Here is a 288,358-nt window from a genome sequence, read left to right as displayed (position 1 = left end):
GACAGTTAGCTGTGGGTTTGTCATATATGGTTTTTATGTTGAAGTATGTTTCCTGTATTTCCACTGTGCTGTGATTTTTATCATAAATGAGTGCTGAGTTTTGTCAAAAGTTTTTTGCATCTCTCAATGTGATTATGATTTTTATTCTTCATTTTGTTGATGTGGTTTATCACATTAATTTATTTTGGGATATAGTATCAACCCTGCCCTCCAGGAACCAATTTTATTTGATCATGTGTTTAATCCTTTTAATATATTACTGAATTTGGTTTTCTTAAATTTTGTTGAGGATTTTTGCATCTTTGTTCATTGGGGATGTTGGCCTATAATTTTCTTTCTTTGCAGTATCTTTATCTGGTTTTGAAATTAGGATGATGCTGGCCTCATAAAATGAGCTTTGGAGTCCTTTCCCCCTTTGACTTTTTTGAAATAATTTGAGAAGGATAAGTGTTATTTATTTTTTGAATGTTTGATAAAATTCACCTGGGAAGCCATCCTTTCCAGGACATATTTTGGTGTGAGCTTTTTAATTACTATTTTGGTTTTGTTCATTGTAATTAGTCTGTTTAGATTTTCTATTTCTTCTGGGTTTTTTTCTTTTTCTTGTTTTCTCTTTTAAATTGAATTTATTGGGGTGACATTGGTTAATAGAATTGCATAGGTTTCAAGTGTACTGTTCCATGATACACCATCTCTATACTGCACTGCATCATTTTAGAAGATTGTAAGTTCCTAGGAATTTATTTCTTTCAGATGGCCAATTTTTTGGCAATAGTTGTTTGTAATATTTTCTTATCACCTTTTTGTATTTCTGTGGTGTTAGTTGTTACTTCTCTTTCATTTCTGATTTTTTATTTATTTGGGTCCTCTCTCTTTTTCCTTCTTGATGAGTCTTGTTAAAGATTTATCAATCTTTATCTTTTTAAAGAAGCAGATCTTGGTTTCATTGATCTATTGTATTTTTTTAGTCTATTCTGTTTATTTTCATTCTTATCTTTATTACTTCTTTTTCTTCTACTCTCCTTGGGCTTTGTTTGTTGTTCTCTTTCTAGTTCTTATGGGTATAAAGTTAGATTGTTTATTGGAGATGTTTCTTGTTTCTTGAGATAGGTCTGCAAGGCTATGAATATCCCTTGTAGGGCTGTATTCACTGTGTCCCATAAATTTTGTGTTGTGTTTTCATTTTCATTTGTCTCAGGGTGTGTTTTGATTTCCTTCTGATATCATTGTTATCCCAGACATTGTTTAGTAACATGTTATTTAGTCTTCATTTGTTTATGTTTTTCAGGGTTTTGTGTATATGTGTGTGTGTGTGTGTGTGTGTGTGATTGATTTTTAGTTTCATACCTTTGTAGTCAGAGGAGATGCTTAATATTGATTTCAATCTTCTTAAATTTATTGTAAGTTGTTTTGTGTCCTAACATGTGGTCTAGACTGGAAAATGTTCCACGTGCACTTGAAAATAACAGATATTCTGCTTCTTTGGGGTGAAATGCTCCAAAAATATCAACTCAATTCATCTGGTCTTGTGTGTCATTTAAGGCCTCTGTTGATTTTCATTCTGAAAGATATGTCCACTGATGTCAGTGGGGTGTTAAAATCCCCTCCTATCACTGTATTTCTGTTTATCTGTCCCTCTTTGTTTATTAAGATTGCTTGCCTCCATATTATTTAGTTCTTTTCCTGGTGACTTTCCCTGTTCTTTTTATTTGAGGCATGTTTCTTTTCACTCCATTTTGGCTGTATCTCTGTATTTGTTTCTGTGTTTTAGGTAGATCTGTTCTGTCTCCCTGTGTTGGTATAGTGCCCTAATGTGGTAGGTGTCTTGTAGAGCTCACTGGACTGTCTTCCTGATCACCAGAGCTTCCTGATCAACAGTGTTCCAAGATGTCTTTTGTGTGGGTTATGTGAGCCTTCTTGTTGTAGTTGATTCTTGATGGCTGTTGGGTCCTATATAGGAGTGGTTGACCCTCAGACTAGCTGACTGTGAATGTAGTCAGGGAATGTAAAGCCAGAAGCCACGGCCAGGGCCACTATCAGAGGAGCCCAGCCCATGCAGGTTCGCATTGGATTCGGACAGTCGGCAAAGAAACCATGGAGCCAAAAACTGGTGGGCCATAGTCTTTAATCTAGCTTGCACCCGGCGGGCAAGTAAAAATACACACTGGGCTCCAAAACCCAGTCACATTCAGTGCTCACAAAGCTACTGATTTATCCGAGTTTCCTAGAATCAAAGGTTTCTAGCTCACCAGCCTTATTCTCCTCAGTTCCCCATCTCCTTCCTTATCCCAGATACAAACTCTGTACAAACTGGCATCTCACTCAGCACTCCGCCATCTTGGCTGCCTTTCCTGGCCTTCTCCACGTGGCCTCCTCCCGCTGCTGGCTCTATTCTCACTGCTCTCTCATGCTAACCTCAGGAACCAAGAGCCAAGTCCCGTTCTGCCCCCATTTTATAGTGTAGCTTTACAACCTTTAATCCAATATACAAAATAGGGAAGTCCCTAATACAAAGTCACTTCTGAGGCATGATTGGATTGTACCACCCTACAGCAAAAAGGGTAGGAAAGGCTCAATCCCAAAACCAAGCCCCAGGCTACAAGGATTCTGCCTGCCTTTAGCCCACCCCAACACACATTAATATCACCTGGGTGACGGCCTCCTCGTGTTATCTTTAACAAAGTGAGCATAATACATTTTATCTGCTCAACAATCACCTTCCCAGGCTATCCACAGCCAGCTGACCCTTACATAGGGTGCAAGCTTGGCAGGGTGAAGCTACCAAGAGTCAGGAGATGGGAGGAATAGCCCCTGCCTCAGAGCCACACACTCAGTCTCTAACACCCCCTACGTCTGCTTGGACCTCCTCAAGAGCCCTTTAAGAAAATCTATACCATGGGCTCAGGCAGCTGACTTTTCCACAGGGTGTGAGCTCAGCAGGGTGAGGTGATAGAGAGTTAGGAGTGTGGGGCTAGTGCCCAACCCAGGAAAGATGGACTGTGTGAGAGAAGGACTCAGCACAGGGACCCTGGCAGCTGTTCTTTTAGCTTTCTCCTCAGAGCCACACAACCAGGTCTCTCCTCACATAATTCCAGTCCACTCTGAGTCACCTTCTTTTCTCCAGAGCCCAGGGTGAGTAGCTACAAATACAATTTTGTGCACTGACCCTTTAGGAAGGCATTTGATTTTCTAGTAGACTCTCATTTCTCCCATGTGGACAGAATTCCTGTTTATTTTTCGCAGCCGGATATCATGTGGCCTCTTCTTCTCGGCTCTAGTGCTTCAGAACTCAGCATAGGGTTGAGACTTTTTGCATCTCAGGGGAGGGGAGTCTTTGCAGGGGAAAAAGGAGGAGAGGGGGAGAGGGTGGAGAAAAGAAGCAGATGGTTGCTTCTCCTATGTGCCCTGACTGGAAATTAAACCCAGGACATCCATACACCAAGCTGACGCTCTATCCACTGAGTCAACTGGCCAGGACTTAAATTTTTTTAAATTAAAATATTTTTTCACCCTGGTCGCTTGGCTCAGTGGTAGAGTATCGGCCCAGCATGTAGCAGTCTCACATTCTATTCCCATTCGGGGCACACAGAAGAAGCAACGATCTGCTTCTCCACACCTCCCTTTTCTCTCTCTCTTTTTTTCTCTCTCTCTTCCCCTCCTGCAGCTATGGCTCGAATGGTTCAAACAAGTTTGCTTCCGAGTGCTGAGGATGGCTCCATGATTTTGCCTAAGGCACTAAAATAGCTCAGTTGCCAAGCAATGAAACACTAGAATGGGCAGAGCATCTCCTGCTGATAGGGTCTTGCTAGGTGGATCCTAGTCGGGGCACATCCTACTCTGTCTCTCTGCCTACCCATCTCTCACTTAAAGAAATTTTTTTAAAAATTTTTCTTGTATTCCTTAAATTTTATTTGTTTGTTTGTTTGTTTGCTGCTGTTAACACTCTGAGCCCTGGAGACTTGCAGACTTTGGTTCAAATTCTCACCTTATAGCTTACCAGCCTTGGGGAATAGAAGAAAGTTTACTTAACATTTCTTGCCTTCAATTTCCTTATTTTTACAGTATATATTAGTATCCATTTCTACTTGAGGTTATTTTAAAGACTAGATGATATATTCTTGTAAAGCACTTAACCCAAGTCCTACTAAATACTCAATAAATTCTTATTATTGTTGATTTCTTCCCATTATCATCAACTTTACTGACAAGTAGACAAATGATCATTCATCCTGATTACTATCTGATGGATAATCCCTTAGATTATGAATCATTGTAGGTAATAAAATAGCATAAGAAAAAGATTTAAGAATAACAAAATATGATATAAGCTTTATTTTAATGAGAAAATCTGTATTTCCATGAAAGAGACTAAGCAATCTCAAAAACAAAGACAGTAAATATACAATGTACACTATAATTATATAGCATAATTACACTATAATTATATAGTATAATTATATAGTATACTATAATTATATAGAATATTTATTTCACATGCAAAATACTCAATGTCTATTACTCTGTAGTGTCAATTATTAATTTGTATTATGTAATCTATAGAAGAAAAATTTCCATACTTTAAGTGTATTTTCCCATATTTATTTTTTTCCAGCTCTATTTAGGTATAATTGAAAATAAAATTATAAGAAAATATTTAAAAGGTATTTAACAGAGGACTGGGCTTCTAAGGTTTATGAAATCCATAGTTCAGGGATAGAGTAGACCCTGGCTGCTCCAAGTGTGAGCCACAGACAGGCAACCTTTTGATCACTTGGAGTTTATTAGAAACGCAGAATCTTGGGTCTCACCGCAGATCTACTGACTCAGAATGTACCACTTAACGAGACCTACGGGTGATCCCCTCATTTAATAAGATATGCATATAAAGGTTCAAGATGACCTGGGATAGAGGTGATCTGCAATCTCCTTACCCCAAGTCCCTGCATTTGAGGGACACACAGTGAGGGCAGAGTGTGAGGGGGTGGGGGCTAATGCCGATGATGACCTGGAAGAGAACAGATGATGACAATCATTCTGGGAGCATGCAGTTTCCATGGCTTAAGGCCTATTGGCTGTCCCTGACCTCCTGATTAAGAGTCCCATTTTATGGGAAAAGGATATGAACAGATACTTCTCTCAAGAAGAAATACAAATGGCCAACAGATATATGAAAAGATGCTCATCTTCTTTAGCTATTAGAGAAATGCAAATCAAAACTGCAATGAGATACCACCTCACACCTGTTCGATTAGCTATTATTAACAAGACAGGTAATAGCAAATGTTGGAGAGGCTGTGGAGAAAAAGGAACCCTCATACACTGTTGGTGGGAATGTAAAGTAGTACAACCATTATGGAAGAAAGTATGGTGGTTCCTCAAAAAACTGAAAATAGAACTACCTTATGACCCAGCAATCCCTCTACTGGGTATATACCCCCAAAACTCAGAAACATTGATACATAAAGACACATGCAACCCCATGTTCATTGCAGCATTGTTCACAGTGGCCAGGACATGGAAACAACCAAAAAGCCCGTCAATAGATGACTGGATAAAGAAGATGTGGCACATATACACTATGGAATACTACTCAGCCCTAAAAAATGATGACATCGGATCATTTACAGCAAAATGGTGGAATCTTGATAACATGATACGAAGCGAAATAAGTAAATCAGAAAAAACCAGGAACTGCATTATTCCATACGTAGGTGGGACATAAAAGTGAAACTAAGAGACATTGATAAGAATGTGGTGGTTACAGGGGGGTAGGGGGGAGAGGGAGAGGGAAATGGGGAGGGGGAGGAGCACAAAGAAAACTAGATTGAAGGTGACGGAGGACAATCTGACTTTGGGTGATGGGTATGCAACATAATTGAACGACAAGATAACCTGGACTTGTTATCTTTGAATATATGTATCCTGATTTATTGTTGTTGCCCCATTAAAAATAAAATTATTTAAAAAAAGAGTCCCATTTTAGAGCTACCCCTCTCCTTTGTCTCCCATCTAGGTGTTTGGTCCATATCCTGTTAAGACCTGTCTTCTATTGTTTCTTAGAAAAGATCTCTTCTGGGCATTTTGGGATTGAGGGATGATCAAGGATGGACACGGGCCCAAGAAGTTAGACATGGACTGAGTGTTGGAGCTTTTACAGCCAAATTGGTGACACCAGACACTCGGCTCAAAATAGAGACAATGCAGCTCAAAATAGTTACTATGGGGGGTGCAGGTTGTTATGGTGATAGGAGATTGGCAACAGATTGGGCAAGATGTTGAAAGAATGAGGAAGAAAACCAGCACAGTATATATTCTTTGCATTGTGTATAAATAAATCATCACTCACCCTCATGGGGCTGAAAGAGAGCATAAGTCAGCAACTGCAATGATTTCAAATTTGTGATTGCTGCCTCTATCTCAAGTTATCTAAATTTGGATAACTAATATAAAAGCAAACTAAATAGTAACTTTTTAGAGCTTTACAACTTACATAACCCTTTTTAGGCATTTTTTTTACTTATCCAATATTTGTTGAACATGTTCTATGCATCAGAAACTGGGTCAGGTACTGGGATTTTAATGAGGAACCAAACAGACATAGGCACTTCCTTCTACGAAACTGATGCTGAAGTAGGTTCACATTATAGTGAGTTTGGCTAAGGGTTTTTTTTTTTGGGGGGGGGGTTGTGTTTTTTTTTGTATTTTTCCAAAGTTGGGAACGGGGAGGCAGTCAGACAGACTCCCACATGTGCCCGACCGGGATCCACCCAGCATGCCCACCAGGGGGCGATGCTCTGCCCATCTTGGGGCGTTGCTCTGCCGCAACCAGAGCCATTCTAGCGCCTGAGGCAGAGGCCACAGAGCCATCTCCAGTGCCCAGGCAAACTTTGCTCCAATGGAGCCTTGGCTGCGGGAGGGGAAGAGAGAGACAGAGAGGAAGGAGAGGGAGAGGGATGGAGAAGCAGATGGGCGCTTCTCCTGTGTGCCCTGGCCGGGAATCGAACCCAGGACTCCTACACACCAGGCCGATGCTCTACCACTGAGCCAACCGGCCAGGGGAGTTTGGCTAAGTTTTATTGAACATTTACTATGTGCCACTCACTGTGCTGAAGCATGGTAGCCCCCCCTAAAAAAATCCTCATAATAATTCACTGAGGTTGGCACCTTAATTTTCTCCTTTACCCAAAGAGGATTAATAGGATTGCCAAGGCTCCAAAATTCTGACAACTTGCCCAAAGAGATCTACATAGTTGTTGGTGGGCCAAGCAAGAACCCAAGTTCACCACTCTGAGCGGCTCGTCCATCCTAAACTTGATCTGCACATATTCTGACAATGACAGTGGTGATAAATGGTGAAGGCTAAGCAGGATTTGGGAGACAGAGAAGGACATTCCAGGAAGCAGAGCTTGAGTAATTGAAGAAGGTAATGAAAAGACAAAGCCCCATGGGGAAGGGAGCATTTCTGGAATGAAATGCTGAGGGCCTGCAAGTGAAGACTGCCTTTGAGAAGTGACAGGCATTGCCTGGGTGGCCAGAGCCTGTGGCAGGCACTGTGGGGTGGAAAGGCCGGATTGGAACAGACTGGGAAAAAACTTGAAGAACACGCCAAGAAGTTAGTCTTCTATCCTTCAGGCAACAGGGAACCATCAACACAGGGGAGAGTGATAAAACCAAGTTCTGTTTAAGGCCTGCAGGAAAATGAACATGAACTCGAATGGTGAGCAGTAACAAAAAAGATGAAAATATTAGTTAGAAGGCTGTTGCTGTTCCCAATCCCAGCCTTCCCACCCTATTGAATGGTAAACTAACCAACACTTCTCAAACTGTAATGTTTATTTGAATCCCCAGAAAACCTGTTAAAATACAGATTCTGAATGAATAGATCTGGGGCTGGGGGTTGAGGGCAAGAACCTGCATTTCTAACAAGATTTCAGGTGATATGGATGCTGCTTCTTTAGGGATTTACCAAGATATAGAGAATGATAACAAAATGCCCAGGAACGTAGAGCCTCTACTACAATTTAGCAACTTTGCTGAGCCCTTTGCATTACACATTCATTCTGTGCTTTTTTATTATTATTATTTTTTATTTTTTTATTTTTATTTTTTTTAGCGAGAGAGACAGAGAAAGGGACAGACAGACAAGAAGGAGATGAGAAGCATCAATTCTTCATAGAGGCATCTTAGTTGTTCATTGATTGCTTCTTCCTTTGTGCCTTTACGGGGGGGGGGCTACAGAAGAGCAAGTGACCCCTTGCTCAAGCCAGTGACCTTAGGCTCAAGCCAGCAACCTCTGGGCTCAAGCCAGCGACCATGGGGTCATGCCGATGATCCCACACTCAAGCCAGCGACCCTACACTCAACCTGGTGAGCCAATCCTCAAGCCAGATGATCCCACACTCAAGCCAGAGACCCTACACTCAACCTGGTGAGCCAGTCCTCAAGCCAGATGAGGCCGCACTCAAGCTGAAGACCTTGGGATTTCAAACCTGGGTCTTCTGTATCCCGGTCTGATGCTCTATGCACTGCGCCACCGCCTCGTCAGGCTATTCTGTGCTTTTAACAAAAACCAAGAAGCAACTAGGATCATTATCCCTGCTTTACTGACAAAGTAGCTGTTCAAGTCACACAGATATTTTAGCCCAGTCTCTGAATCTTTTCTGCCATACAGAACAAACAAAAGGCAGTCAGGGTGTTTATTCATGAACTTCTCATTAAATTTAAATTCTTTCTACAGAAACCCTGCCACCACATACTAACCACGAGAAAGTTTCAACCATTACTCATATCCAGAAAGGAAGGAAGAAGCAGTTTTTCTTTATTCATCTCGTGACCCAAACGGGTGACTTGAAGGGATAAGCCTGCACAATACTAGGTAAAGATAGGGAAGTCCACAGGATCTGTGAAGCAAGCGTATTGCAATGCTAATGTCTAATGCAGCATCTTGATGCAGTGGGATGGGGGCAGGGAGGCAGCAGGCAGGACGGGATGTGGTGGATGAGAAGCCATTTGTTACTCTGTGTAAACTCTCTCTGTGTAAACTCTCGTGGTTGGAGATAAGGCCTGGAAGGCAGCCCAGGAATGTGTCAGTTTCTACTGCAAGAGATTCCAGGATGCAGGAAGCGCTCCAGTTGTATTAACTAAACCACTATTGCAACATCTATGCCTGGGGTTTCCCACTTTCTCTGGCCAGCACCATAAACAGAATCAAAGGTCACAGGAGATGGCAATGTTTAATGTCCAGGCTGAAAAATCCCATGGGAGCAGCAAGAGGCAGAAGCTGAGGAGGATTCCAACTGTCTTCCTCTCACCTCCTGGGGAGACTCCCCATCATTATCTGTGCTGTTCTGGCCAGGAAGGAAGCCAAAGTAGACTTGATTTGCAGGATAATGATTGAGGCTTGACCTTCGGAGCCCAGTGGCTGGGATGGCAGAGCAGGCGATTGTATGTGAATCACCAGCCTCAGAATCACCTAGTGCTCCTTAAAAGCTGTCCTGGACCTAATGAATTAGAATTTGGGAAATGAGTGTAGATCTTCATTTTTAACAAATTTTAAGGTCATTCCTATGCTCTTTGAAGTTTGGGGACCATTTTAGACTCCATTAGGAAAATGGAGAACATGGACAATACAGGAAAAAGAATATAGGCTCCAGAATCAGATAAACCCAGATTTATGCCCCACCCCTATAGCTATTCGCTGTGTAAATCACTTAACCTCATTGACTCTCATCTGTGAATCGGTTTATGATGCTCTCTGCAGAGGGTTGTTGTGGGCATTTTAGAAAACATTGGGTTTGCAAATTCCTTTGTTACATGTCAGATGTCCAATAAACGTTCACGGACTCAATCTCTTAGGCATCCCCGTCTTGTTTTTTGTTGAAATAGCCTCAGGTGCTCCTTTACTAAGCACATTTACAATTGGTGGGTGGAAGGGCATGGAAGATAGGAGGAACATGGATGATGTAGTAGAACTTATTCTCATAATATCTGCTAATTTATAGGTTTTGAGATGAATGTAAAAGTCAGGACCTCAGCTAGCTGGGACATGTGCTGAGTCTACAGATGCATTTTAACAGGAATGGAAAAGATACTGACCTTGTACTCCAAAAATTTAAGTCTAAACCTGAGGCCCTGGACAGTCTGACAATGTGGCATAGCTAACAGAGAAAATAAAGATGACCTCAGACTGCATTACTAAAAATATAAGCTTAGAATGAGGAAGTGAGAGGTGAACTTTTCTCTCTATGGTGGTCAAATCGGCCTTCGGACCTTTCCACACTGTAGATAGGATGAGAGAGAGTAGGTCTTACCTTTAGAAGAGAGGAAATAAGGCGGTTAAAGAAGTCAAAACTGTATGTTGAGGAGTTGTTTGAGAAGTAGAATGGCTTAGCCTAAGTAAAAATAAACAATGCAATTGCCGTGTGTAATGATCAGGAAGTACAAGTTTAGGAGGAGGGCTGAAGGAACAAAATTAGAAAAAATATATGAAAAATGTTCAGTTACTTATACAGAAGATTTTCAATAATATCTGCCATTAGTGAGTTCCTCTGCCAAGTACATGTAATGCTTTACGTCACCAGTCCTCCAATGACCTTACCAAGTAAGTGTTCTTTCTTCCATTTTCTCAGATGAGGAAAAAGGTTCAGAGAGAGGAAGTGACTTGGCAAAGCCACCCAGATCAGGATCTCGCTCCAATGTGCTGGATCATCTGACAAGTACAGAAGCTTGCAAATAGAATGTGCCGCCTTGGTAGTGAGTTCCCTGTCATTGAAGGTCACCATTTGTCAAGAATTCCATGGGAGGGACTTAATAAAAGCCGTTTCGTTGATCGTAGGTATGAAGATCTTAGACTCTGGAATCATATGCCACCTTAGTAACTCACTTGCTGAGATTTTCTTTTGCTGTTTCATAAACTTGCTATACTATTAACTGCTTGTCATGAAGCCAGTCACCTGTTAGTAGAGCTCAGCAAATGAAGCTTTTATAGCTGCAGTCAGTTGTAATGATCTTGAAGGTCCCCCAGTCCCAAGAATGCACAGGTAGTTATCCCCTGCTTATTACACTTGGGGTGGTAGGGGGCAAGCCTTTCTTCTTCCATCTTTAAGGTTCCTTGGAATCAGATTTACTTTAAGTATTTACTCTCAGGTGCTTGCCAAGACCCAAGAGCTCACTCTTTATTCTCAAATTGGTGCAAAGGGCTTCCATGCAGGTTTTAAAGCCAGAATTACCAGTGAGCATAGTAGAGTAACAGAATGTTGCAGGTGTCTTGCTACTTAGAGTGGAAAGAGCATGACTTTGGATTTGAATCCAGTGTCCCCCTGTGCTTGATGAAGTTCTTATGAAAATCACTTACTATTTTTGAGCCTCATTTTGCAACTCAAATTTGAGGGGGATTAAAAACATTCCCCCCCAAAATGATAAAGAATCTTGAAGGCCAGTCATGTGCATAGAACTGTGTATATATGCTCAGGAAAGACCTGAAATGGCTCTAAGTTCTCACCTCTGGCTAAGCTTGAGGCACTGAGCAAGCAGGAAGTAAAAACTAAAGCAGATTTGTAAACACCTACCTGATATTGGAGCCATACTCCAACACACACACACACACACACACACACACACACACACACACACACATACACACAGCCCTTTGGCAAAGATTGAGAGACTTGGTGTTTCCAGGCATTTAAGGGAATCTCTATCCAATCATTGTTTACCAACCAGGCTAACTGAGGAGATTTCAGCAGCCAGACATGGAAAAATGCAGATTTTTATAAAATTAGTTCAGAAAAGTCACTAAACAAACAAATAAAAAACAATAACAAAGCTTGGGGAAGGAGGAGAATCTGGTTTTCAGAGTTGCCACATTATATTATTTAAAATGTACAGTTTCCAAGCCAAAAAAAATTATGAGACATGAAAAGAACAAAGAATGTAGAACATATCCCCGAAGGGGGAAAAGAAAGAAGTCAATATAAACTATACTAGAGGAAGCCCAGATGTTGAGCTTTTAGAGAAAGACTTTAAATTAGGTTTTTAAAATATGTTTTAAAACTCAAAGTAATTGCTAAAGAACTATAGGAAAGTATGGGGATGGTGTCTCACTAAAAGGAGAACATCAATAAAGATATAAAAACTATTAAAAACAACCAAATAGACATTCTAAGTTGAAAATAACTAATTAAATTAAATATAAATTAAAATGTCCTAGAGAAGTTCAACAGCAGATTTGAGCAGGCAGAGGAAAATATCAGGAAACACAAAGACAAGTATATTGAAATTAGCCAGGGTATGGAACAGTAGGAAAAAATATAAAGAGAACTTTGATACTTGTAGAACACCAAAAGTTGCATCAATGTAGATGTAATGGGGGAAAGAGAGGGACAAAAAGAGAGAGAAAAATGGAGAAGGAATATTTGAATAAATAATGGCTTAAAAATCCCCAAATTTGATGAAAAACTTTACACATTCAAAAAGTTCAACAAACTCCAAGTAAGATAAACTTTTTTTTTAAATAAATTTTTATTAATGTTAATGGGATGACATTATTAAATCAGGGTACATATATTCAAAGAAAACATGTCTAGGTTATCTTGTCATTAAATTATGTTGCATACCCCTCGCCCAGAGTCAGATTGTCCTCCGTCACCCTCTATCTAGTTTCTCTGTGCCCCTCCCCCTCCCCCTAACTCTCTCCCTCCTTCCCTCCCGCGTCCTCCCTCCCCTCACCCCTGGTAACCACCACACTCTTGTCCATGTCTCTTAGTCTCGTTTTTATGTTCCACCAATGTATGGAATCATGTAGTTCTTGTTTTTTTCTGATTTCAAGTAAGATAAACTTAAAAGAGATCCTCATCAAGACACATCATACTCAAACTGTCAAAAACCAAAGATAATGAGATCCTTTTAAAGCAGCAAAAGAAAAGCAATTCCTCCTATATAACAGATACTCAATAACATTAAAAGCTGATTTATTATCAGAAATTACATAGGCAGAAGACACTGGCATGATTTATTTAAAATGCTGAAAGCAAAAACTGTCTATCAAGTGTTCTATATTAGACAAAACTCTTTCAAAAGTGAAGGAGAAGGCAAGACATTCTTAGGTTAAAAAAACTGAGACTTTGCTGCTAGCTAACCTGTCCTAGAAAAAAAAAATGCTAAAGTCCCTCAAGACTGAAACAAAAGACACTAGGCAGAAATAAAAATTCACATGAAGAAATAAAGAGCATCAGTAAAAGTAAGTAGATAGCTCAACATAAAAGACAATATGAATGGGCCCTGGCCGGTTGGCTCAGCGGTAGAGCGTCAGCCTGGCGTGCAGGGGACCGGGGTTTGATTCCCGGCCAGGGCACATAGGAGAAGCGCCCATTTGCTTCTCCACCTCCCCCCCACCCTTCCTCTCTGTCTCTCTCTTCCCCTCCCGCAGCCAAGGCTCCATTGGAGCAAAGATGGCCCGGGCGCTGGGGATGGCTCCTTGGCCTGGGGCGCTCTGGTCGCCGCAGAGCAACGCCCCGGAGGGGCAGAGCATCGCCCCCTGGTGGGCAGAGCGTCGCCCCCTGGTGGGCATGCCGGGTGGATCCCAATTGGGCGCATGCGGGAGTCTGACTGTCTCTTCCCGTTTCCAGCTTCAGAAAAATACAAAAAAAAAAAAAAGACAATATGAATGTATTTTTCCTTTTTGTATTTTGTTCGTATTTTTTATTTCTAATTTTTCTTCTGTTTGCTTTAAGAGACAACTCTATAAAGCAATAACAATAAATATTTGTTGATAGACATACAATTATAAAGATGTATTTTGTCTGACAATAATAACAGAACAAAAGAGGGTTAAGAAGTGACGTTATAGAGAAATAAGATTTTTGTATACTATTGAAATTAAGTTAATATTAATTCAAACTATATTGTTATAAATCAAGATGGTAATTGTAATTCCCAAAGCGTGCACTAAGAAGATAAATTTTAAAAAGCATAGTAAAGAAAAGACAAGGGAATTTGAGTGGGGCACTCAAAAATATCAACACAGAAAATGGTGTAGAGAAATAGAAAATAAAATGAGAGAGAAGACAGAAAAAAATAACAAAACGGCAGATTTAAATCCTATCATATCATTAATTACATTAAATATAAATGGATTAAACAATGATTGAACGGTTTATTTTGGCAGGATGGATTAGAAAAATATCTTCAAAAAAGATGTAAAAAGAAAATATAAAAATGTTCAATAAAGACATGAAAAGATGCTCAACAAGTCTAGTTATTAAGGATAAGCAAATCAGAACACAGTGATATACCACTTCAGTCATACAAGGGTGGTTATAATAAAACAGATAGACAATTGCAAATGTTGGTGAGAATATGAAGAAACTTGAACCCTCATGCAATCACTGTAGAAAAGTTTGGCAATGTCTCAAAAAACCAGACACAAAGTTACCATGTTACCCTGTATTTCTACCTGGAGAGCTACCCAAGAGAATTGAAAACATATATTCATACAAAAACTTGTGTATTGAATGTTCATAGCCTCATTACACTGGGGAACGTTTTTTTTTTTTTTTTCATTTTCTGTTGCATGAGGTTTTAGAACTTTGTCTATATATTTCTGCATTGCTGATTCCAAATCTGAAATCCGTTTTTTGGTGCATGCTCTAGTGTTTATGCAATTTTAATTTCTTTTTGTTACTCTTAATGGCATGCATTGGTTTTTAAATTCGAGTTAAAGAGCAACGACTCTTGGATTGAACATAACCACAAGGCAATTAATGTTTTACAAACATCACTTTTACATAATTGTAGTTGTTTTTAAATGTAAAAAAATATTATACGATAAAAACACCCTCTTATTTTGTTTTAAGATTGAATGGTGGCTTCTTCGAGTAGGCGTAAATGTAAGAATAGTCCTGACACCTTCCATTATATATGTGACTGTTACACACTTCAACATCAAAGGCGCAATATTTCATCATTTGTGACACATGCATAGATTGCTTATTTTCAAGTTCCCCTTGGTGATCAAGACAATATTTGGGCTCCTCATATTGTGTGTCATAATTGTGAGGAAATGCTTCGTGACTGGACAAAAGGAAAATGCAAAGGAATGCCTTTTGGTATTCCCATGGTTTGACATGAACCTAAGGACCGCAGCAGTGACTGTTATTTCTGTCTGATCCATTCAAAGGGCATCCGCAAGAAAAAACGGCATATGATCGCATATCCTAATATTCCTTCAGCAATATGACCTATCCCACATTCTGAGACACTCCCAGTTCCAGTTTTCAATGGCTTTATTTCTTGTAAGGATGAAGAAAGTGAACATGGTGATCAAGTGTATTTTGATAAGATGCATGAGGAAATGGTTGTAGAATCTGAAGGATCTTCTTCTGATGCCAAGAGTCATTAACCGCTCAGCAGTTTAGCTAACCAAAATTGAATGACTTAGTAAGAGATTTGGGCCTATCAAAGAAAGCAGCTGAAATAATAGTCTCCAGGCTTCAAGAAAAGAATGTACTTTACCGGTCAGCTGAAGTATCCCATTTCAGGAAGCGTGAACAAATTTTTGTGGACTTTTTTTCCAAAGACAAACACTTTGTTTACTGTCATGATATCAGTAGTCTTCTCAGCCAGCTAGGTGTTACCACTTACAGTCCAACAGAATGGCGACTATTTCTTGACAGCTGTAAACGGAGTCTGAAACGTGTTCTCCTACACAACGATAATGTTTATGCAGCAATTCCAATTGGTTATTCAACTCATCTGCAAGAAGATTATAATGACATAAAAATTGTCCTCGACTTACTGAAGTATGAGGAGCATAACTGGATCATTTGTGTGGATCTTAAAATGGTAAATTTCCTGCTAGGACAACAGAGAGGTTTCACGAAGTATCCTTGCTTTCTGTGTTTGTGGGACAGCCGAGCTCGGGAGAAACACTGGACACAGAAGGAGTGGCTGAAACCTGAAGCTCTGTAAGTAGGGATGCAAAATATTGTGAATGAACCTGTAGTTAATCAAGACAGGATCATTCCCCCCCCCCCCCACTTCACACCAAACTTGATTTGATGAAGCAATTTGTTCAGGCTTTGAATAGAGAAAGTGAATGCTTTCAACATATTATTTCTGCTTTTCCTGCCTTGTCTTTTGAGAACATAAAAGCAGGTGTATTCAATGGACCTCAAATTCGAACCCTCAGACGTGACGCAGAATTTGCCAGGTATATGAATAAGGAGGAGAAAGCAGCATGGCAGTCTTTTGTGGCAGTTACAAAGAACTTCCTTAGCAACAAAAAAGCAGAAAACTATGAACTTCTGGTTCAAAGGATGCTGTTGGCTTTCCATGACATTGGATGTAATGTGAGCATTAAGATTCACTTCCTGAACAGTCACCTTAATAAGTTTCCTGAAAATCTTGGAGCTGTTAGTGATGAGCAGACAACTGCTGGAGCATCAAACGAGATTGTCCTTAACAAGCACACAAACACAAGAGCTACCAATGCAAATTTTTGCCTGAATAGAATTTAAATAAGTTTTGTGCAAATTTTATGATTAAAATAAGTGTTTTAATATGTTCTATTTTGAAATTATAGATAAATTCTGATACAGTCATATCTCTTAGTATATTAGTGTATTTACTGCATTATGTAAATTATTATATTTTCACAAAGATGATGCCCAAGAAGACATTCTACTTTCATTATGTTAAACTAAATGTTGAAAATTTTACAATAAGATGAAAACCCAAAATCTTGAATTGCAAAAGAACTGTAGCTTACAGAGAAAAACTAATGTCAGGTTTGAGATCAGCAAACTTGAGTTAGATAAGAACAAGTGTTTTTGTGGATGCAACAAAAATTTAGTTCCTCAGTGTTATTCACAATAGTCAAAAAGTAGAAACAACCCAAGTGTCCATCAACTGATGAATGAATAAACAAAATGTAGTATAGCCACACAATGGAATAAGAAGAAATAAAGCATTAATATATGTTAGAACATGGATACATCTTGAAACCATTATGCTAACTAAAAGATACCCATAACAAAATGCCATATATGGCATATAATGAAGAAACAAATTGGTAGAGATAGAAATCAGATTAGTGTGCCAGGTTCTGGGATCAGAGAAAATGAAGACTAACAGATATGGGTTTAGTTTTTAGACTGATAAAAGTATTCTGGCATTAAATAGTGAGGATGGTTGCACAACTTTGTAAATATACCAAAACAATGAAATGTTACTAATTAAAAAGATGGATGAATATTATGGTATTAATTATATCTCAGTTTTTGAAAAAGTTACTAGATAAAGTATGTAGGGATCTACATTCCTGAATATTACTTGGCACTTAAGTGGATATTTTCTTTTTTTTCCTTCTTGTCATCCACACACAGGATCCACGCCTTAACACGTCGATCTGGACTGCTTGCAGCCGGAGTCTCTGCCAGGTGGCGTCATCTTACTGGACTGGGAAGTCAAGTTTGTCATCTTAGTTTCCTGAAAACCGGATGTCCCACTGGAATCAGACTCACTCTCATGGTTGACAGGCAGACGTCAGATCATCAGAACCGGAAATCACTCAGTGATTCTGCGGATATTTTCCGCTCCTCCACGAACAAGCCTGGGAGTAGGCATAAGCATGCCTAGGCCAAGGCCCGGAACCAGCCTCCCGACACTTCCTTTTTTGTCTTTCCCTCTCTCTGCCTTCCTGCCTCCTTGCAGGGTCCCTGAGGAGGGCTTTGTCCAGAGGCGGTCCAGGTGGTGTGACCAAAGCCAAGGGGCGCTGAGAGATTCGGGGAGCTCTGTGTCTTTGAAAGTGTGTGTGTAGTGGCCCCAAAAGGGGGAAAAGGTGCTCCTGGAAAGCAAGCACACCACCCTCCTGCCCACTGGGTAGGGGAGGAAGCCTGCCTCTCCGCTGGGGAAGACACTTGCCAGCCCCTGCCATTCAGCGGTTTCAGATCTCCGGGCCTCGTTGCAGTGGGAAGGGTTGGAAATAAAGAACTCATTTTTTTATTCTCTGTTTGGTATCCTGTTTTTTATTTTCTTTGAATATAAACCCAGAAGTGAGATTGCTGGATCATGTGGGAGTTCTATTTCTAATTTTCTGAGGAGCCTCCATACTGTTTCCCATAGTGACTGCACCAGTCTGCATTCCCACCAACAGTGCACAGATGCCTCTCACCAACACTTGTTATCTCTTATCGTTTTGATGAGAGGCATTCCAACAGGTGTAAGGTGATAAGTCATAATAGTTTAATTTGCATTTTCCTGATGATTAGTGATCATGAGTACCTCTCTCTTTTTTCTTTTTGTTTTTCAGAGAGAGAGAGAGAGACAGAAACGGAAAGAGATAAGAAGAATCAACTCATAGTTGCGTCACCTTAGTTGTTCATTGATCGTTTTCTCATATGTGCCTTGACCCAGGGGACTCCAGCCAAGCCAGTGACCCCTTGCTCAAGCCAGAGACCTTGGGCTCAAGCCAGTGACCTCGGGGTTTAGACCCTGGGACCTCCGCGTCCTAGGTTGACAACAGCAAAAATTACTAAGTGGGAAAACATCAAACTGAAAAACTTCTGCACAGCAAAAGAAACCATTGACAGAATGAAAAAGCAACCTATGCAACGGGAGAAAATATTTGCAAATTATATGTATGATAAGGGGTTAATATACAAAATGTATAAAGAACACATGCAATTTGATAACAACAATAAAAAAAATCCTATTTTAAAATGAATAAAGGAAGTGAAAAAGCATTTTTCCAGAGAAGAGCTTATTTCCTCATGTAAGAAAGTGGAAAGGGAACTCCCTTACTCAGAGATGACTTTTACTAGAGAGGAAATTTTAGTTTCCAGGAATGGGTATAAGGACCCAAGGGAAGGAGGAAAGCGGAAATGGAAGAAAGGACTCAGTTCTGAGGATGAGCCCCATAATGTTGGGGGTCAGGGTGTGGTCTTAGGTGATTGCTGACCGAAGAATGGGGCCTGAAATGCAATGTCCGGCGGTTTGTCCTCCTGCCTGGTGATTCCTAAAGCCTTCGCAAAGCAGGTGGAATAACCCAGGCCGGGAGGGAGGGAGGGAGGGAGGGAGGGAAGGAGGGAGGGAGGTGCAGGCGGAGCTCACATCTGGGCTGCAGGGGAAGAGAGGAGGAGTGAGTGGTCAGAGATGGGTGGAGGGAAAGCTCAGAGCAGCACCTCAGACGGCCAAGTGAGAAGAGCCACGTGGAGAATGTGACACCTTGAGGACGTTGATCCTGGGAGGTGGTCAGACTTCCTTCTTCTGTGCGAGTTACCGCAGGGAGTGAAGGGCAGGTAACCCCAGGAGGCTGGCGAACGCAGCCCTGTGGCTGCCGGATTCTTAAGACACGTTGGAGGCTCCCTGGGAGAATCCAGCTGAACACGCAGGGGAAGGAGGGACACAGCAGGGACTCAGGAGTCTGAGATGAGTGGGTTTAATGAGCTCATCGAAGGGGACGTCACTGACACCTAGAAGAACTCCAGTCAGTTCTGGATGAATCTGAACAGAGGAGCTGACTATAGAATGGTCAGATGGTGTGATAAGGAAGGAGGGTCCAGAGCAAAGGACTGGCTAAGTATGAGGGGGGCAGAATGAGACAGGAGATGGGGGTGGGGTGGGAGCTCAGCATCAGGTGAGGGTGCAGGTGGCTCAGTGTCAGGGGCCGGACCTGTGCGCTATGAAGGCACAGTGCTCAATGCCAGGCAGTGACGGGAGGCTCAGTACCAAGGAAAGACTTGTGCTCAGAATTAGGAAGACAAAGGCCAGTGATGGGGCTTAGTTCCCAGAGAGAGGACGTAAGTGCCTGAGTGGGGAGCTAACTCCCAAGAATGACTAAGTCCCTAGATGGAAGGTTCGGGGGTCAAATTTCTGGAGGAGCTCAGTGGCCAGGCTTGTGGAGGCTAGGGCCAGGTGGCCAGAGAATAACCTTCTTTGGGGACTCGGGACTCTTGTGACCTGGCCACAGGCTCCCACTCGCCACACCACGCCTACTCCCTGCTTCATCCTCCACACGCACGACAGAACGCCCCCCACTTGACATATGGCCGGGCTCAGCCACACAGAGGGACAAGCTGGAGTACAAATGAGGCCCCACAGGGGCGCGGGGAGCTGAGGCAGCCTGTGGACTGTGGTTCTGGACTGCCGGCCCCACCTCTGCCTGCCCCAGGACTGCAGCGGGGAGCTTCTGGGGCCAGCCACGCTGGAGCAGAGAACAGAGGCCAGGGGTCCTGCCGGGCCACACGGCGCTCTGATACAGTTTCCTCTTCCCACCTCCAGTTGTCCAAAGACACCCACGCCTGCGACGGAGCTTGTAGAAGAAGGCTTGGAGCGTGGGAACAGGGCCGTGTTCACCCAATGCCGGCTTTCCGGTGTTGGAGCCCTCCTGCCTGGTGGCGCGGCAAGGCACCGCGCCTCTCTCAGCTGCCATCACCATCAGCTCCAGCTGGGTTCCTGCAACAGAGCCAAAGCAGACATGGAAAGAACTTTGAGCCATCTCACCCTGCTTTCCACAGGTGGAGAAAAACAGGGTGCCGAAGGTCTCTTAGGATGTCGGTGGCAGGGCCAGTACCAGAACCCAGGTGTCTCACCTCCAGGTCACTGTCTTTTCCCCACTCATCTTCTGCCTCCCCAACAGTGCCTAGCTTTCACATCCTGCCAGGGAATCAATAACTGTGCCATTCATTAACGAGGTGACTTTGGAAAGATAGCTAACATCCCAAAACCTGCTTCCCCATTTGTAATATGGACATAATGCAATCAGAGTGTCACCAGTCTTATTAGTCTCAATAGGAGGTCACATTCTCCAGGTGTTATCCTCTACACACATTATAAAGGAGCTTAGCCTTCTGTCATAGTTCCCCAGTCACAATTAGGGACTGTCGTGCAGTGTCACCCGCATGCAAACAGACATGTTCACGAGCAGTGGACTCTGCCTCTGCCCTGAGAAGCCAGGTAGCGTTCTGCTGGGGACCACTGGTGGCTTGCCCCGGGTGTACCTAACTCCACGGTGTGCAGTTGCCGCTGGGGAGGTGGTGTGCGCCTCCCTTCTCTGGGAAAAGGCTGGCCAAAGGAGCAGTGTCCCGGCAGGGTAGCTGCTCCTCAATGCCTCCTGGAATTTTTAGTAACTTAAGTAACACTTAAGTTTTTATTTAGTGTTCTTCCACAGACTTAGTCATTACAACCATGAGGAGCTGGGTCAAGAAACCTCTCTGAATGGAAGACGCCAGGCTCCACTAAGTGTGGCAGAGATGGTAGAGCATCCAAGACATTCCAATTGTTCCTTAACATTTCCCAGCTTCCTTGCATTAGGTGGGGCCACGTGACTAGTTCTGATCAATGAATGGAAGTGATGTCACATCCCGCTTGAAGCTTAAGAGACCTCTTCTTTCTTGCCCTACCTCAGGAACTGATGACATTCCAGATGTTGGGTCCATGAATGAATAGGTGGAACAGAATCCTCCTTCTGCTGTGCATGAGTGGAAATAAACTTTCAGGTGTAAAGCCACTCTGATTTCTGGCTTGCTCGTTATGCAGCACAACCTAGCCTCTCCTGACTAATACAGCCAAACTTTACCTCTCCTAACAGAACTTGACCTGGTCAACCTCATTGGGGCAGGTTTCATTTTTCCCTTCAAGTATGATCCCCTCAGACTATGACTCATTTCCACAGCCGGAAGCTGTGGAAAGCTTGTCAGCATTCTCCATGAGCTTGTCACAAGTGCCCGAACCTGTCAGAGCCTCACTTAGAGAGGGCTACCTTTGCCGTCACCGCATTACCACTCTCCCTCACTGCTGCCCCTACTTCAAACGCCTCTTCTCTCAACACCAGATCCCATCCTGGGGCCCAACATTCTAGACTCTGAAATCTAAAGACTACAGAACACTGCATGTGTGGCCTTTTCCCCCAAATTCTCAGAGCTACAAATGCTGCTTTGCCATTGGCCTTACTTCCGGTCTCCTCCGATGGGGACCTGCTACCTCCCAGTCCTCACCCCCATACACATTCCGTCTCTCCCTGCAGTGGTTCCAACATGCATCCCGGCATTGGCCAACGTCGTGGGGTGCTCACTGTCTGCCAGCTCTTATGCCATAGCTTTTGCGTCTTCAGACAGGATTCTGCTTGCTTCTGGGGAGATCCCTTTGAGGCTTGGCCTGACGAGCTCAATCTGCAGTTCACATCTCCAGTCACACCCAAAGAGCTGGAGGGAGAAGTGTCCATGTTCCTTAAGGAGTGCTTCCTCCCCACCCTACCCTGGCACCCTGGTAACTGGGCCTCGGGTATGACAAACAGGAGCTCACCTGCCCCCTTTCAGAGAGCAGGTGATGGAGATACTTAGCGTTGCCCATGCTGGTGCATTTCTCTGATGGCTTCTGTTTTCTGGGAGCCACTCTGGCTTCCATCAGCTTTGGAGAAATATAGACACCACCATCAAGTACCTGTTACTATAGCCTTTGCGTTCACAAGCCAAAAATGGTCCTTCTAAAATTCTGAGTATGTACCTCTAACTATGTTAGAGACATTGGATGACTTGAGCACAGGGGCATCTTTCTGGGAAAGCTTAAATACTTTCATCAACCCTATACCCCAAGTCTTGCTAAGAATCCCAGATAAGGCAAAATATCTCTTGAGACTTAGCTGGCCTGGATTGTCCTTTGTCAGTGATATAAAGATGGGATGGCACAGCGGTTAAGAAAGTGACCTCCGGCATTAACTGTATGGGTTCAAACCCCAGCTCTGTTGGATTTAGGCCAGGTAACCTTGGGAAGCCTCCTTTATCTCCTGTGTCTAACTTTAGTCATCTATAAAACAGAGGTGAGAGTTACACAGATGTTTTAGGACTCTTGGGAAAACAAGATCTCATAGTAAATGCTAAGTACTTCATGTCTGCCACATGGAAATACTTGACATAACCCATCTCCCTTCTTCCTCCCCTGCAGGCTCTTCAGTGCCGTTCCTTTCTGAACAGGCCTGCCCACCTTATCTCCCAGGAACTGCGTTTATCTCGCCACTCCCTCCACATCTAGTGTGGCTTTGAGCCATCACATGATATCAGTTTATAAAATACATTTTTAAAGGCACTTGTCTGGGCCCTGGTGACACTCCACAATCTGTCCCCAACTCTGCTGGCCTTAGTTCCCTCGGGGCTTACTTCCACCCATGTTCCGCAGAACCTCCCGTCCAGTCTAGCTGAGCTCTCTATTCTCATGAAGTTCCGCTCTCCTGTCAAGTCTGTATTCTGACCTTTTCATCTCTTCATGCCTTACTCAGCCATGAAGGCTCAAGCGGAAGGACTTCCTCCTCCAGAAAGTCTTCCCTGACTAGACAAAAATCGTGTGCCACACATGTGCTGATTAGTCACTCACAGAGTTATCCTCTGGTTTTGATTTTTACCCATATTTGCCTATGGTTTTCCTCCCAATATGAGTGTTCTTTCTGGGCAGCCATTGTGTTTCCAGAGTTTATGTTTGACATTCAGTATGTATTCAGGGATGGCTCAAGAGATGGATAGTTTTGGGTCTGAGAGGTCTCCTAAGGGACACCAGAGATAACAGTGAACCCCCTGAGCACTTCAATGAGCACTCAATAAATATAAGCTATTCCTGTGGTGTCACCTTGATCATTTTGGCCTTCAGGTTTGGACAGCGTTACATGATGAAAAAGGTCAGACTCCAACCCCTTCTCTGCCACTTCTAGCTCCGTGCTTAGGGGCCTGTTCTCCCTCTCTGAGCCTCTGTTTGTCTATTTTTCAAATAAAGAAAATCCTGCCCAGGATACGGGTTGAGATGTATAGGAGATTTGCTCATTAAGCGTGGAGGACAGGGTCTGGCATAGATGGGGCCCATGGCTGTGTCCCCACCCTTTTTCATGTATGCCTCCTCTTTCTGCCTGGCAGACTGGCTGGGCAGAGATAGTGGCCTCTGGATGCAGAGGAGATATGCTGGGCACAAAGGATCCTCAATTCAATTTAGTGTTGTTAGAGATTGGTGTGGGTCTGCTGCCACCTGCTGAACTGAGCAGAAACGGCCTCTCTTAGTGCTCTCTGACTCCACCTAACGGTGGAAGCGATTTGTGACAGAGCAGCTCCACTCCCTCTGGCTCCCTCTGTATGGAGTTCTTTGTACCAGGTATTGTATCCACTGCAGTGAAACAGTATAGGAGACAGAGGCCATCTGGCATAGATAAGTGGTGCTTACTCTTCAGTGAACCTAAGAAATACCTGGGGAACTTCATTATTTGAAACTCAAATTTATTAGCGTACAATCTGTTTACATACAATAAAATTAATGCATCTTAAATAGACATCTTGGTAAATTTTGACAAATGTATGTATTCATGGCACTGACTAGCTTTGGTACCGAGGTTATGCTGGCCTCCTACAATGAGCTTGGAAGTGTTCCTCTTCTTTTCTGGAGTAATTTGAAGAATAATGTCCTAGAAGCACCATCCCTGCACTGAGAAGATTCTCAGCCATATGCCTTTGGACAGTTCATTGAACCTCTCTTGGTTTTCATTTTCTCATCTGTAAAGTGGAGTGGATACTGCCCACCTAGCCTGGTTGTGGGAAAGAACAGATGAAGTGATGTCTGAAAAGCTGCCCAGCAGGTTCACTACTGGGCCCCTGACACGTGGGAGGTGTTTCATTCATTAGTATAATCATTATTGCGTATTATTACATCACTAAGGTGACTGGAAACTTAGCACAGGATGATTGTCCAGGTCCTTTCTGCTGTAAATTTTCAACATTCTTCTCTCTCAAAGAGCTTAATCTTGAACAACTGTGGTACCTTTGCAGAATTTAAAAAGTAAAATGGATTTAGCTGTTATCTCACGTGATGCCACAGTAGACTGCAAAGGTGGCCATTATTAATCCCATCTCTCTCTTTAACAGTTGAGGAAACTGAGGTTTGCACAACTTGCCTGAGGCAACGTGGAGGATTGGTTACCATCACTCTCTCTGAAGCCAGAGTTACAGGCCAGGGAGCAAGAGGATCGGGAGGTGTGGGTTCTCTGCCAGCTTTCTGGCCACTAGACGACCATTCTCACACTATCTGGGGGTCCCTCAGGGCAAGGCACCTTCAGAGGTTTCCACCACAGAGAGTCAGGCCATGCAGTCGGCTGCACTCTCCACCCAGCTGTGTGACCTTAAGCACGCTGCTAACCTCACTGAGCGCCAGGCTCCCTATCTGGGAAAAGATGAAGTCCACTGCAACAGCCATTATTTATTGGGTGCCTCATATATGCCAGGCTCTGTGCTACATAGCTACACACGTGATGTATTTAGTCCTCTCCAAAGTTCTGCAAGACAAGCATATGAGCCATCCATGAGAAAACGAGGGTTCAAAGAGATTAAATAATTGACCTAAGATAAAAAAATATCCATTCAGAACTAAAGCTCAGCAATAACCAACCCTTCTTTCCATGTTAGAACCGATCAAATTATGCACTTAAATATGTGCAGTTTCTTTTAAGTCAGTTATACCTCGATCAAGCTGCTTTTTAAGGGGCATTTAAAATTAGATATAAAATTGAGGAGAGGAACAACAACAAAAAAGGATTACATAGTCATTAGGATGTAAAATACAACAGAGGGAATATAGTCAGTTTTATGGTAATAACTATGTATGATGCCAGGTGGGTGCTGGAGATATTGGGGTGATGACTGTGTAAGTTATGTAAATGTCTAATATCTGGGGTGTGCACCTGAAACTAATATAATATTGTACAGCAACTGTAATAGGAAAATTAAAAAAGTATTTAAAAATAAGCAAAACAAAAAAGTAATTACAGTCACAGGAATATGAATGTGCCAAAATTCACCTAGCTGTACACTTGGGATTTGAGAATTTTATCATATATAAAATATGCCTGAATAAGGTACTGCTGCACTTTTTTAAAAAAAGTAATTAGACCTAAAGTCATCAGTCTCAAATATCACCCAGGTCTCTTGCTGACAGAAAAATAACACTAGACTTTATCTAAAATAAATCATTCTCTCAACTACTGTTTCGCCATTTTAAAAATTGCATTTTTTTCTTATTATAAAAGCCATACATGTTTATCATAAGGAAAATTTAAAAATACAGATGAACAAAAATATATAAAGGAAAAATAGCCTTGTTTCTACACTCCAATATAACATGATTTAACACTCTGGTGAATTCCTTTTCACTACTTGTCAGTACCTATATGTTTATTTAGATGCATATATAATTAAATCACATATTTGGAGTTTTGAAAATTGGGATCTTGCTTGGGAACGTTGGCTCAGTGGTAGAGCATCCGCCTGCTGTGTGGATGTCCTGGGTTGGATTCCAGATCAAGGCACACAGGAGAAGCACTCATCTGCTTCTCCAACCCTCTCTCTCTCTCTCTCTCTCTCTCTTCCTCCCTCCTGCAGCCATGACTCGATTAGAGCGAGTTGGCCCTGGACACAGCCATGACTCAATTAGAGCAAGTTGGCCCCAGGTGCTAAGGATGGCTGCATGGCCTCTGTTAAAATAAGTACATTTGGCCCTGGCTACTTTCCCAAGAAACCAGACAGAGGGACCCCACAGAGACCTCAGGGCTGTCCTCCAGACCTGAATAAATGATTCATTGCCTGACCTCTCACCAATGAGCTCCCAGCACGACTCCAAACTCTAACCTGTGGCATCTCGTGACGTTGCCCTAAGTAGTCTGTGGCCAATGCACCATCAGGGAGTCGGGTCTGTAGAGCAATAGTTGCCCATCTCTGGATTGACAAAATCAGTATTAAACTATTTTTCTTTCTATATTGCAAAATGGCCAAGTAAACATAAATAACGCTTCTTAAATTAAGTTTCATGGTGTCTAAGTGTTCTTTGAAAAGTGTCTCAGAGCGCCCATCTGCTTCTCTCCTTCTCTCCTTCCTCTTTCCTTCCTCTCTGTCTCTCTCTTCCCCTCCCGCAGCCAAGGCTCCATTGGAGCAAAGATGGCCCGGGCGCTGGGGATGGCTCTATGGCCTCTGCCCCAGGCGCTAGAGTGGCTCTGGATGCAACAGAGCGACGCCCCTGGATGGGCAGAACATCGCCCCCTGGTGGGCATGCCGGGTGGATCCGGTCAGGCGCATGCGGGAGTCTGTCTGCCTCCCCGTTTTCAGCTTCGGAAAAGTGGAAAAAAAAAAAAGAAAAAGAAAAGTGTCTCAGGTGCTGGGGGCTGGGTAGGGAGGAGATGAGGGTCAGGTGAAGGGGTGCAGGAAGGAGACCATCAGGTGCGGTCTGCATCTGCCACTCTTACTCCACAGGGACTGTTTTCTTATTTTTCAAATATTCGTCTGCCATGCAAGGTTTTATTTGAAAAGAAATCCCATCGTCATAAATGATTTTTAAAAAGGAAATCATGCTCTGTGGCATCAGTCTTATTTCTGCTGAATATCTTTTCAAAATGTAAATAATTTTACTGGGCTACAATTATTAAAGTAACACCTACACATTTTTCAAGATTCAAACAATTCAAAAATATCAAAACAAACAATTGGAAGTCACCCATTAATCTTATTACTCTTTATAGACACTTTGGGGTGTATGTATGTATTAAAATATACTGTGTATACATTTTGTCCTGTCTTTTTTTTTTCTTAACACAGTCTATTTGCCCATGTCATTTGTTAGCCTTTAAAAACATGGTTTTTGACCATTTAGTATTTGTGTAATGCTATTAGGTTTATTGATTAAAAAAAAAAAAGAACAAAACCCACAAGTTAAACTTAAAGGCTTAAGGAGATGGGGTTTTTGCTTTTTAAATGTGTAATTGTTACACATTGAATATCCATATAAATATTGCAAAAAGAACACTGTAAACATAAACAACTGCACCCAGCTTAAAAGTCCCACCTTGGCAGGATCATAACTAGAAGAGTTTCCCAATTTTCCCGCAGAAATGCCTTTAATGACAGAAGAGAGTGTGAACAAGAATCACCAGATGTCTGGGGGGTGGGGTGGGGAGAGGACTAGTTCTAGTAACTTCTTCTTCTAGACACAGAAGGGCTTTGATTTTTTTTCTTTAAATTTGATTGGCTGCATATTTTTTCCAACCCATGATGCTTGAACTGGTCTCCTATTGTACATTTAGTTTGCTTCTACTGTACTCCCTTTTTAAAATCATAAGCAGTACTACAATCAGTCTTCTTTTACATAATTTCTCCAAGTCATCTCTGATTATTTCTTTAAAAATTAACCCTCTAAGTGAAATTATCTAGTCAACCAGTACAGGTCTTTTATAACTTTTTATGTGCATTGCCAAATTATCTTTCAGGAAGGGAAGACTAATTTAGAATCATGTCATTTCATCTTTCCCTCATCAATATTGGGTGACATTTCATTATTGTCTTAATTAGTATCTCTTTATTACTGAGGTAAAAGAATTTTATGAATTTATTAGACATTTTTGTCTTACTTTGTAGGATGTATACTGTTATACTTTGTATATATTTCTATTGGAGTATGTTTATCTTATTATTGTTTAGAAAGAGCTCATTATATTCAAAGGGCATTAATCCCTTGCCAGTATAGGCTGTCTTTCCACTCTTTAATTTACATTTTATAATTTTATAACTATAATTTTATAATTACATTATACTTGTAATTATTTGTTTATAGTTTTTTATCTTTTTTTAACTGAGTTTATTGGGGTGACATTAGTCCACAAAACCATACAGGTTTCAAGTGTACAACTCAATAAAACATCATCTGCACACGGCATTTGTGAGACTCATTGCCCCGAGCAAAGTCTCTTTGCATCCCCCTTTCCCTCCCTTGGCCCACCTCCACCTACCCCCAAATCTCTTTCCCTACCTATTATCTATCTATCTATCTATCTATCTATCTATCTATCTATCTATCTGATTTTTTTTTTGCTTTATTCACCTTCTTCTATCATTTCTATATTGAGAAAGGTCTCTCTTATTCCTCACTGGCTAGATCGCCAAATATCCTCATCTGCATTGTCTTCTTACTGCTTTATGGTTCCATGTTTATGTAAATATTTTATATAAGCAAATAAGAACTTAAAGACATGCTATATATATGCTGAATTCATCTGGACTTTATTTTAGTAGTTGTTGAAGGATGGTATTTAGGTTTTATCCCTTCTAACTAGTTAATAAATTGTCCCCAAACTATCATTGAATAATTCATTTCCCCCCACTGATCTGAAATAACATCTTAATCATATAATTAATTCTTCTACATACCAAGGTATATTTTTTGGCTTATGTGCCATTGATCTATGTTGCTAGTCTTGTGTCAATACCACACTTTTTGCATTATTGTAGCATTATAATATGTTTTAATTCTGTTTCCTTCTTTTTTTTATAGGTGAGAGGAGGGAAAATAGTGACACAGACTCCTACATGTGCCCAAGAGGGGTCCACCCGGCAACCCCCATCTGGGGCCAATGCTCACAACCGAGCTATTTTTAGCACCTGAGGCTGATGCGTTTGGACCAACCGAGCCATCCTCAGTGCCCAGGGCCATGCTTGAACAAGTTGAGCCACTGGCTTCAGTTAGGGAAGAGGGAGAGAAGAGGGAGAGGGAGAGGGAGAGAAGCAGGTGGTCACTTCTCCTGTGTGTCCTGACCAGGAATTGAGTCCCAGATGTCCATACACTGAGTTGACCCTCTATCCACTGAGCCACTGGCCAAGCCTTCTTCTATTTTTTTAAATTCTTTTTTTCTATGAAAATTTTAAAGATGTTTTAAATTTTTTATTGAAGTGCAATATACATATGAAGAGTAAACATAAGTGAATGACTCAGGGAATTTTCACAAACTGATGTCATATGCTTAATTAACGGCCAGATCAAGTGAAGAAACAGAACATTACCGGCAGCCCGGAAGCACCACCCAACATCAAGCTCTCTTCCAGTCACTTCACGCGAAGAGTGACCACTATCTTGACTTTGAGCAGGATAAATTTTGTCTGTTTTTGAACTTCATATAATAATAATACTACTGCTTACCTCTTTTGTGTCTGTGTCTGTTTTCTTCCATGCAACTTTTATATTTGTGAGACTCATCCAATGCTGTTGAACACAGTTTTGAATTGTTGTATAATAGTTCTTTGTATGGATATACCATAATTTATTCATTCTGCTGTTGATAGGTATTTGGGTAGTTTCCAAGTTTGAAGTTACTACAAATAATACTGTTATAAATATTTTAGTACCATGTGTGAACATCTACATACAATTCACTAGTGTGTATACATATGTATGCAATTCTGTTTGGTTTATTCCTGGAAATGGAATTATTGTGTTATAAACTAAGTGCATGCTTGGCTTTTGTAGATATTGCCAAATAGTTTTCCAGAATGGTTGTGGTAATTTACAATTCTACTAGCAGTGAGTAAGAGTTCCAGTTATTTATACTCTTGCAACACTTAGTATTTTCTATATTTTACTTATTTAGGCATTCTGGTATGATTGGTATTGAGATATGAATTTCCATTTCCATGATGATTTATAAGGCTGAACATATTTTTGCAGTTTTATCAGCCATTTGTTTATCCCTTCTGGTTACCCATCTCTTCCTATCTCATAGCTTGTTTTTATTGAGTTGCTAAAAAACCCTGATGTGTAGGAGTTCTTTATATACCTAGGATTTGTGTTTATTTTCATGTGTGTATGCTGCAGATATCATCTTTTACTCTTCAGATTGCCTTTTCACTCTTTTAACTGGGTCTTTTGATGATATCACTAAAATCTTAATATAAATTAATACTTTACTTTTTTTCTTTTATAGTTAGCACTTTTTGTAACATGTTTAAAAACTGTGTCTCTTCCAATATCACAAACATTTATTCTTATGAAATATTAATTGTTTTAACCTTCATATTTATATAGGCAATTTATCTGAAATTGTGTGTGTATGTGTGTGTAATGTGAGGTAGAGGGGACAAAATACATTTTTCAATTGGACAACATCTAATTAACCCAGAACCATTTATTAAAATGACTATTCTTCCTCTCCATTGTATTGGAGATGCACACAGCATGAAGGAATACTGCACAGCAATGAGCATGAACAGTTTCATTCTATGTGCTACAATATGGATGACTCCCACAGAACTGAATGTAGAAAGACAGACACAAAAGGGGGCAATAGGATTGTTTTTTCTGTCATAATATATAGGACTATTTGTGATCTATTTTGTTTCATTCATCGGTTTATCTATTCTTGTACAGATACCCAATATCTTCATGATTAAATCTAGTAATAAAAGCCCTCTGGCTCTGTTCTTCTCTTCTTGTCTTAGAGAAGGCACTGGGTCCTTCCCATTTTCATAAAAATTTTTGTTTCAGATTATCAATTACCACACAAAAAACCATTGGAATTTTGTTTGATATTGATCTTGTCTGTTTTTGATCTTACAAATAAACTTCATTTTGTCAAGACTAAACAAAATCCCTTTAGAGTCTGATTTGGATTTTATTAATCCCGTAATTTAATTTGTGGTATATTAAATTCTTTTTTTATTTCATGGTTGTGAATATTGATTTCCCCACCAGCCCACCAACAATCTTTGGAGAAGGTGTCTGTCATGTAATTCTTTTGTTTTATAGATTGTTTTATGAGAACCTATATCCAAAGAGCATTTAGTGAGTGTTTCTTAAATGGACCTTATAAACTTTTGCAAAATGTCTTTATCAAATGCTCTTTGGTTTCTGATTAAATCCACTCAAAAAATTATTAGAGTATTCATTAATTCCCTTAGCAAAGTCACTATACCTAGTAAAGACTAGCCTTTTCTTTCTTTCTTTCTTTCTTTCTTTCTTTCTTTCTTTCTTTCTTTCTTTCTTTCTTTCTGTGACAGATAGAGACAGAGAGAGGGACAGATAGAGACAGACAGACAGGAAGGCAGAGATGAGAAGCATAAATTCTTTGTTTGACACCTTAGTTGTTCATTGACTGCTTTCTCACATGCTCCTAGACCAGGGTGCTACAGCAGACCGAGTAACCACTTGCTCAAGCCAGGGACCTTGGGCTCAAGCTAATGAGCCTTGCTCAATCCAGATGAGCCCACGCTCAAGCTGGTGATCTCAGGGTTTCAAACCTTGGTCTTCCATCTCCCAGTCCAACACTCTATCCACTGTGCCACTGTCTGGTCAGGCTAGCCTTTTTTTTCTTTTAAAAACTTCCCTTTACTAAGGAGCTTGCAGTTCAGTAAAGATTGTGAACACAAAACCAAGTATTTAAAATGTCATTTCTTAAGTGCTAGAGATTTAGAGCTGCAAGAGTAACTAACTCTAGCTGGGAAACCACAGTGAAGTTCATAAATCCTAGTGAAGTTGATGGTCGGGCTGAGTTTTGAAGCATGAGTATGAGTTTTTCAGGCAGTAGAGTCCAGGAGTGGGAAAGAAGATAGAGAGCATTCTGGGTGAAAGAGAAAAACAGAAATGAAAGCATGGAAATTCACCCCGTGTCTGAGAAGCAGGAGTGGTCCGGTATGGTTGAGGCACAGGGACTGGAGTACAAGACAGGTAGACTGAACTGTAGGGTGGGGTCAGATTACAAATGGATTTTAAGTATAAGTCAGCAATTTGTTTTTTTACTCTATTATTGAAGATGGTTAGTATGAGACAGTGTCACGATCAGATTTGTGTTTGAAAAATATTGCTCTACAACACGGAGGAGGGTGTAGGTAGCATGTCGAGGTAGTTAGGAGGCTACAATGGTCCGGGGAGCAGATAATAAGAGGCGGTGCAAAGACACCGAAAATGGGATGGGTATTGCAGGCTATTCCAGAGGAGAAATCAGTGAGCCGTGGTGATTGATTGGGTGCATGCAGGTGGAGGCAGGGACATCAGGGTGCAGGCTACGGGATTTTCGCTGTGTGAAGCTCCAAGTTGTCTCTTGGGTCATTGGGTTGAATTGAGCAGCTATTCTGAAAGTATGCCTGGATGTACCTCTGACTGGCAGCTGTGTGAAAGAAAAGGCACAGCGTAATGCCTGTGGGGCTGTTTTATTCTTTTCCTCAGAACAACCATATTTTGTCATGTGATTTTATTTTTCCCAGGATTTGTAGGTCCTTCTGTTCCCTGCCCATCTCTATATTTATTGCTGTTCTCCTGGAAAGAGAGAAGATAGGTTATTTTAGAAATACAAACCCAAACCAAAAACAATTCCCTCCCCACTGCTGCTCTGCAATCAGATTAGTTTGTCAGATCAGTTTGGCAAGGAATCTTCATGCGTTCGGCACAAACAGCTCATTTTGTAGATGAGGAGGTTAAGTCCAAGAGAGCACAGATGATGCCTTAACCAGTAAGTGGGTTCATGAGCGAGGTCTACCTGAATGTGGTGGGAGGCAGTTCGGCATGGTTAGGGTAAGGACTCAGACAGCTCTGGGCTCTGCCACCTACCCGCTGTATGGTCTGCGGAGCACGCTTTAGCTTTTTCTAACCGCCCGTTTACTTGACATAAAGTGGAGTTGTGAGAATTACATGAAAAATTTGCATGCTGACACTGAGGACTTGTCTGAGGACTCAATGCATGTTACGGATGATGAGGATGATGGTGATGCTGATGACAAAGAGAAAGATGACAGTGCTGAAGATGAAGATGATGGCGATAGATGAGGAGGAGGAGGATCTTGAACAAGTGTGGGTGGGCTTTGGCATCGGAATGCCCAAGTTAAAATATCCATGATAGCTGGGTGACCTTGTTAAAACTATTTAATCTCTAGAACTATAAATTTGTTGTATATGACATAGAGATAATAATCTCTATCTTGCACCACTTGGACAATGAAATAAAAGAATACGTACATTTAAATTACCTACCACAGTGCTCGGCACAAAGAAAGTGCTCAAGTAATATTTCTTCTCTATGCCTGAACCCAAACTCCCTTCTTCCCCTTTCCTTTCCCTCTTCTCTTCCTGTTCATCCTTCTCCAAAGGTAATCGTATTTCCTTGTTTTAATACCACACTGTCATTTATTCATTGGCTGCAAATTTGGAAGTACGTGTTATCATTGTTCCCAGGGACCCCCCCCCCCCCACCCATCACTTCCACAGATGAGAACAGTGTCTGTCCGTCGCTCCCGCAGCTTGCAGTGACCCCAGACACTGCCACTCTACTCAGAGCTTCCCTGCAACTTAACTTCAGGACAAGGACACTCGGGGCACTCATCTCCCTCCCAGAGATTGGAGGCAGGTGTGTCATCGCCCCGCGGGTTCCCCCGTCTTCGTCTGGGCGGTACTGTACTCGGTGGATGTAATGAATAACTTGTTGTGTGAAGCCTTTTGGGCAGTTTCCTTACTTCAATAATTACAGAAATATTTTATCTTTAGGATTGTGTTGTGGGCTTCCAGGAATGAGCGCAGAACAGCCCTCTTCGGAGCCTCTTCCACTGCACCAGGCTCGCTGCTTTCGTGCCATGTGGAAAAAAACAATGAGCTACATATTCAGGCATCTTTTGTAAAAGCAGCAGGTCTCCCGGCTCTAATGTGGACAGACCAGCTTGACAGCTCACTGTGGCTGAACATATCTGGAAATCAGGTCAGGGATTGTCACAGGAGGAGGATGAAAAGGTCAGTAACCAATAACGGGAATGTCCCTGCGGCTGATAGATGTGCATCATGAAACTGGCAAGTACCAGCCAGGGGCTGCCATCTTTTCTGGAGCTGCAACATCCCATCTGTTTGCTTTTATGCCTAAATATCCTCAAAGTCGTTCCCTCCGAATGCTAGGGAACACATATGTATTGAAAATGAATAGGTTTGAGGATTTCAAAAGAGGAAATGAAAGCTCTCCAAGGGGGTTGCAAAATCAGAGGTGGGAAAGCTTATGCCAGAAAGCTTAGGGCCACAAAACTCACTCCAGGTTCCCTGATTTATGCATGAAAATGGCAATTGGCATCTGGCTAGGGAGAGAGGAGAATGGGTCCAGGAAGGGTACAAACTTACTTATAAATCTTTTTCATATAGGGGGGGGGGGGAAGGAAGGAAGAAAAAAATAGAGGAGGGAAGAAAAACCCCTCAAAGCTTACATCTTTATTTGGTTCCCCAATGGATTCCATTAGATTATAACAGGTCATTCTGAGTGCACCTGAGTTTAGCTGTGGGTTTAGATAACCCTCTCCTCCCCTTCTGACCTTTATTATGACTGCAAAAATTCTGAATGTGAAGGATAAATAATGCATGTTCTCAGCCAAGAAAGGAAGGAAGACCCAAGGAAAAATTGCAGAATACACTAAGCAACAGTTCTTTCTCTAGTATGTTTTTACCCCTGACTCACTTCCTCTTACCTCCATCCTCACACCTTCTTCTCTGTTACCCACCAACCAGAACCCCAAAACCCAGAAACAGAAGTAAAGGAGAGCGCAGATTCTGGGGTCAAACTTGCACTTAAAATACTTATAGCTGTGGTGTATCTATTGTGCGATCCTGGACAAGTCTCCCTTGCTCTCTTGTGCCTTGGTGTTTTCTGTAAAGGAGGATACCCACCATATCAAAGGCTTTGGAAAGATAGTGAATGAAGATGTATGCAAATGAAGCTTGTACCCTGGGGAAGAGACAGAAGAAAGGTCTGTGAGTCTCCGATATAAGGGGAAGAGCTGCAGGGGGAGGGGCCGCCTTCTTGGTGAGCCTGCAATTACCTGGAGGGGGTAGCTGAGAGCCCAACCAGCCGGTCCTGGCTTTGGATCCTCCAGGCTGGCTTCTGTGGCACCAAAGCAAACAAAAGATCCCAGCGATGACCTCAGAGCGGAGAACTTGGATTTTCTTCCCTTATTCAGAAGCCAGAACCCTCTTGTCTCTTGGATTGGGCAGTTACAACAGACACACATGAAGGGACAGAATGGAACTTCAGGCTCAAGCCAAATTCGAAGCTGAATTTTAAGCGAGGATAATTTGTTCTGTCTGCATGTGCCTTTGTCCCTTACTCATGCCTTTATTTTACGAAGGTGTCAAGAACAATGACTCTTTTCCAGCTAGTGGTTTAAATATGACCCTGAGTGCTTCACCCTCAAGCTAATTTAGGATTAGAAAATGAAGTGGGAAAAGAAATGATTGTAGAGCAAAATAATAACAATAATAATAATAATAGTTTGGGAACTTATCATCTGTGGGAGGAAATTGTAAGTCAAAATGAAAATGAAGTTTGGGGACTCTGTTCATTTATACATCATCTCTGAATCCCCAATTACAGACCTAATGAAGAGTCCGGACAGTTTAAATGTATGAGAAGGAAGCTGGGACTAGTGCGGGAAGAGGCTCGTTTAGTCTTCAGAAAAACCTGGAAGGAAGTGTCCCTGGTGCGTACATCTTTCTAAGCTTAAGCCCTTGCTTCTCTATAGGCATTTCAGATGCCCTCTGGAGACTTCTTCAGCTCCCTGGGCCTTGTCACTCCATCCCTGAAAGCACTAAATGTCACAGATGGATGAGATCTCCACGGAGGAAAGAAGGGAGGTCAGAGACAGGGCTGAGCTGCTCAAGGACACAGCGACGGGAGACGCAGGACTGCCCCAGGCTCCTGGGGTCCAGCCCTGCGACTCCCATTTCCCTCCATCGCTGCCCCCAGTTCCATCTGTCCTTCTCAGTGTTTCTGCCCTCTTTGTGATTCCCCGTCCTCCTCCTAGACTTCCCTGCGCCCCCTGGTGAAACTAGTCCTCAGAGCCTCGATTCCCTCTAATGTTGGTAGGTTTGGTAGAGAGGGGACGAGTCTGCCTGCTGCAGAAGACTGTCCTTCCGTGAGTGGGATTATTCTGATTGACCTGGGTGCTGGTGTCCGCCCCCGCCGGTGTTTCAGTCTGTGGGAGGATGAGTAGGTCAAGCATCCCTGGGGGCTCTCTCCACATCTGTCCACTGATGCCCCAATGTGAGTTTGCTGCAGACAGAAAATGGTTTTGTGTAATCATCGGGGCACCCCCTTTCTTGTTCTTGTTCCAGTGTCACTAGCTCCTGCAGCATGACTATCTCACAAATGGTATCAGGCTCAACCGGGGGAACGGGCTTGCTCTGCAAAGTGGACTTGGGACAGAGTAGGGGAGAAAATGTGGTAACCAGCGTCTAAGGACATTGAAAACCTCAGGGCTGTTTCTATGGCCGAGAGAAATCCTTGACTCCAGATGCGAAGAGTAATTGAAAAACTTGCTCCGCGGTCATCTGAGGAGGCTGTAGAGCAGGGGTCGGGAACCTATGGCTCACGAGCCAGATGTGGCTCTTTTGATGGCTGCATCTGGCTCACAGGCAAATCTTTAATAAAAAAAAATAATAACGTTAAAAATATAAAACATTCTCATGTATTACAATCCATTCATTTACTACCGCTCATGTTCATGGTTGCAGGTGGCTGGAGCTAATCACAGCTGTCCTCCGGGACAACACCAAGTTTTTATTGGATAATGCGTAACATACATGGGTCGTTGTATGGCTCTCACGGAATTACATTTTAAAATATGTGGCGTTCATGGCTCTCTCAGCCATAAAGTTTCCCGACCCCTGCTGTAGAGTCAGCTTCTTCCCTTCTTATTTCCCATTAGATGTCCCCTTGCCATTTCCATGGCAACTGAGAGCTTTCTTGGGTTTCACTGAACCACTGCTTGGGGAGGTGTGGGAAAACAAGTGGTGGGGTGGTAGATACAGAGGCTGAGATACGTGAATCCCCTCATTTCGTTCTTTCCTCTCACAGGTTCTAAGAGGGATATCCCCCAAGGTAGGCACAAGATTAGAAGGACAGTCTTTCATTTTGTGACCTCGAGGCCCCAGATGCCAACCCTGAGCATCACAAACACGCTTCAAGTGCCCAGAGAGCTGCACCCCAACGTCCTGTGACTTAGCTTCCTATTGAGGCTCCATCTATCCCTAGGGGTCCCCTCCCCTCGGCCCATCTTTCTTCTTTCTCTTCTTCTTCTTTGAGCTTTGTCCCCAGGCCTCTGGCAGAGGCCAAGGTCAGTACCAGAGTCAGGGAAAGGCACACTTCTCTCTTGCTGGGCATCAGAGGGAATGACACATGTCCCCTAGAGTAAGAGCAATGTCTGCTTTCCAGCCGTGTGACCTTGACATTCAGTTTCTTCATCAGTAAAGTGGAGGTGATAATAGCATCTCCTTCTAAGGGCTGTTGTGAGGACTAAGTGAGTTAATGAATGTGTGACACTAGAGAGGTGCCTGTCATGTACAGGGTCCTATATAAGTAAGGTGACCTTAGATCCAAATGTGTCTAGGACAGTCTCATTTTATGCCTACTGTCCCAGCATCATCATTAACAGTGCCTCCTTCCCATTTCAAAAGTATTTGGTGCTAAATATATATATATATATATATATATATATATATATATATATATATATATATAATACCATACATATATATACAGTTATACACCATACATATATAGTTAGATATTTTACTATTGGGTGGTGGTCCAGTGTTTTAAGGATGTCCAGGGTTGGATGCTAGGGAGAGGGGTGGAGAAGCAGATGGGTATTCTCGTGTGTGCCTTGACTGGGAATCAAACCTGGGACTTGTACATGCTGGGCAGATGCTCTATCACTGAGCCAACCGGCCAGTGATAGGAAATGAGACAGACAAGAGTTTTTGGCTCCAGAGCATCTATAAGGGACCAATTCAGGTTCCACTACCCTTATCTTGAGAGACAAAAATATTCTGTAACACCAAAGTTTTGTTCTTCCCCACCCCAACCTCTTTCCTGGTGAAAGGTGCCAAGAATCAACAGGGGCATGGCCCCACGGGGGTCCCCACAGCAACGCACATTCAGAAAGCAAGTGTTGGGAGCCCAGTGCTGGGAGTGGCTTCCTGCGCTGCCTCAGGCCAGATCGCTGGGGCCAGGGTGCCGGGATCATCAAGGCCAGCGGTGCCACGTGTTCCCAGATAAAAGAAAAACTATCCAGAGATGCTCAGCCTTCTGCCCTCCGTTTCCACAGGGACCTCGCAGTGTTAATGCTGCCAGAGTGGGAGGCTGAGGGTTCTACTGGAGTCAGGGCCCTTGCTCCTCTTCGTCAGCAAGTCCTTGAGGTCCTTGTGCACCTTAGATCATTGTCTGTCTGTCTATCCTCTATCTCCCTATTTTTACCACCATTATAAGAAATACTGTTTGGGCCCTGGCCGGTTGGCTCAGTGATAGAGCATCTGCCCAGCATGTACAAGTCCCAGGTTTGATTCCCAGTCAAGGCACACACGAGAATACCCATCTGCTTCTCCACCCCTCTCCCTCTTGCTTCTCTCTGTCTGTCTGTCTGTCTGTCTCTTTTCTCCTCCCCTCCTGCAGTCATGGTTTGATTAGGGCAAGTAGGCCCCAGGTGCTAAAAATGGCTCCTGTTGCAAAAAAGCAAGGGTCCCAGATGGGCAGAGCATCGCCTCCTAGTGGGCTTGCCAAGTGGGTCCCAGTCAGGGCACCTGCAGGAGTCTGTCTCTGCCTCCCCTCCTCTCACTAAAATTAAAAAAAAGAAAAAGAAAAGAGAAGAAATACTGGTTGTCGTTCTAATTGCTTGACCCCGGAGGCAGATTCCAGGCCTCCCCCTCTCCAGCTATGTAACTTCGGATTTCCTCATCTGTAAAAGGGGGGTGACATTGTATCTACCCCATGAGGTGGTGGTGAGGGTTAAGAGCTAGAGGCATCACCCTCAGCACATGCTAGGCACAGTGAGTGCTCTGATAGTTATTACTGTGGGTAGCACATTGTTTTCTTGTTATTTCCCTTGTTAGAGAGGGTTCTGATCGCTCTCTTCTGACCCTTTGGGTATCTTCATATGATTTTAAATGAAAAGAAACCTATTCACATGTGCTTTGGAAGAACCCCTGACCTGCTTAGGCCCAGCCAGCGTCTGCAGTCCCCATGGTGTTCCACAGCTGGGGCAGACCAGGAGAACTGCACTCCGTACAGCAGGGAGTGGGACAGCCTCTATTCCTGTCTGGATCCTGGAGAATGAAAGAGGTCAGAATTGCGCAGATGTTGGAGTTAGACAGACCGTGGTTTGAATTCTGCATCTTCTATTTTAACCATGCATCCTTGGGTGAAATATCTGACCTCTGTAAACTTCTCTTTAGTGCTATATATATTATAATAGAGAAAATGGCATGGTTGGGGTGAGGGTTAACGGGTACAAAAGGCCCCAGCAGAATTTCTGGCATGCGGCAGGTACCACACAAATGCTGATTCCTTGTTCCCTTCTGTTCTGAGACTGGAAGCTCCTTGGGGGGGGGGGGATGGAGGCTGCGTCTGTCCCCTGTCATGTGTCCCAGCACTCAGCACGGTTGGCGCCTGTGCCTGAGCAAACAGCGGAACGTAGCCAGCCAGGTGAGTGAATGCAGGATGAATCGATTTTCTATGTGTTACATGCCTCCTTGTACATAAATATATATATATTAACTTCCCGCTTACTGCGGCACGGCTAATCACTGCTAGAGATGAAGGCTTTGGGGACTTAATAATTTTTGCAAACTATATTCAAGGTTAAATTACAAGTCAAGCCAAGACTCTAAACCGCTGGAAGCAATTTCTCATGTTTCCACAGTTGCTCAGCCCCATCAGCTGCAGTATGGAAGCCTGCGACCCCACCCCCACCCCCACCCCCACTCAGCATTCTCCCTGGGCACACCAGCGCAGCACCTTGCTGAGTTTCCGGGGGAAGGAAACAAAGGCAGAGAGCACAGGTGAAGGCTGAAGAGTCTCAGGCCTTGTGACTCCAAAGAGAATTAACTAGAAGGCGAGGGGCAGTGTTTGTCCTTGGCACATGTCCCTTCACTTCCTAAATGCTACAATTTACTCCCAGTGCGTGAGGGTGGGAAGGGGAGACTGATTGAGAAATTTTCTCTTCTTCCAGACCTATCCCCAGCCTAGCTAGCCCCTGAACATTGTCCCTGCTGAAACTCTGCGATGTGCTGTCTCCTGGTGGCGTGACAGTGGAGGTCACTAAAATGGTCTCGGGCTGCTCCAGGTGACTGTCCCCTGCATGTGTCTTCATGACCATCTCCTTTGTTGTCTTGGGCACCTAGAATCTCTTTGTCTTTCTGAAGAGGAGAGTTTTGGTGAAGTGAATAGAATAGTGGTCTGGGGGTGATTCGACATTTTCCTGGGCCAGTGCTTTGTGTGATTGTTTTTGCTTTGTGTTATATTTTTTAAAATTAAAACTGGGCACCTGGATATATATATATACAACTGAAATTGTGTAGAGAAAAAAAAAAGTGCAGCCCTTCTCTGTGATGAAGAACCTAGGGGCAGGCAGGGAACAGACCTTCTCTTTTTGATTTTTTTGTATTTTTCTGAAGTGAGAAGCAGAGAGGCAGAGAGACAGACTCCCACATGAGCCCAACCGGGATCCACCCGGCATGCCCACCAGGGGGCGATGCTCAGCCCATCTGGGCCATTGCTCTGTTGCAACCAGAGCCATTCTAGCGCCTGAGGTAGAGGCCATGGAGCCATCCTCAGTGCCCAGGCCAACAGTGCTCCAATGGAGCCTTGGCTGCAGGAGGGGAAGAGAGAGATAGAGAGGAAGGAGAGGGGGAGGGATGGAGAAGCAGATGGGCGCTTCTCCTGTGTGCCCTGGCCGGGAATCGAACCCAGGACTTCCACACACAAGGCTGATGCTTTACCGCTGAGCCAATTGGCTAGGTGAGGAACAGATCTTCTCTTATGAGAGGAATCTACTTCCTGCAGGAGCCATGCAGACTTGGCTGAGTAGGTCAGATTGATGCTTGGCTTATAAATGAGTCTGGAAGTTTCTTAGCTCCTGTCTCCCCTATGTGTGCTTGTGAACTAATAGAGCTAAAATCTTAACCTAAGCTGCAATTCCCCATTGCAACCTGAACTATGATGTAGGCCAGCACCTGCAGGCATCACTTTAACTATATGGTAGGAGACCATATAGGAGACCATTCTTCAGCAGTGACCTCTTGTGGTGATGAGGAGAAATTGCACTTGTATTCTGAGGAGTTTGCATTGATATTTAACAGACAAGTAATGCCCCCGATTTCTTGGATAAGTGGTGGGAATTAGGCCAAGGGAAAACAGTAAAACCTCAAGAGGGAAGAAGATTCTAGACTTCAGGTCAATTAGGAGAAATTGAGTGATTCATTTCACAACAATAAAATCATGTGACTGTAAATGTACCCCCCAACTGGAGAAATAGGTCATCCCAGTTACAAAACTTACATAGTGCATGACGCTTAGCATTCATTTGGACTTTTTTTTTTTTTTTTTTTTTTTTTGTATTTTTCTGAAGCTGGAAACGGGGAGTCAGTCAGACAGACTCCCGCATGTGCCCGACCCAGATCCACCCGGCACGCCCACCAGGGGCAATGCTCTGTCACGACCAGAGCCATTCTAGCACCTGGGGCAGAAGCCAAGGAGCCATCCCCAGAGCCCGGGCCATCTTTTGCTCCGATGGAGCCTCGGTTGCAGGAGGGGAAGAGAGAGACAGAGGACAGAGAGGAAGGAGAGGGGGAGGGGTGGAGAAGCAGATGGGCGCCTCTCCTGTGTGCCCTGGCCGGGAATCGAACCCAGGATCAGTTGGATTTTAATACATGTTTGTTGAATAAAGAGAATAGATAGATGGATGGAATTAACACTTATTGAAACACCCTGCGAAAATCTTTGGCCACCTCCAGTTTATGCCTCATAATCCGGTAAATACTGTGATCTTCATTTCACAGAGAAGCCATTCAAGGACCCAGTTACAACAGCAGATGGTGGAAACAGTGTCAGAACCCAGAGATGACTCCCAAAGCCATGCTGGGCCTTGGCCAGAAGGTCGGGGCAGGGATGTCTGCTACAGCCTTGGGCGCTGAGTGGTCAAGAAGATTGTTTGGATGTGATTGTAGTTCATGGAGGCCCGGGAATAGAAAAAGTTATTTAATTGAAACAAAATCAAGTCAAGAAAGGCCTTTACCAAGTGAAAAATTCTGGTTTTCTCCTGAAAGTTATGAGCTGGTATAAGAATTGTGGTGCTGGAAACCCCAGCAAAGCTACCACGGGCAGTACCCATTGGGGGGGACAGGAGGAAGGAGGGATTAAAGAATGGAGAATAAGTCAGAAGATCAATGGAATGGCACAGTGGTGGAAAAAGAAGAGAAGAAAGAACCTTTTGAAAAAACACTCTTACATTATTCAGCGGAAAGAAACGTGAAGAGCATATGGGTGATTTTGCCAGGAGTCCTGCCAAAATCACGTGAGGTTAATTATTTTGACCCCCATTTCCTGCTCTGACACTTGACTGAGGGCATCCTGGACTGGCAAGGACAGCACTGCCCTCAATAACGTGTTTACAGACACTAATGACCTCTCTGGAGTATAACTCGAGTTCCAAGAATACAACTATAACTCTGGAAGCAAATGGGCATTGCAGTAATGGCTTCAAAATAATTGCTAGTGGTTGCTGGTCTAGTTTGGCAAGAATTGCAAGCAATTAAGCCTTCTTTCCTTTTCTTTTTTTCTCTTTCTCTCTCCCTCTCCCTTCCTTCCTTCCTTTCTCCCTTTTTTTTTCTTTGTGGGCTTGTGGTTCATCTTGAAATATTGGAGTATACATGACTATTGGAAGCTCATATCCGTGGAAGCACTCCGAGGAGGCTGGCAGCCATGTTTGCTTTCTGGATATTGTACCCAAGAGCCAGGCACATGGCAGTAAAATAGTGAATATATGAAATAAAAAAGGTGCATATGTGCTGATGCTTTGTTTCTTTGAGACCACACTTTTTTTCTCTAAATAGTGTTGAGCCTTTCTGATGTTTGAAGCTCTCTGCTAGCCTTTGAGACCATAGTGCTCAACAGGGCGTGTTCTGTATCCTCGGAAGGCTTATAGTTAGTGGCACAATTCTCCTATTTGAAAGACAGCAAGGAAAGGACATGAGTCCTTCAGACACTATTAGGCCTGACTTGTCGCTTCTTAAAGAAATTCTTCCTCCTCTGGTTGGATATCTGTTTACCCAGAAGACTACAAGACTTGGAGCACTTATGGAAAATCAGAAGCACAATTGTTTGTTTTAAGGTTTCATTCATTAATTCAACAAATATTGACTGAGTCTCTGCCATGTGTTAGAAGCTGGTTTTGGTGCTAGGGAACTGGCATGAATAGGCAGCCCCAAATTTTTACTTTCTAGGAGCTTGTATTCTAGCAGGGGAGGGAGACAATACAAGGGAGAAATAAGTACGATATATAGGGAGATTCCACCATCACAGGTGCAGGATATTGAAAGAATTTTAGATTTGACGCTGAGATGGGGAAGTCAAGAATTCGCCTCCATGTTTCTCTCAATTTCTGTTCAGACAAATAGATCCCTCAAGCCTTCTCCATTTTTCTAAACACATTTAACATGCCTTAGGAGAAATTCTGACAAATGCATGCCCACCCACCATTTCCTAATGCTCAAAATTTCAACGAATAAAATGAACAAATAAAATCACTTCCACGCTCCTCATGGGCCTCACCTGTCAGACAAGCATCACAATACCTGTAGGGCTGTTGTATGTCAAGATAAAATGAATGTGAAAACAACTGAAGTCCAGGGAATGCTTGATCACTGTTTCTTCTGAAAGCAAAATAAGAGTGTTGTATGAGAATCTTTTGGGGATTAAGGAAACCTAGGTGTAAATGCAGATCTGTGTGCTATGGTGTTTCTCCAAGGAGGGAGGGGGCTCAGAATAAGCATGGTCAGGGGAGGGAAGAACTTCAAACAATTCATCACAGGGCATAAATGACCCTGTCAGAGTTCCCCACCCGTCTCAAGGGAAAGACCCCGGAACCAGCTGTGAGAGCTCACTCCTTGCCCATGGGCCCTGGGCGGACCCTGGTTGATGACTCCTGCTGGCGCCCTGCTTCTCTGCTCTCATTGTTTAAACCCAGATTGGTGACCGCACACTTTCCATTTTGCATGGAGACAGGGTGGGTAGCGCGGAGACCAAAGAAAGGTCGCAAGGTCCTCCGGTCTGGTTCCGTGTCAGCTGAGTCTACTTCGACGGCAGTCATAACAATGATGATGTGAATAATGCTGCTACAGTTACTGAGCTTTCCTCAGACACTTGGCAGTTCTTCACATGATCCACGGCTCATCAGATCCTCCCATCAGCCCTAAGAGGTGGGGCACTGAGACCATCCCCATTTTACAGAGGAGGAAACCAAGGTTTGGACAAGTTACCCAGCAAGCTTCAAGTCACAGAGCTCATGCGGTAGATTGAGGACTTACACTCACAGCCATCTGACACCAGCACCAGAACCCTGGACCACGGCCCTTCACAGTCCCACAAGGCACACGGGCAACCGCGTGATTCAGTTACCCTGGACTCTTCCTGGAAGCTCATTCCCACACCTGCTATGGGACTGTGGGCAATTTACTTAACATCTTTAATTACACCTTAGTCTCCTTCTCTAGAACATGGGCAGAAAAACCTCACAGGAAGAAGTGAGATCTTGGCCCCCAGTACATGTTGATTCCCTTCCCTTTGTGGAAATTCAATCTGTACAGAAGCTTAGAAGGACGTTTCAATGTCAGGGGGTATGTAGCCCACAGACTCATTTGATGCACAGAATGTATGTGGTTACTTGAGAATTGGGATGGCCCATCAAAGGGCTTGGGTGTTGACATTATTTTAATCAACAGCCGCCAGCTCTATTGGAGTTTAACTCCCCCTCATGAGACCCTAGGTATGGCTACTTTAAGCGAAGACTGAATGTATCGGTTTCAGGTGGCCACCTCAGAGTGTTTTTCCAGCAAAGTTAATTAAATGTACACAATGTTCTCCATGTAACTTCTCTGTCTTTCACATAGTCAGGCTTGTAATCATGTGCTCTCCCTTGATCTATTTATATATCATCACATAATAATTTATCCCTTAAATATATCCATCACCCTGAATTGCATTTATTTTTTATTAGGTCTCTTGCCTGCCTCCCGTAGTTTAATGGGTGTTTATTGCACTTGCTGAGTAGCAGAGAGCATAGAATTACAAGATACGGGTTCACATCTGGACCTGGTGGCTTGGCTGCTCTGTGACTTGGGGCAGACCTCTCCTGCCAATGCAGGTCTCAGTGTGCTCGTTTCTAAACTGGGAGCCAGACTGGGTTCAGCTCATGAGTAAAGCAGCGGTTACGTTCCCCTGAGGACTTCTCCAACAACAACGAAAAGATGTCTCTTATTTATGGGTGTCCTCCCACATCGCATTATTCAAAGTGACCAGGCAATAAATCCTTGCTACAGTATCAGACACAGAAAAAGGAAACATATATACATATGCATATATTTCTATTTTTATAGAGAGAGATAGAGGGTAAAGACATTTATCTCATTCTCACTTCTTCACAATAGCTCTCTCTTAGAAACCCAGCCTCTGGTGGGTTTTCTGTGGCCCTTTGGATGACACACGTAGAGACTCATAGGGTTTGGGAGGACCTCCCCATGATAGCCCTCGAATCGAGTCCTGTAGCTTCCTCCAGGCTCCATTCCCCCACCCCCGCCTGCACCCCACTTCCTTTTTGCTCTCTTCACTCTCTCCAGCCCTCCAGGATTTCCTTCTCCCTTGAGCCAACTCTCCTTGCCATAGCCAGCAGGTGTGGCACCCACTGGCCGCCTCACTGAGTCACAGCTCTGGGAAGCGCCTGTGGGGACTCTTGATTAGAACAATGACAGAGCGGAAGGAACATGAAATCTGAGGTCAGGATACTGCAATCAGAGCCCCAGATCCTCCCACTAGCTTCCCAGGGTCCTACAACTCTCTGAGCCTTGGTTTCTTCCCTGTCCACGGAAATAGCGACCCTTCTTCTGCTTACAGCAATCAAATGGGGTCATGCCTGCTAACGGGCTTCCCATCCAGTGTGACACAGATATGACATTAATACCTGGCCCGGAAGATGAACAGTTCCATGAACAAAGGGCCATGCTTTTTACATCTTGTTTATTCCCTTGTAGTGCCCACCCCAGGGCTGGACACATTAAAACATGGGTAACGAATTTGGAATAGAATTCACATAGATACAGAGAAAAAAGATGAACATGGTTACAAATGCAAATGTATTTGCTCCTTTTTCCTTAATCCTGTTTTTCATTTCTTTCTTTTTTAGAGAGAGGAGAGGGAGAGAGAGAGAGAGAGAGAGAGAGAGAGAGAGAGAGAGAAATGGGGGGGGAGAAGTGGGAAGCATCAATTTATACTTATTTCTTGCATATACATATGTGCCTTGACCCAGGCAAGGCCGGTGTCGAACCGGTGACCTCAGCATTCCAGGTCGACGCTTTATCCACTGCGCCACCACAGGTCAGGCCCGTTTTTCATTTCTTATTACTATTTCATTGCTTTTATTTCATGTTATTTTGTGAAAAAGAGATTAAACACGCATTGAAACGCATACAGGAGATACAGAAGTCATCGAATGCAAATAGGTGCGCAAATGAAGCGCACGCCTATCCGTACACCTGGAAGCACTTTTTAAAAGAGCAGATGGGTGAACAGACAGACAGAAAGGTGGGGAGGGGCTGGCTGAGAGGGGGCTGATGAGTCAAAGACATTGTGTATAAGCCAAGGGATCAAAGAAAGCACGATAAAATACCATCACTGTTAACGACTCCTTCCCCAAGATCAGTAGTTGTAACCACAAGGGGGAGAGGAAGTTCCACTCAGAAGCAAGGCTGACCAGCTTCAGCGGCACTGTTCTTCCTTCGCTGGGGTTCTGTAGCACGCCAGCTCACCGATGACCAAGGCGCTGCTAATAAAGTTTTTATTGAAAGACTGTCTGTGTGGCTTGTGGACTTCTGGGCCTCTCTGTTCCTTTGTCCTTACGCGTGAAGAAGTTGGCTCCAGGGATTGAGAGTGACGGAGAGAAAGCAAACGGTGATGGTTTATTTCTTCTACTTTCTTCCCAGGGGGAAAGAGGGACAGAGGCAGGCTCAAAGATATTTCTTCTACTTTCTTCCCAGGGGGAAAGAGGGACAGAGGCAGGCTCAAAGATATTTCTTCTACTTTCTTCCCAGGGGGAAAGAGGGACAGAGGCAGGCTCAAAGAAAAGGATGCACAAAGACAAGAACACAAAATAAAGAATGGTTAGAGAAAACAAACAAACAAACATAAAGCAGGGAGGCTGGACAGGAGAAAGGTGGGATGGGGTGGCCTTTTGTGGCCTTGAGGAGACGGGATAGGACAGGAAGTCAAAGAAGAACTCAAGGTCCCCACGCCCTGGGTACCTTGTTTCACCCATGGTGGAGATTTGAACCAGGCCTGTTTCATTCACACGACGGAGGCTGGATTGAGGGCCTACAGGATCAAAGCGGGTGTGGTCAGGTGCACACGTCTCTCCTTGGACTACCTGGGAGGTCAGTCCTTATGGGACTAAGGGACTGTAGGCAGATGTGTCTTATTGAAAATAAAAGAAAGTTAGAAGCCACTGATTCTTTCCTAAGGGGTGAGTGCTCATAGTACAAATTAATTATGGTTATCAAAAAAAAAAAAAAAAAAAAGGATGGATGGTAAGGAAGAGTTTGGAAGTCTTCTTGTGAACTGACTTCCTATTTCATATGAGCAAGCATTTAGTCAACATCTACTGTTTATTTCCTTATTATGACATCATTCACCATTCACCTAGGAAGTGTCAAGGTCAGTTTGCCATTCAAAGTAGGGGGGGGGTTGATAAAGATGAGTGACCCTTTCATCGAGTAGGTAAGCACACCCTGTTCATGCTCTCACCAGCACCCATGATCTTGTAGATAATGAAGGAGAACTCAGTCCTGAGCTCGGAAGTCAGACTTGTCCAGTTGGGTAAGCCCTGCTGAGGTTCTTTGGGCGACAGCCCCCTGCTGGGTGCACTGACTGTGGCCCCACTAAGGTCTTCCCCAGGGTTGGGGAAACAGTAGACAGGGTTGGGAGACAGGAGGTGCCCCTCACCTTCCTTGGGAATTGGGCTTGGCGGGGGGGGGGGGCAGGCCCCAGGTTCCCCAGGGACAGAAGAATGTCCTCATTCTTGCATTCAGAGAAGTATGTCAGCATCAGAAACTAGGGACCTCATCCAGCGTTCATTCATTCATGAAGTCTTGTATTAGTGAGCACCTGTCATGTGCCTCGGGCTGGGGTACCATCTCCAATAAGCCAGGCAGGGTTTCTGCCCCCAGGGAATGAGGGTGAAGTGGGGATGGGGGTAGGGATTGGGGGCCTATATTTCAACAGGAGCAACAGATAATTCACAGGACGATGAGAAGAATGTCAGAAAACAACTCATAATGAGAAGAAAAGGAAACTTGATGGGATAATGGGTGGGGCGGAGGGTGGAGACAGGAAGGCCGGCCAAAGCCTCTCTGAGCAGATGACAAACCAGAAGAAGCCAGCCAGGGGGATACATTTCCAGGCAGAGGGAAATGCAAGTGTGAAACCCCAGAAACCAGCTTGGTGTGAAAGGGAGTGAGAGCTCCCGATGCCTGGCTGGGTCAGGATGGAGGGCTGCCTCTGCCCTCCATAACCGCTTGGAAGAAGAGGGCCTCCCAGGCCCCACCCCTGAGATTCCGATGCAGTGGAGTGGAAGGGATTGGGGGAGGGGGGGGAGGGAGCGGGAATCCACAGGTTTAACAAGTGTCAGGTAATTAAAATTCACCAGGCCCTGTCATCACACTGCTCCAGCAGATGGTGACATGGGGTTAATGAGCAGAATCCCAAATTCTAACTAATTTTTGTCCCATTAACTATGCATTTATGATTTGGTCAAGGCTCAGGTCAAATTGCGGGGGCATAGAAAGCTAGTGCAGGTGGAATCCTCAGCAATGGTGTAGCATAAATGAGGAAACAACACAGAGATGTTCACTGGTGTTTTAAAGGCCACACAGCAAGTCCAATACATTCCAGGGCTCAGAGCAGTTGGCAGCTGAGCCCTAAAAAGTCGATTCTGTGTGGTCTGGCTTTCCTCTCCTGGAGGAAAATAAAATAAAACAAAACAATTATAAATACAATCTCAATAAGGTATACATTAAAGGCCCAGCTTTGCTTCATGCTCCTCCCTCGTATAAACTGCATGACAAATTATATGCTAAACGTACACTCAGGTAACTAAATGGGAATAGTTGCTGTATAAGGTGTTGATACACCAACCAAAAGTAGGGAATACTTAGGTTTATAATAATTAATCTTTAACTTTTTTAAAAAATTGATTTGAAAGAGAAGAACATTGATTTGTTGTTCCATTTATTTATTTATGTCTTCATTGGTTAAGTCTTGTATGTGCCCGGACTGAGGGTCGAACCCTCAACCTTGACATATCAGGTTGATACTCTAACCATCTGAGCTACCTGTCCAGGGCCTTTAACTTTTCTTTATGGCAATGATGAGCCAAGAGGAAAAGTTGTATATTAGGGCTCCTCTGAGTTAGAAATAATAATATCGTCAGTATATTAAAAAAGAATGTGTCTTTTTTTCTCTTTTAATTAGGGAGTAATGGTGGCAGCTGCATGTGTCTGGTACATGTTAAGTAGCAAATTAGCATTAGCGCTGATTGTAGATCTCAGCTTCCTAACCTTCCCGCCTGTCACTGTTTGCAGAAGGTCGGAGGCTGCACTGGGTGCCTCTTTAGTTGTGCGGGGCTCCGGACTCCAGGTAGGTCCCAGGTTCCCCAGAGTTGGGAGGGAATCCAGTTCCCCTTCATGCATCTCAGAGAAGCAAGCAGCGTCTGTGTCAGAGGAAATGAATGTGTCCAAGTGTTCATTTATTCATTCAGAAGTGAATAAATTTACCACAGCAGAAATCTGTGCACATTGTCTAACAGGGGGTTAAATTGCCTGATTTGTAAATGAATTTATCTGGAATGTCCTTTGATGTTTAGTTATACACTTAGCATTTTGCCTTCCTCAAAAAGACCACAGTGGCACACAATTAGGGCAGAACCTGAAAGCCTGGGCCAAGTAGACCCAATCTAAACCTGGTCCTCATGACCCCTACGCACACCCACAGTGCCAGAAAATCGGTCCTGTAAGTCGGATTGCAGAAGGGAATGCTTAGTCCACTGAATCCTGCAGAAGCATTTCTGAGGATCCTGGAATATCTGATGTTTATAGATAAACTGTACCGCTAATTGTTTTTCTACTTCTGGAGGGTATTGCCAGAATTAATTTGTAAAATCGTTCTATTAAATTGGCTTAAAGAAAAATAAGCTTTAATATTGTACTTATGTAAAACTATAACTTAATTTTCTTGGACTATATGTCTATTCTTGATAAGATTGTAAAAGATTTTTCTTTTTTTTATACTGACAAGAAGCATCAACTCATGGTTATGTCCCTTTAGCTGTTCATTGATTGCTTCTCATGCGTGCCTTGACTGGGCGGCTTAAGCCAAGTCAGTGACCCCTTGCTCAAGCCAGCGACCTTGGGCTTCAAGCCAGTGACCTTTGGGCTCAACCTAGCAACTTTGGGATCATGGTGATAATCCTGCTCTCAAACTCACGATCTCAGGGTTTTGAACCTTAGACCTCAGTGTCCCAGGTCGATGCCCTACCCACTGCACACCACTGGTCGGGCATGAAAGGTTTTCCTTTACCTTTTAGGTAATCTGCTTAGAAAACAAAGATTCTGTGTTTTATCAAAATAATTTCCTATGTTTTATGCTGTCTTCACCAGGTATTTGATTACTTAAGAAAACTGAGTTTTCTCTATTAAAAAAAAACCCAAAAAGCTAAGTTTGTTTGTTTTACAAGTACTTGCCTTTAAAGTCTCTTTGTGGGTAAATGGATAATGTATTATTTTCACAGTGATTCATGGTCCTATTTAATAAAGTGTCTTAAAACCTTTTGATATTTTTGACAGACTTCCCCAAAATCAAATTCTAATTCTAATTCTTGTTGACCTTGAACTAATTTTTGGATATTCCAGAGGGACCCTGAAATATCTCAAAAGATATGTTCTCTCTCCTTATAAAAGAAGGATATAATTAGAGATACAAAGAGAGATATAAAAGAGAGAAACTAATTAGGCTTATTTGATATGTTAAATCACATGGCAAGCATTGTCAAATAAGAGGTGATGCTAAATTTTCTTTAGGGCATATTTATATAAAAAGTTTAAAAGTCTGACATGTTTTGATATAATGTAAAAATATATATCACAGTAATAAGCAAATTTCCTTGTCAATTGTGTTACAATGAACTCTCATCGGGTCTTTAACGATGACCATATTTCAGGTGTTTTGTCATTTACAGTTACCGTTTTACTCTGGTGCTGTTGCAAAAATTCCTGCAAAAGTGTGTCTTTAAGGAGATTCCTGGAAAGACTGACAAGAACAGCTTTCTGATAACTGAGATAGATTTGCCTTCATGTGGCAGGGGCAATAATGGACCTTTCAAGCGCTACCTGCACGGTCTTACAATATGTGATAAAATGGTAGCTTGAGACCTGTCCCTGTCATCTTTCTTTACATCAGTAACACGAGCCCATTACATTGATGATGTAGTGTTAACAGGTGAGGACTTGCTTCTGCTGCAGGACACTCCGCAGGCTTTGCTCAGAAGTCTGCGAAGGAAAGGCTGGATGGCGATGCTGTTGGCGGGAGTGTGAACGGCACCAGGTGTGAGTGGTAGAGTCAGACGAACCCTCGGTTCAGCAACCTCAGTGCTTTAGTTCCGACTAAGGAGCTGAACTCAGAGCCGTTTGCCTGGTGATCACTCATGGACCCTGGCTATTAAGCCTGTGCACTGACAATGGGGCTGTTCTAAAGAGATTATTAACCTATAGCTTGGACAATGGGGAGCCGAGGGGGTGGGATGACCATGAATAAGCCTTTGGAAAGAATTCAGAGTCAAGACTCAAACTATAAGAGAAAATTTATTTAGAAAGTCACAGAGGTAGAAGAAATGGCTTTAGGAAACAAGTTACCCAGGCAAAAGAAGGGACCCTTGGAGCTTAGGAGAGAGACAAGAAAAATGCACTTGGGGGTGGGGGAGGATAGGAGAGAGGGGGGAGGCTCAGGTGTGCTCCTGGGAGGGAGAGGGTTCAGGGGGCCTTTGGGGGTGGAGAGTTCAGGAGAGGTCCCAGGCGAGGATCTCAATCTCTTATTCATCAGCTGTCCAGGTTTGTCCTTGTAGGGCGTGGTCTCCACTAATTGGCCAGCACCAGTAGGGGGTCATTAGTCAATGCAGCTGGTCCTGAGGTCAGCTGTGGCATCAAATGTCTGGTTTTGCTGCTTTTCTGGGCCTGGAGCTGAAACACAACTGAGGCCCAGTTGTATTTGATGTGGGTCAGAACCTCCTTTTCCTAGGAGCTTCATGTTTAGGGCTATTCTCCGTCTCCCTGATTCCGTCCCCCTCTAAGAGGGTCTAACTTGCATCCCCCAGCTACAGAAGGTCAGGGGGAGAATGTGACCTCTATAACCAGAGACGATCTAGGGGTGGAAAGGTCACCCCGGCGGTGAGGTCCTTCTTTTCCCAGTTTTGCCCGTGGCGAGGCACCCAAGGCTTTCCACCCTGGTGACCTTTACCTGGTCTACCGGCCTAGCTCTGCTCCTGTCTAACTGCCTATCACAAATCCACAGGAAAATTCAGGACCAAGGCTCTGCTGTAGTTTTGGGGAGTCATTTGGACGAGGAAGATGCACACTGTCCCAGAGGCTGTGATTGATAAGATGCAAGCCTATTCAACCCCTAAGACTGTGAAAGAGGCACTGGGATTTGGGGGTTTGGAGAACTTTTACTCCCCACCTGTCTCCATCCCTATGCTGCCTGGTAAAGAAAGGGCACCGGTGGGGCTGCTCGGAGCAGCAAGCAGCCTTTGAGAAGGCAAAAGCACTAGTGAGACAGATTAAAGCTCTGGGCACTGCCACGTAGGGCTACCATCTGAATTAGACCGGTCTGTGACTCCAGAAGGTATAGGCTGTGCTTTGTGGCAGAGACAACAGGAGGGAGTATCCCTAGGATTTTGGTCCTAGCTCTGGAAGGGGGCAGAAAGCTATGGACTCCCCGAGAGCAACAACTCCCACCGGGTACACAGCACTCCTCCGGGTGGAGCCTCTCCACAGAAGGAACAGCATATCGTGCTGAGAACGTCCCTTCCTATCAAGGGGTGGATGGAGTGTTTCATTGACCCACCTCTGCCATGGCTCAAACTCCCATTTGACTAATAGCACACCTGTTTGCAGCAGAGGGACACCCTGTCACCAGCTCACCATCTGGAGAGATGCTGGTGCTGCTAGGCCCTGTAAAGTATGTAGATACTCCAAATGTCCCCGCCCCTACTTCTGTGGTGGCCCCTGTGGTCTACAGGGAGGGAGTGGGGGAAATTTCCACTGATGCCTCGTAAACAGATACATACTTGCAAGCAGGAATAAACCACAGCAGCCAGTGGGCTGAACTCAGAGCCGTTTGCCTGGTGATCACTCATGGGCCCTGTCTATTAAGTCTGTGCACTGACAATGGGGAGCCATTCTAAAGAGATTAACCTATAGCTTGGACAATGGGGAGCTGAGGGTTGGGATGACCATGAATAAGCCCTTGGAAAGTCAGGATAGGTGAGAAAAACATTTGGGTTTGCCTGCAAGAGCCTGAGGCAGTTCTCGTCTTTCTTGTCCTGGCTCATAATGCCCTGATGCCCTTTGGCAATCATGAAGCCCACGCCCTAGCCAAGGTATTAGCCGTAGCAACTCACCCTTTGGTAGACACAGCAGATTAGGTATGTAGGAAGAGTGGCCACCTGGGTGGGATGGCATATCGCCAAGGATGCCAGATTGCCCTTGAAATACAGTGACCTGGTTAACTCAGCAACAGCAGATCCTGTGTGTTCTACATAATGCCCGAGGTAATTGCCAAAGGGGTCTGGGGCCATTCACTGGAGCTCCCAACTGTGAAAGATTAGCAATTTGATTATATAGACCTGCTCCCTCCAAGTAAGAATCCTAAATATGCCTTGGTTTGTGTGGACACTGAGTATGGCCTCACCTAAATTTTCCCCTCTTGCTGTGCAAACCAGCCTGCCACTATTATGGAGTTAGAGAAGAGGGTACCCTCTATGAATACCTAAATTGAATAGATAGTGATTAGGGTCACATTTCACAAGACTGGGGAAAAAGAACATGACATTGAATAGAGGTTCCTTCTTCCCTAAAACCTGCAAGCAGCATTCTTAGTGGAAAGGAAAAGAATGTTAAAGCACCTGATTAAATTACTCACAGGTAAAACCACCTTGGCCATGTGGACCCTGAGAAAGACTCCTGGTGGCTAATTAGGCTAAAATTTAAAAACAGAGCCTAGAATACTTAGTAGCTAGTACTACTAGTTGAAGCCTCCCACTCTTTCTCTCTCTCTCTCTCTTCTCTCTAAAATCAATAAATAAAATAAAAAGAAAACAAACAAAAAACCCCGAGCCTAGCAGTCATCTCTAAATATGGATCTCTTGGGCAAGCCACACTTCAGGGAGAAGCCTGCACCTGAACCAATGCTTATAAAGGAGTTTCTGGAATTGTACTTCAACCAATAGTACTAAAACTTTCTCATCCAATCAGAGCCATGTAGCTATAGCCTTATTTATATTTTCACTGACCAATCAGAGTGGCTCCACTCCAACCAATCAGGACTGTGCTTTTTGGACCAATTAAACTGTGAGGATTTGGAGTGCTCATTTGCCTGAAGATGTGCCAATCTGGTATCTGGCCTGAGACTTCTCACTACATAAGTCTGCTCCCCAGAAGGTTAGAGAGTGTGCTTTTCCTTTAGGCCAGAGACTGTATCTTGGTGGAGTGAACTGGAGTCACAGAAAAGAGCCAAGGAGAACCTTCTAGTGGTCTAGCGTGAGAGGAGCCTCACCTGATGGCTGCCTCACCGTAGGGTTTCCACAGCTATGTTATTTCATAATTGAGCTAAAAACTATTGAGCTCGTCCATAGCTGTGATGTACCACAGTTGACCTGTTTGCACTGAATAAAGTTTTCTCCTTCACCACAGCCCAAGTTGTGGATTCCTGTTGGACTTGAATTGGCTCCAATGACTACGGGGTGGACTAAAGTACTGTCCCAGGCTTTAATACATTTGAATGATCAACCAGTAGAGTCTGCTGTCCCACATGCTAGACTGGTGACCCTTGCTGAGACACCCAGTGCCGTAAAGGTATAGAAGTTGTGGGAAACAGCCATTGCTGCAACTCACCCTGCATCTCTGTGCTATGCTGCTGAAAAGACCATGCCCTGTCACGCCTGGGAGAGCCATTATCTAATAGAATTTGCAATTGGCCATCTACTGGGATGGGTGAGTTACTTGGTAACCCCTGTGCAACGGGGAACTACTATATTTCCATTGGGATCCCACTGTCCTGCTGCAAAATGGACCTGTTGAAATGCACTATACTTCCTCCCTGGCGACATGTATGGTATGCACAACCAGGTCAAGCTCCTAAAGCTGCCAGCCTTCCTTTTTTGAAGGCCAGGTGGGCACTTGTTTTTTTCCCCCTAGTACAATCATTTGGCCACTGTCTTTGTCCCTTCCATTGGCCCTGGGGATGTTATAGCACACAGAGAAGCTCTGACTGAATTCACCCAGCAAGATTTAAATGATAGTCAGCAAAGCTTGTCTTCACTGAATACTAAAATGTCTGTGAGAAGAGCTGTCCTCCAAAATTGGATTGCCTTGGACATTATTACTGCCTTGCATGGAGGCATGTGTGTCTTCATCCAGACAGGGTGTTGTGCATTCATACCTGATGAGTCTGTTAACGTATCATCTTTAGTAAGTCACATGAGGACACAAGTCAAAGCCCTGAGTAATCTGACCCCAACCTAGGGGACTTAATACATTAGTGTTCCAGATCATGGGGCTTTCTGTAGAGCAGTTGTTACTTATTTGGAGAGTCATTATCTTAATCAGCATTTTCTCTTAATGTGTCTATACTGTTGCTGTGGTATCTGCCCCCAGTGCAGTCAGATAGTCCCCCCCCCCAAGTGAGCTACCTCCATGCTACTGAAACACCTCTCAGGGCACACGGTAGAAGAAGGGGTCAGGTGAGATTCTAATAGCTGGTATGGGGGTGGAGTGTTGGAGTAGATCATCCAAGAGCTGGCCTGGGACATCAGAGGTTCCACTTCCCTCGCATGTCCTTAAAATGTACATTCCACTTGTCTTTCCCACTCTAGGAGCTGCCTTAAGGACACAGCCTTGAGATAGTAAGGTGTTGTTAAGGACATTTGGATGACTGAACAGTTAAAGCCTCTAAATAACCTCTTAAGATCCTGGGAGGCAGGTGTGTGTAAGACGGGGAAAGCGGCGTAGACATGCTTGCCCCCTTCCTAAATCTAGGAAGGAATGTTTTGGATCTGCTTTTCGAAGCTGTGTTTTAGAGGCAGACACACCTGAGTTCAAGGTTGGCCCTGGCACTTACTAGCTTGTAACCTGGTCGGAGCACTTTCCTTTTGTGAACCTCAGTTTCCTCATCTGTAGATTAGGGGTAACAACACACAACTGTCAAGATGGATAAAAGGGGTAGGTGAAATGATAAGGCACCCTCACACATATGTTAATATGATAAAGTCTTCATTAGTTTAGGCACCCATTCTGAAAACTCAGGGCCCCATCTAGGCACCCATCCAGGCTGGGGTCTAGTACCTCTGGAATAACACATGCATGAGGCTGACTAGTCTCTGTCATTTATGCTTACTGTTTCTGCTTTTTGAGCTCCAGGGTCAATAAACCTCTGATTTAATGCCGCGTGTTGCCTCCGAATGCACCTGGACACTGTTCTCAGCTTGGATCTGGTTTAGCAAGAGTGCAGATGAGATAGAGAAATATTTCAGAGTAGAATACATATGAAGAAGGACATTCCCTAAACCGCCTTCTTCACCACTATGTTCCAGGGAGCGTTATTTAAGCTTGGCATGCCCTAGGGACACCAGTTTGGCTCAGTAAAGCTCCTCCATGTGGTGTTGCCCCAGCTTGGGTTGCATTGGGTTGGCTATTGGAACTTTTCTGTTCCTTAACTCCCCATGAGGATTTAGCATCATTGAGTCTATGGGTTCCAGTCATTTGATCCCTGGCACGGACAAGCCACACCCACCTGCTAGTAAGGGCTGACTTCCAGTGGATTTTCAGGAAAAAAAAGTAGGCGGCTGGAAACCCAATCCTTTGCTCCCACCTATAACTCCAGCTGTGCTTCCATCTGGCATATCCAAGGCAGAACACACACACACACACACACACACACACACACACACACACCCCAAAGGGAATACTACTGCCAGTCCTACCTAGAACCTCAGCTGTCTTTCTCTTTCAGCTAGAATCTCTGGCTGGTTCTCCCTGGGTGGGGGCTACTTGTTGCTCTTTCTTTTGGGCTCCCAGGGGCGCCTGGCTTTTTGGTTTCAGGAGGGGCTCTTGCTCTCTGGAATGTCCCCCACCCGCCGGCAGCAGAGGTACTGTGGTTTTTACATTGCTCCTTTTCTGCCCTGTTTCCAGCATCTCTCCTCTGGAACCTCAGGCTGAGCCTGACCGGGGAGCAGACATTGGTGCAAAGGAATGCTGCCTCCACCCGCATACCTGGCTCATGGGAGTTTGTCAAGTGTCTTTCTGCCATCTGTGGGGGCGGGGTGACACGTCCTCACTCCAGGGCTGGTTTTTCACCTTCGGGGAGAAGCCCCCACTAGCTCCCTCCAAAAAAAGGCTGCGAAGAAACTTTCGCCGGGTCCCCCCCCCCCGCCCCCCAAGCCTCGCCCCCACCGTCCCCTCCCCGCCGCGCCCTTCCCCCAGCAGCCGGGTGGAGGAGGGGTGAGCGAGGCCAGCCCACTGTGCGCGCTCAGGGTCTTGCTTTTCTTCCAGAAGGCGGGTAGAGACGAGCCCTCGTCCAAGCCCCCGAAATCCAACCTCCCGGTCGGTCCTCGCCTCTCCGCGGCGCGCGCTGCCTCCTCTCCGAGGCGCTAGCCGCGGCCGCCGGCATTTGGAATTTTGCCCAGAAAAGGGGGCCCGGAGGAGGAGAAGAGGAGGGACGGAGGCCGGCAGCGAGAAACGGAATCCGGAGTCCAAAACAGCGCGAGGGAGAGGACCGGAGCGGCGGCGGCGGCTCTGAAGGCTCTGCCGGCTCCGCCGCTGCGCCTCCCGCCTGCAGTGCATCAGCGTGGCCGCCCTGACATCCCCGGGATGGTTAACACGGGGCATTATGCGCTGGTTAACAGGCTCCGAGCTGCTCAGCGACTTGTTTTAAGCATTTTCTCCCTCGCTCTCGCTTTTAATCTTGTCTCTAGTGGCGTGTGTAGGGGGGAGGACTTTATTTCCATTGGCTAAGCTCTCCCTTCCCACCCACATCTCTTCCACATCACCTTGGTGTCTCCCTAAATAAAACCAGCCCTCCTTATCGCCTGGAAAAAATCAGGAGCTAGAGTTTGAATGGGTTTTATATAAACACTCACCCCTGTCAGCTTGCGGCTGGGCTCTGAGGATAAACTCACGGCGCCCGGCCTGACGCTCGCCTTGGGTGTTCTCCCTTGGACGTCAGGGTTTAAGCTGAGCTTCGGGGACTGGGAACTCTTCTATGAAATTTGATCAGCCTGAAGCCAGTTGCGGAACTGCACAGGGTCCCCATGGACCTCAAGGAGAGCCCCAGCGAGGGCAGCCTGCAGCCCTCCAGCCTCCAGATCTTTGCCAACACCTCCACCCTCCACGGCATCCGCCACATCTTCGTGTACGGGCCGCTGACCATCCGGCGTGTGCTGTGGGCCGTGGCCTTCGTGGGCTCCCTGGGCCTGCTGCTGGTGGAGAGTTCCGAGAGGGTGTCCTACTATTTCTCCTATCAGCATGTCACCAAGGTGGACGAGGTGGTGGCCCAAAGCCTGGTCTTCCCAGCCGTGACCCTTTGCAACCTCAATGGCTTCCGGTTTTCCAGGCTCACCACCAATGACCTGTACCATGCTGGGGAGCTGTTGGCCCTGCTGGACGTCAACCTGCAGATCCCCGACCCACACCTGGCTGACCCCACGGTGCTGGAGGCCCTGCGGCAGAAGGCCAACTTCAAACACTACAAACCCAAGCAGTTCAGCATGCTGGAGTTCCTGCATCGCGTGGGCCATGACCTGAAGGATATGATGCTCTACTGCAAGTTCAAAGGGCAGGAGTGTGGCCATCAAGACTTCACCACAGTGAGTACTTGGTTTCCATTTTACTTTTGCGCTCGGTCTTCTCGAGAAGTGCCATGCTGGTGGTCTTTTGGTTGGTTTGGGGTCTCCCTCTGCTTTGGAGCAGGAGAGAATTATGCCTCAGTTGAAGGCCAAGAGGGTAGTTGGCCATAGTTGTTGGAACTGATTGGAGAAGTCTGCCTGCTAGGAGGGAGCACTGTTGTCTGGTCAGATGTGGGGGCCGGTGAGAAGGGAGCTTGCCGTGGGGGGTTCATGTCTCCAGATGTGCTGAGTTGGCCTCCTCCCAACCAGAGAGGGAGGCTGACTTGTCTGTGGTCCAGGGCATTTGCTGTCTGAGCTGTATGATTGGAACAGCTTGTCATTGACGAGGTGGCATTTTTTTTCCTCTCTCTCTCTCTCTCTCTCTTTCTCTGCTCGGAAGTTCCATCAGGCGCTGCATCCTGTGGGCTGGGCTGAAGCTAAAACCGCCAGAGAAGGGGGTGTGGGGCCTCAGGCAGCCTGGCTGGTTCCAGTGGCTTTAGGAGCCTGCTGGAGCAGGTGACGCTGCAAAGGTGTGGAAGTCTTTTTGCTTCCTTTTCTGGTGTGGATTCTGAGTTCCGTGTGGGGAGAGGAGAGGCTGGGGACCCTGGGTCTCCATTGATGTGGTGGCAGGTCAGAAGCTCAGAGATGTGCGGGGTGCTTGGCCCACGTGTAAGATGGCCAGTGACATGCCTGTGAGGCTGAAGCAATCCAGGCTGGCTTGTCTGGGAGCTTCAGCTTGAAACCAAAAGGCTCGGTTTGCTGTATGTACGATCGCTTAAAAACGTGGATGCGAGAGGAGTGGTGTGGGCGGGGGCGAGCAGCTGTGGGTTGAAAAGGCTGGAGGAAGGGTGTGGGGCTGAGTAAAGAGGACAGGCTGAGGGAATGTGGCTCACATTCGGATGGGGCTTCTTGGAGGGGCAAATTGAGAAAGGAGGGCTTCTCGGTTTGCCCAATTAGTGGGCTGCTGAGCATAACTTGGCATAACAGGGCAGACTGCAGCTGCAGACAACTCCTTGCTTCCAGGCTAACCCGGGGCATCTGGTTCAGTGGGACCCTCCAGAAGCCCAGTGTGGCTGCTTCTCCCCTTGCTGTCTCAGGGAGAATCGGGAGCTTTGGAGTCTCAGAGCCTTGAGCCAAATTGTAATTGTAAGTTTGGGATGGCAGGTGTAGCAGTTGCAAAGGGACCGGACTCCGTCATCAGCGCTTGTCTGGGGCCCTCTGCCTAATTAAGACATCCCCTGCTTTCCTGCGGTGCATTCATTCTCCTGCTCTCAGACATACTACCTACCAGCCTCTTGCTCTCTTGAGTTTCTTTCAGCAGTCTCTGCCCACAGCCACTGTGCTTGCTGTTGGCCGTCTCTGATTCTGGAAAAAGCTCAGAGTGCCCGGGGGGCATCGCCTCTTGCATCTTTTAGAGCTGTTTTCCTGGGGGAGCCGCTCTGTATTATCCATTTGGAACACTGGGGGGAAAAGCACAGCAAAATCAGTCGTGGTGAATGCTAAAGAGAAAGTAAGTCTAAGCTGGGGAAAGGGACCAACAGTACCGAAAGCCCTTCTAAATAGAGCAGAAGAATCCTAAAACACGTTACACACAAACAGGATGTCAGGTGGCTTGGGGAGAGATGGGGAAAGCGCCTCCTTCTCGGAGGTTGTGACCGTCCCTGTATTCCACCCCTTGCTCTCCAGTGCTGTGGCTACAGTCAGCTCGACCACTGCACCGTGCAGCTCGAAACGCACTCGGCCGGTCCTCTGTCTGCCCGAACCCCCGTGGAACACAGACAGCGGAGAGAGGGTGGCAGGGAGAAACTGCAGTTGGTAGCAGACACTGGACAGCATTCTCCAGCATTCTCATACCCCACGTTCAACCAGTGGCTTCCTCTCAATTCATGACCAAGTTCCAATTCGAAGTAAAGGTTTTTGATCTCAGGCTGCTGTTTTACATTAGCCCATTATATTTGAGTTGCCAGGTTCCCAAATGGCTAACGGTCGACTTTGAAAGCTTTAGCGGAGCCTTTGACTTCTCTAGGATGTGTCTCAACTGGTGAAGTTGCCTGGTGGATAAGGTTTATTACTCATGAGTGGAATGTCATTATTTGCCACCGTTACCAAGTTCGAGACTGATCTGGCTGAGTGTCCCTCCTTGGACTGACCCTCAATATTTGAGCTCCCCCAGGATCAAAAGGGGGACGATCTACAGGGCTGGATCTTCAGTTGTTTAGGGAGGGCAAAAAGGGCACATGCTCCAAGAAACCTGGAGAAGACCCCACATGGGGAGCTAGTCTCTGTTAACCTGTTGATTGCAGTGAGCAGCCATGTTGAACCTCTACAAGAGGGAACGTGATGCCAAGTTTGTTCCAAGACCTTGGAGTAAGGGATAATCCTTCCCATTCCCCCTTGTGTCCCTGTCCTTTTCGGCCTGGGAAATAGGCTCCCACACCAAAAGAGGGTAGAGAGCCTTGCAGGTGATTGCTGAAGTGGGTTTGCTGGCTTCTCTTTTATTCTCTTTGCTGCATATCTTGTTCCATTTGACTTTTTTTACTAGGCGCTGTCTGGGGTTGTCCTATGCTGGGTGACTTCTGTTTCTAAGTACTGCAACTGGCATATTAGAGAAGTTAAGTATGAGGGATGAGATGTCACAGGTGGATTACTTTTTCTGTTTTTCTTTTTCTGTAAAGCAAACCTAGTGCATCTCCAAGGCTAATGCTTTCACATAAACTTTCCTTATTTCACGTTCTTAGCTGATGTGCAATGAAATGCAAAATACTCTTTAATTAGTGAACGAACCATGATTCTAGCAGAGTGAAAGGCTGTTTGTGGGGGTTAAAAGTCCCCCAGAAGCCAGGTGTGTGGAATTCCAACTGCCATGTAAACAGGTGTGCTCCATCTCATGCAAGTACTCTTAGCTCGCACCTGGGATGATATGACTTCAGAGAGACAGGCACATGCTTTTCCTTCCTGGGAAAGCAGACGAGGGCTTTGATTCCTTAATGTCTGTGCAGTGGCTTCCCCACTGACCCAGAATGGAAGGCAGGGGATAGAGATGAGAGCGTTGGCCTGGGGGGCGGGGGGTGGAGTGATCTCCGGCCATAATGTTGGATGATCTGAGGTCAGGATCAGGAGTAGGAAGACATAGGTTTGAATCTTACCTCCATCATTTTCTAGTTTATTTCCTGGGTTGTAATTTGTACCATCTCTAGGCCCTGTAACATATGATAGTAATATGTCATTTTCTACCTCACGAGGTTGCTGCAAGATGAACCATATGAAACAGTCTATGTGAAGGTTCTTTTGTACATTGTGACAGCTATGCAGGTGTAAGGCAGGTTACTGTCACTATCAGTAAGAGGTTACTGTCCAACCGACCTGTCCTGTTTGCAGCCCACCATTGGAGTCAATCGATGAGTAATTCTGTAAGGATAAACCAGGAAGGGGGAGGAGGCGGCTTTTCTTCTGGAGCCCCATGGGAAAGCCTCGTCTCACTGAGCTGGGGTTTCTTAGAGTGGAGGTCACAGTTAGGTTCAGTAGTAACCATTGCTGACAGGTGACCTCTCCTCTGTTTGTGACCAGCACATGACTGTTTCATGTTGCTTCTCTGCTGTCGCATTGGGGTTCATCTGCCTTCACATTCAGGAGTGCAAATGACCCTTTCTTTGGCATGTTTAACCTGATTTCCATGGTTGTGTGTATTTGTACTTTAAACTTGAGATTTCTTAGGAAAAACATTTCTTTTTGGGTATTGTTGCACAAGGCTGGTGAATTCAGAGCTTACCTGAAATTACTTCCTATTATACAAGGAGCTAGTGTATGAAAAAATGTGGGCTTTGGGGAGAGATCTGAGTTGGAATGATAACTGTTCCCTCTATATGCTGTGTAATCTTGGGCAAGTTTCTTTCTTTCTTTTAAAAAAAAATAAGGATAGCCTGTTTTTTAAAAATTGATTTTTTAGAGAGAGTAGAGAAAGAAAGAGAGGGAGAGAGAGAGAGAGTGAAAGAAAAGGGAGAAGCAGGAATCATTGACTCATAGTAGTTGCTTCCTGTATGTGCCTTGACTGGGCAAGTCCAGGGTTTCGAACCCATGACCTCAGCATTCCAGGTTAATGCTTTATCCATTGCGCCACCACAGTTCAGGCTTGGGCAAGTTTCTTAACCTCACTCTGCCCACCTCTAAAACAGAAGCAGTACTGTCTACCACTTAGAGTTGTACTGATCCAGTGAGACAGGTGTGTCAAGGTCTAGCGCATGGCAGATGCTAACTGCAGGGCAGTCCCCTTGCTTTGCTTCATCTCCCACAGGACTCCTGACTGAGCCTGTGCTTGACTTGGGTTTCCTTCGCTCCAACCCAGTGCTCTTCCCACTCTTCTGTAGTGTGACTCACAACAGATTTACAGCATTGGCAACTTCTGTGTTTGTGGGATTTGTAATTCTCATAATATGTGAAACTTTCACTTCTCCCAGTACTTTTGTTTATATCAGTTCTGCTTCCTAAACATCCTCTCCTTAGCCGCCATCTTGGCTTCCACACTCCAGCTCATGCTCGTGCTCAACCCAGGAAACGTGTTCCCAACCCCGAGAGGAATTGAATGACCTGTGTACCAGGCACATGGCTCTTATCACAGTGCGTCACGTCAGTGCAGGGGTCGGGAACCTTTTTGGCTGAGAGAGCCACGAAAGCCACATATTTTAAAATGTAATTCTGTGAGAGCCATACAACGACCCATGTACGTTATGCATTATCCAATAAAAATTTGCTGTTGTCCGGAGGACAGCTGTGATTGGCTCCAGCCACCTGCAACCATGCACATGAGCGGTAGGAAATGAATGGATTGTAATACATGAGAATGTTTTATATTTTTTACATTATTATTATTTTTATTAAAGATTTGTCTGCGAGCCAGATGCAGCCATCAAAAGAGCCACATCTGGCTCGTGAGCCATAGGTTCCTGACCCCTGCGTTAGTGCATACCCATCCACTCCTTTGTCGATCAGCGAGGGAGCGTACTCTGTAGCAGTGACAAAGACAGGCTAGATCCTTGCCATCAGAGAGCTCACCACCCATTTCCCACCCCCTCCAGCTGGGGCGCTAGTTGAGAGCAGGAGTCTTGCCTCATCAAACACATTCTCTGCAAAACGTCACGCCAAATAGAGACAGACATCAATTCCCGGTAGAGGGCTGTCGTTCAATAGTTACTTATTATTTCCTGTACTGACCCAGAATTCTTTGCTCCTGGGCCTTTCTTACTTAACTCTTCTACTTTTTGTGCCTCACTCTCTCCATACCTACTTATTTAAATCTTACTCATCTTTTAGAATCCCGCTCTAATGTCACTGTAGCCTTCTCCAGGAAACCATTGCCATTCCCTCTCCTCATGACCGCAATCTAAATGAGCCTCTTCCTCCTCTGTCTGCTGAACAGCAAGTTGGCTTATTCCTCTGTTAGGAGCAGTTGTTATGCTTTTTGCCTTGCATTCGAGTCAGCAAGTGTTTAGGCTAAAAGGGACTTTAGAGATAATCTAATTAATACTTGAATTCTTTAACCACCGATAATTTTTACACCTTGCCTGTTTCTGTTTCTTCTCCCTGTAAACCATGATGGCTTGATTAACTTTTTATTCTTGGGACTTAGAACTGCTTAGCACCTGGTGTAAACTAAGCTCTCGGAATGTGTCTTCAGAGTGTGTGAAGTGGGCTTGGCGTTTTTGAATATATTTGACTCAATAGCTGGTATAAAGCAGTGGTAGTCAACCTGGTCCCTACCGCCCACTAGTGGGAGTTCCAGCTTTCATGGTGGGCGGTAGCTGAGCAACCAAAGTATAAATAAAAAGATAGATTTAACTATAGTAAGTTGTTTTATAAAGATTTATTCTGCCAAACTTAGCAAAAATCCGAAACAAAGTACTTGGTAAGTAATTATTATTATATGCTTTAACTTGCTGTAACTCTGCTTTATAAATTTTATAAAGTAAAGTTACTTCCCTACTTTATAAATCACCATTACCGTGGAACCCGTGTGCAGTTAGAAATTTTTACTACTAACAGAGATACCAAAGTGGGCGGTAGGTATAAAGGGTGACCACCCCTGGGATAAAGCAAAGCAGCCATTTTCAGCTTCCCTTTCAATATAAGTATGTGGATTCCTGCACTGAGGGGACTTGTTTCATAATTGTTATTATTTTAATAATAAATTTTATGTCTTATTTATATGTTATAGAAACAATCCATGCTTATTGGCAAAAACTTGGGAAGTATGGGACAGAATAAAGAAGGAAGAAAAAAAATCGCCCATAATAGCATGCTGGATATAATTACATGTATTATTTTGGCAATTTAGGATAGCTCCATTTGGTCACAGAATGTGTGTATGTGTGTGAATCCCCATGTCTGGGATCACATCTGTACATCTGGTGCTGTGTCTGACACACAGTACACACCCAGGCTGAGCCATCTTGCTCTCATCTTCTTGGTCCCCTGGGTAGTGTCTATGGTGTCAGAGATAGGACCTTTTACTCTAAAGGTCCATTTAGAGTGAAAATAAAATCCAAAGAGATGTCTCAATGGGTCTGATCACTCTCCTTTTTGTGGGACATGTTTTATCTCGTCTGCCGGAGGCATCCAGGGATAGTTAGAGAGATTCCCCCTCTTAGCTCAGTCCCCTAGGACTTTAGGTTCATAAGTGAACACCAGTGACTTTCCTTTAATGATACTTCATTGACAGCTGAGGTGTGCCTTCACCTGCAGCCCACTGCTGGTTGGATGTTTGCTCAGATAAACCAGAGATACATTCATTGATACCACATTAGATCCCCTGACTTGAGTCCTGAATTCATTTCTGGTTGAGGACCAATTCTGGTCCTCCTGGCACTACCGTCTACACTGCCCACCTCAGCACATGGGTGTGGACTGACTCTCCCCCACCTAGGAAATCTCTAGTTTTATGTCAGAAGGGTCTAAATCAGTGTCCCCAACCCCCGGGCCATGGACCGGTGCCGGTCTGTGGGCCATTTGGTACCGGTCTGCAGAGAAAGAATAAATAACTTACATTATTTTCGTTTTATTTATATTTAAGTCTGAACGATGTTTTATTTTTTAAAAATGACCAGATTCCCTCTGTTACATCCGTCTAAGACTCACTCTTGATGCTTGTCTCGGTCACATGATACATTTATCCGTCCCACCCTAAAGGCCGGTCCATGAAAATATTTTCTGACATTAAACCAGTCCATGGCCCAAAAAAGGTTGGGAACCACTGGTCTAAATGACACCTAATGCAAATTAGATGATTGCTCATATTCCTTAAGATGCCTCGAAGTTTTGTGAGCATTTGCCATATCCTTAGAGAGGGGAACCCCTGCCAAGCTGGGTGAGTAGTTTGCCATGGTGCCAGCCCTGGTTGGGAGTCTTCTAGTGTGCAGGATTTGAGGAGGTAGCTCTGCAGTCCCTTTAGAAGGAAAGCTTTCTGGGATGGACTGAATTCTCTCTGATCTGATGAAGGGACAGGACTATGACCGGGGGCCGACTTTTACAGCGACCCATACCATCTATTTGCAGACTAAAGCTGAAGCTGCTGGAAAGGCTACTGAATTAATGCCTCGTGGCTTATGGCGTGAGTCTATATATCTGTGTCTCTCTCCCTGGGGCTTCTTCGACCTCAGAACTGCTGATGAGAGAAGGCCACCTGGGGGTTTATTGAACTGGAACTAGTCTCTTTCCCCCTCTCTGCGGTGAGGTCCCTTTCCCTCTCTACAGAGTGTCTTTCCTTTAATGAAGAGAAATTCTTCTGTAAAGTGAGTCCTAGTTTGCTACTGATTTTCAGAGTAAGAGATCCCATTAAAAGAAATCCCCCCCCCAAAACTGAAGTGGTAGCGGTTTGCACAAAGTTTGCCGTCAGAAATGTTGCTCCACAGAGCAGTTCATATTTCAAAGTCCCAAGTATTCCGCTCTCTCCATCAGAACGAAAACACGCCACCTGGGTCTAGAGCTATCTGGGAGTGTGCTGCAGGCTTTTTCTTTTTTGTCTGAGTATTTATGTTTGATGGAACTGGGCTGAAATATCAAACTTTGCCATCAGGGCTGTTTGAGCCGTGATCTAATACAACCTGAAGCCAACGGCCTACGCCACCCCTGCAGGTTTGAAATTTCACACGTCACACTTCTCCCGTGCGCTGATCTTAAAACCAGTTCAGACAGACAGACGGGGCTTACTGGTTCCTAGGTCGCGGATGCCTCCAGTACTCAGAAATACATGTTCCTTATTTGATACGTGGGACATCCGTGCTAGCAGCCTGTATTCGGTTGGGAACGCCATCCTGAAAAGCATCGTCCTCGGGATGCTCCAGCCTCTTTCCATCTCCCCGCACTACCTCTCACGACGCAGGTCCATTCTCTGTTGATTACCTCAGTGAGCGTGGAAATTCATACTCAGACGAAATAAAGCAGAATATTCAGAAGAAACATATAGTTACCTGGATTTAATTACTTCTGTTGACTGAGTTGCACAACCTTGGGCAAGGTCATGACCCTTTCTGGGCCTCATTTTCCTCCTCTGCAAAATGAAGGTGTCGAAGGAGGTGATTCCCAAGGACTTGCCCGCCTGAAGACCTGTGATGCAATAGAACATAATACAATGTATTCTCTGGTCCCACTTTTGTTTGTTGCCGTAACAATTTTAACTTATATTTGGGGAGGGGAGGGAGTTGGTGTTATTCTGTAACTAGATGTATTTATCCGTGTCTTTGTCCCCTTGTGTTTTTAGGTAGAGCTGTACAGCCGAGGCAGAAACCCCCTGGCAGTGATTTATCCATGAGTGGCTGTAGTGGGATAAGGGATACACAGAGCTACTGTCAAAACCCTGTCCATGGGCCATTATGTTTCTGGCTGCACCTCTTTGGTCTGATGGAATGTTTCAATCACACTTGCTCCGTTCTGCCACTGTGAGTGGGGTTCAGCTATAAATGTGTGAGAGCATCTATGAGAGATGCTATTAGCGTGCCGCCCAGATCCCCTTTACAGCTGCTGGGGTGCAGCTCCTGACCTCCCGGGTCAGGACTGAGAACAGGAACACGCCCTTAGTTGACTGGGGCTGTCTCTTCTGAGTAAGTCAGGAAGTCACACACCTCCCTGCTGCCCGGAGGAAGCCAGTGGCGAGTGACTTACATGGCACTACAAAATGCCAGTCTTGACCAAACAAATTGTGGCGCAGTCTGCACCCCGGCGCTTCCTGAAAGGGGCCAGGCTGAGCCAGACTCCTCCTGCAGCCACAGTTGGCTACCTTTTCTCCTGCCGCGCCCCGTGGGCTTCATGCCCTTGCAGGCTTTCCCGGCGCACACCCTCGTAAATCACCTGGATGAGAGACCCCGTCTCGGGCTCTGCCAGGAACCCAACCTGTGCAGTGGTTGGTTTTAGTTTCTCCTCCATGTGGTAAGGGAGGATCACCTAGGCGTGTGGACCTGTGTCTGGCTTAGAAAGAAGGAAATACCACTTTCAAAACGTCTTTCAAACCTTGGACTTTGCAGATCCATGACCTCAACTGGACCCTGTCATTATTTCCAGGGGAGAATTTTCATAATTCAAATGAGTATTTCTCTGATGAGGATTCACTCTTCTGGGCATAGCTGGTTTGTGCCTCTTTGACACTTTTTGCCCCACAAAGCCCTTTCCGGAGTCGCCCATTTCCTAAAAGCTGAGCCAGCCTTCCTCTCCCCGCTGCTGCGCACTGCACACCCGGGGCCACTCACACTGCAGCTCACACCTTTACCACGCCCGCGCTCCCCTCGGTCCCCAGCTCGGTCCCCAGCTCGGCTCTCTCTGAAAACTTCCCTTTCCCACCCCCCACCAGCCTCCACTGCTGTTTCTTCCTGCCTGTGCGTCAGTCTGGCTTCGAGCCACAAGGAGAGCAGGCTGCCTTTGATGTTGGCAGTGGCTCAGACCCATCTATAAAAGCAGGAGGCAGTGAGCAATGTATGGTTGACCAGGGGTGATGCTCCTCATATGTCACAGAAACCATGAGTGATGAGGAGAGGAGGATAGAACCGAGACTGTTTAGCCTGAAAAGGAAAGGGGGTGACTCAAGGCAAAATGATTGCTGCCTTCAAACACTTTGAAGGCAGCCACAGGGAAGAGGAATGAGGCTTTCTTTGTATGAGGCCAGAGGCCAGAGCTAGCACCGGTGGGTGGGCAGAGTTCAGAGAGGTGGGTGCCAGCTGATTGGAAGGAGCCGTCCTGGGAGCTTCGAGTACCTGAGTCCCGTCGTCAGCTCTAGCTGAGGCCGTGCAATTGCTTGTTGGTTAGTGCTGTGGGGGTGGATCAATGTCAGGTAAAGAGTTGGATTTAATGACCTCTAAAGTTACTTCCAGCTGTGAGCATCTTTGATTTCTCCAGGGTCTGAGGTGAGGGTTATTGGCAGGTGGCATTAGAAAGAATTGACGATAGCTGTAAGCCAGCACCTGCACCTGCAGAAAGAGCCCATTTCCCAATAGTGTGTAACCTCGTGGCTAAGGGTTTCGAAGCTGGGAAAGGGAATACTGCTGGGGGAGAGTCCTTGGAGGAGAAGGAGCAGGTAGGGATTCATTCAGAGAGAGTGCGGGAGGTGTGGGAGGTGGTAGCCAGGGATTCCAGGGGCTGTTCAGTGACCTGGCCTCCCATAGTGAGAATGCACAGCTCTTCACAGCAGTTCCCAGAGGAGTTTGTCATGAGCTCTGGGTGCTAGACATCACCCTGGAGAGCAAACCTGAGAGGTGCCTGGGCCTGGCCTAGTTCCACGTGGGGGCTGGAGAGACTGAGGGGTACACAGGTGAGAGGTGATGCTGGGGGTGGGTGGGGCTAGAGATAGACCCAGCTCTAGGGCAGGGGAGGAGCCTCATCTCGCCAAAGAAAAGCCCTCCCAGGAGTACGGGGCGGTTGTGGCAAGTGTTAGCAGGACGAAGGGCCCCCGGTACCGGAAGTAATAGCATAATGAGATAAACATTTTAGCCTCATGCTACAATCATGGAATTTCATGGAAGACACACACAGGTTTCCGGCTGGCATGACTGATAATGTGATATAGTAAGAGGTCTATATTTGGCCTTCATCTTGGGTTCCTGGCACAGAGCTTTGAAAACCCTGGGCATTTTCAGAGGAATTAGGCTGAGAGGAGCATCTTTTGTTATTTTTAATAAGCTCCTTTCAACCCTCCTGGAGTCTATGCTAGGGCGATGACTCCCCGTGGGCCCCCAGGTAGCATGAGGACGGGGCGGGGTAGGGGGGGCTGATTGCCTAAAGAACCATGTGATTAGAGGGTGAGAGCTTTCAGCCCCACATCTTCAGGGAGGAGAGAAGGGCTGGAGGTTGAGTTAACCACCAGTGGCTGATGATTTAATCAATTATGCCTATGTAATGGAACCTCCATAGAAAAACCTCTAAATGAAAGCTGCAGAGAGCTTCTGGGTTGGTGAACACATGGAAGTGCTGGGCGGGTGGCATGCCTGGGGAAGGCATGGGGGCTCTGTGCCCTTGCCCCATCCCCTGCCCTGGGCATCTTTACCAATGGCTGTTCCTGAGTTATATCCTTCATACTAAACCAGCAATAAATAGTAAGTAGCTTTTTCTAAGCCAGTCTTGCAAAGTATTGAACTTGAAGAGGGGATCATGGGAATCCCTGATTTATAGCAAGTTGGTCAAGAAGAACAGGTGGTCTGGATTCGTGCTTGGCGTCTGAAGTGGGAGGCAGCCCTGTGCGACTGAGCCTTTAACCCATGGAGTCCCCACCAGTGCTGGGTTGTGAGTATCAGAATTGCCTGGTGTGAGGGGAAAACCCTCGCGCTTGGTGTCAGAAGTGAAGGGTTGTATGAATGAAAAACAGACCTTAGTGATGACCTTGTGCGATTTGTGTAACCTCCGCAGGCACCAGCTTCCTCGTCTATAAAATAGTCATACTGGCACTTACTTCATAGAATTGTCTGTGAGCAGCTGAATGGAATAGTCTAAGTGGAACTTGTAGCATTGAGCCAGATGTAAAGTGTCAGCTATTTTGTTGCTGTTATTTTTTATTGTTAGGAAGATGAGATGGTGATAAAACACAGTGACAGGGCATCCAAAAGCAAGAGGATTTTTTTGGAAATCCATATTGACATCAGCAAATCCTGAGTATAGGGAATGGGGCTGCAATCAAGCCAGGCACCCCGCTCCCGCGTTACTGCTGGTTGTCAGCTACTGTCAAGACACCCAGGCCGTGTCAGAAATAGAACGCCTTCCATCTGACCAGCACGGGGTAATTTACAAAACCTGCTAATTATTGTTAACATTCTCTGAGCACATACTATGTTCTAGGCGCTGTCCTAAATTAAGCACTTCACATGGGTAAACTCATTCAGTCTTTTTAACAGCGGCCCTATGAAATACGGAATATTTCTAGCTTTGCTCTTTGTATGGAGAAAAGCAAGGCTCTGAAAGGTTAAACGATGGGGACTAAAACCACCTGGCTGAGAACTGGTGGAAGGTACCCTGGTTCCAGATCCTTGATGCTGTCTTTATAAGGTGTTATTTGAACCCACCAATAATTCTGAAAGTGGAAAAGGTAACAATGTATCTGTTTTCACAGTTGAATGTAGGCTCAGTGGGGTTTAGTTACTGCCATGAGGTCTCGCAGCAAGAAAGTGGCACAGTAGGGGATTAGAATTCATGCCTTTTGAGCCTCTTGGGGGTTCTCTGTGAAGACATCAAGCTTTTTTTTGTGCAGGACTTAGCTGAGTGAAGTCAAGCCATTCATCAGCAATTCTTTAGCTCCAAAGAGTTGAAGTTGATGCCAGAGATCCCTTGATTTATCTGTATTCCTCCCTGGGGACCAGGAGCCTGGCAGCTACCAGAGCTCAACCAGCGCGGAAGAGGGGGGTCCCGGGGAAGCCTCAGCTTGAAGCTATGGTGCTCAGGTGTACGTGCAGCCCTCTGGCTCTGACCCGCATCTCTTGCCTTCGTGCAAGTAAACCGAGAGAGGAGGCAAGGGCAGCCTTGAATTCTGCGGCTCAAGGCTGGATGAGGAGTTTTGTGCTGCAAGAGAATATTCCAAACTTTAGAACAAGACCTTTTAGCTACAGTTCCCACCTTAGAGGAGAAGGAGTAGCACAGACGCAGCCAAAAGACTGGCTCTGAGAGGTAGCCCCCTCCAGACCGTTTCCTTTGATGAATGAACAGGCAGGTGTTTGGGGGCTGACGTCCTGCATCCTGGGTGCACTTGGTTTCCCTGGCAGCGCAGCCAGACACTGTGCATCAACTTTGTGAGTTCAACTTTTGCTTTTAAATGGGAGGTAGACTTTGGATCTTGCTGCCGTGCTGTCTGCCTATGGCAAGCACCACATCTCCAGGAGCTGGGCATATGCCTGCAGTCCTCCTGACCTCGCGCGCTGCAGATCTGCATGTGATCCAGCGCCGTCTCCTGCCCGGTCCCTTGGCTCAGCGAGGAACAGGTGGTAGGGCCACACAATTCCACAGCACCCTGTTTAGAAAAGTCCGGAAGTTGGGAGAAATCCCTTCTCACCAGGGTAACACTCGGTATCTCTTCAAGTTGCCATCTGGGAGGCTGGCAGAGGGGAGGGTCTGACGTTAGGAAATGACTTGTCAGTTATCAGATGTGCATGCGATTCTTCCCTGCTCGCTCTTCCTGTCTCCACTTCCCCATTTTAAATTCAACTCTGGGTGGCGGAAATGATAACTTTAGGAGAAACAGATAGATGTGCCTAAGGAATCAGATTGTGAGAGCTTGGCCTGGGGGAGCTTGAACTTCTGCCTTTGGCTCAGTGACTTGAATGCGAGCATTCAGTCCAGGTGTGCTCTGATTGACAAATTGACAGGTGGCAGTATCTCACTATGGTGAAGAGCTGAGCTCCGGAGCAAGACTATCTCTATTCAAATCCCACAGTCTTACGCTGGTTGGATGGCCTTGGGCAAGTTATTTAATTTGATTTTGGGAGAATTAAATAATTTGTAAACTACGTGGCACAGTAGACCTCAACCTGTGTGAGTTTCTTCTTACCCTTCTGCCTCTTGCCGTCTCTACCTACGCACAAATGTTTGGACTTCTAGTCCAAAAACTATAATTTCCTGTTTCCTTCTCTCTGTTCTCTGATCTGGACCCCACTCTTGGAGTCCGCGAGACAGCGTCCCCTTGCATTTGGTCCTCCCACACTGGACATCGCGATTGAGGGAGGTCTCTCTGGACTGGAACGACTGGGGAGGGGGCCTAGCATGCCCACCATGACGATGGAGAGAATTTCAGGTCCCACCTTCTCCACGGCGGCCCTGAGAGGTGTCCACCCCTCTCTTCGTGGAGAGCGTGAGAAGGCAGCCAATGAGAGAGAAATATAAATATCTCCGTGAACTGGAAGTAACAGTGTCTTCAAGTTTGGGCCAAGGCTGCTTCTGCCATCCTGGAATGATTTCTTAACAGAACACCTTCTCTCCCCTGGGCCTGTTAGCGATTTCAGGGACATTTTAAGTGGCTATTAACAAATGTTGAATTATAGCTGCAAACCTCGGGGAGCTCAAGTGACATTTCCATGAATCACAGGTGAGCAGTCAAGGCTGCCATAGTGGGCTGGGATTAAACAAACAGGGGCCGTTGTTCTCCCCAACGCAGTGAGGCCAGAATGCTGCTCCTCAGAGCCTGGGATCCCAGGCACCATGCCCCTGGAAGCAGAACGCTCTTCTAGGACACGTAGCTCCTAGCTACAGGGCAGACACATGCTCTCTGGTTTGCAGAGAGGCACATTTCAGCTTAATATCTGGAGGAATTTACCAAACAGCACGTCCAGGGGTGTGCCAGCCAAGCTCAGGGGCTAGGAGTTGCTCGGCACAGTGATTCAACACAACATCTATTGAGTGCTTCCTATGTTTTGGCCATTGTGCGAGGCTCTAGAGAAATGGTAATGAATATGGCCCAGTCCAAGAATTCAGGAGCTCACAGTCTAGGGGAGAGGCTGAGCCGTGCGCAGACTACACCGAACAACCAAAGTTTGCACAAGGTCCACAGGCAACACAGGGGAGGCCCCGAAGGTCTCCCAAAAGGAGATGTGTATATATTTTTCTCTTTTGAAACAATTTCAAACATATAAATGTTGCAAAGTGAATGCAAAGTGTGTCCTTTCCCCCGTGGTCCCGATGATGTCCTCTCTGGCCAAAGGACCACGTCCAGGATCCTTCAGTCGTCTCCTCAGATTCCTTTACTCTGGAACCGCTTCTCAGTTTCTCCCTGACTTTGATGACCTTGACGTTTTTTTATATTTCAAGACACTCATTTTTGCGGAATGATTTTCAGTTTGGGTTTGTCTGATGTTCCCTCTTGATCAGACCCAGGTAATGACTTTCTGGCTGAATTTCACAGAACTGACGCAGGATTCCTCTCTTTGCATCCTAGCTGGAGGCACACGACATCTGTTTGTCCCAGTCCTTGGAGTGTGTTACTTTTTATCACTTGATTAACACAGTGTCTTCTAAGGAGATACTTTGAGACTATGTAAAACCCCATCTCTCATCCCTCTTTCACCCTCTAGTTTTATTACCCATCGATTTTCCTTGCCTGAATTATTACAGCAGTGCTTGCCAAAACGGGACCTTCTCTAATTCCATCATTCCATCTACATTTATTAGTTGGCTCTCTAAAGATAGAAGAGCTTTCTCCGCTCCCTTTTTGTTCATTTATTTATTTATATCAGTGTAGATTCAGGTTTCTCTTTTATTCGGTGGGTTTTAATCTGTTAATAATCATCATTTATTTCAAAACTCAAAACTTTCCGCCTTTGGGAATCTCTTCTAGCTGACTCTGTGTCCTTTTTGACATTTCCCTGAAACTTTTGAGTCCTTTAAACATTTCTAGCCCAGCAGGATGTTCCAGGTGCATCTGTTTCTTTTCCTTCCTCGGTCCTATAATTTTTTTTTCTGGTCAACCCTGGTTCCTTGAATGGGAAATGCTATTTAGAAGATCCAGCTTTAGGGGTGCTCACTGCCACTAGGGTGTCCGGGCTCCTGGCCGCACTTCGTGGGGCTTGAGCGGAGCTGGGATATTTACATGTACATTTACATCTGCATTGTAAGCCCAGTGTTTACAGGGAGACTTGCAATTCCAATCTGACACCACAGGGTTCCTGCTAGGTTTGTCTTTATTCCATATTGGTTTCTGCCTTCTCCAGCAGTGGGAAGCCTGCCCAGTTATCTTATTTACTTATTTGCTTCGTGAACGGACACCATCTCCTATCACTCAGAGTACTGCTCTTCCTGGCTGCCCCACCCCCACCCCCACGGGGCCAGTCCTTACCGGGAGTCCTCCTGCCTCACTGCGGAGTCCTCTTTCTGTACCCTCCTGGGGCTGCTGGGCTGCCTTCCACTTTTATTCAAATTCTTCAATTGTCCTCTCCCACCCCCCTTTTTTAAAACAGCTTTTTAATTTTAACAATTCAGGACCCATTTGAGATAGAATCAAGATTCCTGTGTTGCATTTGGTTATTCTATCTCTTTAATCAAAAAGCTCTCCCCAACACAACACATGCAGTTTTTAAAAATAGCTTTGAGATATAGAATCACTTTGTTATATCATACAACTTACCCCTATAAGGTGTAAAATTCAGCGGACTTAGGACTTAATGTATTCCCGGTGTTGTGAATTTTAGAACATTTTCATCACCCCAAATTAAAATCTGTACCCATTAACAGTCGTCACCACCCACCATTTCCTCCGGACCCCCCACCATTCGAGCCCCAAATAGTCACTAATCTACTCTCTGTGTCTGTAGAGGTGCCCATTCTGAATCGTACTATTGCAGTCATACACTGTGTGGTTGTAAGTCCAGTAGTTGCGGCCATCACTGTCGCAGCCAAGCAGGTGCAGGTTCACATTAGCTTCAGCTAGACGGTAATGAAACTGCAGAGCCAAGAAATGGTGGGCCATAGCTTTTATTCTAGCCTCGCAACTGGCTGGCGAGTAAATAAACACAGCGGAAAAACACTTCCCTTTCCACTCAGGGCTCCAAAAGCCACTGATTTTCTCCCAGTTTTTCTAGAATCAAAGGCCCCCACTAGTTCCACAGAGCTCACAAAGCCCCTCACTTTCTGTTCCCCTTCAGCACCCCACCATCTTGGCTGCCTCTCTTCCAACCATGTGGCCTCTGCAAAAATGGCCTCTTAGCTCCTCCTTCTTCACAAACTTTTTAAAAACTACCTGGGCCCACACAGACCCCTCCTCCAGCACTCATTAGCATAACCAAGCCCCTTCCCAAGCAGGAAGGCAATCAACAGTATCACCTGACAGCGCCATGACGTGGGCAGCAGCCATTTTTAACCGTAAAAGTGAGCAAAATCAAATAACACAAATTTTACAAACTTATTTGCCCAACAGTGGTCTTTTGTGACAGATTTCTTTTGTTTAGTGTTTTTTTTTCTTTTTTACTGAATTTATTGGGGTGACATTGATTAATAAAATTATATATGTTTCAGGTGTACAATTTAGCATAGTGTTTTGGAGGTTCACCTGCACCGTAGCCTGTAGCGCTGCTTTATTTCTTTTATACCAAGTAATATTCCATTATATGGATATGCTACATTTTATCAGTTGATGGATATTTGAGTGGTTTCTTTTTTTTTTTCCTTTGGCAATTATGAATACCGCTGCTGTTCACTTCTTTTAGTATCAACTTTTGGAAGAAAACGGACCAGTTGTCCTATACAGTTATTTTCACACTATGAATCTGTCTGATTACTTACTTGTGGTTTCACTTAACCTGCTTGTCCCTCCCCTGAATTTTGTATAAACTGGGAGTTAGCTTTAAGAACTTGATGAGATTTAGGTTAATGGTTCTGGCAAGAGGACTCCGTAAATGAAGCCATGCATTTCATATCGCATCCTAGCAGGAAGACCATGTTCTGTGGCTGTCCCACACTTAGGGATGCTAGTGTTGATCGCTTGGTTATGGTAGCAACAGTGGGCTCTTTCCATTGCATCCTCTCCCATCATCAGATCATCTCCCATCTGTTGGTCAAATAAATTTGTAAAATGTGATGTTCATGTTTGCTCACTTACAGTTTGCATTAGGGGCTGGGCAGCGCCAGGTATATGTGATCTGTGAAATTGCAAATTACCTTCTTGCTTGGAAAGGGCCATTGTTTTTGCTAATGTTTGCTGGAGGAGAAGTTTTCACACCAGAAAGTTTTGAAGAGAGAGAAGGAGGAGGAGAAGAGAAAGAAGCCGTGTTTGCAGAGTGAGAGAGGAGAGAATGCAGAGTGCTGAGGAAGAAGCCAGTGTGTGCAGAGAGGAGAAGGTGTGCAGATGTGGAGCCAGAGGTAAGGGACTTTTGTGAGCTCCACTGAGACTGGTGGGTCTTTGTTTCTAGGAGAAACCAGAGAAAATTCTCCTGGTTGTGGAACCAGATAATGTGTCAGTGGCTTTGGGAGCCCTGAGGGAAAAGGAAGTGTTTTCCCTGTGTGTTGCTCGTCGGCTAGTGCGAGACTTTAATAAAGGAATGGCCTACCATTTTTTGGCTCTGCTGTTTCTTTACTGTCTGTCTGAATCTAATGGGAACTTGCATGTGCATGGCTGCGACAGCGGCGGCCGCTGGCCACACACCATCACATGTGACATGGTAGATAGTAAGGTACTCTGCAAATATTCTAGTTACCATAATTTTTGAACCTGCACTAACAGTTTCATTAGAGATCACAAAATAATGATTTCCCCATTCTATCATTCTTTCTACATTTATTAGCTGATGTTCTTTAGTAAAGAAGAGCTTTCCTTCATCAACTGGGGATCAACTACAGTTCCTCCCAGTTGATGAAGGAAGGATAAGTGTTTATCGTTGTCTTTTAATTACCATTTTTCAGAGGATACAGTTGGTGTAATAATTGCCGCGTTGGGTTTTGAGGGATGATGAGTTCCCAATGGAAAAGAAATAAAGGCAGAGCTTCTGCTAGAAAGAGGCAGAGGGCTTTGGGGCAACGGGGCAGTTTCACATCTCCTGCCTTCAGCCTGTATTTCCCTGGATGACTAGATAATTCAACAACATTCTGGCTTTGAGCCTGAAGGGAGGAACTTCTGGGTACAAAATGGTGGAGTGGGAAGGGAGATTCACCCAGTGGACACAAGCATGACTGTCTCCAGGAACCCTTGCCATCATGGCTCTGTCTCTTACCTGGCACCACTCACCAATATTCCACAAGCAGAGGCAGTATTTCTTCCATATAACCTGCTCTCAACCTTGTCTGCATAGGGGCGCTGATTATCTGGCATGCTAATAAGCCCAGAGGATTAACACGGAATATGGGTAATGATGATTTCACTAGACAGATTGAAATCTACCTTCCCGGGAAAATATACTTCAATTTATTTTCTGGGAAAACATCTCACAACCAAGTAGCATACAATGTCTAAGGTCTCAGTTGTGGAGAACCAAGGGTATATCCACAATGCATAGTTAATTCAACCTGCTATTCATGCATGCATGCATGTATTCATTCATTCATTCATTTTGCATTCCCAAGGGCATACTTTGGGCCAGGATGGATAAGGCATGTACCCTGTCCTTTGGGGAATCTCATATTTTCAGAGCGATACAGATAGGATGTGACCACCAGGATAAGCCCATTAACCGTCTATCACTGTGCAAAGATATTACAGCATGATTGGCTGTATTACCTGTGATGCACAGTGTGCATTTCTGCGGCTTATTTATTTTATAACTAGAAGTTTGTCCTGCTTATTCCCCTTCACCTTTTACACTCAGCCCCCACCACCGTAAACATACTTTTAATTATAACTGTCATGAGAGAATTATCCGTACTGTGCAGGGGGTGTTGCCGTGTGCAGAGGAGGAAGGATTCATGCTAATAGGGTGGATTTGGACTGGCATTTTAGCTAGAGCTTGAAGAGGAGTCGATTTTTTTTTTTTTTTTTTTTGGTATTTTTCAAAAGCTGGAAACAAGGAGGCAGTCAGACTCCTGCATGTGCCCGACCGGGATCCACCCGGCATGCCCACCAGGGGGCGATGCTCTGCCCATCTTGGGGCGTTGCTCTGCCGCAATCAGAGCCATTCTAGCGCCTGAGGCAGAGGCCATGGAGCCATCTTCAGCGCCCGGGCAGACTTTGTTCCAATGGAGCCTTGGCTGCGGGAGGGGAAGAGAGAGACAGAGAGGAAGGAGAGGGGGAGGGGTGGAGAAGCAGATGGGCACTTCTCCTGTGTGCCCTGGCCGGGAATCGAACCCGGGACTCCTGCACGCCAGGCCGACGCTCTACCACTGAGCCAACTGGCCAGGGCGAGGAGTCGAATTTTGACTAAGGAAAGTGGCAGGTAAGGATGTTGTAGGGCTAGGAAACTGTGCTAATGAAGTTACAGGACAGGTGGGGCTGGGGTGTGCAAGGTGTGTGCTTGGTTCGAGGTCATACTGGGAGAGAGTGACACAGGGGTAAGCCAGACAGAGTGCTGTAGATAGTGGGGAGCTATTGAGGGTTCTGAGTGATGGGATCACATTTTACTTTATTTAAGAATCATGCTTGCTTGGCAGCATCTTGGTTGAGGATGGTTTAGGTAAGAAAATGTTGCAAAAATAAGGGTTTCTGTTCCTTTTGTTATTATTATTAAAAAAAGAAGAGTCTCATGTTTATTGGATTTCTTCCCTTTAAATCATATCTTTGTAAAGCTCAGGTCCTTGGGGTGAACTACTGACTACAGAATGTAAACAATAGTCAGTGAAAACCTTATTGAGTGTTGAGAGAGCTAATCAAGGCATAAAGAAAAGATTTAAGCTTGTGATTTTCAACGTTGGATGCACACCGAATTACTTGGAGAACTTTAAAAAATACTGGTGTCAATCTGACTGATGGTGGTGCAGTGGATAGAGCATCAACCTGGGATGCTGATGTCCCAGGTTTGAAATCCCGAGGTCGCCAGCTTGAGTGAGGGGTTGCTGGCTGGGGCATGGGATTATAGACGTGACCCTATGGTCACTGACTTGAGCCCAAGATTAATGCCTTAAGCAAGGGGTCATGACTTAGCTTGAGCCCCCTGGCCAAGACACATCTGAGAAGCAATCAATGAGCAACTAAAGTGACACAACTATGTTGATGCTTCTCATCTCTCTCCCTTCTTTCTCTCTTCCTTAAAAAACAAAACAAGCCCTGGCCGGTTGGCTCAGTAGTAGAGCATTGGCCTGGCATGCAGGAGGAGTCCTGGGTTCAATTCCCGGCCAGGGCACACAGGAGAAACACCCATCTGCTTCTCCACCCCTCCCCCTCTCCTTCCTCTCTGTCTCTCTCTTCCCCTCCCGCAGCCAAGGCTCCATTGGAGCAAAGATGGCCCAGGCGCTGAGGATAGTTCTGTGGCCTCTGCCTCAGGTGCTAGAATGGCTCTGGTTGCAACAGAGCAACACCCCAGATGGGCAGAGCATCGCCCCCTGGTGGGCATGCCGTGTGGATCCTGGTTGGGCACATTCGGGAGTCTGTCTGATTGCCTCCCCGTTTCCAACTTCAGAAAAATACAAAACAAAGAAAAAACAAACAAAAAACAAAACAAAAAACAACAAAAATCCCACTGGTGTCTGGGTCCCACCCCAGAGATATTTGCAATGAAATCTGGGCATCAGGATTTTTCAAAGTTCACCAGGTTAATTCTGATCCTCAGCCAGGACTGAAAACTACCCAGTGCTGGGTTTGCTGACGGGTCTTCTTCCACAGAGGCGCTAGTGCTCGCCCTGGTACCTACCCACTTCCTGTCTGCAGCTCGTCCTCTGTGTCTGCCATGGCTCTGCTCTAAGGCTTCCAGCTGCCCGTGGGCAGGCCTGTTTGTGACCAGTTGGCCACAGAAGACAAATGTAGCTCCCGGCTTAGGGAGACCCAAGCCACAGCTCGCTGAGACTTTGCAGGCTGGAGCCTGGCGGAGTTGTGAGGTTCTGCTGTTGGAATTATTAAAAACGGCTTTTCTAATTTCCCTAGCAGGAAGAGGCTTTATTTTTGGCAAAGTTCTCCATTGGTCTTTGGAGCCCTGAGAAACCTGTCTGTGGAGTCCAAACTCGACTCTCTGGTCGCCAGTCACTCAGTGATGACTTGTGGTTGACAGAAGCCGTCCGGTAACTTGGGACTCCGAAGTTGAGGGTGTTGTTCTTTTTGCGAGTGAGGGGTGTAGACTGCGGATGCCCCAGGAGGTACTGCCTAGGTATGGGTCAGGGGTCCTAAGAATCGGAGTAAGGACTGCAGCTCGGTGCTCAGCTGCCCTCTCTTGGGAATGACAGGCTGCCTGTACATCCATCAGAGAGGTCAGAAGGAAGGCTTTCTGCCTGAGGTCAGACCTAATTAATTTTGGAATTGTCATGCGTAGACTTCGCTTCTGGGGTCCATGATGCCAACTGGCAGTGACAAAGTGGTTAGGTCACTCGCTGACCTAGAATCTCATTCTGTCTCATCCTAGGGCTCAGGGCAGAGTCCCACTTCTGCACTTGGATGGCATCGTGACCCAGCCACACTGGCTGCTCCTGCCTCGTCTCCGCCACGGCCGCACTCACGCCAGGCTGCTGGTCCCTCTTCCCTGCTTGTGTACTTAACCGTGTGTCAGGCTTTGTCCTGTATTAGCTATCTTTGAGGACAGCGCAAGGAACCTGGTCAAGGTAGCTGTCCAGTTCTAGCGAGCGGGCACTGTGGTGGCCCTTTCTGGACTGTAGGGAGGTCACCCACCCCTGGTTGGCAAACTGCGGCTCGCGAGCCACGGGCAGCTCTTTGGCCCCTTGAGTGTGACTCTTCCACAAAATACCACGTGCAGGCACTACCTCGATAAGGAATGTACCTACCTATATAGTTTAAGTTTAAAAAATTTGGCTCTCGAAAGAAATTTCAATCGTTGTACTGTTGACATTTGACTCTGTTGACTAAGGAGTTTGCCGACCACTGACCCAGACCATTAGCACCTAAGGACAGGCGTTGTGCCTGGGAGTGGGTGTGGCTGGTCACAGAGGGAACCACTTGTAAAATTCCAAGTGCAAATAAATCATTGTTTACGAGTCCCAAACCTCTGGCACCAGCAGCGCCACCAGCGTTGCCCCAGGAAGGGGCAGGACAGTTTCTGTCGGTATGCAGACTTCAGGGGCCCGTTTCTGTCTGGTCCAGGGTGCTCCCAGCTCTGTCTGCTGGCAGAAATGCAGGCTTGGTCACTTCAGTTTCCTTGGCCTTGGCTGGGACGAGCCTCCTGTCCCAGATATGAAGAAGGAGCCCTGGCTTCGGATCAGAGAACCAGCACCTGGGAGCTGAGTCCGCAGCTCAGCGGCTGCGTGAACTCGGTGAGTATCCGGGAGTCAGTTTCCCTATCTCGGGGTTTCTCAGCTTTGACGCTATTGACACTTTGGGGTGTCAACTTCTTTGTCATAGGGCTGTCTGCTCATTGTAGGATGTTTCACAGTATTCCTGGCCAGCAGTAGCTCTCTCCTCCTGCAACACCCTTCCCCCAGCAGTTCTGACAACCGAAAGTATCTCCAGGCGCTGGCTGCCCAGTGCCTCCTGCAGGGCAGAATCGTTTCCGGCTGAGAACCGCTGGCTTAACCGGTACATTGGGATGGAAGCCCTGTCTTAGGAGCTGTCCTCAGATGGAGCTGAGTGTGGTTTACTGGAGACAACACTGGGCACCACGCAGACGGAGGGAGGCCCAGGGAGGTGCGGGTGCCCACGGCTGCCTCATGAGAACAGCTTCCCCTGCTGGTGCCCGGCCCTGTGAGGCTCCCCCAGCCAGGTGGGCACCAGGCCTGTTGGCACCTCTGCTCCCCTGGTCTGTGGCCATGTATGTGGGTGCCGTCGGCCTTCTGAGCTTTTGTCTCACAGCCCGGAGCCAGGGCTGCTCCCTGGGGCATGTGGACTGATGTTCTGGACCCAGCCCAAGCGGCCCAGGCTGCCCAGGGCCCACCTCCTGGCGCTGGGCACTCCTGGCAGCGTGCTTCGGCCCAGCACTCTCTTTAGAAGGGAAGGAGAAAGAACCAGTGTTCGCTGAGCAGCACCATGGCATTCCCCCCACCCAGGGCGGCGCCCCCTCCCTCTGCACCAGGAAGAGAAGAGTAGGAAACCACCGAGGAAAAAAGCAAGATTCTTAGGGGGTAGAGAGACCTGAGTTTGTATCTTCTCACTGCCTCTAAAATAAGAAATCTATGTATAATTTCTCTCTCACATATATAATACATCAAATATGTCATATGATATATATATATATATTATACATACAGCATCTTTTATGTATGTAGAATATATATGATAGAGTTAGTATGAACGTTTAATTGAATTAGATAATGGGTGCTCAGTACAGAGTCCGGCATATAATAAACAGCAAATATTCGGTATTTCTCCTCTCCCTTCACCCAGATGATTTCAGTTCATCCTTCTTAACGAAGGAGGGAGGCAGATATTAAACTGAGGTGACTCCAGTCAGGCCCCTGATGGGTTAGGTGGGGACCTAGGCCTCTCTCTAGGGGAGGCTATGTTTCTAGGGGGCTTGGGTTTCCCAAGACTATAGGCCAGCTGGGCGCGGACTTCCGGGATGCGTAGTGGCGGCGTGATAGCTTTTCCTGAGTCCTTAGTTTATAGGGAACATTCATGTGTACACTTGCCATCTGACTCAAGAGCCCACTGTGGTCGGGCAGGCCTTGCAGATGAGGACCTTCAAGCTCAACAAAGTTCAGGGGCTTTTCAAAGTCATGTTCTAGCAAGTGGCAAAGTCAGGATCCTGAGTGTGGTCGGCCAGACTTGTCATCCCTCATGCTTATTATGATGCCTGTCTCCTGCACCAGGTGTTAGGAGCTTCTTCCTCAGGGAGCCCAACATTAGCTTCAGGGTATCTCCAATTCCAGGATAGCTCCCACAATGGTCACATAAGTTTCCAGAACACCTCCCCAGAGAGGAGGGCAGATGCTAGACCCAAGGTCGCTCACCCAAAGGCCAGCACTCAGACTTCCAGACACTCCGTTCCAGAAGCTCAGACCTTGCACGGGCCGCTTCTTTACCTGGTCCTGGGTGAGCAGTGGTCCTCAGCAGTGGCCCTTGGGTAGATTTAAAGGAGAGGCATGCGTAGCCACAGACCGAAATATCTCTCCCTTCCTTTTTTGGTAGAGCGTGACATTTCTCTCGGGGATCTGAGGATAGGATTCAGCTCAGGAAGATGCCACTGTCTACCCCTTCCTGCTGATCACTGTTTTCAGGGGACCCCAGGTTTGGCTTCCCCAAAAGGACAACGGGGTAACCAGGCAGGGCTGAGTAATGGCTGGCTGTGCTCAGGTCCTGGTAGATGACAGTTCAGCACTGGAGTGTCTGTGGCTGAGCTGGGGGCAGAGACCTTTATGTGGCTATTTATAGGTCACAAGGGAGGGAGCTGTACCAGTGTGAGGGTGGCTCTCTGGGGCCTGGGCAGTGGAGCTGGGGGCTGGCAGTGTCTTTGAGGGAACATGATGGCTGACTCAGAATGGATATTTCTAAGCAGTCTCTCGCCAGCCGCTGTCCCTCCCATCCCCATTATTCACCACTGTCACACAGCCCTGTCTCAAAGTCAGCTTTCAGTATGTCACCGCTTCGCTCTGCTCAATCAGTGGTCCCCTTTGCCTCTCCAAACTGCATTTGCAGGCTCAGCTTCCAGTTCTTCATGATCCGTACCCTGAACTCCGGTTGGACGAGCAGTTCACTCTTTCCTGCATGCTGGCTTCCCCCCCGGACTCCTCAGCTTTGCTCACACTTGAGACTCACTCCGCTCCTCTCCCCTAGTATTCTTTCGTCCACAGTCCGCCCATCTCCCAATGTCCAAGTCAGTGCCGCGTTTCTCCGGCTTTCCTGATGGCGCCCTGCTCCCCAGACTCACCCTGCTGGATCCGTGTTCTCCCTGCATGGAACACCTTGGTGCTTTTTCCTCTCCCAGGACTGCTCCAGAGTGGCCTTATACTGTACTGATGTATAAACTCTCCTTTCCGGGCACTCGTCTCGTCTCTTCAGTTCAAAGGCATTTGTTGAGCATCTTCTGTCTTCCCTTTGCAGTTGCTAAAGGAAGAACTTGTTATGCAAACATCAGTAGTGCAGGAGCTTGGCCCTTGGGCTGCTTGTAGGCCCTGTGGGAAAACAAGCATTTTAACAGATTCATTATGGTGTGACAGGCACTATGGTGTGACAAGTGCCAAGGAGGGGAATTCCAGAATTTAGAGGAGGAAATGTTCTACTCTGTTGAAGGAGGAATGTGGGCACTGAAACATCTCGGAGGCCAATGGCATCTTTTGGACAGGGACTGTGTCTTTCCTGTCTGTTCCCTCCGTGCCCGGAACAGTGTCAGAGACACAGAAGATTGTCAGTACGTGTGTGCTACATCGAGAAGAGGCAGAGCTAGCTCTCCTGTTTCTAGACTTCTTTGAGCCCTGGTCCTTACTCCGGGTACAAGTATCCAGTATGATTATTGTTTGCACATCTGTCTCCACGCAAGCTGTGAGCCCCTGGAAGGCAATGGCTGAATCTCATTTATCACTGCATTATCTCCAGAGCCTGCAGGGAGTAAGGGTTTAATGGAGCTTTGCAGAATGAAGTAATGGTGGCAGCGACTGTCCCTGAATAGATCCTACCTTGGAAAGAATGTGAAAGGTTCAGTTAGATCATTCTCTCTGTCTTAGCGTCTCTAATTTGGTCCTTTCACACGTGCAAATGAATTGATTCTCCAACTCCACAGACAGCCTGAAGGGTGAAGAACCACCCTTAAAATGACAAGGTGCAAGTGCCGTGATGGCTTTATTGTCACCCAGCTGGGCCCACCTGACTGTTGGATGAGAGCGCTTCCTGTACCACTGGGCCAGCTGCCTTGTTCATTGCAGCCCTCCCAGCTCCTCAGACCCCCTTGTGAGGCAGGAAATGGTGTGTCTGGGATGGTGGCAGCTAGCACGAGGCTTCCTTCTGTGCTTGCTTTCCTCATAGCTGTCTTCCAGATTTCAGGGAAGCGGGGATCTGAGGGTCAAGCAGGTGGGAGGTAGCTTTGGCAAGGATAAGTGTGCCCTGTTTTAAGCATTCTGTTTAGGTATTCGATGAAAGGGTTCTTTGGCCAGGGAAGCTGGAGAAAAATCTGGGTGAAACCAAACTGCCCAGATTTCTTCCCTGCAGGACTTATCAGCACCCTTACTGTGGCTGACATACACTGTGACTCTCCAGGAGGGTGTATACCAGGGGTCCCCAAACTTTTTACACAGGGGGCCAGTTCACTGTCCCTCAGACCGTTGGAGGGCCGGACTATAAAGAAAACTATGAACAAATCCCTATGCACACTGCACATATCTTATTTTAAAGTAAAAAAAAAAAAAAACAAAACAGAACGGGAACAAATACAATATTTTAAATAAAGAACAAGTAAATTTAAATCAACAAACTGACCAGTATTTCAATGGGAACTATGCTCCTCTCACTGACCACCAATGAAAGAGGTGCCCCTTCCCGGAAATGCGGTGGGGCCAGATAAATGGCCTCAGGGGGCCATATGCGGCCTGCGGGCCGTAGTTTGGGGACCCCTGGTGTATACAATGTTCTTTCTTCGTCAACACAAGCTTTTAACACCCTGAGCAAACTTCTGGGGAACTACCAATCCCAGGTGTTGCATGAGGTGTGGCCTTGCAGGAGTGAGGGACGGGCTTCCGGCCCATCACACATGTGTTATCCAGTGTAGTCCTGTCATGCCAGGAATTCCAAAGCTGATTCTGCCCAACGTCAATTGCCCAGAGTTCTTGAATTTTATGGGAAAAAAGAAAAATCAGGAGGATTCCCAGCTTCAAAGCCTGGAGAGGCCAAAATTATATACTAACCTCGCCGTAGAGCAGGTTTCTAAGCCAGTTACCCTGATTTCAAATACATTTTGAGATTAAGGAAATTGGAAAGAGAAGAGAAATAAAGGGGCAGTGGGTTTAAACAAGAAGGGGTCACAGGATTATACGTCTAAGAATGACAGTGCTGGCGCCCCAGAGACCGCATCTTATAGATGAGGAAACAGGCCAGGAAAGAGCAGTGATTTGCTCAGAATCAAACAGGAATGCAAGACAGGGTGGGGGTCCGGGTCTCTCTCTCTCCAGCACTGGTCCAAGGACTGAAGGAGCGGAGAGCTGGATCGGGTGCTGGTCCCACTGTAAACCATGAGGAATTACAAGCTCTGCCCGTTTCCACCTCTGGAAATGGGATGATGCCAGTCCCTACCTCATAGGGCTGGTGTGAGGGTTCATTGAGATACAGACAACCAGGAGCTTAGCATAGTGCTTGCCATATACTTCGCATGTAATAAATGTAAGCTATTAAAAACCACATTCATAAATATTTCATTCTCGTAGTTCAAAGTCTCTTGAACTCTGGGGGAGGGGCTATTCAGCACGGTGCAAGCTGATTTTTAGATTATTCTCCTCCTTTTGTTCATTCACATTCATTTCATTGGGGAGCCCAGGAGTTCTCAACGTGAGAACCTATAAACACCTGTAAACATTAAACAGGAAAAAGAAAAAAAAATAGCCCACCCCCCACCACGTATCCACCAAATCCGAATTGCTTGGCTGGGGCCAGGGCATCTGGTGCGGTTCTAAAGCTCCCCAGGAGTAAGACCTGGCCCACCCTCTCTACTGATAGGCCCTCACTCACTCATCTTATCCGCCACCCCAGTTTTCTGCAAAACAAGAAAGAAACCAACTCTTGACTATTTGGCATTTATTTGCAGAACACTAATGAATGCTTTGTCCAGAGAGTGCTGGAGGAGATACTAACTTGTTTACCTAGCACAGTGGTGGTCAACCTGGTCCCTACTTTTCCAGCTTTCCTGGTGGGTAGTAGTGGAGCAAGCAAGCAAAGTATAAATAAAAAGATAGATTTAACTATAGTAAGTTGTTTCATAAAGATTTATTCTGCCAAACTTAGCGAGAATCCGACATAAAGTACTTGGTAAGTAATTATTATTATATGCTTTGACTTGCTGTAACTCTGCTTTATAAATTTTATAAAGTAAAGTTACTTCCCTACTTTATAAATCACCATGACTGTGGAACCGGTGGGCGGTTAGAAAATTTTACTACTAACAGAGATTCAAAAGTGGGCGATAGGGATGAAAAGGTTGACCACCCCTGACCTAGCACATAGTTCTAGTGCGGGAACCGCCCCACCTATGGGGGAAGGCAGGGCAGGGGCTATTACCTTCCGCATTTTACAGATGAGGAAACTGAGGCTCTGAGAAGTTAAGTGAGGTGCCTGAGGTCATACAGTAACATCAACAGGCCCCTCCTCTCCTGTCACACTGAATAAGTGTGGTTTGCAGGGAAAAGCAGTTGACATGCAGCGGGTTGCCCTCTGCCAGCACAGTGAGGCCCAGGGAGGCTGTGGGTCCACTTGGCTCCCTCACAAGGACAGCTTCCCCTACTGGTGCCAGGGCCCAAGAGGTTCCCTATGCCAGGGTCACTGGGAGCTGGCGAGGCGGGCTTCTCAGTAGGGCTGGGGAGGCTGGCAGAGTGGAATCACGTGGGTGCTTTGATCAGACTATGAGACTCTACCCCCACCCCGTAGAAACTTGTGCGGATCAGATGTGTTAATTATTCACAGCGCTGGCCTGAGCTTCCTACCACCTATTTCCTTCCTTCCTTCCTCCCTTCCTTCCTTCCTTCCTTCCTTCCTTCCTTCCTTCCTTCCTTCCTTCCTTCCTCCCTCCCTCCCTCCCTCCCTCCCTCCCTTCCTGCCTCTCTTTTCTCTCCTCCTCCTTTCTCAAACATTTAGTAAAACTGTACAAGACATTAGACACCACGCTGGGCACAACGCAGTGCTGATCACCTTGATCTTGGCTGTCAGTGTGAACTTCATGCCCCATGCATTTTCCCATTTAATTCTTGCAACAACCCTGTGAGGCAGAAACTATTATAATCCCCCTTTTTATAGATTTTACAGACAAAAAAATGGAAGGTTCACAGAGGTTGAGTAACTTCTCCATGGTCACACAGAGAATATGACGGGAGCTGGAATACGGATCTGAGGGGGGGAGTCAGCCTCCTTTGCTCGAAGCCTGGGATGCTTAGCACAAGAAAAGCCAGGTTGTCTCTGGACCACACTTTGAGCCCAGAGGTTCCGAGTCTGCACTCTACACGCTGACCCCTTCGTCATTTTTCATACTTCTTTCCTTGAATGGAACAGGTGGAGGATTCAGGTAACATCCGTGATTCCTCTTTGGAACTGATAGCATCCTCCAAGTGGAGGAAGAGTGGGGACAGGGTAAACCGAGGCTCCTGGTTGACTCCCCAGAAGGAGATGGAATATGTTCCGGGTGAGAAGGGTCCCTGCACCCCAAGTCTTCTTTCTTGTTTGTGGCTACTTATTTGTGGAACAGAACTGATTGCCACGTGACTGGTTTGGGAATGGGGTGAAGTTAATGGTCTGGGGCAAGTAAGGGGTTCCATCCTCAACCCGATCGCAGCTGCTGGCTCTGGGGACCCACACTGGTGGGGGGCTGCTATTGCTGTTGGCTGCGAGCAAGTTTGAGACTGTTACAGCAGGAGGGGAGCTCCAGACATCATCTCATTGTTTGCCTCACAGAGCTGAGGATGAAGCGAAGGAGAGATAAGCAAATGAAGGCTAGAGACAGACTCGGTGGGGTAAATAGATGGTGGATAGGGAGACGGAGACAGACCAGATCCTGTGACAAGTCAGCCCACATTTCTGGCTGGAGAAGCCCTGATTCTGATACCTCTTTGATCTATTTCTACTCATTATGCTCTGACACTAAATGTGGGGCACTTTCCTCACACCAGCCGGCTCTGTGACTCTCAGGACACCAGCTGGGGGTCCTTCCATCCACTTCAATTCTGACACTACCAAGCATAGTGCAGACCTTCAGGTTAGGAGACGGCTGCCACTCCACACACCAATCGCAAGTCCTAGTCTCCCCGTAACTTCTAACGCTGGCTGCAACCCCAGGGTTCCCGTTATTCCTTGTTAGGGTTTGATCATTTGTTAGAATGGCTCACGGAATTCAGGAGAGCTCTCGACTATTACTGGTTCAATATGAAGCCTACAACACAGGAGCAGCTAAAGGAAGAGATGCATTAGGCGAGAGAGAAGGGACACAGAGCTTCCCTGCCCTCTCTGGGTGTGCCAGCCTTCCACACCTCGGTGTGTTCACCAGCCTGGAAGGCTGCCACCTGAGAGGTGCCTTGTTCACCGCCGGCCGGCGTGCCAGGCTGAGGGGTGCGTGGTCTCGGCTGCAGCCCAGTTGTGAGCCAGTGGATTGCCCTCCCGTGTTCACCTGTGAGGGTAGGCTGACCGCTCTCACATGCGATCCCTACATCATAGCCTCTAACCACGGTAAACTTTGTGTTTTGCTCCCATCGTGGTCCAGTGGGAGTGTTAGAGGGCAGCCCTCCTCATGGTGAACTGGAGCGGGTGCTCTTCCTGTGTGGTGGCTCCGCCTCCCCCAGGGCGGGACCGCCTCCCCCAGGGCGGGACCGCCTCCCCTAGAGCGGGACCCCTCCCCCAGGGCGGGACCGCCTCCCCCAGAGCGGGACCGCCTCCCCCAGAACAGGACCGCCTCCCCCAGGGCAGGACCGCCTCCCCTAGAGCGGGACCCCTCCCCCAGGGCGGGACCTCCTCCCCCAGAGCAGGACCGCCTCCCCCAGGGCGCGACCTCCCCTGGCACCTCTGTCTTGCCACGAGATCATGGAGAAGATACACCGGCTTTCAGATGCGCCAGCGCAGAGCTGACCCACTTCTCTTGACTTCTTACTCCGCTGAGCAGAAAACTCCATTCCAGGGCCGCACCCCACTACAATGGGGGCTGAGCCCTGTGCTCAGCTTCCTGCTCAGGAGGATAAAATGCACATGGGGAGGGGGAGACTCTGACTGGGTCTCACACTATCTCCTCATGCTCTCTGCAGCCAAGGGTTCGGGCATCTGAGCGCCCATGTGGCTCCTCAGCTCTAGAAGTGGCTGCAGCACAGTGGGGACATCTAGGCATCAGAACACCTCCCGTGCGTGGTGCTGTGAGCCAGCCCCACAGTCTTGTTCTCGTTTCCTCCTTGGTGAGATAGGAATCACTAGCCCTGCAGATCGCTGGGGCTCATTTATTCAATTATGCTGTGTAGGAGCCGGGGTGCCGTGGCCCAGAGGTGGCAGTGGCAGCGACTCAGCTGGAGCGGCCTGGCACTGCCATTTGTATGTCCTTTCAGGCTGTTCCCTTCCTGAGACTGATTCTCTGGTCTTCTGGATATTCCACGCACTACCTAACATCCTTTAATAAATCTTTCTTCTGATTAAACGAGCTAGAGTGGGTTCTGTTAAACTGACATTGTCCCCAAGACTGCATTAAAACCTTCAGGTTGTTTCCTGATCAAGGACAAGATTATGGTGTTTTGTCATTTCTACTGCACCATAATTCAAAATAAAAACAATATAAAACACACACACACACACACACACACACAGTGCCTGCTGCTCTCTGCCAGGACTTGAGCAGGGGAGCTGGGATATACTAATGACCAGTCCTGGCCATCCAGCAGGCCCTGACTGAACAGGGGAGGCAGACAGTAGGCGGCCACATGCAGTGTCAGGAGTGACATGGCGAGGGCACTGAGGCTCACTGGGGACCCTAAGAAACAAGAGTGCAAATCTGCCCTAGGGTACAGGACAAGCTTTGCAGAGGAGGCAACTCTAACGGGAAGGGAAGGTGTTTTCTAGAATAAGGAAGGAAAATCATCACGAGGTGGGGAGATGACACGCATAAAAGTCCCCATATGTGGATGGACAGGACATATTCCTGAAAGAATTGGGGGATAATTGGAATATAAACCGTGATATGGGGGGGGGCATTGGGAACTGAGACTGGGCAGGCAAACCAAGGTCAGATGAAGGGGATCTTTGTCCATCAAGTTAAGAGATTTGGACTTTATCCAAAAGGCATGGAGAATCCATTGGAAGAATATAACGGAAGTTTCAGAAAGCTCTCCTTTGCAGCACTCAAGAGTATGGATTGGAAGGGTCGGGAGACCACTTCGAAGGCTCTTGTAGTAATCTGGATTTTAGAAATGCTGTTGTACAGATCAATGATGCTTAGGAGCATGAAGCAGCTTTTAAACTACAGTACTTAGAAAAGTATGTTAAATGTTACAGAAATAGCAGGTGATAATACCCACTGAGCTTTCACAAGGTGCTAGGTGTTGTGCTAAGTACTTTGCATGTACTGTTTCTTTGAATGAACCTCTGTGCCTCAACTTCCTCATCTGTAAAATGGCCAGAATACAATACCAACTTCGCCAAGTTGTTGTGACGATAAAATGGCCTGATACCTTTAAAGAGCTTTGATGATCCCTGAACCTGGTCAAGACTTCAGTAAAGGTTGTCGATAGTCACAACAATCTCATGAGATGGGGGTGATGTTTCATTTCACAGATGGGGAAACTGAGGCTTGCAAGACCACTCAAGTGATGTGTGGCATCTTCAAGACCTAGACTATGACTGTCATTGGCTTTAGGCTTTTAGCCAATACACTACCTGTATGGTTGTCACCGTTATAATGATGCAAAGATCTGAGTGAGAGGCATGTATGTGACCAAGGAGACGCCCAGAGGACCCCTGCAAGGAGTTGGCTGCCATTCCTAGGGGTCAGCCTCCTCCTACTCCCTGAAATCTTCAAAGAGATGGGAGGAGGGGAGGAGGCAGCAGGGCAGGGCATTGCCTTCCTCATTCTAGGCATGGGTGGGTTCCTACTGGTTTTCTGGGTGATGGCACCAGGTGGACTTGATTGTAGTATTGGTCACTGGGTTGCAGGGCCTCTGAGCCTGCCTAGAACCCATCCAGGCAGGTGTCAGTCTTCTCCCCGATCCAGGGCCAACAGGTAGCATCTTAACAGGCTGGACCAACTGCTCAGAGCTTTCTGTCCGCCTTACGGAGGGCCATGTTCCAGGGGAGTCTAGATTCTTCTCCTAGACTGGGTGAAACTCCCCTCTTGCCAACTTGGAGCATTGGGAACCCTGGAAGCCCCCAGAACTGCTGTCTGAAGGCAGTGAAACCAGGTTCCATGAATTTTTGATGGACTCCCCTACTGGAGATATTAATGTGCCCTTGAAGGTAGATAATAGGAATTAAGATTTGGATATTCTGTTACTTTGTGATGTTCTTTATGAGGCTGCTTCGCGTTTTCCCGGTCACTCGGTTGCAGCTTTAGTGACACCATTATGGAGAAATATATTGATTGGTCGGGGTGGTGTCAGGGGCACTGCTCTGATGAAAATTGATTCATCTCTCTCTGAGCAGCCTGTGTTTTTAATTCGTCTTTGCTTCTAACAAGGCATGGGGTTGGGGGGGAGGGTTGCGAAGAAGGCACCTCCCTTGTCGGGACTCTGCTCACCACCACACACTGTAAATAAAGCTCAGGGTGCAGGCCTGGCTCCAGTTTTATATGTTCTGTGCCGAGGAGATAAAATAGCTCCTCATTTGCCTCTGCTAGTGTTTATAATGTGTGCGTTCATCCCCCCCCCCTCGACACAGACACACAGAGCTGGTGTGATGAATGAGGACTGGAACGCCTTCAACCGTGGGAGAATGGCTTGCTCGTTCTCTCTCTCTCTCCTCTCTCGATAAGAAAGAAGCAAGTCGATACTGAAGTAGCAAATGGAACTAGAGAGGTCTCCATTTGCATTCCGATGAACTGCAGGGAATAACTTCTAATTGTGAGAATTCTCCAGTGTTCAATGGCTCAGCCCTCCATTGTCCTGCCAGTGTGGTCGGGTCCGGAGGCCTGGCTCAGCAGCCCTCTCCTCTGGCCTTTTCTAGCTGTGTGTGCCAGGGGGGTGTTTCATCTCTCTGAGACTCCTTAGTAAGTCCCCAAAGATAATGATGCTCCACAGATAAGGCTGGTGGGAGGAGGAAAAGCAACCATGCCCGAAGGATCTTGGCTCATCACCTGGCCCCCTACAATAAACATACCGTAATACAATAGTTGAAAGTCGATAAGTAAAAAAATAAAATAAAGAATGTTTTGTCGGGCACCTTTTCTGTGACCGTGCTGGCTTTGGTGAAACAAATAGGAAAGATGGTTTCCACACTAAAGGAGGTGAGTCTAGCAATAGAAATGCTCTGGGTGGGTGGAGGTGACCCCAATGAAAGTGCAGAGAGGGGCATTCTGTCTAGCCTGGGAGGGGTAACGTTCAGGGAAGACTTCCTGAGGGAGGTGCTACTTGAGTTGATTGTGAAGAAAGAGGACAAGTTGGTTAGGCAGAGAAGAGGAGCGAGGTTGAAGGTGGGGCAGTAGTAGCTGAGGACACTTAGATAGACCAGCTCATCTGATGTTGGAATGCTCCCGCCGGCTGGGATCAGAGGGTGCGTGTGAGTGTAGGGACGGGGATGATTCCAGGGTGATGGTCACAGCCCTCACGGTCAAGGGTCCCGAGCCGCACAGAGATGGCTCACACTCCATTGCCAGCGTCCTGAAGCTTCAGAGGAACCGCCGCAGGGTTTTAATCGGGAAAGCATGGTCGGATCGATATTTTGAAAAGATCTCTCCAGGAGCGGTGCAGATGACAGATGGGAGGAACGCTGACTTTAATGCTTTTGTAATAGTCCAGCGAGGAGAGGAGAGCCTGAACTAAGGGTGTGCTGGTGGGAATAAGTCAGGGGAGGCAGAGAGGAAAGACGAGAGAGCTGGGGCAGAGCTGGGATGAGACTAGCTGCGGGGACTGAGAAGAGGGAGGAGGTCGAGTCCCTTTCAATCAGCGGAAGGATAGGGGGTGGATTAATTTCCTGGGGTTGCAGTAACCAGCTACCACATACTGGGTGGTTTCAAACAACACGCATTTGTTGTCTGAGTTCTGGAGCCTAGAAATGCAAAGGGGAAGTGTTGGCAGGACCAGGCTCCCTTGGAAATCTGTAGGGAGGACTCCTTCCTTGCCTCTTCCAAATTCCCAGGTTTGCCAGACATCTTTGACATTCCTTGCCTTCTGGGTCCAATCTGTGCCTCTGTTCTTCCTGCTTATTTCTCTCTCTCTCTCTCTCTCTCTCTCTCTCTCTCTTTCTCTTAAGGACATCTGTCATGTTGGATTAGGGACCCATCCTACAGTAGCATGACTTTGTCTTCACTAGTTATATCTACAACAACCCTATGTCACATTCTGAGGTCCTGGGGTTTAGAACGTTAACATATCTCTTTGGAGGACAGTTCAACCGTTAGAGGCCAATTCTACAGAGCCCCTAAATTCTTGTCCTTTCCATGTGAAAAATACATTCATCCTACCCCAACATTCCCAAAAGTCTTAACTAGTCCAGCTTCAACTCTAAGTTGAAAATCTAAATGAATGAGTGAGAGAGAGAGAGAGAGAACAGCACCAGGTTCGTTCCCACTGAGCTAGAAAGTAAGCAGAGGAGCAGGTGGCAGGGGGAGAGGTAGAAGAAGATTGAGCAGTTCACCTCTGAAAGGGCTGAGCTAACGGCCCCCATGGGATGCCAGGTAGAAGTTGGATACTGCATATTCCCGGAACTTTGTTATTCGTTCTCATGAAAGAAGACCTCAAGAAATCTTATGACAAAAACTGTAATGGCTCTGGGGGGTGGGAAGGCACAAGAATTCGTGTGAGGCAGAAGTGAGGTCGCCTACTCTTCTGGGATGGAGCTGGACAAGAGAGGACGCCAGTGGGTTGTGGCAGCCAAGATGCTGAGCAGTAACTTTCCTAGTCACTGGATGTTGTTTCTTAGCGTTCACCTTATGTCAGGCACCTTGGGGGACTTGAAGATGAACCAGCCTCAAATCTCATCCTTACAGAGCTTACAGTCAAGATAGGATTTGTCAGGATAGTCCACAGACCGTTGTGATGCAAGGTGGAGAATACTGACTACCAGGAGAAGTGAACTGATAAATTGCTGTGGGACCTCATGGAGAGCCAAAGTGATGTCTTCCAGGTGTATGTGTGTAGGAGAGTTCACAGAGGAATTGATTTTAGAGCTGTGCTTTGCAGAATGAGTCAGGGAGGCTAGTGGAGTCAGGGAGGCTAGTTTTGCAGGCACACAAAAGAAAAGATAAGGAGACAGATTATATAAATGTTATCCTGGGACTGGAGCACACTTAAGTAAGGATAAAAGTCAAACTGTATATTTTGGTATAAAAACCCAGGCTAACAAAGCGGCAGTTTTATTTATGTTATCTCACTGGATATTTGCAATAACGCTAGGTAGAGGAGGATCTTGTTGTTCCCCTTTTCAGCAGAGAAAATAGAGGCTCAGGAGAGTTTAGTACCATGTCAAGCTCACATAGTTAGTGGAAGACGGAGCCAGCACTCAAACCAATGTCTTTTGACTCCAAAGCCCATGGTCCTTCTCTTCTGTCTCCTTAATTCCTCTTCTCCTTTTCTTCTACATTCTTATTAACACTTGCTTTCTTAGTAAAACGAAAGTTCTATTGGGTTGACTAGGTGGCCAAGACCAGGGTAGTGGATTCTAGCTTATAGGCTACACTTTTTCTGATTCCATCCTAGACGTCTTTCCTGCCACAGCACCTTGGACTCCCAACATGGAGCTGGTGAAATGGACAAGAAAATTTCTACCTACTATATTCCCACGCACCATCACCTGGCTGTCAGCACAGTGGGCACAGCCGGGGCAGGACTGGTGTCTTTTCATGTTCAGGGTCACGGGAGGCTCTTCTATAATTTGGGGCTTGGATAGCACAGCCTTAGAGCACCCATTGCCTGGATGGAAGGCAGACAGTCTCTCCCTCTCACAGGAGAGCTACAGAGAAGACCATGCTTCCAGGTCAGACGGTCCTACTCTCTTTCCTGACGCTGACCAGCATTTTCTCTAGGACAAGGTACCTGGTCAGAGGCCCGTGAGCAACCATCACAAATCCATTCCACCTCCGGGAATGTGGCCAGAAGCACATCCTGCTGACTGTGGCCTGGAGCCTGGTCTCTCTGTCGAAAGGGCAGGCTTTATGACTGCACTGCGTCAACCTCAAAGGGAGTGTCTGGAAGAAGCGGAGGTGTATGAAATTGGCCCTCAGCTGCTGAGGAGTTCTCCACCCCCCCCCCCACACACACACACAAAAAAAAAAAAAAGGAAGAAGAAAAAGGAAAAAATATGTTTCTTAGTGAGTTTTTTTCTGTGTGCTTGACACTCTCCTGAGCTTCTTACATACATTAACTCATTTAATCCCTTGTTACCTAATGAGGTAGATACAGTTAGCATACCCATTTCATAGATAATAACTGAGGCTTAAGAGAGATTAAATAAACTGCAGGGAGAAGCAATCAATGAACAACAGAAGTGACAAAACTACAAGTTGATGCTTCTCGTCTCTCCCTTCTTGTCTCCTTTCCATTCTCTCTCTTTCTAAAGAAATAAAAAATAAACTGCAAGAATACATTGTCGGTTATTGATGATGTGGGGAGATTTGAACCCAGGGCTGTCTAGTTACAGAGTGTATGGTGTAGCTACTATTCTGTACTTCCTTACTGTGACAACCCAAATGTCTCAGAGGAGCCTCGGCAGGCAGTCAAAGGAGGGTGTCGGGAAGTCCCACAGAAACTCTCTGAGGTCCTGGCTGAGGATTGGCCTCAGAGGGCATCATTTAAGGGCACTGTGGAGCAGATATTTATTCTGAGGCCCAGGCAGAGTGAAGTCCTTGAAGCTGATGGGAGATGTGCCTCTTGCTGTTAATTATCTAAGCCCCCCTCCGCCCCCAAACCAGCTCCTTTTCCTGTTCTCAGTCTTGGTTGATGATGATGTTATCCAGCTGATCTCCAAAACCAGAAACCTCAGAGTTGTCCTCAGCTCCGCCTTCCTCTCTACGGCCCCTCCTCCTTACGCTCCATCACCAGTTCTGCAAATTTTATCTTGCAGACATATCTTGAATCCAGGCTTTCTTCTCTCCGCCCCCGTGTCTGAGTAGGAGACGTGAGCCTCTTTTGTCGGAATGACTGCAGTCACCGCTCTTTCACTAAAACTTCTTCACTAAGGTCCTTCCCACGCTGGCCTGGAATTCCTAGGTCACTGCTTCTGCCTCCACACTCCACGAGCCCCAAGCGTCAGGCGCCCTTGTTGCCGGAAATGGAGTTGCCCATCCACGACCCTTAGTGTTTCCCAAACTGTCCTCTCTGCTTCAGATGTCCTTCTTCCATTGCAATGACATATTATTTGTGTATATTATCTGTATACCCACATATAATATATAATAATTTACCGATAATTTTTGCCATGCTGTATTAAGTAAGGTATTATTGATTAAATGGATGAGAAACCCTGACAGATTGGTGGTTCACTGGGCATGCAATGGGGACATGCACACGCACACACAGCACACGCTTGGCAGAGTTGAAACGTCTTGAACTTGGCTTAGTTAGTACTGCCCGGAGGTTCATGCCTATAACCAAATCATGGTACATGGTGCCCTGTAGGTAAGGCATGCTGACTGACAGCTGTAAGCTTGTGGATGACATCTTTCATTCCCCCCCCCCCCCCCGCCCCCTGTAAGGAGGAAGCAGGTGGTGTAGGGAGAAAGGCTGCAGCTATTCCAGAGCCTCCTCATGAAGCTGAAGCTGCTTGGTAAGAGATAAAGTAAAATGCCACCAGCAGCATCATCGCCACCCCCCTGACTACAGCATACGATTTCTTTAACACCTCAGCAGACACACTCCCCCACGGCAGGAGCCACACTGCCTTACAGGCTCCCAGGGAGCGTACATCACTGATAGGAGGCCTTTGCTGAACACAGGCTTCCCTGTGGGGGATGCGGAGTCCTCATGCTGGGGCGCGCCAAACCAGCTCCGAACCCTCTCCATTTTCCAGCTCTGTGCTAGGTCCCGTCTGCAGCTTTGCCTCCACAGCCACCCGGGGGACAGAGACCGCACTGTCCCATTACCCAGAAAACAGAACAGGCTCCGAGAGAGAAAGGCATTTGCATGATACTACCAAGTCTGGGAGAATAAACCAAGGTCAGTGTGACTGTGAAATTGTTCCTTTTCCACTCCATCTGCCAAGTCAGGAGGGAGGAGGGGGCTCAGGGGCCCCAAGGTCCAACAGCTTTCTCTGCCTTTGCCAGGGGGCATGTGGACTCTTATCCCTCTCTCACACAGCCTGGTGTGGGCGCTGGTCTCCTGCTGCCTCACGTCTGCCTCATAGGACCTCCTGCCCTTCCCAGATTTGTGTCTTTGATTCCGAGCTCCAAAATGCATATGGAGTGAATCTCATTTGCCTTCCTCCCCATCGTCTCCTGCAGATTGTTCTGTGTGTATGGAGCGTATTTTCCTGTATCTGCCTTTCTGTACTGTTCGAGCAATGTTAATAAAAATATAGATCCCTGGCTGAGGGGAGGGTTGGTCTAAGTGACATTTGAAACACAAGTGTTTTCAACTTGTTAAATTCTAGATGCCACAATCTGGAAGCAACACTATTTAAATGAGAGAGACCAAATTAGGACAGGTGTAGGAACAAGGCCATCTGAAGAATGTTTGATGGAGTCAGAGATGCTCAGCCTGGTGAGACTTGCATCTACTTGAGCAGCTGCAAGCCAGGCAAGCATAGAAGTTAAGAGAAAGATTTATAACAAGTGGATTAATCAATAACTGTAGAACCAACTCAAGCCATGAATTGATGGCCTTCATATATTTGGTGTGTATTGGGAGTGCTGAGTTCTCTACATTCAGCCTAGAGCCTATATGGGATGGTTTCTTTGGGTGGCAGGAAGCTTTTTTTTCCATCACAGGAAGAGCCCAGGTGGTTGAACAGCTAGCTACCTGTCACGGGTAATGTTAAGGGGATGATTGGATGAGAGGAGTTCTAGTTTACTGCAATTCACATGTCTAAAGCTCCTCAAGAGAGGCAAAGAGGTACAGTCATCTCTTTTGTGCCATCCAAAATATAAAATGCAGGATGCTGCATGCTGTAGTCGTTGAATGATTGGCTAAGGCAGTGCGTGGCTGTGCTATCCACCAGCGATATAGTCAGGATGTGTAACAGGGTGACCAAGCTAGTTGTGTTCCGTGGCCCAAGAGAACTAAACGGGAAGAGGGATGAAATGGAGGCGGAATGGATTTGGCCTGAACGAACGTGCTGGCTCACGAGGGGACTGGACAATGAACTGAGCGTCCGAGGGAGAGCTGTCCCTCTGTCCCAAGCAATTCCTTGAAATGTCTTGGGTGCTCATTTCTACCAGACAGTAGTCACAGAGTGTACACACTGCTGTTCACCTATTAGACATAGCTCTAGGGTATAAAATCAGAGTTGAATAGAATTATTTAAATTGTACTCCTAACAGTTGCAGGCTGCTCTCGTAACTGGTTGCCCTGCCTCCTACCCTTCTGCCTCCCTCTGCAGGCCCACAGCTCACAGCCTTTCCCGGCACTTTCCTGAGGAGGTCTGGGGAGTGGCACTGTCTGTCTGGGCCTGCCTGCTGGACTGTAGGCCAAACCTGTCACCCGCTTCTCAGGGTGCCGGCCTTCACCTGACCTTCACTGTTCTCAGCACGGAAACATTGTTCCGGAGGGGAAAAGAAGGATGCCTCTGGGCCAGCTGCCGGGCTGCTTATAGTCTACACCTGCCTCACTGTGAGCCCCTCAAAATTCTTCTGCAATCGGGATCTCAGGATTTAGGACAATTCTCCAAAGCACACAGCAAGCGAGTCAGAGTCATATTCAATCTAGGGGTGTGTGTGTGTGTGTGTGTGTGTGTGTGTGTGTGTCTTTTCCTACCTCCAGATCCTATGCTCTTCATATTCTATGGGAAGAGGGGTTCAGCAGCCCCCTCCCTGGCCTTCCTTCCAGCCCAAGGCAGAATCTGGCCTCTTGCTGCTTGGTGAACGCCAGATGTACTTCCCTTTGCTGGGAGCCAAGAGCTGTTCTAAGGACCCGTTTCAAGTGCAGCCATCGAAAGCGCTCCTGCCAATCCTGGCACCAGGTTTGTTTCATTCAACTTGGTGCAGGCAAGAAGGAGCAGACAGCTCGGACAACTGCACTGCCAATTTCTGCTTGATCTGGAAGCTTCTGCCCAAGGGAACAATGTGTTCTGAGGAGCTTCGTGAACACCCATTACAGCCGAAGGAGAAATTCCACTTTCTGACTACCTACCCTGTCTCCTCAGAGGTTGCAGGTGATGGATGATTAGAACCAGTATGCAGCCTCAGTTTTCTCCTCTTTAAAAATGATGGAGTAACAATATTTTTCCCTAGCAGGTGATGAGTAGCAAATCAGCAAGCTCATTTTATTCTTACATTGTTGATACTTACTACATCTTCGGTAATATTCCCTCTCCACCCCAGCGCTCTCCATCTCTACCCGCCGCCTCCTCTTTGGGCCGTGGCTGGAAGCAGGGAGTGCGGCTCCTTGGGGGGCCGGATTACTCACACCAGCCGAATCGTCACTAGCCATTGCACAGTGATGACCTGTTGCTGACAGCCCGGGTGAAGATTCAACAGCCAGGATACTGTGGATCAGGGCACTGCTTTTTGCTACACACCCATCGGTGCTTGCATAGTTCCTGGGGAAATTTGTTTCATTTCTGATGCTCCCTCCCTCTTCTCTCCCATCCTCCAAACTTCTTGACCCTACGTGGGATTTGGTCAACGGGAACATAACCGAGAGCCACTGCAAGCTTGGAGAGAGCACAGCTGCTCAGCCATGAAACCATGTAGAAACATGAATACAGCAGTTCCCATCTTGTCCAGTGTCTCCCGTTCTCACACCAGTATCGAAGCCAAGGAAATCTTCCCACAACATCCCCACTGAAAAGAGCTGACAGGGTCTCACAGAGTGAGGACATTCATTTTTTTTTTTTTTTTTCATTTTTCTGAAGCTGGAAACAGGGAGAGACAGTCAGACAGACTCCCGCATGCACCCGACCATGATCCACCCGGCACGCCCACCAGGGGCGATGCTCTGCCCACCAGGGGGCGATGCTCTGCCCCTCCGGGGCGTCGCTCTGCCGCGACCAGAGCCACTCTAGCGCCTGGGGCAGAGGCCAAGGAGCCATCCCCAGCGCCCGGGCCATCTTTGCTCCAATGGAGCCTTGGCTGCGGGAGGGGAAGAGAGAGACAGAGAGGAAAGCGCGGCGGAGGGGTGGAGAAGCAAATGGGCGCTTCTCCAGGACATTCATTCTAAGAGGCTTCAGGAAGCATCGCTGCCCAGGCCTGTAACAAGGTCTTATCTTGTGAAAGCCCAAAGGACCAGGAAAGGGTTCGTTTCACATGCTGGCTTCACTGCAGAGCCCAGGGATTAATATATAATGCATTCAGTGCTGGCGAAGCATCAGATCTTCTGCTGGTTTGAGCTTAGAAGAGTGCTGGCGGGTAGTGAATTCTCCCATTTACCCTCCCCCCTCGGCTGCCCTGTGAACAGGCACACGTGTGTGGGCTGAATTGGCGCGTCCTGTTTGGCCTCGTCTCGCACCAGAAAGCCTACAGAAAAGCTCAGAGGTGATGGAAGCTTGAGAAAGGCCATCGTTTTCATTTGTTGTTATTTTTTTGTTGTTAATGAATTTATTATGGTGGGCTCAGTGTTAGTGTTTTAATTGATTTGTTTTGTACTATGGCCTGGTGCAGTTCAAAAATTATTATTGCCATTTTACAAATCAAAAAAGATTGAGCCTCAGAGATTATACGTAATCTTCTCAGTTTCACAAATTTAAAATGTGAGGGCGCTAATATTCAGATTTTGGACTTTTCTATTCTGAATCTGTTTTTTGTTTTATTTTGTTTTGTTTTTTTACCCAAACTCGTGTTTCTCTTTAAATCCAACTTCATAACAATAATGAACATTATGAGAATTAATCTTAGTTATTAATGTCTTTTTTAAAAGTCTTTTATTTTTCAGGTTCCCATGAGCATTTTTTTCCATATGGACGTGCATTTTAATATAGTTATAATCATTCCACGGGAATGCTTTTTATTCTGTTTTCTTGACAGTTGTATGCTTTCCTTGATAATGCTAAATAATCTTTGAAATGTTCTTTTACAAGATGGCAAAATAATCCATTGGGTTCGTTGCCCATAATTTGCTGAAACAGTCTTCTCTTATGCACCGCTTTGATTTTTCTCACTTTTTTTGCTGCTATGAATACTGCTGCAGTGGAGATGTTCATGCACAGAACTCCTTCTCCCAGAGCGCTATTTCATAGAGGAGGAAACGGGGGTTGGACTCAGGCAGACGGGGCTTCATGCAGGTTCACTCTCACAATAATATTGCAGCATCAGATCGGGCATCAGTCATGGTTATAACTGCCTTATCAATAAAACGGGACTGTGTGACGTGCAGAATTAGTAGCAGCATGACTATAAACGTGCCTAGCCCATGATGGATATGCAATCAATTTTAGTTCCACTCTCTACCTTGGAGAAGCCCATAAGTAGAGTGTCAGAGTGCACATGCTTTTGTGAGTTTTGGTACCTACTGCAAAAAATGTCTTTTCTTTTTTATTATTTAGAAATTAAATTTTATGGGGTGACATTGATCAGTAAGAATACATAGGTTTCAGGTCAACATCTCCATGGCATTTGGACTGATGATTGTGTTGTGTGCCCATCACCCAAAGTCAGATCATTTTCTGTCACCGTATATTTGCCCTCTTAAATTTTCTTTTTTTCCAGCAGGGTTGAAACAACTCATGCTGTCATCAGCAACGTATGAAAATGTTATTTCACCACAAGCTCACAAGCAGTTGGTATTATTATGATTGTTGTTCTCATAGTTTTGAAAGAGTAACAAGATAGAAATAAATATCATCTCTATGCCTTTTTAAAATTAATTTTAATGGGGTGACATTGATAAATCAGGGTACATATGTTCAGAGAAAACATCTCTGGGTTATTTTGACATTTGATTATGCTGCATTCCCATCACCCAAAGTCCAATTGTGAACTTCCGTCACCTTCTAACTGGTTTTCTTTATGCCCCTCTCCTCCCCCATCCCCCACACTCTTGTCCGTGTCTCTGAGTCTCATTTTTATGTCCCACCTATGTATGGAATCATATAGTTCTTAGTTTTTTCTGACTTACTTATTTCGCTCAGTATAATGTTATCAAGGTCTATGCCTTTTTTAATGAGATTTTTTTTTTGGTGACACTGATGAACAGAATTATACAGGTTTGGGGTGCACAATTCTACAACACAGCTCTATGCTGTAGACTTGTGAAGATGCTGGACTGTACAGTCACACAAATAAGTCACGAAGCTTTTGAAGGGCAGAGACTGCCTAGTGACCAGCAAGTCTTACGTGTCATCCGAGGTGACTAATCAAATCCCCTTGAACCAAGTGACTGATGGAATATAAAGAATGTATTCTTGACAGGAAACATTAGCTGACCTGAGCTTGGGTATCTGGTGGACATTGCAAAACCTTCTTAACTGATTTTTTTTTTAAAGGATGACTTGTCATCAGATAAGGGAGCTTAACAAGATCCTCTCTTAAATTGGATTTGACATGTGCCTGGCACGCGGGCAGCTGAGCCCTGCTTCCACCGACAGCTCTCTGCAGCTACCGCCCAGGACAGCGTGGCTCTGCGGGGCTTGCTGCTGACACAGCTCTAATCGCAGGCTAATGAGCAGTCCCGAGACAGAGGGAGCCGGGAGGCTTGGAGAAGCTGGTGGGAGAGGAGGGAGGAGGAGTGGGCAAGTAGCACGGCTGAAGCCACAGGCCCTGAGGAGCTGCTGTTTCCTTGGGCAACCAGAGAATGCAGCTTTTTTTGGAGTTGTCCCTAGGGATGAATTGGGCCAGTACTCTGGGTCCTATTCTAATTTGGGCAGAGTCCTAGAGAGGATGTCAGAGGTAGAGAGAAAGAATAGAGATGCTTGCTGAGGATGACTTGTTGCCCACATTCTATTGTTCAGTCTATAAACTCACATAGGAACGTAGCAAGATGGAGGGAGGGCCGTCTTCTGAGGGCGTCTCTTCAAGGTTGTTCTTGATTTTCACTCATTTTAGTTTGATTTTACTTAGGAAAAAGATTGGGTGCAGAGTATATTGGGAGTGATTTGCCATGGATGTTATATTTATGTAGGGGTGGCTTTGAAGACCTCATGTCAAAATGTGAGTTTTACAAAATACTGTCACACACACAATCACACACATATGCACAATCACACACAAAATAACAGATGTATTTATATTTAGTCATAAATTCATAGTGTATCGCAACAGATAGATAATAGAAATTTTTTCAGTGTTAGAATCCCTGGCTTCATGTCCAATTACTAACAGTGCTGTGATTTAGGGAATATCCCTTAATGCCTCTAAGTTTTTATTTCTCAACTTAAAAAATGAGAATAAGTATATGAATGGAGAAGTTCACACACACACAAAAGCCTAGTGGTCAATGCACACATGAAAATGCGCAGATTTACACAGCAGTGAGATCTATTTAAAAATCTGTGGACTATAAAGTGTGAATGTGTGTGTATGTGTGTGTGTATAAAACATTACCAAGTATTGGGAAGAGCATTGTTTAATACGAGCTCATTTATTAATGAAAGTATACACTGGCAAAATTACTTACTTTGTGGTCATGTAAGCAAATAGTTACGTATATGATAAAGACAGAAGATTTTCACTTCCTAATACCAGGAGTTATGTACTTGGCTCTGTCCTGGAACAGACATATACATGGGAGACAGTCACCGTAATTCATATTTTGGCATTATTTGTACATAGGAAAAATTATTTTAAAATCTTAATGGCAATCAACAGCAGAATGCAAAAATGGTTTTGGTATATATTTCTAAAACAGTGTAGGACACAGCAGAGAAACTGAATGTACTAGAACCAGCTTTAATGAGCTCCCATTGACCAAATTTGAGACAATCTGAACACCAAAATAAGGATACCAATGAGTGATAAACCATGCAGATATAGGAATTCACAATAGATAGAAAGATAAATGGATTCACTGCATAGATTAGACACGTATATACACACTTCCGTTAGAAGGGAGCCCTCTTGGTTACATGAGAATGCTGAGGGCTGCCTGGTCAATGTGAAAGGGTGCCACACTTGGGAAATCAGCATTTTGCAGCCATCAAGCAAAAGATGGGCAGGGAAGAGTCACCAGTGGATACGAAATCTTGGGGGAAATTTTAATGAGATCAAGATATTTATGTGATTTTTTTAAAAAGTGTCTTCCACATGCTGATTATTAGTTGTAAGAGAGACAAATCAATAAGTATATACAGAAAATATTAGTAACACCTTGATTGAATGATCAAAATGACCATTACCAATAAGGAACAGATGAAGATGACCATCTCCAGATGGGATGTGCTCAGAGTGTATGACCTTAATCTACTTGTGAAAAAATATCACATAACCCCAAGTGAATAACTTTCCTTTGGAAGATGGAAGGACTGCATTCTTTAAAAAATGGCATTGTCATAAAGGACAAGGAAAAGCTGTGGGAATATTACAGATGAACTAGACAGACTTCTGAACTGGAGGAGAGAAAGACGCTAAGTGTTAAGGACATTTTTAGGTAAACGGACACAATTGGAATGTGGATGGTGTATCAGTTAAACGTATAGCATAAATGCAAATGTGTGAATTTGATCATTGCAATGGCTATATAAGAAAATATTCCCACTTTTGGAAGTACGCATTTGAAGTATTTAGGGGTAAAAGTCCATGAAGTCTGTAGATCACTCCTCAAATGTCTCAGAAAATAATTATACACACGATAGCTCTTAGACCTAAATGTGGATGTTAAAATTATAAAAACTTTCCGAAGACTCACAGGGCAAACAAAGATTCCGAAGACAAAAATTCAGAACACAATTGATAATAAAAGGAAAATATTGAAAAATGAAGCTTCACAAAAGTTAAAACAAAAACTGCGGTCAACAAAAGGTATTATGGAAAATGAATAGGCAGACCTGGAGAAAATCCTTCCAAAACATACTTCTGACAAGGAACTTCTATTCAGAGGAAGTAAGAACTCTTTCAACTCAGAAACAAACTGACAACTCCATAAAAATAGGTAAAAGTCTTGAACAATGAGCCGCGCTTCACAGCAGGGGTTGGTGAGGATGTAGAGCAACCGGAATGCTCACACAGTGCTGGAGAGAAATGAAAACTGGAACAATGGCCATGGAAAACAGTTGGGTAATTTTTCATAAAGCTAAAATACACCTATTCTCTGACCCACCAGTTCCACTCCTTTATCCCAAAGAAATGCAAAGCATTATCCGCAAAAAAGTACTGTATAAAAATGTTCATAGCAACTTTATTCACAATAGCCAAGAAGTGGAAACGGTCCAAATGTTCACGAGAGGGAGAATGAATTAACAAGCTGCTATGTTCCTACAACGGAATATTGCTTAGTAGTAAAACGAAGCCGTCTGTTTTTACATAGAACAATAGGAATTACTCTCAGAGATAAAATGCCTCACCCGAAGGAGACACAAATGGTTTTATGCTGCGTGAGTCTATTTATATGAAGTTATGGAACAGGCAAATGAGCTCTAAGGGGAGAGATCAAGTCAGTGGTTTCCTAGGGTGCAGGGGTGGGTGGTGGAGGGGAAAAGACTGGGTAGAGAAGGAAATTTTCTGTAGAGATGAGACTGTTTCTTATCTTGACAGAGATATAGGATGTATCTCTTTTTCACAAGTGTACAGTTAAAATTTATGCATTCAAATGTATGTAAGTTTTACTTTAAAATAGAATTGTACTGGAATATGATATAATTACTGAGTGAGGGGAGGGAGGCAGGATGTAGTATCAGTATAGGTGAATCAAGACTGACTGAATATTGATAATTGGATCTGGGTGATAGGTACATAAGTGTTCACTGTACAGTCTGCTTACTTGTATACATTTTAATGTATGTAAGTTTTACTTTAAAATAGAATTGTACTGGAATATAGTTACTGAGTGAGGGGAGGGAGGCAGGATGTAGTATCAGTATAGGTGAGTCAAGACTGACTGAATATTGATAATTGGAGCTGGGTGATAGGTACATAAGTGTTCACTGTATAGTGTGCTCACTCGTATACATTTTGTCTTTTCCATAATAAATGCTTTCCTTAAAAAGCAAGCTGCAGTTGTATAATATGGTATCATTTATATTGAGTTTGAAAACATGTATACAGAAATATATGTTGTTTACGGGTATACATTTTTGTAAGAAATGTATTTTTTTTCAAATAGCCTGGAAATCATAACACCAGATTGGAGATTAATGCTTACCATCGGATATCACAAAAAGAAGGCTACACAGGCCTTTATGTTATTCTATTTACTCATTAAGTTACTGTTCTCTGCACATTTTTAGACTGAAATATTTTATTGTAGGTACAGGAACCATCAAGGACCTTAGATAGCAGCCTAACAGTGAGAGGGGACACGGGGTGTTTGTCACTGTAAAAGATGTAATAATAATCCGTGTCCTGCTCACCTTCCAGGTCAGCACCAATGAGATATTAAATGGGCAAAAGTGCTGTGTAAACTGTAAAGCATAATCAAATGCAGAGACTTCTGAAGAAAGCTAGAGGGGCTCCCAGACCTCTATGCTCTAAGCAGTACTTTAGCACATTGCATTACTGGCTTGTTAGCACCTTGGAGGAGGGGTCATGCCTTACATGTCTCCATGTCTCCGGCACATAAAATAATGTCTGATACATTTGGGATGTTCAACAACTATTTATGGAATGAATGAATGAATGAATGAATGAACGAACAAATGATGCATGCTTTCATCCCCCCACATATGAAAGACTGTGGAGAGATGTCTAGGAGAGGTTTTAATACATTATAACAAAGGCTGATGGATGTGAATTATGTTTCAGCATCTGAGAAGGGCTTTGTTGGAATTCACTCATTTTATCCTAAGAGCAATTTTATGAGGTTGGTTCAGTTATTATCAACCCCACTGCACAGCTGGTGAGACTGAGGGACAAAGAGGTTGGGTTACTTATCCAAAGTCACACCACTAATAACTACAAGACAGGAATTTGACCCCAAAGACTTTACATTTGACTATAAGACCTATGGTTTCTTATGATCAAGTGACTTTGGAAATAAAACCCTGACAGTGGGGACAGATCTGACTCCTAGGTGGTACATAGACACCTGTGAACATAGAAGAGCCCAGTGGAATTCTCTTTCAGGAGAAAAGGGGCTTTCAACTTGGAGAACTGGACTGAAGAGACACCTAGAGAACAGATGGCCGTGGTTTCTGGGAGCCCTCAGCCCTCTCATACACTTGCCTCCCTTTGAAGGAGATGCGTCCCTTCTGAGTCCCGCGTTCCCGTCTGTGCCGAGGTGTCTCTTTGAAGCTCGCAGCCACTCTGGAGGGCTGGCGTTGTTCTGGGCTGCGGCTGACAAAGTCTGGAGATGACGGCTCTGGATAAACAGAGCCTGCCCTGCTCCTGTTGCCAAGCAGAGTGAATACAATGTGTTTTAATAATGAATGAGTGATTAATAGCAACTGCTTTGGAGAATTATGATGTGACGAGCCTTACCGTACCATGGAGCCCAGGATAAATGATGCTGGAATGCATAATCGGGATGTTAGCATCTGTTACAAACTGCATTTAAACCAGGCTCCCTAATGCCGCTTATCCACACCTCCCTGACATGTTATTATAACACCTCTCTTGAGAATGGATTAGGGGGAAATGTAATACCTATTAATCACCAATGGATTAAAAAAAAGAAGAATGTTAAATTAAGGTAATGTTAATACATGCCTCTCCCTTTTCCTACCTTTGCTTTGAATTCCACCCTTCTTGCAAAGCAGGTAGTAAATGTCATCCCTACTGCAGTCCCGGCCCCTCAAAACATCCCTGGGTGCTTTGGCTCTCCTGTGCCCTGCCTGCTGCACCTACCTCGCATCTTCCCAGCCTGCACGCCAGGTCACTCTGCACTATTAGCAGTTTCCAGGAGGTGACAAGCTCCCTTTTGGACCTTGCTGCCGCTCTTTCTAGAGCATCTCCTTTCCTCCTGTGCCAGGCTAACTCCCTCCTCGTCCCCTAAATCGCGGCTGAGTGTCACTTCCTCTACCAGGGCAGGCCTGCTCTCTCTCTTACCCTGTCTTTCCATTAAAGGGCATATCACACTAGAAATACAGAAATTGCTTATTTGCCATTCTTCTCAGTATACCGGAAACACTTTGTGAGGGCTTTTCTTACCCACCTCTGTATTCCCAGAAAACAACTCAGGACGGCGTGGAGGGTAGATGTTTACAGTGGAGGAATGACTGCTCAAATGTTGGAGACCAAACTTCCAGGAGCCTTTAGAGACGTGCATATACACAATGTCTTTCTAATAGGACTGATTAAATCCACCTATACAGCGATCAACTGTGTGCTCTTCTAGGTGTTGAGAACCCAGCAGTGATCACAGCAACTTGCATCCCTGCTTTGGTGGAACTGGCATTTGGGTGGAGAAGCTTCAAGGGGCAGAAGCTTTGCTAGCCTGTGAGCGGTTTGTCCCCCAGCGCCCTCCCCTTGGCACCATTTGCCCTCTGTCTTCAGGTTCAGCTCAAGTGCCATCATCATCAGGAAGCCTTCTGTATCCACCCTGGGCAAAGTTTAGTATTTCCCTGATTCTGAGTTGCCCGTTTTCTCACATTTTACTGTTGTTTTTCTTTGGGAACTTACAGTACTGGTTGGTGTGTTCATTTAACGTGGTCATTACCTTTTTTTTTTTTTGCAAGCCGTTGTTAAGTCAGGAGCTGCCTCACCAGCCAGGTGTCTGTCGGTTATGGAATAGGAGGTACCGGGGGCTGTGTGTCCACGTGCTCACCTCATTGTGTCTGGTCACATATCTTTCTCCCTCACTAAACTGAATTCCTCAAGGGCAGCCACGTCTAATTCAGCCACAATTTTTCTTCAGCTTCAGACCTGTGCCTGCCACCCAGCAAGTACTCATTTATCTTGGGAACTAAAGTAATGCATAACCTCACGGAGGAAAGTTCTGCTGTTCACCTGAATGCATCTGGTAACTCTTATTTCTCATTTATCCTTCCAGGCTCACCTCCATAGCAGACAGCTGAGCACAGGCATACCACATACTAGGGGGGTGATCTGCACATGTTAATTCTGGGGTCTCAGATTCCTGACCTGTAAAATGGAACCAAAAGCCTGACTAGGTGGTGGCACAGTGGATAGAGCGTCGGACTGGGATGCGGAGGACCCAGGTTCGAGACCCCGAGGTTGCCAGCTTAAGCATGGGCTCATCTGGTTTGAGCAAAAAGCTCACCAGCTTGGACCCAAGGTCGCTGGCTCGAGCAAGGGTTCACTTGGTCTGCTGAAGGCCCGTGGTCAAGGCACATATGAGAAAGCAATCAATGAACAACTAAGGTGTTGCAACACTCAACGAAAAACTAATGATTGATGCTTCTCATCTCTCCGTTCCTGTCTGTCTGTCCCTGTCTATCCCTCACTCTGACTCTCTCTCTCTGTCTCTGTTAAAAAAAAAAAAAAAAGAAAGAAAGAAAAAAAATGGAACCAAAAGTGGCCACCTCATGCAGTTTGGAGGAAAGATGAAGTGAGATACACGCTGTATTGGGTTTCACAAACTAGGTGCCTTAAAACAAAGGAAATTGATTCTCTCACGTTATGGAGGCTAGAAGTCAAGGTATTGCCAGCAGGGCCATGCTCCCTCCTAAGCCTCCAGGGGAGAATCGTCTCATTGTCTCTTCCAGCTCCTAGTAACCCTGCATGTTTTTTGGCTTGTGACTATATAATTCCAATCTTTGCTTTACCTTCATGTGGCCATAATTCCTTTCATGGAAACATTAGTCATATTGGATTAGGGGTCCACCCTGCTCCAGTTTGATGTCATTTTAGCTTGACTAATTATATCTGCAATGACCCTACTTCCAAATATGGTCATTCTGAATTACTAGAGGTTAGAACTTAAATGTATTTGTTTAGGAGACATAATTCAATCCATAACACACATAGTATGTTCTAGTAAATAGTCATTTCCCCCCATCCTCCTTCACTCCCAGTTAGGCCAACTCTGCCAACTCTTCCTGCATCCCACTTCTTGTGTGAGCCTGGCTGATGTAGACTTCTAGGTATCTTTTTAGAAAAGTGTGCCCTCCTTTCTTAACCAAGCCAGGCACTTTTTGAAGGTAGAGAAATGAAAGATAATCCTTATAGCAGCTAAAAGACTGCTTGGCATATCCCAAGTCTCAATATGTGTTTATGGATTATTTAGGAACAAAGGAGAAAATATTGATCATGTTTCCTTTCACACTGCCCTTCTCTTAAAATTCTTCCTCTGGGTCCTTAGAAGGGTATTATTAGTCTCATTTCATCTAACCTCATCCTCCTGTATGAGCTGCCAAGAGAAAATGAATTTAAAGGGTTTGCAGGGTCATTTCTCTCCATCCTGACAGCCACACCCTCGCCGAGGCAGCTGCAGCCGCCCTCCTCCCATTTAGGTCCAGTCTCTGCACCGCGCACTCAGAGGGATATTTCCAAAACGCAAATGCGGTGGTGCCGTTTTCATGAAGCCTGAGTCAAGTATCTTTCCTGTGCGCTTTTTCGGGCTGGAGATGGCATCTGCCTAGTCCTCTGTTGAGCGCAGTAATTAACTGATAAATGTTTGTGGAAAGTTGTGTGGATGCAATTGAAAGAGGTTCGGGCATGGATTAAAAATCTAGGCTTCAAACTCTGGATCTTCCCTGTATTAGAATTTTGACCTTGGGGAAAAGCACCTAATTTTTTTTTGAGTTTCTGTTTGCTCATCTCTAAAATGAGGCTAGCAAATGCAGATTGGTTTCGGTGTCGACTGAAACAATGCAGGCACAGAACCTAGTACCATCCCCCACACCTAGGAAATGTTTAGGAAGATCATCAGCTCCTTCTCTTACCTCCCAGAACCTAGTACCATCCCCCACACCTAGGAAATGTTTAGGAAAGATCAGCTCCTTCTCTTACCTCCCAGAACCTAGTACCATCCCCCACACCTAGGAAATGTTTAGGAAAGATCAGCTCCTTCTCTTACCTCCCAGAACCTAGTACCATACCCCACACCTAGGAAATGTTTAGGAAGATCATCAGCTCCTTCTCTTACCTCCCAGAACCTAGTACCATACCCCACACCTAGGAAATGTTTAGGAAAGATCGGCTCCTTCTCTTACCTCCCAGCCTGTGCTGCTGGCTCTGTCCCTGACTCCTTTCCCCACGTTGTCGGTACTTTCACCACTGTGTCTCATTTGCCCTCTTCTCCCCAACTCTTCCTTTGACTGGTTCCCACCAGTCATCTTTTTTGTGACTAAAATAAAGTGTCACGGGCAACTAATTAATATTGCAAAGATGAAGGATGCAGTGTAGTCGGTACCGGCTTCCACTGAGTTCAAAGCACTTATGGTGAAACCCCCCCAGTTTGGCTATTTAGAAGGAAAAGGATTTATTTACCAACAAGAGGGAATACAACCCTTTTATAATGCAGCCACCAGCCTGCCGTTGATGGCACCACCAGCTTCAAACTCCAGGTCCCTACAGAAAGGCCAACAGGAGAGAGAAATCGTGCAGAGGAGACTTAGAGCACGGATCCCCTAGCCTAAGTTGGTCTCCTCCACTCTACCACCTGGGGCCCCAGAAATCTGTTCACTTGGTCATATCTGAACTCATGATACCCAGGACTTGGTCACTACCAATAGAAGTTAGGAAGCCGCAGGAGATCAGCCTGTGTATTTGGCCCATTTTATATATGGGGATACTGAGGACCCAGAGGTGGGACATGCCTTATGAGTTGCTCAATGCCATACAGTGTGGATCACACCCAGGACCCTGAATAATTAGGTGTGCTCTCCTCCAACATAGTCTTCATTTTTCTTGTTGCATACAGTCGCTCAATCCCTCGGAGTCATTGTGACATTGAACTGTGAACCTTCACGTGTTCCAGCACGAGCATCTCCAAAGCAGGGACTCGGTGGTTTGACTCTCTCTGCTTTTCTGGAGCCTAAAACAGTACTTGGTGCACAGCAGGGATTTACTATTTGTTAAAGTAATTTACTAAGTGTGACTTTGACGACACCAAGTTTTCTTTAATGCTCCATGCGATAATATCATGAGCTCAGTGGAGGCATTGCAGTAAGATAGGCCTGGACCCATAAACTTCAGAGGTAATTTGCAAGTGTCCGCTCAAGTACCTAAATTTCAGCAAGTGCTTTGTGATCCCCAATAACGTGTTGCTGAGGCCAAAATGGCGACCCTGGGTTTGAATTGCAGTATCCTCACTAACCGTGTAGCTGTGTGCCTCAGTGTCTCCGCTTAGCATCCTAATCAACCCAACAGGGATGTTGTGAGGATTACATGGGGTCATGTGCCCAGGGGGGAGGTAGTGTAGTGTGCGGTTAGAAGTGTCTGCAGGGATTGCCGTGTGCCTGATTGTGTAGTGAAGTCTGTGGGTTGATCCTCTGATCAATTAGCGAATGCCGTATGATGCATAGAGTCACCAGCTGTACATCATCTGCACACAGTAAATGTCACCGAACGTCTGTTCTCAGACGGGGCTAAATGATCTAACAAAGTTATAGGTTGGTACATGGCAGAGGCAGGATTGATGGCAAGTCCCCTTTCTCCATTCTCAGTGGTTTTTATTCCACTTCAACCTACTGTTTGACTAGAGTGTCCTCAATTTCCCCTGGCTGCCTCTCGGTTCTGCTCCCCCTCCCAGCAAATACCGACAGTTTTCTTTCCTTATTTCTTTTAAGAGTCCTTTGTGCTTCTTCTTCCTGTCAATATCTGCTGTGAGTTACAGCACTGCGATCAGGTGTTGCAACTGACTGTAGTGTGTGTCCTACATCAAGATGTGATCTTACAGAGGCTTTGGTCAAGATGGCGGTGTAGGGAAATGTGGTACTTGAATCCTCACACAACCACATCAAAATTGCAACTAAAACTGCAAAAGCAAGCATCGTGCAGAACCACCTGAAATCTGTTGCACAGAAAAACCAGCAGTAATTGTGGCTGAGTGAGAAGGAGGCTCCTATCGTCTCAGGCATTCCTCTTAAAGGGCCTGCAGGCAAACTTACTCGGACTTACTTGCTCTGAGCTCCAGCATTGTGGCAACAGCTTGAAAGGTGCCAGGGACCCATGGGGAACAGCTGGATTGTCTGGCTTTCTGGAAGAGGGCTGGAGGGGCAGCTTTCTCCCAGAAGACAGAAGTGCTGGCAGAGCCCATTGTTCCTTTGCTGAGCTGTCTTCTCACAGAGCTGGAAGGTGGGTGCCATGTCGGAGTTTCCATCAACCCGGCTAATAGTGTCCTTTTGACCTTGGTGATTCCTTGAAATCCTGTCCCACCCAACTTGTGGGCCCACCAAAGCCGTTTCCAGTGGCCTTTCTGTATAAACGACCTGTCTTGGCTTATGCTTCAGACTTTCCTAAAATCTCTCAAACGAGCAGCATCTGACCTTGGCATGCCCCATACCTCTTGCTAATAATGGCTGCAGGCCTGGGATTAGTGGCAGCCAGACTTAGTTCACAGTTTGGCCTCTTCTAGGCACTTCCAAGCCAACACAAGTAGTAGCCATCTGCACATTGCTTTGTAGCTCATGCTGGGTGGCCCTGGGCAGAACAGAGGTGGTGGCTGACCTTGGCCACCACCTTGGTGGTGGTGACCTCCTTGGAGGCCCCAGAGACAGCACACATTGTAGACGGCTTCAGGCCACGTCAAGTCACCACCCAACCATCTCCACAAGTGACATATTCAAGGGGAGGACTCCATGGGCACCTGAGCCCTGCCAGAGCAAGTCCTTCTCTGTGTGGGGGGGCCCCTGCACAGCTGATTATCCACAGTCGTCTCAGCCAGACCTCACAGCCTATTGGCCTACAGGTCAATCCCTCCACTGACATGACAACAGCAAAGAAAGCTCAACTACAATAGGAAGGTGTGTACAGCACACATGGGAGGCAGGGGGAGGGGGCACGGTTGAAGTGCCCAGCTCGGGTGATTGGGGAGGCTGTGCCACTGGACCCTACAGGATACCTACTACATAAGGCCACTTTACCCAGCCTGGGAGATGTAGCAGCTCTAACTAATACATAGAAACAAATAGATAGCAAACATGAGGCAAAGAAACATGTCCCAAATGAATGAACAGGACAAAAATTACAGAAAAAGAACTAAACAAAATGAAGACAAGAAATCTACCAAACACAGAATTAGAAATACTGGTTATAAGGATGCTTAATGAACTTAAGGGAAAAGTAGATGAACTTAAAACTTCACCAAAGAGATAAGAAACATAAAAACAGAAATAGAGCCTGACCTGTGGTGGCACAGTGGATAAAGCACTGACCTGGAATGCTGAGGTTGCCAGTTCGAAACCCCGGGCTTGCTTGGTCAAAGCACATATGGGAGTTGATGCTTTCTGCTCCTCCCGCCTTCTCTCTCTCTGCCTCTCTCTTTCTCTGTCTCTGTTTCTCTCTATCTCTCTCTCTCTCTCTCTGTCTCCTCTCTCTAAAATGAATAAATAAAAATCTAAAAAACAAAAATGAAGATAGAAAACTAGTCAGAAATGAATAATGCACTAACTGAAATGAAGAATAATTTACAAGGAATCAACAGTGGAGTACATGAGACAGAGGATTAAATCACCAATTTGGAAGATAAGGAAGCAGAAAACACCCAATCAGAACAGCAAAAAGGAAAAAGAATCCAAAGAAATGAGGATAGTGTAAGGGGCCTCTGGGATAATTTCAAGTGTACAAACATTTGCATAATGAGGGTGCCAGAAGGAGAAGAGAGAGCGAGCAAGGATTTGAAAACTCGTGTGAAAAAATAATGATGAAAAACTTCCCTAACCTGGTGAAGAAAATAGACATTCACGTCCAGGAAGTGCAGAGAGTCCCAAACAAGATGAACCTAAAGAGGCCCACACCAAGACACACCATAATTAAAACGCCAAAGGTTAGAGACAACGAATATTAAAAGCAGCAAGAGAAAAGTAGTTAACTACAAGGGAACTCCCATAAGACTGTCAGCTGATTTCTCAACAGAGCCTTTGCAGGCCGGAAGAGGTTGGCAAGAAATATTCGAAGTAATGAAAAAACAAGGACCTACAATCAAGGTTACTCAGCAAAGGTATTATTTGAATTGAAGGACTTAAGATAAAGAGCTTCCCAGACAAGAAGAAGCTAAAGGAATTCATTACCACCAAACCAGTATTACAAGAAATGTTAAAGGATCTTCTTTGAGAAGAAAAAATTAAAAATATGAATAATAAAATGGCAATAAATACATGTTCGTGAACAAATTGCTTTCAATGCAAATGGATTAGATGCTGCAGTCAAAAGACATATGGAGGCTGAATGGATAACAAAAGAAGACCCTTACATACACCGTCTACAAGAGACTCACTTCAAATTGAAAGACACACACAGACTGGAAGTGATGGGATGAGAAAAGATACTTAATGAAAATGGAAACAAACAAAAGCTGAGGTAGCAATACATATTACATCAGGCAAAATAGACTTTAAACAAAGGCTGTGTAACAGGAGACAGAGAAGGACCCCAATTTTCCACTTCTGGGTATTTATCTGAAGAAACTCAGAGCAATAAATTGAAAAGAAATATACATTCATATGTTCACTGCAGCATTATTTACAATAGCCCAAGATATGCACAAAACAAAATGACAGGCAACCAAATGGGAGATGATATTTATAAACAACAGCTCCAATAAGAGATTAATATCCAAAATGTATAAAGAACTCACAAAGCTCAGCAACAAACAAGCAAACAATCCGATCGAAAAATGGGGAGAGGACCTGAGCAGATGCTTCTCCCATGAAGACATTACAAACAAGAAATAGATATATAAAAAGATGCTAATCTCACTAGCTATTAAAGAATTGCAAATCAAAACTACAATGAGATGCCACCTCACACCTGTTAGGTTGGTCATTATCAACAAGACAGGTAATAACAAATGTTGGAGAGGCTGTGGAGAGAAAGGAACCCTCATTCACTGCTGGTGGGAATATAAACCGGTGCCTTTATGGAAGACAGTATGGCAGTTCCTCAAAAAACTAAGACTAAAGCTACCATCTGACCCGGCAATCCCTCTATTGGGTAACTACCTGAAAAACTTGAAAACGTTGGTACGCAGAGACACATGCACCCCCATGTTCATCGCAGCATTATTCACAGTGGCCAAGACGTGGCAACAGCCAAAGCGTTCCTAGATAGAGGATTGGATAAAGAAGATGTGGCACATATACACAATAGGATACTACTTACCCATAAAGAAATAATGACATAGTGCCATTTACGACCTTGGACCTTGAGAACGTTATAGTAAATGAAATAAATACGGTAAATCAGAAAAAGCTAAGAACTATTGTATATGCTTTCACACATAGGTGGGATATAAAACAGATTCATGGACATAGATAAAAGTTACTAGGGGCAGGAGAATGAGGGGTGGAAGGGAGTAAAGAGGGACAAATATACAGTGGTGGAAAATGATTTGACTTTGGGTGATGGGCACACAATGCAATCAATAGTTCAAATGCTGTAGAAATGGATTCCTGAAACCTATGTACTCTTATTAATCAATGTTGCTCCATTAAATTTGATTTCTAAATAAATGAAAGAAAAAAAAAAGACATGGAAGCAACCTAAGTGTCTATCAATAGATAAATGGGTAAAGAAGAAGTGTTGCATATATACAATGGAATATGATTCAGCCATGAAAAAAATGAAATGTCATCTGTAACAACATGGGTGGGCCTAGAGGGTATTGTGCTGAGTGAAATAAGTCAGAGGAAGACAAATGCCATATGATTTCATGTATTTGTGGACTCTAAAAAAACTAATAAGCAGAACAGAAATAGATTCAGAGATACAGAGAACATTTTGATGGGAGGGGGTTAAGGAGATGGTTTAAAAAGGTCTAAGAAGGACTAAGAAGTACAAATTGGTAATTACAGAATAGTCACAAGGATAGAAAATACAGCATAGGGAATAGAATCAATAATATTGTAGTAACTGTCATATATAGATGTCAGATGGGCATTAGGTTTATTGAAGTGACCACTTAGTAAATTATATATATAATGTCTAATCCCTGGGTTGTACTTTTGAGATTAATATAATATTGTATGTCAACTGTAATTGGAAAATAAAAACTTATTTAAAGAAAAAGAAAGTGACCTCATTAGGTAAAGGAAGGCCATCTTCGGTGGCTTCTATAGGCTGAGTGCTCCCAGGATCTACCATATCCTCAGACTGTTGGAAGGCCTGGGCTTCACCCTGTGTGAGATAGACTGGATGTGTCTGCATCTTTAATAAGACTTCACTAAGTGGTGAGAGGCAGCTTTGCATCTGCAGAAGGCACAGCGGTCACATGGAATTCACTGGGATTGCCATGGGCCCATAGGAGGGAGCTGTGTGTTTAGGTAGAGGCAAACATACAAGTGTATAAATAATCCTGGTTATCTGGTACTGCTTCTCCATTAAGCATTTGCTCGTACATTTATCCAGTCAACAAGTATTCAAAGGGCCTTGTATAGAGTTTCAGGTCCTGTGTCTAGGATAGGGCTCTATCATTGAATGAGTCAGACCCACTCCCTACCCCTTGGAGGTTATCATCTAGTCCAACAGGAGTCAGAGCGGCGCTAGTACAGTTAAGGCATAGTCCCATAGGACTTTATAGGGCTTGGGATGGGTTACTTATCCAGCACTTTCTGTCTGAAGGTAGATGGCGGAGATTAGAGCTCGTGAGGGCAAAGTTAAGGTGGTAAGTCCCAAACCAGTTCATGGAAACAAGGGACTCTTTAGATAAGAAGAGCCTAATCACAGAGCCCAAGCAGAGTGGCTTGGGTACAGGGCATGGGGGAAGGTGTATGGTTGAGAGGAAAGTGCAGGAGGGATGGACCAGTCAATGGCGACATCTGCCCATTTGCATGGAGTCAGCCTACTAGGGAAAACAGCAACAGTTTGTAAGAGAAAAACTAGGGGGGAAACCTTTATTATCTATTAACAGGAATAAGTAAATAAATAAATTGGGATGTTCTCCAACGTTTCAGCAGAGGAAAGGAATAAACCAGAGCTACACATGTCAATGTATATGAATCACATAAATATAACGTTGAATGAAAAACAGCAAGCCACAGTATATACGTATTCTATGATACCATTTATATAAAGTTTAAAAACATGAAAACTAATTCTGTATATTGTTCAGGTATAAATAAATATATAGGAAAAGCATAAAGTCATTTGTGGGAATAATAAAGGCTAAATTCCAGATTGTGGTGACTTCTGGGGTGGAGGAAGGCAAGGGTGTGGTCATGAAGAGGCACGTGGGGGTGGGTGCTTTAGCTGTACTGAGAATGCCTGATTTCCTCATCTTGGTGGTTGATGCATGACTCCTCATTGCATTGTTTTTTATGCCTTTTCTATGTGCTTCAAATATTGTTTACTAAAGTTTATTTATTGCCTGACTAGGCAGTGGCACAGTGAATAGAGCTTCGGAATGGGACACAGAGGACTCAGGTTAAAAATCCCGAGATTGCTGGCTTGAGTGTAGGCTCACCAGCTTGAGCATGAGGTCGCTGGTTTGAGCTTGGGATCATAGATGTGATCCCATGGTTGCTGGCTTGAGCCCAGAGGTTGCTGGCTTGAAGCCCAAGGTCGCTGGCTTGAGCCCTAGGTCTCTCTGGCTTGAGCAAGGAGTCACTTGCTCTCCTGTAGCCCCCTAGTCAAGACACATATGAGAAAGCAGTCAATGGATGACTAAGGTGCTGCAACTATGAATTGATGCTTCTCATCTCTCTCCCTTCCTGTCTGTCTGTCCCTATCTGTTCCTCTCTCTGACTCTCTCTCTCTCTGTCTCTGGCAAAACAAAACAAAACAAAACAAAAAACAGGAGTAAGGCAAATAATGCAGATTAGGAAAGGAGAGCCTACTTTCTACTCTCCCCACTGCCCGTGTTCAGTTAGGCATCAAACTAGGTGTCTTCAAAATTTTTGCTCAGATGTGCAAATCAAGACAGAACAACTGCTGGCCTAGTAAGCTCCCTCTCCACCCCCGCAGCCCTCCCCTGGTGCAATGCAGTGACTTTGGAAGAGAAGAATGGGTTGAGACTTAAATCAAGCACTCCTAGTCCCTGACTTTCTGCCTAAAGGGAAGAGCCGTTTTGTGGCCAAAGGCGCCAGAGCCCCATCTCTCCTCAGTGGTGCCGTATTCATCTCACTAGTGTACCTGGCCGATGTTACCCTGCCTCAGAGGCGGATTAAGGTCAGTTGAGGCCCTGGGCACAGAAGAAAATATTGGACACCCTCCCCACATTAGAAAACAGTGTCAAGTTGGGGTTTTGCAGGGCCCTTCAGCAGTCGGGGCCCAGGGTACACGCCCGGTGCGCCCGTTGTTAAACCCACCTCTGCCTGCCCTCCAGTTGTCCACTGATGTCTCTGCCCCCCTCCCCTTTTGAGACTTGCTCCACTGCGTTGCTTTTGATCTTGATACTGGCCATAGGGCCAAAAGCTTAAATATCTGTGCTCACTGCACAGGGCATGACCTCGTCCTTGGAAGCCTGGTGCCCGGGATCCCCTCCCATCCCTGGAATAGCCTGTGCACAGCTCCTCCCTGACTTGCCCCTTCCTGCCCCTCCCCACCCCCCATTGCCACAACTGCAGAGTACAATTTAGCTGCTCCCACCCTCCTGCCCCACTGAAACAGGGAAGAGGGACTCCGGTTGTGCTTGCTTGTCATTCAAACAAGACATACGCTGCTGGGTCTCTACAGATGAGAAAACTGAAGCCCAAATAAATACCTTGCTGAAGGTCACAGCTAATAAGGGGCAGAGCTGGGATTCCAGCCTAGGATCCTCTGCCCCCGAAGCCCACACGTAATCTTTCCTTCATATTCATGGCCTCTTGAACATTGATTGGAAAGGAAAGCTCCCAGGGAGGGTTTTGACTTTTTCCGCTTGGACCGAGTCAGGCCGTGGACTGCCTCCAGTAAACGGTTTGGAATCTGGTCTGTGATGCTCCTTCCCTCTCTGACTTCTCTCCAGGGTGCTTCTCGCCCGAGGAAGAGGCGGTAGAGGAGTCTGAGTGTATTGTCTCCCTCCTCTGCGATGGCACCTCTCAGAGCACCGTCCTCCTCCCGCTGTTGGGATCCTCCCAGTCTCCAGTTCCTGGCTGCGTATTGGGAGGATCCCAGACCACCCCTGACTACTGTCAGTCTAGACTGCAGGCCCTGGTCCCAGCCAAGGGACCTGCCTCCTACAGGTACCAGCTCAGTCCTCAGTTGTCGGACCAAGGGGGATTATTCGACATTATTTAGGTTGACCCCCTTAGACCCTCTTTCTTTACATAAACTACTCCTCGATGTGGTCTATCAAGTCTCCCTAAGGTCGCTAAGGGGTTGCAGACCAGTGAGTTATGTGCAGAGATAAACTCGGGCACGAAGAGGTTAAGACTCCATGTCAGGTCTGCTTGGGCAAGGGCTAGATGATTGGTTATCAGGGTTGGTATCCCACTCCGCTACGGAGCATTTTGGGGTAGAATATTGTAAGGTTGAGTCGTCCTTGGGAATGTCCTTAGTGGGGAGAACTGAGAACCCAGTTGAGAAGTACCAGGTGGGCCAGTGCAGTAACTCAAGCTCCTGGCTTTCAGCCCAGAGTTTCCATATCACCCGACCGCCTTTTCTTCTTGAACAAAACAAAGTCTGTGTTCTTCTCTTTGACCTAGAGGGATGGGGAGCCAGCCAACATCCTCCAGCTACATTTGAGGCTTTCTCCTGGAGCCTCCCCAAGCCCACAGCCAGAGGTGGGCATCTATCAGAAGCAAGCAGCAGGAGAGGCTGGGTTTGGGTGGCCAAGACCTCCGCCTGCTTGGAGAATGTGTGTTCTCCCAGGCTAGGACCCCGGTAGGGTAGCCCAAAGGCAGAGTATGTACAATGGGTGGAGCAGGACATCACTCAAGGTCTTTAGGAGGTTACCTGAGTTTGGGGCCAGTGTCCTAGTCCACCTTAAGTAAGCACCCCCCCCCCCCATGGCTTAAGTGATTCTATGAAGAAACAAAATGCAGACTCCTCCAAGGCATGACCTGGATTGAGCCGTGTGAGGGGGTCTTTTTGATGGAGGGAAGGCTGGGCACTTGGCTGCAGCTCTGCCCTCTTGAGTGTCTCCTTGCCCACATACCGCACTGACATGGTTGGCAGAAGGCCCGCTTGTGATTCCAGTATGCTTCCTGTTATACCCAGTAGCCTTTCACCCATCAGAACACCAGGTCTGATTTACTGAATGACCTTTGACAAGTCAGTTCACTTGGAAATAGAATGAGCACTGGGCTTTTCAATGGGCTCCCCTCTCCTAGGGGGTATTAGGAAGTGTGGGGGGACATGCTTTGTTATCACATGGGATTTATTTTGGGGAGAAAGGCAGAGATGCTAAGTCTTCTTGCTATGCAAGAGGACCACACACAGGAGAGAGTGTTTCCCCCTAACACGCCAGCGGTGCCCTCAGTGAGAAGACTTAGACTCTGCTGAGACCCATCCAGCTGTGGTCTTGTCTGTCAGGCATAGCCCTGTGAAGCTGGCCGTCAGACTGTGACATGATACCTATGCCAGAAGAGTGGTACAGCTCTGGTCAGAGGCCTGAGCTGGGAGGATGGAAAGTTAGAGTTAGTTAGTGCAGCTGGGAATGGACTGATCTAGGGGCTACTCTGTGCTAAAGGCTGTAGAGCCTGTTACAGAAGCCCTGACTTTTGGACTTTCTGAAATGGAACATCAAAGAGTGAACTAGGCAGATCACCCTGGAGCTTGGAGGTAAAGGCAGGGGGAAGCCACAGGGATGCTGAGAGAGGGGGAGAGCAGGTCTGAGAGCTGTAAGATCAGAGTGTGGTGAGGGCATGAAACCAGTCATTGAAGAGGCTGATTGGCTGTGATTGGCTCTGCAGCAAACGGGGGCTGGAGGCCTGGGGCTGAGCGGGGAGCAGGGGAGGCGGATCTTCAGGTGCAGAATCAATACTGCATCTGTCCCTTTTAGATTCAGTTTCTTCTTCTAATAAATCAAGTGGAGCTGGGGCGTAGGGGGTTGTCAGTCTGAAAAGAGCCTTTGGCTCACCAATTTCCATAGCAAAGGCTAGCAGTTTAAGGGAATCAGATCATTACTGAGCCCTGAGAGACCCAGGGCACTTTTTAACAGCTTACACCTGGCTGTCACCTTGGTCTTTACAAAGCACTTGGGATTGACTGCGGGAGCTACTAATAAGACATTGTATTGTTTCTCGCTATGTGGCATATTCATACATGTCACAGTGTGCCCTGGGTGAGAGCAGACATGGTGTCTGTTCTTGTTGTCACTGGATTCAGAACCTAGGACAGTGCCTTTATAATTATTGGTTGAATGCATGAATGTCTGCACACAATGAAAATGGATTATGATGGGAAAGAGAAACATATCCCCTTTTACTCCTGCCTTCAAAACATTCTTCCTGTTGCCAGAGACAAGGCATGAAGTAGAGAAAGGAGCCTGGGTTTGGGATCAAGCTGTTCTGTACTGTGAGCTCAGCTCAACCACTCTATTACCATTTGTGACCTGGCCTGATTACTTAACTTTCTAAACCTCATGTCACAAGTTATAGGAGTAATGATAGTGCAAAAGGACTTAGAGAGATAAAGCATGATGTACTCAGCACAGGGTCAAGCATACAACAAGCACTCCGTGAGTGGAAGCTGTTGAGGACGTGGTCAGTATGTTGCCAGGGTATATTCCTCCGTGGAACAGGTGACTGAGTGGCTCAAGGACAACCTAGCATTTGTTCAGGAGCCAGCTTGTGACCGTATTTTCATGAGTCTAAGGCAAAAGGCACAGAAGAGGGACAGTGCAGTGAGCTTTTCATGAAGCTGCATTTATTCCACTTAAAGGATAATCCTTTTGTATGAAATATCCTTCCTTACTATACTTTTGGTGTTTAAGAATTAGTTTTGTGATATGATGATAAGATTAGAAGGCAGGCTTCAAAAATATATCCTCATCTGAAAAAAAAATAAAAGGTTGTGGCCAGATGCTGGTTCATTAAAAAAACAACAACAACAACAAAACAATTTCTATGTGAATTCCTAATACGTACAGATCATCGACCTTGCCGACTCTCCAGGAGATGGAATGGAGGGGAGCTCTGGAGAGCAGCAGGGTAGACTGAAGCCTCTATTGGCCTGGCCCTCAAGAAAGCTCCCCAAGGCAGCAGGAAGGATGTGAACATGGCCTTTAAACATGGAAGTGTTTGCATTGACAGATAAAAGTGTGTGGTCATTCTAGGTAGAGGATACAACTTGAGCAAGACCCAGGGACAGACATGAGCCGGGTGTGATGAGGGGGTTGAACTGGAGATGTTGGGTCATGAGGAAGTAAACAAGGGCCAGAAGCCACTATAGTTTCTTAAGTAGGGGCATGCCATTAGAAAATAGGACTGAGAAGAGAAGAGAGCTAATTTATTGACCTCCTGAAACTCTCTCTCATATTTACCACTACTCTAGAACTATTCTCCCCAATTATACTGCTCACAAAAATTAGGGGATATTTCAAAACAAATACAAAGTGATAAAAGAAATATTTTATTTTTTTTTTTTTTGTATTTTTCTGAAGCTGGAAACGGGGGAGAAACAGTCAGACAGACTCCCGCATGCGTCCGACTGGGATCCACCTGGCACACCCACCAGGGGGCGATGCTCTGCCCCTCTGGGGCATCGCTCCATTGAGACCAGAGCCACTCCAGCGCCTGGGGCAGAGGCCAAGGAGCCATCCCCAGCGCCCGGGCCATCCCCGCTCCAATGGAGCCTCACTGCGGGAGGGGAAGAGAGAGACAGAGAGGAAGGAGAGGGGGAGGGGTGGAAAAGCAGATGGGCGCTTCTCCTGTGTGCCCTGGCCGGGAATCGAACCCAGGACCTCTGCATGCCAGGCCGACGCTCCACCACTGAGCCAACCAGCCAGGGCTTTGATTTTTTTTTATTAAACAAGGACATCAGAAAAGCAAACGACAAGTCAAAGAAAGTTGTTAGATTATGCAAATGAGATGCAAAACCAACTTTTATTTCATTGGTGAAAATGCACTCTGCAAACAGCTGAAAGTACTGGAGTATCTGCATGATTCTTGATCCTCTAATTTTTTTGAGCAGTGTATATACTGTTGTAAAGTACCCATACCTCAATTCCACGGGTTTATGTAGAGACACCGAGTCCAAATGAATTTTGAAGAGTTTTATTAAAGGAGGAGATTTATTAAATATGCCGGCTGCATATGGCTGACACAGGGTATTTGCAAACCCAAATCATGTGCACCAAATACATCTCAGGGGCTGGTTATATACCCTTGATCACACATGGGCGTAGGAGAGCATGACGTCATGGCACAAGCTGACATTTGTTTAGAGGATACACAGAAAGATTAAGACTTCCAAGGTAACACAATCAAAGATGTTTACAAATCTTCTAGGGTTCATCTTCCCTCCTTTGCCTAGGGGTATGTTACTCTCAAGATTCCAGGAAGGGGGAGGAACTTCAATCAATGTAAAATGGTATGTAAATTTTGTCTCCCACTGAAAGAGAAGAAGTTTCTCGGGGTTAACCTTTATTTTAGATTTAAAACTAAATGATTCGTTCTTGCAATCTAGAAACTTATAGATTCTTCTCCCTCCCCTCCCCAAAGGAAGGATGGGAGAGGAAAGCCTGACCTTTCCTCCTAAAATATCAATATTAATTTTGCAGCTTTTTGGTACCTTAATACAACGGGAGACTATGAAAGAGTCAGGGGTCATATAACTAGTAAGTGGCAGAACCAAGAATGTACCAGGAGTATTGAGATTCAAGAAGTTCTGAGAGCTAGGGGTTAAATTTAGGTAGAAGGAGGTACAGCAAATCCTGTGAAGTTTTGGGGCTTGAGGACTGAGTTGGAGAAGTTTGGCTCCAGAAGGTATGTTATCACCTCCTGGGTGCTATAGGAGAGCAGTGCAGGTATGTGCCACCAAAGGGTGCTAGACAAAGGCTTCCCTAGGTACAGGAAATTGAGACAACTTGGGCCCTTTAAAAAGGGGTGAAGACTGGGCTTTACTTTGGGGATGGGAATATGTTCATTGAGCAGTGACTGAAGAGAATGGGGTTCTTTCAAACGATTCTGAGTAAAAACCTGTAAAAGCCGTGAGCCAGGCTCACCCCAACAGTGCCATCATCCAAAGAGCAGATATGTGCTTCAGTGAGCCCTGGCTGAGCCACAGAGGGCCTGCTGTGATGCTAATGGATTCGGTCATACTGGGCAGGACTCTTCCCATTGCTGCAGTTCAGTTCCTATATCTGAAAAGAAAGGGGTTGGAGTAGGTGGACTCGGAAGTGCTCAAGCTCCCTGATGCATTTGTTAGTCCTCACTCTCCCTTCTACTTTCCCAGGAGACAAGATCTTCCCATTACTAATTGGGGAGAGGGGCTGCCTATCCTTCCCTCCACAGGTGCCTCTCAACCTCATGTCCTTGTGTGGACTTAGCCTGGGGCATCACTTTCCCAGAGGATGAGAGGAAAGTGATTTAACCATGGTAATCCAGTTGGAGAGTGAGAGAAGCTGACCTTTTGTGGTCTCTGGAGCCAGCTTGCCAACACTTGAGTTTGTTGCCCTTTGGGGGCTTTTAGTGAGGATGTTTTTAGAGTGTTTTGAGATTAGGGCTAAGAAAGTTGGACTGCTGTTGCATGTGGCTGAGGACTCATGGTGCACATAGAGCACAATCAACATTGCAGTCTTTGTGAGTGGCGCCTCTGGAGTTGTGTGTTAAACAGCCTGAGAGGTGATGTGTGATGTCCCAGGCTTTGTGTGTAGTCTTGGTGGTATTTCCCTTCTTTAAGTGGCTATTAATGGTCCCTTCTAGGGACTCTCTTTGCATATTATAGAAAACTAGGTAGTTAGCTTTTGAGTATAGCCCAGTCTAGAGTTAGAACTATCTTTCATGGGTAGACTACAGATAGTATTTATAGAGTTCATTTTAGCTAAATGCAAAAGCTGTTGGCTTGGAAGTCCCTGATAGTACCTTTAGGTAAGGATAAGCCTTCCTTATCTTGCCTCACATCCAAGAAGATGATTGACTTGGAGATTCTGGTGGAGGGGTAGATGCTTTTCAGTTCTGTATAGAGTCAGAGATCAGGACCTTTCAGAAAAATGAAGTTTCTCCCAACCTTCTCCCAAATGGATGGCACCCTTTTTGCCACCAAGACTTGGATGTGACCTGACAAACAGAAGAGCAGGGCTGGAAAAACCCATCGTGATAACTGATGTTCAGCTTGTCTGAGAGCATCTCAAACCTGCACCTGGGTGTCCCGTTCACCTTCCCCTAGTTCTGGCTCTGTATTTCCATCTCACTTGGTGTCAGCTCTATGTCAGGTAACGGGGTACAAAAGAATCAACAAACCATGTCCCTGTCTATAAAGACAGGCAATTGGAAAGACCAGCAATAAGACCAGTGACTCTGACTGGCCACAAGGTTGCTCCAGGGGGGACATAGGTCCAGTGGGGCCGCAGGGGAGGTTCCTAGGCCGTCTGGGGAGTCAGAAAGCCTTCCCCGAGAAGAGGTGGCCTTGGAGTTCTTTGTTTGTCTGTTTGTTTTTTAGATTTTTATTTATTCATTTTAGAGAGGAGAGAGGGAGGGAGAGAGAGAGAGAGAAGGGGGTGAGGAGCAGGAAGCATCAACTCTCATATGTGCCTTGACCAGGCAAGCCCAGAGTTTTGAACCAGCATTGAATGTAAAGGATGAAGAGGAGATTGAAGAGGAAGGGGATGGGGAGAACGAAGGGACATTTCAGCAGTGAGAACAGCATGGATAAAGACCCGGAGGCTAGTGAGAGCTGAGTGTTTGGAAAGTCACACGGCTCAGTATGACTGAGATGCAATGTCATGGGCTGGGTACCGGGAGAGGGAGTGGGAAGCGGTCAGAAAGCCAAAGCATGATGGAGCCTGTATTCCATGCAAAGCAGTAAGAATTTCTATCCTGAAAATCCTGGGGACCTGCTGAAGAATTTTGAGCAGGAAAGTGACATGATCAGAATTGCATTTTAGAAATAGCCTTCTGGTGGAAATGTAGAGAACCGACTGAGGGAGGTGAGAACAGGGCCAAATGAGCAGTTAGGGGGTGATTGCAACAGTCCAGGGAGAGATGCTGAGAGCCCCAAGATGGAAGGGCCCTTGGATCAGCTGTGTTGACTCCCTTACCTGGCCCCCCAGGCAGGAAGACTGCTTTCGCCCTTCCCATGTCTGGGCAGCAGCCGGGGAAGCTGCAGTTACTAGGGTGAGTCTCTCCGGGAGTCCAGAGAGAAAACTTGTGGGACTCCTCCTGCTCCCTGGCCCGGAACCTCCTGCAGAACCAGGGTCCTCCTGGGTGGGAACAGAGAGCCCCTTTCAAGCCCGGGCTGATGTGAAAGCGTGCCGCTTTGCCCACAGAAGAGCCCAGAGGCTCCCCAGGGAAACCTTTCTCCCAGCACTGAGCCCCTTCATTCCCAGGTGAGAGGCACCCCATGTGCTGGGGGGCTGCTCCCCTTATCCCTCGCCCCCAAACCCTTTGCCCATGTTTCCGTGGCAATCACTTCACTTTACTTGCTCATTCCTGCCTCTCAGACAGTCTCTCCCTGCATCTCCAGGGGTGCTGGGGAAAGGAGCTAATTACCTTCCTATAAGTAACCCCAGGATGAGCCTCTCGGGCACCAGTGCTGGCTCCTGTACCCCGGGCTTCTTTGGTGGGTTGGGCAGAAATGGGTAGGTAGGGGCTGGCCTGTGCCCACCTTACACCAAAGGACTGGCAGAGCGGGAAGATGTGAGTTAGCAGCAGCATCACGAACGTCTGAGTGCCAGGCACAATGCTAGGCACTGGGAAATGGGGGCTGATTCAGAGCCTGACTCTCTTTCCAGGAACTCACCGTCTAGAAGAGGAAGATGAGGGGACGGTGTCCCCTAGGGAACAGGGTGGGGAGCCATAGGTCTGCCTGTATCAGAAAGGGAGGGCTCTACAAGGAGGTGAGCCACGCAGCGGAACCCTGGAAGAGTGAGCAGATGAAGAAGGCTGGGAGGCCCTCTAAACTGAAGGCACGAGGCAGCAGAAACTAAGCTGAGAGTGTGTCATTAGGGAGTAGCTGGCCCTCTGTGACTTTGCCCAGAATGTCCTGAAGGAAAGAGGGAGGTTGCAAAGCACAGTTGGGACCTGGTTCTGAGAGTCCTAGAGTACATTGTCCTGGAGACCCGGGAGTTGCAGAAGGCTTTTCAGCAGCGGTGCAGCCTGATCAGATGCGTGCTTGGGGAAGATCACTCCAGAGAGAGGCTGGAAGCCCTCCCTCTGGTCACTTAGTTTCATTATCTCCAAAAGGCTTTGCTTCAGGAACTGGAGCTCCAAAGGAGGTGATGGCAGTGGGCAAGGAATTACAATGAGGATGCAATTAACATCTCACCAACAGAACAAAAATGCAAACACCAGAATTCTGTGCGGAGGGGGGAAGCGGGGGGGGGCATCTTTCCCCTAATAGCTCTTCAACTTTCATTAATTCTGACAGGGAAGGCTGCATGGCTGTGTGTGTTCCATGGCAACCGTTTCCAGGAAGAGCAGCGCCAGGAGGGGCAGGTTCTGAAGACTTTGAATCAGTCCGAAAGCTTAGCCAGACAAAACATCTCCTGGCTGACTCTGCAGCCTGCTCGGGCGCCCGGGGGGGATGGGGATGACGTGGGCACACATTCCCTGTGGTGATGGTGGTGACCTGAGCGGGGAGCGGGAGCAAAGGCTGCTTCCCCGGGTGGGGCTGGGTCACAGGACAGGTGCCCAGGGCCAGAGGCTTCCAGACTGCAGAGCTGGGGCCTGGTGACTTCAGGAGACGAAATAAGGTAGGGAAAGCAAACCTGCCAGTAATGGATTCCTTGGTTTCTTCTCTGTCCCACTAAGAAATACCGAGCTATTTCTGGAGCGTGCGTGCCACGGACAGCACCCACGGAGGGCCAGGGCGAGGCTCTGGATGGAGCCAAATGGCCCGGCTCTGAACCCGGGGCACGGCCTTACTGAGCTGCGTCAGCTCAGGCAGTGTCGGTCTCTGGGCTTGTGCCCTGGCGTCCCAGTGCAGTCAGCAGGGTGAATGAGACAGCCTATAGAAAACGCCGACCTCTTAGAACCGGCTCTTAGCAGGTGCTGACCTCGCCCCCTTGTCCTGTTCCTGTTTGAGGGCACAGGAAGGTGCTGTGGGAGCTGCAGCTCCCCTCTCCCCCCCCCCCCGGGCCACCTGCAGGAGAACCCTTCTCTCCCCCTCTTCCTTTGCCTGCATTGCTGGTTGTGCCCTCCGCACTCTTCCTCTTTCACTTTCGGACTAGATGGTCCAAGGAGGAAGGTGTGTGGGGGAAAGCAGTGGCTTTGCTCCTGGCCTCAGGGAGTCAGAGGATGAACTGGGCTGGGCGCCCTTCCGGCTCTGGCCCTGCTGCAGAGTATGTGAGAGGGGGAGGGGGCCTTGGAAGCGCCCACAGGGGAGACTGCTCGTGAACAAGGTGTGCCCTCTCAACGCTCCTGTCCTCACTGCAGCAAAGACCTCTCGAGGGCCCGCAGGTTCTGAAGCACTGTTCTAGGCACTTGGCAATATTTCACCAAACAGAGTGGACACTGATCTCTGCTCTAGAGAAGCTTTCTGCTCCCGACAGAGATAATAAGCAATGTACACAATGAAAGGTAGATAGAAGTTAGAGAGTAATAAGGCCTCGGGGAAATAAACCCAGTGGGGCAGGGGGCGGGGCTGGAAGTGTTAGTATATAAGTCGGTTGCTGGATTTTAAACAGGGAGCACAGTAGGCCTCCCTGAGAAGGCAGCCCCTTGGGGTAGAGTCCCACTGGGGGTACAGGGATCCTGGGCAGTGGCTCTCAAACTTGAGTGTGCATCACAGTCATCTGGAGGTGGATAAAACACAGGCTGCTGGTCCCTCCTCCCTCCCCAAGGTTTCTGACTCTAGGTTAGGGGTGGGGCGTGAGTCTCTGCTGGTCTAACCAGTTCCGAGTTGCTGTGATGCTACTTATTCTGCGATCACCCTTGAGAGCCAGCGTCTTAGACCAACATGTGAGTTGTGGGAACAGAAGGAACTGAAGACCACGTGTGACCTTGATGTGCAGAGCACGCGTGGAGAGATGCGAACCCAGGAAGAGGCCTGTTCTCCAGGCCGGGGAGTCAGTCAGCTGACCTTGCACACCGGGAAGCCAGCTGCTCTCTGGAGCTCCGTTGCCTGCGCTGACTCATAGCCCAGTGAAGAAGCAGTCTACAAAAAGCTCCTTCCCCTTCTTCTGTTCCACCTCTGTTTCTTTTAGCTGGGTAACCTCTGGCCTCTGGGTCTCTAAATACCCCTAAATGGAGTGAATTATAAAATGCTAAAGAAGAGGAGCCAGAAATTAGAAAACCAAAATGAAGATAAAGCCAAAACCAGTGTGTTTCTAGGTTTGGAACACTTCCCATAAATTCTTAGAGATAGCTGTCACCCTGGGAGCAATTTGAGTCCCCAATACTTGAAAATGGTCCCATGAAAATGAATGGATTCTCTATCTGCTACAGAGTAAAAGCGACAGACTTCAACCTGACATTCAGCCAGCCCCTGCAGGACTTGGGCCCATCCTATGCTAGCCAACCATGAAATATCTGTCCCTTTTTCCTGTTCTTCGTCCTATGTCTTTGCTTTCACATGCCTTCCAGCTGAAATATCTTCTTTCCGATAAGGCCCTAACAAAGTCTGTCTTTATTTTTCTGTTCTAAAACGAAGGGGTTGACAGACTATCGCCTGTGGGCCAAATGCAGCCCACTGCCTGCTTTTGTCAGTAAAGGTTTTTGGAACACAGACAGGCCCATTCATTTGTTTGTGTACGGCTGCTTTTGCGCTGCGGTGGCAGCTGAGCAGCTGCAGCAGTCTCATCTATCTGCTGTCTGGCGCTTCGTGAGAAAAGTTTGCTGACCCCTGTTTGAAATGCAGTGTCAGCCCTGGCCGTTTTGCTCAGTGGTAGAGCGTCGGCCTGGCGTGCAGAAGTCCCAGGTTCGATTCCCGGCCAGGGCACACAGGAGAAGTGCCCATTTGCTTTTCCACCCCTCCCCCTCTCCTTCCTCTCTGTCTCTCTCTTCCCCTCCCGCAGCCAAGGTTCCACTGGAGCAAAGATGGCGCGGGCGCTGAGGATGGCTCCTTGGCCTCTGCCCCAGGCGCTAGAGTGGCTCTGGTCGCAACAGAGCGATGCCCTGGAGGAGCAGAGCATCGCCCCCTGGTGGGCAGAGCGTCGCCCCCTGGTGGGCATGCTGGGTGGATCCCAGTCGGGCGCATGCGGGAGTCTGTCTGACTGTCTCTCCCCGTTTCCAGCTTCAGAAAAATACAAACAAACAAACAAACAAAAAAAAAATGCAGTGTCATTTTTTCAATGTATCCCATCAAGTTAATGTTCACCTCACTTTCTCCTGACATCTCCCCGTTCTTCACTCCATGATTTTATTACTTGTCATAATGGTTTCTGTGTATGTATATATATTCTTGGTGGTGGAATCTGCATATTTTACACTGCTCTCTCTTTGAGATCACAAATTTTAGTGCTGGGGCCCACAAAGGTTATATTAAAAGACATTCTTTAAAGTCATTCATAAAGCGCCCCTCCCCCAAAAGTAGGGAGCAACTGAAATGTCTAAGAGTTGAAAAAGGGTCCAATGCACTATGGTGTAGCCATATGAAGGATCGCTATTAGCAAATAAAGTCACTTTTTTTAAGGATATATAATGGCGAGAGAGAGAGAGAGTGTCCATCACATAAAGTTTTTAGAGAGGATTCTAACAGTACATACAATCCAATCCTTTTAAAGTAAGTAAATAAATAAATATGCCGATGAATTAATTTAAAAGGCTAGAAGGAAATATATAACACTTTTATTCCTCTCTGGGTAGAGGGTTATGGGTGACTTTCATTTTGTTATTTTATTAGTTTATATATTTTTCATAATAAGACTATATTACTTTTAGAACCGGGGGTAAGTACAAGTTATTAAAACACGAGCAGCTGGCTCTGTTCTGGCTTTTCCACATTCTAGCACTCCACCTTAAAAAGTCATCTCGCCTCAGTTTCTTTATCTGGAACATGGGGGGAAACACGGCCTTCTTTGTGGAGTTGCTTGGTTGGATTTTGGAAACAACCCAGCGAGCTCCGAAACGCCCCTCTTCCCAGTCGGCTGCTGTGGCAGCTGGGCCGTGGTGGTGAGATGGAGGGGGGGGGTGTCCAGGAGCTCTGTGAGGGAGCTCAGGGGGAGCAGAGCGGTGCTGAGGCTGCCTTGACATTCAGTAGCAGCACACGCCTTCACAGCCCAGCCCCGGGGTGGCTGCTGGGACCGGGGCTCACACTGGAAGCCCTGGCTTCACTTGGTCCAGTGCACAGCGGCTTCCTGTGTTTCATTTTCACCCTGAACTAGCTGCTCCAGCCTGGGGGACCTGGTGCCGGACCTTCCACATCTCCCACCGTGTCCTGTCTTCTCACTGCCCCTCATTTGTCTGGGCCTGCTATTTTCTTTTTTTTTCATAAAAGTCACACCTTCATACTCTCACTGAGGTTTGGTTTGTATTTATTCTTCAGCCAGAATCTTCCTGCTGCTCTTTCCTCTCTCCCTGACTTGCTGAAACATGTCTTGACTTGACTGCTCCTTTCCCTCCCCTTCTCTTCTTCCTCTTCTGTTAGAAGCATCCTTATTGTTCATTTCCCCCCTGTGAGTATCAAGTTAAGTTAGGGGAGGCAAGCGGAGATCAGGGAGGTCAGTAAAAAAGAAGGTAAATTGGTCTCAGAGGGTGGCAATGCAGATGGAAAAAAAGCAGATGGCTTGGGATAGAAAGAGATCGAATCCACATCTGGGGGAGTTACATCTGGGGAAGATGAGGCCCAGAAAGGGGTTTTGACACGCCCCACGGTTGTGCATACATTTACCAAGAGACAGATCGGGGCATCTAGGTCTACATTTTTGCCTTTCCTTGGTGTATCTTAATACCTGGATATGTCACTTGCCTATTATATTCCTTCCCACCCCACCTCCCTATTCTATGTGCTGTCCAGGGATATGTAGATGTTGGCCTAATCCCAGGCCACTGCCCAGGATGGTGCATTAAACAATTTGTGCATTCCTGAGGTGCCAAGAGGGTACCTACTAACTTCTGGACTTCTGAGGAACGTGCCACCCCTGCCTTTGTTTCCAGAACTTGGGAGTTTGGGGGAATCTGTTGTAGACTGGGCTATAGAATCGGAGGGTATGTTTTAGACTGGGAGCAGTGGGGATAAAAGGCACTAATTAAGTCGATCTGTTATCAGCCTCATAAAAGTGGAGCTGTGGACTCTCTCACGCTTCCTGGGGAGTCCGAGTCTGCCCCTGCCCCGGAGAATGCCTGTGCAGCAGGAAGGCATCATGGGCTATATACCGTGAACTAGCACAAAAGGAGATTGGCATTTACTAAACACGACTGCCTTGGTTTGTGAACAGCTGTGCATCCATGATGACTAAGGGTGTTTGTCTCCTTGCTGGCTTTGTTTTCTATGTGGTAGAGTAGTGATGGGAGAGGTGGTCAGCAACCCCTCCTGAAATCAGTTGCCCCAGTCCTGATATCTCTATGCCAGTCGGGACTCTGGATACCTATGGAGTTTCCTTCCAGCTCTGGCTTTCTTTCTTTCTTTCTTTTTTTTTTTTTTTGTGGGAGAGACAGAGAAAGTCAGAGAGAGGGACAGATAGGAACAGAAAGACAGGAAGGGAGAGAGATGAGAAACATCAATTCTTTGTTGCGGTTCCTTAGTTGTTCACTGATTGATTTCTCATATGTGCCTTGACCAAGGGCTACAGCAATCCAAGTGACCCCTTGCTCGAGCCAGAGACCTTGGGCTCAAGCTGGTGAGCCTTGCTCAGACGAGATGAGCCCATGCTCAAGCTGGCGACCTCAGAGTCTCGAACCTGGGTCCTCCACATCCCAGTCCGACGCTCTATCCATTGCGCCACCGCTTGGTCAGGCCAGCTCTGGCTTTCTTGGTAGAGACTTGGAAGCTCCCCCCTGATGTGGCTACAGAGAGAGGTAAGTCCCAGTTTTGACTTCTGGCTTAACCTCTCTCCCCAGGCCATGTGCATTAATGCTCTCTCTGGGTTTCTAGAAGGTACCAGGAGGATATGCTGCCTTTGGCTCAAGAAGAGGGAGGATCATATACCTGAATGGACTTAGGTTTGAAAAGTCTCTCAAGCAGAACCTACCTTGAATCTTTCTCTCCCCTGATAGTCTCCTCTCCAGAAAAGACCCCGGTATCTTCTGCTCGCTTGGGGATCATTCAGTTGGATGAAAGCCTGCTAGTGGTGGGCTTGTAAGATCACATCCCAGGGGGTTGTCGCCTTTCCTGCGGTCAGTTTGAAGGCCGTATTCCTTTGCCCTCCCCTCCCCCCCGCTTAGCTTGCATGGGGACTGCGAACAGCCGCTGAGAAATGTATGCCAACCAACCGTGGGAATTGCCTTGCAAACTTTCCCCGTCTCGGCCGCTTGTTCAAACACTGTGTCCAAGGTGCGCAGGTGGCACACAGCAGATATCTTTTTCTGTATTTCAGCCAGTATCTCCTGCTTCGCTAGTATACCCGCTGTGGGCCAAGCATGCACTTAGCTGGCACATGTCCTGTTAATTAACTTTCATCATTGCCATTGAAAAAATTTGGAGGTTGAGTCCCCGAGAGACTCAATAATTTAACCTGAGGTCAAACAGATGGTTTAGTCATAGTGGGCTTCAGGCCTAAACCATTCTTACTCCAAAGCCCCTGCTTTTTCTACTTTTGAAGCCTCCCTCTATCCTCAGATCATTCTGCAAAATGGTTGCCAGCTTCTACTTGAAGACTTACTATGTTGAGAAACTCACCGCCTCCCCAGGTGGTCTACGAATGCCTGACTGGGGTCAATGATAGGCATGCTTAGCCCTATAAACAAATGACTGGTCTTTTCTGTTTCTTCTTTCTTTTGTCTCTTCACATACTCTCACTTGACTTTCAACACTTGTGCCCAGTTCCGGATGGAGAAGCCCCTGGCTTCACTCTGGAAGGGCCAGCTCAGTGTCCCAGCTGGAGGGTGTTCTTGCATCCCCAAGAAGGAGCTCTGGGCTAGGAGCTCCCTTCTACCTCCTGAGCTAACGAAGCAGGGGTATGTCCTAGGGGGAGAGGTCCTATATGGTTAACTCATTAAGTTAGAGCATTGTCCTGAAACACTAAGGTGGTGGGCTTGGATCTCTGGTCAGGCACTTACTGGAAGCGACCAATGAATGCACAACTATGTGGAACAACAAAAATAAATGTTTCTCTTTCTCTTCTCTCTCTTTCCCTCCTTTCCTCCTCTGTCTTTCTAAAATCAATTAAAAAAAATTTTTTTAAAGCACCTAGATTTTTAGCACTTGCCCATTTCTGTGGTGTAAATATTCCCACCATGGCTGATTTCAAGCCACCAAGGTGACACTACTGGAAGCAGGGTTGGGAAAGAGGTGACCATACTCAGCTCCTCTGAGCTGGCAGGAGCCAGCCTCTGTATCACGGTTTCCTCTTCATTTGGTTTTGGTGGCTCCACTAGAGCTCAGCTAATGGATTTGCAATCATTGGTTTTTGTTTCCTCCCCCCTAGAACACTTCATCTGTGCTTGCTAAAAGCCTCTGACAGTAATAAAGTCTTTCCTGCCAAGCTGGGCTTCGCTTGGACTTCTCAGGTCTGAATTGTGGAAAAACAATGACCACCTGCTTCCCCAAGGGACCACCAGACTGAGGAGAGCCACCCATGCATTTCCAGCATTGTGCCAGGCCCAGGGTTGTGGCACATGTGAACAGAAAGGTATAGCCTTTCTCCCTGTAAAGCTAAGAAATGATGAACATTGTCCTGCAGAAACACCATGAGCATAATGTCACAACCCAGGTGGAAGTCTCAATACTGAGTGATAGAGCTTCAAGGGACTTTCAAACCATCTGGTCCCACTCCCTCATTATATGGGGAAAAGCTAAGGCCCAGAGAGGGTTAGTGGCTTGTGCAAGGTCACAAAGCTATTTAGTGGCAGAGCTGGGATGGGAATCCACCTTTCTTGACATGTATTAGCCAGTCCTCTTGATGCAGAATAGACTGTCAGAAGCTATTGTCAGTTCTCAAATGAAGGAGAGTTGAGGGTCTCTCTTCCTACCGCCAGAGTGACCAACTTGTCCTGGTTTCCCTGGGGTCTTCCTGACGTCAGTGTTGGAAGTCCTTTCTGCGTCCTGGGAAAACTTCAGTCTGGGCAAACTCTAGACAGTTAGTCAAAGTTGGCTCTTCATTCACAGATGACCCCTTCACGTTTACCTGCATCAGTGATACCCAGCCAAGGCTGCATAGTAGAGTCACCTGAGGAGCTTTGAAAAATATGGGTACTGAGGCCCCCTGAAGAGGTTTGACTCTATTGGTCGGGCATGAGGTATTCCCCAGGTAATTCTAGTGTGCAGCCAGGGCTGGGGACCCCTGGCCTGAAGACATCACTGAGGGACTTTCATAGAGATGAATGACTTAATTATCTACTGGTTGAGGGGACTATTTCCTGGGTTGGTCACAATATTGTCTGTATGGTTTGTCATCTCCTTAAATCCTTTAAGGGTAGGGATTGTGACTTCAGACTTGAAATTTTTTATCTCCTTCAGCCAGGCCTGCTCTGGTCACAGTCATTCTGTGCTTAGAGAGTGGATTGTGGATTCAGATTCCCCGGGCTCACATGCCAGTCCTGTCAGGTGGCACAGTTTCCTCACCTTAACCTCTGCGTGCCTCAGTCTCCTCACCTAAAGTTGCAGGAAATACTAGTACTCTCTCAAATACGTTTCTTGTAGGTAAAATACTCGGAAGAGCGGCTGGCGATAGCACTCTAAACATTGTTATTCTTACCGCTTGAGAGAAGAAACTCTCCGAGTCAAACCAAGCAGTTCTCTTTAGAATTCTCAGTCCTGATTGCTCTTCTCTTATCCTTCTCAGTTTTTCCACTCTTCTCTTCCCCTTTGATTGCTTCTCAGTTTCTTCCTTCCCTCTCAGTAATAATCAGGACAGGAGGCAGAACCCTCCCCCGTGCCAGCAGCCTCAACATGAGCGGCCTGTAAGAACAACCCTACTCAGGCCCCTCCCCCAGAGGTCTTTAGTGCTTTGGGATGCAGCATAGAACAGAGGGAGAGGGAGAGGCTTTGGAAACAGATGGAAAATGGTTTTGCCATTTACTGGTGATGTGAACTTGGGCCAAGCCCTTCACGTCACTGATCACTGCCTTCCTTTTCTATGCAGTGCAGACTGTGGGGCCTACCCAGCAGGTTATCAGAAGAGAACCCAAAGACGAGGCCTAGTGTGGCATTTGGCACTTGGTAAGTGCCCAGTGAGCATAAGGCCACTCCATGGCCACTCCGTGGGAAACCAGCTGGCTCTGCTCCCCTCCCCTCCGGTCTCATCTGCCTATATTCCCACAGAAGGCGGGTCATCCCTGGCCCCTAAATACACAGTCGGAACTAGTAACACGCTACCCAGGGACCCACAGAGTCAGGTTGTCTGGGAGGAGAAGGAAGGGAAGGAGGTTTCATGGACAGCAGCTCAAGGCCTGCTGCCTGTCTTTGAATTGAGCAGCTGGTGCTACAGGGGTGGAAGTCTGACCTGAGGATCTATTTTGCTAAACCCCTTCATCCGCCAGGCCCCAGGATTCAGTTCCTAGTGGGTGCTTCTGGGGATGAGGACCACAGAGGCGAGGGAACAAGTTAGAAGATCTGGATTCTAGCGCTGTCCCACCAGGCTTCCTCTATAAGGGGGTTATAACCCACTGCTGATAAACCTGACCAGGCAACTGAGATGCTCCAGTGAGGTGACACCTAGCAACACACTGTGAACCCCAAGAAGCTATGATGTTTATTTAGTATGATGAGACCCCTGAAGAAGAGGCGGGGATGAATCCCATGTCTCAGTCTCAAGAAGCACACAGTCCAGCTAGGAAATGACATCCGCAGAACGAACTCAAATCTATGAGAAAAGGTAAAAAGAGATGTAAAGTAAATACAGAGTTTAGAAAGATACAGTAATACCTCCGTCTTCATTGACTTCGGTTATCGTCGGTTTCAGTTTTCGTTGATTTTTTTTCACGAAAAATTTGTCTTGGATTTCGTCGGCATGTCCACGTGACCCCGCTGGTAATTCTGCGAAAACAAAGGGCGACCCACGTGTTCTCCTGCTCAGTGTGGCGCTGTTTCTCATTGTGTGAGCATCACCCCGCGCGTCTAGCCAGACAATTCCATTGCTTTCCAGTGTTTTTGTGCTTTTTTTAAATGATTGCGAGTACTAATACTACGGTTACATATAAGTGATTACTGCAGACAGTAATTGGATTTACATTGATTCATATGGAAATAATTACCTCAGTTTTTGTTGGTTTGGATTTCACCGACCGTTTTCAAACTCATTATCAACAAAAACCGAGGCATCGCTGTTTTATTTTCAGGTGAGGGGATCTGAGAAGTCTTCCTGGACAAGAAGACACTTGAATTTGGCTTTCAAGAAAACGTAGGATTTGGCCATGTGTAGATGAGTAGAGGTACTGCACACGTGGGCGACACACATACACACATATCCCTAACCACGCCTTATTTATATTAGTTCACCACAGTTATCTATGATTATTACTCACTTCCTGGAAAAGGCCCCCTAAATCAGTCTGTGGTCAGTAAGGGGTAAGGTCAAAGGGTCTTTGTAAGTCTGTTGTTTCTTAAAAATAAAATAATCCTCATGCTAGAGACACACAATTTTTCTAAAATATGTTCCTGATCTGGTCTCTCGCCCTCTAAAATCCCAACAATGACTTGCATTGCGTTGCCGAACAGGAAGTATCTGTCCACCTGGTGCCAGCAGAACCAAACACAACCCCGAGAATTGCAGTGGAGACATTAGAGGCACTTCATTTGCAAGTGTTAAGCAAGGAGGATGAGAAAGCTGTGGCTCGAAAGCCCAAACCCTCTGGCCAGGGTTCAGGATGAGTTTTTAAGGGGTTAGGGGAACAGGTGCATGGCAACGCTGGCAGGGCAAGTTTTAATGGGAGGACCTTAGAGCTTGGCCATTTATGCTAAGTGGCTTCAGCACCAATCTACCTGGACAAGGGACCTTTCGCATCTGAAAGGGTTCCAGTTATTCAAGTTCCAGTTGTGTCCCAGTCCTTTGGTTCTATGCGTGTTAGGGGGTGGTGGTGCAGGGGGAGGTGAGAATTTGGTTCTGGGTACAGCTGGAGGTCAGAGTTCTCTCCTTTGTACGTGCTTCAGCTGCTTGACTTGCGCCTTTGGTCTGCTGTTTCTGAAAAAGCAACTCAGTATATTATTAAACAGGAAAGAACAGTTTTGAGCTGGTTCTGCAGTTCCAGTTGCAGCCAGAATAGCATCAAGTCCAATCATCAGAACAGGCCCTGCCTCACTCTGCAGCACTGGTCCTGTCTTTGCAGTCACTTCCCTGGGCTGCTGCTGCTGCTGCCGCTGCCGCTGCCACTGCCACCGCCCGCTTTGCTTCATCCCCTCTGCAGCTCCGTTGGGTGTGGGCTGCTCTGCTTGAAATGCCCTTTCCCAAGGTTTCCTCCAGAGGAAGTGTTCATTTTCTTTCCAGACTCAGTATAGCCTTCTCATCCTTTGAAGGACTCTTCTTTGAATGGCTTTGGGATATTAACAAGGTAATCTGGCCAACTGTCCTTGGGTTTACTTACACGCCTAGGCGAGCCTTTGTGGGGGCAGCATCCATAGTTCACCTGTCTTTATACTTGGATCCAAGTACAAGGCCTGGCATGAATGAGGTGGTCAATAAAAGCTTGATGATTAAAGGAATGAATCAATAGATACACAGGTAGTTTTATTAATAACGAGAACACTCACCCATGCCTTCCGCTGGGAAGGAAAAAGGAGCCAGCTATTACACATTGATTATCTAATCTACTCTTTGACATTCCCCCCAGGGCACTTAAGTGCTTCATCATTGCATTTAAAAGTTTGAAATCCTTTGGAGTGGGTTTTCATAAGAATGGGTTGTTTCCCCAGCTATTTAAATAATTGATCATTGTATTCAAAAGTTCAAATCCTTTCAAGTGAGTTTTCACAAGAATGAGTTATTTAACCTCAAGAATGAAAGAATCCTAACTAAAGTTGAGAAATTCAGTGTATTCTATAGGATTTTTTTTTTTTTTTTGCAATTTTAAGATCAAGTAAAAAGGTCCAAGATGTTCACCTAGGATTTGCAGGATACTGACTCAGGAACTTCTCTTGAGGAATTAAAGTAATGAAGTAAAAAAGATAGCTCCGTATTTGATCAGTCTATATGTTTGTGCAGTCTGGATTTTTTTAATCTATATTATTAGTGGCTTTGTTATTCCAGATCAGAGTCTTTGCTTTTTAGGTTGCTATAGTCCTGGATATCTACTTGATCAGACATAGACAATATAAAAAACTGGGTTCCACCACACTGTGATACGAACCCACAGAAGGCATTGCTTACCAACCACGTCACTCCTGCCTACCAACCAACCCTTACTGTGGTCTCAGAATCATTTTTTGCAGTGTTCCAGGTAGCTACTACCAATGTACTAGAGTAAAAAATTACCATAAGTAAAATCCATTTTCTGTTTTTCTACCAGGTCTTGAGGTATTTATTGTTAGAGAGAATTCTGGATCCAGGCAAGATAGAAGCTACATGCAAGGGTAGCTGTGGGTTTCCCTTTTCCCTGAGCTCCACCCTCTGTGTTCCTGCTTATTTTTCTCTGGATGCCTCGTGCATTGCAAAATGAAACCCTTATATGTCCTCTTAAATTATTTTTCTTTCCCAACTTCCTAAATCTCAGTAAAAGATCCCAATATGCAATGAACTTAGTCAAGCTAGAGACCTATTAGTCATTTTGGTACTTCCATTTCTCTTACCCCACATTTACTACACCAGCAACAATGATAGTATTCATCCATACATATTTCATACCTGCCCCCTCCAGTCTTACTACAGTGCCTTCCCAAGGTTAACTATCATGATCCCTCTCAGAACTGTTGTAATTGCCTCTTAACTGGTTTTCTTGCCACTATCTCTGTCTTCACCACTTTATTCCCAGTACCTACAGAAGGTATAAGTTTATTCTGTTTCTAGGTATTTATCCAAGAGAAACAAAAACATATGTCTGCAGAAGAATTATACATTTACAGTAGATTTATTCACAATTGCCAAGAAGTGGAAACAACTTATCAACAAATTAATTGAAAAGCACATTATATATTTATACTGTAGAATACTAATCAGCTAAAAATAAAAGACAACTACTTTTTTAAAAAAAGTTTTATTTGTTGATTTCAGCAAGAGAAGAATGGGGGGGGGGGGAGATAGGAACATTGATCTGTTCCCATATGTGCCCTGATCAGGGACTGAACTGGTAACCTCTGCACATCTGGACAATGCTCTAACCCAGTGGTCCCCAACCCCTGGGCCGCGGACCGCTACCGGTCCGTGGGCCATTTGGTACCGGTCTGCAAAGAAAGAATAAATAACTTACATTATTTCTGTTTTATTTATATTTAAGACTGAACGATGTTTTATTTTTTAAAAATGACCAGATTCCCTCTGTTACATCCATCTAAGATTCACTCTTGATACTTGTCTTGTAAGTTCGACAATTATATTTAAAACCACAGGTTTTATGCCGGTCATATAATTTTATTTTGTGCATTTATCCATCCCACCCTAAAGGCTGGTCTGTGAAAATATTTTCTGACATTAAACCGGTCCATGGTCCAAAAAAGGTTGAGGACCACTGCTCTAACCAACCAAACTATCTGGCCAGGGCTAAGACAAACTACTTTTTTTGTGGTACACACATATTGATGAGCCTCAAAAGCATTGTGCTGAGTTAAGAAAGCCAGACATAAGAAAATAATACTGTATAAATCCATGAATATTAGCTTTTAGAATAAGCAAAACCCATCTAAGATTAAAAGGTAAGAACTGTCACTGCACCCTGTCCAGATAGCTTGGTTAGTAAGAGCATTGCCCAAATATGCAAAGGTTGCTGGTTTGATTCCCCATCAGGGTCCATATAGAAACAGATCTCTCTCTCTCTCTCTCTCTCTCAATACATAACTTTTTTATTTTTATTTTTTTGTATTTTTCTGAAGTGAGAAGTGGGGAAGCAGACAGACAGACTCCTGCATGCACCTGACTGACCAGGATCCACCCAGCATGCCCACCAGGGTGTGATGCTCTGCCCATGTGGGTTGTTGCTCCATTGCAACTGGAGCCATTCTAGCACCTGAGGCAGAGGCCATGCAGCCATCCTCAGCGCCTGGGCCAACTTTGCTCCAATGGAGCTTTGGCTGCAGGAGGGGAAGAGAGAAAGAGAAAGGAGAGGGGGAAGAGTGGAGAAGCAGATGGGCACCTCTCCTATGTGCCCTGACCAGGAATCGAACCCAAGACTTCCACACACCGGACTGATGCTCTACTGCTGAGCCAACTGGCCAGGGCCTCAAGTCAATACATAACTTTTTTTAAGAAAAAGAGCAGTCATTGCCTCTTGGAATGAGGAATTAGTGAAGTTTGACTGAGAGGGGACATGAAGGAAATTTCTAGAAAGTTGAAAGTATTCTAGGATAAGGATACAGTTTCATTTGTCAAAATAATACAGCTTAGAGTCATACATTTTATTTAAGTAAGTTTTTTTTTTTTTTTTAAATATTTGTTTTTTTATTTTTGTTTTTTTATTTATTCATTTTAGAGAGGAGAGAGAGAAGGAGAGAGACAGAGAGAGGAGAGAGAGACAGGGGGGGAGGAGCTGGAAGCATCAACTCCCACATGTGCCTTGACCAGGCAACCCAGGGCCTCGAACCGGCGACCTCAGCATTTCCAGGTCGACACCCCATCCACTGCGCCACCATAGGTCAGGCCAATTTAAGTAAGTTTTACACTTAAAAAAAGAAAATAGGATGGTAAAAATAATAAGTGGGAGGGTGGAGAGTAGGTGGAAATCTTGATGATATAAGAAGGGCAAAATGTTGATTGCTGTTGAATCTGTGTGATGAGTATGTGGGAGTTCATTATACTATTTTGATTACTTTGTATATGCTTGAAAATTTCCATATTAAAATATTAATGTTTAAATTAAATCATGTCTCTTTGTAGTGTAAGCGCTTTTAATGCCTTGCTGTTTTATATAGCGGAAACCCTAAGTGATCCACTGTGATTCAGTTTGGCCACTTCCTGCCCCGTTTGGCCACTTCCTCTCTTCTCTCTTACTCTGCGCACGCCCACTAGACTGTCTGGAAGATACCTAAGCATGCAAGCCTTTTCTAAATGCAGGGCTTTTCAGCGAGTTATTTTTTCCAATGGATTTCTCTCATTCTAGTTTTTACATGATTGTTTCTTCTCATCCTTTAAATCTTCAAGAAGCCCTCCCAACTGACACATTTTGGTTTGCCTGTTTGTGACTTCATTAGAAGACAGACTCCAAGAAAACAGGCATGATGCCTCTATTACTTACCATCTTATACTGAATTCCTAGAACAGTGCCTTGGTTTTTCTGTTTTGTGAGTTGTTGTGGAACAGTGGATAGGATCTTTCCACTACCTCACTTCCTGCAGTGCTGCAGTGAAGTGTGTCCTTTTCGGTTGCTCCAATTAGCACCATGGACAGCAGCCATGCATAAGCTCTGGGATGCTGAGTTGGAGCAGAAGTCAGCTAGCAAGTATGTTTACACTTGTTTGTATGGAAAACAATTCAATAATTAATAAACAATAATACAAGAATAAACTCTGTGGTTGGAGTAATCACCAACAATATTTTGACATGTTTTGGAGTCCATCTGGCAAATGAGTTTATGTGAACTGAAACTCGGGAAGACTTGTTACCTGGCTAGGGTGCTGCTGGTGTGGGCTCAGCAGCTCACCCTTGTGCCGAACATAGTCTGGGAAGGGAGGGTGTCTGCACTTTCCCACATCGCTTGGAGAGATTACTGTCCTGTGAGCCAGGAAGTACACATCTTGTCCAATCTCTGCACTAACAGACTCCATGGCTCTGGGCAGAGAACATCCTTTTCGAGCTTTGGCATTCCTCATACTTTAAAAGTGGTACTCCATTGACATTTATGTTTCCCAAGGAGAATCATACTGTAGCTCATCGATGCTTTCAGGGAGAAAAATAAGGGGTGAAGAGGGAAAGGGCTCCATGAAGTGCAAACACTGTTGATAAAGCAAGGGGCTAGGTAAGCAATGGAAATCAGGTGGCTAATCGATCCATTTTCTGCTGTTAGCAAACTGGACCACTGAACATCTATGATTATTCTTGGAGCCAGTATTCTGTGGAAGGAGCCCCTAACTTACTGTGTCCTTATCTCCTGCGCAGGTCCACAGTGCGTACAACTCCCACCATACAAAGAGATTTGCTCATGTGAGTCCTTTGCTCTTGTGCACTGTCTGCTAGGTTGGGGAAGAATAAAAATAAACTCTTGTTTATTTGTGGGATGGAGGTCCTGTAGGTATTTGAGGCCTTGTCAGAGACTAACAGAGGAGGAACATTGGGCAGAGCATTTTTAGAGAGAAGAGCACAGCGACGGCATCCATTTAATCCGTCACCCTTGTCTTTAACTCATTTGAGAGCCTAGACCTCAATACAAGAGGTCCACCTAGAGGTGAACCCCTTCCAATGCCGGCATCTGTGTATGCTTAGGGAGGCGGGCTCTGAAACCAGACTGTCTGGGTTTGAATGATTTCAGTTTTCCCACCTCTGTGTTTGACCTTGAATTCATTACTTAAGTTCTCTATGTCTCAGTTAGGTTCTTTTATTATTTAAATACTTTAAATGCTACCCGTTGTACAGGGCCATTGGGCAGATTATGTGGGATAACGCATGTTAAATGTTTAGTGCACAGTATGACATAACAGTAAATAAATGTCACCTATTATTAATGTCACTAATACTGTGGGATGTTGCCCAAATGGTGGTAATTAAGACTTTGGCTCTGCTTATAAATTGGAAGATAATTTAGTTAAAACTTCAAAATGCTTTATTTATCATCAAGAGTCACACAAACCACAGTAAACAACCACTGCCCAGTGCCCTTTCCGAGGCCATAATGGCATGTGGTTACCACCAGCTGAGGCCCGGGAAAGGATTTCCATAGTCTTCAGCACAGGGAGCTCGTAGAGGGCCTGATTTTTTATGAGTGTGTAAAATGCCTCGTGGACGCATTAAACTTAATATATGATCATAATAACAACGGAGCCGCTGGCCTGAGAGAGAAGCAGCAACCCAGGGAGAACAAAATTTGGAAGCATAAAGCATGGGAATGAAATGCTATTTTGCAGGGGCTGAGTGGTGTTTGAGACAGGAAGGGGTGGAAATAAAGAGCAGGGGGTAGGGTAAGTTGGGAACAGCAGGTACTGCAGAAGAGTTTTATCCATTTCAGCCTGGGTCTGGCGCATGAAAACGCAGTATTACAGTGGAGTAGACCAGGGAGAGGAGGATGGAGGAAATGAGAGGGGGAGACGACATGAGGGATAAAGAAGGAGACTACAGCGGGGTTATACCTAGGTGGGGAAGACAGAGCACTGATGTGGGGTACAGTCCCCCCCACCCCAGGAAGTGGCTGCAGGGATGATGAAGTCATAGACACCTGTCGACACGCTCCAGTTTGTCTGATCTACAACCCGATGTTTGGATTTAGAACCAAAGCAGTCATTGTTCTGCACATAGATTCAAACTTGCCAGGAACAGTCAGTCTTGTCAGAAATGAGATTGTTTTTTTGGGAGAATTCTGTTGGTAGTAGATCACAGTAGTAGGAGTTATATCTATGGTGTGGGGGCGTTTCAACGTTCTGATCTCTGAAATTGTCAAGCTAGAGATAAGCGATGGTGGTAAATGCCACGTGTAGAGACAGTACAGTAGGGTTTCAAATGTTTCATTGCCCAGTGGAAATAAGATCCGGAAGGATCAGTGGGAGTTTATCAGCCAGGAGGCTGGGTCAGACATTTTTCACCTTGTAATGAGACTTGGCTTTTGTGCAGAACCATTTGCTGCCAGTGAACGAATGAATGAGCGAATGAATGAAGCAAGAACAAGAATGGGGCCTTACCTGTGGTGGCGCAGTGGATAAAGCATTGACCTGGAAATGCTGAGGTCGCTGGTTCAAAACCCTGGGCTTACCTGGTCAAGGCACATATAGGAGTTGATGCTTCCTGCTCCTCCCCTCCCCTCTTCTCTCTCTCTCTCTCTCTCTCTCTCTCTCTCTCTCCTCCTCCTTCTTCTCTCCTCTCTAAAATGAATAAAGTCTTAAAATAAATAAATAAATAAAAATTAAAAAAAAAAAAAGAACAAGAATGGGGCATGATCTGTTAGCCCATCTCTGTTCTCTTCATGCTGAGTATAATACATTCTCATAACCAGGAGCCAACTTTTTCAGGACACAGTGTTTTTCAAATTTAATGCAGACTTCCAGCCACAGAAGAAATAACACGTACGCACACGTGCGCACACACAAACCACAATTACATGTGCACATGTTCTATTCAGAAAATGCTAAATATTTTAAAATTCATTCTAAGGATTCCAAACTTTCTATAGATTCATTTTTCTTTCTTTTTTTTCCTCTTAGCTTGGAGGGAGGATACATGACTTAACCAACAGGGAAATACCTTCCAATTTGTTCACTTATACTAATTTAACAAGTATTCCCTGGGGTGCTTTTTAAGTGCCTGGCATTATGTCAGGTTCAGGAAATCCAAAAAATGAGGGAGATATGGCCCTTCTTATCCCAAAGGCACCCAGCTTTTTAGGAAGAGCTGATCAGCACAATCTGAAAAGAACTGATAGCCAGCCTTTGTTCATATAAATCTTTACAGTTAAGGTGATTTCATTTACATTGTTTACTCTGATCCTCAGCTCACAAATCCCATTTTACAGGCGAGGAAATTGAGATAGCTAGAGGGAGGTGGTGACTCGCCCAAACAGGCACAGCTAATATGTGGCAGAGCCAGGATTAACCCAGATGTTCTGCTAACAGGGCCCTGTGCACTTCCCGGGGCTGCTGTGGGCTGCAGAGCCTCCGTACTGGTGTAGTGTTTCTTGGATTCACTGGAGGGAGGTGAGCTGGTGGGATTAGAGGGGAGTCATACATCGCTGGTTTGCTTGATGTCATGAGGCTCCTCTGACAAAGGGATTAGTTTCAATGTTGCTAGTATAATGCAAAATTCCTCTCCACTGTTGTTCTTAGGAATTTGTTATTTCTGGTTAAAGCAACCTACATCCAGGAGCTGCAGGGATGTGCTCTTACAATAATGAATCTTAATTTGGGGAGTGTGTCCTTTCCCAAATCAGCACCGGGCAGAGCAGGTTTGATCCGTGGGAATAAATATCCACCTGTAAGCCCCATTTGCAACCCACCTCATCTCAACTGGGCCCTCAGGCATTTATAGGCTTCCCTTGCCTGAAAGTAGAAGGAGCTGGGTGATTGATTGCCACACATTTTCTGATATGTTGTGTGATTGTGAACACAACACATTCATGCTCCCATGTTGTCTGTAAGCTCCTTGAGGCTGCAGAGATGAATTTGCACTTTTTTCTCCTCCTCCTCCTCCTCTTCCTCCTCCTCCTCCTCCTCCTCCTCCTCCTCCTCCTCCTCCTCCTTCTTCTTTCTCTCCTTCCTTCTCCTTCTCCTTCTTCTTTTCTTTAAGACAAGAGGGTGGGGGCAGATTCCCGCATATGCCCTGACTGGGATTCACCCTGCAACCCCGTCTAGGGTTGGTGCTTAAATCAACTGAGCTATATTTAGTGCCTGAGGCTGATTCAGGCACTAGGTTGGACCAACCAATCTATCCAGTCACTGGGCCACACTCAAAATTGGCTGCAGGAGAGGAAGAGGGAGAGAAGGGGGAGAGGAAGGGGAGAGAAGCACATGGTCGCTTCTCCTGTGTGTGTGCCTTGACTGAGAATTGAACCCAGACCATCCATCTGCCAGGCCAACACTCTATCCACTGAGCCACCAGCCAGGGCCTACTTCTTCTTGACCAAACACATAATAGGTGCTCAATAAAGGTTTTCTATGTTAAATGAAATAGGAACTAAAAATAGATTCATTATAGAAGCATTAAAATCTGTGAGAAGAAATCCTCCAACCCAGAACAAGTCCACAGGCCCCTGACCTCTGAGCTCAATGGTCCTGGCATTCAGCTTAAACACACAGAAGTTACCCCAGAATCCTTGCAGCCAAGCAGCCCTGGGAGTGACCACGCCAGCCCTCACACCTAGAGAAGCAGGCCCTTGCCACCTCGTCTTATCTACGTGTAACAGACCTGGTGTTTCCCCTGCAACAGCAAAAACCTCTGCATGCTTTTAGGGTTGGGAAAAATCGATCAGTTTTCTGCCCTTTCCTGACTTGGTGACCAAAATCTGGATTGCAATATGCACATTTCCTGGCAATCACCAGTTCTTGTCTCCTGAGAGAAGAGGAGCTAGGTTGCATCGTCTTCTTTGTGTCTTTGGGTCCGTTCTCTGCCTTCCAGGGCTCAGGCGCAGGAAAGGTATATCCAGTGCTCAGTTATAGGATGGGGATCCAGACTGTAGTAATTATGATGCAGATTTAATTTAATGTCTTTGTTTATTTGAGATACGTATGCCTTATTTCTAGCCTGTCTCAGACATTTTTCATGTGCTGAGAACACTGTTAGGTGCTAGAGACTCAGACAGTTGAGGCTCCTACTCTGCCCTCACAGTCCAGAAGGCAGATGAGCAGAGAATCCTAAGGCATGAAAACACAGCACTGTTTAAGGTCCAAAATGAACACAGAGGGGGAAGTAGTGGCCCCCAAGGAGCTAGTTTTCTGGAGGTTACTGGCAGGAAGGAGGCAAATTCTCTACCAAGTTTTAAAGGGTGAGTAGAATTGGCCAAATGAATAAAGGCAAAGAGGAGGGACTGCTGAGTAGAAGGAATTGCATTATTTGTGGCGTTTAGACATAAAATATTGCAGTGGGTTAAGTGAAGGAGGGACAGTTCAAAATTGCACGAGGTAGGATCTGGCTGGGAGGGGGTTGTGAACCTGGCGGGAGGCATGGGCTTGATCTTACAGGAATTGAGGGGGATGGGCAGAGAGAGGTGGGATGGAGAGAGGGGTCACGTGAGAGCAGCGTGGAAGGAGGACTGGAGAAGGATGAACCCTCAGCCGGGAGAGGCCTCCAGCAGTGCACCTGGAGTGTGGGGGCCAGAACCTGGGGCCCGCTGGAGCTGAGGTCCAGCCCTGGAGGACTCGACTACCATCCTGAAGCTTTCTCTTGCCAAATCTGTCACCTGTGAAAATGGTTGGTGTGGCATTTTCCTCAATAGCTTTCTTGTCTTAGACTGTCACTGAAGGTGATGCACACATTGGAAAGGGCAATTGTGTCCATACCATTTCTTCTCTAAAATTATTATTTTTACATTTTATTTAGAAAATTAAACTTAACATGGTGACACTGATCAATAAGAGTACATAGGTTTCAGGTAAACATTTCTATACCATTTAAATTGTTGATTATGTTGTACACCCATCACCCAAAGTCAAATCATTTTCGGTCACTGTATATTTGACCCTCTTTACTTCCTTTCCCCACCCCTCTCCCTACCCCCCTCCCACTGGTAACCACTCATTTTTATCTATGTCATTGAGTCTCAGTTTTATATCCTACCTATGTGTGAAATCATAGAGTCCTTAGCCTTTTCTGATTTGCTTATTTCACTCAACATAATGTTCTCAAGGCCAAGACATGGAAACTAGCAAAGTGTTCCTTGATAAAGGGTTGGATAAAGAAGATGTGGTACATATATACAATGGAATACTACTCAACCATAAGAAAGGATGACATCTTGCCATTTATGACATTATGGAAAATTATTTAAATAGTATTGAATTTTCATGTAGAAACAGGACTAGTAAGTGCATTGGAAATGAGCTCAGTACATGTAGAAGAAGAAGAAGAAAGAAAGAAAGAAAGAAAGAAAGAAAGAAAGAAAGAGAAAAGAAAGAGAAAGAAAGAAAGAAAGAAAGAAAGAAAGAAGGAAAAAGAAAGAAGGAAAAAGAAAGAAAGGAAGGAAGGAAGGAAGGAAGGAAGGAAGAAAGAAAAGAAAAGAAAGAGAAAGAAAGAAAGAAAGAAGGAAAAAGAAAGAAGGAAAAAGAAAGAAAGGAAGGAAGGAAGGAAGGAAGGAAGGAAGGAAGGAAGAAAAGAAAAGAAAGAGAAAGAAAGAAAGAAGGAAAAAGAAAGAAGGAAAAAGAAAGAAAGGAAGGAAGGAAGGAAGGAAGGAAGGAAGAAAGAAAGAAAGAAAGAAAAGAAAAGAAAGAGAAAGAAAGAAAGAAGGAAAAAGAAAGAAAGGAAGGAAGGAAGGAAGGAAGGAAGAAAGAAAGAAAGAAAGAAAAGAAAAGAAAGAGAAAGAAAGAAAGAAAGAAAGAAAGAAAGAAAGAATCATGTCTACTGCACTGCTGGTCTCGAGTTCCCACTTCAAGACAGCACCAACCTGCCACCTTTTCTTTTTTGAGAGAGAGAAAGAGACAAAGACAGAATGAGAGAGAGGTGAGAAGCATCAACTTGTAGTTGCAGCACCTTAGTTGTTCACTGATTACTTGTCATACGTACCTGGACTGGGGGCTTCAGCCAAGCCAGTGACCCCTTGCTCAAGCCAGCGACCTTGAACTTCAAGCTAGTGTCCGTGGGGTCATGACTATGTTTCCACGCTCCAGCCAGCGACCCTTCGTTTAAGCTGGTGAGCCTGTACTCAAGCCAGATGAACCCATGCTTAAGCCAGTGACCTTGGGGTTTCAACCCTGAGACCTCAGTGTCCCAGGTTTGTGCTCTATCCACTGCACCACCATCAGTCAGGCTACATGCCACCTCTTTACTGCGCAGCATCCTTATGGAAGAGTGATTTTATTTATGGCATTCCTCATTCTCACCCAGCCTTAATAACAATTCTTGGGAGCTGGGAGGAAAAGGAACAATGGTTCTCATGTATGGATTAAAAAAATTTGAGATAAAGCAGGCAAGTAATATGCCCGAAATTACTTCGCTGTTAAGTGCCAGACCTGGAACTCGGGCTCAGGTCTTCTGATTTCATATTCATGTACGGAATGATAAGACTTTACAGGTTAAAGGGGGGAGGGGACCTGTTGAGATGATAGGTGAATGGGCAGGCTCAGCAGCAGTGGTGGAATTAAATGAGAGGAAGAAGAGGAGACTATTTATTGAGCATCTAGGGTCATTCCATTGCACACTGCTACCTTTTCTTGGATGCTATTAAGTTTAATTTCTTCATTTTAAAACTGAGGAATTTTAATGCCAAAAAGGCAATGTACTGTGCCTGAGGTCACACAGCTTGGTAAGTTTTGAGTTAATTCCTGTGAACCGAACTTTAGAAAAATGTAGAAAAATAATGTAGCAAGTTCAGGAGAAAGAATGGCAAGAGACCTCAACATCCTGACACTTGTGAACAGCTAAGGGAAAAGGAAGGTTTACCTGGGAGCAGAGCGAGCTCAGGATAGATATGTAGGTATGCTATATGTGACCCTAAGGAGGATCCATAAATCAAAAATGTGGATACTCTTGATGGATAGACTTTGGATCACTCTAAGAAAAGGCTTTCTAGGAGTCAGAGCTATCTAAAACTGAAACTGTTACATTGGCACAAAGGGAACTCCTTCTCTCTGGGGAGGTTCCACACCTTAATTGGGAGACCGTGTAAGATTTCAGTGGGAGCTTCTGAAACCTTTGTGTGGCTCTCAGGGGAAGCTCGTGTGCTTGGGGAGAGTATGGAAGGTCCATGCACCTTCCCATACATCTTGTCCTCTGTGTTTCTTCTATCTGGGTGTTCCTGAAGTATATTCTCTTGAAATAAGTTGGTAACCTGGAAAAAAAGATTTAAGTGTTCTTTGAGATTGAGTAACGGTGCTTTCTAACCTGGAAGATCGCAGATTCTCATCCATCATTTATTTATCTATTTATTTACTTATTTTGTATTTTTCTGAAGTTGGAAACGGGGAGGCAGTCAGACAGACTCCTGCATGCGCCTGACCGGGATCCACCTGGCACGCCCACCAGGGGGCGATGCTCTGCCCATCTTGGGGTGTCGCTCTGCCACAATCAGAGTCATTCTAGCGCCTGAGGCAGAGGCCACAGAGCCATCCTCAGCGCCCGGGCAAACTTTGCTTTAATGGAGCCTTGGCTGCGGGAGGGGAAGAGAGAGACAGAGAGGAAGGAGAGGGGGAGGGGTGGAGAAGCAGATGGGCACTTCTCCTGTGTGCCCTGGCCAGGAATCGAACCCAGGATCCCTGCATGCCAGGCTGATGCTCCACCACTGAGCCAACCAACCAGGGCCTCATCCATATTGATTCACTAGAATATAAACTCACTCCAAGTGGGGACAATGCTTATTTGTTCCCTAAGTTTGTCTTTATTTCCTAGAACATTGCCTGACCCATAGAGTGACAGACTACAGTGGAGGCAGAGGTGCAAGAGGGCAGGCTGAAGCACCAAGGTTTCTGAAGACAGGGGCTCAGAATGGGCACATTGTCACTTCTGGTGCATTCTAGCGGCTGAAGCAAGTCAGCAGGAAATTGGGCTCCACCTCTTGGCAGAAAGAGCTACAAAGTCATACTGCAAAGGGCATGGATTTAGGCCAGGTGGGGGGGTGGATGGGAGGTTGTTGGGTTATAATGTAGAAAGGGACACAAGAACATTGTAAAGTGAGAGTTCATGGTGAAGGTCATGGTGAGTGTCTATGGTTTAGAGTCGGCAGCGTCCATGAGGGTGGAGACGGTCTATTTTGTTCATTATTGCATATCTGTACACACACAGAGTAGGTGTTCCTTAAGTATGTATTAAATAAATGAATGTATGTGTTAAATAACTGGACACATATATACATGTTGAAGTGGTCCCGGTAATGGTCAGGATTAAGAGCTGCTTTCAGTTGAGGGAAGTGTTAAGAGCTTACACGATAGGGCCCCGCACCCTGAGTTTAAACCCCGACTCTACCGCTTATTGAGCATAAAGCATTGTTTAATATCTCTGGCCTTCAGTTTTCTAATCTGTAAGAGAAAGAGTGGATAAGTAGGACCTGAAAGTTTCATTATAAGGACTTAGCGAAATAGCACACATAACCAATGTCTAGCATGAGTTCTTGAAAATTGGTGCCTATTGTGGTTAATATTGGGGGGGGTAGTGGGGTTCAGCCGGGAGTTAATCCCACAACGCAGAGCTCTGTGGGGCCACCAACCCCTCGGTACCTGAAGAACAGACTTGAGGCTCTGCTAACTCTTCTTCAACAAAGACAACAAAATCGCCTGTAAAAATGTTATTACTCACATAACAGCTTTTGCTCTTCTTAGCCCCAGATGCTATGTTTCCCATTCAGTACTACACAAAGCCGTTTGTTTCCATGGTTTTCCGTGTTTGGTCCTTTGAGAGAGAGAGTGGGGGCAGGGACTGGGGATGGGAGGAGGGAAACGCGGAAAAGAACTGGGCATTTATGGGTGAAATTTTACTCCCTCCATATTTAGAACCAAGCAGGCTTCCTGCCCGTGTTGGAGAGACATCTCCATGGGCTCGGCCGGCCAACACATCCTGTGACAACACATCCCCTGACACTGAAATGTCTTTGAGACCACAGAATTCAGTGGTCTGTTTTTCCAGGTCCTACTCAGTGTACAACCCAGAGCTCCTAACCCTGACCCAAGCCTCCAGCCATAGTCGCCAGTCTTCAGTAAGGTTGTACGCCTGCGACATTTATTTCTGGCACCTGCTTCACCTATCTGCTGCCGTATAACGAACTGTACTTCGATGTACTGGCTTAAAATAACCGCCTCTTAGTAATGAACTGGATTAACAGGCAGACCCCCAGCTAGGCAGTTCTGCCTGTCTTGCCTACGCATGTGGCTGCAGACGTCTGGAGGTTCTGTTGGGCCTGAGAATCCAAGGTGGTTTCCTTTACGTGTGTTTTACCTCAGCTGAGGCGGCTCGAGTGGTGAGTCTGGGTTGGAAGAGGGGCAGGGGGTGAGGGTGGCAGTGCATTCTCAGAGGCAAAGTAGGTGCCTTGTTGGAATCAGTGGTGCCCAGGGTAGGCTGGGAGACATTCGCAGGAACTGGAAGGAAGTGTAAATGGTGCCCCGCCCGCGTTTACCCCACCCCCACCCCCAGCCTCTTTCATTGTTTTCTATCAGGGCACCAAATGCACCCTGGGAATCTCTCCCTCAGCAGACTTCCTGCAGGGCTGTGAACTCCTGGAGGACAGGGGCAGTTGCGTTCAACTTTGGACACTGAGTGTGCATCGCAGAGCAGAGGCTAAGTAAATGAATGAGAACAGCTCCAAGTAATAGTTTCCCAGAGGCGTTTGAACTGTGGGAAGTCCAACAAATGAGCAGTGGCCCAAGAGGGAAGTCAGGTCTCTGTGGGCAGGATGTTGTTGCTGAGTAGGACTCGCCTGCTTGAAAGTCTCCATGATCGCTCCTGGATCCACTCCTCCCACCGGAGGCAATGGGATCTGCGAAGGCCGTGTCCTCCAGGGCCTCCCGGGGGAAGGGGGTCGTGGAAGCAGGCAGACAAGCCCGGTTTCTTTCCCTCTCTGGGTCTCCTCCAGGCTCCGCCCATCTGAGAGGCCCGTCCTCTCCGTGAAGATGCAGGTCAGCTGCAGGAACAGGGATTAGCGCTCGCTCCTCTCATCAATCCTATACACAACACGTGGCCCCTTTCTCAATGAGCTTCCTTCCTTCCTCCCCACCCCCATCCATCCCTACCCCCACCCCAAATCACAGACACATCCTGTTTGCAGCCTTGGAGATTAAGGACAGAAATTTGACTTTTTAATTTTATTATTCTTGTTCTTCCTTCCTGCTTCATTAGAACGATGTGACTGGCCTAAAATACTGTATGTAAACGATGCTCTGAGACGCATCTGGAAGCCTGGACTCTCTGGGGATATAATTATGCTAAGCGATATTCACTAGGGACAGCAGGATCGGCTATCCACCTGGTCATCTTCTGGCAGCGTGTCTTTCCGTTCCTTCAAGGGGACTGGCTGATGCCCTTCCAGCCCTCTCCTTCTTGGTGTGTGTTCGTGTGTGTGATTCAAAGATATGGCCTACTTTCATTGTATCTGAGCTGTTGTGATAACTTATTATATCTTTGTGTGTCCTCGGCAGGGAGGGGACGCAGGCCTTTGGAATTGTAAAAGGTCGCCAGTAGCTAAAGAGAAAATGCAACTGCAAGACAGTGTACCGTATGCCTCTCCATCTGAGGGGACTGAGGGCTTGACCCATGTTTGCTTTGGACTGGGGTGGGAGCCGTGGTTGGAGGTGTGGGGCATCGGGCTCTTTGTTCCAGCCGTGTCCAAAGGTACAGGGCCAAACCACCGCCCCTGCCGGGAATGTTATAGTCAATAGGACAAACTGGGGCATTGCTGTTTCGGGGTCAGGATAAAATTGGTCGTCATTGTTGCACAGATGTGTGGGTTTGTGGTCCAGCCTCTTCACCTGAAAAAAGCCAGTGGAGAAAACACTTTGGTTTTGATTTTTCAAGCTACATATCACATTTATAAGTGTAGCAGCTTTCAGTTGGGTCCATTCTGCAAGAAGTCTCTCAAGTCCCGGGAGCCTTGGTTTTTCCCTCTATGTGAGGAAACTAATAACCCCTGCCCTGCTCATGAGAACTCACTGAGTTAGTGGAGGTGAAAGTGTTCTGCATTCATTCGAACAAACACTTGATAGAGACCCACTGTGCACAGATTAACAGAATTATCCTTGCGGGGATCACAGCCTTGCAAACTATAAATTATGGAGCACTAAACAAATGCAGAGTTGTAAGATGTATTTGTTGAATTCATTTTGCATCTGGAGGATTGGGAAACTCCTGCCAAGCTCAAAGTGTTCGGGTCCATGTTCCTGGCCGCACAGCCTCACACCCCCCTTTACTGGCTCCTAGTCATTTTATTGCTCTGCCCGCCTCGGTCCCCCCTGTCCCCCTCTGCCCTCCATGTCCTACCCCATCCCCAGCTCCTTCTCTCTTCTGTACTCTCCTTCGCAGCATCCTCTTAGCTCCACTCAACACTGCCCTTCATCACATACCTGTATATTAACCTTTAAAATAAACTTATTTATGAAAGCAGAGCGCATGTACAGAAAATGGAGAAACTGTAGTCTGCAGCTCAGTGCGTGACCGCGAGAGGACGCGGCCCTAGAGGGACGGCCTGGGTCCAGGAATCCAGTCTCAGCAGCATCCTGGTTTCTCCCATCACACACCCCTGCCATCACTTCCCTCCCTTCTCCTGAAAAGTCACCACTCCCCTAATTTCTAACCCCACAGGTTTATTTTCAGATATATTGTAAGCTCTCTATATCTGGAATCACATGTTTTGTAGTTTTTTTTTGTCTCTAACTGATTTTGCGCAGTCTTGTTTGGGAGAATGGTCCGTGGTGTTGTGGGTATTTGCTGTGCGCCCATTGTAGTTACTGTGCAGTGCTCTGTTGCAGGAAAGTACTGATGTTTATTTATCAGCTGTTGATGGACGTTTAGACTGTTTTCAGTTTGAGGCTATTATGAATAAAGATGCTGTAAACATTCTTGTACATGTCTTAAAAACCAGATTTGCTGAATTATAATTGGTATCAATTACCATTAAACTGCACACATGTCAAGTGTAAAATTTGACAAGTTTTGACACAAATTATTTCTCTATATAAGTCAGTGTATATATGTATGGATATATATGAATGTATGTATCATATGTACATATGTACATGAAATCATCCCAACAATCAGGGAAGTGGACAGATTCTCAGCCTCCAGAGTTCCCTCATTCCCTTCTGTGACCCTTCCCTCCTGTCCACTCATATTCCACCTCCACAGCTAGGCAACTGCTGGTCTATTTTCTATTACTGTATGCCGATTTGCACTTGCTAGAATGTTATATAGATGTAATCCATACAGTTTGTACTGTTCTTTTTTTTTTTTTTTTTTTTTTGGTCTGGATGATTGTACTCAGCATAATTTATTGAGATTTATTTCTGTTGATGTGTGTGTGTCTATACTTTTTCATTGCTAAGTAGTATTCCATTGTCAGATATACCACAGTTTGCTTGTCCTTCATATGTTGATGGATATTTGAGTTGTTTCCCAGTTTGGGGCTCTTGTCAATAATGTGTCTATGAATATTCCTGTACAAGTCCTTTGGGAACCTCTACTTTCATTTTTTATTAGGTAAGTATAGAGGAATGAGATCACTGGACCATATAACAGGTATATATGCACATTTTAAGAAACTACTAAATTGGTTCCAAAGTGGTTGCACCATTTTATATTCCTGCCAGCGAAACACGAGAGTGCTCCATATTCTCACCAGTACTTGTTGTCGGTCTTCACGATTTAAGACATTCTAATAAAAGTGTGGTGGAATCTCACTGTGATTTCACTGGACACTTCTGTAATGACTAATACTGAGCAAATGGTCGTGTCTGCTAATGAACATTTGGACCTTCTGTTGAGTATATATATGCCTCGGGGAATAATTCTTTGGTCATAAGGGACATGATCAGATTTGTTCCAAAAGATGGACTAGAGGGAGGAATGTGGAAGGCAGGACAACACTCGGGAGACAGAAGCATTTATTAGTTTCTTCTGCTTCTCCTCTTCTGTGTCCTGCATCCCAATTAAATTATAAGCTCCCAAGCAATTAAAAAGCATTACATCTCTCTGCTTCCCCCCTGAGACCTCACACCAAGTGGTCACTTGTACTCTATGCATTTCTACATACGCATTTCCTTTGTTGGCACCTTATAAGGAAATGGAATATCCCATGTTACAGCGGAGGATCAGGCTCAGGGAAAGGAATAACTCCCCAGGGTCTCAGAGCTTAGAAGCAGGGGGAGGTGGAGCTCATCACAAGCCTCTGTGATGCCAGCGTTCTCCTTCCTATCACCCCTGTCTGCCTTTGCCCGTCCTGCCTCTTGGACCTCAAGGAAGACCCAGCAGAGGGATTGAATAGCAGTGCATCTGAGGACTCTGCTGAGAGTTCTTCTCATGCCTCAGGACTGTTGGCTCCGTGCTCAGAGGCTCTCCTGGGCAGCTCAGCCAGTCTCTTCTTTTGCCCTTGACCCAGGATGGTTGGGACAGAATTTCAGATAGTCGACCTGCCCAAAGTCATAATGCGACCAGGTGGCAGAGCCATCACTGTTGAGCTTCACAGCCCAGCCCGAGTTTTCTCACCGGTATAGCAGTTGGAACATTAAAGAGCGTCTTGTAAACTGCACTGTCCCTTGCCTAAGCTCTGTGTTGTGAGAATCCCTCTCTGACTCTTCAGTATGCTGTGAACTCCCTTATTCATTTTTGCAGCCCACCGCCCACCCACTGACAGAGCCCAGCCTCTAGCTCTGTGCTTCACATATGGCCGACCCATTTGGTATTTGTCCTTGTTGTAGGTCTCTGTTTTCCCACTTCCCCATTAGCTCCAGCTGCCTCTTGGAAAGACTGGCATTTGAATCTCAGCCATGTCATATAGCAGTTGTGTGCCCCTGTGCGAATTACTTCATCTCTTTGGGACTCTGTTCTGTCATCTGTGAAGTGATGAAAATAGTAGTAGCCCTCGCCCCAGATAATTGTGGCCATTGCATGACTTGTGACCAATATGTTTTTGTTACTGTTGCTACGTTAGGTGGTTATCCCTCAAGCCTACTTGCCTGCTTCAGTTTTGATAAGAAACAGCTAATTCTGATAGGGTGAGGAGTGTGACAGGGGGGAGACAGGAGGCGGGAAAACTACATGTTACCCCTGCAACAGTTTGAGGTTCACAGCTCTCACCTGTAGCACCACGTGATGGAGAAAACTCGGGCTGTGAAGCCCAACAATGATGACTCCGCCACCTGGCAGCATTTATGACCTTGGGCAAGTCACCTTACTTTCTCTGTCTTGGTTTCCACCTCCGTAATGGGTAGATGGACTGTTTGATGATTAAGTGAGAACATGAATTCAAGGTATCAACATAGTCTCCAGCCCATAGGGTGTCCTTGACAAATGTTTGTTCCACCACCTGTCTTAGCTGGTCCCCTTTGATAAAATCAAGATGCATGGGTGATGTTAATTCATATAGTAGGTACTCAAAAATATTGAATGGATGGATGGATGGATGGATGGATGAATGGATAAATGAAAATGGCTGTAAGTGGAGCTGGAAGGGTATTTGATTATGAGGAACAAAACAGACGTTCATGAAATTCTTGTCATCTAATTAAAATGTAACCTCTTCTTAGGCTTATATGCAATGTGCTCATTAGAAGTCCTCACAACTTTCATGCCAAGCGGAATATGTTTGAAAAATGCCTTTGTCTCCTTTTCTAGACTCTTTGCAGGGAGACAGTGGTGGTGGGCCACAGTCATGAAGGACGAGCCCAGTGTAATGGGCTTGGGCTGGGGCAGACCGTTCTCTGGGCCAGGCAGTCTGGTGCAGTGGAATAAGAGCAGGTTATTACTGCTCGTGTGAATGTGGGGAAAAGCCTTCTGTTTCTCTGGGCCTCAACTGTTGCATCTGAAAGATAGGATGATCAAACCTGCCCGGTGGGGTCTATTTAGTAGGATATCTCACTGTGCTCAGAATGTTATAACAAAATACCATCAACTGCGTGGCTTAAAAAAGCAGAAGTTTATTTCTCGGTGTTCTAGAGGCTGGAAGTACAAGGTGAGGGCCCGTTGGGTTTCTGCTGAGAGCTCTTTTCCTGGCTTACAGATGGCTGCCTTCTTGCTGAGCCCTCACAGGACTGGGAAAGTACAAGATCACCCTCTCTCTTCTTCTTAAAAGGCAGAGTCCTATCAGATGAGGGCCCCACCCTCATGAACTCATTTAACTTTAATTCCTTCCTAGAACCCCTACCTATCTCCAGATATAGTCACAGTTGAGATTAGGGCTTTGGCATAGAAATTTCGGGGGTACACAGTTCAGTTCATAGCACAGAGATTAGATAGGATTATTGATGCAGATATGCTTCATGAATTATGATGAGCATATAGTGAGAGGGGTCATGTTTTTAAAGTCTTACTCTCTTAAGGTATTTCTGAGGGTATCCATTCATTTATCTCACAAAGGTTCATTGAGTTTCTCCTTTGTGCCAGACACCATTCTAGACAATGGGGTGGCGGACAAAACCCCTTATCTTCCTAGAGCCGACCTTCTAAAATACAGAAAATAAAAAATGGACAAGTAGAATATGCAATTTATAAGACGGGGAAAAGTGGTATGGAGGAAAATAAAGCAAGAGAGGGGGGTTTTAGAATAGTGAGAACTAGTTTAAATTTTAAGTGCTCGGGGTAGATCCTATTTGAATAAAGACTTGAAGACTTGGAGAGGGAAGACAGTGAGCTGTGTGACTCTGGGAAATGGTGTTCCGGGCAGAGGGACAAGCCTGTGCAAAGTCTCTGAGGTGGGAGAATACTGGGCATGTTTGAGGAGCGGCAAGTTGAGCTGAGCAGCCGGAACTGAGTGGGTGGTGGAGATGGGTAGGGGACGGAGCCAGAAAGAGGACTTTGCTCTCTGTATTTGCTGAGGGATGAGAACAGGACAGCAATCATGAGACAAGCAGGAGAGCATTTCAGGAAGCAGGGGAAGATTTCGTTTATTCACTGAAGATGTAGGCTCGTCTTCAGGAGCACCTGTGGGAGCCAGTTCTCCTCTGTTCCAAAACTCCTTCCCATATTTTTGTGACTCTAGACATTTCCTCCTGTGAAGCTATGGTTAATAGCTGCTGGTGGGAAAAAAAAATGTGCCTAGTCAAGTATGTAAATGAGATCGCATCTGTGCATTATTAAAAGAGTAAATCCAGAGCTGGAAGGGGGATGTGTGTGGAGCGAGTTTAACTCAATAAAGCACCTTCTCACACCACCAGGACTAGAAGCTCCTTTAGTGCAGGGCTGGTGTGGGGCCCTTCTGTGCTAGCCAATGGTTCCTAGAACCATATAGGCTTTGAAAATATGTTTGCTGAAAAATATAATCTCCCTAAGAGGCATATATTAGGGATGCAAAGAAAAGAGAGGGGATTCTCTTGACTGGCAGCCCTCCACTATCCCATTAAATGGAAATGAGGCATGGCCGCCGTCCAGAGGGAGCTTGCGACATGCAAAATAAGTAGTATCTGAACTGAAATAATAGGCAGCTGGTCCTTAGGGCTCCAAGAGAGTGACAGAGAACATGCTAGGGTGGGTCCAGGGAGGGAAAGACAGTCTGACTCAAAGCAGTGGATTCTGAATGAACAGAGGGGAAGGAGCGTCTATTGTAAAAGCCTGACAAGTGATGGCATAAAACCCACGGCTCTGTAGCCAGACAAGACTGTATGGAGAGATGCCAGTGAATTGAAATAACAGGGAAAGTGGAGGTGACATGTGGGGGTGGTGAGCTATTAGAGGCTCAGGAGTAGTCGACTTGGCTGATACCTAGTTCTCCGCAGACCAGCTTTCTCACCAACGGGAGGGAAACAGGAAGCTGGCTGAAGCAGGAGGTAACACTACCACATTTTCCGGTGTTGGGCTACAGTACCACCTTTCTCCTTTTTTGCTTCATCCTTTTCAGCACTAGATATTGTTAATAATTTCAGGATTCTGATTAATATTTCATTGGAGTGCTTCTGTTTCCCCCCTCAAACGTGTATTGAGAGTGCATTGGCACATTCCTGGGTAATTTTCTTAAATCCAGAGGCCAATTTTCTTTTTACAGCAGTCTACTGCTTTGATTTTATGAGGAAAATCAATAGGAGGAAAGGGGTTGTTGAAATAGAAATTTGCTTTATAGCCAAGTAGCCAGGAACTCATCTATTCATTTTTAAATGAGAGAATAGCTCCATTTGTATCAATAATCACCGTGTGTGTGTGTGTGTGTGTGTGTGTATACACGCATGTCTGTGTCAATTAAAAGACAATGGCATCAGGCCACTTCTTCTCAGCTGCAGTTCTCTGAGAGCTTACTCTAGTGCACAGTCTGTGTGAAAACTGGCAGATGTTCAACCACATGCACACTGAGCCTTTTTCACTCGGGTTTGGATCCTAACTCAGCCACCAACTCAATCAATGTGTGCCTGGATCAGAGCTCCAGGCCTCAGTTCCTTGTCTGCAAAACGAGGTACATTGGCCCCAAATGCTCTTGAGAGCGCATCCACTGTGACATTTTAGGGAGTTGAGGGATACCGAGAACAACTTGGCTGTGGGCTGCCACAGCCACGGAGAGGGAGTTAGGTCAAAGTGAGTGCATTGCGGAAGAATGAAATTAATGAAAAGAACTACTTCTGCTAAATCAGCAGTGAGGAGAAAAAAAACGAAGGCACGATTGTTTTCGGAAACTTTTCCAACGTAAGAGGAAAACAAAACCCGGGTCACAGCGAACCTTCCTTAGGTTCTGGGTTAGTCGCTGTGGGAGTGAAACCCTCGGTTGGGAGGGCTGTCTCTGCAGCATTTCTAAGGCAGGGCGCGGATCATGTGTGCGGGCCAGGCCTGTCTCCTGCTCCCCAGACCGCCAGGCATTTACAGAAGTGAAATTAACTTCATGCATGGCTAGCAGCTGCCACAGGGCTCCTGGTTCTCATTAAGACTTCAGGGCAGGCATGCTGCTATTGGGAATACACACCTTGACTCGGAGTCCGGGAGTGAAGGTAGCCGAGAGAGGCGGGCTGCCTTCCCGGCTCTGCAGAAAATGCCTGCAAACTGTTGTTGCAAGACTCCAAACCCAGCAGTTGCACAACGGCTGCAATCAGTTACCATTTGCTAAGCCTCTTCTGCGCGCTGAGCCCTCATAAATTAACCTTTGCAGAGACGACCTCTGACCCCCAGAATTCTGTGAGATCAAACCCACCACGTGCCTTTCGCAGATGAGGACATGGAGGCGGAGAGGTGAGGCCTCTTAGATGAAGTTGCACATCCGGCACGATAGACCCGGTCCTGGTAGAGACAGTGTCAGCATTTTCTGTTCATACAGGCTTGGATACTCCCTGAAGCCCTCGGAGATATGCCATCTCATTGATCCTCACACCATTTTTGCTGACATACACAGGGCAACATTTTTATTCCCATTTTTTTTGATAAGGAAACTGAGGTCTATAGAGACGAAGTGCCCATAATACTGTGATTAAATGGTTAGCAAATCAGGTCTGAAACTCAAGTCTGGCTTCCTGTCTCCGACACGCTGTCTTTACACTGTCTTACTTACAGTTAACAGTGAGATATAAAGATATTGGATAAGAAAAGCATTTTCCTATAAGATAAATCTTTAGGACTGGAGAGAACCTTAAGGAGGATCTAAAGGAGTTGGCCATTCGAGGTGTGAGAAGGGACTCAGTGCATTCAGGGTCTCTTTGAATGCTTGCATGGCCGTAACTGTGTGTCAGTGCCTCTCTCAGTAATGGCAATGTACTCTGGGCAGTGCACCAGTGATGGGAAGATCTGTGACTTTCTAGCGCATGGGATAGCAGACATCCAGCTCAGTGCTGGCCCACGGTGGGTGCTCAGTAAATGCTAGTGGAATTACCTAGATTCTTAAAAGTACCCGTGATGCCACAAAACACTGTGCGTGCACGCAAGGGTGGCGTTGGGTCTCAGAAACCATCTCCTCAGCTTTTTACCTTCCGGATACAGACCCGGGTACACATGGGGCAGAACGGGCTCTAGGAGCTGGGTCCTAAGTCTCCGTGGGGGGTTTCCCTTGAGCAGGCTGCCTGTCTCACGTGGCTCCCAGCGCCTCCTGCAGTGAGAACAAAGTGCTGCCCGTTTGAGGCGCCAGACCAGCCAGCTTGGAATGGCTAACATTCAGCAAGTTATTTTCCTCCATGCAAAGAGGAGCTAATGTGCTTAAGAGATTCTCTTAAGTAGGTTAAACACTCCCCCACTCCCCAGCCTCATTTACAGTATTTGCTCAGCAGACTTGTGCTTCCTAGGTAATGCTCACATAAATTGCAGTCCTATCCAGGTGTGAATGATTCTAAACCGTAAAAAGGCTGGGATCCGAACTCTACTGCCTGTTGGGTGGCACTGCCTGGGTCCGGATGGGCCGCAGGTCCGCACTGATGCATCCCCTCCCTGGCCAGGGCTTGCGCTATCTCTGGGGTCACTGCCGGTCCAGCCTGCTAGGAAACAGGCAGTAGAAGCCCAGAGCAGAATTTCTGGGAAACGAAGATTTCTCTCCCCATTCCAGCCATTTCTCTTCTGTCAGAGCCCTAATGAGCTTTTAGTGCCAGGAGGGAAAGCGAATGGAAAGGAAACAGCCCAGAGTGGCTAATGCTATCGACAGTGGCCAGGCTGCAGGAACTCCTGCCCCTGGGACCGCCGTCCTGCACGCTGTGTCTAAGAGGCAGTGGAAGAAGGGGAAAGCAAGCAAGGTCCTTTTAGCTCTAAAGAAGGGAATTCTCTACAACCCATTCGTGCAAATACTGGGGATCCGAATTAACCCTTCCTGCCTCATTAGTTGCTAAGCAGTGTTGAGATGAACAGGGATCGCCGAGAACAGGAGGCTTGAGAGGCTGTTTCTGTTAAGCGGAGCTTTGGCAGTTTGCTCCTCCGTGACGTCAGAGAGAACAGCGGGCGGGGGCTGGGCAGCCCAGCCCATCGATGATAGGTTTCCAGCTCTTTCCACCCAAGCCAGGGTCTCTGGAGCCCTTTCCTAAAGCCCTTCAAGGGAGTGGCAGACTTCCAGATTAAGTAAGGCAGGCCTGGGTTCAACTTCTGCCTCCACTAAGGCGATTAGTCTCCTTCTGCCTCAGTTTCCCTTCCTGTCGAATGAGGATTGGAGAGCCTGCCTCATTGGCTTTACTGAGGTCCAGTGAGATACTATCTATATGTTAGAGGGATAAAATAAATTACACTAAACTAGGTGTTTCAGGCTCTCAGCCTCCCTGGCCCCTCTGCTCAAACTTACCTGCTAAAGAAATTGTGTTTGGAATCGACTGGATCCATGCGTGAGCTTTTGTAGCAGTTCAGAGTCAGAACCTGAGTGTGTGCTCTGTGTGCGTGTGTGTGCATGTGTGTGACTGAGAGAGAGAGAGAGAGAGAGAGAGAGAGAGAGAGAATGCACATGAGGTATGGGAATTGCAACTCCAAAGAGCCAAGAATTATAAAGGAAAGAGAAAACTAGGAGCAGAAGGAAAGGCAGAGGAGTGGAGGAGCAGGGCTCCGTAGACTGAGAAATTGACTTCAGGCGGGATAGAGGTTCCAGGGAAGCTGTGAGGTATGACTGACAAGGGTAAGAGCGATGTAAAAAGAGGTAGTGTTTAACAAGTTGTTGTGGGTTATCAATTAACCACTTCTTCACTTTCTGTCAAAAAAAAAAAATCAGTCAAGATTGAAACGTTCAATTCCGTTGTCTGCTGAGCTGGGTTTTCTCTCATGGGGCATTGCAGAGACCAGACGCTGCAGGGCTCCGGGTTGTATTTGGGATACAGAGTTAAAATGTCTAGCATAGGGCTTGGCACACAGTAAATGTCAAATACAGTGCATGGGAGTTACTCAAAGATAGAATTTCAAGGGTGGGTTATTCTATATCACAACCACCAACCACTTTACTTCCTGGTAGTATTTCCTTAAGGGGGTGCTCTTGGCTCTGAATAGGTTGTGGGGGTGGGGCAGGAGGAGACCCCTAAATATAGGGGATTTGTGTCTGAGACCCTGGCATGGGAGTGAGCAGTGATGGAGGGGCAGGTCTTTTATCATGAAGTCTTGGCTGCAGCTGAACAGAATGCTGGGAACTTCAAGTGAGGAAGGAATAATCAGCCCAAATCGAGTTAGGGCTAGGCCCAGCAGAAACTAATGAGAAGTAGGGAGGAGTCTTATTTACAAAGCCCCTAGGGAAGTGGTTCTCAACCCTGGATGCATATTAGAACCACTTGGGGTGCTTTAAAAATACTGATACCAGGCCCCACCCCAGACCAGTTGAGTCAAGAGCTTTTGAGACTGGGCCTAGGCATCAATATTTTTTATGTATCTCCCCAAATAACCTAATGCTGTGACTCTGCTCAGAGGTGTTGCAAACTCAACTGAGATCCCAGCTGCTAATATCCCAGGGTTCTGATCCAGGCTAGAGGAAGGGAGACACACATATAGGAACAGCAGGGCCTTCAAGGCAGCAGTGGACACTGGGTCCTCTGCTCAGGTGGACACTGCATCCATAGCTTCAGAAAGACCTGCCCTGTTCCTAGCAGGACTCACTTCAGGGGAAAGGACAAGAATTAGATGAGGAGGTGGGACCTCATTGGCTGTGTAGGCTAGATGGTATTAGATTCAAATCTAGGGCAGAAACCTTATAGTCTAGTGATAGAGTAGCTGCAAAAAAGGTAGAAATTTGGTGGAGAGGTTGGAGCCTGGTACTTAACAAGAGCACAAGGCCCAGGATGATGGTGATGGGTTGGAGGTGGTGGGTCAAGCTGATGGCAGTGGTGGGGTGATGGTGGTGGTGGGGTGATGATAAAGATGGTGGAATGTGGACAGAGATATTGGTGGGCGTGGGGACAGTAATGGGTGGGAGTGTTGGTGATGATGGAGTGTATTGGGTAGCAATTTGGTGGTAATGATATTGTTAGTAGAGTGATGACGGGAATGGTATTAGTTTTTTATTGCTATGTAACAAATGACCACAAACTTAGCAACTTAACACCCATTTTGTGTCTCTCAGACTGTGTGGGTCAGGAGTCCGGGTGGCCCCACTGTGTCTGGCCTCTGCTCAGTGTCGCACAGTGCTAAGACTGAGGTGCTGGCAGGGCTGAGTTTCTGACTGGGAGCTCCGGGGAAGAATCTGTGCCTAAGCTCCTGCAGGTTGTTGGCTGAATTCAGTTGTTCAAGGCTGTAGGGCTGTGCTCCCATTTCCTGCTGTCAGCCGGGGCTGCTCTTTGCTGCTAGAGGCATTTGGCACCTCTTCTCGCACTTTCCACGTCATTCCTTCCAGCACTGGCAGGCTGACTTCCTCTCATGCTTCAGGTCTCTCTGACTTTGCCTTCTGCCACGTCTCTCTGACTCCAGCTGGAGGAAGTTCTCTGCTTCTGACTGCACCTGGGATTAGAGTGGGCCCACCTGGACAGTCCAGGGTACTCTCACTCTGTTGAAGTCTGTAAGCCTCATTGCATCAGTCAGATCCCTTTTGCCACGTAACATACGCAAAGGTTCTAGGGATTTGGACATGGATGTCTTTGGGGGGAGTGTTCTGTAGCAATAATGATGGTGATGGTATTGATAGTGCAGTAAGCCCTTTTACTTCTGATTAAGATGTCCCTCACCCCACCTCCAGATCAGCCTCACATTGGCTCAGGGGCTGGGCAGGACTGAGCCTCTAGGTGGCACGGCTTGGGGGGGGCGTGAGTGGCTCGTGAGGACTGGGCTGCAGGTTGTGGAGAAGGGGAGCTGTGCAGGAGGAGGTCAGGAAGGTGGCCATACCTGTTATATTCGCCCATCCTCTGGTCCTACACTTTGATCCTTCAAGATTGTTTGTGACACATCTGTCTTCTGTAAGCTCTAAGAACAGAGGTGGCTCTTACTGTCCCCTCCCTCACAGCTCTGAACTCGGAGCTTGATCTTAGTGAGGGGAAGAGAATGGGGAAGTTATAGTTGGTGATGCTACTATGTGCCAGGCATCTTCATGTGTGTTATCTAACTGAAGTGTGCATCACGATGCCTACCTTACTCCCGAGGAAACCGAGGCACAGGTAGGTTATGTTACTTGCCAGGTATACCTGACTAGAAAGCTGCAAAGCTAAGCTGCAGACCCAGCCTGTGTTTCGTTTGCTCTGCGGCAGTGTGCTGGCTTCCACTGTAGATGTGCAGTGGAGTCCAGTTGCCAGCAGACTGATGGAGAATGGGAAGAGCATGCCCAGGGAGCCCCTCACCTCATTGCTCTCCGTGGTGCTGATCTGGGGCTCCGTGGTGGCGCGAAAGGTGGGTGGACGGTTGGTTGCAAGATAGCTCTGTTCCTCAGCAACCATGTCTGTCAGCACGTTTGTTTGTTGCAGTCTGTTTTAGGTAGCTTTTCTCTGGATTTAATACATGAAGCAAACACCGTGTTTGGCTGTGGGTCCAGGGAAAGAGACGAGAGGGAGGCTTAATCAGTCACTGTGATTCCCACAGAAGGCTCTGTGTATGAGACCCTGCCTCTGGCAGCTGCCACTGCTGTGCTGGCCACTCAGGGCACCCACCGTCCCCATCACTGCAGGACACTCAGAGAGGCTGATCACTCTCCCCGGGCCTGGCATCCTCCCTTATCTGCAGGTCCCAGCCTCACACCCGCGCCCAAACTAGTCCCCACTCCCTCCTTCCATCACCTTCAGAGAGTGCGTAGACCTCCAACATGCCACAGATGAACGGTGTGTTAAACACTATCTTTTCTTGTGAGACTTTTAAAATTGATTGAAAATTAACTGGTTGTTGTTATTATTATTATTATTTAAGACCAGAGACCTATTTTAAAAGCTATTCCATTCTGGTGATGGTGGAACAAAACCAAGTGAATTGTACAGTTTAAATGGGTGAGCTAAATGATATATAAATTGTATCGCACTGAAGTCGGTAAGAATAAAAAGACCCAAGATAAGAGATTGGAACTGGAGCTGTTTTGATTGGATCAGAGCGGACTCGCCCCCCCCCCCCAGACTCTGGGGTCTGATTGCTCTTCGTTTTATTACTAAGGAAACTGAGACCCAAAGGTGGAAGGTGTGGTTCCCAAGGTCACACTGCCAGACGAAGACTGAGCCTGGCCTAGGTTTGTCTCTTGATTCCAGGTCTTTTTCCCTCAAATCAGGTGATTCCCTGATAAGGGGAGGGGGGAGGGACAGGTGGCCGGTTGAATCTGGAGAAACTTGGAGAGAGGAGGAGGCAAAAGAGGCTCCATGTTAAGGCTTCACAGCCTCAGAGACTCCTCAAGAGATGCTCCATAGACTGAGCCCAAGGCCCCTGAGCACATACGGGATTCTGTGCAGCCTGGGTGCGGAGGGGACAGGTGATGGTGAGTTCTATGGAAGCTACTTGACCCATCGCAGAGCCCAGCCAAGCCACTCCTAAACTGGCACCCAGGGCAGTGGTCCTCTCGGGTTGGCTGAGCTGGAGTTGATGACATCTGAAGAGCTAGAATATCAGAGCAGTTAGAGCTAAAAGGCTGCCAGAGGGACTGAAGCCATTTATTTGTTCATTCAACATACATTTATTAAGCCGTGTCTACCTTAATCTGTGGCCCAGGGACCACTGGATACTGGAGTACAGGGCAAAACACACTAATTAAAAGAATGACTTTGGTCATGCAAGCTGCAATTATGCTGATAACATTAAAGCCGTAGATTAATTATGGCCACAAATGCTTTGCAAATTCTCTTATCAAGAGGTGATATCTCCTTCCCCATCCCTTAGGTCCGGGCTGGCTTTGTCACATGCTTTAACAAGAGTGTGGCAGAAGTGACACATTCTGGACTCGAGACCTCCAGGGCCCTTTGCAGCTTCTGTTTTACTCTCTTGGAACCTGGAGTCTGTACCGTGAGGCTGTCTGAGATGAAAGGCCGGGGAGTGAGGGAGGTTTAGCGGCTGCAGCAGTCCTGGCTGAGCCCAGGCCCCAGCCAGAGCTCCGCTGAAGGCAGCTGCTTGAGCGAGCCCCGGTGAGCACTGCCTGGCCAGCGCATAAAATTGCCCCTGATGATAAACCCTTGCTGTCGAAAGCCGCTGTGTTCTGCGCTGGGTTGTAACACAGCAAGAGATAACCGAAACAATGGAGTATAGACATGGTACTAATATTCAAGCTCTCAGGAAGATGGAAAACAAAGGTCCAAGTTGTCTTCCACACCAGGATCCCCAATCCATTTCCTCAAAGGTAAACACTGTTCCTTCCAGATCCTCCCAGCAAAGATGAATGCCACGTACGCTCACATCTCTGTAGCTATGTAGTATCTGTGACGATCTCCTTTTTTATTTGCAGCTACTGTACTACCTGCACTATTTTGCACTTGGATACATTTTTTTTTTTTTTTTAATTTTTGGGTTTTTTTTTTCTGCTAAAGATTTATATCTCCAGTACCTTTCCATTACCAGGGACGGGTTTTGTAGTGTCTCCCTGTGAGGAAGGATGGATGATGGTCAGTTACATTGTTTCAGTCTTGAATACATGTATAAACACATATTGGTGTGCTTTTGCTTACACAGCCACAGATATCACCTACACATTCTGGATCAAAGGTTATGTTTATTTTACAGTTTTGACAGGTACATTTATTTTGGAGCTCCAATGTGAGAAGGGTTTTGTGGCCATTTTCTAGCAATATCTGCTTCTTATGAGCCTCGCGGTAGCATGTGAGTGGGTCATCTTCCCATTTTATGGAAGGTGAAACTGAATCTTCAAGAGGTTTAACACATGCCCAAGGTCCCACAACTAGTAAAAAACAACAACAAAACCCCCCCCCAAAACAAACAAAGGCAAAACCGAAGGCGTACGGAGAAAATCTCATCACAGAGTACAGACTTACTATAACTGTCTCATCCACTTACTCCTCTGTGGGCATAGAAAGTAGCTGATTTCTCCGAAATTTGAGATTCTGAAATTCGGAAGATGTAGGCTCATTGACGTTGGTGGGAGCGATCGGCTCTGAGAGGCAGGGTGAGGATATTTCATGCAAGAGCCCTGCATCTGGACCCCGGGAAGTGGAGGTGAGCCACGCAGGTCTGGCCAGATGGCACCCACCCTGGCAGACGCCGCAATGTTCCCTGGCCTGGATTCTCAGCTGGGGCCGGGCAACAGGAAAGGCCCCTGCGGAGAGATGCCCCTTGGCAGGGCAGCCTGGGACTGCCCCGGGCACTGGAGCTGTGATAAAGGTTTAAACTGGAGTCTCTGCCCTGACACTGGAGGAGCCAGAGCCTTTCTGGCACCTCGATTCCAGCGTCCCAGATTTAACTGGCTGAAGAGCAAAGGTGGTGTTACTTCCAGGAGAATTCAGGTGGAGGGACATGGGGATTGTGAGAACCTACTTTGTGCCAAGCATTCTACATGTGCTGTCTCTTTGAAGCCTCACATCAAACACAGGGGGTTATTACTGTCTCATTTCAGAGAGGAGGAAGATGAGGCTCAAGAGTCCAGCTTTCAGGCCCTGGCTGGTTGGCTCAGTGGTAGAGCGTCGGCCTGGCGTGCAAAAGTCCCAGGTTCGATTCCCGGCCAGGGCACACAGGAGAAGCGCCCATTTGCTTCTCCACCCCTCCCCCTCTTCTTCCTCTCTGTCTCTCTCTTCCCCTCCTGCAGCCGAGGCTCCATTGGAGCAAAGATGGCCCGGGCGCTGGTGATGGCTCCTTGGCCTCTGCCCCAGGCACTAGAGTGGCTCTGGTCGCGGCAGAGCGATGCCCCAGATGGGCAGAGCATCGCCCCCTGGTGGGCAGAGCGTTGCCCCTGGTGGGCGTGCCGGGTGGATCCTGGTCGGGCGCATGCGGGAGTCTGTCTGACTGTCTCTCCCGGTTTCTAGCTTCAGAAAAATGCAAAAAAAAAAAAAGAGTCCAGCTTTCACAGCTGAGCCTCAAGGCCTGGACCAGACTGGCAGCTACGATGATGTTATATTGTCAGCTCAGGTGCTAGAGACCGGATGACTTAAACAGCACACATTTTTTTTCCTCATGGTTCTAGAAGCTGCAAAGACAAAGATCAAGGTGCTGGCAGATTCACTGTCTGGTGAGGGCCCGCCTCCTGGATTATCACTTTCTTGCTGTGTCATCATGTGGTTGAGAGAAATCACTCCCCCTCCCCATCTCTTCTTATAAAGGCACTGATCCCCTCGTGAGGGTTCCACCCTCACAACTCAGTTACCTTCCAAGGGCTTCACTGCCAAACTGTTAGGGCTTCAACATATGATGTTTAGGGAGACACAAGCATCCGGTCCAAAGCTGTTGTACTGGCCTCTGTGCCTGAAGCTGTTAATCCCCGTCTGTCCGGGGCTATGTTTGGTGCTGGGAGCAAAGCAGTACCTGGCGCCTTTGGGCTGAGACTGGAAGCCCAACACCTGAGAAAAGTAGCCCAATTTAGGGCATCCCTCCTCGCTCGCCTGCCCACTTCCTGATGTTCCGCTCAGGGAGGTTACATAGCATATCCAGTGTCTCTAGCTTCAGGTGGTGGAGGCCAAGCTGAACCCAGAGCCTGGATCCTTTCTGCCAGATGAGCCAGGCAGACTGGCGCGACGGTGGAGGTCAAGCTCTGGCCAGACCACCTGGGTTTGTATTTGCGGCTCTGCCATGTGGTTGCTGTGTGTGACCTTGGCCAAATGAACCTCCCTGATTTTTGGTTTCCTCTTTTGTAGAAAGGGGACAGGAGCAGTCCTTAACCTCCTTGGCTTATCCAGAGCATTAGATAAGTTAGTTTACGTGTAGGTTGAGAACAGTGCCTGGCCCGTGGGGAGCACCTGAGAGACGGGAATCACGTCACTGCTCCATCAAGCCGCTGTGGTGCAGGAGGGAGGAACCAAGCAAGACCTGCTCAGGGAGAAGGGAAAGGGAAGGGGAGAGGACATTCACGAAGTCGGTTCTCTTCCCTGGGGTGGTAGCTGTCCTGAGGTCTCGTAGGTGAGGACACTAGCATTCTCTCTGCATTGAACCTGCCCAGGGTTCCTCTGGCAACAGTGTATTTGGCGTCTCATATCCACAAGGGCCAGGCACCGAAAGGGGACAGGATAGAGAGAGCAAGAGCCTCTCTCAGCTGGAGGATTTCTGATACATGGGCATGAGCCGCAGGGTCAGGTGCTTCCCGCCTAGAGAGTGCGGGGGAGGAAGTGGGACACGGAGAATCGGTGCGAGAAGGTGTGGAGGCATTTCTCCTCCTGTGGCCCTGGCATGGCGTAGAGCAGCCAGAGGCTCTTCAAACCCTGACTTGACCCCTTTACCCCCGTGACCTTGGCAAGTGACTAGACCTTCTAGAGCCCTCACTTCCTCTTCCATGAAGACGCCCCCCCCCCCCCCCTCGCGCGCAGTGCATCCTGCACAGACTCGGTGCTCAGGGGCTTCCCGCCCCGGCCTCCTGGCCCCGGGACTGTCCTCTTCCCTTTGTCTCAGCACAGCTCTTGCTTCGTTCATAATCCCCCTCCTGCACATCGGTCTGTTGGGCGCTGTGTGAGGCACTGGACACGTCCTGATGATTAAAACGGACACAGCTTCTCCCCTTGGGGATCGGGCTGACATTGAACTAGAAGTGCAAGGGTGGCCGTTCACAAAGGGGATCCTTGGGAACTGTAGAGGCACACACAGGACCTGGAGCTGTCTCCGGAAGGGCAGCTGGGGCCTGGTGCAGGGTCCTTGAGGGAGTGGGGCTGGGAGGCTGAGTATTCCGGCCCTCTAGTCCTTCTAGATGGAGCCCTCAGGCCAGCGCGCTCCCCCCCTCCCCATACGCGCTCCCCCCCCCCCCCAGGGACAGCATTTCCTCCCAGCTCCCTGTTGACACTGAGACTCCTCTGATAAGCTTTCCCCCTGGTTGCTCTTAGGATTCCATCGCCAGTTGGCCTAGTCTGTCACTCCTCCTAGAGCTCCCAAGAACATTTGATTCCGTCAGTCCCATTTTCTCCCTCTTCATCAGGACCCCCTACCCCAGGGGGTTTGAGCCAGGCCACATGATCGGCTGTCTCAGGGAGCCTACCCACTCCCACGGCTTCCGGAAGCAGAAGGGCGGCCTCCTCTGATCTGCTGAGCCAGGTGTGGAAAGGCAAAGGAGGGAGTGAGGGGAGGGGGGAGAGATTGCCCTGGGAAAATGGTGCTTTCGGTTGTCATGGCAACTGTTGCTAGGTGTCACCATTAACCCACACAGGAGGTTGACCTTCCCAGGAAAAAGGCAGGGCTCTGAGCAGGATCTGAACTCTCTTTGGGCTGAGTCAGTCTCCCTCATTCATGTGCTCATTCATTCATTCATTAAATAAACATTTGTTTATTAAATTGTATGACACAGACTACGTGCATGCCAGGAAATTCATAAATAAATCAGTCTCTGTTCGCAAGGAGCTCAGTACAGTAGGCAGAAAATGCAAATACAGGGTAGTATTGGACTGCATAAGGGCTGTGTTGAAAATGTACACAGGGCGCGATGAGAGCAGGGCAGTAGCACTAACCCTGCCTGGAGACTGAGCGGGCTCCCTAATGGGGGACACTATACTGAATATTTAAAGAGAGCCAGTAACTAGGGCAAGGCTACGCCTCCTCTGGAAGCACTCAGACGCTGGTGCTGGAGAGAGGCACCCGCGTGGGAATCTGGAGGTAAAAATCGTCTGGGATGGTCACATCTCTGTGCTTTTCTCTGTATGTGTCTGTGTGTGTTGGAACGAGACAAGAAAGCATGTGTCAGAGTTCATAAGACCCTGAGCCATCAGGCCAACATCCCCCCATTTGTCCAAAGGAGGGGACCAGCCCCAGAGACATTGAGGAACTCACTCAAAGGCACGGAGAGCAAAGACAGAACCAGTTTACTCTGATCTCCAAGTGAATGTTGCACATGTTGGGCTCCCAGGATAGAGGCCCATGGCTGAGGTCTCTTCAGAAGGGGAGGCCACCACAGACATTGCAACTTCCTGGCACCGCACGGCCTGGCACTTTTCTCTCCTGGAGATGGCTTCGGCCGTATAAAAAATTGTCCCTCAGTTCTGAACCTGGAGGCCCAGCCTAGATGGACAAAAGCTACCTGGGGTCTCATTCTCATTTGGCATGGGCCCTGGAAAGTGCTCATCCTGAGAGGAATGGCCAGGTGATCAGGATCTCCAGAGCCCGGCCTTCTGCCCACTAACTACCCTGGCAGCTGAAGGCTACTCACTCCTGCTCAGGGATAGAATTGGGTACCTAGAGCCCCCCGTCACCCCACCTGGAAACATTAGTGCTCAGAGCTCATGTGAGTGTAAACCCTGTCCATACAGCGAATCCTGATGGGTTCCCGCTGCTGTTACAGCCGGGATTTCATTGCCTCCTGGATGTTTCATTTCACCATCTAATTTGGTGATAAATCAAGGTGATTTATAGGGAGCAAGTCTGCATTTAGTGTGACATTCTCATCTGAAATGCTAGCCCTCTGATATACTCCTCTCCTGACTGCCTTGACCCCACTCGGTGGGTGTCCGTGGATTCAGAAAGATGATAGCGAGGGCTGGGGGTGGGTGGGCGTCAGGTGTGTCGAAAGGCTCTAGCCCACCCCAACCCTCAGATTCAGGTCGTTCCCACTGACATGGGCACAAGCTGAGCTAAATCCCTCAAGGCCGTTTCTAACATTGTGCGGGAATAGCCCCCCGCTGCACTATAAGCCAGCACCTGCTTGGGAGAAATGGTCCTCGCTCCCCTTAGAACAGTGTTAGTCAGTAGGAATTTATCATGCAAGCCTCATGTGTAATTCTAAATTTCTCATAGCTGAATTTAAAAACAGTCAAACGGAGACAGAGACCTAGTTTCAATAATGTATTTTATTTAACCATTGTATCCAAAATATTCCAATGTATAATGAATATAAAAATGATCAATGAGATAGTTAACATTCCTTTTTGTGTACTTGGCCTTGGAAATCTGATGTGTATTTTATATCCACAGCTCTTCTCAGTTCAGACTAGCCACATTGCAGGTGTTGGAGAGTCACGTGTGGCTGGTGACTTCCGTGTGGAGAAGCCTCAGAAAATCTCTGTGGTGCTACCAGTCACACGGAACAAGGGTGTTCTTCCAGATGGTTCTGAGCTGGGGGCTCTGGACCTCAGCTTTCCTGTGTGTAAAGTGGGGTGATACTTCCAGGGGTGTTATCCAGGTCTCTCAAAGTTAAGTGCCCTGAGCACTTCATTTTTAGAGCTCTTATTCCTAGAAATGGTAAAACCTGGATTACAAAGTAGTAGACTGTGTTCAATATTTGCATTTAGCTAGTTAATGTTCCAAACGCCGTGAACTAGCAACCTGTGTTTGTACAGCCTCCAAGTGGAAACCAAAAGTCTACATTTGAGGCTAAATCAGAGTATGAGGGCCGGGTCACATGTTCCTCCTGCCCGGCTGTCCTTCCTGCCACCTCTCTCCATTGTCCATTGTGGTCAGCTCTTGACTTTTGAAAAACAAGTATGGTTTTGGTGTGTGTTTTTTTCCAAGATGTTGAATAGAGTGTACATGTTTGGGATGGCGGCTCTGGGGTCTTTCCATGGGGTGAGAGGAACCCAGGGTGCTGGGGGGTGGTTCTGGATCAGCCCTGAGGCTTCACCCTGAGCACTCCGGGGTCTCTGCAGCTCTGCAAGCATGGAGACACGGGAAGAGGCCTCCAACACAGGGACTCAGTGTGCACGGGCCTGGCGGGAAGGCCCTTTCCTTGTCCAAATGGAAATTTCTACAGCTGTGGCTCCTCGGGCTCCATTACTCCATGCTTCGGAGGGAATGGGAAGGCAGCCTGGGTCAGCCCTGCAGTGTGCCCCCTCTCCCTCCGCTTCCTTCTCCTCTTCCTCCTCCTCCTCTTCCTTCTCCTCCTCCTCCTCCTCCTCTTCCTTCTCCTCCTCCTCCTCCTCCTCCTCCTCCTCCTCCTTCTTCTTCTTCTTCTTCTTCTTCTTCTCTCTCTCTCTCTCTCTCTCTCTCTCTCTCACACACACACACACACACACACACACACACGAGTGGGCTCAGCTTGTTGATCTTTTCCTCCTTTCTGTCTAATCATGGTGGGTTCACTGAGAGCTGCTGCATGCCAGTTGCTTGCATGGGGAGATGACCCTCTTGCCCTGGAATCCCTCTGAAGAACCCAAAGGACAAAGAAGATAAATGATTCCCTCCCCTGGAGTTCCCATCTTGTTCCAGCTTTCACTTTTATTCTTAGCAAGATACAACTCACTCCGTGCCATCGAAAGAATATGAGATTTGGAGTCAAGAGACTCCAGTTCAAGGCTCGGCTTGTTATTGAGTTTCTACTTTATGAGCCTCAGTTTCTCCATGTTGATACAGCGTCAGTTGCATGAGAACAGGAGCTCTCCTCAGCACAGCGTTTGGTCCATAGTAGTGACATAAATACTTGAGAAATGATTAAATGTATGCACCTGTAAAATGGGGTGAATAATAACACCTGCCTGATTTGATTGTTCTGAGGGAATTGGCTATTTAGAAACTTTAATTCAAAGGGCCAGGGTGGCTCAGGAATGAACCCGGGTCATGGAGTGTGGTAAATGCAGATACGGGATAAGGGTTTGGTCTTACTTTACCAACTACTTTCGAGCATGTGTGTGTACATGTGTACGTGGTTGGGGGATCTTCCTATGTGAGACACACCAAATATCCTTTCATGGGATTATTTATCGAGGAATTACCATCAGGTAAAATTGTAAAGTGTGTTTGCTCCCAGAATCAGCAAACTCTTTATGAGTGCTTTTGGCAGTTCCCTGAAGAGAGGATAAGAAGAAAGAGGGGCACTGTGGTACCAGCCCTCAGATGTGCATGGTCTAGAGCAGTGGTGGTCAACCTGGTCCCTACCGCCCACTAGTGGGCGTTCCAGCTATCATGGTGGGCGGTAGCAGAGCAACCAAAGTATAAATAAAAAGATAGATTTAACTATAGTAAGTTGTTTTATAAAGATTTATTCTGCCAAACTTAGCGAAAATTCAACATAAAGTACTTGGTAAGTAATTATTATTTGTGCTTTAACTTGCTGTAACTCTGCTTTATAAATTTTATAAAGTAAAGTTACTTCCCTACTTTATAAATCACCATTACTGTGGAACCGGTGGGCGGTTAGACAATTTTACTACTAACAGAGATCCAAAAGTGGGCGGTAGGTATAAAAAGGTTGACCACCCTGGTCTAGAAGGTCAGGATGCGGGTCCACAGCTCCTCTGCTTTGAGGAGGGGACAGTACACTGGGACCGCACGGGGCCACGCTAGAAGACGGAGCTCCCATCCCAATTCTGCTGCGAATTCTGCCTGGTGTCGGGCAAGTCACTTCTGCTCTCTGGGCCTGAGTGCCCTTCTGTGTTAGGGCTGAAGTTGGAAACCAGATGATGTAATCAGGCCCTTTGAACACTACTTTGGGTTTCAGTGTCAATGGCTCCCCAAGCGCCCTCCAGCCCAGAACACAGCTACGGGCTCCTGCTGCAAGCGTGAGCAGAGCCCATGCTGGGCCAGCAGTCAAGGGGAGAGGCTTCTGTTCACTTCAAAAGCACATTCCCCTCCGCGGAAGCTTGAGTTTGGCCCCAGGTGAGTTCAGAAGCTCCCTGATAGGGCTCGGCCTTCAGTCTTACAGTCGCCCCCTTTGACAAGTCGCTGTCAACGAGGAAGGCACTGTGGACTTAGGTCAGGAGACTGGAGCTCCAAAACCAGTGTTGGTGCTGGCTACTCTGACTTCCCCTCTCCCGGCTTCAGTTTACCTTTCATGAGATGATATAGTTTGTTTTACTTCCAAGAGTCCTCAGCGTGGTGGTCTTCCGGGCTGTCAACTCCCATTTGTGAGGCAAGGTCAGTTCTGTGGGCAGCCTGTTTACTTCTGCAAAAAAAATCAGCACTGAATGGTCAGGTGTTTTAAGCTGCCAGAAATAAGTAGAAATCACTCCTGCTTGACTGGTGGTGGCCCACTCGATAGAGTGTTGACCTGGGATGCTGAAGGTTGACGAGGTTTCACTGGTTTGAAACCTCAAGGTCAGCGGGTTGAGTGTGGGTTCGTTAACAGGATTCCAAACTTCACCAGCTGGAGCGCGAAGATTACTGGCTTGAGCAAGTGCTCACTGGTTTGGCTTTGAGCCCAAGGTCTGATTCCCCAGGTCAGGGCACTTATGAGAAGCAATCGATGCACAACTAAAGTTGAAGCAACTATGAGTTGATGCTTCTTTCTCTCTTCGCCCCCCCCCCCTCGCGTGCACGCACACGCTCAAAAAAAAGTCAACATTTTATTTTTTAAAAAGTAGAGATCACCTCTATCAAGAGACCTTGAGCAACTGTCAAGATATTTATACGTGTGACTGAAAAACAAACGTACAAAAACACAGAAAGAAAATACCTCAATTAACCTCGCTCATCGAGTTCTTACTATGCGCCGAGATCGGTAAGCGCGGCCTCCGTCTTCACAGGACTGTCTTCTGTTCTTCAGGACTTAGCTGAGAGGTCACCACTCTAAGGAGGGTTCCCATCTTTGAAAAATGTGAAAGGAGGTGGTTTTAGCCCCATTTTCAGGTGAGGAGCCTGGAGGTCAGAGTAATCACTGAAAACTCAAATTCAATTATGTCACTCCCTTGCTTCACACCTGTCAGGGCGTCCTCTTTGCTCGTCGGAGGAATCCACACTCTGCGCCGGGCTCCTTCCGCTCTCCGCCCTGCTCGCTGCGCTGTGGCCGCCCCGAGGCTGGCTGGAGCCCCACGCGCGCCGCGCCCTTTCCCTCCTGTGAGTCCTGCAGATGCAAGGCTTCCTGCTGCAAAGCCCTCCCCAGCTCTCCAGCTGGATGGGTCCTTCAGATCCTGATGATTTCAGTTTAAATGCCATCTCGGTAGAGAGGACTCTTGGGAGAATCCTAAGTTATCCCCTTCTACCAATTAGTCACAACACCATTTCCATCCTCTATGACACATTTCACAGTTTCCATTTCTCACTTAGTTACTTTTTTGTTAATTTTTTTTTTGTCTGTCCTTCCCACTTGACTATAAGCTCCAGGAGGGCAGAACCATGACTATTTTTTCAACCCAGATGTGTCTGGTGGTTAGGACAGTGTGTGGCACATGCACACGTGGGAGGCAGGCATGTTGGAAGGGCCCTGATGATGTAAAGATGACTAAGAGCAAGGTCCTTGCTTTCAAAGAGCTCATGATGCAATCAGGAAGGGACACAGAAAGAGATGGTGACAGTCAAGGTCGGTCTTTTCTCCGGTAGTGATGCTACAGCATCAGGAGACGTGATTGTTAACTCTGCAGGAATGGTTACCGTGCTGTAGTCAAGGAAGACTTCCCAGAGGAGGTGATGTTTCAGTAGCATCTTGAAGGCTAAGTAGCCATGTACCAGATCCAGGCTTTCTAGGCAGGGAGATTAATATGAACAGGGGCCTAAAAATGTGGTGAGCAAATCCGGATGAGGCATTTGGAAAAAAGTGGGTCTGTCTGTGCTGTGAACACAGGAGTGAGTGCTTGGAGGAACCCTCAGGAGGTGAGGAAGATGGAGTCTGCTGTCCTGAAGATAAAGGTCATGAGGAAGAGAGCAAAGATGTTAAATAGAGAAATAGTCAGATTTGAATTTACCTAAAAAAATTTTTTTAAATTATGAAAATAATAACATTTACGTTGTAGAAAAATTTGAAGATAATAGCAACATCAAGAAGCAGATGAGCTGCATCCAGTAGGCAGGGGGGATAACACAGGCAGTGCTGTCTGGCAGCCAGCCGGGGAAGGGGCGGGGCAGGCGGGTACTGGAGGCGGAGGGGTCCTTCATGCGTACGGGCCCCGAACCTGATCCGAGCGGATGGAGGTTGAAAGAAGGTAACTAGCGGGAGATTCTGAGGGAAGATACCGGGCCCAGCTGCTTGTGGTCTGAAGGGAAGGAAGGTGATCTCAATGATTACCCTGCTTCTGGCTTAGTTATGTAGATGAATGGTAGAGCCTTTCATGAGGATGACTCTCTCAGGCTTGGGTGGGCAGTGCGCTGTGGACGAGGTGACCGTGGCCACACCCCCCAATTCCCCCGAGAAGGAGCCCAACAGCCCATTTATCAGCAATCCTGCACAGAAACGGATACTTGATGCCTCCCTTAGATACCTCCTGAGGACCCATAGCATGTCACAGGAACATAATTCATGAATGGAGGGCGAAATGCAGTCACTCTGGGAGCTCTGCCTCCCTGTCCCCTTTCACCCCTCATGCCACCGTGCTTAGGGTGAGCTGTAGAGCAAGGGGTCTTTTGTGTGTGCAGAAATGCGCTGAGTGCCACACAACCAAGAGGCCATCCATGTGATCAGAAGATGCATTGCCCTTATCTAGGAAGGAGCAGGAAGCTCACACCTGCTCTAGGCCCGGCAGTCATTGAATCTTCATCACAACTTTGCATAACAGGCATTCTACTTATTCCCATGTTAGAGAGGAGAAAACAGCCTAGGAGAAATTAAGTACCTCGTCTAAGAAATACAACCATGGCCTGGGTTCCAGGACAGGTCTCTCTGACTCACGTCCAGTCTACCCCAGCTCTAGTCCTCCTTCAGAGGAGGGTCCTAAAGCCCAGAGGGATAGAGACTGGCTCTGGCTCATCGGAACTAGTTCAGGGGCAGAACAAACCAGGTCTCTTAGCTCCCGCTGCCTGCCGCTGCTTCCTGGGCTGTGTCTAATCTGGGGTGGTTATATGTCTGGTTCTTCACTGAGAGAGGTGGTAGGAGGGAGTGCTGGCTCAGAGCTATAAACACCTGTTTCCCGGTCCCCAGAGAGCTTATGCTTTTTCTAGGGAGGTGGCCTCAGAGGTGGTGACAAAGTGACTAGCATAACTGGCAGCCTTCATTTCTTTCTCTTCTCCTGTCTCCCACACTGGAATTCTTCGCCTCTTACCAACCGGTCATCAGAGCTGAGAACAAGAGAAAACGTGTGCAGTCAGGTCTTGTGCAGAGTTCTGCCCTGGCTGTTAACCTGAGCAGGAAGGAGTGGGAGAAGGGAGTGGTTGAGGGCGGTGCACATTCCGGCACTCAGGCCACAGGTGCTAGCATCTTTGTCCACCACAGGGTCAGGCACGAGGCGGGCAACGGCAACAGCACCACAGGGTCAGGCACGAGGCGGGCAACGGCAACAGCACCACAGGGTCAGGCACGAGGCGGGCAACGGCAACAGCACCACAGGGTCAGGCACGAGGCGGGCAACGGCAACAGCACCACAGGGTCAGGCACGAGGCGGGCAACGGCAACAGCACCACAGGGTCAGGCACGAGGCGGGCAACGGCAACAGCACCACAGGGTCAGGCACAAGGCGGGCAACGGCAACAACACCACAGGGTCAGGCACGAGGCGGGCAATGGCAACAAGATGCTGTTGCCATGGACATATGCGGGAAAGTGAGGCCAGGGAGGGCTGCAAGTCAGGCCAAGTGCCAGTGATAGAGAAAACACAAAGGGCCAGCAGTTGCAGTGGGTGGATGTGGGAGGGGTCTGACACTGGCTTCCAGTGTCTGAGAAGAGCCCTGGTCTTGGACCCAGATAGACATGGGTTCAATTTATAGTGCTGTTAATGACTAGTTATGGGACCTTTGCAGTAATTTAACTTCTGAAAGTTTCCTTACCTGTAAATACTGACAAAAATAGTGATCTGAAGAGTATATAAAGGAAACGTGCATAGCACCAAGCCTTGCATGAGTTTTCCCTTGATGATGATGATGGTGATGATGATAAGGGTGATAATGATGATGATGATCATGAAAACTGATCACATTTTGCCCTTCACCCAGGTATCTTTAGAAATGAAATTTCCTTGATCTTCTCTAATATGTAGCCAGTAATAATTGAGAGATGGAAAGGGAAGGAAAAGAGGAATAACATAAATATTTAGTTTTTATTCTGTGCCATCTACTACAGTTGGTTCGTTTGCATACATTTTAAAATTCTCAGGAGACGGCTCCTTTGAAATATGTCTTACATTCCACATCTTATGAATGAGAAAACTGAGGGTCAAAGAGGTGAAGTCACTTGCTCAATATCTTACAGTGATTAAATTGCAGAGCTAGGATTTGATCCCCGAACTCTAGGGCTATTCTTTTATCAATGAGGTTTCTCATGAACAAATCGGGGCATGATTCCAAACAGATGATTTCAACATCTATTGCACTGGATCGTTCCCGGATGAAAGCTGTTCTACTCCCATCCCAGCCAAGGGGACGGGGCAGAAGGGCTGGCAGTCGAGCCTTGAACTTTGTTGACTCCCATAGGCACCATTGATTCCTTAATTTATTCTATTATTCACGAACTCACTAGTGTTTGTTGAGCCAGACACTGCATTTTGGCCTAAGGAGGGAAAGAAGAAAGACTGGTGAGATCAATGATAGATCACAGCAGTATATTTGTTTGATAAGCACCTTGATAGTTCTAAGTCATGGGTTGTATGTAAGCTGTATCAGTCAGGGTCCACTAAGAAGAAGGAAAATATACTGTTGTTTTTTTTATTTTTAACAAAGAGAATTAATTCAAAAAAATATATTACCTAGGAATAACAAATTTTATTTATTTATTTATTTATTTATTTTTGTATTTTTTCTGAAGCTAGAAACAGGGAGAGACAGTCAGACAGACTCCCGCATGCGCCCGACTGGGATCCACACGGCTCGCCCACCAGGGGGCGACGCTCTGCCCACCAGGGGGCGATGCTCTGCCCCTCCAGGGCGTCGCTCTGTTGTGACCAGAGCCACTCTAGTGCCTGGGGCAGAGGCCAAGGAGCCATCCCCAGCGCCCGGGTCATCTTTGCTCCAATGGAGCCTCGGCTGCAGGAGGGGAAGAGAGAGACAGAGAGGAAGGAGAGGGGAGGGGTGGAGAAGCAGATGGGCGCTTCTCCTGTGTGCCTGGCCAGGAATCGAACCCGGGATGCCAGGCCGACGCTCTACCACTGAGCCAACCGGCCAGGGCCTGGAATAACAAATTTTTAACCAGAAAACTTAGAGGACAAAGAGAAAACAATATGTTACCACAAATACAACAACTACTGGAAGCAGCCACCACCCCTAGGACTGGGGGGACAAAAGGAAGAGCTTGGCATAATTAAACTTAGACACTTGCAGTGGGGACCCTGCAGAGCTGAAACTCAGCCCTCTAGAGAGGGGGCCCTGCTGAAGGCTCTGAGCATGAAGGTGGAGACACAGAGTATTGGGACTTTGGACAGGGAGTGCCAACCAGCCGGTGCTTGTGTTTCCGAGGGAGTGTAATGAAGTGAGTTCTGAAGTTGTTGGGACAGACTGAAACCCAGTTCCAGCTGTTTCTGGGCCAGACTATTGCTCCTGGGGTGGAGGAGCAAGGCGATGCTGACCAGAAGAGGAAGCAGACAGGGCACGAACAGGAAGCGAACTGGAAGACAGAGTTTCTTCTTCATCCTCCCACCAGGCAGCCTCCTTCTACTTCCCTCTCACACAGGGGTCGGGAACCTGTGGCTCGCGAGCCAGATGTGGCTCTTTTGATGGCTGCATCTGGCTCGCAGACAAATCTTTAATAAAAAAATAATAACGTTAAAAATATAAAACATTCTCAGCCCTGGCCGGTTGGCTCAGCGGTAGAGCGTCGGCCTGGCGTGCGGGGGACCTGGGTTCGATTCCCGGCCAGAGCACATAGGAGAAGCGCCCATTTTGCTTCTCTACCCCCACCCCCTCCTTCCTCTCTGTCTCTCTCTTCCCCTCCCGCAGCCAAGGCTCCATTGGAGCAAAGATGGCCTGGGCACTGGGGATGGCTCCTTGGCCTCTGCCCCAGGCGCTAGAGTGGCTCTGGTCGCAGCAGAGCAACGCCCCGGAGGGGCAGAGCATCGCCCCTGGTGGGCCTGCCGAGTGAGTGGATCCTGGTCGGGCGCATGCGGGAGTCTGTCTGACTGTCTCTCCCCGTTTCCAGCTTCAGAAAAAGAAAAAGGAAAAAAATATATATATAAAACATTCTCATGTATTACAATCCATTCATTTCCTACCGCTCATGTTCATGGTTGTGGGTGGCTGGAGCCAATCACAGCTGTCCTCCGGGACAACACCAAATTTTTATTGGATAACGTATGACATACACGGGTTGTTGTATGGCTCTCACGGAATTACATTTTAAAATATGTGGCGTTCACAACTCTCTCAGCCAAAAAGGTTCCCGACCCCTGCTCTACAGGCATACCTCAGAGAGATTGCAGGTTAGGTCCTAAAGCACCACAATAAAGAGAGTCATCATCTTCTTGCTGGAGGAGAGTCTTGCCTTCAATTTGTAAAAACAAAAAAACCAAAAAATACCCCACAATGGGAAGCACAGTAAAGCTAAGCACAATGAAACAAGGTATGTTTGTATTGACAAAGCCCAACAGGTCTTCAACTGGCACAGGAGAAATATGCTTTGCAGGGTCCTGTCATGAATCAGTGGATAGGAGGGTAAGTTTGAAGGTGAGAGACAGTCAAGAACAAGAATAGCAACTCAGAATCTTGAATACGTTAGAGAAGGCTTCCTGGAAGGTGTGACGTCATTTTCAGAAGAGAGTCTGAACCTTGAAGAATGTGAATGGAACTAAGGCAGAGAGAGGAATGGCAGGAGCCAGAATACATACTGGGGGTGGGGGTGGGGGGCAGAGGGAGTGAGGAGGAGAGGAGGTGGGAGAGGTCAGCGAGGGATGGGCAGGGAAGAGTCTCACTCTGTCACTCTCTGAGTCTTGAGCCTTGAGGGTAAGGACATCAGAATTAGATTTCAGGATGAGGGCCAAGAAAAAAAAGTTCTAATTCATACACTTGCTCAATATTTTCCTCTCAGTTGTCCTGTGATTAAGACATTATTATTGTCTCTATTTTACAAATGGAGAAATTAAGGCTCAGAGAGATTTCCCTGCCCTGCTGCACACTCCCAGCGGAAGTCATTAGTATTGTCTCTGTGAAGCAGGGTGCAGTCTGGCATTGTGAGGGGTTTAGCCTTATGGCCGCAGGTGGCAGTCCTACACTGAAGACCACGTCACTAGTGGGCAGGAGTGTGGGGTCCTCTAAGACATCCAGGATATCTTTTATCTCTTAGGTGCTAGAAGGATTTTATATGTGACAAGTTGAAGCCAAATGCCTCCAGTGAACAATATTTGAAATCTCATCTCAAGGAGCCCTGCCTCTTTTTCATCGCCCCAATCCTCTGGGATGCTGGAATCAAATGGGCCAACAATAGCGGCATTGATAATACTTCCCAGTAGTTGTGGAATCACCAGATTCCCAACTCCAAACCCATGGGCGTCTGGAGCTAGGGGGTTACCTTGCCCCTCCTAGCGGGTTGCAGTCAAGAAGAACACGAGATGCCATTGGATCTTGAGGGCCAGCTACCGAGTGCTCAGCTTGTTTGGGAGTTTGCTAAATTCAGTCCTTGGTGCTTGTTATAGCTAATTTCACACTTTGCTGTCACTTGTTATTAGGCAAGGAAAAATATAGGTCTGCTAGCAAACCCTCACTTAAGGAGAAATAAAAACCACATTGGCTCTGGCATCACTGAGGGAAAGAAGCAATTACTGAGCAGAGATTGCCGATCTAACTCATGACTTAGGGGTCCAAGGAGGAATGGGGCTGAGTGTGGGGAAATTTCTTTGGCCCCAAAACATGCTCTGACTTTCAGTGGTTTACTTTGACCATATCCAGGTGACATTACACAGTGTTCTTTTTGCATTATTATAGGAGGGGGTGACATGTGAGAGACCATCATCCAAATCCCATGGCTATCCCACTGAGAATTTATTACATAGTTCTTCTTATAATGCGGAGAGCTCATCCACAGGTCCTTTTTGGCAGTTGATATATATTCAGCAATTTATAAGTAGCTACAGCAATTTTGGGTCTACTGGGGCACAGAGCCCTGAGGCTAGAGCATTGACAGCTGAAGCTGGCCTTGTCATTTGATGAGGCATTTACAAAGCAGGAGAGAAGTAAGGTGATGGAAGCCTAATGTGATAAATGTCCTAAGTCTAGGGCACGGTTCTGGGCTCTAGAGATACAGAGACATGTAAGGTCCATTCACTGCTGTTTGGGGTCCCTTAATCGGGTTGAAGAGACAGGTTGAATGAACATAGAGGAAGGTCAGTCCCCAAGGAAAGCAGATAAATGCTTAGTGAGAAGCAGAGACGTTAAGTCCCTCTAGAATTGGAAAGGCTATCCAGAGCATCTCATCAGATTCCACTATTTTCAGAGGAGGGAAATTGAGGACCAGAGAAGCGTGTGACTCGACCAACGTGAATGGTCAGCAAGGGGCAGAACAGACTAGATTTAATGAGCATGAATCAGGTCTCTGCCCTTTCCAGTGCATGATGTCAAACACATCCAGACAGGTGATATCAGTTTATCTAAGTGCTGTCCACCTCATTTTATACAGACAGAATGCGTGGCTGAGAGCAGCTAAGTCATGTGCCAAATTCTCACAGCTATTAAACAGAGCTGGAGGTTGAACTCAGAGTCAGTTTGACTCCAAAGTCCAAGCTTTGGCCACCATGTCTTGCTAATGGCCCTGGAGATCAAGGGAGAGCCTCAAAAGAAAAGGTGGTACATGTGCTGTCCTTTTAAAGAGAGAATAATGAGCCTGGGCCATGGAGAGAAGCGAATGGCAGGGGCCTTCAAGCGTGGGGACATGGAGGCAGAGGGCATGTATTTAGTGACTTGCAGGGAAACTCTTTAGACTGTAGATGCTGGACTCATGGACAAAGTTGGGATGCTTTTCCTTCAGTGACAACCTAACTAAATCATCATGCTGGACATGAGCCAAACAGTCAAACCATACCAAGTGGGGAGGAGAGCTTCTTGCAACCCAGCCCTTATTACAGGCTATTTCAACCCAGCCTTATTTCATTGGCTAACCTGCCAATGAAATCCTGTCCCTCCTCCTGTCTCTCAGTCTCCCTGCATTAGAATGGTGGGCGCTGGTGGACATTTGTGGTGCTTGAACATGGGTGGCATGATGGGCTTTGATTAGTCTGGGAATTTTCTCTAGGTTCTCAAACTTGGCTATATTTTCGAATCAGAGGGAATATTTAGAAAATATTGGGATTCAGGACTGGGGCATGGCCTCGGGCATAAGGTGCTTTTAATGCCCAGGCTCACAACCACCGCTTTATTTGTGCCCCTCTTGCGGGTTGGCTGGAGCTTTCTATCTCACTTAGATATGGAGCTCGGCCCTCCTGAAATCTGCCAGTCCCCAGGTTGCTGATTCTGGTCATTCATTTATTCATCGAAATCCAACTCTGTGGTTATTACACCCTAAAAGCTAAGCAATGGGGATATATAGTCAGTGATGTGCTAGTAAATATTTAACAACCAGCTCTCTGGGAGGAAACAAAGCCATGATTTGTAGTTTTCCGGTTTCCCTGTTATAAATAACTCCCACCATAAGCGATTTCATGAAGTCACTGAATTGAGCGTCAGGAGGAAATGCATGTCATCGGCTCTTGTTGAGCCAGTGCGAGCCGGCTCCGGCACACCATGTTTAGAGTGATAACTGGCATTCACCCCACATCCTTAAGGGAGGCAGAGCCTGGTTGGGAGAAGACATATGTGCATGCAGTTAACAGAAATCCCAGTGAGGAGTGCTGGAGGCACCACAGTAAATTCAGCCTGGCAGGGTCAAGGAAGCTGAGTTTCAGCAAATAAATAGTTGACCAGACACAGACCTTAGAAATCAATTTCCTCAGCTGCTCCTACTTTTGTTTTTCTCGCATGGCCTCCAAATCCCCATGATGTCATTGACAATCAAAGCATCTGACCAGGCTGAGCTAAGTGGTGTTTCACGCTGAGAAGACATAATTCTGCCCAAGAGAAAAGAGTCACAATTCCTCAGCCTGGGTGGTGTTAGATCAGTAGTATACATCACTCTATTAGCTTTTCTAAAGTGTTGTGGATAGCTGTGGGCCTCTAGTTCCGATCCACTGACCTGGCCCCACCCCATCACGGTAGATAATGAGAAACTGGGGCCAGAGACCCAGAGTGGCGTGTGCTGGGGACATAGAGCAGGAACGAGAGGCCAGCACCAGCCTCCCCGAGTCGTGTTCTCACTGCTCTGCCATGGGGCCCATTTTAACAACCAAGCACTTTCTGGACATTTTATTAATATCCTCATACGAGGAGCACCAGTTCATTTGCTTCGAACAAAGGGTGCTGCGCAGAAAAGAAATTCAATCTCGTGTCAAAATTGCTCCTAATAAGCCCACAATTGGCAGCCCCAGTGATGAGCCTCTCAGGCTGTAATTGTGTGAAAAATGGATGTGTTCCCATCACCAAGAGGAAAGACCAAATCTGCCCCCACTGGGCAGTGGCTAATAATCTCATTAAGTTATTAATGAAATTAAGCGGCATTTCCTGCCTTGGCTGGCGGCTGCTTCGTGGAACACTGGGGAAGCCAGTGGTCCATCACGTTAGGGAATTCTTCTCGCTGGATTATCGTCTTCTGGAGGCCCAGACCCCACGGGCTGGCTCTGAGGACGCCATTCATGAGATGTCAGCAAGGACAGAGCAGGCTCCATGCAGAAGAGGGTGTCCCACGCAGGGTCGCTTAAGAGGGTGTGTGTGTGTGTGTGTGTGTGTGTGTGTGTGTGTGTGTACACGCGTGCAGCCGGTAGCAGCATAGACTGGAGGACCTGGAGTTGATTTATTTAAGAGGCAGGGTGGTGTCTTGGAAAAAGTACTTGGATGGGAGTCAGGAACTCTAGGACTCTGTCCTGGCTCTCCCCAGCTGGGAGACATTGACTTTTCTGCAGTGGTGGCATTCAAATAATTTAACAACAGATTCAGTACCCTAATGGCCATTTTAAGTATAAAAAAAATATACCAAATGGCAGTTTATCATTTCACGTGTCTAATACTTAAATAAGAACAATGAAAGAGGTAACAGAACTAGATTATGTAAGAAAAAGAGTTTTAAAATATTCATGAAAAAATATTAAATAATACCTGACAAAAAAAACAAGAAAACTGTTAAGATATTTCCATATTGCTTCTTGATCGGCATCCTCACTTGCAATTTTTTTTCACCTATGGACGGAATGAACATTACTACGGGCGCTTAGAATATGCTGTTGCGCAGATGAACGTTAAAAAAGAATAAGGAATGTAAATTTGTGATTTCCCCATTGGGTGGCTACCCAGGCGCTCACCTTAGAGAGAACCCTGGTAACAAGTGCCATTTTAACAACTGGTTTGCCGAACTCAACAAAATACTAGGTGTCGATTCTGCTGAACTGGTGTGAACTGGCTGAATCCCACCACTGGCTTTCTGGTGTAAGAGGGATTAGAATGTGCTGAACCTGTGAGGTTCCTTCAAGCTGCATCATCCTGGTCTTTGCAGTGGCAACTTGAGATTCATTTACTAGAGAAAGAAATATTTTCCTCCTGTGTTGACACCAAGCTTCATACCCATCAATGCATGAAAACACAGGTAGATGTTTCTGTTATCGAGGCCAACCCTAGTTAAGTATATCACCGATCACCCATGGGGCTTAGAAGCTGTTTAAGTTGTAATCTAGATAATCCTAGGCTTTCAGAACTGCATTCTTTATTTTTATTATTATTATTTTTTTAATATTTTTCTGAAGCTGGAAACGGGGAGGCAGTCAGACAGACTCCCGCATGCACCCGACCGGGATCCACCCGGCACGCCTACCAGGGGGTGATGCTCTGCCCCTCTGGGGCGTCACTATGTCACAACCAGAGCCACTCTAGCACCTGGGGCAGAGGCCAAGGAGCCATCCCCAGCACTCGGGCCATCTTTTTGCTCCAATGGAGCCTTGGCTGCGGGAGGGGAAGAGAGAGACAGAGAGGAAGGAGAGGGGGAGGGGTGGAGAAGCAGATGGGCGCCTCTCCTGTGTGCCCTGGCTGGGAATCGAACCTGGGACTTCTGCATGCCAGGCCGACGCTCTACCACTGAGCCAACCGGCCAGGGCCCAGAACTGCATTCTTTATCCCCTACTTTTTTATTTATTTATTTATTTATTTATTTATTTATTTATTTTTACTATGATGACCTAGGAGTTTGGGGTTAGGATTGTTGTTAGAATTTCTTGTCTTGGAACCACCATCTTTGAACTAACAAGTAAGTGAATGCTATTACTCATAGTTAATTGATTTGAAAATGGTTACGTGTGTTTAAGGCTTTGGGAGAGATCTTAGAGTTCCAGTTATTTCCTCTTAAAATCCTCAGGGGAAAATTAATCACCCTCTGTTTGGTATAACCATAGCACTTGGTTCAGACCCATAGAGAACTCTTCTGACTTTGCATTTTGCTTGGTTTTCTCTATGCCCATTTCCTCCAAGATATTGTGAGTCCTCCCAGGGCAGGAAACGAACCTTATTTATCACAGGCTCCTCATTTCCTCTGTGTCGGGCTCATAAATGTTAGAACAACTAAAGTGAGTTGTGCTCCTTATGGGAAAACAGAAGTAGCCAACTAACTTAAAATTTGTCTTCAGTGCCTGTTGGTCTTTGCCAGGACATTTTTCTCCAAAACGTAATTGATCTCAACCATGCTTATGCTTCAGCCATCTGCTCTGGTCCACTGCTTTCCAAATTTACACTATAAGCTCTGAGGCCAACCCCAAGACTCAATCTCCATTGCCTAATAAACGTTTTCTTTTTTAAAGAAAGCTAGTTATTTGTTGAGCATCTGTTCGTGTATCATTTGCCAGACAACCTCATGTGCCTCGATCCTTAGAAGCAACCCTGTGTTATCTTTTTGTAGATCAGGTAATGAAGGCTCAGCAAGGTCCTGAACCTTAGCTAGTCACACAGTTAATATGTGGCAGGTATGGGATTTGAACTCAGGTCTGTCTGCCTCTTTGGTTGTATGCTACTGCTTCTCTACATGTCCAGATATAACTCTCAACTCAACATACATTACATCACCCTCCCACCTTCACCCTCCGCTTCTCAAACCCCTGTTCATTCAGATGCTAGGTCGACCTCAGAGACAGTCTGGGTTCCTGGCTGACATCCACTCCTCCATTTCCTCGTTAGTTGTCCTTGCCTATACACCCTTCACTATAATAGAACTTTCTCTAATATGTTATTTTGAATATTTTACTTCCTTGATTAAAGCCTTTTCAGTGAGTCCTCTTACACAATGGAGCCCAAACTTTTAGAATAATTAAAAAAAAAAAAAAACCCAGCATCATTTAGATCTGTAGTGAGCCTTACCAGGTGGTGGCGCAATGGAGAGAGTGTCGGACCGGAACACAGAGGACCCAGGTTTGAAACCCTGAGGTTGCCAGCTTTAGCACGGGCTCATCCAGCTTGAGCCCAAGGTTGCTGGCTTGAGCAAGGGGTCACACACTCTGCCAAGGTACATATGAGACATATGAGAAAGCAATCAACGAACACCTAAGGTGCTACAGCGAAGACTTGTTGCTTTTCATCTCTCTCCCTTCCTGTCTTTCTGTCCCTCTCTCTGTCTCTGTCACACACACACACACACACACACACACATCTGTAGTGATAAGCTAGGAGTTTTCAGAGTTTTCATTGAGCTGTTCTTAGTTAATCCACAAAACGAGCTTTTCCTGTCACTGCTGAATACACTGTCCTGTTTTAGGTCACATAGCTATAGAACTGGTGGGTATGGCATGAGAACCTAGTGTGTCTACCACAATAGGGCGTACTCTCCTCCCCCCCTCCCCCCCAGATTGTACTTCTCTGCAGCCTGATACTGAAGAAACCCTCCCAGTCTGACCTGGGCCTTCTGTCCTGCATTATCTGCTATGACTACATCTGGGCGGCACAGTTCCCTCTGTTCTGCAAGCACCGCTCTCACCTTGTGACGTCCTTCTTGTGCAGCATCAGACCTCCCCATGCTAGATGCCTACTTCTCCACTGTGGTCCTAACCTCCACATCCTTTGATGCTTAACTGATATTTCTCTAACTCTCAGAGGCTTTCCTGTCTCCCCCTAAGCTCAAAGAAACCCCTTCTTGCTCTTGAGCCTTTTTCTCATGAGTACTCATCTTACCCTTAACTGGTGTTGTTCTGTTTCATCAACTCAAATTCTCCACCTTCATCCTCTTGCTGGTGAGACACTTTCCTGTCTCACCAGCAAGAGATAAGGCTTCAAATTCAGACAGGCATGGATTCTGTTTCAGGTTGGGTTCCTGAAGTGGTCTCTGAGGTGACAGTTCTTGTCTGAATGACTTACTCAAAAGGGGTCCCAGAAGAAACCAATAGGGAAATGAGGGAGACAGGACAGAGAAAGAGGAGATGTGAGGCAGGGGATCGATTTGTTGCCAGTCCTGCTCGGCTTGGTCCTGCAGGGGCGTCTAGAGTGTACATTCCACCTTCGAGTCTGTCCCTGCCCAAGACAAGCTTGCTGGGCAGTCGTGCTTCCAGCCGTCTTGTCCAAGGGTCATTCCCAGGACCTTACAGCTCCGTGGGGGCAACAGTTCTAGTAGCCCCAGCTGAAAAGAATAGTAGAATCAAGTAATTGAACACAAAATAAACAAATAAAATAAGCACGAACCCACAAGAGTTAGAGAAAGATGCACAGAAATGATTCCGAGGAATGAAACATCACCAGTGTCTGCTGTGGTTGCCATAGTGTCTTAATACTTCAGTCTCAGTTTTTCCAGCTGTGAAATGGGATTCATACCTGCTTCATGGCAGGATAAAGCTGACTGGCACATAGCACTCACTCAAAGGTTAATGCTTTCCTTGGAAAAAGCCTTCTACTTTATGTGTTATGTGTATATCCTGTACTAGATGACACTGCACGAGTATATTATAATCTCAGATGTGCCAGGTTCTTTCAGCCTCAGGGCTTCCCGCTCCTGTGCTCTCCTGCTCAATGTCCTTCTCACCTAATGTGCTCTTACCGCCCTTTATATCTCACGGTCAGCGCCACTTCCTCCAGGAAGTTTTCTTTGATTCCTGGGCTAGGTCATATTCCTTCCTGCTCCCCTCACAAATTATATGCTGTCCTAGAACCTTGACTGTCTTTTATTTTATTTTATTATTATTATTATTATTATTATTTGTATTTTTCTGAAGCTGGAAACGGGGAGAGATAGTCAGACAGACTCCCGCATGCGCCCGACCGGGATCCACCCGGCACGCCCACCAGGGACGACGCTCTGCCCACCAGGGGGCGATGCTCTGCCCCTCTGGGGCGTCGCTCTGCCGCGACCAGAGCCACTCTAGCACCTGGGGCAGAGGCCAAGGAGCCATCCCCAGCACCCGGGCCATCTTTGCTCCAATGGAGCCTTGGCTGCGGGAGGGGAAGAGAGAGACAGAGAGGAAGGAGGGGGGGGTGGAGAAGCAAATGGGTGCTTCTCCTGTGTGCCCTGGCCGGGAATCGAACCCGGGTCCCCCGCACGCCAGGCCAACGCTCTACCGCTGAGCCAACCGGCCAGGGCGACTGTCTTTTATTTTTAATGCACTCGTTACCCTTTATTGTTATGAATGTATTTGTGGTATTGTTTATGAAAATAACAGAGGGTGATAAACATTAAACTCATGGTGGCAATCATTTCGCAGCATATACGCATATCAACTTGTGTCATGCACCCTAAACGAATACATGTTATATGCCAGTTGTATCTCAGTGAAACTGGAGAAGATAAATTAATTCACTAATAATAAACCTCATCTCCATTAGAAGTGGTTGTGTTTTTGATCATTTCTGTTTGGAGCCTAAAGCTGTATTGAATGAAGAGACGAATGAATGAAAATTTGAGTGAAAACAAATGAGAAGCCCGCTGAAGGGTCAGCCGGATCTTCTGGGTCGCTCCTTGGCACTTTTACATAGCAGGTGCTCAGTGGATGCTTTCTGGTTGGTGGGTTAATGGATGAAAGGACACCAGGAGGGGACTCCCCGGCCCGTGTCCTAGTCCAGGGTTATCACGGACTGTGTGCACGCTTAGGTGAGGCAGCAGCTACGCTGGGTGTCAGGTTCCTAGAGTGTCCAGTGATGGTCTCTAAGAGCCTTCTTGGTGCCCGGCCCTCGCTCCTGGGATGGGTCATCAGGGAAGGCCGTACGAGAGAGGGTCACTGGCGGTTGCAGAGATAGAAGGGTGTGGGTTGCTCTCCTATCCATAGGTGAGTCCTTCTGCCAGAAGGAAAGAGGTTCAACAGAGAGCTGGGAGGCAGACACAGAGGCAAGGGCATCAACAGGGTGGAGTGCTGGGAGGGCTGGGAGAAGAGGGAAGGATGAGCTGTGGTTGGCACTGTCACAGTGGGGTGAGGTGCTCGTGGCAACAGCGGCTTGGCTCAGGACTGCATCCTTCCTGACTCTTCTTTTCCCTCCATATCCATGTGACGTTGGGCAAGTTAATACATTCTGCAACTTCTCAATTGTCCTGGTTTCCTCATCTAGAAAGTGAGGGCCATGGGGTTGTAGGAATGAAAAGAGTATAGGTTAAGTGTTTAGAATAATAATTGGGGGATAGTCTAATCTCAAGGAGCATTACTATTGCTGCTGCTGCTGCTGCTGCTTTGCTAATGAGGTAGGCACTCTGCACAAAGTACTCCCAGGTCTCTCATTAGACAGTGCGGTGTTGGCCACTCTGTTGTGATGGTGTTGTGCACGGTGTAGGAGCTTTAAAAGGCAGACCTCTGTCTGAATTGCAGTTCTACAAGCTACTTAGTCTCTAAGACTCAGGGACTCGTTTGTATAAGGGGGGATTAAGATTCCCCTTGGAGGATTACTATGAAGGTTAAGTATGTATGATATTTGGGCAGCACTTGTTGCCGAAAGGCATGTTGGGAAACTTGGTGCCTCCTCACCAGCCGCACAGGCCTGTGGGCACTTCGGCACTTGCGGGAGAGGGAGCAGCGAGTGTCCCTCCCGTGACATTGTTCTTGCAGATTTACAGATAAATTTATACTGTGGGTAATAAATTTATGGCACTCATCGCCCTGGGACCTGGTAGGGGATGATTACGAGTAGGCCTGGAAGGATTTAGGACAATGGATGAAGGCAATCCTCTGTGAGTTATCACAGCTGCATTTCCTAGAAAAATGAGCATTTAGGAATAGTGGTCATGCTGAGAGGCTCTGTAGGGAAAGAAATAAGAAAGAAATAGCTTCTGTGGTTAGAAAGCTTTAGGGAAGGATGCTCTCACTGTATTCCACCCCCTGCAAAGAATTTCATATTCACAGCCGTTGAATTGCTGATTCAGCAAGTATTTAGAGTACCTCATGTATGTATGATAGGCTGGGTTCTAGGTGCTTATAATAAATACAGCAATCAAAAAATAAAGATTCTTGCCCTCGTGGAGTTTATCATCCAGTGGGTAAGACAAACAATAAGCCATAAACAGAATGCATTATGAATTTATATGGTGTGCCCCAAGGTAAAAGTGCACTTACAAGAAAGATGAGACAGGTTAAGAAGGGGAATTGCATATGCTGAGGCCCGGAAGGGTGGGCTGTGATAGTCCCTAGGGCGGGCAGGGAAGCCTCACCTGGAAGGTGCCATCTGAACAAAGAAGAAAGCAAGGGAGTTAGTTGTCAGAGGAAAGACCCGAGGTAAAGGCCCTGTGGCTGGAGTGTGGCTCTCTGGTGTCCCCAGAGAAGGCCCACGTGCTTGGAGATAAGGAGGGTGAGGAAAAGGCAGGAGTGAAGTCCCGGGGGCCTTGTTGACTGCTAAGGGCTTTCGTATCCTCAACTTCCAACAGAAGAGTGACATGATCTGACTGACACAATGTAAAGGCCCTGATAAGTCCTGCAGTAAAGGGATTCCTTTCATTTATCCCAGGTTTTCCCAAAATATTTGACCATGGAACCACTTTTGTTTTCTAGAAAGCCTTTCTACATGTTTATATATGTTATATCCCAACCCCTGCCCTTGGAGTTTCAGAGATTTGTTAAACTTAATGTAGTGTTTTCCAAAAACATTTCACCCCTGGATCTTTTCGTTTCCCTTAAAGACCTGTTGACACTTTGCTTCACCAGTATTGTAAAGACTTTCTATTTGAAGTGTGGCTTGTGGACCAAGTGGCATAGACGTGCAGAATGGGAGTCCTCTCTCCGGGCCACATGTTGACACTAGCTCAGTTACCTCCAATACACGTTACAGTTCCGAAGTGCGGCTCTGGCAGACACATGCTGAGAAATGCTGGATGAGACAGAAGTAGTGCGGGTGGGGCGGTAACTTGGAGAACAGTTTACAATCCTTTATATAGATTGTTCCCCGGGTGCCCATCTGCAGTCTGGACTACTCAGGTGTTCCCGGAGCTGACTGAGCTGAAATGCCCTCCTCACATCCCTACACGCTTTTAACAACTCATCATGGCTTGAGGCCTTTAGTCAAGTCCTCCTGACACCTGTTCAGAAGAAGCCTCGGCCTCCTCTAAGAGCAATGAGCCTCATGTTTATCACCCACATTTATATTGGGGACCTCTTGCAGATCCCCAAATGACTTTTTCCTTCTGCCCGTTAGAATGTGTCTTCTTTCGACATCTGGAGGTCCTGGTGCCCTGAGAAAGACAAGCAGATGTCAGGGACAGGGCCGGTGCTTATGGAGGAGGGCAGGTTTGGAGAGGCGATCCATGCTTTTCCCTGTTTCCTCCATTCTTGTAAAGATCAAGAGCGTCCCTTCCTATTCTGTGTCTCCTTCCTCTGTCCCTTTCCAGCGGCCGGCTGGAGTGGCAGGAATGTGTGCCTTGTGTCAGTTAGACTGGTGTGTTTGCATATATCAATTTCATTATTTCTTAGTTCAGTGACCTTAAAAGAGTCATTCAGTTCCTTAAAGCTACTCTTTTCCCCAGATGTGAAAGGGATGTACATATAACTGCCTTGTATACTGGTTGTGAAGACTACGGGAGAAAATCCTAGAAAAAAATCTCTGTTGGGTCTTTTATCTACCAGGGACCTTTGGATCCTAGACAAGAAACTCAAATCATAGAAACTAAGAGGCCTCCCAATTGCTTGGATGATGTATTTGTGTCTGATGGCCTGGAATGGAGACACATTTGCTGAGCACGGCAGGGACACCTGAGAAGAAACAATGTAAGTCCCCGTCATCTCGTAGACCGGAGAGGCGGCAGTGGCTTCCTGCCCAGGTCAGTCTGATGGAGAGCAGCAAGTTCCCAAGCCGTGCTACTCTTGTTGTGCCTACTGGGACCAGTGAGAGAAGCATGGTCTTTTCCCCAAAAGGAGAAAAAGAGCTGGCATGCGCTGGTGCCTACAGGAATTCAGACTTCCACGCCCTTCCCTGCTGAGAGCTGACTCGTTCTCAACAAACATGACTGCAGCCAAGGGAGGCGCAGGCGTCGCATGAAGGAAGTGTGTGCCTTTGTTCTGAGCATGTGTGCGCCGAGGTGTTCCTTACCGTTAGAAACCCAAGCAGAGAAGACAAGCACACCAAGGTTTGAAAAGCGATGTGCCGCTAGTAGTGCCGATCCCAAGTTTAACAACCCAAAGTATGAAGAGCTGGCTCATTGTGCCCCAGGGCAAGATTGCCCCAGCTGAAGACCACTAGCATAGAGGGTGCTCAGAAACTACTTCCCACCCTCTCAGTCCAGAAATTTTAAGCTACATGCCACACAGTGGTTTAATAATTTTCATGCCCAACCTCCTCCTCCTGTGGCCTCATGGGAAACTGACAGCAGGTGCTGGCCACAGGCACTCCAGGTGACCCTCAACAGACTCACAGGTGGCCTCGGAGGCATGGGCCCAGACACTGCCCTGCTCTCCTGCTGCTCTTCTGGGCCCATATTTGGTCTTTCAAGTCCAAACCCAGGCAGAACTGGTGCCAGCCTGGCTCGGTGGGGTTCTTACTGATTGAAGTTTTCCTGGGCATTTTTGGCTGTTGAGGACATTCCATTTCACATTGATTTTTTTTTTATTATATTTCTAAAGACGCTGAGATTTAAGACTCGTCCAGGAGGCTCTGCTTGCCAAGACATAATTAGGAGAAAATGACAGAGGTAGTAAATATATAATTAACTCTCTTCTTAGTGCCTTTTGCCGGCATTCCTCATCTCTCCGCACAGCCCAACAAACTAGTTCTCGGGAATCGCTAGGCAACTGGAGACCAATTACCATTGTGTTTGCATATTATGTTTCTGCATAACGTATACATGTTTACGTGTAGGGAGTTAAGTGGGGAGCCACAAAGATAAACGTGGGTGCACGCATCCTCAGCTCCTAATTGACTGTGGATTGATTGGTTGATTTACTCATTGATTCATTGACTTAAAGATTTAGTGTGCACCCACGGTGTCAGGCCCCATGCTGTTCCCATCATGCTACAATCTGTTCCTAACTATGAGTGCGCATATATATATATATATATATATATATATATAGAGAGAGAGAGAGAGAGAGAGAGAGAGAGGGAGAGAGAGAGACACACACACACACAAAATACATATCCACATGATGTGAAGGCATCCTATACATTTGTGTACACATACACATATAACGGGGTTCAGAGAGGTGAAGTAACTCACCAGAAGTCACTTTGCCATTAAGTAATGAGACTGGTGTTTGACCCCAGGCCTGCCTGATTTTTACTACCCTCTACAATCTTCTTTCAATGAATACTTCCCAAGGGAAGTGATATTTGAGCTGGATCTTGGAAGGCAAATAGGAATTTATTAGGTAAAGACAGCGGAAATTAAGTTCATGCAAAGATTGGTGGAGTGATTAATGCTCAGGAACTGCAAAAACTAAGTACAGAGAGCTCACTAGGTGCTTTGAGAGGAGCTGGAGGAGACCAGCCGGGCAGGGCTCACACAAGGAGGTTCTACTATGTCAGGCCACGCACAGAACTCACAGTAAAGTTCGGTTCAGGTCTGACCCGGACGTGAACCTCTTCCCGCAGGAGCCAAGAGAGCTCCTGGTCAGAGTGAGAGCCTCTAGCCAGGCCCAATAGCACAAGTTACAAGGTGACCCTCAGGTCCATTAAGAAACCAGGCGGCACTTGATTTCACCCAGTAACTGTCTCCAGCTTGCTCTTGCCCAGGAAGCAAAGACCAGTTAATTGCAGGGTGATCGCCATGTTCTTGTGGAGCATTTAATGTAGCATGTAATTGCAGGGTAAATAAATACAGAGCTATTTCCAGCGCTCAGCCCAGTGCTGCAAGCATGGTGGTAATTGCGGCTGGGGATTTGCTTGGTGCAATTTCTAAGCAATGGCTCCAGGCCTGAAGTGGGTCAGCCCTCAAGCGGGCACTATCAGCTCCCAGGAGAACCAGGATGCTGACCCATCTAAGTTTCCCATTCACCCAGGTGCCTACGGCTTTCATTGGCTGCTCTGGGCTCCCCAGTACTCTAGGCCACACTTGTGTCTTAGCGTCTCTCAGCCTTCTGGATGGTCCTCTTCATGAAAGGTAGTGGGTTAAGATGCTCGGGCGTGGAATCAGAACTGAGTTTGTATCAAGTTTCTGCCACTTACTGGCGGGGTGACTTTGAATAATGTGTTGCACCCCTCTGAGACAAATTCTTCATCTGTGTTGATAGAACTAACCTATATGTCATGAAGTTGCCTCACCTGCCCAAATTCTCCAGAACGCTGCTCCCAGTCCTGAGATCGCCTTCTTCTCCCCCACCATCCCCGCCATATCTGTATTTGTCAGGGCCATTCTTCTACTCCGTCTAGTCTCCCCTTCTCTTCTGACCCACTGAGTCAGCTCTGCATGTCCTGATCTCACCTGGGAAGCTTCTCTCTTTTCTGAAAGCTCACCATGGCCAAGTGGCAGGGCTGGAGGTGAAGACCAGCCCTCGGCCGGCTTCCTTCCTCTCTACTCGGATCCTTGCTGAGCTCTGACTGTCCTTGGATTCTTGCGTCCCCAAAAGTGGGTGGCTGTCGGTGGAGGTGTGTCCTTCCGTGCCCCTCCTAGCTGCCTCTGTGTTTGTCAATCTGACTTCCAGTTCTTGTCCCGGTGTTCTTGTATGCTGTGTCTTTATTGATTATTATTATTTTCATATTATCTGACTTGGCTTCAAGCCCACACCCCTTGCTGCTGCTGTCTGGGCCTGCAGGGCTCATCCTGGCTGGGGCTCAGCTCAGATTCCCAGGAATACTGAGCAGCCTGGGCCCTGCTGTCACTGCACCTAGCAGACATAAGCAGGTGGCCCGGCAGGCTCAGGGACCGCTGGCTGCTTTGGGCTACCAGCAGCTCTGCTATGGGGAGGCCCACTTGAATGCAGTGGAGACCCCGAGTTTTTCATCACGAAGGGTAAAGAAAAGATGGAGGACTCTAAGTGTGAAGGCAGAACCTGTGCATGGGACCTTGTAAGTCAAGGGTTGGCCATTTATAAGTATTTCACCTTGAGGAATGGCCTTGACATCCCTGAACTTCCACTTTGACATTGTGGAAGTCACAATGACAATGTGGGCTTGTCCCAGTGCTACAAGAGTGCTATTAGGTGGAAAATGTTGAGGTGTTCTTGTAGGAGGGTGGGTTTTTACATCTTTTCCTGGCACATGGCACCTTTCTATCCTCTCTCCACCCCAGGGGACCAACTAGGACCCACCCTGGTACCTAGGAGGTCGTGGCAGGGAGGGCTGGTGCCGACTGCTCCCTTTCAGCTGAAGTCTTTGGGGTGTGATACTCTCCTTGGTTCCCCAAGGGACTCCGTGCAGGGAGGGGCACCAGGGTCGGAGAGCACCCCTCCTGGGCTGGGTGGAGCTTGGCTGGGCTGGGCAGAGCTTGGCTGGACTGGGCGGAGCTTGGCTGGGCTGGGCGGAGCTTGGCTGGGCTGGGCGGAGCTTGGCTGGGCTGGGCGGAGCTTGGCTAGGTAGTAGTGAGAAAGTAGGGTCTTCAATGGCCACTTGGTGAGCTGCCCAGGAAAGCCGTGAGCTCCTGTGAGCGGTGCCTCCAGGACCCAGGACAGGGCTGGCAGCGTGAATGGTCGCTCTCATTTCTGAGAAAGCGCCAGGCCAGGGTCCACTCTGACAGAGTGAGGTATGGCCTGGGCCCCAAGCTGTAGAGGAGGTTTTATGTCCATGCCTCTTGCTGCCCATCTTGCTCATTCCTGGTCATGGCTCACAGATGGGGGAGGCAGATATTGGGGGAGATCCTATGTGTGTAATCTGTTAACTGGCTGTGCTCAAAACCGTCACCAAGGCAACGGTCCCCACTAAGAATCAGGCTTGTCCTCTGCCACTTTTCTCCTCATCCCCACCCCTTTTCTGAGGTTTCTCCTATACAAACTCCCCAGGTGTTCCTTCTGGGGTTTTGTTTGTGGGGTTTTGGGGGGGGGTTTGTTTGTTTGTTTGTTTGTTTTTTGGCAGAGGCAGAGAGTCAGAGAGAGGGACAGATAGGGACAGACAGACAGGAAGAGAGAGAGATGAGAAACATCAATCCTTCGTTGCTGGTCCTTAGTTGTTCATTGATTGATTTCTCATATGTGCCTTGACCTGGGGCTACAGCAGACCCCTTGCTCGAGCCAGCGACCTTGGGTTCAAGCTGGTAAGCTTTGCTCAAACCAGATGAGCCCTCAAGCTGGCGACCTCAGGGTCTCGAACCTGGGTCCTCCAAATCCCAGTCCGATGCTCTATCCACTGCGCCACCGCCTGGTCAGGCTGTTCCCTCTGTTTTGATTTTACCCCAGACTCATGTTCAAAAGTCCTGCAAGTAAAGAAGGGCATGGGAACCCCACCCGTGTGTTACTCCCCTGCACACACACCCGAATTCACTCATGGCGTCAAGAACCTTGCTCTGCTTTCCCATCCAAAACCCTGTCCCTCCTGTCATGCCGACACCTCCCTTCTCCCCAAGGCAGGGTTTGTGGTTGTGGCATCTGCAAGGTGCCAGCTCAGCACTAGTGCCAGAGCCACCCTCAGGCTGGCCTTGCTCCTGGCACACTGTGCCCATGGGTATTTGGCCCCCATGCTGTCAGAGAATATAAACCATGACTGGGACTCACCACTGTCCCCTTCCTCCCGGGAACATGGGTTCTCTGGCAGGTACAGTTCCAAGCACTTACTAGAAAGGGATCCATCTAATAATTGTCACAGTGAGTCTGAGTCAGAGGCTATCACTGTCCTTATCTGAGAGCTGAGGAAAAACATAGTCTAGAGACGGGCAGTCCGCCCGTCACACAGCCAGGAGGAGGCGGCTGGCCCATCACAGGCATCCTGGCCGGGTCACAGACAGCCTGGCCCCCTCGCCAGGTCACAGGTAGCCTGGCCCCCTCGTGGGCAGCCTGGCCCCGTAGTCACCCTGGACTGACTGGGCTGGGCTGTGAGAAGCTCTGGGCATCTGCTCTGGGCGGTCCTGGTGTGGCCCTGGGCTCTTACCTTTCTGTCTTTACCCTCTACTCCTCTCTGTTTGGCTGGCAGTGTGGGCACTGCTTTGTCCCTCTGTCTCCCAGGGTCTCCTTCCTGTCCGTCCCCCTGGCCATTGTCTGCCCGCCCTGCCGTCTCCTCCCCAGTCCCAGTCCATCTCGATCTCTGGCCCTTCGTGTCACTCTCATCTCTTTGGAAACCTCATTATTGCTCCCAGGCACTTCCTGCTTTTTCGGGAATTTTCCTGATTAAAATAAAAGAGGAGGTAGGGAGAGAAGTTTCCAAGTCATTCTAGATCCTATGAAGTTCTTGAATTCCTCCCCCCCCACACACATCTAATAAGTCAGTTGAATGCCTGACTTCAATAGCGGATACCTTCCAGAGAAGTTTAGAAACGCCGGAATGGGGCCCAAGCAGTTGAGGCTTTGAGCAGCTCTGGCTGAAGCCTCGCGGGCGGACACAACCAGCAGAGATGCCACGCAGCCCCGGCCGGCACTGGCTTGTTCAGCGCCCCGCCTGGCGAAGAGCTGGTTGCAGCCTGTCTCAGCCCTACACTCCCCCCCGCCCCCATGCCTCCTGCCTGCGCTGTGGTTCAGTGTCTCAGGGGCCGGTGCCAGCACCCAAGGTGCCAACACTCTGCGTCCCACAGCGTCATGGATATGCCAGGATCATGGCCTAGGATGTCCATGTCACTCTGATGCCAGAGCCGAGCTGGCAGGACCATTGAGCCCACTGGCCAGGCAGGCAGCTGCTGACACTGTGCTTCCAGGAACAAGAAGGTCCTCTGGTCCCGCATGCTCTCTGTCCCGCTCGCAGAGTGCAGGGGCCACTAACAGGACAGGGCCACTCTTTCCCTGGGAAGGATCAGTGTCACGAGGCTCCTGCTGGGTTAAAGCAGATGGAAATCTGGGCATATTCAGATATAATTGACAGACAGCAGAGTCCCCCTGAGCACAAGTCTGAGGGGAACAGAAGGACAAAGGGGAGTAGAATGGGTATAGGATGTAGGGAATCGGGCAAAGATGTCTCTTCACAGAGGACTCCAGAGGAGAAGACCCGACAAGCAAACGGCATGGGTATTAGAGATTGGGAAACCGTATCTTCCGGCTGATACCATGTCTGGCTCCTAGTAGGTGTTCAATAAATACTTGTTGGATGAACAAACAAACAAAAAAAGTGCAAAATCGAGACATGGGGTTTGTTCCCAGCCTTTCTGCGTTTCTCTACTCGGGTGAACTTGACATCATTTCCCTCTCCGAGGTTTAACTTGCACTTTTGTGGAAGAGGGACACCCGCAGCTCCACGGCCTGCATCACTGGGCCACTGCTGTGATGCAGGCAGAGGGCCTCTGCCATCTATCCGCACACTCTGCAGACACGGGGACATTTCACTGTTCGCCGCTCTCCTTCCATCCACCCACCCTCGGGGTCAGCCGCTGGTATCCATCATCGGTATCGAATGCTTTCAGCAATTACTCCGGGTTAATTGGCTCAGGCAGAACAGTCCGTAGGAAATGCCCCGCACGGACCCGACGCGCCCCCGTCTCGGTGTGCGGAGTATCTCTGTGGACACCGCGTGCCCGGTGCCGCTGTCTGCTAGATGGGGGGTGCAGACAGCAGGGCCCGGATGCAGCTGCACATCGTTTGTATCAGAAGTACCAGGGGCCAGCTGCCAGGCCATCATGACATTCCAGCGAGCCTTGTTGACATTCCAGAGGCATCACCGCAGCGAGGTTAAATGATAAGTTGATGATCACAGCAGACAAACAGGAAAATGTCAAAATTAGCATGACGGAGCAGGAGCACCCTCCTCCCTCCACTTTTTCGCTTCTTTTCTTTTCTTTTTCTTTTTTTTTTTTTTTTTGGTGCAGGCACCTTTCCCTCCCCTGCCCAGGGCTACTCCCAGGACCACCTAATCCCACGATGTGGTCTTAAAGGGTCTCTGTGCAAGAGCAGGTTTGTTCCGGGAGCTTCTGCTGTCTGTCTCGCTTGCCTTTCTCCTTGGGCAGGCTGGTGGAAGGAGAACAAAAGAGCCTCCTGGTGAGTCAGTGACCGTGGACACGTCCCTGACCCTTTTAGAGCTTCCGTGTGCTCATTCTGCACGTTGAGGATAATGACGTCTTCCCCTGGGAAAGGCCGAGGACTGGACAGGCTCACGCGCGGACATCGTCGTGCGCAGAGTTCAGCGAGGCCGCTGTCCTCCCCGTCCTCCCCGTCCCCTGCCCTCGGTCCTGGGGCCCCTCAGCAGGGAGCGCTGTGAGGGTGCGCCCGGATGTGGGGAAGAAGCAGACCGGGCTCACTCCGGGAGCCCGTGCAAGCTGAAAACCGAGGACTGGGACTTGGGTCCAGGCCTGGGAAGGCAGCTGTGGGGAATGGGGATTCCTAGGTGGGGTTCCAGATGTGCGGCTGGACCCACTGTAGGAGGTTGTGGAAATAGGGAGCCCATGCAAGCTGAAAACCGAGGATTGGGACTTGGGTCCAGGCCTGGGAAGGCAGCTGTGGGGAATGGGGATTCCTAGGTGGGGTTCCAGATGTGCGGCTAGACCCACTGTAGGAGGTTGTGGAAATAGGGAGCCCATGCAAGCTGAAAACCGAGGATTGGGACTTGGGTCCAGGCCTGGGAAGGCAGCTGGGGGGAATGGGGATTCATAGGTGGGATTCCAGATGTGTGGCTGGACCCACTGTAGGAGGTTGTGGAAATTAAAAGACAGGCATTTCACAGTCTGAGATTAGACCAAGTAACATTAATACCCTTTACAAAGCAGCTTTATTTTCATTATGTTGTTACACTCACTCAGAAGTTAATTTGAGAAAGGTATTCGCAGCCCATTGTACAGGCCCCATAGGGCGCGTCCGGTTTGGGGTGCAGAGAAGGGGAGAAAGGGGAGGGGTACAGATTGGCAGAGGGCAAGGCGATGTCAAGGGGAGCCGCTCCTCAGATAATAGACAGGGTGTAGAGAAGAATTTGGGGAAGACTTTAACTTGGTTAGCGTCAAGGGAGAGGATGGAGGCCCTAAGGATGAAATGTAGCCTACGCAGTCCAGAAGGCTAAGAACGGGGCCTTGAGGGATGTCTTCCATTTCGCGAGCGGGGAAGACTAAGAGCTGGAGTGGAGGCTCTGAGAGTGGGGGACACAGACAGGCCTGGAGGCGCAGCGATGTGGGCAGCCGGTGAGAGGCGCACGTGGGAGGGGCTGACGGATGTGTCAGCAGAGAGAGGAGGTCCAGGTTCCCAGCTGAGTCAAACATGCTTCGGTGGGCTTGCCTGGAACTCCGTTTACTCTTTATGACCTTGATTCCACAGGAGCAAGAATCATTAAATCTAAAAAAATATTGGTGTATCAAATTGATTTTTAGGTTCTAGCCCACTGAGACCTGTCTGAATTTTCCCCTTTACGTTTTTATTTCTCTCTCTCTCTCTCTTTCTTAGACGCAGATCATGATTTTGAGGTTTAAGTGAAAGTGGCCCCGGGCACAGGGTTGAAAGAGGAGATGAGGAAGTAGAGGGAGAAGAGGAGGGCCACACTGCCCTGGGGGAGGCCTTGGCTGGCAGCCCCCTGCCCCCATATATGGGCTGTGATCCCTGCTTTAGTTCAGGCTTCCTGCTTCCCTATCAGCGAAGGGCTCCCCAGCCGGGGAGGAGACAAAGACCCAGAGGGCAACAGAGGAGACAGCGTTAGTTAGTTAGTACCCAAACCAAGTGTGGGTACTTTCAAGCATCAATCCATACATTTATTCATTCACCCAATACATAATGGGCACCTGCCACATGCCAGGCACTCTTCTGAGCACTGAAAATCCAGCAACGAGCAAAACAGACACAAAGGACTGCCCTTGAGGAGTTTATGTTCTGATGGGGAGGGTCGGCCAATGCACAGCATAGGTGGGTACTTTAGCAGTTTTTTTAAAAGGCAAGAAAGTGCTATGGAAGTAAAAATGAAGCAGGCCGGAGGGGCTGCACTTTGCAATGGGGAGGTTAGGAAAGGTTTTGCTGAGAGGGTGACTTGTAGGACTTGGGCACACTGATGGATGGAGGGGTGTGAGGCAGTCCACACCATCAAGACTGAGGCTGAGAGCTGGCCTCCGCAGAATCAGAAACCTCTGGAGATCTGGGAGGGAGGAACTCCTGGGTAGTCAGTCTCCTCATGGCCGGACTCTACGGATGGATGGGTTCCAGCCTTCCGATCCTCAGGCCACTCAATTCAGTCAGCTTCTAGGAAGAGAGAAAGAAGCTGCCTGGGCTTTTCACGGTCTCCTGCCCACTTGTCAGGAAGCACATTTGATGGACGCTTGATGGACACTCCCACCAAGATGGCATGCCACAGGAAGTGGCTCCTCCGGGGAAAATCCAGATGTGCACGCAGGTGCGCGTGCGCGCGCGCGCGCGCGCACACACACACACACACACACACACACACACACACCCAGGCAGAGAATAGCCTGTGATCATGGGAGCTCAGAGATCATTAAATCTGCCCCCTCACATTGCAGCTGGACACAGGGACACACGGAGACTCGGGAACCGGGAAGGGGTTACTCGCCGAGGAAAGGGAAAGTGTGGGATGGATTCCAGCACTCCTGCCGGGCCTTTACCCCCAGCTCGGAGTGGCCTCTACTTCCCTGCACTTCCCAGGGAGCCCAGAGGGCTGAGGGGGGTGTGCCTTTGAAAGCGCCTCATGGAGGCCGCACATTTTTCAGTTGAGGAAACTGCAGTCAGGAAGATCAAGACAGTGGGAACTTGGTCTCATGAAAAGGCACTACCTGTCTCTGCAGGAGATTACCTGGGAAAATCAGGACTTCCCTTCCCCTGGACCAGGTGGCGGGATGAGGCATGGGAAGCAGTTCCTAGTCTTAAGCAAGTATTTAGAGATCTCCGTGGGCAAGGGGAACAGGCCTGGAAAGATACCTCTGAGGCCCAGTGTGACGAAACAGGGAGCCGGCCCTGTTTCTGTGGCTGGCGTGTGCTCTGTGGGAAACGCCCCAAGGATCACAGCAAATACATTTACTGAGGGAGGGCTTGTTTGCAATCTAGGCAAATCCTATTTGCTTTAATAAGCCTCTGTGTAAACGTGAGCCGCGGCTGACGCCCCACGGCAGCCTGGTCGGATGAGTGAGCAGGACCTGTTCTCTCTGTGTCTATATGATCAGGAGGTGGAGTGATGCAAAGTCAAACACACCCTGGAGCCGAGGGAGAGCCGGGAGCTCCATTCAGTGTGAACACAGTAATTGAAAATTCGAGCACTCCTGCCTGCCCAGTCCTCACTCTGGAACTGGCATCCCTGTCCTGCTGGGCAGTGCAGAACAGTGTCTGAGGGCCCCAAGTCTGGGCCTGCTCCTCGAGGGTGTGCTTGGCCATCTGCCAGGGCTCTCTCAGGGTGCCTGTGCACACCCCGCCTCGCCTCGAGGGCACACCCCACCTCACCTCACTGTACCCCACCCCCACCCCCACGGCCTTCACCTGCTCGGATTAGAAAGCCTGGGACACAGCACTGTATTTATGACTTGACTGGCTGATGCTTCCCCCTTCCGTGGGTCCTGAGTCCTTGGCATTTAATATCTGCTTGTGATCCTCTTAATTTAACAACCTCTGTTCCTACTTTGGTAGCTTCTGGCACTTGGGTACCAACTCAGTGCTGTGTGCTCTGTCTCGGTTTCTCCTCTGCCTCCAAGCCTTCCCTCAGAATTCTCACGAGATTTTCCTCTCTGTGGGGGGGCCGTGTCCATGTCCGTGTCCAGGGCTGGCCCCAGCCATAACTCTGACGCTGGCCATCTGACCTGGGATAGTCCTCTTCCACGATCTCTTGCCCAGCTCAACTCCTGATTAGTGCAGAAGCAGATTGTGACTCGGAGAGGGAAGACGTTTCTCAAGGGTTGTCTGCCTTCTCCTTTCATCAGCTCTAGCTGGCTAGGACCTTTTTACTGTCCACGGTGGGTCCCAAGCCCCCCCGGGATGCCACATAGCAAAAGCTTCTGACTGTTAGCATGCTGACCACTCATCCAAACTGACCGGCCTGTGTTCTCTTCTTGAGGGTCAGTTGTGCGGCAGGAGCTAGTCTTACATACTCATCCTCGGTATGTGGCGGGCCAATCAGACATCTAACTATTTTTAAAAAAAAATTTTTTTTCTTCCATTTTTCCGAAGCTGGAAACGGGGAGGCAGTCAGATAGACTCCCGGCATGCGCCTGACCGGGATCCACCCGGCATGCCCACCAGGGGGCGATGCTTTGCCCCCCTGGGGCGTCGCTCTGTTGCATCCATAGCCACTCTAGCACCTGAGGCAGAGGCCACAGAGCCATCCCCAGCGCCCGGGCCATCTTTGCTCCAATGGAGCCTCGGCTGTGGGAGGGGAAGAGAGAGACAGAGAGGAAGGAGAGGGGGAGGGGTGGAGAAGCAGATGGGCGCTTCTCCTGTGTGCCCTGGCCGGGAATCGAACCCGGGACTCCTGCACGCCAGGCCGACGCTCTGCCGCTGAGCCAACCGGCCAGGGCCCATCTAACTATTCACTGCCTTCAGGGAGTGGCAGGTGCAAATTTCAGACAAGAAAGGAGATTGCTGTCGGAAAGGGAGTGCTTCGGGCGCCGCTCAGAGCACGCTGTCTGGTTGGGGAGCACAGGGCGGGGCCAGTACAGTGAGGGGTCCTGGAGGACATTATTCTTCATTCGGAGCCTGGACATCACGGGAGCTCTTGCAGCATCAGTCTTTGTTTACTTGTTTGTTTTTTAATGAGAAACCACCCTTTTGGAGGTTAGAGCTGTTCAAGTACTGGATGTGAGTGTTTTCCCCTCTTCCCTTTTGGGTTTCTGTCGTGTATTATGTAAATGACGCCATCATCAAATGCACATCGATCACTGACTATGTATCGAGTTGTTGGTTGGGACCCGGGTGGCGGGGGGCGGGGGGATTCAGACATGGATAAGGCATGAATGACTCTCTCCTTTCAGGTTATCTTGTATCATGATTGGTAAATAAGGGGTCTAATGCTGATGGCAATGACGGTAATCTTAGCTTAACGTTTGTAAGTCTGTAGCTTGAGTTTATGGTGCCCGGCTTTGCTCAGCCTTTTGGAGCCTCAGTTTCTCTATCTGTAACCCCCCCCCCCCCGCGTTATTATGAGGTCACATGAGGTGATGGATGCGAAAGTCCTTAGCAGCTGTAAGTGCGTGAGCCGGGTGGGGATTATTACCCCTGTGGTTCTCAGTCTCAGGGAAGATTTACTACAAATGTCAACAGGATCAGGACTCCCAGGTACACGAAAACAGGCCCGGAATTCCATCTCTTTCCCGATTAAACCAGGGACGCAGATTGTTCTAAGTCTATTGCAAGGTCTGTGCCACAAGTCCTGTGTTTGAATCCCGGCTCTCTGTTGTGCCACTAAAGCCCCTTCATCTCTCTGGATTATGTACCCCCCCCCATAAGTACAGATGAGATAGCTAGATTCACAGAACACTTGCCACTTCTGTTTGCGTGTCCTTGCATCTGTACGGGCACACCCCACCATGCTCTTGCATGTCGGGAGAGTTCCTTCTAGCCAGCGTGGTCCCCTGCTTGCTCCTCATCACTCTTCTCTCCCAGGGGAATTTTAATTATACATGTGAATGGCAGGGACAAGGTTGCAGGGAACTGCCACTCTCTGGACCCGGTATGTGAGTGTGTGCATGTGTGTGTACTTGTGTGTGCATGCGCATGTGTGTGAAATGCAGCCTTGGGACTTGTCAGAATTCCTCCCCGGTGCCCACGACCCCTGCCCAGGCCTCCTGGGCGCTGATAGCACAGCCGGCTTGGCGCCCCGCTGCCCGTCTTTGGATTCTCTGCTCGGCTGGCTTCTGAGTTCAGCTGTGAATAACTTCTGCCAGAGGACTGGATGCACCTGTGTGCCCTTTGAGTGGCATGTGCATTGTCTGGGCCTCCTGGAGGGAAGCGTCAAGGAGAGGGAGTCGAGGGGGTGGACAAGGGAAAGAGAAAACCCTGCGTGCCCAGGCCTGGCCTCTGTGACCTGATGGACAGTTGGCACACCGGGGGAGATTGGCTAGTCGTCCGGAGCACCAAGGCCCAGTGAGTCAGCTGTTAGCATGCGTGACTCCGGACCGGGTTCGTTCTGAACATCACCGTTGCCCTGGTGTAAGGGAAAGAACAAGTAATTTGGAGTCAGTTGGTCTGGACTCCTGTGTGCTTGCTTGCTCCCTGTATAACTTTAGGAGAATTGCATATCCTCACTGAGCACTTGTAACTCTTCACCAATACCTCTGGTTGGGTCAGCCTTAAGTCACCCTGGGTCTGTCTGCAGGGTCAGCCTCTGGGACCCGATGCTATGTGGGCTGCTCAGCCAGAAACTGCCTGGCTTCCCTGATTTGTGTGGTCCCCACAGCTCGACTGTGACGCCAGTGCCATCATGGCTTTTAACTTTCCCTACTCACAGCTCAGTGCTTTACTCAGCAGGGGGGCAGCACGTTTCCCAGCTGGGTGCCAGCTCTGCCTGTCACTTGGCATGTTCCCAGCATAGCAGCACCTAGAGACTAAGCGGAGCCAGGGCCTGGTTGGGGTGAATCCAGAGCTGAGGAGATCTGAGCCAGGGACAGCTGGGGTCAGGGAGGAGGCAGGACAGCTCTCTCCCTCTCTGAGCTGGGGACAGCTGGGGTCCAGGAGGAGCCAGGACAGCTCTCTCCCTCTCTGAGCCGGGGATGGCTGGGGTCGGGGAGGAGGCAGGACAACTCTGTCCCTCTCTGAGCTGGGGACGGCTGGGGTCAGGGAGAGGAGCCAGGACAACTCTCTCCCTCTCTGAGCCGGGGACAGCTGGGGTCGGAGAGGAGGCAGGACAGCTCTCTCCCTCTCTGAGCTGGGGACGGCTGGGGTCCAGGAGGAGCCAGGACAACTCTGTCCCTCTCTGAGCTGGGGACGGCTGGGGTCAGGGAGGAGGCAGGACAGCTCTCTCCCTCTCTGAGCTGGGGACGGCTGGGGTCCAGGAGGAGCCAGGACAACTCTGTCCCTCTCTGAGCTGGGGACGGCTGGGGTCGGAGAGGAGGCAGGACAACTCTCTCCCTCTCTGAGCTGGGGACGGCTGGGGTCCAGGAGGAGCCAGGACAGCTCTCTCCCTCTCTGAGCTGGGGACGGCTGGGGTCCAGGAGGAGCCAGGACAACTCTGTCCCTCTCTGAGCTGGGGACGGCTGGGGTCCAGGAGGAGCCAGGACAACTCTGTCCCTCTCTGAGCTGGGGACGGCTGGGGTCGGAGAGGAGGCAGGACAACTCTCTCCCTCTCTGAGCTGGGGACGGCTGGGGTCCAGGAGGAGCCAGGACAGCTCTCTCCCTCTCTGAGCTGGGGACGGCTGGGGTCAGGGTGAGGAGCCAGGACAACTCTCTCCCTCTCTGAGCTGGGGACGGCTGGGGTCCAGGAGGAGCCAGGACAACTCTGTCCCTCTCTGAGCTGGGGACGGCTGGGGTCGGAGAGGAGGCAGGACAACTCTCTCCCTCTCTGAGCTGGGGACGGCTGGGGTCCAGGAGGAGCCAGGACAACTCTGTCCCTCTCTGAGCTGGGGACGGCTGGGGTCGGAGAGGAGGCAGGACAACTCTCTCCCTCTCTGAGCTGGGGACGGCTGGGGTCCAGGAGGAGCCAGGACAACTCTGTCCCTCTCTGAGCTGGGGACGGCTGGGGTCGGAGAGGAGGCAGGACAACTCTCTCCCTCTCTGAGCTGGGGACGGCTGGGGTCCAGGAGGAGCCAGGACAACTCTGTCCCTCTCTGAGCTGGGGACGGCTGGGGTCCAGGAGGAGCCAGGACAACTCTGTCCCTCTCTGAGCTGGGGACGGCTGGGGTCCAGGAGGAGCCAGGACAACTCTCTCCCTCTCTGAACTGGGGACGGCTGGGGTCAGGAGGAGGCAGGACAACTCTGTCCCTCTCTGAGCCGGGGACGGCTGGGGTCCAGGAGGAGCCAGGACAACTCTCTCCCTCTCTGAGCTGGGGACGGCTGGGGTCAGGGAGGAGGCAGGACAACTCTGTCCCTCTCTGAGCTGGGGACGGCTGGGGTCCAGGAGGAGGCAGGACAACTCTGTCCCTCTCTGAGCTGGGGACGGCTGGGGTCAGGGAGGAGGCAGGACAACTCTGTCCCTCTCTGAGCTGGGGACGGCTGGGGTCCAGGAGGAGCCAGGACAACTCTCTCCCTCTCTGAGCTGGGGACGGCTGGGGTCCAGGAGGAGGCAGGACAACTCTGTCCCTCTCTGAACTGGGGACGGCTGGGGTCGGAGAGGAGGCAGGACAGCTCTCTCCCTCTCTGAGCTGGGGACGGCTGGGGTCCAGGAGGAGCCAGGACAACTCTGTCCCTCTCTGAGCTGGGGACGGCTGGGGTCGGAGAGGAGCCAGGACAACTCTCTCCCTCTCTGAACTGGGGACGGCTGGGGTCAGGAGGAGGCAGGACAACTCTGTCCCTCTCTGAGCTGGGGACGGCTGGGGTCGGAGAGGAGCCAGGACAACTCTCTCCCTCTCTGAGCTGGGGACGGCTGGGGTCCAGGAGGAGCCAGGACAACTCTGTCCCTCTCTGAGCTGGGGACGGCTGGGGTCGGAGAGGAGCCAGGACAACTCTCTCCCTCTCTGAGCCTGGGACGGCTGGGGTCAGGGTGAGGAGCCAGGACAACTCTCTCCCTCTCTGAGCTGGGGACGGCTGGGGTCGGAGAGGAGGCAGGACAACTCTCTCCCTCTCTGAGCTGGGGACGGCTGGGGTCCAGAAGGAGCCAGGACAACTCTCTCCCTCTCTGAGCTGGGGACGGCTGGGGTCGGAGAGGAGGCAGGACAACTCTCTCCCTCTCTGAGCTGGGGACGGCTGGGGTCCAGGAGGAGCCAGGACAACTCTCTCCCTCTCTGAACTGGGGACGGCTGGGGTCAGGAGGAGGCAGGACAACTCTGTCCCTCTCTGAGCTGGGGACGGCTGGGGTCCAGGAGGAGCCAGGACAACTCTCTCCCTCTCTGAGCTGGGGACGGCTGGGGTCCAGGAGGAGCCAGGACAACTCTGTCCCTCTCTGAGCTGGGGACGGCTGGGGTCAGGAGGAGGCAGGACAACTCTGTCCCTCTCTGAACTGGGGACGGCTGGGGTCGGAGAGGAGGCAGGACAGCTCTCTCCCTCTCTGAGCTGGGGACGGCTGGGGTCCAGGAGGAGCCAGGACAACTCTGTCCCTCTCTGAGCTGGGGACGGCTGGGGTCGGAGAGGAGGCAGGACAACTCTCTCCCTCTCTGAGCTGGGGACGGCTGGGGTCCAGGAGGAGCCAGGACAACTCTGTCCCTCTCTGAGCTGGGGACGGCTGGGGTCCAGGAGGAGCCAGGACAACTCTGTCCCTCTCTGAGCTGGGGACGGCTGGGGTCGGAGAGGAGGCAGGACAACTCTCTCCCTCTCTGAGCTGGGGACGGCTGGGGTCCAGGAGGAGCCAGGACAGCTCTCTCCCTCTCTGAGCTGGGGACGGCTGGGGTCGGAGAGGAGGCAGGACAACTCTCTCCCTCTCTGAGCTGGGGACGGCTGGGGTCCAGGAGGAGCCAGGACAACTCTGTCCCTCTCTGAGCTGGGGACGGCTGGGGTCCAGGAGGAGCCAGGACAACTCTGTCCCTCTCTGAGCTGGGGACGGCTGGGGTCAAGGAGGAGGCAGGACAACTCTGTCCCTCTCTGAGCTGGGGACGGCTGGGGTCCAGGAGGAGGCAGGACAACTCTGTCCCTCTCTGAGCTGGGGACGGCTGGGGTCAGGGAGGAGGCAGGACAACTCTGTCCCTCTCTGAGCTGGGGACGGCTGGGGTCCAGGAGGAGCCAGGACAACTCTCTCCCTCTCTGAGCTGGGGACGGCTGGGGTCGGAGAGGAGGCAGGACAGCTCTCTCCCTCTCTGAGCTGGGGACGGCTGGGGTCCAGGAGGAGCCAGGACAACTCTGTCCCTCTCTGAGCTGGGGACGGCTGGGGTCCAGAAGGAGCCAGGACAACTCTCTCCCTCTCTGAGCTGGGGACGGCTGGGGTCGGAGAGGAGGCAGGACAACTCTCTCCCTCTCTGAACTGGGGACGGCTGGGGTCAGGAGGAGGCAGGACAACTCTGTCCCTCTCTGAGCCGGGGACGGCTGGGGTCCAGGAGGAGCCAGGACAACTCTCTCCCTCTCTGAGCTGGGGACGGCTGGGGTCAGGGTGAGGAGCCAGGACAACTCTCTCCCTCTCTGAGCTGGGGACGGCTGGGGTCGGAGAGGAGGCAGGACAACTCTCTCCCTCTCTGAGCTGGGGACGGCTGGGGTCAGGGGAAGGAGGCAGGACAACTCTCTCCCTCTCTGAGCCGGGGACGGCTGGGGTCCAGGAGGAGGCAGGACAGCTCTCTCCCTCTCTGAGCTGGGGACGGCTGGGGTCCAGGAGGAGCCAGGACAGCTCTCTCCCTCTCTGAGCTGGGGACGGCTGGGGTCGGAGAGGAGGCAGGACAGCTCTCTCCCTCTCTGAGCTGGGGACGGCTGGGGTCGGAGAGGAGCCAGGACAACTCTCTCCCTCTCTGAACTGGGGACGGCTGGGGTCAGGAGGAGGCAGGACAACTCTGTCCCTCTCTGAGCTGGGGACGGCTGGGGTCCAGAAGGAGCCAGGACAACTCTGTCCCTCTCTGAGCTGGGGACGGCTGGGGTCCAGAAGGAGCCAGGACAACTCTGTCCCTCTCTGAGCTGGGGATGGCTGGGGTCGGGGAGGAGGCAGGACAACTCTCTCCCTCTCTGAGCTGGGGACGGCTGGGGTCGGGGAGGAGGCAGGACAACTATCTACCTCAGTGATTTTTCAACTAGGGGAGACTTTTTCACCCAAGGGACATTTGGCAATGTTTTGGTTGTCATAACAGGAGGCACTACTGTCATCTAAGGGAGTAGTAGGCTGCTAGACATCCTACTGTCCACAGAACAGACTCCTTCAACATAGAATTAACTGGCCCAGAATGTCAGAAGGGCAGGGATTGAGGGAGACCGGTCTGGCCTCAGAACTGCCGAGAGAACAGGCAGGCGGCATAGACAGGACTTTGTGCTGCTGGAGCCTCGTGGTGGTGGAAGCTGAGAGCAGGGATTTTGGACAGTGGGTCCTCAGTGGGCCTTTCCCTTCCTGCCTCCTCCCCTCCTCAGCCCAGCGCAGGAAGATGCCCGTTATTGGAGCAGTGGGGCCGATCCTCGTGGGGCCTCGCCCACACCCCCTGGGCGCTCACCATCGTAGTAGCTGCTCATGACTTCCTATGGCAGGTACCTGAGGCTCTCCAAATTTCTGCCAAGGGCTTTCTTTCAGCCTGCAAGCAGGACAGGGCAGAGTGCCCTGGGGCTCACATCCCTGGGAGCAGCCCTCAGCCATTGATGATGACCATTGTGCACACCCCTCATCCCTCCCCACCAGCCTGTTCTGTCCTGTGTCCTAGAGGTCCCAGTGTGACTGAGTCTCAACTGTCTGCAGTGGTCATGGGCTCATTAGTGCACCCTCTTCTACTCCTTCCTTTATCATTTTCGCTTCCCAGCTCTTCTGATGCTTCTTGGGGGCCATCTTGCAAATAGACTACTTAATTCCTGTGCAGTGCTGGCTTCCGGGGCAGCCCGACCTAAGACAAGCAGCAGTCACGCGCCGGCAGGAACCAGCATGGCTGTTTGCTGATGCGTGTAATCACTGCCTTACATCACGTGTCCGTTCGTCCATTCGGCCAGTGCACGTTCCCTGAACATTGACTGTGTGCCTGGAACTGAGGACTCCATACCCCGTCGTAAGTGGGGTAACCGAGGCTCTAAGACAGACATACACTTGTTCAAAGTACATAAAAAGTAAAGGATCAAAAGTAGAAGATAAAGCCAAAATAAATGCCCCAGTGCATTTTATGCCCGGCTGTTCCTCAACAGGCTCTATTTAGAATGACCTGCAGTGCTTTATAGAAACACAAACGTCCGAGTCCTACTCCAGAATGAATCAGCATCTCTAGGAGGGGGGCCTTGGCACCTGTATTTCAAAGCCCGCTTTAAAGCACACGTGCACACAGACGGGGTAATCTGTGCACCCCACTCCCCTCGCTGCACTCACACACGCACGCTCCCTGACGGGTGGGTTGCCTTCAGGATGAAGCAAGTGAAAGGAAGGAAGCACCTTCTATACTTGGGGCTGAAACTCAAGGCTGACCAGACCTCACATCACCTATCACACCGGCCCTGTGGGACAAGCCAGCTCTCCGCCATTGATATAACCTCCGTGCGGAACCGTATCTCCAGATTTCACCTCGATGGGCTGTCCTGTGGCTTTCGCTACATGTTTTATCTGGGGATTTCCTTTCCTGCTATATGGTGAGCCCCCCGCAAGGCATGGCCCTCATGGGGCTGCACACTGGCAGATGGACACCTTCTGGCACAGAAGTCCAGTGGCACTGAAGCTCCGGACTCCACCCTCACCTCTGCCTGCCCCCTGGGTGAGTTAGAGATGGAGGGATTTCAGGCTAACTATAGAGGCAGGCCGTGAAGAAATGGCATCTCTTCCCCTACCCCAATCTCTGGGCTTCCCATGCAGCGGCTTCATTGCTCCACAATCTGTTACTTTTCTTCCCTGCAATGCATGGAAAAGCCGCAGCCACCAGCCTGTGGAAGGGGGCTGCTTTTGGAGACAGGAGCAGCTTTGAATGGAAGATGGAGTCTTCTTCAGGTTTCAGAATGCAGTGCAGTTGGGCTTTATTTTTAGAGGTCTCCACAGAGTCTCTGCCCCTTGTTCGGTGCTCACCAGATGCTAGGACTGGTTCTGCAACAGTGGGGCCACTTTTTTTTATTCTGAGCAGCAAAGGAAGAAGGGAACGGGGCTTGAGGGCAGGCCGACCCAGAGCTGAATTCTGGCTCTACCGCTTACGAGCTTTGCCCATTGTGAGAAAGTCATTTAACACTCAGGAAATGAAAGGACAGGAGATGCCGCCCGCTTTTTTGCAAAGTGGGTGTGAGGATGAAGGGAGGGGACCTGAATGGGTCTTACATAATAAGACCCAAGCATAGGATGGGTCTGCCGACACAGTGGGTCTTCGGTACAATATGGCTATAGGTAGGCATTCCTGGCCTTTATAAGCTGCATCCTTGGTTTTCACATCTGTAAAGTGGGATTATTAACAGTCACTACTGCTAGGATTGGCTGCATAGTTTGCAGGACCCAGGGCCAAATGGAAACATGAGGCTTCCCGTTTGAACGTTAAGAATTTTAACACACTTACAGCAGAGCGTTAAACAGTCATGGGACCCTTCTGGGCCGGCCCTGTGCAGTTGCACACATTGCACACTGTTGTTGCACACTGTTTACTTCATAGGGTTGCAGTGAGGAATTAATAACACCATGTATGTGACGTGTTTAGGACCCTGAAGTGTTTATTACTATTACTAATTAAGCATGAGTTTGGTTCTGGGAACAGTAAGTTACCCATTTTGCTGTGACATACATTACAGGGAGAAATAAATTGATTAAGATCAGATTTTACAAGCTTCAAATGGCAAGCTACGGAGTTGGGACTTGATCAGGTAATAGTGGGAAGTTACTGAGGCCAGGTGGCTCATCCTCAAGGTGGTGGTTAGGAGTTTTAATCAGTGCGTTGTATGGGGAATGGAATGAGGATGTCATGGACCTTTGGAAACTGGGGAGTAAGACTCAGATTAGAGCTCAGATGAAGACTTGGGGACGGGGGGTCTCATGGAGACCCACCTGGAAGTAGCTGATATACCAGAATAGATGAAATTATCGGTGGGTAGAGCACATTACCAGATCGCAGGAACTAGGGATAAAATAGAACCAGCAATCAACTCTGTGCAAAATCAGCAGATAAAACCAGGGGCTCTGTTCGGATCTAAAAAAGAGGGAGGAGCTGAGAAAGTGCCATTCCTGCAGGGGAGGACCCTGAGCTTCTGTGATCCTGAGGGTCTTTCATCTGTAACATGGGTACAGTATCATTCAATGATGGAAAGGTAGTGTGAGAAAAATGTCTAAACTGTTTCTCCTATCAGGTATGTGTTGATGAACCACGTGATTTAGTTCCCTTTCCACTTTAACTTCCGATTCTTGGATCTTTTTAGTGAGTTACGTTCTGTTGTATGACCGGGTTTTATGGTGGTTCGGATGTGTTCTGGTTTCAGAGTGATTTTGGTATTATAAGAGCTACTTTACATACATCGTCTCCATTCGTACTGGCAGGATTCTGCATGGAATACTGGTGCTCCCACTCTATGGACGGGATGCTCAGAGACATTAGGCATTTACTCAGGGTCACACAGCTACAGAGCGATGTGGGATTCCAACCCAAGGCTCTGTCATTTCAAAACCCACACAATCCTCACTACTTGGTAGAAGCAGGAGAGACAAGACAAACAACCTGCAGGAATCCACCCTCCAAAGCTTGGCTCCTCTCCAGCCCACCTGCTACCAGCACCATCTTGCACAGGTGTGCAGATGGAGACCAGAGAATACCTTGTCCTGCAGAATGGTTCACTGTAGGTAATTTGCTATTGGCATGTCACCAAAACGCCTTTGGACAACGGGGCTAGGCACCGGGGCTGGCACCCTCCTCCTCTCCACAAAGCCTGCGCAGTGAGGGGACCGGCAGGCTCAGCATGTCACCAGCCTGTCAGGAGGAGGAGGAGGCATCAGGCAGGTGGCGAGTGGCCGGAGCTGGGAGGAGGGGAGCTGGGCTCTGCTCCTCCAAACTCCCCAGTCCTCTGGGGCTTAGTCGCTTCCCTGTTCAAAGAAGAAAGTGACCCAGGTACTTTCATGTAATTCCCCACATCTCCTGCCACCTCCTCTGGTGGCGGCGGAAGGAGCGCTGTGAGAAGCAGGTTTAATGTTTCCATTCGGACACTGACAAATGATGATGATGATGGTGATCTAATTCATTCTCTATATACTATTGTATATTATATGTAATATAGATTTTATATATGCTCCACATATATATTATATGTGTCATACATAATGGAACACCATAATTTAGCGCCCATGATGCGCTAAGTACGACGGCAGGGCTAGCCTCCCGTTCAGTATCCACTCAGTGCGTCTTTAAGTCACTGCGCCTCTCGGAGCTTCAGTTTTCTCATCTGAATGATGAAAGCACAAGAACAGAGAGGACTTCTCTCTCCGGGCTGACCTCTCCCTCTCTGTGCTGTGTGTGCATTGTCAGCGCCTACTCTATGCACAGAAGTGGGGAAATGGCACAGGACAGATACGAAAATGTGAATGCCCGCTCTTTGCTCCTCAGACACTCCAGTGCCACTGCAGTGCACCCGGAAACCACCTCTGCCACGTAGAGAAATGCCTAGTGAGACGGGAAACGGGGCTCACAGAAGTGTGGTGGAGAGCAGAGGCTTGGTACCAGCCCACGCTTGCAGCCTCACTCGGCATGCAGCCTTGAGCCAACAGTCCCTGAGCCCCTCTCTAGGCCTCCGCGTTCCTACCTGTGAAGCCGAGCTCGTATTACAGACGTTGCAGGGGACCTGGGCGAAGGGTGGAGAGGGCCAGGTGTACGTGCTCAGTGAGCAGCGCAATAACTAACACCCCAAGTCCAGGTGTAACAGTGAGCGAAGGGGAAAGACGTTTGGGAAAGGGGAGATTTATAATTTAGGAGGTGGCTTAAGGTCTGCCTCAAGAAATATATTCGTTTGGGTTGGGAGACATGAAATGACGTTAGCCATATTTTGCACCAAATTGCTCTTCCTCTTTGGCCCCCACCCGTGCCTCTTTGGAATGGAGCATGAATATTATGTACATTTTTCATGCATGTTGAAGAAAACCAGACAGTGCTGGCAGGGTCCCAGGGAATCTCTTACATATTTAAAGAGCATCCTGTTGATTTGAGGGGGAGGCAGCTATGCCTCCATTATTCTCTCTCTTAGTAGCCCCCCCACACAAGCTGACAAAAGCACTTTATTTCTGACCCCAGATGATACCACAGGAGATATCCCTTGTTCTACACACCCTGCAAAATGTGCTGTAGTTTACAAGGCATTAGTGTCCCTACGGAATTCACTGTGGTTCTGGGATGCAGAACAGACAAAGCCAGCCAGCCAGCCTTCTGCTGGGTCCCTCATTCCCTATTCCCTGGTATTTGAGCATGTACTGTGTACCAAGTACCATGCTACTTCAGGACTCTACTGAGATATTGCCTCCCCCAAGCAGTCATCTTTGATATCCACCCCCACTTCTGCTGGGTTCAAAACCCCTCCCCAATGTTCCCCAAACACCCTATTTTTTTTTGTATTTTTCTGAAGTGAGAAGTGGGGAGGCAGTCAGACTCCTCCTGCATGCACCCAACTGACCAAGATCCACCCGACACGCCCACCGGGGGGTGATGCTCTGCCCCATCTGGGGCGTTGCTTCATTGCAACCAAAGACACTCTAGAACCTGAGGATGAGGCCATGGAGTCATCCTCAGTGCCCGGGGCCAACTTTTGCCCAATGAAGCCTTGACTGCAGGAGGGGAAGAGAGAGACAGAGAGGAAGGAGAGGGGGAGGGTGGAGAAGCAGATGGGCACTTCTCCTGTGTGTCCTGACTGGGAATCAAACCCGGGACTCCCACACACCGGGCCGACACTCTACCACTGAGCCCACCAGCCAGGGCCCACCCTATGTTTATTTCATATCTTGCCCTGTTCTGTTTCTGTGTCTGTTTCCTTTTTTGAGGATGGGCCCCTTGATTGCTTTCACTGGCAAAGAAGAGCTCAGTAGGTTTTCAAGAGGCCCACGGGCCTGAACTTTCCCGAGGTGACCCCTGCCCAGACGTGGAGGTTGGAAGGCAGACGTGGAAAGCGGCTATGGGCTCCGAGTTCCTATGAGACCTCCCTGCCTGAAGCGGCAGCTCCCTCGGGTGATGTTTCCTTCCCTCCTGAAGATGTCCCCTGGCCCTACCCAACCAGGCCGGAAGTTTGGGGGTTTTGACGTTCTGCCTTGTCTGAGCAATCATCACCTGAGCAGGCAATTATGCAAACCACCCAGTAATCTTCTCAGAACAGCGAGCTAGCTCCAGAGGAAAAATGCAAACAGTAAACACCCATTTGGCTGCCTCTTCTAGAAGGACAAGGACGATGCGAGCACCTCATTTGTCGAGTCCCCATTACCATGCAGCTCAGCTTTAGCTGGCTGGTGTTGGAGGGCGGAACCCGTTCTTGGGGACTCAAGCCTGGATGCTCTCTCTCCCTACTCAGTCCGGGCCTCCAGTATGGACTGATGGCTGCATCCGCCCACGGGGAAACTGCTGTTTGCCCGTCGAGGTCTCCAGGTGCTGCAGACTGCTCGGGCTCTGTCTACTCCCTGCATAGCAGCACGGCCGGGGCCCTCTCAGCAGCGACCCCACCCTTTGCTGTGGCCACCCATGCTCCTTGCCCACATGATCCATGATCTGGGACGATTCTTTTTCCAGCTGTCATCAAAGTTGATCAGATGATAGATAGATAGATAGATAGATAGATAGATAGATAGATAATTATTATATTTTGCTTTTCCATTCCCCTTTTCATAGTCTTTCCTTCCTGCCTATCCCTTCCCCTGTCCTCTCTCTTCCTGGGGTCACGACCTTAACCTGGGCTTCGAGGTCCTCACATGTCGAGTGCTGGCCCAGCAGGTCTCCGCCTCGGGTGGGGCACGCGTTGAACACGTGACCCCGCTCCTAAATATGCTGAGCATTAGAAAACAGAACTGCCATAGGAGGCCCTAACAGGTGGGGAGCCAGCCTCCCTGGGGCCAAGGAGTCCCCCCCCCCAGGTGTGAGTCGGAGCTGATGTTGGAAGGATTAAGAGGAGGGAGGCAGGTGTGGCAGGCCCAGGGAAGAGGCCACTTGTATAGAGAGGTCTGTGGCAGAAGACAGTGACACATTCCACAAGCTAAGGTCCAGTGCGGCCAGATTGGGAGGAAGGAAGAGGGCCTGCTCGTTGAAGGCTGGTTCAGGAGTTGGGGCTCTAGCCTGAGAACAACAGGAGGCTTTGGAAGGGCTTCCGCAGAGGTAGTGTCTCCCCATGGACCTAACGATCCACTATAAATTCCCAGTCAGGTATGTAGGTGTGTAACTCACTCACCCCACGGTGTACACTGGCCCAGACCCTTTCCGCCTAGGTGATGACAACCCACTTCAAAGCGGTTTGAGCAGAAAAAGGAAATGGATTAGTTCACGGATTGAAGCATTCAGGCAGGGCTGGGGCTCAAGGCTCAAATGTCCCTCTCCATCACATACCTCTGATTTCCTTCCTCTGTGCAGGTTGCGTTCCCAGCCTCCCCTCGCGACGTGGCAGAGGTGGCTGTCCCCAACTGCAGGTTGACACATCACTGCCTTGCTCTCCAGGGCAGAGAGAGAGTGACCCAGCCCCAGGAATCTTCCTGAGAGCCCTGGGGTCGGCTCTGAATTTGCCCTGCTGGTGTCAGATGCTCATTCCTGCACCCGTGGCTGGAGCCAGGGGCTGCAATGTGCTAATGGGCCAGTCTGCATTATAGAGCAGCCCCTGCCTAGGGGCAGTGCGCTCAGCATGGGCAGAACCTGTGGGTCCGGGGTGGAAGGGTTAGGGTTCCTAAGAGAAAACATGGGGTGCTGTCACTAGAGGACTGAGGAACGGGCACTGGGTACGCAAGGGCAGCAGGAGTCCAGCACGGCCAATGGCTTCTCACGCATCCTCACCGCGGACTCTCGGCTCTGGCCACGCTACCTTCCGTGTTCCACGGACCTCTGAGGACCTTGCTTCCCTCTTTCTCAAAGCCTTTCTGCCTCAGGTTGCCTGGCCAAGATTGCACCTGGATCAAGTAAGAAAGTCTTGGAGGCCCTGGCCAGTTGGCTCAGCGGTAGAGCGTTGGCCTGGCGTGCGGGGGACCCGGGTTCGATTCCTGGCCAGGGCACATGAGAGAAGCGCCCATTTGCTTCTCCATCACCCCCCACTCCTTCCTCTCTGTCTCTCTCTTCTCCTCCCGCAGTCAAGGCTCCATTAGAGCAAAGATGGCCCGGGCGCTGGGGATGGCTCCTTGGCCTCTGCCCCAGGCGCTAGAGTGGCTCTGGTCGCGGCAGAGCGACGCCCCGGAGGGGCAGAGCATCGCCCCCTGGTGGGCAGAGCATCGCCCCTGGTGGGCGTGCCGGGTGGATCCCGGTCGGGCGCATGCGGGAGTCTGTCTGACTGTCTCTCCCCATTTCCAGCTTCAGGAAAATACAAAAAAAAAAAAAAAAAGTCTTGGCAGTCAGGGAGACCGAATTCTGAGCTTTAGGAAAGTAGGGACGGGGGGGGGGGGGGTACGAACAGGGACATGGTGGAGGTTGTATCGATGGTGGCTGGATCCCAGGAAGTCGTTCCAGAACCCAAACTAGCTTCAGGGTGTTTCCCTCATTCTTCCAGATGCTCCTTCTTTCTCTCTGGGATGAGCAGAGACAGGGGACAACAAATCCCATGATTCTCGGTGTTAGACCCAGGTAAGCAGTCAGGGCGGCAGCTGCCGAGCCCATGGCATGGTGGCCACAGACGCAGGTGACTCCTGCTTCTCTCTGGAAGCCTCGCTCTTGCAGAGGCAGGCGACCATCCCAAGGCAGCCCACTCTCAGGAACCACCATGATAGGTCGGGGGTAGCCATCGGGACCAAGGTGAGCGGCTCTGCCGGCCGGAGGAGGTCGATGTGTGTGTGTGTGTGCAGTGAGGTCAGCACTTGGAAATATTGGATGCTTCTGACCAGTGGAAGGGCTAAGGGTTGTGTCACATCTCCAGCCTGGCCCTGTGACAGCCTTCCTGGGACCATTGCTGACATGCTACGTACTTCTCACATGGACTCCTCCTCATCCTGTAAACGGCTGAAACTTTTCTGCCAGCTTTTCTGGAACTACCTCTCCTCTTGCCTTTCCTGCGTGGGTCCTGCCCAGGCCTTTCCTCAACGCTAAGGCCTCCTGTATTCAACTATTCTTTATTTTTCTCTCTCTCTCTCTCTCTTCTCATTCAATAGCTGTTTCTTGAGGCCCTACTATGTGCGGGGCACCCCACCTATGCTTTGTTTCTGCCTTGTTTCATGAGCCCATTACTCATGACAACCTGATGACACGCCCTCAACTACAGTCTCAGGAGATCGGAACCACAGCTGAGATTTGAACAGAGAGAACTAAAGACATTTCAATTAGATATAAATTTGTTAACCAGGTAACTGAAAGAGTAAATTAGAACATGACAGAAGAATGTGTAGGCAGCCCTGGCTGGTTGACTCAGCGGTAGAGCGTCAGCCTGGCGTGCGGGGGACCCGGGTTCGATTCTTGGCCAGGGCACATAGGAGAAGCGCCCATTTGCTTCTCCACCCCGCCCCCTCCTTCCTCTCTGTCTCTCTCTTCCCCTCCTGCAGCCAAGGCTCCATTGGAGCAAAAGATGGCCCGGGCGCTGGGGATGGCTCCTTGGCCTCTGCCCCAGGCGCTAGAGTGGCTCTGGTTGTGGCAGAGCGACGCCCTGGAGGGGCAGAGCATCGCCCCCTGGTGGGCAGAGCGTCGCCCCTGGTGGGCGTGCCGGGTGGATCCTGGTCGGGCGCATGCGGGAGTCTGTCTGACTGTCTCTCCCCGTTTCCAGTTTCAGAAAAATACAAAAAAAAAAAAAAAGTAAAAAAAAAAATGTGTAGGCAGCCACTATAGGAAGCAACCATCAGCCCCTGGGCTGAGGGAAGAAAGGGTAAGGATTGCAATTATTCAAACGTAGGAACGTAGGGGAGGGACCCTGTAGCTGGAACCCAGACCTCTGAGAAGGGGGTGCATGGAGGCTGATGCTGGTGTCCTGGGGTGAAGCTTCTACAAGGACTGAAGAAAATTCACACTGGGTTCAGCGGCTGCTTGGAAAAGGAACCGCCCTGTCGGGGTGAAGGGATGCTGCTGGGGTGATGCTTACAGGAACAGAAGTAGGCGGGACGCCACCAGAAAGCAGCGAGAAGAAACCCCTTCACCTCCGTGCGACCCTCCTCTGGCAACTCCTATTGGCAGAACCTGGCCTGGACCCAGCTGGCAAAGCAGAGAGCGTGTTTAGCCCCAGCAGGACAAAGTAGCATGGAGAAAGGGTGGCTCTGAAACTAAGAGACAGTAACTTAATAGCGCACGTGGGGGACTCGTGGACCAGTGGACCGTCCTCCGCACAGTGCCCGGCGCAGGGCTGGCTGGAGGGGGTGGTATTGGGAAGACACTGGATTTGGAGTCGGTGGACCCAGATCTACCAGTTCATGTCAACGTGATTTATTGGTCAAGACACTGGTATCTCTAAGCCTCCATTACCTCATCTGTAAAATGGGAAAATAACCCCTGGCCTCCCTACCTGTGGTGGGAGGTGGGAAATCAGCCTGGTGAGGTGTGTGGAAGGACTCTGCCCAGCTAGCTGGCTTTCAGATACAAAGTAGCGAGGTGGTGCTCAATAAACAGGTAGAGTGGCGGTGGCAGAAGCGAGTTTCAGTCTATTTAGGGCTTTGAATATCTTCTTAAAGCGCATTTCTCCTTGGAACCTTCAGGTTTCTTCTTTTAAGCAAAAAAAAAGGCACAACCAGGCTTCATGTCAGGGAAACTTCCCTGACAATGACAACGATTTGCGAAAGAAGGCAAACTGTCTTCCCTGAGATGAGGTTCTGTTGCATAAGACAATCTCAAATAGATTCAGACACAGCACGTGCGGCTTGTGGCGGAGCTGGGGGGTGGGGCCTCGGAGTGGATCTGGCTGTCCTTGTCCTTGGGGAAGAGCAGCTGAGCTGGTGACGCTCTTCCCTGCGACTAATTTGGAGGCACATTTACAGCTCCACTGGCACCATGTGGGTGTTAAAGATGTTGCCTCTTCTCATCTGAATGATGTTTTGCTCTAACAGGGCTATTTCCGCTCCTTGGAGCTCTGCTCACTGCTTCAAGGGAAGCCTCCCGGGATGCCGGGGGTGAGATTGCAAGCTGGCTCCCAGCTTTTGGCTCAGAGGCTGCCCTGGAGCAGTGGCCACGAATGGGCGGGGCCCCAGCGGGCAGCTTGACTGGACCTGCACACTCTGGGTGGCGAGACTGGAGGAGCGCGGGTCCCACGTGCCTGTGGACTTCAGGCACGCGCTGTGGGCACAAGCCTTCTCCCCTCCCCATCTCAGGGCCAGGGGACCACCCTGGACCACCTTTCGTGGCCTACCACCGTGTCCCACCTCCAAGGAGGCAAGTCGGCAGTGGGGACAGATGGTCTGGAGTTGAAACCCACCGCAGCTCTTTCTAGCTCGTGTGACTTTGGACAATATACTTTTAAACCTCTCTGCATGTTAGTTTCCCTCCAAGAGGAACCGTATGTGGTCAGGCTCAGCTCAGTGCCTGCCAAATATACCCACCATGCCTTTTCAGTTCCCTTCTAATTCACCCTCATGATCCTGCCTGAGTCTTCCTTAGCAAAGCGTACTACTCCTGAACCTATGCCACTTTCATGGGGACTAGAGAATGTTCCATGGTTCCCCGTTGCCCAGCAACTAAAATTTAAACCCCAAAGCTTGGCATTCAGGATCCGCCAGCATCCATGGCTTCCACCTTTGCTTCTTCCTCCTAACCTATTCATTAATCCCATCCACCTGAAGCCGCCCTGCAGCCCCCGGGAATGGATGACCACCCACAAGGCTCGCTCTGTTCCAAGGCTGGTCTCGCCCTCTCCGTTCCCATTTGAACGCTCAGTGCATCACAACCTCCTGTTTTGAGACTCTGCTCAATCTCACCAGCCTGATAGTTTCTTTCTTCTCTGAGCTTTCACAGGATTTTTAAGTTTTTTTTTTTTAAACAAGGTGTATGCACGTATATAGCGCAGGGTTGATGTTTCTTTTACTACAGCTGGAGAAGCATGAACAGCCTAGTAAACACAATACACAGGGATCTGAACCCTGTGTCTGTCGCGGGCAAGCTGAAGTCTTAGACAAATTGGGTTGAACTCCCTCAGTACCTTATGGGACTGTTGAAAGGATTACAGATCACGGCGTCCAATAAAGGTTGTCATAATTATTATTACTACACTGCTTTAGGTACATGTTAAGCACTCAGTGACAACCTATTGATTGAAATGAAATACCGGACATCGGGTCTGGAGGCAGTAATAATGGAACTAAAAGTCATCAATTGGTAGTTTTAAAAATTGATATTTTTAAGAACTTTTTAAATTATAAAGCAACATTAGGTCATTGTAGAGAAAAGTATAACGTGTGTTTGTAAGAAGGTTAAAAAAAATTCACCCATAATCTCACAACTCAGTGGTAACGACTCTTAACATGTTATCTTTTCTTCCAATTTTGGATGCATTTCATATAGGTGATCTCAGACAAGTAGAGAAGATTGTTTCCGGTATTTTAAGGCGTCATAGATAGAGTTTATAAATCTACTGTTTAAATTATTATTATATAAATAATATATAATAGTCATTTAAAATACCGAAAATATTGAAGCATTTAATTAAACACCTAAAGCTAGCCTACTGTCAATATTTGGCTGTTTTCTTCCAACCTTTAATATTTGTATTTTTGCTTATTTTAGATATCAGTATTAGATTAGGAACATTTTCCCCTGCCATGAAAACATGTTTCTGACATCACTTTTGATAGCTACATTATATTCTACCTTGCAGATTTACCATAATTTAATTCTATCCTTATTCCTACATGATTAGAATGTTTTTATCTTTTTCCCATTATCAATGCATTTTGGTCTGAGATTCGGATTGTTTTCTTAGGAAAGGGGGAGTATAATTTTATTGGTAATAAAAAAAATTATAATGGCTTGTAAGGGACTAAGTATATTATCTCAGGTGACCAAACGTATGCAGGTGGGGCTATTCCTAGACTGGTTAATTCTGCAGCTCCATGATCTCATCAAGAACCCAGGTACTTCCTGTCATTTTGTGCCTCTGTTTTTTTAATTTTAATTTATTGTGTTTACATAGATTCTAGTGTCCCCCCGAATGCACCCCCCTCTCCCCTGTGTTCCCCACATCATCCCCCTTGCCCCCCTCCCTGCATCGCCCTCCCCCTTTCCCTCCAGGACTTGCTTTTCTGCTCTCTCTAACGTTGTGTTATGTGTGTATAATTTCACCAGTCTCTTTCCCTTTTCTCATCCCTTCCTATCATCCCCTTTCTCTCTGTCCGCTTTTCTTCTGGACCCCTTTGATCCCTCCTCTGGCTCTATTCCGTTCCTCAGTTCATATTGTTCATTGGATTCCTCAAATGAGTGAGGTCATATGATACTTTTCTTTCTCTGCCTGGCTTATTTCACTCAACATAATAGTTTCCAGGTCTATCCATGTTGTCGCAAAAGAAGTCGTATCCGGTGCCTCTGTTTTCTTTAGTGCATACTATGAATAGGTACAATCTTAGGAGGTGGAGCCTGTTGTTATTCCCATTGTGCAAATGCGGAAATTGAGGCTCGATGAGGTACTTCACCTGAATTCACACAGTGGGAGTCGAACTAATGTTTCTCCAGGCATCACATCCTCACACAGGGGGGCAGGGGGCCAGATAGCTCCTCCCACATCTCTTCTCCACCTTTTTTACTTGATCAATTTCAAGGCTACAGAAAAATTAAACAAATGGTACAATGGACTCCTGTATTCCCTTCACCGAGATTTATAAATTATTAACCATGTGCCACGTTACTTCCTTTCTCTCTGGCTCTATCTTCCAGTTGAAAGCAATTTGAAGACATCATGATCCTTGTGTCTCTCTTTTTCAAACTTTTAAAATTGAAATATGATACAGTTGCAAAAAGCATACTTCTCTTGTTTGTACCATTTGATGAAATTTCACAGATTGATCTCAACGATGCAACTAGTTCTCCAGAAATATACTGAGGGTGATACTGCATAAAATGTCAGTTCGTTGGGTAAGAAAGGTGTGGGATAGACGCTCACAGGGTCTGTCATCTTATGGACCTGCTTTCTCCCTTGGGCTGGAGAAAGAGACTTGTCTCAAAGTACAGAGAAGTCGGGGCCAGTTCAGCAAAGACTTTGTAGTCAGAGGTTGGAGTCTTAGCTCTACCTCTAACTTGCTGTATGATCTTAAGTGAGATACTGGTCCTCACAGAGCCTCAGTTTCCTGATCTGTATAATAGAAATAATGATAGGACCGACCTTCCAGAACTTCTGCGAGGATGAAATGAGATTGTACATAAATCACTTTATTCATAATAGCATGTGATCAAGAAAGGTTATTTCTTAACTGACATTATTCTTATTTTTAATAATCTTACCAGATAGGTAATATTGCTGTTCCCGTTTTACAGCCGAGAAAACGGGTGCCCTGAGAGAGAAAAGGAACCTATGACACTTGACTAATAAGGGATAGAGCCAGGATTCACAATCGGGTTTTTCTGATTCTAAACTTGTTGCCTTCCCCATGAATTGACCAGGCCTGGACAAATGGGAGACTCAATCATACCTCAGAAGATCAATTTGTTAACTGACAGTTTTATAATAGGAGATGTAATTGCCAAACGGCCAGCAAGCTGGCGCCAGCAGGTGGGGGCTTTCTTCCTCCTCACAAGAAAGTACAGGAGGCAGCAGGGAGGGTGCTGAAGAACCGAGCCTCCTTCACGGCCACCCTGCACCCCAGCCCTTGCAATACACCCCCAGAAAGCTGGCCCGAGAGAAGGGGGCTCTGAGTCTCAGCAGGACTTGGCTCCTAACCTCTCCTGGAGCCTTAGTCCATCCCCTTTCCTCCCTGGGCTTCAGCCTTCCACGGCAAAAGTGCTGGGGGCAGGAAATGAAGGTCGAGGTGATGTCTGAGGATCCTGCTGGCTCCCCGAGTCCCCGCTCATCACTGCCCCAACTCCCCACCCCATCTTCCCTTCAGGATTATTGAAAGGGGATTTGCTGTTTGGTTTTTCTAACTTACTTCACCATTACTTTATTACTTTTCACGTGACAGGCAGCAGAATGACTTCGTCTCGATCCTGGTGGGGAGAACGTGGCATGCATTCATTATAGAGTCTGATTTCATTTTGGTTTCAAGGCTTTGTGTGTGCGGGGAGGGGAGGAAGGTGGGTCCTCCTGTTCATCGGTTTCAGATGGGGGGAATGGGCTGGGTTTCCTAGCAGCTCCGAGCTTGGCACTGGCAGTGGGGAGGCCCTGCCTGGAATCAAGTCTAGAGGTACTCAGGCCGAGAGGGATAATGCGGTTCCCTAGAAGGCAGGCCCCAAGAGCACCTGATCAGAGAAGAAGGCCTTGAGGGGTGTTCCCAAAGTGCTGTCTGGGGTAGCTGCTTCTGTCCGGGGTTCAGCCTCCTAGAGCCCTCACTGCCGGCGGCTTTGGGCTGTTCTTCTCTCAGATCCAGGCTACTTGCAGGAGACGGAGTCATTGCCTGGTTTGAGCCTAGACTCAGCCAGCTGACCATGGAACAGGGCCTGCGGTTGACCACACCAGGGTTCAGATGCTGATGCTCTTTGATTTGGAGGCATATGTCTAGCCTCTCTGAGCCTCCATTTCTTACTGGGAAATGTGGACAGCAGTTTTGATCTTGGAGGATAAGAAAATAAGACCCAGTCCTCGGTGAGCCTTCAGTAGGTGCCAGGCAGCTGTGTTAAGTGCTTTGTTTGACTTCTCTTCTAGTTCATACAATAAATAAACAGTGTTGGTACAAATACAACCCCTCATCTGTAGGTGAGGAAACTGAGGTTTGTATCTGCCAAGAGCTTTGCGTATATGTCAAGTGAGGCTGGAGAACAGGCCTAAAGGATCCAAGGGAAGAGATAATGGGCGTTCTTGTGAAAAATGACCTGATGTGTATTTTTAAATAACCTCATTAATCCTTTGGTTCCTTGCAAAAGAAATTGAAATCACAGGTACCTGAGGCAGCGTGTGAAGGATGTATAGTATCTTTAATGTTTTAGAAAACGGAGTTTAGAAATTTATAAAAGAGACATTCATTGCAAAAGTGTTGATTGGAGCGGCCCCTGTATCCAGCAGAGCACCAGGCTCTGCAGATCTGAGCTGGACAAGCTGGGGCCAGACCCTGAATGAGCTCTGGGGCTTTGGCCAAGCAAATGGCCACAGTGCATTGTGACATCTATGCTGTCCAGGGTTCACAGAGGAGTGACCAGCTCCTTGGGGCTGGGAAGGGCTCTAAGGAGATTTTCCCAGAAGAGGCGACAGGAGAAGGTTGGTATTATTATAGCAGGGCCACTGTATCCCCATGGGGGATTCCCAGAAGAAGACCCGCCCACCAGTCATAGGTGGTCAGACTATGGCCCGTGGGCCAACTCTGGCCCGTTACCTGTTTTTGCATGGCCCACTAGCTAAGAGTCGTTTTTACATTTTTAAATAATTTTAAAAATCACAAGAAGAAGACTTATCTTGTGTGCCACATGAAAATGGCATGAAATTCAAATTTCAGCGTCCTTGAATAAAGACCTGTTGGAACACAGGCACAGCCCACTTGTGCTTGTTCCCGTGTTGTCTGTAGCGGCTGTCATGTTCCAGTGAGGCGGACTGAGGTATTGTGACCGAGACCTTCTGGACCCCAAACCTAAAATATATACTGTCGGGCCATTGGCGGATGTAGTTTGCTGACCTCTGCTATATATGATATAAGTCGTCACTTCTTCATAATGATCCTTCCCCTCCATAACGATCCTTTAGCTTATGAAAGTAACGGTAGTTGGAGTCTATATATTGAAGTATATGTTAGTGTGAGCGTGTGTGTATGTGTTGTACTGTCTCCTTCGCATTGTTTTGCCTAACCCTCCCAATCACCGTGTGAAACATCAACGGTTTCTCTTTTCAAATGGTCAGACTGGGGCTCCGAGAGGAACAGGTGCTTGCTCCAAGTGCAAAACTCGTCAGCAGGGGAGCCAGCACAGGCCCTGGACGCCAGGCCCTCTGACGCCAGGGCCGGCCCCCATGCCGCGTCTGTGCGGCACAGACGGCGCGTTTGAGGCCAAGACACCAGGCCGTCAGGAGCCAGCTGGCATTTGAGGTATTAGCCTGTGATCCTGGCAGGGGTGGGCGTCACAGGGCGCCAGCCTTCCATCTGGAGGGTTAGGTGACCTTTAAGGTCTCTTTCAAGTCTCTTGAGTCACGTTGTGTGATTTCTGGTCGGTGGGGCAGAGGGCTGGGTCACACGCTGTCTTCAAAGGCTTATCCACAGAGCGAGGCCTCCTGCGCGGCCTCCTGCGCGGCCTTGCTCCCCGTGCTCCGGCCCGACTCTCTGCAGCTTGGTGGTTCTGAGAGGGGACACTTGGAGTGTTGACTCCGTTTCTCTCCAGGTGAGCTTTGCACCCTGAAGTAGAGCAGCCTGGAGACAGCAGAGGTCAAGGGCAGCTTACTGCTCCTGAGCCACCTCCACTCTCCCGGCCACGCCGAGTGTCCGCTAAGGCCACGCAGCCCCGCCCTCTGTGCCCGCCCAGCGTGCTGTGGCGGAGCGGTTTGGGAGTCAGACGGTCAGGTTCTGATTCTGGCGTACAGGCTGCGAGACCGAGGAGTCAGACGGTCAGACTCGGATTCTGGCATACAAGCTGCGAGACCGAGGCAGGAGGAGGTCTCAGCTCTTTCTGCCTTCGCATCAGAGTCTGAAACATTGGAATAATAATAGCCGTTACCACTTCGAGTCCAGAGGGGAAAGGGAGGACACAGATCATATAAAGCCCTAGCACATGACAGAGTCCAATACATGTTAGTTATTAACTTAAGTCATATTTAAAGCAATGGGAAACTGAAAGTGTTTAAGAATGGTAAAAATATATAGCATAGGATTTAAAACATCACATCCAGACAAATATCAGCCCCTTGATGGTCCCCTCTGACTAGAAAACATAATCTGACAAAGCAGCTGATCTTTGTGTTTAAGGACCTCCAAATTTTTTTTTTTTTTTTTTTTTTTTCATTTTTCTGAAGCTGGAAACAGGGAGAGACAGTCAGACAGACTCCCGCATGCGCCCGACCGGGATCCACCCGGCACGCCCACCAGGGGCGGTGCTCTGCCCCCCAGGGGGCGATGCTCTGCCCATCCTGGGCGTCGCCATATTGCGACCAGAGCCACTCTAGCGCCCGAGGCAGAGGCCACAGAGCCATGCCCAGCGCCCGGGCCATCTTTGCTCCAATGGAGCCTTGGCTGCGGGAGGGGAAGAGAGAGACAGAGAGGAAAGCGCGGCGGAGGGGTGGAGAAGCAAATGGGCGCTTCTCCTATGTGCCCTGGCCGTCCAAATATTTTTTAAAAAGTCTATCTCTTTGAAGGACGAATGGGAAACTCATGCACCTCCATCTTCAATGGATCCTGAGCAATTAGACTCCTCACTGCCCCTCAGATCTAGCATGTACCTCTTCATCCTTTTGTGTGACTTTTGCTTAGGAGTGTCCCTATGCCTGAAGGACTCTTCTCTGTTAGTTCAAGCCTGACCTGTGGTGGCGCAGTGGATAAACTGTTGACCTGGAATACTGAGGTCACTGGTTTAAAACCCCTGGCTTGCCTGGTCAAGGCACATACGAGAAGCAACTACTTCTATGAGTTGATGCTTCCCGCTCCTCCCTTCCCCTTCTATCTCTCTCTCAAATCAATAAATAAAATCTTTAAAATTAGAAAAATAAATCAGTTCAAATATAATGCTTCATGAAGCCTTCCCTCATACCCTCATCTGTTCCTCTTCAGAGTTCTTTAGCATTTATTTGTACATAAGCCTTATTGGAACACGAAGTGCACTGTAATTTAATTCACTGTTGATGTCAAAACTTTTAAGGCCTGAGTAACGGCCCACTCAGAGCAGTAATCGGAATGAAAGACCCACAGAGCAGAGCCCAGAGAGGCAGTGGCAATGAAAGGTCGCCCCCCTGAGATGGTGCTCCTAGTTTCCTCTGATTATACTTTCCAACTTGATTCAAACTATCTGACGTTTACACCGCTCGAGGGCAGGTAGAACTGTGAACCGCTTTACGTACAATCTACACGTCAGATTTTTACTGTCCTCTCGTGTTTCCTGTCCCATCTGATTTCTGAAGCTCTCAGTTCTCCTCCTCCACTCAGTCGAGGCCAGGACTTTATGGCATCGTCTTTGGGCTGTAGGGGGAAGGGGACGGCAGGTCTCTGGGCATAAGTGGTGGGGCTGGAGAAGGCACATATACCCCATTTCCTTCCCCCGGCTCAAACTTCAACGCTTCTGCCCTCCATCCTCTGTGTTCCCTCCACGTCTGGTTTCCTGACCCTCTTTCAGCCACCCTCACCTGTACCAGCCGCTTCAGTGCACCTGCTCCTCTGACTCAACCTTCCCGACGGCCCCACCTGGAGCTGCCTGCTGCCGGTGTACTTGGACTTCCGACAGTCCCTGCCTTCCCTCCAACCTTGGCTCCCCTGTCTTGGGCTCCCCTGTCTCATCCTCTCATACCCTCGGCGAGGCAGCAAGGGAAGGATTCTCTGAGGATCTCTGAGAGGGTCCGTGTCACCCTGCAGGTCATGGGCACAGGCTTGAGCTGGAGCAGTCACCCTGGCTGTGACAAGTGGAGGCCAACGGGAACGGCACCAGGATGTGGCCCCTTCCTCCCAGTCACCACTCAGCAGGCACGCAGCACCTGACAGCTGATGATTCCCACCAGAGCAGGGGCACGTCACGTGCTAAGGTCTGATGCTCTCTGACTTCCACCTGCACTGCCGAGGATGGCTCCAAGCACCGTGAGTGGGACTTCACCGTCAGAAGCTAATGATGCCTTTGTTATGCTCTAATCTCATGGTCTCGTCCACGATGAGACTCGCAGGCGGTCGTGGGGCCTGCATTCCACATCTCGGCGCCTGCGTTAGTCCTCCCTGCCTCCGCCTGCTGCTCGGGCCAGAGGCTGGCTCTGAAAACAAACACATCACCTTAAGGAAGACGGATTGGTTCTCCAAAGGGAGCCGAGCCAGGTCAGAGAGCTTCTTGTTGCTACACTTGTAGGATGACCTACATAGACCCAGAGAAGGGCTCAGGATTCACTGAGGCCATGGTGGCTTTCCGTGTCGCCCAGGCCACCTGCGGCCTAACACAGGAGCTCGCGGCTGGCGCAGCCTCTGCTGTGTTTCCAGCTGTGCTCTGCGCCTCTATCAGCTGGTGTGGGTCTTCGCTTAGCTGCCCATGCTCCCTTTACATTTTCTCTTGCCCTTAGTCCTTATCCCCTAATACTGTTTTCCTGGCATGGAACTTGTCTTCTGCAGAGACAGTTAGGGCTCCGTGGGGTCCCTGACGGTTCTGATTACAGTCCTCCTGGTTTGTGGCCCCAGCAAGCCCGTGTCAGTGAGCCCACCAGTCCAGAGGAATCCAAGAACATGGTAAATTCTTCCCCTGTGCTGACCTTTGAGGTTGTTAACGTGACCCATTTCATACTTCCACCAAGTCTGTGAAATAGACACCATGAGGTTCCTTCCTCAGATGGGAAAACAGAGGCTCTGGGAAATTAAGTGACTTGAGATCAAGACCCCTACCCAAGCCCCACCCCCAGTGGCTAAGCAGCACACTGGAGCTTTGACGCCAAGCTTCCGCCTTCAGGGTCTGGCACCTGCGCTCTGCAGAGCCGTCCTGTCACAGATAGCGGCAACCGCACTCAACCATGCTTCAAAGACTAGGGATCTGCCTGGCCCTGGAGAGCTGCTACAGAAGTTCAGATAAATCCTCGGACACTTTTGACAGTATGGTCTTGGCCTGTTGGAGAACCCAGATGTCAGGTTCAGGAGAGATGCAGGGAGGAGCAGGAGCAGCGGAAACAGAAGGGATGGCCTCCTGGCCCGTCTGTTTTATGCGTGGGGGTGACGAGGTCTGGCTCATCGCTCTTCCCCGGAGGGATGGATAGTGGCCAGGAGAGACAGAGGCAACCATGACTGTGTAGCCTTGGGTCTGAGTGACTTTCTAGTGTGCAAAGGACTTTCCACACAATTAGTTCATCTTACCCTCGGGGCATGTCTCTCACAGGGCAACCCTGTGGAGCAGGCAGGGTAGAAATGTTCACGTTTGGCACAAAAAAACAAAATGCAGCTCAGAGGGGGCGTGCCCATGGCCAGCACCTGGTCAAAGTCCTAGCTGTCGCTGTGTCTTCCTCTGCCCTGCAGGTTCTCCTCCCAGGTTCAGTCCCCCCCCCTTCCCCCACCCCTGCCCCCGCCCCTTTGCCATGGCCTCGCTTCCTTGACCCCCTTCCACCCCACTTCCTCCTGCTTGGATCTGCCTGCCTCCCTCTGAACACCAGCGCCATCTGGAAAGTGGATGTCCCACTGCATTCCTAGCCATCAGGCTTCTTCTTGAGTCTAATGAGCGAGAAATATGGAAGATCTTGCTAAGCTGATGCCATTTCCTTCTTTGTCGCTGTCTCTGCGCTGAGCCCAGGGCTGGGCAGTCTTAATAGCCATTCCTCTCCCCATCAAGCTCAGACCCCAAAGGGCCATACCCTCAAGGTAAGGATAAATCAGACATGATTCCCTCCCACCATGGGGAAATGCCAGGAAAATAAACAATCTTAAACAGAGGCACTGAATGGAAGGGGTCGATAAATTGCCCCTGAAAATTTAGAACCCTCAGCACATTCTTATATAGGTTTTCAGACTGAATTTATACCACCTGGGTGATCTATAAAACCCTTAAGACAAAAATTTCATTCAGAGGAACTCGGGGTCGTCAGAAGTGAACACAAATCCTGCCTAGTACCCACCTTCGTTCTAGGGAGCAAACCATTCCCACTAACAAAATTCTATGAAAATGAACACCTCACAGTGAAAAAAATAACTGAATGATGAGGAAACAAGGCACCCTTACAGTGAGCCTGAGGGAAACAATGGCAAGGACTTCCTTTCCTGAACCTCAGTTTCCTCACCGGTATAATGGGGCAATAACACCCGCCTCCCTCACCAGGTGAGGTGTGGAGGCAGTGACAGTTTGAGCAGCATGTTTTAGCTCAGAGTCTAGTGTGGGCTGTGGATGCTCAATGGGAGGTAATGGCTGTCATTATTTTTTCCCATTTATTTTCCTAATATTATTATTCAGTGAATGTTGCTTCCTCCACCAATATCATCATTCATAAACAGAAAAAAGAAAGGCAATATAAATAGAAAAATCAGCCCTGGCCAAATAGCTCAGTTGGTTAGAGTGTTGTTCCTATTATGCCAAGGCTGTGTGTGAGTTTGATCCCTGGTCAGGGCACATATAAGAATCAACCAAGGAAGGCATAAATAAGAGGAACAACAAATCAATGTTACTCTCTCTCTCTCTCTCTCCTTCCTTCCCTCTCTCTTGCTTTCCCTCTCTCTCTCTAAAATCAACAAGTAAACAAAAATTTCTTTAAAATCACAGAATTTGGTTCAGGAAGTTTAGACTTGAATTCAAGTCAATTAATCCTGGGGTCTGTAACCTCATCTATAAAGTGAGGCAGTGGTATTTCCACATTCGCTTACTGCACAAGCATGTTTGAAGAAGTGCTATGAGGCTATGGGAGCATTTTACCAACTATAAAGTGCTTTGAAAACTTTTCTGTTGCCTTCTTCCATCTTCTCCGTCACGACGTGTCTATTCGGAAATGTGGGTGTGGCGTGTCCAGGGGTGAAGTTGGGGGACGAACGCATGGGGGGAAGCGGTGGTTCTGGCCTCCTTCCGTGGCTTCCACATCGCCAGGCCAACTTTCCTCACTGAACCTTTGTTCCCTACCTTGGGCCACAAGGGGACAGACTGATGTCTTCTATTTTTACTACTCTGAGTGATCAAGGAGCAAAGAAGTGGTGTGGAGTTCAGAAGTCCTGGCACTGGACCCCTTCTGTCATTCCCCTTTGTGAGCTTTATTTATCCCCTGTCTGAAATGGGTGTGTGAGAATTAAATGGGATTTTGTTTGGAGATAAAATGGTTGAGCTATAGAGTCTCTGAAGATCTCATGTAAAGTTCACATCTTGAGACTTTGTAAGAGAAATGCTTCTGGAATGGGGGCGTCCCATCATTATCAGGGACAGTAGGGTCTACAAACAGCCTGCGTGAGGACCTCCGTGGTGCTCGGAGGTCAGCCCTTGACACGGGGCCATGGTTTCTAACACCGGGTGGCAGGGGCGTCCACCCCTCTGCTGTGGAAGCAAAGAATAGTTTCTGCATCCTGAGCTGTCCAACTTGAGTTACATCTTAGCAACACACATCATCTTCCTCTGGCAAAATGTGAAGTCGGAAATAAAGAATGTTTGACCCCTGACTACAGGGCCCCAATCTGTCTCAGCCACTTGTTTCCATAGTGATTGTCACTGAGAAATGACTTGCCACTCATTCATCTGTGGCTTCCTGTTCCTGCCTCCCTGCACACACACTCTTGTCATCATGTGAGAAAAAAAAGACAGACCCTGTAAAGTAGAACAGGAACTGGGAGGCAGCAGAGCTGGGTTCCTGCCCTGGCTCCTCCACTGGCAGTGGTGTGACCTTGAATAGGGCCCTGTGCTTCTCTGTTTCCTCGTCGTTAAGGGACCTGCAAAGGTCCTGAGACACTGTAGGAGGAAGGCAGGTCTCTGCCGAGGTCGGGAGGAGTTGCATTCCTCCCTCGCAGTGAGAAGGACGGAAGCAGCAACGGGGCTGCTACTGGACCTCACTCGCCACACTGGGCCGTGTGCTTGGGACCGCAGCCCCTCCGAGGGCCCGTGCCAGGGGCGCCCCCCATGCCCTGTGCCCCTCCTTCCTTTGCCCAGGTGCGCTCGGGACCGCAGCCCTCCCCCGAGGGTCCGCGCCGGGGGTGCCCCCCATGCCCTGTGCCCCTCCCTCCTCTGGCCAGGTGCGCTGGGGACCACAGCCCCCCCCCCGAGGGCCCGTGCCGGGGTGCCCCCCATGCCCTGTGCCCCTCCCTCCTCTGCCCAGGTGCGCTGGGGACCACAGCCCCCCCCCGAGGGCCCGTGCCGGGGTGCCCCCCATGCCCTGTGCCCCTCCCTCCTCTGCCCAGGTGCGCTGGGGACCGCAGCCCCCCCCCGAGGGCCCGTGCCGGGGTGCCCCCCATGCCCTGTGCCCCTCCCTCCTCTGCCCAGGTGCGCTGGGGACCGCAGCCCCCCCGAGGGCCCGTGCTGGGGTGCCCCCGTACCCTGTGCCCCTCCCTCCTCTGCCCAGGCTGCCCCTCCCCCCTTGAGAATCTTCCCAGCTTTCTCCCTCTCCCCCATGGGTGACCTCTCGTCCCGCTTTAAGACTCAAGTCCAGTTGTCGTCTCAGCCTACCTCAGTCCCTCTCCTGCCGGTCCGGTCTGGTCCGGTCCAGTCCAGGGGAAAACCTCCTCTGGTTGTCCCTACGTCGCAGCCCTGGCCGTGCTCTCGAGGAGTTCGTGTCCCCGTGTTCCCTCAGCCTGGGTTGTCCTGTGGCCGTAAGGACAGCAGCCAGGCCACCTTTCTCTGGCTCAGCACGGAGCCTGAAGAACAGGAGCACTGTCCTGGCTCAGGCGCTCTGGTGCCTGCACCGCCGACAGGTTGCTGCCCTCGTAGAACTTCTCTGTTCCACCCCCCAAACCGCCCAGAGGCTCGTCCCTCCAGGGCTGTCTCCTGCTTCTCCGTTTCTTCCTTATTCCTTTATCTCCACTCTGAGCCAACCTGGACAGAAACATTCTGCTCTGAGGCTGGTGTGCCTCTGGGCCACCGCTGCGGCCCCAGCTTCTCTGCCCACAGCGAAGAGGATGCCGGGCGAGGGAACCCCAACTCCGCCCCATCCGCCCCGCTGCGTGTTGGTGCGTCTCTAGGTCCCAGGCTGAGAGCACAGGTCTTCACTGACCCTCTCTAGGGGTCCTGGTTAGGGTGAGCTACCTGGGCTCCAGGGTGCTGCTTAGGATAGGGCAGGCTTCCCTTTCAGCCCCTGTGGTGTGGGAGGGCAGCCTCCCTTTAATGCAGGGGTCCCCAAACTTTTTACACAGGGGGCCAGTTCACTGTCCCTCAGACCGTCGGAGGGCCGGACTATAAAAAAAACTATGAACAAATCCCTATGCACATTGCACATATCTTATTTTAAAGTAAAAAAACAAAACGGGAACAAATACAATATTTAAAATAAAGAACTAGTAAATTTAAATCAACAAACTGACCAGTATTTCAATGGGAACTATGCTCGTCTCACTGACCACCAATGAAAGAGGTGCCCCTTCCGGAAGTGCGGCGGGGGCTGGATAAATGGCCTGAGGGGCCGCAGTTTGGGGACCCCTGCTTTAATGCCTGTACCCTCTGTGCCTCTGCTTTGGGTATATTCAGGAGGGCTCCTTTCTCGGACGGGGCAGGTCTGTTGCCTTCCTTCCGAGAGAGTCTGGTGGGAGGCTGATCTGAAAAGGCCCCTCTCTGCAGTGGCTGCGGACGTCTTCCAGCTCAGCCCGGAGCCTCTCCTTTGGGCTCCCTGCAGGGACAGAGGCTCTCCTGTTCCACTGGGGGGCTGGGGGGGGGCACCACAGCTGGATTCCTGCAGTCCGTCTCCCGAGTTAGTTCCACCTATGCCCTCCACTCTCCACCACCCAAGCCAGAGAGCTTTCCATACAGCCCCTCCATCCGCTGTGCCTCTCCTCGGCTGAGTGCTTCAATGACTCTTCGTTGCTCTTAGAATGAAATCCAAACACTTGAGCTGGCCCTCAGGCCCTGTGAGACCTACCTGCCCCTCTCTCTGGCCCCACTTCACACACCCTCTCGTTTCCGCTGGACTCCAGCGGCACAGCCTTCCTTTCTGTTCCCCTGGGAAGGGGCCTCTGTGCCTGCACACTGGCCTCTCTGTGGCATGGCCCCTGGCCGCAGCATACTTCATACCTCAGGTCGGACAGCATGCTTCTCTTGACACCCCGGCCTTGATCAGGCCCTTTGGTGTGTTTCTTTTTTTTTTTTTTTTTTTTTGTATTTTTCTGAAGCTGGAAACGGGCAGAGACAGACAGACTCCCACATGCGCCCGACCGGGATCCACCCAGCACGCCCACCAGGGGCGACGCTCTGCCCACCAGGGGGCGATGCTCTGCCCCTCCGAGGCGTCGCTCTGCCATGACCAGAGCCACTCTAGCGCCTGGGGCAGAGGCCAAGGAGCCATCCCCAGCGCCCGGGCCATCTTTGCTCCAATGGAGCCTTGACTGCGGGAGGGGAAGAGAGAGAGAGGAAGAAGAGGGGGTGGGGAAGCAAATGGGCACTTCTCCTATGTGCCCTGGCCAGGAATCGAACCCGGGTCCCCCGCACGCCAGGCCAATGCTCTACCACTGAGCCAACCGGCCAGGGCCGGTGTGTTTCTTTAAGATACCCTGGACTTTGCCTTCATGGTCCTTTCTTGGTTTGCAATGATTTCTGCATGGTTGCTAGTTGAGGGATAACTTTGTCCTCCACTGCTCTTTAAGCTCTGTGGAGCAATATTCTTGTCAACCGTTTTTGTCCCCAGTACTGAGCTCAACACAGTGTATTATTGCATTCAGTTTAACATTTATTAGGAAGAAAGTGGGGTTGGAGGGAAAAGTAGGGAGGTAGGGGGAAGGAAGGGGAGGGTAAAGGAGCGTATTGCTCACCTCTGTGCCCATTGTGTCCAGCACTGTGCCGGCAAAAGGTTGGCATAGGAAGGAAGAGGCTGGCTGGGTCCAAGGTGACCAGTGATTCAGAAAGATGGTGGACAGAGCTTATCTTAGTAGGAACATTGTTGGAGACCCTGGCCACCACTGATCCACGCTCTGCCTTTGGGTCTTGACTTGGGGCCTCTAATCCTGAAACTTGCTCAATGAGAAGGGGCACTAGATGACAGAGATGTTTCAGGGTGACCCCTCAGGAAGCTGTTACTATAGCCACGTGATGGTACAGCCTGGTGCACTGGCTTCTATAATGAAGCCAGAACGTGTCAAAGGCACCCCCAGAGATCACAGAGTGAACCAGCCTGGAGCCCTCACTGACTGATACATCCTAGCGCCAACTTACAGACTAGGAGAGGATGGTGTGGAGTGCAAACCTCATGGTCCTCAGAGGCCGGCCTGCTATCCCCTCTGTGCTGTTGGCTGGCTGCATGACCGTGGGCAGAGACTCACTGTGGACAGCAGCCTTCTCCCAGGGCTGAAGGGAGGGATTCAGTGACAGAGCACGTTAGCACACAGGGCAGGCACTGTCCTTCCTCTCTGCCCTTCATCTCTGACGTCAAGTCCTCAGGAGCACCTTGATTGAGTGATATCTTGGTCTTCTTTTGGACAGCCCATCTCTGAAGGGTGTGCTATGGAAAGGACAGAGACCTTCTGACTCCTGAGCCAAAGCCAGAGGGCAGCATCGCTGACCACACTCCCGCTCTGCTGTGGGCAGTGGCAGCGTAAACACCTCTTGAAACCGCAATGCTCTGGCTCCTGCTGCCCCCCTTGCCGTCCCTTCGGCCTTCGCTGCAGCCCTGGAGTTCCCACCGGGTCTCACCAGCTCTGTGGAGTTCACCCAAGTGTAGGAACCCAGCAATCGGAGCTGTTTCAGCTCCAGGACCCAGAAAGACCCGTACCCAGAATGAGCGTTCTCTTGACTCATTCATGCTCAATTTGCTTCTTGTGGAGGAGAGCCAGGGAACAGGAGAAGTCAGATCTCGCCACAGACTTTCTCAGCTGTCATGTCTGTGACCTTACATAGCTTCTTCACTCTCTGGACTTCTGTTATCTCATCTAAAAAACAAACAAACAAACAAAAAAAAACAAGAGAAAGAGATCGAGAAAAGGAAAATCACTGGGCCTAGAGCCAACAGATACTGCTTCTAGAACTGATTCAATTACCAAGGGCTGTGTATCCTTGGGAACGTTACTTGACCTCTCTGATTCCTTCTGCACAGGACTGTTGGGAAGATAAATGAGGTAATCCCGGTATGACTCTGTACTAATTGTGAGGTATTCACCTAACAGGAGGTGTCAATACAATACTTAGCCCTGGCTGGTTGGCTCAGTGGTAGAGCGTCGACCTGGCATGCAGGAGTCCCGGGTTCGATTCGCGGCCAGGGCACAAAGGAGAAACGCCCATCTGCTTCTCCACCCCTCCCCCTCTCCTTCCTCTCTGTCTCTCTCTTCCCCTCCCACAGCCAAGGCTCCATTGGAGCAAAAGTTTGCCCGGGCGCTGAGGATGGCTCTGTGGCCTCTGCCTCAGGCGCTAGAATGGCTCTGGTTGCAACAGAGCAATGCCCCAGATGGGCAGAGCATCGCCCCCTGGTGGGCGTGCCGGGTGGGTCCTGGTTGGGCGCATGCGGGAGTCTGTCTGACTGCCTCTCCATTTCCAACTCCAGAAAAATACAAAAAAAACAAAACAAAAACAAAACAATACTTAAGCAACCTTCTTGTTCTACCATCTTGTGATAGTGGCATCTGTGACAGAACAAGACACCCTTTCCAGTAGGGGGCGCTAGTAGGACCTGAGCAGGGTGCATGCCATCACCAGTAAGTGGATTTTCTCTAGGCCCCCACAGTGGTGAAAAGACCTTGAGGGCATCTGGGCGGGGTTGGGGGGAGCCAGAAGACAGACAGGGGGAGAGGCCCTAGCTGAAGAATGCAGACTCCATCTCTTGACCCCACTGGTCCAGATATGTCAGGACAACCAGCTTCTTCCCTTCTGGGCCTCCAGCCCCTGCAGCGCCAATAAAGGCCGGTCTTCTCCCCTTTTAGGGCAGCCTTCCAAACTCCCACACCTTGGCGGTAGCACAAGAAGGAAAATATTTATAGGATTCAGCACGGGAAGCCCCAGGCAGATATTTAAAATTCAGATAGCTCAGGAAACCCATCCGCCCCGGGGGGGGGGGGGGTTGTCTATTCAAACTAGGCCAGAAAAGGGGAAAAAATAAAATAAAATAAAAATAAATGTAAAAGCTCTCACTGATCCTTCCCCAGAGATCTGGGCCAAGCCCATGGCCGAGTTTCCTAAGGACTCTTTTCTTCCCGATCCCTGCCTTTTCCTCCCCCGCAAACGGCCAGTAAGGTGGAGGATCCCAGAGAGGGGCCGCCGGGCCAGCCCTGAAAGTCAGCGCTGCCTCCTTGCTGTCCCATGAAGCCTGCTTCCGGTCATCTGTACGGGAGAAGATTGTCCCAAAGGCTGTGTTAGAGAAAAATCCCCTTTATGAATTAAATATCAGTGGATCTTTGATTTAGGAGAGTGGACGTTCAGAAACTTGAGCGCCTGACGGAGGGGCGGGGCTGGGTAGGTGCGTCACAGCGTCGTCATGATGACTGTGTTCCTGCCGGTCTGGAGGTTCTGTATTAACAGTAAGTAGAAGAAAGCAGGAAACAGTATTGTAGATAGAAGATGACCTCATCAGCTCAAAAATACTCTGCATCAGTGGTCCCCAGCCTTGTTTGGGCCACGGACTGGTTTAATGTCAGAAAATATTTTCACGGACCGGCCTTTAGGGTGGGACGGATAAATGTATCACATGACCGAGACAAGCATCAAGAGTGAGTCTTAGACGGATGTAACAGAGGGAATCTGGTCATTTTTAAAAAATAAAACATCGTTCAGACTTAAATATAAATAAAACGGAAATAATGTAAGTTATTTATTCTTCCTCTGCGGACCAGTACCAAATGGCCCATGGACCCTTAGCAGTCCGTGCCCTGGGGGTTGGGGACCACTGCTCTGCATAGAGGGAGAAAGGCAAGGAAGTGCCCGAAATGCCTTTGGACTACAGAATCATGGCAGATTTACTTTTCTTTTTTTAAAAAAACACACTCCGAATTCTCTGTAATAAGGATGCGTTGTATTCTGATCAAACCAAAAACAAACAAACAAACAGAAATCCGTAAGCTTCAGCTTCAGTTGAGAAGAGGGGTTCCCTAGCAGCAGGGAGGGTCCAGCAACCAGGTTGCCACCTGTAAAAGGGGTCAAGGAACCAACGTCCCAGAGTCCCTGGGGCGGGTAGTCCCCTAGCTCTCCCTACTCCAGCTTTGGGGAGCGGGTGGTGGGAATTAAGTGAGCACTTACGGTGTGCCAGCTCCAAGGCTAGGCATTTCAAGTGCCCTGAATACACAGTAACCTTAGCAGACAGCCATTTCTAGCCCCGTTGTGCAGCTGTGGAGACCAAGGCTCAGAGGGATAGGCTAATGCGTGTCTTCTCACAGCTCTGTACGAATGATGGCGATTGATAGAGAAGTGATCTCAGAGTTCATGCCCTCATCCTAGAGGGGAGGAAATGAGGCCTAGAGAGGCCAGAACACTTTCAAAGTCATACAGGGGGAACCCGGTGGCTTCAGTTCCTGTCCTGTCTTGAGGCTGTTCTGCGGGGAATTTAGTTCGCCATGGACTCTGGGCTCCTCTGTCCTCCCAGCTCCAAGTGCCTGGTCATTTCCCTTCTGGCCTGCCCACCTCACTCCGATTTTCCTCCTGGGCCTCTGCGAGCTTTCCTCTGCTTTCCAGTGCTGGCCTCCGGCAGGCGACCTCAGGCCCTGCCTGGCGACTGCTTGCAGGGGGCGCTCCCACAGAACTTCTGGCCAGCACTATGGAGGCCCCTGTCCAGAGAGAGCATTCCCAGCACAGGGTGAGGGTCAGTCTCAGACTCCCTCTGTCTGCTGTCTTTAGCCTGACGCCCAGGATGCCAGTCACTGGGGGCACTGACACCTGAGACGAGTTCTTTAAGCCTTTTGCTCCCCTCCACGCCCTTGAGCTTGGGGAATCAGGGATTGTCCCACTACCCATGCCCTGCCCTCCCAGCTCAGCTGGTGCTTCCCAGGGTCCACCAGGGCTTACTGCGGAGTAGTTTTGTCCTTGCCTGGACCTGGAGGATCTTGGTTCTGTTCCCTGCAGAGACTCTGCTCCCAGCAGGGTCACCTCTCCTCCTGCCACTGCCCCTGCCCCAGCCCCAGCCCGGCCCCTTGCTCAGAGCTTCCATTCATCCAGTGTTGTCACCTATGAAGGAGAGCCCACTCAGGCTGCAGCATCCTTCGGTTTCATTGAAGGCAGGCAGGCTAGGCTGTTGGCCATCATAACAGGAGCTGACATGTATTGAACACGTGTGATATGCTAGTTTTGGGCTTTAAGTGCTCTATATGTATTAGCTCCTGTAACCCTACAGTGACCTCTAGGATAGGGACTATCATTTCCCTGTTTTACAGACAAGGATCCTGAGGTTCAGGGAGGTGAGTAAGGTGCACAGGACCACACAGCCTGTGATTGGCAGAGCGCAGTCTCACTTAGCCTGTCTACTGCGCCACATCCCCAGACACAGGATGCCGCTGAATACTTAACAGTTGATCTTAAAAAGTCACAAAAAGTGTGACAGGTAAGGAGTGCTAAGGGGCCGGTTCTCTGACACTCATGAATTAATTGATTAATACCAACTCCCAGTGTACACAGTGGTTAAGAGCACAGGCTCAGAGGTCAGACAGACGTGGGTTCAAATCCTACCTCTGCCACTTATAAGATGCACGACCTTGGGAAAGTTATTTATACGCTCTAAGTTGTAGTTTTCTGATCTGCATCTTGGGAATAAGATTGTATAGGATGCTGGTAAATTAGGTGAGATCTTGTTTACAGGGGGCTTAGGACAGGCTTGGTAAAGCAAGTGGCTGTATTGGCATTATGGCAAGAATCTTGATGTATTCATACTATCGCTAGCTATATTCATTATTAACAAAAAATAGCTCCGGTTATTAATGCTCTTACTAGCTTCTACATCACATGTTGGGGATAGAAGATGAATTATGCCACACTACCTTTGCACTCTGGGAATACCAGCCTATATTCTGTCTGAAAAATAATAGAACCATTATGATAAAATAATGTTCTTTTCTTGGTAAGCACAATGGCTGACCAATGGACCTTAGACAGGGGGGTGACATTTGAGTGGGTTGAGGATGACTAAGAGGTTGTGGGACTTAGAAGAAAGGGGAGGGGTGCAGGGGGAGTCAGTGGAGTGTGGGGGTTTGGAGAAGGGCAGGCAGGCCTGTGGGTGGAGCTTGAGGCTTGTCTGTTCATAGGGACCATGCTGGGATGGCTGGCCAGGACCAGGCTGTGCTGCCTCACATCGCAGGCGGCTGGGAAGTCTTGCCTGCAGGCAGTAGGGATCCATTTCATTTGTGGGCTGGTACTGGCTAGGATCCTCCCACCACTGTGAAGTGTGGGGTGGTAGAGGAACTGAATGGCCAAGGCTGCCTGAGCAAATGAAAGAGAGGTGTAGGCTGAGGGGAAAAGTTAGATGATTTTGAACATTCTTAATTAAGAAGACTAATACGTGGGTTCTAGCATCTGTGTGACTTACAGACTGAACTTCCCAATAGGCAACTGAAAATGGACAGGTTGGCATTTCCTTCTCTAGGACGGCCTCCTTGCATCCCTCCGGATGGGTCAGGTCCTCAGCTGTGCCCACGGTCCATGCCCTTGGCACCTGCCTGTCACAGCTGCATCCTGAAGGGTTGCAATGCCCTGAGAACTCGTCGCCTTTCCACGAGACCGTGAGACCAGGGCTGTGCCTTCTCCATTATTCCATCCCTAACGTGTAGCACAGTGCCTGGCCCATACAGGGCACTTGAAGAGATGCTGCTAAACTCACGAGGAGAAGCACATTTGAGCTGGGAAGTCAGGCTGGCTGTGGCAACCTGGGGTTCTCCGGGTGAGCCGGGAGGAGGCTGTGGCCTCAGACAGACAGCCTCCCAGAGTGAGCCACCTAGAACAATAATGTTTGTTAACCGGACCCTCAGCTTAAGGGCAGCTCTGGCAAGAGTGCTTCCTGGGCAGTTCAGTTTCTCAAGCCGCCATGACCTGAAGAATAGGAACAAGTGTGTGTGCATGTGTGCGCGTGCACACGTGTGCACGCATGTGCTCAATACGGCTGCAGAGCCACAACAAGAACAAGTGTCTGAAAAACAGCGACTACACGGAAGTAAGTAGCTGTTGACCTGAGAGAATCAAGTGCTCTCGGTTGATTAAAACAAACACAGAGCTGTCAGCGAGCTGCCTGGAGAGGGATGAGCTCCTGCTCGCAGGAGGGGCCTCAGCAGAGCAAGTGCTGTCAAGTGGGTGGAGCCGAGGCTGCCTGCAGCTAGAAGGCTCTCAGGTCTGTCTCTGGCATCCAGAGAGGCCTGTATATTGAGAGTCTGTGAAGCCAGAAAGTATCTGGGCAGTAGGTGGGACTTCAACCCCCACCCCTACTTTGAACCTTAACATCTACCTCCAGAGCATACCGGAGTGGTCTTGCTGTCTCTGCCCTATTTTCTTCCCCTGGTAAGGTGGCCCTAGCCTCCTGGGCTGGGCAGGTCACCCGTGTGGGAGATCCCTAGAGGAGGTAACTTTCCAAGGGACCAAGCCACTGTCCCTTTGCAGCTCAGGGAGGTTAATGGACCCAGTCCCTGCTCTGTCCTGCACTAACCTCTCTCCAAGCCCGAGTTACCTGATCTGAAAAACAGCCCGATCCCATTCACCTTGAGGGGGATTACTGTTGTGTGTTCACTAAACGAACGGTCACTGGGGGTCTGATGTGTGCCAAGCACGGTGCTGGACCGAGGAGAGAGAGGCTCCCTGTCTGGAGCAGACAGACATGCAATTTGGTGTCAAGCAGCAATGTGAGCTTTGATGAAAATCGAAGTAGAGTGAAGGGATGATGATGTTTCTAACCGAGATTGGGAGCGTGCATGGGGGTGGCCTCTCTGAGGACATGACCCTGGTTGAGAACTGAATACAGAGAGGGAGGAGGGAGGGCAAAGGTCAGGGGGGATGCGCTCTAAGCAGAGGGAACAGGGCTTGCAAAGGCTGCGAGGGAGAGTGAGGCCAGGGTGGCCTGAGCAGAAGCGGGGGGTGTGGGGGTGTAGGGTGCGGGGGTGCGGGGAGGTGCGGGGGCTGTGGGGGCGTGGGGGCGTGGGGCCGAGTGCTGCAGGAGAGACCGCAGCAGGAGGGCAGGACTAGGGCCCAGGGGCCTTGCGGAAGGCGTCATTGAAAGCCTTTAAGGGCTCTGAGCAGAGAAGTAGCAAAATCCAAGCCTGCTCAGGCTTTCTCTCTCCCTCTGTCCACACAAAGCCTCTGGTCACCTCTCTAGCCAAAAGTGTCTCTAGAACAGCGTGGTATGAAAGGGATAGAATGCAAGTCACAAGTGCACTTTGAAATCTCCTAGTAGTCATACTTTAAAAAAAAACAGCTAAAATTAATTTTTATACTATATTTTATTTAATCTCATATATCCAGAAACATTATCATTTATATATGCAATGAATGTGAGAATGCGAATGGGGTATTTTACCTTTTTTTTCATACTAACTGTTAAATACCTGGTATGTCTCTTACACTTACAGCACATCTTGGTTCAGGCCGGCCATGTTTCAAATGTTCAATGGCCACATGAGGCCAGTGGCTACTGTATCGAACAGTGAAGCTCACCTGTGGCTCCCACACCCCAGGCGGGACACGGAAGGCTCTGCATGGGGCCCTGGGTGGAGGCAGGGAGGGGAAGAGTCGTCTGGGGCACCGCGGGAAGGCGCTCTTGGAGCTGATCCATGCCTGTTGCAGGACAGCCTGCTTGGCTGGCTCAGCTCCTTTCGGGGAAGTAGAGAGGACATAAATTGAGCCCGACAGACCCAGCATGACTCGTGTCTAATCGGTTCTGAGACTTTAATAAAGTGCCTTTTAAAAGGGCTACTGGAATCAGTGCCAACATTGCTTTCTTAGGGGAGCCGTTGAGAATGCTGAACGGCGGCGGTTCCCTGTGCAGTCCTGAGTAGAGCGGGGCCACTCCCAGCCCTCGCTTCTGAGGCTGATGAAGACTGGCTCCTGCTGAGGTCCCTCCTGGTTAAAGAAGAGCAATTTATGGAAGCGCTTCCTTCCCCAAACTGTACCTGCGGGCTGGCTGGTGGCTGGAAGGGACCTCAGGACTGTCCTGGTTGACAACACACAGAACAAGACTCTGATAAGCTAGCGTCAACTACCCGGGAGAGCTTGCTGCGATGGAGAGGGTCTCAGCTCTGTGACAGCAGGCTCCTTAGGCTGTGCCAGCCCCCCTGTGCATCTGGCTGGAGGGTAGCCAGATGCGGGGGGGGGGGGTAGCCAGATGCGGGGGGTAGCCAGATGCGGAGGGTAGCCTGATGCGGAGGGTAGCCAGGATGCGGAGGGTAGCCAGATGCGGGGGGGTAGCCAGATGCGGAGGGTAGCAAGATGCAGAGGGTAGCCTGATGCGGAGGGTAGCCGGATGCGGGGGTAGCCAGATGCGGAGGGTAGCCAGAATGAATGGGAGCGGCAGAGGCAGCAGGGCAGGGACTAGCAGTTCTCAGTGCTTTTACTTCCCCGTCCATGGCGAGAATGATCCTTTTGTCTGCAGTCAACTGGATTCTGCTGTTTGCAGCATTTTGCAGAGGTGGTGGGTGAGGTCCCAGTCCCTGTCCTGCCACCCTGAGGTCCTAAGGGATCAGCAGCTTAGCCCACTGAGGTACTGGGTAGAAAATTCTGAAGCAAGCTGAGCCAGAGTTGTACGAGGAAGGCCCGATATTCAAGCTACAGGTGGATTTCTGGAACTATTTCTGGAAAGCTTGATGTGTGCTGTGGCATCCTTCTGAGTATGGCCCTTGGGGCCCAATCAAAACGTGAAAGGAACCAGGGCAGACAACTCCTTCCCGATGAGTCCTGAGACAGGACACATGCAGGGGAAACTGGTAAGTGATAGAATCCAGTCTTTGCTGCGTTGGGGATGAAGACAGGATTACTGACAAGCTTGCCTCCCCTGTTATTTAACCGAACGGGAGACTTCAATTACTGTTCCTTGCCCTGTGTTTTCTTAATTAGACTGAAGAGTAGCAGAAGGCTTACATAAAGTCGGTCACACGTGACACCCTGTTGACGTGGGTGGTCGGATGGTCTGATGGGGGGTCTGAGAGTCGTGCTGCTGAGAAGCCCACTCCTGCAGCGGGCTACTTGGGGATGGAGATGGAGGTGGACGGAGCCTACCCATGCTGCCTTGGGCTCGTGACGACCCAGGGTTTCTCTGTGGTTGTGTTCAAAAGCTCCCACCCCTCTGCCACGGTGATTTGGTGAAGTCTTTTCAGGTTTTTGCTTCCCAGCCATTGTAACAATATAGGCAGTAGGCAGCACCCCCTGAAGCTGAAGCGATTTTAGGCCAATGCGAGGGAATTTTAGGCCCTGCAGAGCAGGAAGCCCACCTAGAGGTGGGTGCACTGTGAATTAGTACAAAGCAGGAAGGTGCCTTTTGCAGAGGACACTGGCTGCCCTCCAGGGGCTGACCCAGGGCTGCTGCCAGAGGAAGCCACCACGGCTGACCCTCAGGCGGGGGTCCTCTGCTCCCAGCCTGTGAGCTATATTGTGGCCTGTGCCTAAGTGGGCATCTCAGCAGGGAAGCCACCACCACTCTGAGACCCTCCAGAGTGCCCTGGAAGGTGATGAATGCAGATGCAATCCAGGGCCACTTTTGTGAGCATTGAATTAACTGTAGGAAATTAACTAAATGAGGTTGGTGAGTGCAATGTAAATGAGCCCCAGCTCAGCGAGAGCCAGGGAAAAAGGAGCACAGTGGGGGGCAGAGTCAAGTAGGAGGCTGGGAACTTGATAGTGAGCTAAGGCAAACGTATAAAGTCTTGTAAACAGCTTGCTTGCAGATCAAGAGGCTTGAAGAGCAGGTGAGCAGGGACCCGGATGTGACGGCAGAATGAGGGAGGAGGTGGAACCCTCCAGCAGTTTCTGAGAGCCCGATGGGAGATCTGGGAGAGGCAGGGACGCGCCTGCAGAGGCGGCTGAGGCCCCAGGCACCCGAGCACCAGCCTTGCGCGCCCTCGTTGGAGGCAGTGCTGGCTGGCGGAGGAACACAGGTTCAGGCCGGCTTGAGTGGAAGTGCGGGAGGGGGCGGTCACAATAGGGATGCTCAGAGAGCCGAGCGAGGAGCATTTCATGTGAATCCAAGAACAGGCCCCAGGGTGCAGCCACGTCGAGAAGAAAGTGGGTCCGGGAACAGGAACGCAGCAGCACCCCAGACACGAGTCCTTCGGTCTCATCTCTCTCCTGGAGTTACCTCCTCTCTCGAGGAATCTGCCCCATTTTCTAACTTGCACCAGCTGACTCTCGGTACTCAGATCTCCTGCATCCCCACAGGCCTGGCTCGATGCAGCCACCTTCCAGTTTACACTCACGCACCTCCGCCAGAGCCTGGGGCCTGCTGCTCTGTATTTCCAAGAGCGGGATCTGGCAGGTAGAGTTCATCTTTTGAAGTGAGGCTCCAAGCCCTTGTTTCCCGTCTAGTCTGTGATTTGTTGGCACCTGGGCCAGGTGCTCAGCCTAGGCCAATCAGAGAGTGAAAAATGTGGCGGGGGGTGGGGCTGTGTCATGCAGAACATAGATATGTAGTATATGCAGAGACAGGAGGGTCATCTTAGAACTGCGATTCCACAAGGGTGAGAAGCCCATCAGAGCTGCGCTGTCTCCTACCCACCACGGAGCGTCTGGTGAGCTTCTGGCCCCGTGGGGGGTTCCCCATTCTTCGCTGAGAACCCCTGCTCCCCCAGGCCACTGCTGCTGCTGAGAAGGTGTGTACTCCCCAGAAGGTTGGGCTAGAACACCAGGAGAGAAGCTAAGAAGGGTTGCCAGGGGGCATGCAGAGATGGGCATCGATAAAATAGCAACAGTTTCCATGAAACAGGCCAAGTGACTCCGCCTCTGACACACAATACTGTGGCTTTTTACAGTTGGCAGGAGGAAATAAAATAGGCTAAGACATCGGGAGGCTTCCCAGGGAACTCTACTCCCATATGTTTTTCCTAAACCTTTGGTGCCTCCTACTGTTTGCCTGCTGTCACTCACTAGCGGTTGACAAATGAATCCACAATTAGCAAAATTAGCAGACAAATATTATCAGACAGCTGATAACGCATGCCTGGATTTGCTGTCTTCTCGGTGTGTGAGTCAGGCCATGTGTTAAATGGCCGTAATTGGATGTGGTTTCCACAAAACACAGTCGCATCTAACCAATAACACTTTCTCTGAGTCCCAGGGATGGGGCAGGGATAAGAATAAAGGCTCTAGAATTGATTTAACTTTCTGGATTGAGTCACTGGTTCCCAACTTGTGGTGTGACATTGGACAAGTGACTTAACCTCTCTGAGTCTCAATTTGCTCATCTGTGAAGTGGCAATAAATAGGAGTGTTAACCTGTATTGAGACATTTCTGTGAGGATTGAGTGAACGATGCCCTGCAAAGCACTTAGCACAGCACTTAAACCAAAGCAAGAATAGGAGTGACTTACATCAGTGTTTTTGCAACTCTCAAATGAGTTGAGTAACAGTATTTTTGCTTCTGCAAAGAGGACCAAGACTTCCAAAGCTCGGTCACCTACACGTGTTTGAGGACTCTTGAGTTAGAGTGTCATGTCTGGGTCTCCCAAAACATCATTGCAAGTGATCAGCCAACATTAAAAAAACATTTCTCCGTATTTGGATAATAGTAATATTGGAATCTGAGCCTTTGGCATCTAAGAATATTCTCATTGGGGGCATACAAACATTTTGAGACTTCTTTAAGATGTTTTCAATATAGATATAGGTCATAACGTCAGTATTCTGAAGTCCAGGAAGGCCCCATGCAGCTTCAGATGGGGTGGGGTGGGGGAAAAGAGAGTATAGGTGTTGTCAGTGGACCACAGTCTTCTTGCCAGGGGTTCAGGATGGGCCAGGGCAGGTCGAACGTGGGTGGGCACCTGGACCGTTCCCTGAGGTTGGAGGGAGTACAGGTGAATCAGACCCGGGCCATGGGAGCAGCTACACTAGCCCCATGGTGACGTAGTGCCAGCCCCAGGATGTGGAGCTGGGGCTCCTCAAGCAACAGTGGCTAAGATGAGGGTGAACCTCGGAGACTGGGGTCAGGCTGGGCTACAGACAAGGCCAGGTGGCCCTAGCCCTGAGGAGAGGAGGGCTGCTGTCACAGCTTCAGGCTTCTTCAAGGGAAACGGTTCCTATCTACAGTCTTAGATCCAAGTGCCCGTGGCCTTTTCCTTTGGCGCCTTCTACTGTTTACCTACTTCTGATAGTATGTCAGAAGTAGGGACCCGAGGATCATGGGGAGGTGATGGTCATTGGGAGTGATTGCTGGGTTACCATCTGCCTCCCCTGGAGGAGAGGAAAGGATGGCATGCAGGCAGTGCCCAGACCACATGAGATGCTAACCTCCTTGCCCTCCGCAGTCCTCTTGGGCAAGGTGGTACGGCTGCATGTCCACCGCCCTCTCACAGATGAGGAGCTGGGCACGGAAAAGTTAAGGAGACAGTCAGAGGTCACACTGCTGGGCTCTTAATTCAGGTCTGCTGCCTCCGAACTCTTTTCTTTGCTGCTACATTGAGCTTGGTTTCTGGAAAGATCTGAGGCATCAAGCGTGCAGCAGGTGAGCAGAGAAGCAGGGAGGGCAGATCAAGCCCTGAGTGCGCTGACCCTGCATTCCCCTGCTCAGCTCAGAGGTCACCTGAGTGCGCTGACCCTGCATTCCCCTGCTCAGCTCAGAGGTCACCTGAGTGCGCTGACCCTGCATTCCCCTGCTCAGCTCAGAGGTCAGGGGGTGCCAGCTGAGGAGCGACTCCTGTAACCCGTGTCTGCACGGCTGTCACAAGGCTTTCTTCACTGTCTGCTTCTCCCCTGCAGGGCCTGGGCTCCGGTTGAGGGTAACGTAGAATGACAGGGTGTGTGCCAACCCGAGGCAGCAGCAGCAGTGAATTGAACAGCCGGGAGAGCGGGCAGCTTTGTCCAAGCACAGATGCCCAGCTGGGGCGGCTTGTGTCCCCTCGCTGTTCCCTCTAGGTCAGCCACCCCACTTGGACCACCTCAAAGAGCCTTCTGAGAAGGTGAGAGAAGGGGACACGGAGGGAAAGATGACAACAGTCTCCGAGTCCTCCCGTTCACACGAGGCAAGTTCCTAGACATGTACAAGGAAACAGATTTTTGGCAAGTGCAAATTGGACTTTTAAGAGCTCTGGAGAGGCTCCCAATTAAAGGAAGCGATAGTGAATCCTTCTGTAGCATGACAGCATCTCCCCCGCCTTCTAGTGGATTCCCACTTTGCAACGCGGAGGTTTCAGCGGAGTTCCAGCTACAGCAGGAGAACTCTCCGTGCTCTGTTCCAAATGCCGTCCTGCGCTGATGGAAAGCAGAGGTGCTCCTGCTCGGAAGCGGCAGAGCCGAGGGAGCCGAGGGAGCTGAGGGAGCCAGGGAGCTGGAATGAGAGTGTGGCTGTCCTGCCGAGGCGAGCCAGGGGGGCCGCGAGACCAGCAGCTCTCCACAGTGCAACCCAGCAGGCAGGTGATAGAGTGTCCCCACCAACCATGGTGACACCTGCCGTTTATCAGGGGCTTTCTAGGCCAGACACTGTGAGAGGTGTTTTATAAATATGCTCTCTGATCTGCCCCACAAACCCATAACTCAGATCAAGAAACAAAGATCAAGGGAACGGTGGGGAAGAGGAGAAGAGGGCATTGGGACTTGCTCAAGGTCACATCGCAGGTGGCAGAGAAGCTAGGGACTGAACCCAGCTTCTCTCTCCCTATGAATCCAGGGCTCTTCCCCATTGTTTCTGCCAGGTAGGTGCTGGGTGGGCATGAGGCCTGGGAGGCAGATGGTGGGCAGGAGGAGTTCTGACTCTCGCTCTGGTCCGGGGCTGAGAACCTGCTGACCGCCTCCCTCTGCTCTTTCTTGTACCTACCGTCTCCCTCCTTTTGCCTCTGCCCTTTCCCTCCTTCTCTCACCTTCTTTCTGCCCACCGCACCTCTATGTCTATTGGTGGCCTCTTTTGAACAGGTTTGGACCACATTGAGCAAAAACTTTTCAGACTTCCCTTTGCAACTGATGTTAGCCAGCAATCCATAGACTCTGAGCTCCACTTCCCTGCCTTGAAGCTATGCAGATGGGTAGTGTAGGGGCCTGCCAGGGCCTGAGCAGCGTCCAGGAATACAGGGCTTTCTGTGCTGATCTCAGGGAGGTCCTGGGAAATGGGTTAGTCTGCCACCCTACAGAGAAAAAGAAGGGTGAGGGGGGAAAATGAAGGAAGGGAGGGAGGGAGGGAGGGAAGGAACGAGGGAGGGAGGGAGGGAGGGAGGGAGAAAGGAAGGAAGGAAGGAAGGAAGGAAGGAAGGAAGGAAGGAAGGAAGGAAGGAAGGAAGGAAGGAAGGAATTCCCTCCTTCACAAATGAAAACAACTAAGGCTCAGAGAGTTCTTTGAATCTGTACCAAGACCCACCACTAGCAGATAGCAGAGCACAGAGCCGATACTAGTCTAACTCATCAAGCGCTCATAGAAGTTCTAGAAATTAGCAGGTCTGTGAACACCTTGCTGTGTGACCTTGGCCAAGTTCCTGCCCCACTCAGCCTCAGTTTCCCACCTGTGAGATGAGAGACCTGGAGCATTCAGAAGCCAGCTGAGGGGGTGAAAGCCTGCCCTTCTGCGGGTTAGGGAGTTCCATTAGTCAGGGACACTAACGGTGATGAGAGGCCCTGGACCGACGAGGGGCACGTGCCTTGGAATGTGTCCAGGCCTAGCTGCAGGCGAGCAAACCCTGAGCGCCATTCTGCTTTGCCCTGTGCAGCATTGCTCTTGGGCAGAGGGAGCTGCTTCGGGTGGGGTGGAGGCAGAGCAATGGGGAATGTTCTCATCTCCCTCTCGCTCTCGCTCTCCCTCTCGCTCTCGCTCTCCCTCTGTCACTCCTGTGAAACTTCCCTGTAATTAGCTTGGTATGAGCCGTTGATCTTGCGGACTCCTCATTTTGACAGAGATATATGCCAGGCCATCAGGACTGTTCATGCTGTGGCCGTAACTCCCCATCCGAACTCCAAAGCCCATTTGGCACAAGGATCTTTATGATAATTAAAAGGAACTCCATCATCTTTCTTCTCTTTAAATACTGAAGTGTTTCCTAAAGGAGCCGGTGGCAGGCCCTGCGCTCGGAATTTTCCACAGGCCTTCCTCCTCCACCCACTATGGAGTCTTCCTGAGACCATCTCTTCAGGAGGCCGCACCTGCCCCCTGCCCTGCCCAGCCCCTTGTCCCTGGAAGCCCCCTGAGCAGGTATAGTCTGTACGGCTGACGTGGTATTACTTATCCATTGTCCCATCCACCAATCATGCTATATCTCCTGCAAAAATACCACTACTGAGCATGATTCATATTTTATATTTTAATGTTACTATCAATATCATTTTATCATTCAGTAGGTATCATGCTAAGCCTCTGCTTACATGATTTTATTTACTCTTCACATCAGTATATCTAGGTAGACACCATTACACTTATTCTTATAGACAAGGCTAAATTAAGAAACTTGCCCAAAGTCACACAGCCGGGAAGTAGAAGAGTCTGGACTCAAACCCAGGTCTTTTTTGACTTCACGCGATCAACTGGAGCACTTTTCCCTGCCCTCTGCAGGGAGGGATGCTGCGTTTCACAGCACAGTGAACACGGGATGTAGCTAATTAAGTAAGTAATAAACTATACATATAACATTAGTTAACATTCATTGAAGGCTTGTGTTAGGTCAGGCACTGCTATAGGAGTTCACTGAACCCTCCCATAAACTTTATGAGTTAGAAACAGTCGTCTGACTGTTAAAGACTGGACATCTAGGGCTAGGACAACAGCTGATGGCTAGGTATGCTTCAGGGTCCCTGGCAGTGTGTGAGACGACAGCAGAGTCTGGGGGGTGACGGTGCGTGGCGGGGGTTCCTGCAGATGCAGGCCATCCCTTTGCATCAGTACCTGTGTCAGGACCACCAAGGTGCCTTTAACAGGACAGCCGCAGCTCAGAACACCAGCTTCAGTGAGTGATGAGCAGCTAGATGATCTGGGGGCTTCATAGTCACCCTTCTACTTCCTGATCTGGTCATCAACCCGCTCTCTCGGGAGCGAGGCCCAGGCAGGAATCCTAACCCTGGGAAAATCACAGGCCAGGCTGAGGCCTAAGACCACCTGGATTCCAATCTGTACCTTATTTGCAACCCTAGGAAGAACCCAGAGCCTCAGCCAAAGGCCTGAAGTAGGCTTATTTCTTCCTCTTCTGCCTCCTGCACTCATATTACCCGGGAACCAGATGGTCCGTCCCCCGCCCGGCCCACTCAGGGTTTACGGTGCAGCTGATAGTAATCCTGGCACATCTTCACCTCACTGATGTCATCACAAAATAGCAGGGACAGATTGTCCTACAGGTATACTGGTCTGGCCCTGACGGCACCCAGGACCCTAACTCGCAGCGGATGTCCCAGGATTCTTCAGGAGACCCAGGAAGACCTTCTCCAACATGCCTCATGGGTGTAATAGCATCTTCCTGAGTATTTGCCCGAAATGTCAGCTTCTCCACATCAAAATCTTACTTCCATACAGGTTTTGGGAATAAAAATACCATGCCTTAATCTCGTAGTCAGTGAAGGTCTCCTCTCTCCTTCTTTCTAGGAAAGCTATTAATGAGCAGTGGTTTCTAACAGTTTCCCTTTTTGGTTTGTTTGTTTGATTTTCCCCAATCCACATTTTTCCTCCAAGCTAAGAGTTATTAATCCATAAGCAAACTAAAACAAGCCTGAAGATTTATTTCAAAGAACTTTTTTTTTTCCCCATTTTTCCGAAGCTGGAAACAGGGATGCAGTCAGACAGACTCCCACATGCGCCCGACCGGATCCACCCGGCATGCCCACCAGGGGGCGACGCTCTGCCCCTCTGGGGTGCCCCTCTGCTGCATCCAGAGCCAATCTAGCGCCTGAGGCAGAGGCCACAGAGCCATCCCCAGCGCCCAGGCCATCTTTGCTCCAATGGAGCCCTGGCTGCGGGAGGGGAAGAGAGAGACAGAGAGGAAGGAGAGGGGGAGGGGTGGAGAAGCAGATGGGTGCCTCTCCTGTGTGCCCTGGCCGGGAATCGAACCCGGAACTCCTGCACGCCAGGCCGATGCTCTACCACTGAGCAAACCAGCCAGGGCCTTTTTCTTGATGTAAATAATTCTTCTTTCGTTCAAAAGAGCTGGTCCTGAGTGTTGCATGTGCGCTGTCTGAGTCAACGAACGCTTAGCACTTTGAGAAATACTTTCTAGCGGTGGGTGATGCCAAGGTGACTAAAAGCCCCTGTCTGTAAAGAATCTGTAGTCTAGTTGGGCAGGTAAGTTATTTACTTAAATACTCCCCCCACCCAAAAAGAATGAAAAATTCAAGACAGAGGTTAATATAAAGTGCTTTGGGAGGTGAGGGGAGGAAAAGATCACAACTGACTAGGGTAACAGGCAACAGGTGGATGAGATGGTATCATTTCAGAAAGACGACAAAGGAGACCCAAGATCTGGCCAAGCAGAGTTGGACGGACTAATATTCCAGGGAAGGAAACAGCATACACCAAGTCGGGGAGGTGGGAGAACTCGGCAATGTGTGTGTTTCAACCCGATTTACGGAGCAGGCGCAGTAAAGCAGGTTAAAATTGGGAAAGCGAATTGGGAGTGAACGGAGAAAGCTCACCTTCACCACTTTGTGCTTGGAGGCGCGTATGTGTGTGCGCGCATGCGTGCATGGACAGTCAAGGACGATATCTATTTTAACTTGTCTTTCTCACAATGCCTGGCGCAGTGCTTGACACAGAAGAGATGCTGTAATCCATGTTTGTTGAATTATGGGGGGGGGGGGTTGCATTCAAAAGGCAGTAGAGAATCAGGGAAGTCTTTTGGGGAAGAGGAGGTTAATTATGAAGATTTTGGTATTAACAAGATTGATTCATTCAGCCGCTGGGGTCTGAGAGACCCTTTAAGGGAGTGATCTGTAGGCCGTTGGGATGACCCCCTGTTCCAAGCCCCAGGGGTGGCAGGAACCGGAGGGGTGGTCTGTAGAAGAGAAGAAGGTGGAGCACTGTTCAGAGATATGAAGGAGAGAGGATTGGTGCCACCGGACCTGGAAATGGACCCGGGAGCCAAGGACAGGAAGGAGTTGGGTGACTTCAAGGTTGCGGGCCTCAGGGCTGGAGATAAAAGAGATGTAAATTAGCGAAACAACGGAAGTTGAGAGGAGAAGCAAGTTTAGAACTGAGAGTTCTGGAGAGGAAACAGTGCCTGTGATATCTGAGGCCTGCAGGCTCCAGGCCCTTGTAGGGACATCCAGGAGGATGGTGTCCCGCAAAGCTGAACTCCCTGAGGAGAGAGGACCCAAAGAGAGGATAAGAGGTCCCATGCCCGGCCCTGGCCGGTTGGCTCAGCAGTAGAGCGTCAGCCTGGCGTGCGGGGGACCTGGGTTCAATTCACAACCAGGGCACATAGAGAAGCGCCCATTTGCTTCTCCACCCCCCCCCCCCCTTCCTTCCTCTCTGTCTCTCTCTTCCCCTCCCGCAGCCAAGGCTCCATTGGAGCAAAGAAGCAAAGATGGCCCCGGGCGCTGGGGATGGCTCCTTGGCCTCTGCCCCAGGCTCTAGAGTGGCTCTGGTCGCGGCAGAGCGACGCCCCAGAGGGGCAGAGCGTCGCCCCCTGGTGGGCGTGCCGGGTGGATCCCGGTCGGGCGCATGCGGGAGTCTGTCTGACTGTCTCTCCCCATTTCCAGGTCCAGAAAAATACAAAAAAAAAAAAAAAAAAAAAAAGAGGTCCCATGCCAGAGCTTCGGATAAGACCCACGTTTTCAGAGAAGGGAAGGGAGTCAGAAGGCGTGGTTAGAAGAGCCACGGGAGGAGAGAGGTGATGAAGCAAGTGCTGGCCAGCAGTGGGTGGTGTTCCGCGTGGAGAGGCATGGCACCGTGGGGACCTCTGCTGCTGGCACCGTCTGCCCGGAGCATCCAAGGAACTGTTGTCTTTCCTTCGGAACCCACTGCGTGCGCTTCTCATAGGAGCCCCAGACCCCAGTGAAGAAACTGAGGCTCAGAGAAGTTGAGTGACCAGTGCAAGGGCGTCAGCATAGCGAGCGCTGGGGCAGGACCTGAGCCTGCAGGGCTCTAGCTCCCAAGTGCGGCTCTGGGCCGCCCTCAGACAGGCAACTGAAAGGAGGCCATTGGTTTGGGAGCTTCACAAGCCGCTGATGACCGTGGTAGATGTCTGTATCCGCCGGGACTCTTTCTGCTGCAAGTAACACAGATACCAACACGCCGGCTTAAGCCAGATGGCTCAGTTAACCAGACAAGCCAGCAGAGAGGGACACTGTCAGTAGCGACATGATTTAGAGATTCAAACGATGTCACCAGGATCAGATTACTCCTCTTCCTTCTACGGGTCCATTTCCAACCGGGCTCTCCCCCTTGTGATGGTGAGTAGTTACTAGCAGCTCGAGGCCTCCCCTCTCTCGGGTTTAAATCCAGCAGCAAAGAGAAAGGCACTCTCTCTCTCAGCCGTCCCAGGAAAGGTGTCATGCGCCCATTTCTTCATCATCGCTAAGTGGTTTAAACCAACATCATATGCTCCAGCCTTGAGTTATACAGACAGCCCGGGTAAATCTCACAGGTGGGGGTTGGGAAAGGAAGTAGTTGTCCAGGAGGAGAATTGGGGTGTGATTACCAGAGGAAGGGGGAGCAGGTGCTGCGGGGAGTGGCAGGAAACAAGAGATGTGTACTATATACAGTGGCCTTTGGGGAAAGCATTTCAGTAGAGTGGTGAGCGGAAAGCCAGCATGGACACAGTTAAGAATTGAGCGTGTGGTTGAGATCCGAGAGGTGTTCGTTTGAAAAGCCTGAAAGGGGACACACGGGATGGATCTGGAGGAGAAGTGGGAAAATGTCACCTGGAACATGGATAAAGATGTGAGAAGAACACCCCAAAGTGAGGAGGAAGACATTGAAGATGTAGGAGACACCAGCACAATATCAAAGGGGTGCTGTTCTCCGGGCCAGGGCAGGAGGGCATAGAAGGCAGAGCAGACAGCCCCGGAGAGGAACGGGGCCCCTTCACACTTCCGAGAAGGGAGTGAGGGCAGAGAGACGCGGAAGAACGCAGGGCGGCTCACGGTGAAGGATGGCTTTCTTAACACAGAGCGCGCCGTGATAGTCCCCGGGCTCGAACAGAGGTCTTTGTGCAGCTGTTGGTCCTCACTTCTTAGATTACTGGTCTTGTCAGACTTTCATACAAACCATTTACTGTGAAACAGATGGCAGTTACTCCTAATCCTTCAAAGGAAATAGACCCACTTGATTTCATCGCTGCTGCCCTGGACATCTGGCAGGCAGAGGTGAGGGCAGAGCTCTGGCCACTCCCACGCTGCTCGCATGAGCCAGCTGTCCTGGTGCTCCTCCTTTGGGTTGAGTCGAGGCAGCCATTGCAGATCGCATGGAAAGTTATAACCACGACGGCTCATGTGCTCTGAAGGCGTTTATTCCTTTCAGGCGTAGAAAAGGACAACACAGACCTGTGGACATTCTTGTCGACTGATGAGCTATGACTAGTTCATAAGCATTTATCTGCCCATGACCATGATGAGCCAGACAGCTAAGGAAACCACAACTTCTTGCCCCAGCTTGCTCCTAATCTCAGCAGTGCAAGGCATCTTGATGTCATGAGAAATAAAAGTGTCCCAAGTGCCCATCAGTACATGAGTGGATAAAAAAAAAAAACCTGTGGTACATTTAGATAATGGAATACTTGGCCATAAAAAAAGAGAAGGAAATATTATCTTTTGCAACAATATGGATGGACCTGAAGAGTATTATGCTAAGTAAAATAAGCCAGTTAAAGAAAGGCAAGTACTGTATGATTTCACTTATATGTGGGATCTAATGAATAAAATAAACTAAGAAACAAAATAGAAACAGATGCATAGTTACAAAAGAACAGACTGACCGCTGACAAAGAGGAGGGGTCATGGGGAGTGGGGCTGAGTGCAAAAGGTGAAGTGATTAAGCAACAAACAAACAAACACCTCGTAGACACAGACAACAGGATGGTGATGATCAGAAGGAAACGGGTGGGGGAGGTGGGAGAGGGTAAAGGGGGATAGATGGTGATGGAGGACACTTGACTTGGGGTGGGGAACGCGTGGTGCTCTGTACAGATGATGTATAAATATATATTATGGGACAGTAGGCCTGAAACCTATGTAATTTTATTAACCAATGTCACCCCAGTAAATTCAATAAAACACACACACATAAAAGTGTTTTGGAGTCAGACTGGCCTGGGTTTGAATGCTGTCTCTGCCCTGTCTGTGTAACCTCTGGCAAGTGACATCAGCTTTCTGGGTATACCGGGTGACATTTATGTGCCACCCAGCTCCACATGGCTCCAGATGCCCTTTGTTCTCAACCACTTGTTTTGCCTCCAACCCAGCTGGACCCAGGAAGGCTCTGGCCTCCACACCGATTGCTTAGAGAAGTTGAATACATAACTGGGAAGGGTAGGGGAGTTAACGCCCCATGGATCTGACTTGGAGCAGTAAGATAGAGGAGGCCAGAAGAAGCCAACCAATAAGTCGGTTGCCTGTCCTGCCCACATGCAGCGGGCATAGATGGCATCCCAGATCAGTCCTGTGTGATGGCTCTACCAGCTATGTTTTCTTGCCGTGTTATGGCCAGCTCAGTTCTGCACCTCCTTAAAGCTGCCTCCCGTTCTCTCCCCCCTGCCCCTTCTCCTTCAGCCATGCTTCCCTGGGACTGTGCTCCTCACCCAATAAAATATTAGCCAGTAAGCTGTGGCTCTGGCTCTGTTTTCTAGAGAACCCAACCCAGTCTCCGAGCTTTAGTTTCCTTCGTTATAGAGCTGAGTAAAGGATACCTGTCTCACAGGGTCGTTGGCCAGATTGAATGAGACCGTTTGCATTCACCAACTAGCCCCAAGTAGCCCATTGCAGGCACTCAGCAAGTATGGAAAGTACCATTAACAACAACTAAAACTTGATGATGAGAGTTTCTATTTTTGAGGTGTCTGCTCTATGCCTAACATTTAATCATTTTATTTATATCACGGTTGACAGCAAGAACATCTTGAGGATGCGGAATAAGACCAAGTGCATTTTTTATGGCCAATATGGAGAGGGATCTCCATGCAACTCATTGGGAGCCTCATCTAGTCACTTAGATGGAAAGGGATGGCATTGAGGTTTGTTATATAGATAGAATTTGGTAGCTTGGGCTGATTATAGTCATGTCCTAGAATTCAGTTTATCATCGGAAAAATATTCAGGAGGACCAGTATGAGTTCAGGGGAAGGTCTTGGCCACTTTTGATGTTGTAATAAACAAAACAGCAGAAGGTAAGATTCAAAATTATCCCTTGGCGAAGACTTTAACTTAAGAGCAAATTGTATTATATTAGTCACAAGGTGGGGCTTGTCTTGCAAGAAGCACAATTGATTTTGCCAGTAAGCCAAAAGTGTTCAAGTTACACTGTTACCTAAGCAGAATACATTTTGAGAAAACGATAACAATAGTTAACCTTTACTGAATATTGACGACTATCAGGTGCTATACTGGCCTCTTTACAACAACCTCATTTCGTTCTTCTAAAACCCTGAAGGTGCCAAGTCATCCTGGATCCCCAAGTCCAAATAGAGAGGCTGAGGAGTCTCTGAGAATTGAGAGAAATCGGGGGGAAATTTTGATTAGAGAAGTAGTAAGCTGGAAGAGCTCCTGAAAGGTAGCACAATTAGAATGTAATGTAAAAAGTACTGCCGAAAGTCGTTTCTCTGGGCAGGCACACCTGACAGCTGCCGTAAGACAGAGATTCCCACACAGTGCTCCGAGGACCCTGAGGGCAGGACCAGAGTCCAGGGAGCGCGTGGTAGGTGGTACACCAGAATGCAGTCAAGATTTCGGTAGAGAAATATGTGTTCATGCATTTAGCATAATGGAATTCCATAGAAAGTATTATTGGAACACAGAGTTCCATTTCAATATTTGAAATGATCGGCATGGCATGGTAGTCCACTGATAAGCATGACTGTGAGCTAGCCTGAGAGGCCACGGACCCCTGGTCCAGGTAGTGGTTTCACTGCACATGCCAAGGGCAAGGGGAAATCCCGCAAATGGCTGGCTCTGCTTTGGGCAATTTGTCTCCTGTAGCCCACCCCAGTATCTGTTCTAGGTCTCTGTCGGGCCCCTGGCTTTTAGCTAGGCACGGGGTCTACTGCCTACATTAAGACTACATTCTTCAGCCACCTTTTGTACACAGTATGGCTATATGCCTCGGTCTGACCAATGGCATGTAAGCAGATGTCTTCTGGAAGCTGCTTTCTTCCCCCAACCCCTCATCCTGCTTCTCAGGACACTGGAGCAATGGCCAGGGCACATGCTAGACCATGAGGGCAAGGATGGTGCCCTCAGGACGATGAAGCAGGAAGCCAGAGGCTGCTTGGTCCCTGAGGACTTGATGGCCTGTACTGCCGACCCTGCACCTTGGACAGGATCCATCCACCTTCAATGCCCATGCATATGGGGTTTTCTGCTTCTTCTAGCCAACTGAATTCTTTATTTTTATTTTTTATGGCAGAGATAGAGAGAGAGAGACAGTGAGAGGGACAGATAAGGACAGACAGATGGGAAGGGAGAGAGATGAGAAGCATCAATCCTTCGTTGAAGCTCCTTAGTTGTTCATTGATTGCTTTCTCATATGTGCCTTGACTGCAGGGCTATAGAAGAGCAAGTGACCCATTGCTCAAGCCAGCAACCTTGGGCTCAAGCCAGTGACCATGGGGTCATGTCTGTGATTCCACGCTCAAGCCAGTGAACCCTCACGCAAGCCGGTGACCTTCGGGGTTTCAAACCTGGGTACTCTGCATCCTGGTCTGACACTCTGTCCACTGCGCCACCGCCTGGTCAGGCTATCCAGTGAATTCTAACTGGAAGGCTCATTTGTAGATTAGACAGAGCTTCCTAATCAAAGTGTTATCTTTTCTCCTTTTGGATGGTGAAGAAAAAGGCATTTTCATTCTTTTGCTCTCCCTCAAAGGGATGCTCCAAGGGGTGAAAACTCAGCCCACATGGGGACTGCAGTATAACCTGGCCGTTGGCACGCACTCTGGGCTCTACTGGACCAGGCAGGGGGCGAGGATGCCAAGATGCTGTTGCTGTTTGCTCTCCCTCACCTGGCTTTCTCAGCTTTCTGTGGTTTTGTCTGTGGACATGCTTTAGCACATGCTTGCAATAGCCTCCACTTCTTCTGCACTTGACACAGTCCCCCTCATCCTCCTAGGTCTCAATTCTGTGTCACCTCAGGGAAGCCTTCCCCGATGCCCGGAAGCAGAACCCATATTTCTATGGCGGCATGCAGGAGGACAGTGTGGTTTTCTGTTCCTCTCCAGGGAGCCTGCCTCCCATAGTTGATTATCCAGTGGTATTTATTGAGTGCCCACTACAGACCAGGCCAGGTGCTGGTTGCTAGATAGGCAATAGTGAACAAAACAGATGAGCTGTTTTCTGCCCTCATGGAGTTTACAGTCTGGGGAGAAAGACAATCAATAAAAATGTCATTAAAACTGATCAATTTTCTGAGGGTAAAGAGAACGGGATTCTGTGAGGAAGAAGAGCCAGCTCGAGGAGGGGTGTTGGCATCGTCTTGAATTGATGGAAGAGTAATACACGCTCTCTCTGATGAAGTTGTAGTCACGCAGAGAATCGGCAGTTAAGAGGCCAGGCAGTGGCACCGGGCAGGTTTGGGTTTTCACGCTGGCTCCACTGTTCTGAGCTGTCTGACTGTGGGCCAGTCGTCTGAGCTCTCTAAGCCTGAGTACAAGCACCTGTCTCATTAAGCCCAATGCACAGCAGAGCGTGGCATGTAGGAAGTGCTCAATAAATATGCTCTCTTGTTATTTTTTGAGTGTCTATCTTTCATCTAGAATGTGGGTGTTCTGAGGACAGATTCTTCCTCTTTCTTTTTTACATTGTGAGCCTAGGATATGTAGTTTGCCTCCCCAGAAGTCGTTTGAATAATAACAGCCAACATTTATTAGACCCTCCTATGTACTGAGAACTGTTGTTAGCATTCACGGGCATGAGCTCATTCAACAGTCATGAAAATTCTATGCACTGGTGCTACTGTTACCCTGGTTGACTGATGAAGAATCCGAGACCTAGAGTTTGAGCAACTTGTCAAGGGTCACATGATAAGCGAGTAGAGGCTCAATCCTAAGCAGTCTGGTCCCAGAACCCCAACATCATGTTGCCTCTTCTGTGGGTAAAAGAGTTCTATCCATTGTTTCAAAGAAATATAGCCTCCTTTGGTCCATATCCTTATGGGGAATAGGCTCTCAAAAGAAATACTAATTTGGGAAATGCACCCCCCCCAAAATTACAAATTATATGATAATCATCTCCACATCCTCTCTGGTTAATGGGGTGAATGAAAAAGTGAAAGAGAATTAAATTCTTCACCTCTCAGTTGTCATTAAAGAGACTCTCCTGGGGGGGGCTGCAGGCTAGTGGTGTGTGTGTCTGGGCAGCAAGACATCTCTCACCCACCACACCCACCCATCCCCTTCCCCACCCCACCCCCACCAGCCTCTGAGCCCCGTGCCCTGTACTCTGAGGTTCCTCCCTGCCTCTGGCCCGGTCTGCTATCTTCTTCCCACTTTCTCTCTTATTAAAACTCCTTCACCCGAAGGCATCTGCGAGAGAAGTGTGCCTGCCAACTCACCCTGGGAATCCAAAATGCTTAAATTGCTTCTTTGATTTTCAAAAAAAAGCATATGTTATTCGGAATGGAGAATGGCCTCACCTTGTCTTTGTGGGCCCGCTGTTCTGGGATATTTTGTTAAAAAACGATGTGAGGGGAGGATGCCTTACAAACGCGCAGCTGTGCCTATTTGCCGAAACGGTGATAATCTGCTGGGAGAGCAGGCGCCACCGCTGTTCTCTTGATTAATGTTTTCCAAGATGCGGGATGCAGCCGCCGTCCGCCGTCCATCCCAATTATCCAGTTATGTAAGGAGGGCATCGTGGGAAATTGTCTATGAGACACAAAGGGTAGGCAGTCCCAATGGTACCGTCAGAATGGTGCCATGCTCTGCAGGCTCCCATTCAATAGCTGCTCTTTCTGTGACACAAAGCTGATTCTGGGTTGAGAAAATGACTCGGGGAACAGACAGGGAACGTGGGTGACGCAGTGGAGACAAGGAAGGAAGGAAGAAAGGAACGCGGGGCTAGGACTAAAATGATCGAGGACATTTCACTAGAAAATTCCACAACCTGATAAATGAATAAGCATGTATTGAGGTCCAACCAGGTATTTAAATCTGGGTTAGGCTTTAAGCGAAGGGATGGTATTTTAAAATCCAAAAGCCTGGTTTCCATTTCTAGTTCCAACCATGTAAGACTCTCTGAGACTCATGATTTATTCTGTGAACTGGAATAATAGATAATGTTTCTTATACAAGATGGGGCCAAAATAGGTTTTCAGTTGTGAGTCTATGAAACTCAGAATTTGTCCTTGTATTCTCATTTATTAATTACTGTATTCTTTTCCATACAAACAACTGTAAGCCTCTTTTTGCCCTACGCTGTAGTTAGCCAGGTGTGTGCGGCTGCTAGTAATATGTAGTTACCCATGTAACCCTACTTCATTAAATCAGAAACTGTTGGAAGGATGTAGTGGTATGAATCAAGGAACCTGTAAAGCTAGTAGCCATGGCCACCATCACAGCCGCCTGGCCCATGCAGGTTCGCATTGGATTTGGACAGTCAGTAAAGAAACAATGGAGCCAAAAGCTGATGGGCCATCATCTTTAATCCTAGCTTGCACCCTGCGGGCAAGTAAAAACACACAATGGGCTCCAAAACCCACTCACATTCAGTGCTCACAAAGCTACTGACTTATCCGAGTTTCCTAGAATCAAAGGTTTCTAGCTCATCAGACTTATTCACCTCTGTTCCCCATCTCCTTCCTTCTCCCTGCACAAACTCTGCACAAACTGGCTTTTCCTTCAACACTCTGCTATCTTGGCTGCTTCTCCTGGCCTCCTCCACGTGGCCTTTCTCTGCTCTCTCCTCTAATGCTAATCTCAGGAACCAAGAGAGCAAGCTCCCTGTCTGCCCCCATTTTATAGTGTAGAAATCCAAACCTCTAATCCAATATACAAATAAGGAAGTCTCTGATATGAAGTCACTTCTCTGAGGCATAAATGGGATTCCTCCTGAGAGTGCACCACCCTACATCAAAAAGGGTGGGGAAGGCTTAGTTCTAAAACCAAGCCCCTACAAGGATCCTGCCTGCCCACAGCCCGCCCTCAACACACATTTATATCACCTGGGCGATGGGCTTCCATGTGGGCCACGCCATCTTTAACAAAGTGAGCATAATATATTTTATCTGCCCAACAGAACCCAAGAACCAGAACTACTCGTCTTACAGGGTCCTGGAATCTGGAACTGAGATATTGGGGGTGGTGTTGGCTATACTTTCTCTAGCTCCTCATCCCTTTGCCTCTCACCCAGCTCGCTCTTCTCCTTTCTTTTGCTGTTTTTTATCTGTGTGTTTTCTTAATTCATGTCTCTGTCTCTCTCCCTCTGCTTCTCTACATTGTGGGAAATAGATATTTCAACATTGTGCCCTTGGCCTCTGGGTCTGTATCATCACAAGTCCAATAGTCACTGGAGTTTTTTAGTGCAAATAACAGATACTGAAAGAAAGAGAATCTGGTTGGCCCAGCTTTGGTCAGGGGGTTGAACTAGACCATGCAGTCTCTGGCCACCTAGTGTGGCTCTGGGGTCAGTGGCTATAAGAAGTGAGCATGGGCAGGCTTCCTAAGAGAAGGAGCCAGGTGGAGAGCATTGGAAGGAAGCACGGAGCACGGGGCCACTGGGCGGAGTACACAGGATAAGGGGAGACTTCTCAGCGCAGTCTGTGAGAACTCCGTGCTCGGTGAGTACCCGCAAAACCTACTGCAAAAGAAGCTTAAAATTCATAGTGAGGGCCAACACTGATACATGCATCAGGTGTCTAACACAGCGCCCTGCACTAAACAGGTGTTATTTTCACGTCTTATACTCAAGTCTCCAATACAAGGTGCCTAGCCCATTGTCAGTGTTCAATAAATGCTTGTTGTATTGGATGGCAAAGAGAAGGCCTCTCAGAGACCATTGAGAGACAGGCAGAGGTGATCAAATGGGAGGAGCAAGGTGCTCCATGAAGGCAGGTGCCCAGTGAGGCGGCCAGCCCCTGACTCCCCTAGTTCTGCTGAGCTGCAGGGTGTTCTTCTGCCCCAGTCCTTGTGTCAAAGAAAACCAGAGCTGAAGAAGCCCACTCTTACCAGGAAACGGGGGCTGGAGTTAGTCTTGTTTTCTGAGCTGCAGTATTCTGATGCCCACTGAGCTGTAGACCTTATCCGTGTTTATATGGCAAGGGCATAAAACAGGGTCTCTGCTTCTGGGGTTCCTGACTTCTGCTGCATTCCCACACCCTGATTCCTAGCCTGTCGGGTTGAGAGCCTGATTCCCTGCCTTGTTTTGGCCCCTCCCGCAGGGACCAGATCTTAGCTCTATGTACCAAACCCTTGGTAGGAGCTGCTATGTCCTAGAAAGAATCTAAAGCCAAGAGAACATCTTCCACCTGATTAAAAGACGACTCTGCCCAAGAGATCAGATACCTCTGAACAGCAGCCAGGCCAGTGGTGCCTACCAGCGATGGCAGTCACTCTATCCATGGCCCCATTCAGTGCCAGATGACCTTCCTGTGCCCAGCAGCCTCCACATTAAGATCCTACCATGCCTTGTTAAGGACACTACTCTTTTATGGATTCCTGCTGTATTGGCCAAGAGTTTGCTTAAAGGCTTTAATCACTGTAAAAAAAAAAAAATAGAAGACTGGATAAAGAAGGTGTGGCGCATATACACCATGGTATAAGAAATGATGACATCGGATCACTTACAACAAAATGGTGGGATCTTGATAACATTATACGGAGTGAAGTAAGTAAATCAGAAAAAAACAAGAACTGCAGGATTCCATACATTGGTGGGACATAAAAATGAGACTAAGAGACATGGACAAGAGTGTGGTGGTTACGGGGGGCGGGGGGAGGGAAGGAGGGAGAGGGGGAGGGGGAGGGGAGAGGAAGGGGCACAGAGAAAACTAGATAGAAGGTGACGCAGGACAATTTGACTTTGGGTGATGGGTATGCAACATAATTGAATGACAAGATAACCTGGATATGTTTTCTTTGAATATATGTACCTTGATTTATTGATGTCACGCCATTAAAATTAATAAAAATTTATTTATTAAAAAAAAGATCCTACCATGCCTTGAAGCTATGACCACAGAGTTGATGACAGATCCATTTTCATCGAAATGATGCAAAATCCTAGAGAAATGTAGAGTGTCCTGTAAGACTCCTGTGTTTCAGCAGCCCCATAAGACAAGGGGAATGCAACCAATGGGCTCAAGAGAGACTGAGTGGTGTACTGTTTTACCAACAGCATATCCTAATATACTCCCAGGTGCTTCTAGAACAGGTAGTGAGGAAAGAGCTTTCGCGCCTCCACCTTGAGCCTGTTAAAATACCAACGAGTTTCATACAAGTAGAGAAGGACACATGTTCAGACTCAGAACTACCAATTCATCAGGCAACAGAACATAAAAGCCTCGGAACTACCTCCCCTAGGGTGCTTAGTGTTAGGAGAGGAATACTTGATTAGCGTTGATGGGAGGCCTTCGCTCTCCCGGGTGAACTTTCCAGGCTATCGTAGGTCTCCTGGTTGGGAAGGCATCCCAGGCACCTGACACGGAAGTAGCTGCTAGCCTAGTGTCATCCTCTTTTAGGAACATCAGCTTGTGACCTCTTTCCCAGACCTGTTCAGGGTCATTTCCCCATTTGTCACAGGGCGGACTAGCTTCTTTCCCTGCCCCAGCTGGGTGGGGACTAACTTCAGGATACATATCTGACAACTACCTTTCTCCTATCTGCCATTAAGGGCGATGGATGCTTGACTGAATCCTCTATCTACAAGTTCAAACCCACATTAGCATTTCACTCACTCCAGTGTCCCTGCTTTACATATTAGCTGTCCTCACACATCTCACATGCACCGAGCTCTTCTTATCTGTCAGCACAGGTCTCTGCCCCAAGGAGCAGAGGATGAGCTTTGATGCAGGGAAGAACATCACAGGGGCTGATGGGTAGCTCTAGCCTCGGATGAATGAAAATTTTTTAGCTGTCTAATATTAGAATTTCTAGTGAGGTAGAGAATCAGTAATGGCTTCCCTAGGTTTGAACCAGGACTGCTCTGTCATGAGGAACAGCGCCTTCTGAATGCCCTGGTCCGTAGTGTAGTAGAAAGATAAGGGCCTTTAGAGACATCCTCACATGAGTTTCAGTGCCAGCTCTACCACTTAATATGTAGTTAGGAGAATGTTTACATTTGGGAGTCTTGGTTTCCTCTCCTAAAGCAAGGAACGCTAATGGTTACCTCCTGGTGAAAAAACAAACAAACAAAATCTCTTAAACAGCTCAACCAGATTGCCTGGTGCATGGACTACTCAATATCACTGTTTTCATCCCCGTAAGAAACGTCTGTGCCCAGTGATGGGACTCTAAGCTTGTGCACATTTGGGGCAGTTGGTCTTTCTGAAGTTTTCGAATCAACCCAAGATTCTCTACCCAACTAAAGACTTCCAGATGGCTTGGACCAGATCCTAGGGGAAGAGCATTCTGTGGTGATGGCTGCGGCCTTTCTACTTCACGGGCATTCCTGCCTGTAGGGATGTTGTTCTGAGATGCCCAGACTTGGAGAAGACACATGGCACAAATGTTAAATTCTTTTGGAAAGAAGTCACCATAGTAACTAGCCCCAAAGATTAGTATGGCTTTTGCATCTGATAGTGTCTGTGCTGAGGCCTCCCCACAGGCTGTGGTTCTAACTCATCCCAAGGAGCCATGCCACAGATTCCAAAGGCACCACTGCTCAGTCCCAATGGGAGGGGATGTGGAAAAGGCTCCCGGTGAGACTCTTCAACGTCCTCTTACTGCCCAGCTCTCCTCTGGGTTGCATCAGTGGTTCTCAGCCTTGGCTTCACGGTAGGGAGTGTTAGAAAATGCTGATGCTGTCACTCTGCCTGGGAACATTCGAATCAGAATCTCTAGGGATGGATCCCAGAGATCTATAGTAATTTTAAAGCTCCCCCAGATGATTCCAAAGTGCCGGCAGGATGGAGAACGGCGGCTTAACATCAGTGAGTCTTACATTTTAATATGCATACAAATCACTTAGCGATCTCATTAAATTGCACATCCTGATTGAATAGGTCTGGGGTGGAGTAATGCCCGTGTCTGCATTTCTGAGAGGCCACGGGTGCTGGTCTGGGAGCACACTTGAATAGCAAGGTTCTGCAGCCTTTCTCATCACCGCAGTTATAATTATTCAAACCCCGCCTGCAGACTCAGCCCCGGACTCCTCTCTCAGGACCAGCGATGAACAGGAGAAACCTGTTCAGCTTGAGCTCCCCTCCTAAACTCAGCCTCAAGCCCCTGGCTAGGACTCCAATTCCTCGGCAGCAGGTGTTTTGGAAATTGGAATCTTATCTCCTGTTCAGACCCCTGGTTATATAATTCAGCTTTCTATTCTGAAATGTCATCATCTACCCAAATCGGTACCCATGGAACCCTGGGAAGCAAATATCAAAGTCTGAGCTGACCCAATTTGAAGTCTGAATGGGTGCCTTTGCCATCATCAGACTTACCAGATACACAGATGTGTTCTGACGTGGAAAGCATACAGCACTTCCCAAATTTATTTGACTACAAAGTACTTTATTTGTGGCACACTTAATAACATTTTGGAGACCCAGTGAGATATAAAAATCCATTTTGGAAAATGCTACTTTAGATTTATTTCTACAGACTCGTGATAAGCATGGGGGAGAGATTAATGTGGAGTCGGCTGGTTGGAATTTCTCTTCAGCATGCGAGATGAGAACCCTCCGTGGACCATCCTAACGTGTCCACGTGTCTGCAATCATGAGAGAGAAAGACAGAGCCTGGGAAGAAGATGGCCAAGGGTGCTAATTTTCCATGATTTTGAAAAAAAAAAAATATGGTGGATCATTTTTATGGCTGCTGGTAAGGAAGGAATTGCTGCTGTAGTGTTTGTGGCGCTGAGGAGAAAGGCTGAGACTCAGGTATTCTTGCAACGTCAAGGGTCTCAAGAGAGAGACCAAGGAATGGATGCTGCTCTGTTGAGGAAGTAATTCCCTCTCCATATTTATTATTTTTGAAATATAAATGATATCTGGATGGTGGGGGGGATGCAAGCAGGGAAGATGCCTGTTTATGGGCAAACATCTCGTACTGAATGTGGTAGGATGCTTGCTGGGCTGTTCGTTTCTTCACAGGCATCTGACGTTAATCTCCGGGAAACCAGTGACTGTGCAGGAAATCATGACATCTTAACAATTCTGGATGAACTTCTGCTCTTCTATTCTGTTCCTTGAAGAATTGGGGTCTTAATGTTTTATTCCCCAAAACGTGAGTTCTTAGTGAACTCTTGGCCAGTGGTTGGGAACCTGTTCCCCATGGATAGGAAGCCCGGATGGTGATTATCTTGGTGTTGGCTGCTGGGGGCCCTGCTTACTCACTAGACAGAAGCCGGATGACCCTGGCACCTGCCCCAACCCTGCACGGAATGCTCGTGCCTGGGTCCAGTCATAACTGCCCTGGCCCAGTGAGCTGTGAGGTCAGGACTCAGGCGAGTCATCCCTGCCAAACTGATGCGGACCTTCCTCTATGTAACTTGGATATCTACGGTACTTTAAAGCAGAGACAACTGCAAACTTAGGGGCCTCTGGTGTCCGCCCGTGGAAAGGTGCGCCTCTCAGCATGTGCCCTCCTTTAGCGCAGACTTGGATTTGGTGCTGTGAGGCTGGATTTTTTTTTTTTTCCTTTCAGGTGCCGTGTTGGTTCAGGCTTAGTGGCACTCGATAGAAGCACCGGTGGGTGGATGAAGGGAAAGGGATGGATTACTAGGTCTTAGGTGGCTTACAAAAGAATTGATAGGGCTGAAGGAACAAGATAAGCTCTCGGTAACGATTCAGTCACAGCTCCTGCTGCAGTAGATCTGCCCTGCCTCTCCCTGCTGAACCCAGATTCTAATTTTTTAGGTCTAGTCCAAGTGCATCTGATGAAGCGTTTCTAAACCCCAGCCAGATCCTGGACACAAGAGAGGCAGGGAAATGTGGTCGAAGCTTTCCTGGTTTCTGCGGCGCCCGGAGACACACGCGGAGCAGGTGCGAACAGTCGCAGAGTGAGCACATCAACCATCCCCGTCACTGGAGTGACAGGGCAGTCACAATATCATTGTCATTAAACAACTGATGAAACCTATTATCACTCATTGGCAAACACAGCACTGCTGATTGGAAATGCAATACCGCTGATGGAGATAAAGCTGCCAAGATGATTTTGCTAAGCCTCCAACCCAGGTCAATAACACCACACCTCTGTTTACCAATATCACTATTTGCTGTACCATCAATATTCTAGCCCGCTGGAATTCTGGAACTTAAGGGGACTCTGGGGACAAGCCTGTTCAGACCCCTCATTTCAAGTTGCTTATCCCGTCGTTTGCTAAGTTTTCATTTTCAAGCCTATCTTCCCGGCTTACAGGAGCCGTGTCTTAGTTCTGGTGCTGAGCTTGATTCCAGGCTTATGGTGCGTGCTACCTGATCCAAGAAGGGAGGAAGAGGGAGGAAGTGGAGGTGCCTGGGAGGATTCCCCTGACCTGGGCCTGCTGCATAGACTGCAGGGAAGAACCAGGAGAAAGCCCAGGCGCCCTATCTGTGTGTAATGTCTTCCTTTGGGAGGGAGAAGGGCGGAGTCAGGATAAAGAGCCACAGTGATAAGGCTGCTGAAGGCAGTGTTTCTCTTCCAGAGCCTTCTTTCTGGGGCTACCGTTGCTGGTGCAATCCCAGGTGCGTGCCAAGTTCAGAGGGAGGCAGGCGAGGCAGGGGCGTGAGTGAGCCAGAGGGAGGAGTCGATGGTGAAAAAGAGATTCCTCCAGAGAGGGAGCCAAGACTGAGTGCAAAGCCAGGGGCTCTGGCAGCCAGAGAGGAGAGAAAGGGGCAGCAGGTCAGAGGGAGAAAAGGGCAGGCTTGGTCCTGGTGGCGCAGCTGAGAAGGGGTGTCACCCTCAGCTGGATTCTTTCTGGGTTTGTTGGAGCTGAACGCATAAGAGAGGCGCCTATATCCAAAGAAACCGGCGCCCAGGGCCAGAACCGGGAGGCTGTGAGCCAGTCTCCCCGTCTCTCGAGCTCGCTCTGTACTAGCTGCCGCAGTGTAGCCCAGCCTGGCTACTGCCCTAAGTAGGCATGGTGCTCACAGGTGGCCACGTGTGGCCTCCCGCCTGGGAGTCTGCTGTGGCCCACAGCATCCCCCCCCACCCCCGCAAGACAGAGCCATGGTTACGTGGGCAGCCCCTCCTCCTGCCCGTGGGCTGTCTTACACTTCGCCGGGTGTGTAGAAAACTGACTATTAACCCGTCTTTGTTGTTTGGGAGGGAAACTGTATGAAAATAGACCAATCTATTTGAGATTAAGTGCTTTTCACTAGGCTGATGAGTAACCTAATAGGTTTGTTTTTTGTTTTTGTTTTTTTTCACTTGTCACGAGTCAAAAACAAAAAAAATACAGGGAGTGTTTAGATATTTATTTCCACCCCTCCAGTGACAAATAATACACAGTAGGGTATTTATTGTAATGAGCACATACAGGTCCCCAGTGTGGGGAGGGCACCTGGATGGAGGTGTTTACTAGGTATATAACTTACAACTACATGCCCTGTGGGGACGTGGGGGTCTCCGGAGAGACCCTCTGGAATAATGTTCAGAACAAGAAAGCAAAACCACTCATAATTTCTCTTCAGTGGTTGGGCCCAGGAGAGTCCATCTGGGGGATGAGTGTGGCAGTGGCTGCCTTCTTCCCCAGCTTTGACTGGCCAGTGAGCACACACTGGCTCCGTGCCCCTCTCACACCTGAAGAATGCACGCGGACGCTTATCAATGTGTGATGAGGACGGTGGTGAGAGGGGGGGGAACTCTGCCAGTGTCTGCTATGTGCTGAGTACAATGTGTTACCTAGGCTGACTGTTTGAAATGTGTGATAACCCTGGAAGAATGGGATTGCCATGCTGTGTGACCATCGAAGTAACTAGTCTCCCAGAAGTTAAGGTAGGATATGCTCGCACCCCCATCAAGCACCCCCCATAAAGTATTACTCATTCAATTACCTATAAAAACTGCCCTGTACAACTGTACGGCACAAGTCCAAGCAGCTCAATTCCTGTAGACACGCTGAAAGTTTGAAGTTTTTAATCTGCACAATTTTGTGAATCTAATGATTTCTGGGAGTAGGGACCCAGGATGATGTGATCTTATACATATAACATGAAGACATCTATAGATAAAGTGCATATTACAGAAGGTCACTGTGGTTGCATTTTAAACCCAAGTTGCAGGATTTGAAATTTAAGTGATGCAGTTCTCCTATGTATTTGATGCTGGGTCTCCCAGGCCCTCTTGTCAGGAAGGGACTCAGACGTCTTCACCAGAGGTCATCCACACAATCACACCCCCGGCCTTGTCCTGTTGACTTTCGGCTTTTTGCTGATAGCCTCTGACTTACACTCATGTGTCACACGGATGTAGCGTCTCCCCTTCTGCTTTCCCTGTGTCAAATCCTGCGCCTTCTGGCTCGGTTCTCCACACCAGCGTGGCTCTCCCCGAGCCTCGCTCCGGGAGTCCTCACTACTTTTAGCTTCATCACTCTGTCCTCGGTGCCGACAGCTGGCAGCTGTCTCGCCACATTATGTGGCTAAGCTAGGACACGCCAAGGCTAGATACTTGGATGGTGCCGCCTCTGCTGAAAACTTCTCTGCACCTTCTCTTTGGGGAGTTCCTTCCGAGCTTTGAATCAGCCTTCTGTTGTTTCATCACACTTGAAACTCTTAACCTTTGGGGAGCGAATGTGAATTTGGGAAATAGACAAAAGTCATTGGAGGAAGGGTTGAGTCAGTCAAAGTAAGATGTGCCTATAACAATGGAAACTAGTATTCTTGTATGTCCTGTAACCTGTCAACAATTGTTATTGTCTCCATTTATAATCGGGACTAAACTGAGAGACATTCCACAAAATCACTGACCAGTACTCAACAAGATTGCGAAGATCATGAAAAAATGATAAGAGATCACAGATTGGCAGAGACTAAAGAAGTACGACAGCTAATTACAAACTGGGCTCTTGGCCTGGATCCTGAAGCAGAAAGAGGACATTACAGAAAAAAATGCTAAAATTCCAATGGTGTCTCTAGTTTAGGTAATAGTATTGTACCAACGCTGGTTTTACTCATTGTACCGTGGTAGAGCGTGAAGATGAGGGGAAGCCGGATGAAGGGTACACGTGAACTCTATACTAGTTTTGTGGTTTCTTTGTAAGTCTAACATTATTTCAAATAAAAAGTAAAAAAGAATTAAAAAACAAACAAACAAATGAACAAAAACAAAACAAAACCAGGAAATGTGGTCAGGGCACCCCACCTGGGGGGAAAATGAAATTAAATCTTATGTGGAATCCCTCTGCCTGTTGGTCCCCTGTAAAGTTGCAGGGAGAACTTACTGCCATCTTATTAACCCCGCGCGCTGTGCTGTCCCTGACTCCTCCAGGTTGAGAGTGACTAGTCCTCATGACTGTAACTCTCCCAGTAATCTTCCGTTTGCTGTTCCCACCATGGCGTCCCTGGTGTAAACTCCCTTCCAACTGCCCGCTCTGACTCTTGGGCTTGTTTTCACGAGCAGACCCCTTTCCTCCCAGAAGCCCTCTCACCACAGTACCTCCAGGGCTAGCTTCTAGCCACTGGTGGGCTTCCCCCTCCGGTGGACTCCCCCCTCCCGTGGCTCCAGCCCCGTCGGACTTCAGCACAGTCCTACAGCTAGGAGACAACAAGCTGAGAAACGACGAGTTCAGATGCGTGGGAGCACAAGCCATATTGGTGGGCGTGAGGCGTTAGCTTTCCAAGGGGATCACTTTTTTGGAAACGCAACATCCTTTGACATACATGGGTGCATTCATTGCAAAAATGCCATTTTGCCACTGTACAGCCAGCCTTTTGTGTGTTGAGACTGGCTTCAAACTCGATTTCCAGCAAAAGTCAATATGAGCCAATTAGAGAGAGCTGGATAAAGACATGTTTTCTCTAATTCAAAGCCATTTGTTAAATACCACCATGGAGCAGTGTACCGTGTAGTGGTAGCACCGAGATGATTAAGGGATGGTCTTTGTCCTTGAACAGAGTGTGGTGGGGTGAGTTGCCACAATGCAGAGTTTAACGTGAGCAGAAGAGGGAGGGAGAGAGGCGCTCTTGGGCAAATCCATCTCTTTTTCTGGAGCAGTGAAAGGACATTCGATAGACGCTGTGCAGAATAGCAATGAATTTGGAAGGAGGAAATGGTCTCTGAGTGTTTCCCATCTTGACACTTAATACTTGGAATAACAGCTCACATTACTCTCCACAGTCCCTCCTTCTCAATGTTTGTCTACTGGCCAAATACACAGATAACTGGCTAAGTGACAGTTTCCCTTTAACATGGTCTGATGCTGACTCCCTAACATTACTGCCCGTAAGCATTATCTGGAGAGCTTTAGTGGAACTTCACACCCCCAAAGCTCCCTACCCCTTCCCAAGATTCCAATTCAACATTGGACGAAGGGTCTATTCTTATTAGTGTCACATGCATCTTAAGCCCTTTAACAAGAAGGCATGCATTACTATGGGCCTTTACCAGTAGCAGAACAGCGTGAGCAAGGGTGGGGCCCGGGTCACCAGTTTTACAACCCCAAGGGGCATCGGGCACAGGAATACAACGTGGGTGTCATCTTTTATACTGAGGCCAATAGGCCTGGGTCACAAGCAGCGGTGTGGATCGCAATCCATGGGGTAAATGTTTCTCTTGTACTAAATGGTGTAGACGCTAGTCCTAAGAGCATTTCGATTAGTGAGAGCCCAGAGGGCTGAGGCTCTGTCGCCGTGAGGTTAGATAGAGCCAGAGAAGAACTCACAGAATCCGCCAAGCCACACACAGCCCCTGACAGGAGGCAGGCGGTGGGGCCGATGCATTCTCCTGGCGCTGCTGGCATGCCACCCCTCCGCAAGCCAAGCGTGCAGACCCTGCTGGTCCTCCTCTGTCAGCATCTCGGTCCACTGCACAGCTGAGGCATCGTGATGAATATTCATCCCCTGGCTGTGCCAGTCACTTGACTCTCTGCATATGCAAAATCAGAACTTGCTTGGGCCGGCAGGAGGGAAGGTTGCCCCCAGAGAAAGCATTTGACAGAGTGGGCTGAGCTGGTGGGAAAAATCAAGCTCGTGATGGGAGATGAGAGGCCTATTTATTGCAGAAGTGACTTCCATTTCTGTACTGGCTTGCAAGATGCCATTGGAGAGAAAGAACCTTTGGGCCAAGGAGACACACACAGTGTTGGGCTCAAGGTAGGTTAAGTAGAGCTCCTACTCACTCGGCCCTTTGCCCTCAGCCAAGCCCTACAACAGAAGGGAAAAAAAGGAGTACAGATAAATACATCTTTGCCATAGGCGATTAGAGGCTGATTGGATAACTATATGAATAGAGCAACACATTCGCCTTTGAGAAACATTGTTCCTTGTTCGGTGCCTACTGTATTCTAAGGGCTTTGATTTTTTTATTTTATTTTTTTTTGTATTTTTCTGAAGCTGGAAACGGGGAGAGACAGTCAGACAGACTCCCACATGCACCCGACTGGGATCCACCCGGCATGCCCACCAGGGGGCGACGCTCTGCCCACCAGGGGGCGACGCTCTGCCCACCAGGGGGCGATGCTCTGCCCCTCCGGGCGTCGCTCTGTTACGACCAGAGCCACTCTGGCGCCTGGGGCAGAGGCCAAGGAGCCATCCCCAGCGCCCGGGCCATCTTTGCTCCAATGGAGCCTTGATGCGGGAGGGGAAGAGAGAGACAGAGAGGAAGGAGAGGGGGAGGGGTGGAGAAGCAGATGGGCGCTTCTCCTGTGTGCCCTGGCCGGGAATCGAACCCGGGACTTCTGCATGCCAGGCTGACGCTCTACCACTGAGCCAACCGGTCAGGGCAAGGGCTTTGAATTTTTTAAGTCTCACTTAATTATTATAGTCACCCTGCCAGGGCAGCCACCGCTGTCTCCATTTCACAGGTGAAGGAGCTGAGGCTGAGAAGTCGAATGTCTTTGTTGCAAAGTCAGGTCCCTAGTAAGGGGTGGATTCAGGATGAGACTCCAGGGTTAATGAGATCTAATGTCCACGTTCTTATCTTACCACTATTCTGCCTCTTATGACATAATTTAAAGAGAACCCCAATATTTCAAGGCATGTGAGAGGGACGCCCCATCACAGCACAGAGGGGGGCGATCAGAGAAGCGTTCCCTGCCCGAACCGACTCAGCCTGGGAAGGCATCCAGCGATCAACTAGGCTTGAATTATGAAGGCTTTTTAAAAAGCTATTTGCTTGTTGGCCCTAACCAAACTTGGCAGCCCCCTAAGGGGCCGTTTTGGCTCCACCTTTTCTTAAGAGAAGCCCAGCCGAGCATGAGCAGGCAGGCTTCTGTCTGTCCGTCAGGTGCTGCCCACTGCGTCAGTACTTACCGCTGTCCGGGCAGAGGAGAGGGCATGGCGTAACATTCTGCCCTTGCCACAGCACTGCCACTAAGCCATTTACTCAGATGGGGACATGGGGGTGGGCTTCGATGGTTTGCTCAAACTCATACATTTAGGAAGTTCAGAACTTGAATCTAAAGCCTGGTAGTCCAACACGGGTGTCTGACCTTTTGTCCTAACATGGGCCAGAATTACAGCACGGGCAGCGGGAAGCGTCACCAGAGCGCTCCATGCAGTCCAGGTGTTCAGACCGTGTGTATCCTTCATGCCAACTGTCAGACCAGACGGGCCTGGAGTTTGTCCAGCCCCTCCCCCTTGTGGACTGCCCGGGAGACTGAGGCCCAGCCAGGACCACTGTCTTGTCCATCGTCATGCAGCAACTGAGAGCTAAGCTGAGCCCAAGTCAGGAACCACGACGCCTTGATATAGCACTTCTTCTGCCCACTCATGCTCCATACGCCAAAGGGTTAGCCACCCGCTGTTATTTAACCTTACTTACAGACGAGGGAACCGAAGCCCACTGAAGTTCAGGGACTTGCCCAAGTTGATACAGCTAGCGAGTTTTGAAGCTTGGATTCAAACTCGGGTCTCAATAACTCTAAATCTGAGCTCTCAGCCACTCGGAGATGTCCATGTGACTCTTACAATGGTGGCACCAGGTGAGAGATGAGAACACTCAGGTATCTGTTCTCCTTAGAAATATCGGCCCTAGCCGGTTGGCTCAGCGGTAGAGCATCGGCCTAGCGTGCGGAGGGCCCTGGTTCGATTCCCGGCCAGGGCACACAGGAGAAGCGCCCATTTGCTTCTCCACCCCTCCGCCGTGCTTTCCTCTCTGTCTCTCTCTTCCCCTCCCGCAGCCAAGGCTCCATTGGAGCAAAGATGGCCCGGGCGCTGGGGATGGCTCTGTGGCCTCTGCCTCAGGCGCTAGAGTGGCTCTGGTCGCAACATGGCGACGCCCAGGATGGGCAGAGCATCGCCCCCTGGTGGGCAGAGCGTCGCCCCATGGTGGGCGTGCCGGGTGGATCCCGGTCGGGCGCATGCGGGAGTCTGTCTGACTGTCTCTCCCTGTTTCCAGCTTCAGAAAAATGAAAAAAAAAAAAAAAAAAAAAAAAAAAAAAAGGTTCAGAAATATGTAATAATGGGCATCGGGAGGCCCAGTGCATGCACAGATGCACGGGGGCATGCGCGCATGTGCACACGCGCACACACACACACACACACACACAGACACCTTCTCTCAGCCTGTCCTCCCTTCTCCTCTCTCTGGTGAGAATCCCAATAGGCTTCCCCACCCGTTATCCAGGACTCTGGGTTTGTACCTGGAAGCTTAGTTTCACAACTGGCAGGAAGCAATTTTGCAAAGTTGCTGAAGCCTCTTCTCCAGCCCCTTAGGGAGGGTTCATCAAACCCCATCATCCCAGGAGTGTCAAAAGATTTTTCATTCCCCAGCAAAACAGAAGTATCACAGAGTTGGGGAGTCCATAACAATAAAATATAAGACCAAGCAGCTTTAAAACAAAACTCTCCTTCAGAAACCTGTGGGGCTGTGGGTTTTGCCCAAGGAGCCTGTAGCTGAAAACAACCCCCATTACCCCATAGGGACTGAGAAGAAGCTTCGGAAAAGCCAGTTCTCCAAAACCCACACCAAGCGGAGAGAGCCACCGATCGGTGGGCTTTTATGAGCCCAGGGCTGGATGAAAATGCGGAAGAATGGGAATTCTATTTACTCATTGTCTACTGCAAAATGCATCCCGTATGTGGCAGCACTGAATCCTTACAACGTCAGGAGACATGATCCATTTTCCTTATTTAATAGATAAGGATTTTGTCCTAGGTTAGCTACTAACTGGCATAGCTTTAAGTTAAAATACAGAAATTCAGAATGCGCTTTGAGAGCATTAAAGATTGCCTGGAATAGTGAATACCCCACCTGTGTCCAGTACCCTCCTAGCACAGGAGGTCCCGGGCTGAGACTGCTGATTGATCACACTGCCCTTTCCCAAGAACCCTGGGGGAAGCTTCAGAACCCTTCTTCAAACAGCCTGTAGGTGACCGCCTCCTATACACTGGACTCGGCACAGAAGATGAAATGTATTTGCTATACCTGACCTAAGTCAAGTCATTTGTATTTTAGTTTATTATTATTATGTTGAGAATACGTTTATTAAATAAAGCTGGAGATAGTGAGACCAGGAAAGGCCTAAGACCAAAGAAGCCACGAGAGAGACTATTATAAAAACCTGACGGCTGTCTAAAAACCTGATGGGAAAGAAGTGAGCCGGGGCAGAGCTGCTATCCACTCACTGGAGAGGCAGAGAGAAGGGGGCCTTGGAAGCAGGTTCAGAGGATCAGCCCAGACGGGCTGCCGCAGCCCACTGCTGCTCCCCTTGTTGCAAGTCTCCTTGGGGTTTCTTAGAGTTTAGGAGGTGCTCTCCTGTGAAAGGGGGAAGAAAGAGGGGAAGAGAAAGGTTAGGGGCATACTCTCTGGAGGGAGGACACACCACGTCTTTATTGTTCAGATGAGGATATCAAGGCTCACAGAGGAGCAGTAACTTACTTAAGATCACACAGCAAGTTAAGAGGCAGACAGATCTAGGGCTTAGGACTCAAATTGCATAACCCCCAGCGCAGCTCCTCATAAAAGGGAGGGAGCCTGCCAGCCCCATGTGGCAGCACAGCTCATTTCCATTGTTTGGGAGCAAATGGATTTAAATTCCGGAAACGGCTCCTCAGACTCTGGCTTCCAAAACGCCCCTTCCTCCTTCCTCCACTCCAGCTGAGCAGCCAAGACGAACGCGGGACCCAGCCAGTTAATGTGTGCCTGGCATTAGCACAGAACTGACATTTTATTTCCCTTCCATACTATGCAATTTCTTTGGAAGTTGAAGTGTAATGAAATTGGTGTTTATTATAATTAATAAAAACCCCATAACTTTAAATTGGGTCATAAATCTTGCAGGGAAATCCAATATCGCTGTAAGAGTCATTCATTTCCCAGAAGGGGCTCTTCAGAGGAAGGAGGCAGCAGACTCCCTCCTCTCCAACGGAGGCTGGCTGGGCTTGCTCAGGCGGCAGGGTCCTCTGCTGCCAGTTGATTTAGGTCACGAGCAGAGCCCTAGCACCTGGTGGCTCTACAAGTAGAAAAAGTAGACCTTAGACCAGCACCTTAAGACACGGCTTAAGTGTGAACACTGCCTGCCTTGTCAGTTTGGCAAAGGCTTATCTTGAAAAACAAAACTAGCCCTGGCCGGTTGGCTCAGCGGTAGAGCGTCGGCTTAGCATGCGGAGGACCCGGGTTCGATTCCCGGCCAGGGCACACAGGAGAAGCGCCCATTTGCTT

The 288,358-nt window shown here is 48.2% G+C and overlaps 1 protein-coding gene across 1 annotated transcript; it reads left to right on the top strand.

The window, feature by feature from the left end:
- The first annotated feature begins 59,243 nt into the window (after positions 1-59,243).
- On the top strand, positions 59,244-208,050 carry LOC136322659 (acid-sensing ion channel 2-like). The gene is made up of 3 exons (XM_066254562.1): positions 59,244-60,021; positions 203,479-203,675; positions 207,808-208,050. The coding sequence occupies exons 1-3, from the start codon at positions 59,463-59,465 to the stop codon at positions 208,048-208,050; spliced, it is 999 nt and encodes a 332-aa protein (XP_066110659.1). The 5' UTR covers positions 59,244-59,462.
- Positions 208,051-288,358: the final 80,308 nt, after the last annotated feature.

Source organism: Saccopteryx bilineata, chromosome 2, assembly GCF_036850765.1.
Source record: "Saccopteryx bilineata isolate mSacBil1 chromosome 2, mSacBil1_pri_phased_curated, whole genome shotgun sequence".
Classification (NCBI taxonomy): domain Eukaryota; kingdom Metazoa; phylum Chordata; class Mammalia; order Chiroptera; family Emballonuridae; genus Saccopteryx; species Saccopteryx bilineata.
Note: the sequence above shows the minus strand (reverse complement) of the source record. Positions and strands in the feature narration are given on the sequence as shown.

Coding starts and splice junctions, on each gene's coding strand:
- LOC136322659 (XM_066254562.1), top strand. CDS start 59,463: ATGGACCTCAAGGAGAGCCCCAGCGAGGGCAGCCTGCAGCCCTCCAGC. Junction 60,022..203,478: donor TCAAGACTTCACCACAGTGA/GTACTTGGTTTC, acceptor CTGGGCCTGCAG/GGCTCATCCTGGCTGGGGCT. Junction 203,676..207,807: donor CGAGTTTTTCATCACGAAGG/GTAAAGAAAAGA, acceptor TGACCCTTTTAG/AGCTTCCGTGTGCTCATTCT.